Here is a 243,793-nt window from a genome sequence, read left to right as displayed (position 1 = left end):
AGGTCTCTATCCCAGGTAGGACTTGCATCCTGGCTCAGAAAGGAGGGCGCAGTCACCCTAGATGTCCCTTTCTCTGGGACTGGGGTAGCTGGGAAGGTTCCTGAGCACAAGCCCCTAAAAGACGGGGCGACGAGGCAACAAACGCCTCTCTCCCTACAGTAGGAGCCCGGGAAGCAGAGAGAGTCCGGGCCCGGGCCCCCGAACTGCACTACAGGGTCAACCTGGGCGGTGAGGGTGGGCCCGGCCGGGCACTGAGCCGACGCTGGCCCGAGAGGCGGAGGCGAAGGCGGTGGCTGCGGCTGCTGCGGCGGCAGGAGGCGGAGGCTTGGCTAGGTCCCCTCCTCCGGGCCCGGCTCAGGGAGGAGCCCTAGCGACCCCGGCCCGGCACTGCACAGCGAGCGGCCGGGGACGGACAGCGAGCGCGGCCAGGCCCAGGCGACGGCGTCCGCCGAGCTGGGAAGGGGAAGGTCGCGAGCCCGCCGCCGCTGTCGCTGCAGTCGCCATCCATCCACTCCGTTCTTCCAGACGCCTGGCCCCTGGCCTTCGCGCGCCCATGCAGCCCGGGAGCCCGGCGTGAGCGCTCCGGCCGGGCCTGGCTCCGGCTCCGGCTCTGGCTCCGGCCGCGGCTGCTGCTGCGGTTGCGGGGCGGCGGCCGCCGGGCTGGGCCGGGCCGGGCCAGGCCGGGGCCATGCGCAGGGTGCACTAAGCGATGCCGCGGGGACAGGGGCCGCAGCTCGCAGCCCCCTCCCCGCATGGTCATGGCGGCCCCCGGCCGCCCCCTGCTCCCGCGCCCGCCCCCGCCCGACTCGCTTTCTGCCTTTGCTTGGGGCTCTGCCTCGGGGGCCTCTCCGCCGCTCCAGACCCGGGCTGCCAACCCTGCGGCCTTGACTGCGACTGCACCCAGGGGCCAGGCAGTGCCTGCAGCGTCAACTGCTCCGGCCGCGGCTTGCGAGGGCTTGGGCCCGAGCTGCCCATCCCGCCCGACGTGACTTCGCTGTGAGTAACTGTTCCTCGCTCGCTCCGCTTCTGCTGCTCCTGTATACTCTCTCAACCCCTTGTCCGCCCTCTTCTCCAGCCTCCTCTAGACCCCAGCTCTTGCGGAACCCCTTCTCAAACACAGCCTACCCCACCCCACTCCACCCCACCCCAGCACTCTCCGTGGTGTGGGTGCCCAGGAGGCAAGAGACACGTCCCGAATCTCTGGGTTCACGTGGAGGTGGGGCATTCTTCCTGGGTGACACATAGTGCTTGTCTCGGGACAGGTTAGAGTGCTTCAACGGGAGGTTACAGTGTTTCTGCTGAGGGAGCCAGTAGACTTGGAGATAGGAGCGACTGACTGTTGCTACTCCTCCTCCCTTCTCTTTTGGGGCACAATCCCATAGGGAAGCTGTGAGCAATCTTGGAAGAGCAAGTAGATTGGGTCTCTGGGTACCAGGGACCATCTCTGCACCACTTGGCCCAGGACAAGGGGGGGCCTTCACTCCCCTTCTTTCACAGCACTTTTCCCTGTTCTTTGCCAACTGGTCTTTGGCTGAAGACGCTGGCAGTGCTGTTGCCATGGCTTTGGGCCTGGAGGAAGGCAAGGGGGTGGGGAAAGAGGTGGAGGAGGGAAAGAAAAAGTTGTGGGTAAGGCCTGATCATCTCAAAGAAACAAGGCCTGAACTCTGGTTCTGTGCTTGGTCCTTGGAGGCCAAGAGAATGTTTGGTCTCCATGTACACTCATGTTGTCCTCCCAACTCTCCCAGAGACCTGGATACAACTCCAAACAGAAACAAATTCCTTCTGACAGTGGAACCTAAATATCTATTTCCCTTCCTTACTTGGCTTAGTGATGGATGTGTGGGATTTAGCATGGTTTTTCTGTGTGGAATTTTGCAAAGATTTTGGAAGAAGGGGAAAATGTCTGGGGCATTGGGACAGCAAAGTCAACGTTAATCTGACATGTATTTGGGCTTGCCTTGAAGCCAAGGGGGTCAAAGCCCCACAGAAATCTTTTGAAGTTCTTTATGCCAGTCATGCTCTATGTTCATCCCTTAAAAGTGAAATTGTTGTTATTTCCCTCCTAGATGGGGAATAGGAGCAGGCCAAATGTAGAATTGAGCCTTTCTATCCACAAAAAGTATACATGTTAAGAGTAAGAAAAGGAAAATCTAGAGCCATGGGTGTTTCAACTAAAGTTAGAATTTCATTGTGGTGAAGAAGGAAACTCACAAGTCATTTTGGGTAGAATTGGAGGAAAGAGAAGGCCAGGCAGGCCAATCTGGCATTCTGTCTAGGACTGCTCAGAACCTACTTTTTGTAAATTGAGATGTTTTGAGGGGTTCAGTTTTAATCATCATTGAAGTGCTTCTCTTGAACAAGTGTCTGATTCCTAACCTTCCCTCTTTTCAAGTTTAAGATAGTTATTTTTGCTGTTCATGGCAGTCACTGAGAAATGCAAACTGTCTACTCGGATCCCTAATACATTCCTTGTGTTTTGAGTCTCAGGTCTAACATTCCCCCAGGAATCAGCACTGGTGTATAATCACCAGTCTTGTAGAGATATGTCCAATATTCTTGAGAATTATTTATTTCTTCTGCTTTGCCTGCTTGAGAGATAACTTAAACTATATAATTCCTAGTATTCCTGGTTTTAGATCAGTCATATCAGGTAAGCACAGGGTCCAGAAGACTGGCAGGCTTATCTCCATTTGATATATTTTTCATTATTTTATTATGCATTATGTAATATTATATGTACTGATTATTTGCTTATCAAATCAAATTGTTTGCTTAACAATTACTATCTTGAGTAAAACTGCTATAAACAGCTAAAAAAAAAAAAGTCAGATCACTGTGAAAGTACTTAGGAAGAAATAGTTAGACACCTATCTGAAAAGGAAGCCAAGAGGGAAAAATAATCTGCATATTTCACTTCTTTATTGTTGGCTTATATTTGGAGCTTATAGTTGGAATTGGAAAGGATTTTAGAGCTCCTTTAGGCCAGAGGTGTCAAACTCAGGTCTGCAGGCTGCATATACTTGGTCCTTCAAACTCAGTACTGTGGCCTGAACCAGATTAAAAAGTAACTAGAAAATGTTTTAACAAAAGAAAAATGCAATACAAATAATGTTAATTAATGGTTTTATAAGTCAAATACATGACCTGAAGGGATCTGCCTCTACTGTATTTGAGTTTGACACTGCTTTAGGCTAATCCTATCATTTTAGAAATGGGGAAAACTGAAGCCCAGGGGAGTTAGTTTGGGAAGAGTCACAGATGTTATAAGTAGCAGAGTTATCATTTTGAATCCATGACCACTGGCTCCAAATTCTGGTAATGATGGAGAATGCTGAGATAGGTAATCTAAAAAATCATTTTTGGATCTGGCATAAACTGTGATGTTTTGGAGCAGATGTATATCATGAAAGCATTGTAGTACAGTGTTTAAAATGGTCTTAACTGCTTTGAGCACGAATGATCATGGTGTTAGGTGACCTAGAAGTATGCTGAGTAATGGAAGGTGACCTGAAACTCAGCATTTGTTGTACAAGCTGCATGTGAATAACCACCAGGTGTTTGCATCTAGAAAAACACTTTTACTTTCTGGACAGTGGGAAAGAAATTAGAATCCAAATCCTACCTATCCTTCAAGACTTAGAGCAAAGAGTTCTTTCTAGACTATTTTTTGATATGAACTCCACAGTGATATTACTTATATCAAAAACATGGTTCCTTTAAATTATAATTACACTCTGATATCCTTTGCCTTTTCACATATTTATATCTTTTTTTTAACCAACTAGATTGGAAACTCCTTCAGGGAAGATAATTTTTTTCATTGTATCACCCATAGTGATAGAATGAAGAGCTCTAGAGGAGAAAGTTTATACATAATGGCCAAGACTAAATATTGCTTTTTTTGGGCGAGGTATGAAGGGGAAGGAAAATAACTTCCTGAAATCCAGTCAGGAAATTTCTATTTGATTCCTTTGGATGTATTTCTACATCCTTTCCACCCTCCCCCCCCAGGCAGTAGGGGTTAAGTGACTTGCCCAGGGTCATACAGCTAGGATGTGTTAAGTGAATGAGATCATATTTGAACTCGGGTCCTCCTGACTTCAGGGCTGGTGCTTTATTCATTGTGCCACCTAGCTGCCCCTTGAATGCATTTCTTTATGAAGATTTAATTTTCAGTTCTAATAGCCATGTGATTGAGGGAAACTCATCTCTTCTGTTCGGTATCTCAGCTCTGTATTTTTTCAGTTAACATTTATTTTCTCCCCCTCTACTGGGAAAAGAAAAGAAAACAAAAACAAGTTTGTAAACTCAAGCAAAATAACTTTCCACATTGACCATGTTCAAAAGTAAGTTCCATTCTGCATTCTGAGTCCATCACCGTTCTACTAGGAAGTCAATAACATGCATGATCATCAGTTCCTTGGAATCATGGTGGGTCTTTGCATTGACCACAGTATTTGCATATTTCAGAATTATCTTTATGATGAGTTATTCTATAAATGGTTCTCCTGGTTCTGTTCACTTTACGCTGCATCAGTTCATACAAGTCTTCCCAGGTTTTCTGAAAGTGTCCTTTTCATCATGTCTTACAGTACTATAGTGTTCCAGAGCATTAGAGGTAACTTGTTTAGCCAGTTCCCAAATGATGGGAATTCCCTTTTTCTCGTTGTGCCTCAGCTTTTCAAAACATTATACAAGTTTAATCTCATGCTTGAGGTTATATTTGCTTCTCTCCAAATATTTAGCCTTTTCCTCTTGAAATTGCTTTGCATATAATTTTTATTTACTAGCTTGTGTGCTTGTTTCAAGTCTCTAGTGGATTCAAAGATAAGGATTATATCATCAACATCCAGTACAGTGCCTTCTTTACAAATAGTACTTAACACATCTTTGTTGAATTGAATTAAATTGATTATCAATTTACTTATTACAAATATTAGCTTTTATGATCCTCAGTTCTTTCCTTTATTGAACTGGGATATTTCTGCAATTCTTCTTTCATAAACTTGTGAGAAAAAACACTTTGCAACATTTAAAATGCCAGCAAATGTGAGCTCTTAAAGAATTATTTAAAACATGAAAACTTGGGGACAGAAGTCAGTTGTTAGAGGCTAAGAGTAGAAGGAGGTTTTAATTTCCGATCAGTCAAGATTCAATAAGCACCTAATAAGTGCCAGGTAGTGTTGGAAGCACTGAGTGTACAATTAATAAAAATAAAAACAGCTCCTGACCTACAGGGGCTTACAGTCTAGAGGGAGAGATAATACACATAAGGAGGCAGGAAAGATGGGGAAAACAGGACACCAGGGGTACCTGACTTGAGGTCATATTGTTCTGTGGAATTAAAATGAGGTAGGTCAGCAGATGCAAAGTGGAATGAGCTGAGACCGGTTTTTACTCTTTATAAAGGAAGGCACTGAGAGGAGTTTAGTACTCTGACCTCCAGCTCTCCAATGAGAGTAGAGGACACTGAGGGAGGTGAAGTTAATCAAGGCTTGGGTTAGCTGTGTTGGGTTAGCAAGGATGGAGTCTTTTTCCTTAAAGTTCTGAGATGCTCCCATAAGATTGGGTGTCTTTGCAAAAATGGAAAATTAGAAAGTAGTGGATTGCTCAATACTGGTGGTCTTCTGATGAAGCAGTTAGATAATCACTTATTAGGAATGGATTGAATAGGGTTCCTGCTCAGTTGCAGGTTGGACTGATGATCTCAGAAATGTTTTCTACTACTAGATTCTAAGATTCTAGGTTGAGCCACCCTGTTTGCCCCAAGGTGGATCCATGCTTTGAGACATTATATCTGGAATCATTCTTGTGTAGGGACTCTAGACAGCTGCGATATCTATAATGAAGACGGTAGGAAGTATTTCCATTCCCTAAGGAAAGAAAAAATGTACCATGGAGAAGTCAAGCAAGCTGTTCTACATCTTGTAAATGAGTGAGTGAGTGAATCAGGACCCAACAATCAAATTCCTAGTTATATTTCAGCCCCTGTATACCTTCCACTAGTGAGATTCAAGACTAATATTCTGAAGGGCCTAAAACTTTGATCCATAAAAAGATGCAAAACACCAATGGGTGTTAAATGTAATGATGAGGTAGTCTGGTGGAGATGGCAAGAGCTCTGGATTTGGAGTCAGAAAACCTAAATTTTAATTCTCCCTCTTCCATATAATAATACCTATGTGAAATTGGACAATGAAAAACATTGATGGCCATCAGTTTTCTCTTCCACAAACTGAAGGGTTGATAGAAATTGGCAATGATAAAGGATATGAATCATGTCTGAGAGGATGTGAGATGGCAGGCACACTTGATAAATTGCTGGTGGAGCTATTCATTGGTCTAACCATTTTGAAAAGCAATTTAGAATTATATTTTTTTAAAAAGGTGATAGATGTCCATATTCATTGAGTGAGAGATTCTTCTATTGCCATATCCCCCATAGAGATCAAAGATAGAAAGAAAGGTCTCACGAATATCAAAATATTGCAGCACTTATTGCATTTCCATATTTGGCCTATTTAGAATAATCACAAGAAAGTTTATATTGTATCAGAATTAGGGAGATGCTCTGCTTTATGAATGTTTGCCTGAGAACTGCCAATTCATTTGATTAAAAAAATGTTTTGTGAATGCATTTTTACTTTCATGCTATATCTTTATAATTCTCATTCCTCTCTTATAAAAGAAAAATGAAACAGTTAAGCAAAACTGACTAAAACTGACAGTGTCTAAAATTCTCTATGATCCACCACCTCTCTACTAAGAAGGTAGTATATTCCAACATTAGCTAAGTGGTGCCACTGCTGATCACTGAACTTGATTTGTGTTCTGTTGTACTTAGTGTTGTCTTCATTTCTGTCATTGTGCTCATGGTGCTCTTGATTCTGTTTTCTTCACTCAGCAGCAATTAATAAAAATCTTCCCATGTTTTCTTGCATTTCTCAATTTTTATGATGCCATCATATTCTGTCTCAATCATACACCACAATTGGTTCAGCTCTTCCCTGTTGAAATTTCTTTAGCTGATTAATTTTAATATTGGCTTCAGCTAAACAGGAATAGGAGGATCAATCATCTCTAAAAAATAATTATATTACTCTTATTTAATTATGCCTTTGTTCTGTATTTGCTCCCCCTGTCCTACTTAGCTAAGGTCCTTCTCCTCTCCATTTATTCAAGTTTTACCCATCCTTAAAGGTCTAGCACTAGACCTATTTTCTTCATGATATTCTCTAGACATACTCTAACACATTAACTTTTCCCTCTTTGGAACTTTTACTTAAAGAACTTGCATTCTATACTACACATAATTTATTCCTTAATTAGCTATCATCTTATGTGTCATTAGATCAATTATGCCATCAATATAGGTATTCTTTCCTGAGATCACAGCCTAGCTACTAGATTTATGCCTAACTCTCCCATTTGACTCTTGTCTATTCCCTTTCATAAACCCACCACAGAGGGTATTTAACATGCTAGGGGCTTCTCTCTAGTTCTTTTGATATTGTAGGGTCCTGCCAGAGACCACTTGATCTACTTGATCTACTTGATAAACTGTCCTTTGCTCTTATTGTATGACTGGCCCATTCCCCCCACCCTTGCTCTGTGTTTCTTGGATGGCATTCTTAATGTCCATTTTCCTACATAATCCCTCTTTTCTAATTTGTTTCAGCTTGATTTTACCCACCATATGCCTCTTCTTGCCCTTGGGTGATCCTCAAATTAAGTTCTTCAGAGACTGTGGTATTCCATGACTCATAGCCATACTCCATCAGCAGAGACTATTGTTGTTACAAAGATGAACCTTTGTTTTAGAGAGTAACTTTGGATCATTAAAAGATTTTCCAAAGAAAAAACAAGTCTGCTTTCCTCCTCTTCAATTACTATTTACTAATTATTTTCTGCTTAGGACTGGACCTGCCACAGGATTCTCAAATACTTCGTTGATTCATTCATTGAATAAAAGCAAGTAATAATTGGTTCTTTATTTTGTACTATCTGGTTCCCTGTTCCTTTCTATTATTGCAGATACTGAGGTATTAGTTGCCTTAGGAACACACTGTCTATGAAAAAAAAATTAGAAAGGGGAGTTTTATTTGGTATCCATCCAACCTGTGTGCTGCATTAGAACTAAAAATACTTGAGGAAGAATGTTAATGGATATGCTTAAATCACTCCTTTCTCTATGTGCAACACATACACAACCAGAAATTTTTTCATTTGGGACAAAAACAGTTTTTGGGAGGTGGGGAACTGAGACTTGGTCAAAGGACAGGGTAGGGAGCATTGGTGCACAGAGAACACTGATTGCAGATGTAATCCTGCCACAAGAGGGGATGATCTGTCATCCCCTTCCTCATTCCTCCGTTCTTAACAATGCTTCCTTTTCCTGTCCTGCTCTTCTTCCTCTCCCTCTCGAGTGCCTCACCTTCCTCTCTATCCTTGTGGGAAGGCTGGCTGGTAGACCTTGACTATGAACCATAAGGTGAGGGGATGCCTTGAGTTGACACTTGGGACAAAGCCCTGGCCTCCCCTCCCTCATTATGATTTCACTTGGAAGTACAACATACATGGCTAGGTTTTTTTTTTTCTTATTGCACATGATACATTTTAGCACCGACTTGGGAAACACATCTTTTTAGACATTCATAAAAAAAAAAAGTCACTACAGCTTCTCTTGTTCAGATATTTCTAGTAGAAGACATAGCTTATCCTCATCTGTTTAGCTTCTGATTACCCTCTCCTGCAGGTTCCTTTCTATTTCTCCTTTATGTTCAGTAGTTTTCAGCTTCCATGTTCGTAGATATGGGCAGCAGATGAGATTGACTCCCTCCAGCTCTTCTTCCTCCATCTGCTTAGATCTAGCTTACTAATCTTCAAAGGATCTTGGTAGTGTCTCATGTCTTGGCATCTGGGAGCACTTGGGACTTTTGACAGCTGTTTCAGAGAAAAGAGTTTAGTATCTCTGGTTAGATTTGGTGGGGTGGGTTTGGATGAGGTGGTAAAACTGAGAAGGAAAAGTAAATGTGGAAAAAAACAACCTCACAAAATTCTTTTGCTGAATAGGGAAAAAATTCAGAGGTTTATAATTTTGTGGGGTTAACGATTTTTTAATATAATTTTATTTTTTTTTTGTTTTGAGTTTGTATTTCTAGCATTTAGCCCAGTGTCCTGCACATAATAGTTGTTTAATCAATGCCAATTGGATTAGGCCAGCTAACTGGCAAGTGGATAGGGTGCTGGGCCTCAAGTAAAGAACACTCATCTTCTTGAGTTCAAATCTGTTTTCAGATACTTCCTAGCTGTGGGACCCTGGGCAAGTCACCTTACCCTACTTGCCTCAGTTTCTTTATCTGTAAAATGATCTGGAAAAGAAAATGGCAAACTATTCTAGTATCTTTGCCAAATATATCCCAAATGGGATCATGAAGACTCAGAAATGACTGAAGAATAATTCAACAACAACAGTTGGGGTGGATTGGATATTTGCCCTGCTCTTAGATGTAGAAAACACTGAGAACTATGAGTGAGAACACTGGGCATATGTAAAAAAATATGAACCCGGTCTTGTCTACATATGCCTTGAAAGTTAATTCTACATCTTGTCTGCCGGGATACTGTGACTCAGAGTCAATCAGTGTATGTGAGATACACTGATTAGAGCTTTAGCAGGGAAGGAAGAACCATCAACAGATTTATTAATTTTTTTGTTTGGTTTATAATTCTGTCGTGAAGAATAACAACTTATTCAATTAAGGGCCTGTTTCCCTGATTATGTGCTTATATTAACTTAGCCTTGACTTAATGAAATGCAAAGTGTGGCCTATGTATATGTAACAGGATTTTATCAGCCAGACTACATCTATTTGGCAGGCCCTTTCAAGTCAAGAAGAATCTGACTCAAGGCAACAAGTATTCAGAGTGAACTACTGCTTGGTACCATGGCACAAGAGAACTGAATCCACAGACAGAAAACCAAGGGTCAAATCCCAGCTCTTTCACTTATTATCCCTTTGTCTTTTGCCAACTCTCTTAATCTCTCTCTAAGCCTTCATTTATTCTTTTATAAAATGGTTGGGAGGGTGGGAGAAATTGGACTGGGTGATCCTCTAAAAGGCACCTTTCAGCTCCTAATCTATCATCTTAAATATATATATATATATATATATATATATATATATATATATATATATATATATGACAGGTCCCTTGATTTAGAGCCAAGTAAATGATCAAGGAAATAGATGATAAAAAAAAGTGAAGGTAAAAATTAGACTGGCATGACAAGAGATTGTCCTGGCAGGAAGGAAAGATCTTAGTTGGAGAGCAGTGAGAGAGAAAGCTGATCAATAATAATAACTAACATGTATATAACACTATACAAATATTAACTTATCTGATCCTCACAATAACCTTGAAGGTAGGTGCTATTATTATCCTCATTTTACAAATAAGGAAACTGAGGCTCTGAGATATTAAATACTTTAACCAAGGTCATACGGCTAATAAATGTCTAAGGCATATTTGAAATTGGGTCTTCCTGATTCCAGCTTGTGATCCACTTTTCTATCTAGCTGCCTAGATAAGTTGAGGTCAATTGATGAGGGCTTTGAATGCCAAATTTAGGAATTTCTATTTCATCCAAAAGAAAACTGTACCATTGTGATTTTTTTTTTTGAGTAAGAGAATGTTATGCTGTATAAACAGTGTTTTAAGACAGTTGGCCTAGAGTATAATATCAGATGGTTTGAAGATGGGAAAAATTGAATTAAAAAAATTATCCAGGAAATATTTTGCATAAAATCCAAGTATAGTATATAATATGGTTTGGAGAAGGGAAGAATTTAATACAAAAAAATCACCCAGGAAATATTTAGCGTCACACCCAGATATATATGCCCTTACAGAGGGTAAGATTAGTTATCAATGGGAATGGAGAGAGAAGACATATTGAAGGAGAAAAAACAGGACTTGGTGAATGATCCAATATGGTAATATTGAGGAGAGAGAAAAGTCAGAGCCTATGGGAAGGTTTGAAGAATGATAGAATAGTAATGTTATTGCCTAGATTATCACAGTTGGGAAGAGAACCTAGTTTAGAGGGATATCACTGAGTTCATTGAGTTCAGCTGTACATGTTGAGATATTCAAATACAATCTATAGAATTTAAGTAGAAGGTAATCTCAGTGATCATACAGTCCATTCCTTACCTGAAAAAGAATTCTTTTTACATTCCTGTCAAATATTCTCCTATCCTTTTTTGATAACACGAGCAGCACCCTCTTTTCTAAGGTAGTGCATTCCATTTTGTGGCAGCTTTAACAATTGGGAAATTTTTCCTAATATCAAGTTTCATAATCTCTTTGGAAAATCTGCCCATTGTCCCTTATTTTGATCGTTGGGGCCAGGCTGGCCAAATCCAATTCTTTTCCTATGACAGCCCTTAAAAAAACCCTGAAGTCTGCCATCCTGTCTCTCTCTAAGATGGATATGAGGGACAGAAACCAAGTTCTAGAGTAGAAGGGTACTTTTGGAAGTTATCAACATTAAGGCAATAGTTGAAACTAAGAGGCATGAGTTCTCATAGTCATCTGGCATAGGAAAAAGAATAAGGGATCAAGAATTGAACTTTAGGTGATAACCACATCTTTCATGTAACTGCAAGAACTAGTGATAAATCAGGGGAAAGGGAGGAAGGAGTTTCAGGGAGTCAGGGAGGTGTTGGTAAACTGCAGAACATTCTACAGAGAGGTCAAGAATGAGGACCGAGAAAAGATTGTGAGGGTTGGGCAGTGACCTGGGAAAATACATTTTCATTGAAGTGGAGGATAGAAGCTAGGGATTGGGGAAGAGAATGGAGGATGTGGGTGTGACCTTCCAAAAAAAGAAGAGAGATGTGTTGAAGGATGAGAGATGTTATAGTCTGATTAAGTCAAGTCTTGTAAAAAAAAAATAAGCAAACCAAAAATTTAAAAGAATAAATCAATAAATAAAAATCAGCAAACCATTCTTTGTTTCTTGCTTGCTCTATTTTTCTACATTTCAGCACTGATTTATTGGGGAAGGGGGAAATGTTTTTAAAAATGTGACTTTTTTCTCATAATGTTAAATTTTGACTTGGATTTTTTCAAATCCAAGAAAAACAAATGATTTTAAAAATCATTTTTAAAAAGACCTTTTGCTTCCCTGCTTACCCTTTCCACTTCTAGCTCAATTTATCTTTTTCTTTTTTTTTTTTCTTGGTATTGTTCCTCCCCTTGGAATCTAGGAGCACTTTGTCTTTCCTTTTCTTGGTGATTGTCTGGCTTTTCAGAAAAAGTGAGGGAGGCCTTGAGTTTAGCTCAGGGATACTTAAATGTCTTCATTATTCCCATCAACAAAATTGTTGGCATTGAAAATCACTGTGCTCAACTGCTGGATGCTCTCTTTGCCTTCTGGAAGTTGACAATCTAGTAAAGGAAATAAAATGTAAACCCACAAAAAGCTAAACAGTAGTACAGACCAGAAAAGGTAAATCAGAATAGGAGATGTCACAAAACTTTGGGTAATTAATTGCCAAGTGAATGGCACAGGCAATGGTAATTAGTACTACAGGAAATATATATAGTACTATAGGAAATGATCATCTTGAGAGGAAGTGCTCTGGGGCTGCTTCATAGAGGTCAGAGAACCAGCTGGTGTTAGGCATGGGTAGGATTTAGAAAGATTGACTTAAGGGCAGATAGGTAGTGCAGTGGGAAGGACCCGAGTTCAAATCTGGCCTCAGACACTTAGTACTTCCTAGATGTATGACCCTGGGCAAGTCACTTAACCCCAATTGCCTCAGGGGGAAAAAAAGAAGAAGAAAGGTTGATTTAGAGGAGGAGCTGAAAGGAAGAAAAAGTGAGGAAAAATCAGGCAGGGCAAAGATATAACTGAGGGATTTGGGAGGAGGCCAGTTTGAGTGCAGCACAGTTTTTAGAACCTCACTTGCTACCTAGCTTTAATCATTGGATGGGCATTGCCTCAGTTAAACTGAGACCTTTTGAAGACCTTAATTTAAAAAGACCAAGGTTTCCCACTGCATCCAGGGCCATCTCCAGTCTTCCTGATCAATATCTGGCCACTGGACCCAGACGGTTCTAGAGGGGAAAGTGAGGGTGGTAACTTTGCATAGCCTTCCCTCATTGAAATCCAAATTACTTGCATGTCATGGCATCATCTCCCTGATATCATGGTCCTTTTCAAGAATGAAGGACAAACAACAAAACAAAAAAAAGTAGAGAAGGCTAAAAGGCATAGACGTTGGAAATTTGACTTTCTAGCCCTCCCATAACTCCCTACTTTAATTCCTTCTATTGGCTTGGCTAACACCTGCTCCTCTTCACTGTATCCACAAACAGCTCCAGGTATTTTATCAGTATTTCTGGTTTTACCTTCTTTTCACTTTGCTAAGTAAAGAGAAGCCCCATTTGTGTGTTGTAATTGTAACCTTTACGGGGGATTTTCAGTGGTCGTGGCTGGTTGGGTTTCTCTTGTTTTCCCAACTGTGTTCCTTACTTTTATTGGCCATGGAGCTTTCTAAGACATTGGATATAAATGATCAATTCTGATGGATGTGACTCTCCTCAACAATGAGATGATTCAAACCAATTCCACTTGTTCAGTGATGAAGAGAGTCATCTACACCCAGAGAGAGGACCAGGGGAACTGTGTGGGCCACAACATATCATTCTCACTCTCTGTTATTGTTTGCTTGCATTTTGTTTTCTTTCTCAGTTTTTTTTTCATTCTTGATCCAATTTCTCTTGTGCAGCTAGATAACTGTATAAATGTGTGTGTGTGTGTGTGTGTGTGTGTGTGTGTGTATCCTATATATAGGATATAACATATTTTAACATATTTAACATGTATTGGACTACCTGCCATCTAGGGAAAGGGGTGGGGGAAGGAGGGAATAATTTGGAACAGAAGGCTTTGCAAGGGTCAATGTTGAAAAATTACCCATGCATATGTTTTGTAAATAAAAAGCTTTAATTAAAAAAAAGAGAAAAAAGAATGTAGAGAAAAAAAAGATATGGGGTATAATGTGTTAAGTGCATGAAAGAGATATGGAAAGTGTCATGAGGGACTCAGAAAGGAGACTGTATGATGGGTGTGTCAGGTTCTCTATAGAACCACTGTGAATAAACCCAGAAAACCAAACCATAAGATAGTGTCCAATACTTTAGCCACTATTACTGCCTCTCTTACTTGGGAAACAGTGAGTAGGGCCAGGTGAGTCTCTTTCCTATCCATCTCTTCCTTGTATTTCTGGACACACACCTCATTGCTTTATGAAGGATAATGTTCAGCCCTAGGCTTTTCAGGTTTTCTACAGCCAACGTTCCCAGAATCATAGGATGAAATCCAGGGTTAAATCTGGTAAAGGAGTTTTTAGCCTGGGATTTGTGAACTTTTTAAAAACTATTTCAATCTAATCAGCTTCTTTTGCCATTCTAGGTACTTAATTTTATGTTTTTAAAAAACATTATTGAGAAGAGAGGAAGGGAATAAGTATCTATTATATTCTAGGCACTTTACAAGTATTATCTCATTTTTCCTTCTCCATAACCTTGTGAGATATGTGCTTATTATTATCCCACTCAACTAATTTGTGTCTGGGATTAGATTTAACTCACCTCCTGACTCCTGGCCTAATGCTCTATCCACTGGGTTGATAGACATCACCAGACTACCAGAGAGGCCCAAGATCTTCCTTAATCTTACCTCCCCTCCAAAATGGTTAATATTCCCCATATACCTGATTTATTTTACAGGGGAAGAGACTGAAAAGCATGATGGTGGCAATAGCTCCCTTTCCATGCTGCTTTTAAAAGTGGATCTTATATCTCATATGTCTTGATAGATCTCTAAGGTTCCTTCTACCTCTAAGAGTCATTCAATTTTACAAATATTCATTAAGTATCTACTACATAAGACACTGTGCTAGGTGCTAGGTGCTAGGTATGTAAAGCTAGATCCAATGCAAACCATGATCTCAAGAAGGATGGGAATAAAGAACTTGGGGAAAGGATACAATTATTCAAGTATATACATGTATTCAAGTATTGGGGAAAGGATACAATTATTCAAGTATATACATGTATTCAAGTATCTGTAATATAAAGAAGAGTGAAATAAGTGCAGAAGAGAAGTCTAAGTGAGGGATTTAAGAAATGTGAAGGCTTCTTGGAGGAGGTGACATCTGAGTTGAGCTTTGAATGAATGAAAAAAAATTATTAAATGCTATGTGCAAAACAGTTTTCTGATCACTGGGAATACAAATGAAAAAGTAAGTCAGGAATTCATATCCGAATGTGGAAGACAATAAATACGGAATGTTTCAGCTGCAAGTCAGATGGGAAGATCCCATGTTCCTTAGGATGCGGAGGCAAAGCTGATTTTTTTGTTTTGTTTTGTTTTGTTTTATAATAGCTTTTTATTTTTCAAAATACATACAAAGATAGTTTTCAACATTCACCCTCGTAAAACTTTGTATAACAAAACAAATGGCTTTTCTTTAATGTCACATCCATTAATATCTATTTTTTTATATTGAACCATTTGGGAGAACTTGGATGTTGGTGATGAGAATTTTTTTTTGGGGGGGGGGTCTTCAAAGCCGTGACTACAGCCCTTGCAAAAGCAGTTGCCAGATGGAATCTCCATGGTTGTTATTGGTTTTTGGGTTGCTGGCTTTCAGGGCTGGACTGGAAGCAATATCAGTGGTCTAGGTTGGTGGTGGTGCTGACACTTCTACAGCTCATTGGTTTACCTGCCAGGTGGTGGCAGTGGTTAGCATTTAGGGTATTAGAAGTGGTAAAGTAAAAGAGCCCCTTCTGTGAACATTGAGGATGGGAGCTATATTTTTATACAGCTGAATTATTTCCTGATTTCCCCTAGCTTTGGATGCCCCCTCCCCAAAACTTTGAGTATATTTTATAATGACCTTTGTGGAAATGGCAGTTTTCTTCCAGTAGAGTATAAAGTCCCTGAGGACAGGGACTGTTTCATCCTCCCTATTCATTTTAACCTCAGTGTCTTACAAGGCAAGGCATCGAAATAAATATTCAGTGAATGAAAGAATGAATGCATTTTGAATTATTAACTGAGGGACTGTACTCTTGGGTCTTAGAAGCAGGACTTATTTGGATTTAAGGCCATGTTTGCCTCTCAGGTATATAGTTTTTTGTCCCCCAGAATCTTGGACCAAGTGAACTTGAACAAAAATGATCATTCCCGTCAGACCTACTTTGGGACATTTGACTCATAGGATAGAATTTGAGTACCACTCCCAAACTGATATTATGTCCCATCTCTATTTTAAAGGACTAAAGCCTTTAAAATAGATTATTTTGGTATAGTGCATCTTTTCCTGAGGTGCCACAAAAAATAATTGAGTCCCTTCTGAAAAGTGCTTGGAGATGGTGAAACCTAAAAAGCAGGGGTTCAAATGACTGGGTTTTAGTTATATACTTGAGAAGCCATTTTGGGTAGGGATAAATATTTTCCTCTTTGCAATGCCGTTTATAGCTGTCCAGTAGTTTCAGTGTGAGTACGATCAGACACACACTCCCCTCACTTTGAAATGAAAACATATTTCTTCCTGTTTAGGCCCAAGAGATGTATGTTTGATTGTTACTCAGACACTGTGTGTGTGTGTGTGTGCTTGTCTGTATATGTAATTTTTCTTTTCTTTTCTTTTCTTTTTTTCTTTCTTTTTTTTTTTTTTTGGAGGTAAGGACAGACTTGAGGATGTGTCCAAGTCTCCATGCCAAAATGAGCTCTTGGAAAACAAGGGTCATGTCGTTTATTCCTTGAACATCAGGTTCATGATGTTTGGCAGCTTCTAACAAATGGGGGCCCAGGGCTTGAGAATGCCAAAGGGAAAGAGGGGCTTTAGAGACTTTGGGCTAGAGGTGCAGGGCTTAGTGCTACAGCTCAGCTTTGCACTAAAGTGGAGAGTATTTTTTTTTAATGATGAGAACATAGGATTGTTTCTTAAGATCTTTCTGGACAGTACATTTAGGTCTGGAGGAGCCCTTAAAGACCACCTAGTCTCCTTCCTCATTTTTACAGATTAAGAAACTAGGGCCCGGAGAAGTTTAGTCATTTGCTCACAGAGACAGATCTAGGAAGGGAAAGAACTAAGATATGTACCTAAGTCCTCTGAATTCAAATTCAGACTTCTTTTTCCTGCAACAGGAAAAGCCCTCAAAGGGTCGGCCAGTCACTAGTCTCTATTCTCCAGCCGTCCAAGCCAGATGCTCATCCCACCTGTTCTTAAAGGGATTCTCGGAAAGGGGTTCAGGAATCTGCTGCACTTGGGGCAAGTGCAGCACATCCAGGCTCGTGTTGCAATTTGAATGAATTTTGTACTGCTGTGCACACAGGAAATGGAAGAACAGGTTTTTTAAAATTTATTAACCTTCATAGATTTAAAGACAGTAATTACTTTCTGCTTTATTTTCTTTCGAACAAATGTCCTTAATTCTTTTAACTTTTTTTTGGTTTTGATTCTATTTGGGGGGAGAGCATCCAGCATTCATCTTGTTTATAGCTATTTTGGGAGGATCGGCTTTGTGAATTCTGGATGCTCTTGGGAGAAGCCAAAGGGTCGCACTGACTCTGTGGGAATTTCTCAGGACCAGAAGGTTCAATAGGGGCCTGAACCCTGGACACTGTGCCTTAAATGGAAGCTGCCAAATGGCTTCTTAGGAGTGTTTTCTGCCACGTGCTTCAATAGAAATATAAGCTCTTGCTTGCTTCTCTTCCCCATCTCCACCTCCTCTTTTTCCTTCCCCATATGTTATGTTCTAGCTTTAGACTTTGTTTCTTGTAGAGAAGAATGAGGTCATCTTCCCCCCACATCTGGAGTTGCAAAGCTGATCGGCCCCCTACCCAGGCACCCAAGAAAATTGGAGCACTAGGGAAGTAGCTCTCCCTTTTCTCTCATGTGTCTTTCCTAAGCTCCTCTCCCCCCCTTTCCACCCCCCGCCCCAGGCATCTTGTCTGAGGCTGTGAGAAGGAAGGGAGAAGAGGCAGTTTGCCCTGATTGCCCTGAGAGATATGGGTCTGAGTGAGTCTTCAATCTCTCCTCTACACCCCCCAACATGTGTTCCTGGGTTCAGATCATTGATGCTGCTGCTAAGGTTTCCCATGCTCTTGGGGAAGAGGGATTTGTGTAAAGTGTGTGTGTGTGTGTGTGTGTGTGTGTGTGTGTGTGTGTATTCAGGATTGTACCACACCAAGAAATTGGGGAGATCTTTTCGCAGAAGGGTGGAAGGGGGTTGGGGGAATCTGTCTGAAGTGTGATGCAATGATTTCCTGCTGAGATTAGTTTCCATTTGGCAATTCCTGGACCCCTTCCCAGTCCTTTTTCCCTCCTAGCATTGCAGACACTTCTTGTTTCCCATTACCTTCCTTCTGCCAAGAAGAGTTGGGGGTGTGTATGTGTGGGGGAAGTGGGTGTCAATTAAGGAGTCCAGAGCTAGAGAATTTCAGGGGGATAAGGTTCTTGAGTAAAGTATGAAGGGTTGAGAGCCACTGAATGGAATACAGGCCCCCTTTCTGATCTCTGGCCACCAGGCCCTGCAAAGGAGGGGCCTTAGTTTTTCTAGGAGAATCTCTGTAGGAACCTTTTCTAGTCAAAACCCCAAAGTTGGCAAGTTTGTGAATGTTCTTGACTCTCTCTTTCTTTTTCTCTTTTGCCTTTGCTTTCCTGTAACTATCAACCTAAAGGGCCCAGTACTGACCTGGCTTCAGGAAAGCATATACTAAATTGGTTTATGCTGAGATATATGACTTCCCAGGAAGATGTGCATTTTAAAAGACAGCTAAAGCATATACTCAAAAGAATGAATTCCAGCGGTAAAATTTAGACAGCAAGGGAACAATATCCTCAGGTGAGCAGTTATTATTTTGGGGCTCCTATGCCATTCCATATACCATCAGGTCATAGATTTAAATTTAGATAACTAAGATTTAGAATCTTAGAAAATTAGATTTAAATATTTCAGATTAGAATCAGTAGGCTACTCAGGGATCATCTAGTCTGTTCTCATTATTTTAAAGATGAGGAAACTGAAGACTGAAGAGTGAACGGACTCACCCAATGTTATGCAGAGAAGTTAGAAGTAGAGTGAAAGGGTAATAAGAAAGTGGAGGCAACAAGACTATTCCTTTCGCAGTGAAAGGGAGGGCAAGACATAGAAGTATCCCTTAAAGGGATGTGGCAGAATTAAGGGAAAGTTTACAGTTTAGTAGAAGGAAGGGACACATAGTAGTTTTTTTTTATTTTTATTTTTATTTTTATTTAATAGCCTTTTATTTACAGGATATATACATGGGTAACTTTACAGCATTAACAATTGCCAAACCTCTTGTTCCAATTTTTCACCTCTTACCCCCTCCCACCCCCTCCCCTAGATGGCAGGATGACCAGTAGATGTTAAATATATTAAAATATAAATTAGATACACAATAAGTATACCTGACCAAAACGTTATTTTGCTGTAGAAAAAGAATCAGACTTGTGAAGGAAATCAAAAATGCAGGTGTGCATAAATATAGGGATTGGGAATTCAATGTAATGGTTTTTAGTCATCTCCCAGAGTTCTTTTTCTGGGCATAGCTGGTTCAGTTCATTACTGCTCCTTTGGAAATGATTTGGTTGATCTCGTTGCTGAGGAGGGCCTGATCCATCCAGAACTGGTCATCATATAGTATTGTTGTTGAAGTATATAATGATCTCCTGGTCCTGCTCATTTCACTCAGCATCAGTTCATGTAAGTCTCTCCAGGCCTTTCTGAAATTATCCTGTTGGTCATTTCTTACAGAACAGTAATATTCCATAATTTTCATATACCACAATTTATTCAACCATTCTCCAACTGATGGACATCCATTCAGTTTCCAGTTTTTAGCCACTACAAAAAGGGCTGCCACAAACATTCGTGCACATACAGGTCCCTTTCCCTTCTTTATAATCTCTTTGGGATATAATCCCAGTAGTAACACTGCTGGATCAAAGGGTATGCACAGGTTGATAACTTTTTGAGCATAGTTCCAAACTACTCTCCAAAATGGTTGGATTCGTTCACAACTCCACCAACAATGCATCAATGAGGGACACATAGTAGTATAAAATGATGAGAAGCATGGTTTTTTTTCCCTTTTGATTTTATTTTTCTTGTACAACCTGACAAATGTAGAAATATGTTTAAAAGAATTGCACATATTTAAGCCCTATTGGATTGCTTGCTGTCTTGGGGATGGGGAGATAAGGGATAGAGGGAGAAAAATTTGGAACACAAAAATGAATGTTGAAAACTATCTTTCCATGTATTTGGAAAAATAAAATACTATTGAAAAAATGCTGAGAAGTACAAAGAGTAACCTGAGCTCTGAAGGGAAGAAGGGTTTTAACAAAGGATGATCTGAGAATGCATTGAATTTTAAATTATAAGACCCATTACTAGAATATGACTCTCTCATGTGTCTTTGCATTACTTTACATTAAAGGAAAATAGGATAGGAAGAGAAAAGTATAGTATCTTGTATATTTAAAAGACGTTTTCATAAGGATATCTCAGAATAAGAGGAGGAAGGTGGAGAAGCATAGTGGAGAACAGCTAGGAAAAGGTCAATGCAGGCAGAAAGAAAAACAATTTTTTTTTTATCAGAACATACTATAGATCCCAGCTTTTTAAACTTACAAGATCCCATATGAGGTCTTGTGACTGAATGTGGGAGTTGTAAAATTATGACTTGTTATCAGTAAATGTTTGATTTTTATACCTGTTTTTATATACCTATATAACTGGGATCACATAAAAATTTCTCAGGAAAGGAGAAGGGGTTGCAAATGGAAAAAGTTTAAGAAGCCCTGCTATAGACAACATGAACAGAAAGAGAGGAAACAGATGAAGAGTTCAGATGATAGATCCCAAACCCTGAACAGAGACATGATATAATAGTGATGGGAGGGATTTCAATTATCCAATTATCCAAACATCTGCTGAAACTGTCTTATTTTGCCAAAAATAAAGCAGTTCATAATTTCTTGACTTAATCATAATTTCACCTTTTGAAAAGTGGAAGAAGGAAAAAGGAAACTGCTCTTCTTTTAATGATTCTTTCCATCAAGAAGGAACAGGTTGCTGAAGTAGAAATGGTGAAAACCTTGAGAAATGACCATTCCACTTTAGAATTCGTGATAGTGAAGGAGATGAAAATTTGGAATAGTTTGACATATATCGTAGATTTTTGAAGATCAAATTTTGAAGGGCTCACAGAAAGGATATATAGGATACACAATTCTAAAATTTTATAGGGGAAGCTAGTCGAGAAAAGATTGAAAACTGTCAGGAATGAAATTCTGAAGATAAAAAGGGAATCATTTTTGCTGAGGAAAAAAAGGGAAAGTGGTCTAAACAGAAAAATGTATGCATAACAAACTCGTTGACTAACAGATTTTTTAAAAAGATGTACAGGAATGATGTGAAAGCAAAGCTAGATAGTGAAGGATAAATATAATAGGATTTTATGGTCCTTTAACAATATCATCAGGCACCCTAAAATTCATAATAATATGTTTTTGTTTTTAGTTAGACTGGCAAGATGTGGGGGATCAAGAAAGGGATGGGTGTGCAGGGTGGATGGGATATTGATAATAAATGAAAACGAGAAGTCAGAACTACTCAACTCTAATTTTGCTTCTATTTTCTTTGCCAAAAAGAATAATCTGGATTAGAAAGCACAAAACAAAACTCCATAGGGAGTTTCAAGAGAGTTGAAAGTCAAGATAAGAAGGGAAATAATAAGAGGCTTAAGATACTCTTACAAGTTTAAGTCACTAGTTTCAGAAGAACTGCATTCTGAAAGGAAAGACAGATATGGTTGTTAACAGCATTTTGCGGAGATCTTTGAAAGAACATGAAAAATGAGAGAAGTGCCACAGGAACGGAAAAAGACAAATACTAAACTGAATTTCAGAGTAAAAAGGAGAATGGCACCTGCAGAATACAGGTTAGGAAGCTTATCTTCAATCCCTGGCAAGGATGTGGAATATATTATTGAAGATGGTTAATTAAACATCTAGAAAAGAGAGAGTCAGTAAAGCTTTATCATGAATACATCATGGCAGACTAACCTTGCTTATTTTTTTTTTTCTTTTTGACAGGCTAACTGTGTGTTAAGGCAGGGAAATGTGATAAAAATTTAGTGACCTCAAATTTAGTAAAGATTTGACATAGATTATTGTGGTATTCTCATAGGAAAAAAAAAAAAGAAAAATGTGGGTTGGGCTTGACAACTAGAGCTAGGTCGATATAGACCCAATTGAATGGCCAGACTGAAAGAATTATAGTTTAATGGCTACTTGAAAGGAGGCCCATAATGGCATGCCCCAAGGAGTTTCCTTGACTCTGCCTGACCCTGTACTGGTTAACATTTTTTACCAATGACCAGAGTAATTTACAAGAAATATAAAAGCAGGAGGAACAGCTACTGAATAACAAAAGCCAGAATCGGAAAAGATCTTGATCAGTTAGAAGGTTGAACCAAATCTAATTAGATGAATTTCGGTAGGCATAAATGTAAAGTCTCACAGTTAGGTTCAAAAAATCAATTTTACAAATGCAAGATTGGGGTGACATAGCTAGATTATGATTTGTCTGGAAAGGATTTGTGGTTTTTAATGAACTGCACATTTCTCTACTCCTGCTTTAGATTTTGCAGTTTATGGCTCATTATGAGTCAAAAGTCAGGTATGGTTACTGCAAAAACTGACGCAAACTTAGCTCATTTCCTTTTTGTCTTTGTCTCTGTGCCCACCACAGTGCCTGATACATTGTAGGAACCTGAATGCCTATTGAATCAAATGGAGAGAAAGATAGTAACAAGAACTAATGAGGTAATAGTGCTACTGTACTCTACTGCGACCCAAATCACCACATTGGGAAGTTTTGCTTTCATTTCTGAGCCTTCTGAGAAGGGCAACTGGGAGATGTGAATCCTGAGGTCTGAAGAAATATAAGAACTAGAGATAAAGATCTGGAAGATAATAGTTTAACAGTGGTAACTGTAAATGAGATTATCAAGGAAGTGGACACAAAAAGTTGTTCAGTCATTTCACATGTGTCTAGCTGTTCTCCCATTTGGGGTTTTCTTGGCAGAAACCAAGAATGATTTGCCATTTTCTCCTTCAATTCATTTTACACATAAGGAAACTGAGGTAAATAGGGTTAAGTAACTGGCCTAGGGTCAGATGACCAGTAACTCTCTAAGTCTAGATTTGAACTTGGGAACATGAGTTTTCTTGACTCCAGGCTCCAAACTATCCACTGTATCACCTAGCTGGCCCACAGACAAAGAAGAGGGACTGGTAAAAGGAAAAACAGGGGAAGAGTCATCTTAAAGGGTCAAGAAAGGGGAATCAGAAACTAATGAAAGAGAAATAATAATAATAGAGAGAGAGCTAACTAGCAGTGGATAGAGCACTGGCCCTAGAGTCAGGGGGACCTGAGTTCAAATTTGGCCTTAGATATTTAACCATCTGTGTGACTCTGGGCAAATCAACCCCAGTTGCCTTGCAAAAAAACCATAAACAATCAAGTAAGAATAATGGGAGGGGAGAGAGAATTTCTCCTAAAATTTTTTTTCCTTGAAGTCAAGAGGGGCATATCCAAGAAGAGAGAGGTAAACTACTCTGGAGAGAGCATGAGGACTGAAATAAGCCTCTAGATCTGGCCATTGGGAGGTCATTGATGACTGTGAAGGAAAAGGTTTTAGTGACGTTAAGAGGGCTAAAACTAGATTGCAGAGATTGGGGAGAGAGTGGAATTTGAGGAAGCAGAGATGTTAGAAGTAGAAAACGTTTTGTGGGCACCTTTTCCAAGAAATTTGGAAGTAAAGGGGGAAAGAGATTGGAAAGGGAAAACAATTTTAGGATTAGGGAGACTTCATTGTGTTTGTTGGAAGATAGTAGAGGGAGAGCTTGAAGATTCATGAGAGAGAAGGAATAGGCTGAAGAACACAAGTACTAGGGAGTAAGCGTACTTCTTTCTTTGATGTGGGAAAGAGTTAGAAATGATTCTGGGAAGTTTGAATGGGGAAACTGAGGAAGTTTCCACTGGATGATTCTCAGTCTTCTTACTGAACCAGAGGGGTCATCATTTGCTTTAGGGATATGGAGATGTGGATGGGGTTTGAGAGAAAAAAACTTTGGAACTATCTCTTTGGGGAATGAAGTTAAGATTTGAAAAGGTAAAGAAGGGAAGAAAAGCCCATTCCAGACATTGAAGAATGATGTTGGAAAGATATAAAGATGAATGAGGTTAAGTCAAGAATGTTTGGCTAGAAAGTAGCACACTTGAATGGCAGTAGTATATGAGTTAAGGCTGGCAAGTTGATGAAGACCAGAATTTAAGGGCCTTGAATGTCAGAATAATTAATGCATTATTTGGTAGGCAATAGGGACACACTGCAGGTTTTTGAGTAGAGGAATACATGATCAAAGAAATATTTTAGAAAGGCAGCATAATGAAGGATGGATTAGAAGAAAGACTAAAGACAGATACACTAATTTGACAATAATTATAATAATCCAAATACAAGATGAAATTGTTGCCTATTCCCCTACTATCTATATGAGGAGAGGGAAGAGGAGTGTGAGCAGAAAGTTCCTACTGATTTAATCTCTTGAATTTGTGGGCAACATGGGAGTCCTTTCCAGTGGTAGTCACACATTTATCCCAGGCACCATTTTGGGCAGTTCATTCCTCCTCACTAATTTTCTGTCCCTGCATCTGAGTGTCAGCTTGGTTTAGTATTGCCTTGTTCTCCCTCTTTTGTTCCTTGAGGAAATAGTTGGGAATTGGGGAGTGGAAAGATACCTGAAAAAATTTCCTTGGATCTTGTCCCATTAGAGGGACAAGATTTGTTTTCTCTCCTTGAGTTATTTGTAAGGCCTGTTATCTTTAGCTCTTATTCCTTCATTCGATGGGATCCTTTTTCCTTTGGTTTACAATCTTTGCTCTCCTGGACTTTTTCCTGTTCTGGCCAATCAGTATCTTTACTCTATGGTGTACCTCCTAGGGATCATTATTTAGAGTTTTCCTTCCCCAGACAGGGTGATTTTTTTGTTTGTTTCTTTAATCTTATCAATACCAGATGAGTGGTAAAAGTGCTATCTTGTATTCCTCTTTTCTTTATATTTTGTTCTTTTTCTTCCCTTTATGAGCCTGTTTCAGAGAACTTTGGGAGCCTTGAAATTTGGAAATCCCAAAGACATGGTCTCTGCAATTGTTAGGAATCCTTAGGCCCTCTAACAAGTGTGTGTGTGTGTGTGTGTGTGTGTGTGTGTGTGTGTGTACTAGGTATCCCTTAAGGGGAGGGAGAAAAGAAGAGGAAATCTCCTAAGTGATGAGGAAACAGGAGGTATATTATCAAGTTACAGGAGCGTTGGGGAATTTCTATGTATTCTAGTAGAAAATGGAAAACATGAAATGCCAAATGCTTTATAAATTAATAGTTATTATCATTGATTCCATAGTTTAGACACATTTTTTCTTTTTCTGCTGAGCTTGTAACCCCTGAATTGTAGGGGAGGTAATTCTGTTCTGACACAAATGGAACAGTTGGGGCAGCTTATCCAAATAAATTATCCTATGGCTCTAGTCATTATTCCTATATGTTCTCATACCAAATTACTGGTCCCCCTTTAAAATGTAAGTTTCTTGAAGGAAGGGACTGTCTTATACTTTGTATTTATATTCTGGTGTATAGTACAGTGCTTGACACATAGTAAATGCTTAATAAATGCTTTGCAGCCATTCATTCATTTATTCAAATCAAGTAGTGTTTTTATGGTACATAACTCTTCCCTAAACATTCTAATCCCTGCTCCATAATCCTGTGTGGAGAAAGGCCTGAAAAGTCATTGTGTTGGGACTAAGAGGGCTTCCCTGAGAGGCTCCCTCCCCATATGACTGCTTTGCTGAGGCCACAAAATTAAGCCCTAGAAATTCCAATTTCCATATCAGTTCCCTACAATTTCCTTGTTTGTTGATGGCCTCAACCAGTCTTTCACACCCTGCAAACCTTCTTTGGGGAAGTGAGACAGAGTTTAGTGGGTTGAAAGAAGGTATGGCTGTATAACTTTTTCCTTCACCTTTATATTTATTTTTACTTTTCTAGAATTTTGACTGATGATTGGTTAATTGCTCCCCCAGAACCCACAGGTGTGGAAAGAAGCAATCCTTCCTTGATTGACTAAGCAGAAGCTTTGCAAAAGCCATTTTAAAAATAATAGTTTTTTAAATTTTTTCAAAATACATGCAAAGATAGTTTTCAACATTCATTCTTGTAAAACCTTGTGTTCCATGTTATAAAAGCCATTTTCTTATGTTGTAATCACAGTTTGCTCCCATTCCAGTCTTTTGACTGGCCATGTAGGCTAGGGAGGCCAACCCCAATCAAAAATGGGCAACTGCACAGAAGGAATCTTCTCCATTTGACAGAGGGAACAAAAGGGAGTCCTGGGTCTCTGGTGAAAATGTTATTAGGCAAGTTTTAAGCTCTAACCTCTGAACTCTAGATTCTGACCCCAAAGCTACCATCTTTCCCCCAGTCTGCCATGGAAGATACAAGACAGGAAATTTAGATCCCAGAGAAGCTGGTTTTTTGAGAGGAAACCTTTAACCTTTTTGTGTTTTTGGAACAAATGAGATAACATTTGTAAAGTGCTTAGCACAGTGCCTGGTACATAGTAGGTGTCTAATAAATGTTTCCCTCCCATCCTCCCTTTTGCAATCTGTTGAAACCTATCAACTCTTTCTCAAAATAATATTCTTAATTATGTAAAATAAAATAAAATACATAGGTCACACAGAAAACCAGCTATGTTGAAGTAGTTAGCTATTAAAAAAAAAAAAACCAAGTTCACAAACCCTAGATTAAAAGCCCCTATCGTAGAGTCTAAAACTGTGCCCACTGACAACTCTCATTGCCCTGGATTGTAGGGGAAACCTTAGTTTTACTTGTCTTTTTCCCTCCTGTTTCTCACCTTTCCTCTGTCATTTACCTTTTTCCTTCTCCTCTAACTTTGTGTGTTTCTTTCCTCCCCTATAAGTCCTCATCTCTCTTTTCTCTTTCCTTTGCTGCTCCTTAGAAAAATCAGCTCAGTATGTTAAAATAGGGAACATCTCAAAGGCGCCTTGATTCCTGGGACTATGCTAGGTATCTGTACTAAGTGTTTTGGGGGCAGCTTTCTGTGTCATTCAGGCTGTTCATAGGGCTGTCTTAAGTTGGGTATCTATGCAAGGCTGTTTGCTTTGGCCCAAGACTCCCTCCTTTTTCAGTCCGCAGCCTATTTTTACTTTTGTTTGGCTGAAGATGTGAGTTTTTCTGGGTGGCTGTGGCCATGAACATTTGGGCGGAGGTAGGATATTTGGTGGGGAGGATAGAATTATTTTGGGGGGGATGGGGGAGTGTTGCTTTGGAAAGAGCTGGTTATCTATTGTGAACTTTGGGAATGACCAAGACCTGTGTATCAGACTGGATTATTATGATGGAAAAACTTTCCATCAAAAGCAGGTGTTCTTAACTTTTTGTGTGGGTCCTGGACTTCTTTAGCACACTGGGGGAGTTATATCTTTTCAGAATAACATTTTTAAGTGCATAAAATAAAATACATGGAATTTCAAAGGAAACTAATTATTTTGAAATACAATTATCAAAATAGTTTAAAAAAAAAACAGTTCATGGTTCTGAATTAAGAACTCATGCTCTAAAACTTTTCCCCAATGCTTTTCCTAAAAGTTCACAGAAATCACCTCTTTTCCTTGCTGGCTGGGATCAGGCTTCTAGCAATATGTAGTTAAATGGGGAGAGAGAATTATAGACTGGCTTCAAAGACTGATCTTTACCTTCTTCATTCCTCTTGATGGGTTTCCTCCCCTCTCTAGAGGCCCCAAAGTAAAAGAAGGAGCCGCAGATTCTCAGCCATTATAACAGTGAATGGTTACACATGTGCATATGATGGTGGAGAGAATGAGGTGGGAAGGACTGGGTGTGTAAGAACATGGCTGTAACTGCATAATTATGAATCTGTGTACTTGTGTTTGGGTGTATGCTTGTCCTCCTTCCAAAGGGGCTACAAAGAGAAGACATGGGGTGGAGTATATACTCCTTCTCCAAGGCCAGGTAGCCTTTCTACAGCTCCACAGGCACACAGATACTGTTTATATAGGGTGTTCCCCAAAGACAATGTTTTCTGACTTTAATTTTCCTGACTTCTCTTTTTAAAGCCTTCCTAAATTCCCTACGGTAATGGCACTCCCAGGAATTCCTTCCTTGGTGGGGGTAGGGAAAGGATGGAAGTGAATCAAGAGTTACCCTTTAACAGAGGTGGGTTTTTTTAGCTGAGTGTCCAATTAGGACCAGGGAAGCCTCATAGGCTTGGACTCCCTGCTGTAAAGGTTGGGCTGTCAAGTCTGGGTGTTTGTGCTGGCAGGCAGCAGTGACTATAATAACATATGGGCCTACAGTAACCCAGGGACCCTGTTTGGTTTTGCTACTGGGGGAATGGGAGTAGGGTAGGGGGAAAAGGCTTTGCCAGCTGCTGTTATAATCTATTTAATAGATATTTACAAGATCATCAAAGAAGTAAAGGAGCCATGAGACTCACGGGGGTACTTTAAACTTTATGGGGGGGAAGGATAAAGAGAGGGAGAGAGAAAGAGACTGACAGAAAAACACACAGAGACAGGGATACACACACACACACACACACACACACACACACACACTGACATAATGTCAGAGAGATTGAGAGAGAAAAAGTCCTTGTCACCCCTGTCCCCATATATACACCTAGTGCTGTGGACATAGTGCTTGATAAATATTTGCAAGAATTTTAGCTGGAGGTCTACTTTCTCCAGGAAGGCCTTCCTAGTCTCACAGCTCCTAATAATTCTCTCCCGCTCTCTTCTGAAGTCCTATAGAATTTATTAACACAGAATCATAGATTTAAAGCTAGAAAGTACCGTACAGGTAATGTAGTTCAATCTGTTCATTTACAGATGAAGAAATGATTTGCCCAGGGTTATGTGGGTAGAAGTGGATAAGCAGAGATGTGAATTCATTGCTCTTTTCTCTGCCTTAGATGCTATTGATCCTCACACACATCCCCCCTCACATGCAGTGCCAGATTAATCTTTCTGAAGTCTTACTTTCTTGTCTTACCTTTATTCAAAAATCTTTAATGACTTTTCACTTTCCATTCTTCCTGACTTTTAAAGTCCTCCATCATTTGACCTCATGCTGGTCAGTGCAACAGACCAATCTAAGAGATGGCCACTGAGCATCCATTGAACTTAAAACCAGAGAAGCTTGGTACTGAGGGGGCTACACAGTTCATTAAGACTCACAGTTGAGGAGATTAAAAAAGACTTCATGTAGAAGATAGTGCCTGAACTGAGTCCTGAAGGAAATTAGAGTCTAAGAGATAAAAGGCGCACATTCTGGATATATGTGATAGTACAAATCAAGAACATAAATCTTAGGTAAGTAAATTAAAGAGATACAGAGTACTTATTTTCAATTTTCTGTGGGCATACATGGGCTAAGGTCAATTTGCCATGCCATCCTTAATATAGTACAACCAAATCCAACTATCAAGTCACAAGATGGCAAAATTACATTTGGCCCATTGGTGGTTCATTCATAAGGTTATTTCCTCTAAATTGTGTTCTTATAGAAACATTCAGTGATGTTGAATAGGAAATATTTGTCTTCTTTTTTATTACTAGCTAATTTTTTACATGTGTATTGTCTCCCCAATAGGCTTATAAAATTCTTGAGGGGAAGGACTATAGTTCTGATTCAATGCAGTGGATAAATATTTGTTGTTGAATTAAATTGTTGAGGGTTTATCTATAAATATGGGTATTTCTGTGCTTGAGAAAAGATACCCCCAAAGAGAGCATAAAAGAGGGAAAAGGAGCTATGTGTGCAAAAATATTTGTAAAAGTTCTTTTTATAGTGGTAAGGAAGTGAAAATTGAGTGGATCCCATCAGTTGGGGAATGGCTGAGTAAGTTATAGTATATGAATGTTATTGTTCTATGAGCAATAATGAGCATGTTGATTTTAGAAGTCTTGAAAGACCTACATGACTTGATGCTGAGTGATTAGAACCAAAAGAACATTGTACACAGTAACAAGATTATGGGATTATCAACTGTGATGGACTTGGCTCTTTTCAACAAGGATTTAAGGCAATTCCAATAGATTTGGGATAGAAAATGTCATCCACATCCAGCGAGAAAACTTTGGAAACTGAATGTGGATTGAAGCATAATATTTTCACCTTTGTTGTTGTTGCTGCTAGTTGTTGGCTTATTTTTTCCTTTCTTATATTTTTTCCCATTTTGATCTGATATTTTCTTGTACAAAATGACAAATATGGAAACACATGTTTAACTTATATCAGACTGGTTGCTGTCTTGGAGCTTTAAAGGGGAGATAGGAAAAAGAAGGAGAAAAATTTGGAACACAAAATTTTACAAAAATAGATGTTGAAAACAATCTTTACATATATTTGGAAAAATAAAATGCTACTTAATTTTTTTTAAATGAAAGAGAAAAATAAAAAGAGAAAAGATACCTAGGCGTCTCCGGATCAATAGACAACATTCTGTTAACATTTCAAATTTGGCATATCCAAAATGGAACTCATGATCTTCTCCTTCTTAGACTGATTATTCTTCAAATTTATCTTTTTCAGTTGAGGGCCACACCATTCTTTTAGTCACTTGGACTCTTAACTTCAGAGTTGTCTTTGGGTCTTCCTTTTCTCTCATCTCCCATAACCAATCAGTTATCCAGTCTTTTGGTTTCTATATCCACAGCATCTTTCAAATGTATCCCTTTCTTTATTCTCACATAACTATCACCCAAGGACCTGTCATCTCACTTAGATTATTGAAGTAATTGGTCTCCCTGCTTCCCCTCCCATTGTCTGTAAATGCAGCTACCAAGATAATCTTTCTGAGATGCAGGTCTGACCAGGCCAGTCTCCTGCTATAATCTAGTCCCTCGTGGCTCTCTACTGTTTCTAGGATAAAATGCAGAGCTCCCAACCCGGCAATTAAGGCCCTCTGGTTCCAACTTACCTTTCCATTCTCATTTCATAGTTTGTGTACTTTGTGTACTTTGCATTTTAGATAAATTTGACATCTTGCCTTTTGTTTCTGTTTCTTTTCACAAGCTGTCTGCCATGTCTGGAAAGCACTCCCTCCTCACTACTGCCTCTTTGTTCTTCAATTTACTTTACTGCTTAGTGCAGGTATCTCTTCCTTTGTTACTTTTTCCATGACCCTGCAAGCTCTTAGCCCTCTTTCCTTCCTCAAATGTCCTTGAATTTGCTCAATTCTGCAACCTATTGTATCGTTCCAAGAGAATTTAAGATTCTTGAAAAAAGAAATCATTTCTCCCTCTCCTCCCTTTCCCTCTCCCTCGCCGTTTTCCTTTCCTTCTCCCTCTCCTTTTCTTTCTCCCTCTCCCTCTAATTTTTCTTCTTGCCTCCCTCTACCGCTCTTTCTTCCTCTCCTTTTCCTTCTCCCTTTCCTTCAGTAAGATCTGAGTTGAAATCCATCTTCATACACTTACTAGCTGTGTGATCCTGGGCAAGTCAGTTAACCCTAATTGGAGAGGGAGACAGAGACAGAGACAGAGGGTGGGAAAGATGGGAGAGGGGAGAGAGAAGGTAGGAGAGGGGAAATGGGAAAGAGGTGAGGGGAAAGAGAAGGGGGAGGGGATAGGAAAGAGAGAGAAAAAAAAGAAAGAGAGAGAGAGAAGAAAGAGAGAGAGAGGAGAAAGAGAAAGGAGAGAGAAAGAGAAAGAGAGAGAGAGAGAGAGAGAGAGAGAGAGAGAGAGAGAGAGAGAGAGAGAGAGAGAATATATTTATAAAGAATTTAGCATAGTACCTGAATACAGTCAGTGCTTAATAAATATGTCTTCTGTCCCCCAGCCAATCAGCTGAGCCACTGACTCCAACAGATGATGGCAGCCAGGTGACAATTTCAGGTGTAGCACAGTGGTATTATAAAGAAAGCACTGTGGGGATGTTACATTTCTTTGGCTCATTAGTCAATATATTGAGCATGTGTTTGTGTTCTGCTTTGTGCCTGAAGCAACGAAGAATACAATGAAGTGAAAGATAGTCTCTGTCCTGGCAGAGCTCAGAAGAAACACAGGAAACAGGAAGAAATGATAGGTTCCATATAAAAAATGCCAGTTTCATTCCTTTCTATCCAAGATAATATAGGGGAAAGATCACTAGCTCTGGAATAAGAAGATGTGGAGGGTCAAATCCAGCCTCTAACACTGTTTATATGACTTTGGGCAATAATAAAAATAATTGACTATTATATTGTGCTTTAAAGTTTACCAAGTTCTATACATAAATATTTTATTTTGTCCTCACAACAACCTTGGGAGACACATGCTATAACAAATGAAGAAATTGAAGTAGACAAGGGTTAAATGACTTGACTAGGATCATACAGTTCATATAAGTGTCTGAAATAGGATTCTATCACATGGCTTCCCTACTGTGTCACTTAGTTGTCTCAAATTACTCTCATCTTCTTTGGTCTTAGTCTTCTCATTCATAAAATGAGATGGTTGGACTTGATGGCCCTTTAAGGGTCTTTCCAGATTTGTATCTATAATTCTATGAGCCTTTAAAGACCAATTTCCTTTGGAAAGCTTTCCCTAGTCCCTTTGTTCCTTCAGCAAAGACCCTTTACCCCTCTCCCACCCAGAGAACTTTTCATCCATCTCTATAATATCCTTATATATTATTTTGCTTTTTAGTTGTTTCTTAGCCTTCTGCTAGATGGATGGTCAGGTCTATGAGGACAGGGACCCCAACTAAATTTTTTTCATAGTTCATAGAATTTTATGAATTATGAGGAAACAGTGAGCCCATAGTGGTGGAGTGAGTTAGCCAAATGCACAAAAATAGGAAGTGGCAAAAGTTGAGATTTGAACCTGAGCAGCTAATTCCAAATCCAGTGCTCTAGCCACCATCAGAAAAGTACTACCCAGATTCCCAGCACAGTGCCCTGGGGAACAGTAGCTACTTCATTTAAAAAAAAAAAGGTTTATTGAAATTGAACTGAAGAAGTTGGGAGGATGTGATCATTGGTGGAATGTATGTGATTATCATTCTGACACCAGTGATAGAATGAGATCAAGAAAAGGACCCACAGAGAAGGTCAAAAAATCAGCATGAGCAGCTCAGCTGTCTTAAGCATCAAGAGCATGGGAACAAAGAAAGCAGGGGCTTACTTACTACTACTTGCAGCACTGACCTAATCTAATGAGCCTTGGATAAATCAGGGAAGACTTTGTAGTAGGAGTGGGACTTGTGTTCGATCATAAAAAATAGGATTTTGAATAAAAGAATGGAAGGGGGGGGAAGTACCCTAGGGGAAGGGAAAGAGGATGAGCAAAAGACATGAAAAACCTAGATGTGTTTAGGTCAGTAATCAGTGTCCACGCAAGATGATGTGTTCAAACTGAGGAGGAGGGCAGGATAGTGCCTTGTACATGATTAGAAGCTTAATAATTGTTTAACTGGGCTGATTTGTGCAATATAAAGGGTTGGAATCAGATTATGGGAAGCCTTGAAGGTCAGACAGAATACTTTATAATTTATCCTGAGGTCAGTGAAAAATCACTAAATATTTTTGAGTCAGGGTAGTAACATTAAGAAAGTAACACTTAATGGAAAATTAATTCAGGACCATGTGTGAGAGAATGTTTCCAAAGGCTGTGTGGTGCCTAGTATACAGTACACACTGAATAAATGCTTGCTCCTTGCTTTGTTGTTCTTTCTCTGTAGTATTGTAGTTTGAGAGCTGGAAAATACTTAGTTCTACCAGTCTAAGCTCCTGATTTGACAGATGACAAAGTTGAGGAGCAGAAACTTTAAATGACTGTTCCAAATCACATAGGTCACAAGTGGTAAAGTTAGTATAAATTCGGTAGTGATAAATGTAAAGTCTTATGCTTGGGGAGGCTACTTGGACATTGGTTTGTCTGAAAAAGTTCAGGGAGTATAGTGTATTATAGTCTCAATATGTGTCAGTAGTGTGACTTGGCAGCCTAAAACTCTCCTTTGAACATGGAAAGCATTAAAAGAATCCCAGCTTCCAGAATTGGGAGGGGATTGTTCCATGGTACAGTGGGATTTAGTCAAAGCATATCTACAGTGCTGGCTTCTGCTCCCAGAGTCTCATTTTAAGAAACTGCTGATAATCCAGAGGAGTATAACTGGAATGGTGAATAACTGTCATCTGAGTATGAATGGATGCCAGATCTGAAGTTTGGAGGAACTAAAAAGACAATGAAAGGTAAAGAGGAAAGTCTTTAGATACTAAATCTGAATTTCCCCCAAGAAAGGGTGGAAAATAGGAATAACTTAGTTGCTTATAAAGAGCCAACTAGATGTTGTCCTTGCCTTTATTAGAGCCCTAGATTAGGGAATAGGTTGCATTCCTTTCTGCCTCTCACAACTGATGTACCTAAGATTCCCAAAAGAGTATGGGAGGGGGAAATGACTGAACTGAAACTTATCTTCTCAAGGCATTACCACTAAACATCATCTTACCTTTCCTGAGGCACAATATTACACATTGGGGATCACATCAAATCAACAAACATTTATTTAAAACTAATTATCTGCTAAGCACTAAATCTCAGCATCCTGCCTCTGTGAGAATCAGTTGAACAAACTAAGGATGTATTTAAACAGAGAAGACTCTGAAACTCATGAGAGTTATCTTCAAATATCAGAGAGATTATCAAGAGGAGCTAGGATTAGACTCTCTTTTCTCAGTGGATAGAACCCCATACAATGGATGGGGAACAACCCCATACAAGGAAGCAAATCTAGTCTTTGGAAAGCTAGGTAGTGCCATAGTGCACAGAGTGCTGGATTTGGAATCAAAGAGACTCAATCTCCTTGAGTTCAAATATGGCTTCAGACACTTACTAGCTGTGGAAACCTGGACAAGTCACTTAACTCTGTTTGCTTTGGTTTCTTCATCTGTATAAAAAAAGGGAGAAGGAAATGACAAACCACTCCAGTATCTTTTCCAAGAAAACCCTAACTGGGTTCACAACTGAAACAATTGAATAACAAAAACAGACCTTAACTTGGTGTAATGAAAAAGAAGTGGTCAATCCTCCCTCCTTGGAGGTCTTTAAATTGAATCTAGATGTGTTTGTTAGGAATATTGTAGTGGGGATATGTTTTCAGAGATGGATTGGACTGCCCTTTCCACCTTTATTCAGAGAGTAAGTAGATTAGAAGAAGGGAAACCTGTTGGGAGACTATTGCAGTAGGATAAGTAAAAGTAATTAAGGACCAAACTAGAGTTGGGGACAGTAGAAATGAGGAGAGGATGGATTCAAGAGATGTTGTGGAGGTGGAATTGACAGGACTTTGTGACTAATCCTAGCAGAATTTCCATCTGAGCCTCTGCTTCAGTCTATCTGGTAGTGTTTTGCTTTTTCCCTAGACACCTTGTATGCTTTTCTTACCTTCTTGCCTTTGCTCTATTCTCCCTGAGTCCAGAAAGCCCTTACACCCCACTTGCCTATCAAAATCCTACCCATTCATCAAAATTCAGCACAGATTCCCTCTATGGAGTTTTCCCTGATTATTGTAGTCAGATCAGAAAAACACACACACTCACACAGCCCTGAAGTGAAACAAAGCTCATAAGGAATGAAACTAACTAAATAATAGCTCCCAAGAAGGAGAAGGAAGGAAGCTTCAAAAGATGGCAGTAAGAAACATATGATGACTTGGGTTGTGTTCCAATCAGCTCATTTTTAAAAAGATTCTATTATTATCCCCATTTTACAGATGAAGAAACTGAGGCAACTTGTATCTTTCACAATTGAAGCTTGATGCTTTTTTCACTGAACCACCTAGCTGCCTTGGCAGAAAATCCTTAATAATCTGTTATCAGCTCTGTTACAGATAACATTTAATCAGTGACTTAAATGAAAAAAAGAATGTTACCTTATCATTTCAGATGATGAAAGCTGAGAGGGACAGTTAATACAATGGATGACAAAATCGGGCTTCAAAAAGATCTTGAGAGACAAGTTGGAACACTGGGCTAGAATTTAATTTTAATAAGAATAAAATTTTAAAAACTCAATTTTACCTTATTTTCAGGTCCATATTCCCTCCTTCCCATTTCCCTCCCCCATCCCCACTGAGAAAGCAAGAAAAAACCCTGTTACAAAGATGCACAGTCAAGCAAAACAAATTTCCCCATTGTCCATGTCCAAAAAGAAGTTTCCATTGTCCTCTTGAGTCCATTACTTCTCTCTTTCAGGAGGCAGACAGCATGTTTCATTATGAATCCTCTGGAATTGTGGCTGGTTATTGTGTTGATCAGAGTTCCCAAGTCTTTCAAAGCTGTCTAACAGGATTAAATGTAAAGTCCTGCATTTAAGTTTCCTTTAGTTTTGTTTTTAATCCTTTTCATAAGTGAATGATAGAGAATGATCTGGCTTGGCAGCAGTTCATGTGCAAAAAGACCTGAAGGTTTTAGTTGACCGCAGACTCATAGTAAGCCAGCAATAGTGTGATGTGGCTGCTAACAGAACTAACACAATCTTAAGCAAAATTAGTGGAAATATAGCATCTAAGATCCCCCCAAAGATAGGCCCACTATACTCTGCTCTGGTCAGACCACATCCAGTGTGGTATGTTCAGTTTTGGGTTCCATATTTTAATAAGGAATGCTGACAAACATCCAAGAGAGGGCAGCCAAAATATTACTAACTATATTCTACATACATTGTTTTACTATATCCTCGTAAAAGGCCTGTGAAGAATGTGCCATAAAAATTACTGTCCTCTACTTTCTTGGTGATGAAACGGTCTCAGAGAGGTTAAATGATTCACTAACACAATTACACAGCTAGTAGGCAGAATTTGAACCTAGATCTTTTTTTGACTCAGTCTCCCACCCAATGGAAACCATTGTCATGTGAAGAAAAATTGTTTTTAAGTTACAAGGCAAATTTTGCATAGAATAAAGTAAACTAAGGGGAGATGATGGCTCTTATCAAATATGGGCTATGAGGAAGAGAGAAAACTCTATTGTTCAGGGTTCAGAATTAGGATCATTGGGTAGAGTTGCAGAGAGGCAGATTTTACCTTAGTGTAAGGAACACTTAGTAACAATTAGAATGTCCAACAATAGAAATAATTGCCTTATACCTCAAGGATTTAAGCAGTGCTTGGGTGAGACTTTCTGTCAAGGAGTTCATGCAGGATATTTTTGCATTATAAATATCTTGTACTTTTCATCAAAATCCTTCATTTTTCTACAGCACAGTCTCATTATTGAATCTGAATTAAGTGGGGAACTTAGAGATCATTTAATCTAATGCAAACCCTTTCTACAACATATTTGACATATGTCTCTCTCTGCCTCTCCCAACCCCCAACACTCCTTATTTTGTCTGCTTCCCCAGTAGTAGACTGTAACTATGGCATTTGCAAGGACTATACCATTTTGGGGTGGTTGTATCCCAGTACTTCATTTTGTATTTTTTAAACTCTTTGCCTCTCATCTTTCACATCCAATTAGCTGACAAGTCTGGTCAATTCCTTGCCTGTGAAATGAGAGGGATTATACTAGATGACTCCTGGGGTCCTTATCAATTTTAACTCTTCCATCCAATGAATCTTTCTTTGCAGGGTCTCTTGCATCTATCCTTTCTTTTCTATTACAACTTCTAACTCCCAATTCCACTTTCTTATTATCTTTGCCTTGGTTTTCTAATCCAATTCTCTACTGTGAGTCTCTTTCCATCCAGGCCATCTCACATAGGCTGCCAGATTAATCTTCACACCCTTCTGCTCAGAGCACAATCCCCTGCTCAGAATCCTTCATTGCTTCCTGAACAAAAGCTAAATCCCTCAATTTGTCATTCTGTATTCTTTTTATCAGATCCCTTTCTAGCCTTACCTCACATTGCATTCTGTGCTTCTTGCATTCTGTGCTCTGGACAATTGGACTATATATTGTCTCCAAACATGTCCCATATTTTCCTGCCACTTTTTGCTCATTTGTGTATTGTAGTAATTTGTACACATTTCATCCTAATTAGACTGAAGACCCCATTATTATCCTCTGTTTTACGGGTGAGTCCTCAGAAAGGTTAAATACCATGATTGTAGATAGGTGTTATGTCTTATATCTCTCACATTACTGAGAAAGGTTATCATACTAGGAAGTATTAAGTACATGTGAATAAATCATTAGGTTGTTGGGGTTGAGGATGGAACTGGAAGCAGAGGTACCAGTTAGGAGGTTATTGAGATGGTTGGTATGAGTCTTGTTAAGGCAAGAATGAGAAGGAAAATAGATGAATATGGGAGATATTTAGAAGGCAGAGATGACAGGATACAGTAAGTAGGGAAGTGACATAGTTAGTCAGGAGCAGCCAAGAAGAACTTTTCTAAGTTTTATTTTTTCCAAGTTTCACTTGAGAATGAGACAGAAAAGTGAGATATTAGAAGGGACCTGTTTAAAGTCATCCTACTGGGAAGGAAGGAAAGGACCTGTAATAGCTGGCAGAGATATGCTAACATCTCTAGAGAAAAGCTATCTTACTGACAAGGAGATGAGTATTTAGAATTGTCCCTGTCAGCTATTACCTTGGGTGATTATGTAACAGACCTCCTAAGAGCTATGGAGGTAGAAGTAGCTTTAAGTCAATAGCCATCAAGGAAATTTCCCAGGAAATTGGGAAGGAGAGAGGGAAAGAAGGTGAGCCAAGGACCCTAGTTCTGTCTTGGAGAACTCTGTCAAGATAAAGTAGTTTAACTGTTTCCTTACTTCCCCAAATGAGTGGAAGGTAACTTTTGGAAGGGGAGATAGGAGGCTGGCTGGCAAACACCGATTCTTGTAACAGGAGGAAATGTAACCTGTCAGCCAGATGGAAGGAGTAAAGTTCTTGGAAATAGATGCCAAAGATGGGGAAGAGTTGATGTTACTTGATATCCTGGTCTTTCTAGGTGAAAGTTTGTAAAGGGAGACAACTCTCATTCTTCCTCTTCTCCCTTCTCTTCTTCCTCCTTCTCCTCCTCACTTCTCCATCCTGGGGATTATGTCTTGATTGATTTTTATATTGGGGATAAAGTTGGGAGATCTTAGAATAGCTTTGGAACATTGATAATTGGAAGGGACCCTTAGAGATCATCTAGTATGGTCCCCTCATTTTACAGATGTGGAAATTGAGGTAAGGGAGTGTGGGAAGAGCCTAAGGTACAAGATACTTAGAGATCTTTTCATTCAAACCACTCATTTTACAGATGAGGAAACAGGCCTAAAGGTAGTTCAAATTAGTGTTATCATCACCATAAATGTGATGTAGTGTTTTTTTTTTTTTTTAAAGCACTGTATGTGTTATGGTAGGTAGCCACCCAACTCTGGTAAATTTGAAGGAACTTAGTTTATTAAAGTCTTTCTGAGCCTTTAGAGAAAGCATGATTGCCCTTAAGTATCTCCGAAAAATGGAGATACTGAAATACCTAGTTTCTGGTAAAAGCAGAACTTTTCCCTACCCCATCCCTAGGTCCAAGATTCTGGTGTTGAGAAACATTGAGAAACAATTCCTTTTCTCTCGCCAAGCAATTAACCAACAAACAAGTGCTTCCTACATGTGTTTTATAGAAGTTATTCTGGCAGTAGAATATGAGTAGGATGGATGAATGAGGGAGCGGCTGATGAGGGGGAAACAGGTTAGCTCAGAAGCTGTTATAGCCACCAGAGATGTGGCGGTGGAAATGGCATATAGGATTTTTAGAGTTGACAAGGTACTTAGAGATCTTTTCATACAAACCCCTCATTTTACAGATGATGAAATTGAGGCCTAAAGGTAGTTCAAATTAATCCTTTCCCCCTACATCTTTGAATCTACTCCAGCTTGTTCGGTTCCTCAGAGTATGGATTCCCATCATCTCTTGAAATCCTTTCCAGGTTCCATATGATCAATTCTAACGATGAGATGTACAGTAGCCTTGTCTCTTAGGCCACTTCCAAGTAATTTTCATTTAATCATTTGTAAAATTAAATGCAAGAGGGGTCTGCGTGTTTGTGTGTGTTTGCGGGGGACCGAACTGGTCAACATTCTGGGCCCCTGCACAATCTGCTCAGTCTGGTATAATTCACTTTACAGAAACAAGAAATAATAACCCCCCCCCCCCAGGGGGAGCCAAGGAGAGCCAAGAGCTGGAGTGCTAGATGAGTCTGACTAAAGTGGAGACATTGAGTACCCATCCTCTTCCAGAGGGGTGGGCCTAATGATAGTGGGAAGGATTGAAGTTAGACACCAAGAACAAATTCCTGATTCTGTGGAGTACGGAACATAAGGAGATTGTAACATCCAGGCTCACTTCTTAAAGAGGAATTTCTCAACTCAAACAGAATCCTGTCCCCTCTGTTGCCTGTGCTAGTAGACTTGCTCTCCTGCTTGAGGGCAGAACACTGCCTGGGCCCAGGCCACATTCTGGAGCCCTGCTAGCTCAGTTCCTTGTCTCCTCGCCCGGAGGTGGAGAGGTTACATAACGCCCGGATGGGCTGGCTCTCTCTGAAGACATTTTCATGATTAATTTGAGGCTCTGGCGGCCCTTCCCCTGTAATAATATTTTAAACATGACTTTTCCACAGCCGGCTGCCAGCATGAGGCGTCGGCCCCTGGTGGCTGTAAACTCTCACGTCCAGGATGGTTTGCTCTCCAGTTACCACATGTGTCTGGAATGTGCAGATGTTTCCTTTGGGGGATTCGGTGACCAATCAGCTCCAGGCCACCCCCCCAGTTCCCCACCAAGGAGGGGATGGCTCCTTTCACTATAGGACTCGATTCACAAAAACCCAAATACACACACATGTACTCACACACACCGTAAATCCATAGGAAGTTAGGGTTGGGAAGAAACTTGGAGATCATCTAATTTCTCTGATTTCATGGATGGGGAAACTGAGGCTGAGTGAGAAAAACTGTTTTGCTTAGAGATACACAGGTAAGAGCAAGTAGGTGGCTTAGTGGATAGAGCACTGAGTTGGAATCAAGAAGGCTTGTCTTTGTGAGTTCAAATCTAGGTTTAGACACTTACTAGTTGTGTGATCTGGGGCATGTCACTTAACCCTATTTTCCTCACTTTCCTTGTCTGTAAAATGGGCTGGGGAAAGAAGTGGCAAACTTTTCTGATATCTTTGCCATGAAAACTCCAAATGGGATCACGAAGAAGTCAGACATGACTGAACAGAAACACAGATAATTAGTGGGAGCGATGGGTCTCCTATCCAGTGTTTTTTCCCTAAAGAATTGTCACTAGTGACATATGTTCATCATCACACATTCACTTATGCTCCTTCACTTACTTACACTCATAAATGCACACAGTGAAGAAACCACCCAAACTCTGGAGCAGGAATAGGTTGATGCATCTAAGATTATGCCATGTTCCCCCTGCTCCTTTGTAAACTCTGGCATTGGGCTCCTGTTCTCCGAGCCTTCGTGGCAATCTTGAACTTTCAAAAATCACTAGGTCATTACCTAATCTGTTCCATCTCTATATTTCTTTACTTAGGGGCTAGATAGTGCAGTGAATAGAGCATTTGCTCTAGAGTCAAATTCAGCCTTAGACATTTAACACTTGCTAGCTGTGTGAACCTGGGCAAGTCACTTAACCCCAACTGCTTCTCAAAAAAACCAAAAAACAGAAAAAGAGAAGGGAAAAATCTTTATATTTCTTCATTTAAGAGCAGGAAGAATATATACAGCAGAGGTAGAGGCAATCATGAGCTTGTGGTCTGTCTACTTGGCAGCAACCTGGGTGAGGAGATAAAAGTCTGAGATCTCCTTCAACCAAAGGCTTACACTTTATCATTCTGATATGGTAGCCAATCAGAAGGCTTTTCTTTGTGTTGCAATAAGTGGACAGGACATAGTCTTAGAATACCTGCACATATTCTGAAAAGAAGGAAGAGCCCTTCATTTCACATACTTGGAATTAGGCTCCCCAGGCATCCAAGTTTGCATGTTCCCAGGCGTGGGACCTCATTGGCCAAGCCTCTTGATACAGAAAATATGGCATCACTATTGTTTACTCAAAGGGTTCATTAACTCAAAACAAGTTTACCCTCTGTATGTGCTAGTGGGCTCCAAGGCATGGAGATTTCTAAACCTGTTTCTGAGGAGAGTTGGGGTTGAGACACATTCTCCCAAATCAAATTGAGTCAACAAACATTGATTAAGTGCCTATTATATGCCAGATGCTACTCTAAGCTCTAAGTATAAAAGAAAGGCAAAAAAGTCAGAAATAGTTCTTGTCTTTAAGAGCTTAGTCTGATGGAGATTTCCAGTTCCATGGATGGCAAAGGGAGCGGTAGATATTGGTGGACACAGAAAAGAAAAAGGTCCACTTTGGCCTGCTGCCATCCACATGGGCAATAGGTACAGTGGTGAACTGAGACCTTTTTGTTCTCAAACATCTGGAAGAGTAGGGATGCTTTGAATCTTAAAAATCTGATCAAAAATTTTGAATTAAGGAGAGAGAGAATGCTCAATAGTACAAAGAGAAGCAAATAGCGTAAGATGGCTAGAGAATTATTCGATGATTTTTTTGATAATTTTTAATAAGATTAATAGTTAGCATTTATATTGGCAGCTGAGTAACATGGTAGATAGGGTATTTGGCTTGGAGTCAGGAATAATTGCCTTCATATTTGGCCTCAGACTCTGACTGGTCAAATAATTTAACCCTTTTTGCCTCAGTTCCCTCATCTGTAAAAATGAGCTGGAGAAGGAAATGGCAAACTCTTCTAGTATTTTTTTTTTTTTTTTTTTTTTTGCTGAGGCAATTGGGATTAAGTGATTTGCCTAGGATCACATAGCTAGGAAAATTTGAACTCAGCTCCTCCTGACTTCAAGGTTGGTGCTCTATCTACTGTGCCATCTAGCTGCCCTGCTTCTAGTATTTTTCCCCAAGAAAATCCCAAATGGGGTTGCAAAGAATCAGACACAACAGAAACAAATATAGCACTTTAAGGTTTGCAGGGTACTATGCTACAAAGATTATCTCATTCACTCCTCACAACAACTCTGTGAATGTATCCATTTTATACATGTGGAAACTAAGGCTGAGGTAAAATTCAAGAAAGAAGTCAGCAGTAAAACCCATCACTCTAGATATTGCAATTCAAGCACAGAGAGCTAATCTGAAAGCAAGGTGGCAAATTTGAGGGCATAAATACATATACATAAGAAAGTCATAGTGATATGGGACCTACAATTAGACAGTGACTCAGGAATATTATACTGTTTAAAGAAGGAAAGGAGTTGTTATGTGTGAGAAATATGTGAAGTAGCATTGTATAATAAGAAGCTATAGTGATATGAAGAAATCCAAGAATGAATAGAGATCAATATGGTAGCAGCATTTAGTGAAAGGAATAAATGAATGAAAAGCACTTATTTATTAAACACTATTTGCCAAGCACTATGCTAAGGGCTGGGAATACAAATACCAAGTTGAGGGAGTCTGCCCTCCAGAAGTTTACATGTTAATGCAAGGTGGGGAAGAAACAATACATACATATGGGGGAAGTCTTTGATGAAGAAGGGAATTATAGTTTGGGAAGGGAGTCACAATGTTGATGAATTGAACAATAATCCCTTAATACCCTTTCCAGAGGCAATAGTAATGTTGATTTGATTACAGTTCTCAGGAAAAGAAGGGGAAAGATGGGGAAAGGGACACAAGATAAAGATCCAAGTGACTTCTGGGATAAAGGTGAGGATTTATGATCTCAGGAAATGTGAAAGCCACGATGACTTAATTTCCCCCTCTCCCCACCCCCAGAATGACCTCTGGTGGTCTGGTTTGGAAGGTGAAGGAGCAGCTGCAGTAGAATCCTCAGGGTAGAAAATAAATTAGGAGAAATAGAGTTAATACTTTTCTTTGAGTATATACTACAGACCACCTGGACAGAAGGTGTCTAGTCTAATACACCCCAGGAGCACAGATGAAGTGCTTGCTATGTGTACAGAGACAAATTGAAATAAATGAAGTTTGGAAGAACTAGACAAAATTTGGGAAATAGATCACAAGAATGGCACAGAGACAACAGAGTAGAGGTGGGGGGATTTCAATTATCTGGGCATCTGTTGGAAGACTCTGCCAGAAGCAGAGTAGTTTATAAATTCTTGGCTTGCTTTAATGATAATTTTATCCTTCCAAAGATGGAAGAAGCAATGAGAGGAACTACTATTCTGGACTTAATTCTCACCAACAAGGATAAACCTGGGCTGAAAGTAGAAACTTTAGTAACCTTTCTGGGGGGCAGGAGAGGGAAGGGGAAAGTTACCAATTCTATCTTGGAATTCCTGATAGAGAAGAAGACAAAAGCAGGGCACAGTCTGCCAAATGTACTAGCTTTAGGGAGAGAAGATTTCAAAGGGTTCAAAGGAAGATTATGTTGAATCCCATGATTCCAAATTCTGGAGGTAAAATCGGACTGGGAAGGATGAGAATCTCCCAAGAATGAAATTCTGAAGACTCAAAAAAACCCCAAAAAAGCCATTGAGGAGGAAAAGAAGATGCTGCCTAAAGAGCAGATGAATGTGAATGCAAAAGAATCTCATAGGCCAGCTCAGTTTTTTAAAAAGTAAGATTTGTAGAAGATAAAAGCAGAGTCAGGTAATAGAATACAATATCAGGAGGTGGTCTTTTAATTATAGTGTCAGGAATGGTAAAACTTGGAATGATCTGAAGCTCATGATGAATGCTAAAGGGAAAAAATAGGGCAAAGTTATTTTTAGTTATCTTGAAGAAAGCATAGATCAAAGAAAGGATAGTATCACTTCTCAGAATGAAGGTTATTGAAAAGCTAGAGCTCGTGTTTCTCTTGTTTTTTCTGTCAAGGAGAATGATCCTTAGATTGGAAACGGAAGAATAAAAGTGACTAATGTTGGGAATTGGAATCAGATTTTCCTGATGAATTCAAGTAACCAGTCCTGTATATACTAAATTCCAAAATACTGAACAAATTGACAAAATTATGGAACATGGGAAGAGGAAGATAAATCTTTTTCTAATTTTACCCCCCCCCAAAAAAAAAATACTGTTATTAGGGATAGGGACAGGGCTTGTGATTTTATTGGTATAGGAAATTTGCAGAAGAGGAAATTTTCTACTAATACAGATCAGTATCTTCCCTAATTCTTAAGAGTTTAGAGCAGTGTTATCAAATTCACTAATCTATATATGTTGTTGTTATTGTTTGTCCTTGGTTCTTGAAGAGGACCATACGTAAAGATCCCTGCCGCCATATATGAACTTAGTTTAAAAATGTTATCTTTATTTTATTTTATTTTTATTTGCTTTGCTAAATATTTCTCAATTATATTTTAAGCTAATTCAGCCCTTAATTGAAGTGTTGCTGGTCCAGTGCTTAACCCTTCTGGTTTTAGAAAATTGCCCACAACAGTGCTAACTGAAAGGTGTGATTTCTCAGGCTCCCACACAGTTTGCATCAAAATGAGACCTGATCTCAGACCTTCCTGGCTCTAAGGCTGAAGGCAGCTTTCTTCCAATTACATGATCCTGTCTCTCTGTGGTTATTGTTGTTGTTATAATTATCACCATATTTTCAAAAGGATGTTGTCAAAGTAGGGAACATCTAGAATTGACCATAAACATTTATTAAGTATCTACTGTGTTGCAAGGCTATCTGCTGAGCCCTGAGGATACAAAGAAACTCAAACTTTCAAGGAACTCATGCTAACTATATACATACACACAACTTACAGGATAAATTGGAGTTGATAGAGAAATGGCACTAGAATTAAGGGGGAATCAGGAAAGGTTTTTTTTGTAGAAGGTGGGATTTAAGAAAGCCAGGAGGTAGAGATGAGGAAGGAGGGAGAGAAATCCAGACATGAGAGGAAAGCCATGGAAAATGCCTGAAGTTAGGAGGTAGAATGTCTTGTCTGATACAATGACTTGTGTCACTGGATCATAGAGTGGGTAGTCAAGGGAGATGAGCGAGTGAGAAGACTGGAAAGATGAGATTGAGTGGAGAGAGAAATCGTAAAAGACTTTAAACTTCTTTTAAAAAATTATTTTCTCCAGTTACATGTAAAAACAACATTTTTTTGGTTATACATGTACATTAGGGTTTTTTTTTTTTTTACATATTTCCTTATGAACCATGTTAGGAAAGAAAAATCAGAGCAAAAGAGAAAAACACGAGGAAAAACTTTAAACTTCAGAGGATATTCTATTTGATCCTGGAAGTGATAGGGAACCACTGGACTTTATTGAGGAGAGGAAGTAACATGGTCAGACCTGCGATTTAGGAAGCTAACTTTGGCAGCTGAGTGAAGATGGATGGGAATGGGGAGAGTCTTGTGGCAGAGACACCAAACCAGAAATTTCTTGCAGTAACCCCTATATGAAGTGATAAAAGCCAGTGCCAGAGTGAAAGTGTCAAAGGAGAGAAGAGGACACTTTTGGAAGATATTTGAAGGTTAAATTGACAGGCCTTGGGAGCAAATTGGATATGAGAAAGTGATACAACTTCAAGAGTCAAGGTTGACACCTGGGTTGTTAGTCTGGAATGGGTTGTTAGTCTGGGTGACTCAACAGTAATAGGGAAGTTGGAAGAAAGGAGAATTCCGGTGGGGAGGGAGTGTAATGAGTTCTCATTTGGATACATTGAGTTTAAAATAGCTATGGGACATCAGTTCCAGATGTCCAATAAGCAGTGGGAGATGTGAGACTGGAGGACAGCAGTGTTTAGGGCTAGATAAATAGATTTAAGAATTATCAGCATAGAGATGATAATTGAATCCACGGGAGCTGATGAGATCGCCAAGTGAAATAGTATAGAGAGTAAAGAGAAGAAGGCCCTCAACAGAGCTGTATGGGACACCCACAGTCAGTAGGCATGACCTCCATAAAGATGCAGCAAAAGAGATGAATAGGATCAGTAAGATAGTTAAGAGGAAAACCAGGAGAAAGGCATAAAAACCTAAAAAGAAGAGAATTAAGGAGAAAGGGGTGATTTAAAAGGTCAAAGACCAAGGGTATTACTGAGAGGTCAGAGTGGATAAAGATTGAGAAAAAGCTATTAGATTTGGCAATTAAAAGATTGCCAGTAATTTAAGCAGCTAAAGTGGCTGGGTGAATAGAGTGCTGGGCCTCCAGAGTTCAAATCCAGACTTAGCACTGAACAAGTCACTTAACCCAATTTGCCTTAGTTCACTGGAGAAGGAAATGACAAACCACACTCCAGTATCTTTGCCAAGAAAATCCTATGGACATGGGATCACCAAGATTCAGACAGGACTGAACAACAAGCAGAAACTTTGGAGAGAGAAGGTTCAGTGCATGGTAAGTTTGAAAGTCATTATCTCATTTGACCATTACAGTCCTTGAGAGCAAAGGGTTTTTATTATCCCCATGGTATAATTAGAGAGTTAAGAAAAAAGTCAGAAGAAAGCAGACACCTTTGGCACTTATGACTTCCTTGAGGAAGAGACCAAGATTGTGAATGGAGCTGGAGCCATCAGGAGTCAAAGAAACTGGAGATATTTAGCCAGGGGAAGAGAGGGCTTCCTGGGGAAGCTGAAAAGCTGTCACATAGAAGATCAGATTTGTTCCTTTCTGTCCCTAGGGAAATTAAGAACAATAAGTGGAAGTTGAAAAGTGGTAGATTTCGCCTCTGTAAGGAAAAACTTTCTAATAATTGGAGCTACCTAAAATGATATAATATATGTAAAGTGTTTTGCAAGCCCTAAAGCCCAAATGTAGGTAATACAATAGATAGAACACTGGACTTAAGAGTAAGGGAGACTTACATTCATATTTTGTCTTAGACACTATTTGTATGACCCTAGACGTCACTTAACCTGCTTGCCTCAGTTTCTTCAGCTATAAAATGGGAAAAATAATAGCACTTATCTCTTGGGAATATTGTAATGGTCAAATGAGATGTTTGTAAAGCACTTAGCATGGAATCTGGCACATGTTAGGTGTTTAATAAATGCTTGTTTCTTTCCTTTTTCCTTTCCTCAGAAACTTACTGACAGTGTCACCCTGGGCAAATCACTTTCGAAAGCTCAGTTTCTTTATCTGGGGAGAATTAAAAAACCCAAAAATCTTCCTCTCAGAATTGTTATAAGAATCACCTGTGATAATTTATGTAAAGTGCTTTCCAAAACTTAAATTATTGTATAAATTTAGGGCATTATTACATACACATTAGCTATTATTATTATAGAGCTGCCCAAAAGTATAATGGGCTGCTTCAGGAAATATTGGGCTCCTTTTTGCTTGAGCTCACTAAGAAATAGTTGGAAGACCTCTTATTGGTGATATTGTAGAGGCAGTCAGGTATGGATCGGACTAGATGGTCTCTGAGATCACCTTCAGCTTAAAGATTCTGGGACTTATTGACTCCAGGGGAGATGGAGTTGGGGCAGTAAGGAGGACATTAGAATGGGGTTCTTCTTCATCCTATCTATTATTTGGAGCATGCTACAAACTAATTTTGTATCTGGATCTCTCAAAAAAGAGAGAGGTTGAGCAAAAGAAGAAACATTTTGACTGTGTCAGGTATGTGATACACTTAAACATTTCAACTTAGAAGATGTTTTCAACATGTAATATGTGCCAGGTTTTTATATAGCGATAAATGAGAGACCTTACCCTCCAGGAGTTTATAGTCTATTAAAATTATTAAGATAGATAAGACATAAATAATGATACAGAGTAGAATGTGATCCAGTCCCTTAAAGGTGTTACCAGCAGAGGTAACCAAGGACAGCCAAGGGTCACTGACATTTGAACTGAATTCTGAAGGACAGGCAAGAATCTAGTAGGCAGATATTGAGGGTTCTATAACCTGAGGTCCTTCTAGCTCCAAGTCCCTGACCCTGTGATCTGTATGCTTCTTGTGAAGAAGGGCAGTTTTAAATAACCTTTTTCCCCAGCCCCCAAGACCTGTCTTCTAGATCAGAGGGACCCTGAGGTCTTAACTCTTCAAAGCTTGTCTTTGAGTAAAGTTAGGAATCTAGAGTCCTTTGAGGTTCTGGAAGCCCTTCTGTCCAGTCCCTTTACCACTTGGCTCTTTTCATCTTAGCCTTAGGCATTGTGGGAGAAAAGAACAAACAGTTCAGTAGTCAGAGTCACCTTATCTTGAGTCTACCAGTCTTAGATAACTAATTATATGCTGGTTCCATGGTTTCTCGTTGAATGAGATGGGCTCCCTTCCCCATCTCACCCTACAGGTTTTAGGAAAGGTATTGGCTTTTTCTATGTCAGTCTGTAGCCCTTTATCCAGTCACCGACCATGGTAGAGAACTGAGGGCTCTGTGCCTTCTTCTTCCCTTCTTCCTGCTGCCAGCCAGAGTTGGGGCGCCTGTCTGTCCAGGCTGACTCCAGCAGGAAGCCACACCCCAAACCAGAGCCAAGCCCCAAACAACTCCCCTGCCAGGCCCCCACCTCTGCTGTTCCACATTTCCCAGTTTGGTCACCTCTGGCCCAGATCTTGAGGGCCCCACAGCCCAAGCCTAGAGATACTGAAATTCAATAAAGAAATGCAAGACCTTTATGAGCTGTTAGGATGAGGGGAGAAAACCCAATTGTCTTTTCTTGAGATCGTAATTCCTTTTCCTTAGTGGGAAAGATGGGGACACATGGGGAAGAGATGGGAACACACAGATGGGAAGAGACAGAGTCAGAGACTGAGATGGAGAAAGTCAGAGACTAAGAGAGACAGAGATGGATTAAGGACAGGGACAGGGAGAGTTAGAGGGAGGAGAGAGAAAATTTGGCACACTCAAAAGTGCACTTCTTCAAGTCCCATAGCTATTAACTTCTTGTGCTTAACTTTTCTGGGTCTCAGTTTCCTCATCTGTAAAATGAAAAAATTATATTAAATTACCTCTAAAGTCTCTTCTAGCTCTAATCTTATGGTTCCATGACAACTTAGCTAGGGGCTAACCCCCTGAGAGGGGCCACCTGCAGATGCCAGAACCTCAGTTGGGTAGATTATGCCCATCCTTTCTTGATTAGAAGAAGCTTGGTGGAAATTTAAAAATTGATACATAGGTTTCAACCAGAACATCTGGTTATTTGGTGCAGAGCATTCTGGGAAAAGGAAAGTCATCTTGGGCTTTGCTAGGCTGAAAGAGGGACCTCAGGAATTATGGAAAGATCTTAAAGTTCCAGCAGAAGACTGGGCTTCTCTCATGGTTTAGCTGCATTAACTCTAGGTCTCAAATATTTTGAGATTATAAAAAAAATGTCTTCTGTCAATTTCTGTCAATTTTCCCAGAGAAGATGAGCCCATCCTGCTTATGATCAAGAACAACAAGATTGCAATTTCATTAGGGGAGTGAGTAGATATGCCAGAAGCCAGTTCTCCAGAACAGGATATGGTGGGAAAGACAGGAATATTTTGGTACCTGACTGTTGTTTGTCCTTCATTCTGCAAGAAAACTATGACATCAGGGAGGTGATGCCGTGATAGTGTAAGTGAATTGGAGGGTAGTGCAAGTCACTTGCCTCACTTTCCCCTCCAGAGCCATCATCTGGGATCAGTGGCCAGATATACAACAGGATGACTGGAGATGGCCCTGGATGCAACTTGACTAAAGAAACTATGAAACTCATCTTATTTAACAGATGGGAAACTGAGACTGAGTGTGGGAAATTGGTTTGTTGACATCTCAGAGACTTTACCAGAGCTGTCTTTAAAATGGGTCTATGGAGAGGCAGCTCTCCCTCCCCACTCCTGTGGCTGTCAGTAATGAAAGGCTTCTCTTAGCAGAAGAATTCTTCCAGTCAGATCCATAAAATGCTGGACTGAAAGGGAATCAGGTAGATAGGAATTCTGGTCCAGAGTAAGTGACTGCTCCCTCAGTGTTGTCTCTGCTGGTCTTTCTACTGCATGGCTCAAGGAATCCAAAACCCCACACAAGATGTGATAGGGGTGAGCAGGCCAGAGAAATAGGAGACATGGTCCCTGGCTTGGTTTTCAGTCTAATGAGGAAGTTGACAGTCTAATGGAAAAGACGGGACACAAACACATACGGAGAAAACATTTATGTTTGCTTACTAGGACAAAAGAGAGATATCATATCATAGAGGCCCTAGATTTGGAGATAGAAAACCAAAGTTCAAATTTTGCTTCACTTCTTATTAACTTGTGGAATCCTGGACCAGATACTTCATGTCTTGGAGTTCCATTTACTTAACTGTAAAATGAGAGGTTGGACTACAATCTGTTGTGTCAAAACACAAATGGAAATGGATCCCCGCAGGCAGCATATTGACTTAGAAAACCACAAGTTTACATTATCTATGTTGCATTGTATTTTTATTTATTTTGTTAAACATTTCCCAATTAATTTTTTATTTTTTTGGAGAAGCATTTGGGGTTAAGTGACTTAGCCAAAGTCACACAGCCTTACATATGAAATGTCTGAGGCTGGGTTTGAATCCAGGTCCTCCTGACTCCAGGACTGGTACTCTAACTTCTGCACCCATCTTGCTGCCTCCTGATGATATTTTGATCTGGTTCAAGCCTCACTTGGGAGTGTTGGCTTAAGAGGTTTGACAACTCTGGACTAAATGGTTTCTAAGATCCCTTCTAGCTCTAAAATTATGAACCTCTAAGTTAGGAAGGTGTTCCAGTCTTTCCTCTGACACACAGGGAGCATGAGCAAATTACTAGGTCTCTCAGTGTCTCAGGCACCTAACTCTCTGAGTTGCAGAAGAGTCACAGATTTAATTGGTGGAGGGCATTTCATCACTAGGAATTCCCTAGTCAATAAAGCCACAAGCTTGGTCCAACACAAAACTATAAGCAAAGTTAATTGTATGAATGAGTGCAAATCAAGTCCTGGGTTCTGTTTGTAGCTCTGCCATTCTTAAGCTGGCCATGTGTGACTTTTAATAAATCAAGTAATTGCTTAGTGCTTCAGTTTCCTCATCTGTGAAAATGAGAGCTAGTACATAATGACAGTAACATTCTGTGATTCTGTGAACCCATAATTATAGTCAAAGCATGTGGGGGATAGAATGGGAATGGGTAGTCAGAGAAGGCTTCCAGGAGGAGGTGTGTTTTAAATTAGATGTTAAAGGCAGGGAAGAATAGTTGATGAAAAATCAATCTCCTCAACCTCTCATGGGAAAGAAAATAGGCCACTACCCTCACCAAGCCAGGCTCTAATATCAGAAATATGAAGAGACCACGTCCAGGAACCTGTAATTAGGAGGGTCTTGTAAATGTGTAACAACCAGCTTTTGGGGAGGGGTGGGGTGAAACTGTAAGACACACTTTAAAGCTTAATCTGAATTGTTAACATTTTCTCCATCACTTTCCTAAGTTTACACAACCAACAAAATAATAAATCAAGCATAAATTTGTAGCATTTGAAGATTTCTAAGATGTAAATGGTCAACCTATCTATAACTGAAGCTGAAAACCCTTCGCAAGTGGAGGGGGCAGTGCCCTATAATCTTGATCTCGGAATAGTACTCTGAAAATTAAACTCGGAGCAGGGAGAGAGAGGGCTCTCTTCTCAATCAGAAGACAAAATGTATATAGAAAGACCAGATACTAGCTTTGAATGAACCACCTGCCTTTTCCATAGAGAGGAGAAATATATGGAAGGGAGACAGTGAGGTTGCCATTGGGGTATTGTGCCTCATTTCCAGCCATTTCTGCATGACCTGAATTCTGTGGGAGGGTATGGTTTGCAGAAGATGATGGCAAATCCAAGCATGAAGCTCCAACATTGGCTGAAAGTGAGTTTTATCTTCACTGGCCTTCCCTTATTCTGTTAAATCCCTCTTTATTCCTCCTCCCTCCTTCCCTTTTGTTCCCTCTCCCCCCACGCCATTTTCCATAGCAAACTCACTCAGGAGCTTATTTCAAGTGGAGTACTTCATTTTTTTGTACTCATATCCTTAGTACCTGGTGCAGTACTTGGCCCATAGTAAACACTAAATAAATACTTATTGTTTAGTTAATTGATTGATTCACATACTCAAGACCTAGTTAAATAACTGGTTAACCTGCCTGTTAGTATGTGGGGCATTTTGGCCCTTGCTCCCTACCAGCCTCTGGCTTGATCATAAGTGGCTGAGGGTGGTCCTGCTTCTGAATTTCCTAGCAGGACCTGGTCCAGGTTGAGAAGGAGGAAGAGAGAGGGGAAGTATAGGCTGGGAGAGGGACTGAATGAGGTTTTGAGGAGGGGTAGGGGGTTTAGTGGGGAAGGTATTTAGGATAACCACAGACTCTGAATTATCCTTACTAGCGTGAAAACTGCAGGGGGAGGGGAAGGCCCTTCACAGCTATCCAGATTTTTTTTTTAACTTGGACAGACTGGAGTGGGGTACAGGAAAGACCCAGTGTCCCAGGAGTTGCTGCTGGGCTGTTTGTTGGGGATATGAGTTCTGCTGCTTCGTTTTCATGGGATGCAGTCAGTTTTGAGACTTTACTGATTTTATTTTCGTAGCATCGTAGTATAAGACTTCCCCCCTCCCTTTTCCTGTCTCTGTGATTCCAAAGAACATATAATGTTAACCAGAATATGGGGGACAGGGGGCGGAGGGAGAAGGGAGAGGGAGGGATGGGCTGTGTACTGCCAAGGCTGATGTCATGTTCCCATGACGTTATCTTGGGGCCGATTGGGCTTCGCTTTGTGGAGGCGGGAGAGAGTGGAGTGGAGGGAGCGGTGGAGAGAGGAGGACTGGCTGCCTGTTGCCTGGCCCTTCAGGACCTTGGCGTTCCCCCAGAACAGTGATGGGAAAAGCAGCTTGAGACATGGAAAATTGTCCATGCACAGCAGAGGCGTCTGGCAGAGTTTGGGGATTAGTTCTGGGTGCAGACTGGCTCCCAGAGTGCCACTGAGAAAGGGAGCCCAGGGGAGGGGACTTCAGATGGCTAATGGAGAGGGTGGCAAGGAGCAGATTGCAGGGTATGAGTGTGGAAGGATGAAGGGTCCTGGCCCAGCATCCTTTCCCTGTGTTTCAGTTCCAGACTGGAGATTCATAGGCAGGCTCCTCATGAGCAGGCTCCCCTAGAAACTCGACTTTTCTCTAGAGATCTGGAAGCCTGGGATTCCCTTTCTCTCTTTTTTCCATTACAGTCCCCATCACATATCTGGCAGACCCCTGCCCTGCTTGGCCCCCTACACCATTTGTTTTGAGTTTGTGATCCATACAAAGCAGGTTGTTATTATATGTTGTTCCCTCCCATACTGTGAGAGGCCAGTTGGGGGATGAGGAAAGTTCCCTGACAGCCAGTCTCTCCTGGGCCACTGGGTTCTAGCCTCTTAAAGATGAATTGGGGTAGTACTGTTCTTGATAGCAATCAAAGACTAGAGATTCCTAATGATATAATATAGGAAACTCTCAAGAGAGGAAACTTCCTCCCTCACCTAGTACTGGTCAACATCAAATGAGATATTACATTTATAAAGCTCTTAGTACAGTATCTGACACATAGTTGCTTAGTAAATGCTTGTTTCCTTCCTTTCTTCTTGTCTAGATTGATGGCTCAAATAGAAACAAGGGGCCACTAAACCCTGGTAAATATTTCTAGTGGTCACATATCCACCGAGAAAACCACACATTAATGCTGTTGTTCAGTGATTTCAGTCCTGTCTTTCTCTACCTGGATCCATTTAGAATTTTCTTGGCTAAGATACTAGAGTGGTTTTCCATTTCCTTCCATTATGAGGAAAATTGAGACATATAGGGTTAAATGACTTGCCCAGGGTCACACAGATAATTAAGTGCCAGATTTGAACTCAAGAAGATGAGTCTTCATGAATGTAGGCATGGCACTCATTCCATTGCATTACCTAGCTGCCCACACATTAACACTATCTTCTATTCTATGTTTATTTTGTTAAATATTTCCCAATTACATTTTAATCTGTTTCCTGTGTCCTTTGCCCCCTGTATTTGACATCTCTGGCCCAGAGCTCTGAAAGACCAGTATGTATTAGAAGCTGGATTCAAACTCATATCTTCCTAGCTTTGAGGCTTCACATCGTTTCTTTGTCTATAGCAGAAGCAAATTTAGCCTATTCCAGCTGGGAGTGGAAAATCAAAAGAAAAATCTAACAGTCCCTGTCCTTAAAGAACTTCCATTCTGAGAGGAGGAGAGAGAGGAGATTAACATATAATTTGATAAGTAAATAGAAAGCATATAAAAAGTCAAAACAAGATAATTTCAGGAGCAGGAAAGCCCAGAAAAAGACTTATAGGGGAAAGTTCCTCGTGAGCTAAACCTTTCAGAAAATAATTTTATTCAAAGAATCAGAGGTGAGGAGAGAGTGCAGTCCAATATAAAGAACAGGCTATGCAAAGTCACAGAGGCTGGAAATGGAAGCTTCTGCCCTATAGCAAGCAAGCCAGTTTGCTTGGAATTCAGAATGTGAGATGAAGAGGGAATAATGTGAAATATGTCTGAAAATGTAGGATGGAGCCAGATTGAACAGGTCTTAAAGTACCAAACAGAGGAATTTTAAATTTATCCTAAAGGTAATGTGGAGCCATGGAAGATTCATGAGTGTGGGAGTGATACAGTCAGACCTGCGCTTTAGGAAGATTATTTTAGCATCTGTGTGGAGGATGGCTTGAAGAAGTGATAGACTGGAAACAAGAAACCCAGTAGTAGTCTAAAGGGGAAGGGAATAAGGGATTGAACTAGAAGGGGACATATGTAAGAGAGATTGTAGAGCTAGAATCAACAAAATTTGGCAAATAATTGAATGAATGTGGGAGGGAGAAGGAAGAGTCAAAAATGACTCCAAGATTCTAAATTTGGGTGATCGAAAAAAGTGATCTTATTCTTGACAGAAACAGGGAAGTGCAGAGGAGGAGTGGGTTTATGGGGCAGGGCCATGTCCAACATTCAGGGTAATACAAGGACTGGAACTCAGAAGGGGGATGAGAATTGGAGGTGGAATCATCTGCATGGTGATGATAATTGAATCCATGGAAACCATAGGATCAGAGAGAGAGGAGAGGAGAGGAGAGGGAAGGGAAGGAGAAAGTAGGAGAGGAAAGGAGAAGAGAGGGGAGGAGAGAAAAGAGGAGGAGGAGGAAAAAAGGAGAAGATAGGGAAGAAGAAAGAAGGAGGAAAGAGAAAGGAGGAAAAAGGAGAGATAAAGAAAAGGGGCTAGGACTGGCTCAGTGGTACACCCCTGCTTGGGAAGCTAGGACATTGCTGATGATTTTACAAAGGATACTGAGAAGGAACAGTCCATTCTTAATAAAAGAACCAGGAGAGAGCAGTGTCACAAAAGGGAAAGATGGAAAGAGTGTTTAGGAGAGGTGGATAGTCTTCAGTGTCAGAGAAGATTAATGAGGATGAGAAATGAGAAAAATCCTTAATGAAAGGTATCTCAGAAAGGTAGAAAATCATCAAATGTACCCGGATAGAAATAGTCATCTCTAGCATACATATGATACTTCAGAGAGCTTTTATAAGATATTTCATTTGACTCTCAAACCCCTCAGTCAAGAGTCAAGAGAACTGGGTTCTGGTTCTGGTTCGACTCTTAAGTCATGTGACCCTGAGCAAGACTTTTGGCCTTTTCCAGGCCCAGTTTTCTCTTCTGTAAAACCAAGATACTTAATTTAGGTGAAGCAGTGTGACATATTGGCAAGAACACAGCATTTTGTGAAAAATTACCCATGCATATATCTTGTAAATAAAAAGTTATAATTTAAAAAAAAAAGAAAATTTGATATAGGCTATATATATGTGCATTCAAACAAAACATATTTCCATGCTAGTCATATTGTAAAAGAAAACATGTGCCTCTCCCTCCAGATAAAGATTTAAAAAAGAAAAAAACGAAGAACAACACAATATTTTGGAGCCACACACCATGAGTTCAAATCCTGATGATTGCCATATTGTCTGTAAAATGCAGGGTAATTTACTCAATCCCTCTGGATCTGTTTCCTTATCTGTAAAAGGAGGGGTTGATCTAACAATCTTTTCCAGTTCTCTTTAGTTCTTTTGCAATTCTGAATCTTATGATCCCTATCATCCCTTCCAGCTCTACACTTCTAGGCTTCTAAATTCAATGCTCTTTTTATTCCTTCAATTTTTATTTTTTTTTAATTAACAAGCATTTATTTTCTCTTTCTTCCAAGTTCCACCCTCCTCCCCCCCAAAAAAAGAAAAAACCCTTGTAACAAATATGCCTACTCAAGCCAAACAAGTTCCCACATCCAATGCTCTTTCCAGTACACCGTGCATAAATACATGGTAGAGCCAAGCCAGGCTCACTAGAGACCCCAGATTGAGTTGTTGTCATCCTTGTTTAGACCTGGAATCTGTCCTTGGAGAGAAGTTGGTGGGAGTTTCAGATTCTGGTTCCGGGCCCTTAAGTTCTAGCCATCTTTTGCCTGTCCAGGGTATGTGGTAAGAGCTGAAAGAGCCTGAATGGGTGGCTGTTTTCCCTCAACAGAGAGGAGCCTGGTATAAGAGAGAATGCTGGAAATTGGGGTGGGAGGGCTTGCACACAGTAGGACTAGCAGAAAAGAAAGCTGATGGCCAGAAAGAGATCGTGTCAGTGATAGATCTCAGGGTTTGCTCCCTGTTTGGACTTGCTGACTGTTTGGCCAGGGAGCAAGCAACGAGGGGGATTCAGTTCTGCTCAGCAGGAAGCTGGAACACAGTGAAGCCTCAGTATTTGGCTAAGAGGCAAGTGAAGGCTCCGGCCATTTAGCAGCAAGATAAACAGATATGGAGTAATGAATGACAAGCTGTTGAAATGCTCCCCAGCTAGCTGTGTCCCTTTTGCCTTATCTAATCCTGCCGTTGGTGTTGTGGACTTCTCCCTGAGTTGTCTTTGTGTGTTCATCTTATTGAACTGATGGGGAAACCGAAGCTCAGAAATGGTGAGCCTCCCATACCAGAGCTCCAATGCAATGAAAGTGGGGTGGCTGTAGTGACTTCTCTACCTGGATTCTATTTCTGTGATGTCACAGGGCATTTTACAGAAATTGGGCAGTCCCCAGTGAGACAAAGGGTAGAGGATTTCATTTCCTATCATGACTTGAGAGGTGGCAAGCACCTCTCAAGGAGCAGACTAAGTATTAGAGCTTCTGTGATGTAGTGTCCGGGCTCTGGCATCCATAATGATTTTTCCAGAGAATAGGATTTTTTATTTTTCAAAAATATTGTTTTTAAAGGTATTTTTTTTGGGAAGCCTAAGCCAGGAAAACTCAATTTTTGCTGAACGTAGTACATTTCTTTGGTCTCCCCCAAATACTGAAGGGAGGCTGTGCTGGGCATACCATGTGGGAAACCAGGAATCCCCCTTCCTGTTTGGTCTTCCTGGAATGAGGCCTATGGGAAATATTGGTCTAGAGGGATTTGGGGGTACCTAGGAAAGGGACTATTTGAAAAGTCTATCAGCTCCTGAGAAAAGGATGGAAGTATCCCCTCACAGCTCATCCCACAAAGGATGTTATATCCTGGAATGGAAGTCCCTAATGACTGTTTAATGATGAAGAGCTCTTTTCCTAACCTTAGGAAGGTTAGGAAGTAGGTAGAGGGAAGGAAGGAATCTAATCACAAGCATTTAATAAGTATGTGTCAAGCACTGTGCTAGGTACTAGGGGACTTTTGAGATGATCCCTATACTTATATTCTAATGAGGAAAATAAACAAGTGCCTACATATCAACCTCAAAAGTATAAATATAAAGTTAATAGATACAAAAAAATTGAGAAGGAACCTTAACTAGTATGAAAAAGTACATCATTACATTTGAAACTAGAATCTATTACCATCTTCTGTGCCAGCCCCATCAAATTCATATTAAGGTTGTTTTTCTTTAGCATTCATCTCAAGCATCCAAATGCAAGCTTCTCTATTTCCATGTCACATATCCCTTCTCTCTAGCTCCTTATCTACCCTTTTCCACCTGATACTCATAGATTCATGGATTTAGAGATGAGAGAGATTATTAATGTTATCTACCCTATCACCAATCCTCACTTTTTTACAGATGTGAAAATAGAAAAGTTAAGTGACTTGCATTATGTCACACAGATGACTAGTATATGAAGTTGGGTCCTCCAACTCCAAATCTATCCCTCTTTCCAGAGTTCCATGTAGCAATCACTATTTGTTTATGATTAGGTTCCTTATGGCCATTTCAGATGGAAGCTTTACCCTACAAGCACAGAATCATCAGGTTGAAAAGTTTTCCTAGAGATAACCAGGCCAGTCCATTCGGGCTTACTTCTTCTCTGGGTCAGTCAGGCAAATAAAGTTCTGCCTAGAACAAATGGTTTCCAAAGAATCAAATTTTGTTCTGCCAGTGATTTGCAAAGTTCTTCCTTATATCTAACTTAAATTCCCCATCTTGCCACAAGGTAAACCCATTTCCTCCATTTGTGGCTTCCTGTTCTGTCTACTTGGCTGACAGGTAGGAAACCAAGGGTAGAAAATCCTCCCACCTTCCCTTCTGCCTGCCAGGTATCATCTGAATCCCTTTTCCACATCCAAGAGCTTGATTCTCAGTTGGCTGTACTCCAGCTTCACCTTGACAACGACAACAATGACTGTACAGACACAAAAGACCAGTCTCAGGTTAGGGGCAGCTATATTGACAGCTGAGTTAGAGGAGCAATGTGAATCCTGGGCAGGACTGTGATGGGCTTTCCATGAGTGGATGGAATTTAGTTTATTATCCAAAATAGGTGAGAGGGACCCTTTGGGTTGTGTGTGTGGAAGATATAGCCTATTCCTGCCTGAATATAGCAGAACTAAGAGAAGACAGAAGCATCCAAAATATCTTTTCTAAAAAATTTATATAGCTTTTTATTTACAAGATATATGCATGGATTATTTTTTTCAGCATTGACAATTGCCAAACCTTTTGTTCCAATTTTTCCCCTCCTTCCCCCCACCCCCACCCCTTGATGGCAGGTAGACCAATACATGTTAAATATGTTAAAGTATATGTTAAATACTACATGTATACATATCCATACAGTTATTTTGCTGCACAAGAAGAATCAGACTTTGAAATAATGTATAATTAATCTGTGAAGGAAATCAAAAATGCAAGCAGACAAAACAGAGAGATTGGAAATGCTATGTAGTAGTTCATACTCATTTCCCAGAGTTTTTTCACTGGGTATAGCTGGTTCTATTCATTATTGAACAAATGGAACTGATTTGGTTCATCTTATTGTTGAAGAGAACCACATCCATCAGAATTGATCATCATATATATATTATTGTTGAATGTTATAATGATCTCCTGGTCCTGCTCATTTCACTCATCATCAGTTCATGTAAATCTCTCCAGGCTTTTCTGAAATCATCTTGTTGGTCATTTCTTACAGAACAATAATATTCCATAACATTCATACACCACAGTTTATTCAGCCATTCTCCAATTGATGGGCATCCATTCATTTTCCAGTTTCTGGCCACTACAAAGAGGGCTGCCACAAACATTCTTGCACATACAGGTCCCTTTCCCTTCTTTAGTAAATCTTTGGGATATAAGTCCAGTAGTAACACTGCTGGATCAAAGGGTATGCACAGTTTCATAGCTTTTTGAGCATAGTTCCAAATTGCTCTCCAGAATGGCTAGATGTATTCACAATTCCACCAACAATGTATTAGTGCCCCAGTTTTCCTACATCCCTTCCAACATTGTACATTATCTTTCCCTGTCATCCTAGCCAATCTGACAGGTGTGTAGTGGTATCTCAAAGTTGTCTTAATTTACATTTCTCTCATTAATAATGACTTGGAGCATCTTTTCATATGGCTAGAAATAATTTCAATTTCTTCATCTGAAAATTGTCTGTTCATCTCCTTTGACCATTTATCAATTGGAGAATGGCTTGATTTCTTATAAATTAGAGTCAATTCTCTATATATTTTGGAAATGAGGCCTTTATCAGAACCTTTGACTATAAAAATGTTTTCCCAGTTTATTGTTTCCCTTCTAATCTTGTCTGCATTAGTTTTATTTGTACAAAAGCTTTTCAATTTGATAAAAATCAAAATTTTCTATTTTGTGATCAATAATGGTCTCTAGTTCTTCTTTGGTCACAAATTCCTTCCTCCTTCACAGGTTTGAGAGGTAAACTAATTTACAAAATATTCTTTTACTCGGGAGTGACTTATTTGGGGAGATTTTCTGACTTTTCCAGACTAGAACTTGGTAAAGAAGTTTGCTTTTTAGAACCTGTAACAAAGAATAAAAAATTAGACAGGAGGAAAAAAGTGTTTTCATAGATCTTACTAATACATCTCCCTTTGGAATAAAAAGACTAGGTTTCAGATGTCATCGGTGAAGCTGATGGTGACAGATATGCGACTTTGGGTTTCAGACACTTTGTGTGTCAAAGGAGTGGAAGGTGTCATTCTTGTGGCTTGGAAAATTCTTACTAGCATAATTGGGAAATATTTAACAAAATAAATAAAAACATTATACTACATAGATGATATTTGTGGTTTTCTAAGTAAACATGCAGCCAGCAGGGATCCATTTCAACTTGAGTTTAACACCCCTTCAGACTAGATCTAACTCTAGCTGTGTGACATATTCAGTCAGTATATGCAATATTAAGTACCTGTAGTCCTTCACCTCTGCAAAGGGAGCAGATGAGGGAACTGAGGAAGGGAGGGTCATTCAGCAAATATTTATTATAGGCTGAGGGGGTGGGAGTGAGGGGTAGTTAGGCAAATAATGAGCAAGGCCTAGAATTAGGAGATTTTGAATCCAGACTGGCCTCAGACACTTCCTGGGTGTCAGACCCTGGGCAAGTCATATAATCCAATTTACCTCAGTTTCCTCATTTGTAAAAATGATCTGGAAAAGGAAATGGCAAACCTCTTTAGCATCTCTGCCAAGAAAACCCCTAATAAGGTCACAAAGAGTCAGACATGACTGAAAATCAACTGAACAACAGATACTAAATATTGTGTGAGGTTCTGGCCTCCCAAAGATGCATCATATTTAAATAGAAAAAGCATTAAACTTGGAATCTTCTAAGAAGTCCAAATCCCAGCTTTGCCACTTAGGGCCCACATGACTTTGTTCATACTCTCTAATCATCAGTTTCCTCATCTGTCAAATGAGGCGGTTGGACTGCATGACCTTTAAAGTCCCTTCTATCTCTAAATCTGCAAACCCATGATCCTTGTTGGCTTATGATCTCTGTTGGCTGGAGAAAAGAAGCCCCTTCTACCTGGTCCTCAAATAGGACTCAGACCTTTCTCTGAGAGTTAATATGGCTTATTGGAAAGAATCTTGATGTTAGAAGACCTGGATCCTAATCCCAGTTGAGATAACCATTATGTGCAAATCACTTAATAGTTCTAATACTTAGAATATCTAGTGTAGTGTGTGTTTTGTTGGAGTTCTCTAGGGAGTTCTTACATTCTCTATGCCAAAGCCTCCTTTCAGCTGGAGATTGTTTTTGTAATATTTACCTTGTAGTGCTGTGGTGAAGAAAGATCTTTGTACATGTGTGGGTATTTGTTTTTAGGTGGGTCCTACCTTCTGTGACCCCAGGAATCTGTTCTGTCAAGATCACTAAAAGGAATTTTGGGGAAATAGGATGTCTCCTCTGGGCACTTCATGGGGAAATGCTCCAGCTTTTCCTAAGTTACACTTAATTTACTCTTCTAAACGTCCCCCGGGATTTTATCTTTGGGAATAAATTTATGCCACTCCCAGGAGTATCATTTTTCTCAGCTTGCTCCCTTTTGAAGGAAAGGAAGCCAGATAACCAGAGACCACTCTCTCATCCTCAGCACACACACTCCCTCTCTCTCTTTCTCTCTCTCTCTCTCTCTCTCTCTCTCTCTCTCTCTCTCTCTCTCTCTCTCTCTCTCTTCCCTCTCTCCCATAGTAAGTTTGACCTTGATCACTGAGGACAAAAAGTAAATATTTGAGCTACTTGTTGCTGTGGAGACCCAAGACAGCTGTGTCTCTAGGGGAGGGGCCCCCAACTCTTGACCCAGGGAAGACATCTTTTCTCTGAGGGAAATGAGAGTTCAGAGGGCTGGAAAAGAAATAAAATCAGGTTAGACAATGTAGGCAGCTTTAACATTCAGGAGGCACTTTCTATTATGACTTTTTGTAAATGTGAGTTTTAAGACCATAATGTGGTATTTGTGTTTATTGTATGATAGGCTATATAGTATAGTTATATATTTTGTCCTAAGTACAGTAAGATCTCAGGTCCCACAGTGGATAAATTTTTTTTAGTTTAGTAATAGTATATTTTTTCAAATACATGTAAAGATAGTTTTCAACATCCATTTTTGTAAGACTTTGTGTTTCAAATTTTTTTCCTCCTTCCCTTTCCTTCTCCTTCCTCAAGACACCAAGCAATCTGATATAGGTTAAATACATGCAATTCTCTTAAATGTATTTCCATATTTATTATATTTTGCAAGAAAAAACCAGACCAAAAAGGAAAAACACAGATGATTTTTTAAAGGGGTGAACTTGTCAATATTCAGGTCAGACTGCTAGGTATGGATACCTCCTCCCTCTGTATAAAGCATGGGGAGAAAGCCATCAGTGTTCCCAGGGAAGAGGAGAGGACACCATCTGTGTGTGGGGGCTCAGGACTTCATTGGTAACAAATTGTCTTATTCCATAGTTTTGCTGCCACCACTTGAGGACCATTGTCTATAGTAATAGCTTTGGACAGTTGCCCTTCTTATTCTCCCCCTGAAAGTGAGTCACACAAAGTAACAGTCTCGGGCCAGTTGTCACTGTTACAAAAATTACTTTCCTAGTATTGCTACAGTCACAAAATCTCTAAAGACCAGGAAAGGAATGGGGTAGGCAAAGGAAAGATAGAATCCATCTCTGCCAAGTTTAGCAGATTAATCTCATTGATATCCTCACACAGATGGCTCTGTATCAAAGGCTGGTCCCTTTCTACTACCCTGTAGCCAGGTCCCTTGGGGACAGGTACAGCTGACTGTGTATTGAGGCAGAGAAATATTTCTGCTGGGACTAGTTACTTGGCAGTCGGAATGAAGGTGTTTAATTTTAAAGAGGGAGCCCAGAGAAGGGACATTCAGACTTGAGAACTGGTCATGTGTACTAACCAAAAGTGAAAGGGATTCCCTATAAGGAAACTCCCTCCAATGGTGCAATAGAGAAGTATCTAGGGACATTCAAAGATTAAATGATTTGTGCAGGACCACACAGCCAGTATGTCAGAGGTGACATTTGAACCCTGGTCTTCCTAACTCTGAGGTCAACCCCTACCCACTACTAGGTGGTCTCTGTCTGGAGATTACACTTATCTACTGTACACAGTACTGTTGTGAAGAAAGAGTTTTGTTTATGAGTGTGAGCATTTATTACAAGGATGAAGACAGCCAAGGGTTTTCTCAGTTTCATTACCTTGTCTTTCTTAGGGCAAGAGCTTGATCCATGGCCCTGGATCTAAGTTTGTTCTTCTATGATCATCTCAGCTACCCTGGGCTCTAGTCAGTAATTATACTTTAACCTGGGATTATATTAGGCCATGAAGGGGTTTGGGGGGCTGCATTGTTTTCCTTCCCCTCTCTCCCTTTGTGCCTAGAAAACCCATTCACAGAGAATAGAACAGCCTGTCTCCAGCATTTCAGAGACATGCCAGCAGAAACCTGACCTTTAGTGAAACTGTTTGTGAGCCTGACTCATGGAAATGTCCTTATCCATAATCTCTTTTTGTTTTCCCAGGGACATCTCGGACAACTTCATCAGCACGTTAGAGACTGAGTTCTTTGAAAACCTCTCTTCCTTGGTACAACTGTATGTAATTTGCTCTGACTACCTTTTGTGACCACCCTCACGCTTTTCTCATCATGCTTCCAAAATCTGTGTTGTCATCAATCCATTTTTCATCTAACCCATCTCCCAAACATGCCCACACTTTGCTTCCCCAACCAAGTTCCTCAGGACCATTCCCTGGGGTCTTTATAGATCAGGTAACACCAGGCAGTGAGATTCAACCCATTAATAAATACTTGACAGTCCTAATGTAGAAACCAACTCACATGGGATCCATCCAAGGAAGAGTTAGATTTAGGGCTTAACAAAACAAAAACAAACAAACAAAAAAGGAATTTAATTTAAAAAATATTTTTATTGGAGTCAAGGAAAATTAAGTTAAATATATTCAATAATTTTTAAAAAACTAACTGCAAGTTTAGCCCACTTCATAATTAATCTTATTGTTTTGAATTCAGGGCGTTCTTTTAAAAAGTTAACTTAATTGTTCTGAAGTGACTTCCACTCAAATCTTACTCCCATGCCGCCACATGGTGTGGTCTCCCCTTTTAAACTCTTCATGGGCTGGGACTTTTTGTTTTTCTTTGCATCCTCATTGCTCAGTCTAGTGGCTGGTACATAGTAAGGACATAGTAAAAATTCGGTGTTTGATGGATTGCTTATCCTGGTTCTTGAAGCTGATGGAAGTGAAGCACAAGCCTCACCTACTAAGTCACCAGGGCTTTGGACATGAACGTAGGTAACTTCATAGAGGTTCACCATCGGTGGACTAGTTGGTGATGTATTTTTTGATCACATCAACTCAGTGATTGTCTACTAAGACAGAGAGAAACTGTAATCTGTCCAAGGGGAAATAGTGCCCACTCCTTTGAAATTGGAGATCCCTGACATATTGTGTACCTGTCCCAATGAGAGGTAATTTGGGAAGAACATACATCCCATTCCTTTAGAAGCTCCTTAGTCTAGTGGGGAAAATCAAAGCTCTATATCTGAATCAATTAGAAAACAGTGTAGAACTAAGTATGACCAAGTGTTAGATTGGAAAGGACAAATAAGTGCTTTGGGAATTTGTGATTCAGTGGTATTTATTATAAATAAGGCATAAATGGTTTTAACTTGCCCCAGGAAGCAATCAAGCATTCTAAAAAGGGACCTAGCCCAAACTAACTAAGTGTAAGGTAAAAGGCAAGGCCCAGGTCAGTCCTGAGTTCTGGGAGGGAAGGAGACATATCTTTAAAACTAAATGGCTTTTTTCTTTCTTTTCCTATCTTCCAGAGACATCAGCAACAACAAGATTACAACACTAGAAGAAGGATTATTTGCTAATTTATTTAATTTAAGTGAAATGTAAGTTGGGATGATTTTCACTTAATAATGACTGGTCTGATGAGTTCAAGAATCACGCCCTCCCAACACACACTCCCCCCCCACACACACACACACATACACACACACACACACACACACACATCTTTCCCTTTACAGTGCCCCTGAGTGAAGTTCCTGGGGGACAAAGAGGTTTATCTGGTTATCTATTTCCTGAGTGGTTTGGAGAACCAAGTGTGGTCTAGTGTAAGCAATGGGGGGAGGGGGGAGGGGAAGGAGTAAGAAACAGGGATTTTGCCTCAAATCTCTAGACCTTCTTGTCACATTTGGGGATTTCCTGGAGCTTCAAGTCACAGAGCCTAAGTTCAGTGTGGGTTCAACTCTTTCTACATCATCACCCTTCTCTCTACAGTTAGGGTCCTCCAGGAATTCCCACACACTAAAGAGTAAACAAATGAAAGTTGTTACCAATATTCTCAGAGGAATTTACTCCTCACCATCAGGAGTGACACTGCCTGGGAGGATGCCCAAGGAAGTGACAGAATCCTAATTCCTAAGGAACTTCAAACTAAATCCTCTTCCCATTTTCCCTCAGATGTGGGCCATTTACTTGTAGTAAAAGTTGAACTAGGTTGCCTTTGCCCTATTTCCTCTATGTCTGAGGTTCTTCTGATCTCCATCCTTTTCCTGTGGCAGAAACTTGAGTCTGAATCCGTTTGTCTGTGACTGCAACTTGTCCTGGTTACCCGGTTGGGTGGAGGAACAGAAGGTCAGTGTGGTTCAGCTGAGGGAGACTCAGTGTGCCGAGCCATCACACCTGGCAGATGTCCCCATCCTCAGTGTCTCCTTTGATGGTACCTGTGGTGAGTGGGGATACAGGGGGAGGGCCAAGCTTCTCTGGATAGGTCATTTGGCACTGCATGCTGAATTTCCCTTCTGACAGAGTCCTTTTCTAGGCTCTATGGGGGAAAAACAGGAGAAAGGAGGAGAGCTAGTCCCTGGTTTGGGGAGTTTTGGATGTGGGAAAAAAAATTAGGACAGAAGCAGGAAAAGGAAGCCTGAGCCATGTAGAAATAAGTACAAATTAAGACCAGACAAAATGAATCAATGAATTAAGAAGGATTCCAAAATAAAGGAGGCATATGGATGAGGAAAGAGAAATCAAGGAAGCCTTCCTGAATAAGGAATTGAACAAATTCTTTTTTCTAAAATGGGGCTATTGAAGTAATTTATTTCCTTTTATTTCCTCTGTTAATCTGGACAATCTATATTTTTGTAAGTATTCATCCCCTTCATTTATAGTATCAGATTTATGGGCATATAGTTGGGCAAAATTGCTCCTAATTATATAATTATTATCTAGTTTCCTCTTCATTGGTAGGAAGTTTACCCTTTTCAGCAAGAAAGGCTTCCTCAAGAAAGGGAATGCCAATAGAAAAAGAAATTCCATTTAAAATAATTATAGACAGTATCAAATATTTGGGATATGCCTAGAAACTATATGAATACAATTACAAAACATTTTTCACAAAAAGTCAGATCTAAACAATTGGGAAAATATCAGTTGCTCATAGATAGGTCAAACTAATATAATAAAAACTATAATTCTACCTAATTAGCCTACTTATTCGGTGCCATACCAAGCTGCCAAAAATTATTTTGTAAAGCTAGAAGAAATAATAAAATTCATTTGGAAAAAAGAAAAGGTCAAGAATATCAAGAGAATTAATGGAGAAATAAAAACACAAGGGAAAGTGGCTTAGAATTTATACCAGACCTAAAACTGTATAATATAGCATAAAAATCATTTAGTACTGGCTAAGAAATAGAGTGGTGGGTCAGTGAAATAATTTAGGTACACAAGAGATAAGAAAGGGAACACCAGCCCCTTATGTCATGTTTCTTTGTCTCTGGCAGATGAGGAGTACATTGCCTGCCTCCAAGACAATAGCTCAAGCACCATGGCTGTGGTTGTCTTCTCAGCTGCCCATGATGGTGTCCTGGCCCAGAATATTTGCAGTGCCTTCTGTTTTTCCATTGGTCAGGAGTATGGAGGTCTCTCAGAGGAGGGCTCCTGCTTCTGTGGTAAAGCACACTCCCCTAATGCCTCCTCCAGCTGCCTCCTCTTCTGCTCTGGGCTTCCAGCATCTCCTGCAGCATGCCGGGTACCTATTATTCTCCACAATGTCTTCCCTGCCTCCCTAGAAGCCTCGCTCTGGGGGCCTGAGGTCCCCCAGCCTGCTGGCCATCCTGTGACCTTCAACGTAAGCACCCTACTGTCTGCTAACAACTTGCGCTGGGACTTTGGGGATGGGACCTCGGCATTGACCACGGGCCTTGCCGTATCTCACCGATTTATTCTCCCTGGTCACTACAATGTGACTGCTGATCTGACCTTGGAAGCAAACACAGCCTTACTATGGACAGAGGTGCAAGTAGAGGCTGTGCCCACAGAACTAGAGCTGCTGTGCCCATCCTGGCTACAAAATAACGAAAGCCTTGAATTTGATATCCGGAACCGAGGGGGCACTGGACTCAGTGCCATCTACAGCATCATGGCAGAGAGTGAGCAGCCTGCCCGAGGTCTGTGCCATGGGAATGTGTCCCCTTTTTCTTCTTCTTTCTCAAATTTACTCCTCTCAAGGTCCTGGGGTGGGATTTGAGGGAAATGAATCCACTGATTTTGCAAGTTTTTCTACCTTCTAACTTCTTGGTCTATATAACTTAGCTCCCTCCCCACCATGTTCTTACCAGTGATTCAAAATGTAATGGTACAGTTTAGGAAGGAGGCTTCATGCACCCCATCTTGCCCCCTACTCATCTGGACACAACTCCCTAGAGAAAGGCCAGGAGTTTTGGTCTCTGCTACAGGGGAATCTTCCCAAGTTACTCTCAAGAAAAACACTTACTCTTTCTCTGTGCACCTTCTTTTACAGTGGTCCACCCTCTGTGCCCCTCAAACACTGATATCTTCCCTGGGAATGGTCACTGCTACCGTTTGGTAGTGGAGAAAGCTTCGTGGCTCCAGGCCCAGAGGCACTGTCAAGCCTGGGGTGGTGGAGACCTGGCCATTGTAGGCAGCCCTGAAATCCAGCACTTCCTGGTCTCCCAGGTCACCAGGTAAGGGCAGTGTTCTCTCTGGCTGGTAGATACAGGATACTAGGAATCCACTTAGACTGGCTTCTTGCCAGGGATGGGATGGGAATTCTCTTACTTAGGAGTCTAAAGGAAGAGTTAAAGTGGATCTAAAGATCCTTAGAGCTTTGAATTCCATGTCTCAAATCTGGCAGGGGCTCTGTAGACACAGGCATCCAACTCTCAGCCTCCTCCCAAGAGCTAAAGATAAGAGGAATCTCTAGAGATAGAGCCTGGAACCATCACAATCTCTCAGTTGTGGACTCTTCACTTGATTTGTCCTTGAATAAACAGACAGAAGTCCTTGGTTCATCAGTGTGGGTATTCCCTCTAGTGATTTAGATTGCAGCCCCTCAACAAGTTGGTGAGAAGTACCAAACAAAACAATTTATCACCCAGTTGTCAAGTGGGTCATGATCCTTTTTGAACTTAGCTAGGTTTGTCTTCAAATAGCAGTCAGTCAGGGGGCCCATATTTGGAGTTTTACTAACTTGGTAGAGCTTGTGCTTTACTGGCTTAATTTCTGAGAATCCAAAGTCAGTTCCATACTACCATTAACATCGAGGAATGGTTTTAGTGCACAAATAGTAAAGAATTAGGGAACAACTTTTGGTGGCTCTTATCATCTTCCCCACCAATTTTCCACATAGTGAAGGCAGTGTGTGCTTTGCTATTGCTGTTATAAGCATTCTGCATCTGACTTAGGCAGAATTTTTATGAGAATGCTCATCTAAGATAATAAAGCACATCTTTGAAAGATTTAGGAGTTTTTTAAAAGAATTTTTTTGGCTAGGATATTGGGGTTAAGTGACTTGCCTAGGGTCACACAACTAGTAAGTATTAAGTGTCTGAGGCAGATTTGAACTCTGATCCTTGTGACTTACAAGGCCATTCTATCCACTATCCTCTATCCACTGCCTCATGTAGCTGCCTCAAAATGATTTTTTAAAATTCATTCTGTTAAATATTTCCCAATTACATGTGAAAAGTTTAATGTTAAGTTTTAGAAATTTTGAGTTTCCGATTTTCTTTTTTCTACCCTTCTCCCACCCCGGAGAAGGCAAGCAGTAGGATATTGATTATACATGTGAAATCATGTAAAACATATTTCCATATTAGCCATGTTACAAAGAAAACATACAAACTCCAAGAAAAATAAAACTTCAATCTGCACTTAGAGTTTGTCAGTTTTCTCTCTGGACATAAGTAGCATTTTTCACCAGGCGTCCTTTGGAATTGTCTTGGATCACTGGAAAGACTTGGGAACTCTGATCAACACAATGACCAACCACAATTCTAGGGGACTTATGATGAAATGTGTTGTCTCTGTCTCTGTCTCTGAATTAGGGAGGAGATGGACTCAGAGTGTAGATTGAGGCATATATATGTATCTGTATATTCTATTATTCAATATATACACAGAGAGAGAAAAAGATGGCCAATGTATATAGAGTGAGGGAGGAAAAGAGGGAGAGAGACAGAAACAAAAATACCCAAGGTACCTAGTCAGTGCTAAAATTTGTTTTGCTTGTACATACATTTTTATAATGGGCTTTGTTTTCCTTGCTTTCTCATTGGGGATGGGGCAGTGAAAAAAGTAGGAGGGAGAGAATGTGGATCTGAAAATAAAATAAAATTTAAAAGAAAAGAAATCACTATCCCCAAACCTGCACACATGTTCTTTGTATTATCCAAAACACATCTGTTCATTGTAACATGGATAATTGAGAGACCTTTTTTTTAAAGGATGATAGGGAAGCTAATGGGGTTTCCCCAAAGCCCCAGGGGGCCAGGAAGCAGGTTATAAAATAGGTATACACTGGGTCTGGGGACTTTGCTTTCTGGATATAGTCAGTTTTTACAAATACCCATTGGAGAAGTCTGAGAGTGGAAAAGGGCGTGAATGAGAGCTGAGGTGGAAGAGGGGAGAGACAATAGGAGGGGGCAGCTGGACTGGGCAGCTTGGTCCGGAGGTGGTTCTGTCCAGTTGGCAAGCTGCCATGGCAGGGCTATTATTGCTCTGGCCCTGGGGAGGAGAAGAACTCTTCCGGCCTGATGACTTGCTCTTGTCAACACCACCAGATGCAGATGTTGGCCAGGGGCGGCTTTTATAAACATGTCTAGGAAAGCACACGGAATGGCCCAGATGTGGGGGTGGAGGGTGTTTCCCAGTGGCCCCTCCCTGGATCTCATGCCCCTCCCCCATCACCACCCAGTAGGGGAATCTGTTTCCCAGATGTAGAGGGCAAAATGGAGCAGTCCCTGGAATTCTCTGATGCCCTAAGCCCATCCTGAACTCACACTCAATATTCTCAGTTAATCGATACCCCAGCCCTCCAATCTGAAGTGTCTCCTGAGTGCTCATATCCCTGGAGGAGAGAATCTCTCTCGGCTACAATGTTTCTTGATACCAACTTCTCCTATTGAGTACTGGTGTGATCGACATTATGTGATTGTGTGTGTCTCTCCCTTCCTGAGTTCTTCCAGCTTGAGCCCTGTAGTCTTGAATATTCAGACCCCTTACACAAGTCTTGGTGAAAGCAGGTGACCTACCCTATTTGAGAAGACATATGTGAGGAATCACCCATTTTGAAGACTTCAGATTTCTTGGGGAAATGAAGTAGAAATGTGGTTCCCATTAGCAAGGGGCTTTAGTTGATCTCTTAGCTTGTCTTCTTGGTTTCTTTTTGACTGTTTTTCTTCTTCTTCTTCTTCTTCTTCTTCTTCTTCTTCTTCTTCTTCTTCTTCTTCTTCTTCTTCTTCTTCTTCTTCTTCTCTCTCTCTCTCTCTCTCTCTCTCTCTCTCTTTCTGTCTCTCTCTGTCTCTCTCTGTTTCTGTGTGTGTCTGTCTGTCTCTGTCTCTATCTATCTAGCTATCTCTCTCTCTCTTTCTAAGAAACATAGCAGTTATTCTCTAAAAGCCATTTGTCCATGTGGGCATGTGTGTATATATCCGTTTATTTTCTGGTGATGCTATTCTCTTTCCCTCCCTTCAGCGCACACACACACACACACACACACACACACACACAGGCTTTCAAACCCCAAAGATCAATAGACAGAAGGGGACCTTGCTTTATGGGTAACTTCATGGGGATTTCTGAATAGAATGGAGACCCTGGGATCCACCTCTAAGCTGTGCGTTCTCAGCTCTTCAGCTATGGGTCTGGATGGGGGAGGGTTGAGAAGGGGTGCTTCCACTGTGGGAGAAAGAAGAATCTTCTTCCCTCGTGATTCATGCACACGCCCATCCTGACGTGGTATGGCAGGGAGTGTTAGCTGGGAAAAGATACTTGAAGAGGAGTATTAAGGCCTTGGCAGCTAGTTCCATGGAGGAACATGAAGGACAGAGCCTGGCTGTGACTTGGACTCTGAGGACACCAAACTCATAGTCCCCATAAGCACTGAATTTGTAGATAAGCTTCTTGCCGTATTGACCATATTCCTGCAGGCTTTGCCGTTAAACTAGTGACTGAAAGTTTACAGTGTGGGCTTCTTACCTAGGCCATGAGTCGGAGGCTTAGGAGACAGAGAGTTTATTCTTGGACATGAATAGTCACCAAAGAAAATCTGCTTTTCTCTCCCCCCCCCACCAATTATGCCCTGCTCTGCCCTGTGTGGAGGGAGTTGCTTTCCTGGCCTTGAGGACAGGAGAGCTCTCAGTTTCCTGGGACTAGCAACTTCTCTCCTGTCCCTGTCACGGGGGCTATAGCTCAGTGGATCCTGGTTATTGACAGGAGCCTGGATGTGTGGATCGGCTTCACGGCCTTGTCGGGTCCTGGGGTGCCACCCCATGGAGAGGCCTTCAGCCTGGAGAGCTGTCAGAACTGGCTGCCTGGAGAGCCGCACCCTGCCAATGCCGAGCACTGTGTGCGCCTGGGCCCTGCTGGCCAGTGCAACACCGACCTCTGCACGGCCACCCACAGCTACGTGTGCGAGTTCCAGCCCACAGGTATTCGGCCTTGGGAGGTGGGGAGAGAACCCAAACACACACATACACACACATGCCCCAGCTTCTCACTGGGCATTCAGGCTATTGCTTCCTCTACTCCAAGATAAGAGCCTCCTTCTGATCCTCAAGAGCACCAAAATCATCAGTCTCTTCTCCTTACTAGGAGTCGTGTCTAATGCGGAGAATTTCTTTGTGGGGGATGGCAGCTGGGACCTATCAGGGCCTGTGGTCCCCATGGAAGAGCAGGATGTCCTCTCTGCCCCAGGATGTGAGACTGTAGAGGTAACATGCTTCTTAAATCTTGCCTGCCAATCCCACGGAAAACTTAGCTCCTTCATGAAACCTCATCGGATTCGCCCTCACTTGGTTCTGATTATCCATGCACTTTTCATCCCCTCTTCCCATTCCATGGCATATGTTGATTCCCTTCTTGTACCTTTTTAATGTGTTTGCACCTTGTTTTTCTAATTAGATTAAGAATCCCTCTCAAAAGGCTGGGAACTCTTCCTCCCTTATCAGATTGGAAGATTTCTGAGGTCCCCTTATCTCCCAGTGAGATTAGGAGCTACCCAACAACATACATCATCAGATTGGGTGCTCCCCGACTGTGGAATCATGTTTCTTGTCAGACTAGGGGTTCCTTAGAGACAAGAATAGTCTCTATCCTGTCACATTAGCTCTCCTCCTCCCCCATCGACAAGAATGAGCTATATCCCACCATACTGGGAGTTTTCTCTGGTCAAGGACAGTGTCTCTTCTTAAATTGGGGGTTTTCTGAGGTCAAGAATTCTCTGTCTTCTCCCATCATACAAGGGTCTTTCCAAGAGTAAAGATCCCCTCTCTTTTCCCTCTCCTGCAATGTCTGAGCAGAATCCTCAACACATAGGACCATTAGATCCAGTTTAGCAATATACAGGTTTCTACTTGTCTATTGAGATCTGTCTATCTATCCAGGTAATGATTTTTCCTGGACTAGTGCTGCAGCATAAAGGTTTTCTCACTGCTGCTGAGTTTTGGACTCAGGACCTTACACAGCCTGTACAAATGAGGCTTCAGATATATCGTCCTATGGAAGGAGGTAAGATACAGTCATATTTTCATGTTTTGGCCTTGGGGAAGGGAGACGGAAAGAGTCTATATAGAAAGGGTACCCTATAGGGAAGGGATTTAGAGGTCTGACCTGGCCCCTCTTTGCATGACCAGAGCCCACAACTTAGATACAACTGTTGGATAATAGTAATGCTTGTCTCCCCAGAAAAAGAAAAGGATGAAACTAGTCCAGCATCATCCAGAAAGAATATGTTTGGGTCAGGATTCAAGACCATGTTTCTTGCTCGCTTGGTCTAACCTATTTGGTCTGTGCTAACGCAGAATCTTCTCTGTTTATTGCTAGAAACAGATACTAAACAGTTTTTCTCCTTGGGAGTAGAGTAAAAGGCTTAGTTGGAAGTGACTGGGATCTTCCCTTTTGGGCAAAATGGACCCTCAGTTTCATACCACCTTCTTGCTTTCCTTTCAGGTATTCCAGAGAGCACTAGCAAACCTTCATGCTCACCCTTAGACAACCAAACATCGGTGCCCCTTGAGTGCTTGGCTGGGGAGTACTGGTGTCCCTTGGCAAATATGTGCTTGTCCCTGGACAGTCCTTGCAGCATATCACCCTGTGCTAATGATTCTTCCTCCAAACAAGACAACCATTGGTCCAGCTACTACTCACTTTGGAGAGAGTTCCTGTTCTCCATCCCAGCAGGCCCTTCCTTGCAATACTCAGTATGTATCCCCAACTCTGGACCTGAATCCTGGAGGGTACAGAGGAAAGGAGAGAAGAAGAGAGGAGAAGCGAAGAGGGGAAGAAAAAGGGAAAGAAGAGGAAAGGAGAGAGGAGAGGGGAAAGGAAGGGAGAGGAAGAGCAGAGAAGAGGAGGAAGGAGAAAAAGAAGGGAGGGGAAGGGAAAGGGGAATGTTTTCCCCTTCAGAGCTATTTTTGTGGAACTATCCTGTTAAAGCAGGAATTTCTAAATCTATGGTTTGTGAACTTGATTTTAAAAAAAATTTGGAACCCTGAAGATATTTGTAATGGAGGGTGGGGAATGCCAGTGAGGCAGGAGGACACCTGATTCTATAAAATGATTCTTTGAAACAATTCACAAGAACAAAAACCTTGGAAACAATTTGTGTCCAAGGATTAAGCAATCAGTTGAGCAAACTAGTATAGGACTGTATAACAGCGAAACTCTGAAAAACATGGAGTTTTGTGGGAAGCCTTTACTAAAGGGATGCAGAGGATAGGAAGCGGAATCCAAATAGCAACATCCAGATGACAATAACTAGATAAATAATATAAGAAAACAACCCAGACAAATATGCAGAAAGAAAGAAAACATTTCTGGTTCTATTTGGTTAAAGTCAAAACTTTTAAAAATAAACTAAGTTTGATGTAAAAAATATATTGTGGGAGATAAGTTTCAGTATATATTTTTTTCTTTGTAATCCTCTGTATTTTATTTAATGCTTTTAAAAAATATCATTCTGAGATGGGGCCTGTAGACTTCACCACACTATCAAAGATATCCAGGACACAAAAAAAAGTTTAAAGAGCTCCTGCATTAGAGAGAACAGACTGCTCTTATTCCACCTTCCCATGGACAGCATACTTAATGGAATGGCCATGAAGATGTGACTGGGGGAGGAGGGATGGTGGAGAGGCTGTGTCTGTCCTCCCCTACCTTTAGGGCAATATCAGGGCAATAGGACTGATGTTTCTTCTGATCAATTTATGCTTCCCTTTGTTACAAGAAAGGTTCCCCCCTTCAACATCCTGATCAATGCTTACCAGAAATCAGTAGTGGGGCCACTTGGGATGGTTGGCTTATCTAACACTGCTGCTCTCCATCCCAGGTAAGCTTCAGCAACAAGAATATCTCCTTGCTCCCTGGGGACCTCTTCAGTGTCCAGCATGATGCAGGCCCAGGTGCTCTCCTCCACCATCTGTCCTATCCTGAGACACTTTCCCACCAACAGCTCCAGCCTGAATATTTAAGTGCCAATGTCTCAACTTGGCTGCCCAGCCTGCCTGCTCACCTCTCTGAAGTGTCTAGCCCCAATGGCACCACTTGTGCCCTTCGTCTGCTCTTTGCTTCAGAACAGGTGACCCGTCTCCTTGGCCAGCTCATTAACCCTGGGCTACAACACGTTGGGCACTACGTGGTTCAAGCTTCTGTGGACAATAGCGTGTCCAGCCACAACTTGTCCTGTAGTTTTGATGTGCTCTCGCCCGTAGTGGGACTCAGAGTCATTCATCCCACCCCCCAGGATGGCCGGTTCTACGTGTCCACCAACTGGACTTACCTCGTGCTGAAGATCAGCTCAGGGGTCAACTCCACAGCCAGTCAGCTGGGCAGCAACCAGAGTGTGCCCTTTGAAGCCTCCTGCCCTCCAGGGGTGGTCCAGCTGACAGCAGACTGTATCCGGGAAACCAATGACACCTGGTTTGCATTACTTGAACTTGATGGTCTTGGGGAGGATGAAAGCCTAGTGGAGATTGTGGCAGAAAACCATGTGAGCCGTGAGAATATCAGCATCCAGGTGAAGGCTGAGGAGCCTATCCGGGGACTCAGTGCCACCCCAAACCCCCAGACCCGGGTGTTACAGAGCACCCTGGTGGTGAGTAGGAATCAGGAAACAGAAGGGCTGAGAGGTTCCTGTGAATATAAGTAGCATGTACTTAGAAGCATTCTTCCTTTTGACCTTCTCAGAGGATTGAGAATAATTAAATAACCCTAGTCCCTGGCTATGCTGACTTGGGTAATAAGTTTAGCTGGCCATAAATGGGGAGCATTTCAAGACTGACTGGATGGCATGGAGGGGAGGGGCAAGTTGGAGAAGAACTCCAATACATCAGACAATTTATAGAAATGTGCTGGTATCAGAAACCTGTAGCTAAACACAGGTTATCTGAAAGTGTTTTCTCATTTTTTTACTTTGTATCTTCAGGAACTAGCATACAGTAAGTGTTTGCTCATTTTTTTTTTTACTTTGTAGCTTCAGGAACTAGCTAAGTGTTTAATAATATGTGTTTAATAAATGCTTGTTGAATGAGTGAATGAATGAAAGTCTTCATGGTTCTTACTGGAGCCAGGAAGAATTGTGAATAGTCTGAGATGGGTAAAGGAGCCATAATTAGGTATAGCTTGGGCTTCCTTAATGCCCTTCCTGGTCCATTTTGGTAAGAGGGGCTTGGCTGGCTGCCCTTCAACTTGGGAACGTGGAAACTATGCCCTGTCTCCTCCATTCCAGAGGTACAGCCCTATAGTTGATGCTGGTTCTGACGTCGTTTTTAAGTGGACCATCGATGACAAACAGTCTCTGACCTTCTACAACATTGTCTTCAATGTCATCTACCAGAGTGCTGCTGTCTTTAAGCTCTCGGTAAATAGAAATTGGGTCCCGGCCCCTTGTCCATTCCCTGGGCTTTAGAGAGAGGCCGGCTGGTTGCTCTGAGCCTGGGCATCCCTGCTTCCTAAGCAGGACAGTCTGATGTAGCAACTGCTTCCTGTGATCTCACCTCTGCCTTTTTTTTCTGCTTTGCTTCTGTTCCTGAAGGGTCCTGAAAAACCTAAGGGTGAGTGAGTCGGTTGGGAGTATTGGGAGAGGGAAGAGGGAGGAGGAGATGGACTCTGTGAATCTTTCTCTAACCTTCTGCCTCTAACCCTGTCCTTCTGTGTGTGCTGCTCTGTCTCTGAATTCCTGTGTGGCTTCCTTTTCTATGACTCTTCCCCCTCCTCCCCTCTGAGGACCTGGTTCAAGGTCTCTGGTCCCAGCCCTGCCTGTGTCCTACAGCTGACAGCCTCCAACCACGTGAGCAACGTCACCGTGAACTACAATGTCACAGTGGAGAAGATGAATAAGATGAGAGACCTGGTGGTGTCTGAGGTTCCAGCCATCATTCCCCAGAACACCACGCTACAGCTTGGAGCTAGTGTCCAAGTGGACTCGGCTGTGGAAGTAGCTTTTCTGTGAGTCTTTCTCCCATCTCCAGATCTAGGAAGGAAAATGGGGAATGACAACAAAGGCACTTGGATCCAGCTCAGCTCCTGTGCTAAGTTACCCTGCTGGCCAAGTGAGCATCTAGCCTTCAGTTTGGAGCTGGGATTGGGGATGTTCAGGAGAGACTGCATTGATCTGAGAACGTGCCTCTTTGTTGGGGACTTCCTCAACTGGAATTAAGAAATCCATGTATTTAGTTCCGTGACAGATTGTGGGGGGTTGGGGAGGCAGAGATTGGGAAATTGGTTTAGCCTGAGCAAATCCCATAGAGCCATATGAGAAATTTAATACCTCTTTACCTTCCCATATCCTGGGATGGAAGGTTACCCCTTTGATCTGGAGGAGGTGGTCCCCTGTTCCAAAGTACTGTGTATCAATTACAGTTGTTGCCCCTTAGGCTGCTAGGACAGGAGGTGGTGGGTGTCACTTTTCTCATCCTGAATTAGTTGTGTGCTGGATCTAGCTGACACTTTTGATCTTCTCTTCACTCCCTGATCTCTTCCCTTCCCTCTACTCCAGGTGGACATTTGGGGATGGGGAGCAAGAGAGTGGTCAGTTCAAGCCCCCATACAACGAGTCTTTTCTAGCTCCAGAGCCTGGTGTCCATCAAGTGCTAATCGAACACAATGTCACACATACCTATCATGTCCCAGGTGAGCAGTGGAGTCAGGGGTAAGGGGTTTCCTGTGATGTTCCCCACAGACATACAACTCATGTCAGCAGTTCTCTCCCCTTTGATTCCTTCTTCAGGATCACCGGTTGTCTGAGTTCTTTCCTGACACTCCCTTGGATTTATTTTGCATACATTTTAATGGACTTAGATTTGTATCCAGGACTATACATCCTTTGAGAAGGAAAGGACCTCAGAGGTCATATATACATCAGCTACCTTATATTACAAATGATGGTCACCCATAGTTGTAAGGTGTGAATCCAAGTCTTCTGCCCCTGGAGCCAGTGCTCTTTCCACTGTACTGTGTTGCTGCCTCCAATAGAATGTTAACTGTCACTTCTCTTTTGGAAGGGGGGAAATCAGGGTTAAGTGTCCTGTCTGGGGGCACACAGCTCATGAGTATCTGAGGGAGTTTTGAAATCGGGTCCTCCTAACTCTAGACCTGGCACACCATAGGTTCTTTTAAAATGTGCGCTGATTGACTGATCGCCTCTTTTCTTTCCCATCTCTCTCCCCTTCAGGTGACTATAACCTCACAGTGTTTGTGTTCAACACCTTTGAGAATTTGACCCAGCAGTTGCCCCTGAGCGTGCGGGCTTCCTTGCCCCACGTCACCGTGGAGACAGACGGTGGCGCCCTGGTGGTGGGCCGCCCCATCACCTTTACCCCACGCCCGCTGCCCTCTCCGACTGGGGTCTCGTACACGTGGGACTTTGGGGACGGCTCCCCAGTGGTGCTGAGGAGTGAGCCGGCAGTCAGCCATGCCTATGGGTACCGAGGGGTGTATAACATCAGCCTGATGGTCAACAACACCGTGAGCAGTGTGAGAGCAGACCTCTCTGTCCGGGTCTTTGAGGAGATTCGGGGCTTGCGCGTGAGCCCGATTGCAGCCACAGAAAAGGGCATGGCTGTCACTGTCAATGCTTCAGTGGAAGCTGGGGACAACATCACTTGGACCTTTGATATGGGAGACGGCACGGTCCTGACTGGCCCAGAGCCTTCTGTCCAGCATGTCTACTTGCAGGATGAGAACTGCACCCTCAGGGTGACCGCGGCCAATCCTGTCAGCTCTGCCTCCCAGCTCCTGCCCGTCCACATCTTTGTCCTGGAAGTGCTGAAGATCGAGCCTGCATCCTGTATCCCTGAGCAGCCCGAGGTCCAGCTAACGGCCCACGTGACTGGGGACTATACGCACTATGTCTTTGACTGGACTTTTGGTGACGGCTCGTCCAATGCCACTGTTCACGGTCACCCCACGGTCACCCATAACTTCACCCGCAGTGGGACTTTCCCGCTCTCGCTGGTCCTGTCCAGCCTAGTCAACAAGGCCCATTACTTCACCAGCGTCTGTGTGGAGCCGGAGGTCAGCAACGTCACCCTGCGCCCTGAGAGGCAGTTTGTGAAGCTTGGGGAGGAAGCCAGGCTGGAGGTACAGGCCTTCCCTCCGTTTTTCTACCACTTCTCCTGGGATTTTGGGGCCAATGACTCCGCCCGCTCAGGGGGCACAGAGGTGAGCTACACTTACAAGGTCCCCGGGATCTACCTGGTCACAGTGACGGTGTCCAACAACGTGTCCTCAGACAATGACACGGCCTTCGTGGAGGTGCAAGAGCCCGTGGGCATCAGCAGCATCGAGGTCAATGGCTCACACGTGCTGGAGCTAAACCAGCCCTACCTGTTCTCAGTGAAGGGCAGCGGGAGCCCAGCCAGCTACAGCTGGGACCTGGGGGATGGCCGGAGGCAGGAGAGCCCACAGGTTGTCCACGCCTTCAACTGCACGGGCACCTACACGGTCAGCGTGCTGGGCTGGAACGAGGTGAGTCACAGCGAATCCCAACTCAACGTCACCGTCAAGAGGCGGGTGCAGGGCCTGAGTGTCAACGCCAGCCGGACCGTGGTGCCCCTGAATGGCTCGGTGAGCTTCAGCACCACGCTGCAGGCGGGGAGCGACGTGCACTACTCCTGGGTCCTGTGCGACCGCTGCACTCCCATCCCAGGCTCCTCCACCATCTCATACACGTTCCGCTCTGTGGGCACCTTCAACATCATTGTCACAGCCGAAAACGAGGTCAGTTCCCTGCAGGACAGCATCTTCATCTATGTGCTGCAGCAGATTGAGGGGCTTCAGATGCTGGGCACGGGGGACCGGGACTGCTTCCCTACCAACCGCACTCTCCAGCTGCAGGCTGCAGTGAGGGATGGCACCAACATCTCCTACAGCTGGACAGTGCAGCAGGACGGCACTCTCATCCACGCTGCCCAGGGCAAGGTCTTCCCACTGACCATCCCTGAGGCTGGCACGTACCACGTCCAGCTGAGGGCCGTCAACATGCTGGGGAGTGCTGTGGTCAACAGGACGTTCGAGTTTGTGGAGAACGTGGGGCAGCTGGCCCTGTCTGCCTCCCCCAACCCCGTGGCTGTGAACACGTCTGTCAACATCAGCGCCGCGCTGTCCAGCGGCACGGGGATCACCTATGTCTGGCTCCTGCAAGAGGGAGTCCAGGTGGAAGCTGCTGACCCGTCCATCACCCACTCGTTCCCTAGCCCTGGGCTGTGGGCAGTCACTGTCGTAGCCAAGAACCCACTCAGCTCAGTCAACGGCACGATCTTCGTGGATGTGCAGGAGCCCGTGGCTGGCCTCGGTGTCAGGTGTGGGGAGTTGGGCCACAGTTTTGTGGTCTCTGGTTCTGCCGTTCACTTCTGGGGGGATCTGGAGCACGGGAGCAATGTGAGCTGGTCGTGGGAGGTGCTAGACAGTACCAAGAGTGGCCAGAGAATGACGGAAGTCTTCCCCAATGCCGGTGCCTTCTCCATCCGCCTGAACGCCTCCAATGCTGTCAGCTGGACCGCAGCCAGCTGCAACATCACCGTGGAGGACCCCATCCAGGGTCTGGAGCTCTGGGCGAGCAGCCGGGTGGTAGAACCAGGGGAAAGGGTCCATTTCAGCATCCGCCTGGCCTTGGGCTCGGATATCAGTTATCGGCTCCTGATTAGTGGGGGGGCCCCCACGGCTCTGGGCGGACCCAACTTCTCCCATAGTTTCCCCAAAGTGGGCGACTATATGGTGACTGTGCAGGCGGAGAATCATGTGAGCTGGGAGCAGGTCCAGGTGCGCATATCGGTCCTGGAAGCCATTGCAGGGCTGCAGATTGTGGGCTGCTGTGAGCTTGGTATACCGACAGGTGGGGAGAGGAACTTCACAGCCCGAGTGCAGAGGGGGTCACGTGTCTCATACGCCTGGGATTTCTCCCTACAGAAGGTGCAGGGGGACTCCCTCGTCATCCTCTCCGGCCGAGAGGTGGCTTACACCCCTGTGGCCGCTGGCCACCTGGAGATCCATGTCCGTGCCTTCAATGACCTGGGCAGTGTGAACCTCACCAGGACCATCGAGGTTCAGGACCTCATCCAAGCAGTGGATCTCCATCCCGGGAGCTGCTTCACAAACCGGTCAGCCCAGTTTGAGGCAGCCACAATGCCCAGCCCCCGGCGGGTCTCCTATCACTGGGATTTTGGAGACGGGTCTCAGGCCCAAGTGACTTCCACGCCCTTGTCCAACCACACTTACCTGCTTCCTGGGGACTACCACATCCAGGTCAACGCCTCCAACCTGGTTAGCTTCTTGGTGGCCAAGGCCACGGTGACAGTGCGGGTGCTGGAGTGTGAGGAGCCGGAGGTGGAGGTGGCCCTGCCCACCCAGGTGGTGATGCGGAGGTCTCAGCGCAGTTATCTGGAGGCGCACATCAACTTGCGGGGTTGTGTCACCTACCAGACTGAATACCACTGGCAGGTGTACCGGGCGGCCAGCTGCCTCCACTACCGGCGCTCCGCCCACGTGCCCCTGCCCGGCGTGGACGTGAGCCGGCCTCAGCTGGTGGTGCCGCGGCTGGCCCTGGCCGTGGGCGACTACTGCTTTGTCTTTGTGGTGTCCTTCGGCGATACGCCCTTATCCCGCAGCATTCAGGCCAATGTCACTGTGACGCCTGGCCGGCTGGTGCCCATCATTGACGGGGGCTCCTACAGAGTCTGGTCCAACACACGGGATCTGGTGCTCGATGGCGGCAAATCTTATGACCCCAATCTAGAGGATGGTGACCAGACCCTCCTCAGCTTTCACTGGGCCTGTGTCTCTTCCTCCAAGGTCAGTTGAGTTTCCATGGGATGTTTTTTCAGAGGATGCAGAGAGGCAGCAGGGACCCCAGGACCATGGTGGTTGGGGGAGGGGGGGAAATTATCAGTGGTTTTGGATAGCTCTCCATACACACATCTCACTGTATCTAGAGTGATTAACAGGTGGAGTGAGGGATAACCAGTGGGAAACCAATTTAGCACCTATTTCCCACCAGAGACTCCTGAGAAAATTTGTGGTCAAGAGCCCCTAGCTTGGTCTTTGCATGTAACCATCCTTTAAAAATTTAGAATCTAAACAGTCAGAGTTTTTGAGAAGGGGTTCTTCCAAGTGACTACCTTTTGGGGCAGATACCAGCTATAACTACTTAGGAGATTTCCCTCCCTAATAGCATAGCTATATAGAAGGGTCTCTTCCCTCTTTCCTGGCCACGGTTGTCTGATGACTTCTCTCTTTCCCGTTCCATCCCATCTGGTGATACAGAGTCACCCCGGAGGGTGTCCCTTAAACTTTGGCCCCCGAGGAAGCAGCATGATCACCATTCCAAAAGAGCGGCTTGAGGCTGGCGTGGAATATACATTCAACCTGACTGTCTGGAAGGCAGGAAGAAAGGAAGAAGTGACCAATCAGACGGTGGGTACCACTCTCTCTGGACCCCACTTCAGGGAGGCAACACTCCTTGGCAACGCTACCCAAATAATGGATAAAAAATGGATATCCAAGTCCGGGAATTAGAAGTGTATCCACACCTTCACTTTCCAGTGTGGTGACCTCTCTCTGACAAGGTGAAAGAAGAGGCTCAGGTCTCAGGGAGTGTGAGTTATATAGTCTGGAGAGGAAGTGATATTGCCAGATCATGAAGAAGAAAAGAAAAACGCAAGTGTGGATAAGCCCAAATAGTGGACAGTCCAAGGATTCTTGTTTGTTAATGATGCATTCAGATATAAACTCATGTTCAAACAGATTCCTGCTCCCTTCCCTTCACTTTCTCTGGGACAGATTCTACTTTTTGTTGTTGTTGTTGTTTTGGTTTGGGTTTTTTTTGTTGTCGTTTTTGTTTTGTTTTGCTGAGGCAACTGGGGACTTGCCCAGGGTCACATATTCAGGAAGTGTTAAGTATCTGAGACCAGATTTGAACTCAGGTCCTCCTGACTTCAGGGCTGCACTGCACTACCTAGCTGCCCCAGAAGATTCTACTTCTTTCTCGGCACAGCTAAGACAAAGAAGGAAGAGATTATCTAAAACAGATAATTAAGAGATGACTTTAATTTGAGGTTGGGGCTGACATTGCTTCCTTCTAGTCTTTGCTAACATTTCTACAGTGCTTACTATGTGCGAGGCACTTTTGTTAAGTGCTAAGTGCCTTACAATTACGAGCTCATTTAATCCTCATAGCAGCCCTGGGAGATAGGTGGTATTATTCCCATTTTACAGTTGAGGAAACTGAGATAGAAAGAGATGAAGTGACTTGCCCAGGATCACACAGCTAGAAAGTGTCTGAGACTGGATTCAAACTCATCTCCCTGACTTCAGACTTGGATCTCTATTCACTGTTCCACCTAGAAAAGCAGAGATCATCTGCTTCAATGCATGCCTTAACAGGAATTTCATGACCTCCAACAGTTCATTAAACTATCTTCTCTTTTTCCCCTCCATATTTTTCATAAGAATTATCCTTTACCAGTGTCCTTCCCTTTATGTCCTTGTATCATTGATTTTTTCATGCAAATATAAATAATTGCATCTCTCCCTAAATATTTTTGTCTTAGACTGTGTCTATTGTTCTGGACTTCTGGGACCATTTTGGGGGTGGATCTTGATGATCATACAATGTGTTAAGTTGTGTGAGGCAGTGGAAAGGACATTGGACTTAGCATCGGAAGACCTGAACCATTTAACTTCAGTTTCCTCATCTTTAAAAACAGAAATAGTAACTAGATCACTTATTTCACAACATTGTTGTTTTTTTTAAAAAAAAGGCACTTTGGAAACCTTAAAGTGCTATATAAATGTGAATTATTGATATTAGCTGTACTCCCTAGCTGCATGTCATCTGCAGATTTGATCAGCCTACCACCAATGCCTTCATCCAAGTCATTAATAGGAACGTTGAATAGTGAGAGGATAATAATAGCATCTACCTCCCAGAGCTGTTGTAGGAATGTGATGAAGTAATACTTGTAAAGTGCTTGGCTCATTTCTTATTGTTGTTCAGTCACGTCTGACTCTTTCTGACTCTATTTGGGGTTTTCTTGGCAAAGGTACTGGAGTGGTTGGCCATTTTCTTCTCCAGCTTATTTTACAAGTGAGGAAACAGAGGCAAACAGGGTTAAGTGACTTGCCTAGGGTCACATAGCTAGTAAGTGTTGAAGACTGGATTTGAACTCAGATCTTTCTCTCTCCAGACCTAGTACTCTATCCATTGTGCCATCTAGCTGCCCCCATAGGTTGGCACAGAGTAATAATAATAAACTTAATAAATGCTTATTTCCTTGTTCCTCTTTCCCTTCATCCAAGTAATTGATTTAAAATGCTGACTAGAACAATGTCAAGGACCTCACCCTCACTGAATATTTCCTCCCAGATTGTCAGTGGCCCATTAGTCACTACCACTTGGGTCCATTCTTTCAGAAGCTTTGAAATCTATCTAACTGCCTACTCTTCTCTCCCTCCTCTTGTTCACAAGGATATCATGAGAGTACTGTCATATGTATTGCTGTATCTATGGCATTATCCTGAGCTACCTTAGCAACCACCATCAAGCTATATTAGTTCTTCATGATCATTCCTTTCCCTTTCTGGATGCTTTGAAAAATATCCCTTTAAGTCAAGCTCTTCTAGTCTATAGTTAAAAAGATTCAGCTTCATCCCATTTGAAAATGAGAACATTTGCCCATTCCTCAAGTGAAAATGGTTCTTTCCCATGGGATCTTTCACAGGTCCCTGACAATGGTTCAGATTTCTGTACTCCAGGGTGATAGAATTATAGATCTTGCTTGGGCTAGAAGGGACTTCAGACATCATCTGGTATAATCCCATCATTTTACAGATGAGGAAACTGAGACCCATGGAGATTGAGCAGTTTACTTAAGATCAAACAGGTGGTCAAGGTCAGGGGCCAAGTCAAAGCTTTCCTTCTTCCCCTTATGCTTCGGCTGCCTTCTGCCTTCAGCTTATTGAAGGCAGCTGATGACTCCCTCTGGTTGAGGACAGTACTCTAAACCTTTCAAACTCACGAAGACTTGCTCGAGTTTGCCCTCTGCTGGCACAGTGGGCCCTTCAGTAAATACAGGACATACTCCACCCCCTTTTTAAATAAATTTCCTTTTTTTTTCTTTATTATATGAAATGACCTTATTCATAAGGGGTAGTATTCAAAATGTAGGTAGGTGATGGCAAAACAATTATACCAGTATCAAAAATCAAAAATATGTCTATATAATTATTTTTAATGTAACGTGGATCATTTTTATGACAAAATGGGGCTTTGGATAAGGCTTCAGTGGAGAATATACTCAATACTCTGCACAACATCACTTGTGCTCCCCTCTGCCTTGATCCTCCCCAAAATGTTCTCCTTCATTTCCCCTCCTTCTAGTTCATGAATTTCTGCACAGAAATGCGACTTCTTGTTTTAGAATGCTTCTCTCCCTACTCATATACAATCAGTTTTGTTTTGTTTTTAAATAAAGTCTCTTCACCTACTGCTTTATCCCATTGAGGAGTTACACCCTGCTAAGCCACATATAAAGTTTCATTTTTCTCCTTACCTTAGGTCAGACCTAGAGTTTATTTTATGTATTACCTCTACTTTGCACATGGATATCAGAGGCCCTGAAGAGTATTGCTGATTCACTTCCTGGATATTGTGACCTGTGAATAATTGGACTTCTCACTCCATGGGGTTTTTTTTTTTGGAGAACATGCACAAGAGTCCATGGATGGGTTCTGATTTGCATTGTTGGAGATATTGAGATCATGGGTCCATTGGGATATGTCATACTCATTGCTCCTTGGGGTATCTGGCTGCTTTACCATCTGTTGACATGGATGAGGGGAAGTTAATTATACCCCCCCCCCCCGAGGGATACTGCCCCTGGGAGATGGGCAGACTCTTCATACAGTTTTTTAGGGTTTGCCGTGGATCATATTAGCATCAGTACAAAGGATAGATCAGAGAGGAGAGAGAATGTAGGCAGAAACACTTTCTATTGATCTCTCCTTTCTCCAGGTGCTGATCAGGAATGGCTTGGTGCCCATTGTGTCTCTGGAATGTGTTTCCTGCAAAGCACAATCAGTGTATGAAGTGAGCAAGAGTTCCTACGTCTACCTGGAGGGAACCTGCCACAACTGCAGCAGTGGCTCTAAGCGAGGGGTGAGGAGCCAGGGACAAGTCTGGGATGACTACTTAAAAGAGGGCCACACAAGGGCAGGACGTGGAACGGTTGGCTACATTTTCTTTCCACTTCCCAGAGTCTGAATCTGCAAGTTTCTGTATGACTGCATGCACAGCTATGTGTGCATGTAGCTGTCACTTGTCACTGGTATTTGTGGGTGTCTGTGTCTGCTTTAGTGTCTGTATATATACACATGGCTATTTGTCTCACCTGGCAGCGATGGGCAGCCCAGACATTCAGCAACAAATCCCTAGTACTGGATGAGTCGACAACATCGACAGGCAGCTCAGGCATGCGACTGGTTCTGAGGCGAGGTGTGCTGCGCGATGGCGAGGGCTATACCTTCACCCTGACTGTATTAGGCTGCTCCGGGGAGGAAGAAGGATTTGCTTCCATTGACCTCTTCCCCAATCGCCCTCCTATTGGGGGCTCTTGCCGTCTTTTCCCCCATGAGGCCGTCAAGGCTCTCACCACCAAGGTTCACTTTGAATGTACAGGTGAGACATTCTTTGTCCCCGAGCCACCAGGTATAATCACCCTTGACTTCCCCAAGAATTTTCACCCCACAGAATATTCCCACCTTTTCATTTGTTGCCCTCATGTGGGTCAGGAAGAATTCTGCCCATTTTCCAAAGGGATATACATACTGAGAGCAATTTGTTGAAGATCACACAGTGAATTGGGGTAGTGGTGAAGGAGACAGGCTAGGGAGAGAGCCCAGGAATTCTGATTCTCAGGTCATCTCTGATTCATTCATTCGTTGGGTAAACATTGAGTATCTACCATATATAGAATACTCTACTAGATCTTGGGATTGCATGGGGGAGATGGGCATTGTGAGTGCTAAGTTTAAATAAAATTGAGGGTGGTGTCTGGTGGACTTTTATTATTGAAGGGTGAAAAGGGGGTGAGGGCAAAACATAAGTATTAGTGTCAGTAATAAGTAGTGGTACCCGATAAGTGCTTTAGATAATTGTAAACAAAGTCCTGTATAAACTTTTAAAGACAAGGTTGCTCCTGAAAGAGAGAAAAGACTTCAAAGTAGGGAACAATAGGAGCAAAGATGTGAATGCAGGAGAGCAAGGAAAATGTTGGGAGATCAAAGAGTGAACATTGGCTAAAATAGAGGGAAAGAAGGAGAATGCTGGAAATATGAATGATTTTAGGGAAGACCTCAAATGCGAGAGAAGGAAGTTTGAACTTGACTTAGTGGTCACTGAGAAGTTCCTGAAGATTTTTGAGTAGAGCCATGATATAACCAGTTCTATGCATAAAGGAAATTATACAAGCAATGATGGATTAGCAGCAATTGCAATAGTCTAAGATATGATCTACTGTAAAGTGGTAGCAATGGAGAGAGAGGAGAGATGTTTAGAATGAGATATTTTACAAAAATAGAAGCAATAATACTTGGTAATGAATTAGATAAGTCGGAGAAAAGGAGACAATGTGAAGCAATTGTGATAAGAAATAGTGAAGTCATAAGGGTCAGGTTTAAGGGTAAAGACAAGCTTAGTTGTGAGCATATAGAATTTCAGGTATCAGGGAAATTTCTAAGTGGAAATATCATGTGGTCATTGGAAGATGGGGTTCCAAAGCTCAGAAAGAAGTCAGGTTTAGGAGTTTCCTGCATAAGTGAAGCTTTAAAAGTGAATAAGATTATCAAGAAAAAGATTATAGAGAGGGAAGAGACAGTGGATAGCCCCATAAATCCCAGTGTATTCAGCATGCACATCAAAGAGCTAGGAAAAGATAAAGGAGCAGTTAGTGAAGTGGAGGACAATGAGTAGAGTGTGGTATCTCAGAGGCCAAGGGAAAAAGAGACAGCTCAGTGGAAGGTACAGTCTTGAAACCTACTGAAAGATAATGGAAAGTGAGAACTAATTTTAAAAAGCCATTGGGATTAACAGTTAGGGGGTCATTGGTTACTCCTGAGAGTAGATTTAATAGCGGTGGAAGTGGCAACCCAACCACTACAAATGGAGGACAGAGAGGGTAGTGAGGAAGTAGAGGCAGCCAGCGTGGACAACTTTTAAGGAAGATTGACAGTGAAAGGGGAGAAATATGCGTAGAAGAATGGGATAGAAGGACCCAGAGACTTGAGAATGTATGTACTTAGGGAGAGGAGGAGCCAGTAGAGAGAAAATGAGTTTGAAGACATAAGACAGAAGGGATAATGAGTTCTGGAACAAGGAGGGGATACGATTTCTGAAATCTGTCACTGAGCTCTATCTTGCTTATTATTTTTCATCAGATAGGATAATTCTATTTCACCTCATTGTTGTCTTCAAAGTTTCTTTAGTTCATAATGCAGTCATCTCAAAGCCGTAATTATGGCAGGACCAATGGGGCTTTGCTCCAAGATGCTGATAACTGGGGGTTGTACTTTCTCCTTGAAGCAGTTCTACAGCCCCAGCCTACAAGGACCAGGTGACCTTTCCCAGGGTCTACCTGTCCCTGTCATAATTGGCAACATAGAGTGAACTGTCTTCTGTTTCTAATCTTTCAGCTGACTTTGCCACCCAATTAAAGGTCACAGAGGGTAAAGACAAAAAAAGCCATTGGAAATGATAATTAGGAGGTGACTTTTGAGAGCAGTTTCAATAGAGACGTATGAAAGATACACTCAAATTTCTAGTTATGGCTTTAATCCATTTTCATTCCTCCCTTCCTACTCCATCTACTTCCCAGAATTTGTCATGAAGATCAAATGAGATAGTATTTGTAAAGTGTCTATAATTATTATAATAGTATAGCGCCTAGCACATAAGTAGGTGCTTAATAAGTGTTTATTCCTTCCTTCTCTTCCTCCCATTGGGACCCCATCATCATCCTCCACCTAGGATACGGACTCTTGTCATGGAGTGTCCGTGGTAGGGGGTAGAGAAGGATGGGGCCCTGGGAGGGAGGGTGACCAGAAGTTCCTGGCGTGGAGAGTTAATCCTGGACCATGGTTCTTGCAGGCTGGCGGGACACAGAGGATGAGGATGCCCCACTGGTGTATTCCTTGCTTCTGCGGCGCTGCCGTCAGGGATACTGTGAGGAGTTCTGCATCTACAAAGGCAGTCTCTCTGCATATGGAGCTGTGTTGCCCCCTGGTTTTAAGACCCACTTTACTGTGGACCTCTCTGTGGTGGTGCAGGACCAGTTAGGTGCTGCTGTGGTGGCCCTGAACAGGTAAGGGGATGAAGGAACATTGCAAGACTGTCTGTTCCCCAGTCAGTCATTCTACATTTATTAGGCACCTGCTACATGCTAGTACACTGTACTAAGGAATCTGAGGGCAAGCCCTGGGCTAGCTACCCAAGGAGTCGTTAGAGAAATGGTTGGGATAGCTGGAAGAAGGGATCATTGGGAGAAACTTGATAATCTTTGGGAAAGAGTTTATAAACAAACAGTATGATTCAGTGGAAGGATGCTGGACATGAATCCTAGTTCCCATTCCTATTACTTATATGAGATTAGCCACTTAACTTGTCTGGACCTCTGTTTCCTAATCTGTTCAAATGAAATAGGGTCCCTTTCAACTCTGCATCTGTGATCCAAGCCAGATACAGTTCAGTTTGAGGCTATGAGCATTGAAAGGATGAAAAGAAAATGAGTATTCCATGTGGAATCAGGGTACCTCCTCCTGGAGAAGAGGGTGGGGAGGGCCCTGAGGATCTGCTCCATTCTCTGTCCAGTTTAGAAGTCTAGCTTTTCTACTCTTGGACAGTCAGTCCTTGCCACACAGGTCTCACCCTTACCCACTGTTGCTCTCCAGGTCTCTGCTTATTACCTTGCCTGAGCCTTCTGCTGGCTTCCACTGTCTTACCCATTGGCTGTACAGTCTGACTGAGACAGTCCTTCCCGGGCTGGTGAAACAGGCTGACCCCCAGCATGTCATCGAGTACTCCTTGGCCCTCATTACCGTCCTCAATGAGGTCAGTGCTATCTCCACCCCTATTCTGGATGGGGAACCAAGGAAGGAGTCAAGAGATGAGGCAGCCAGGGCGGTTGACCTGTGTCATGGTTCACTGTTAACTTGAGTTACTTAGACTGATTTCATAAAGGAGGGATCTCAAAGGGTTACCGTCTTCATTCCCTGACCACCACTGTAAATCAATAATTATCTGTGCTAGGTGCTAGGAATGTGAAGAGGAAAATGAAAAAATCCCAGCTTTCTGTGGATCAGAGACCATTAATTACTAGGGGATCTGAGGTGTGTGAGAGATGTGCTTTTATAAAGCACATATTTCTTCCTGTTTTGTCAGTATGAACAGGTGACATCTTCAGAGGAAGAAGCCAGTCACGAGAGGCATCTCCGGGTGCTCATGCGAAGAAACATTACTGAGATCCTTGTCTCCCTTCGTGTCAATACTGTGGATGATATTCAGCAGATTTCAGCCGCCCTGGCCCAGTGCACAGTATGTTGGGACATCCTATTCCCTCTCCATACTCTTTTCCCCCCTAACAATTCTGAGTCATCCCAAAGGATGCTCTAGGGAAACGGATTGGGGCTAAGCTTCTCCTAGGCTGGGTGGCTGAGAGGTAGCTAACAGTTCTCTTCATCAGTGCTGCCTTTAATAAAATTGAATCAGTTCTTTTCAGATCTCTGATTATTTTAACCTTACTTAAGTGTTGAAGTAAGCTGTTGGGGTGCTGGGGTTATCAGAAAGAACAAGGGAAATTGTGGTGAGCAGAGAAGCCCACCCTGGGAGAGAGGAAAGGCAAAAGGGAAGAAGAGGATAGGCGATGGGGAATGAGGAGATAATGATTCATAGGAAGCCAAGAGTGAGGGACCTGCAGAGGACCAGGGTATGAGTGAAGAGATTAAGAAATATGAAAGTTTAGTGATCTAAAGCAATACCTTGGATAGAAAATGCCATCTGCATTCAGAGAAGAAACTAAGGAGACAAAGTAAATCAACACATGCTATGTTTATTTTTTTTTTCCTGTTGATTTTTTTTTAATCTATTCCATGGTTTTTCCCTTTTGCTCTGATTTTTCTCTACCAACATGATTCATAAAGCAAAATGTGTTAAAAAAATAAATAAAAAATAAGAAAAGGTTGGGATTGATGGTGAAGCAGGAAGTGATGTAGAACCCCAACCTTCATTGTTGGGGAAGAAAACACTGTCTTCTCAGATAGACGGGATACAGGCAGAAGGATGAGAAGAAGTTAAGCCTTTGTCCCTGGGCTCTCTCCCTGCAGGTAGCAAGTAAGGAATTTGTATGCCATTCTTGCCTGAAGAAAACCCTGAACAAGCTGGAGAACATGATGGCCATCCTGCAAAACGAGACCACGCAAGGCACAGTGACCCCCACGGCCATTGCTGACAACATCCTCAACATTACCGGTCAGCCCGGAGGGAAGCCTAGCACAGGGATGGGTGATGGCAGAGTCAGGGAGATGGCTGGAAAAGAAAATGAGGAGAGGAGAGTAACCTTTTCTCCCATCTGGGGCTTCCCTATCAGATTAAGGGTTTCCAAAGTCAGTGGCCAGCTTTCCCATTTTTAATGCATTTTTCTGCTGAAAGTCTGAGTGCTTTGGTTTCTGGGGCTCATACGATAGGGCTGGTCCTAACTGCCTCACTTTTTTATCTCCCTCAGGTGACCTCATTCACCTGGTGAACTCAGATACCCAGGGCCTGGAGCCTACAGAACTCTACAGCAAACCCCACACCCTTCTAGTGGCCTTCAAGGCTTATAACCTGTCATCTGACCTGATGAGAATCCTCATGAAGTCTCGAGTGCTGAACGAGGAACCGCTGACCCTGGCGGGGGAAGAGATCGTGGCTCGGGGCAAACGTTCAGACCCCTTCAGCCTGCTGTGCTATGAGAACACCTCTGATTGCCAGTTTTCCATACCACCTGCTTTCAACAGCACCTTCTCTGACCTCACTGATGTCATCCAGCTCATCTTCCTTGTGGACTCCAACCCCTTCCCCTTTGGCTACATCAGCAACTACACGGTTTCCACTAAAGTGGCCTCTATGGCCTTCCAGACTCAGGCAGGGGCCCAGATCCCAATAGAGCGACTGGGCTCCGAGAAGGCCATTACCGTCAAGGTGTCCAACAACACCAGCGGAGGTGGCGGGGACAGAGTCCTTTCCACCAGCACTGCCATCATCCAGCCCCGGACATCTGTCAGCGCCATCATTGCCCCCGAAAACCACAACCCTGAGGCCGGCCTGCACTTCCAGCTTACCTACACGGTGCTGAATGGTGGGTATAGTGAGCTCTGGATCCCTGTGGGAGGCTGGGGTGGGCAGCCATGCCAGGGAAGGTACTCCCCCTCAGCCTGTAGCAGGGGGAAGCAAATCCTCAGGGGCAGGGATACATTTCTCTTGTGTGTCTTTTTTATCCTTTAATACTGATTTTACATCCATTATATCGGCCTGTGCTTTGTCCCAGAGCGGTATCTGTCTGAGGAGCCTGAGCCCTTCGTTGCTGTCTATCTGCACTCGGCCCCGCAGCCCAATGAATACAACTGCACAGCCAGCAAGAAGATTGGATTGAAGGCATTGACTGGAGGCGACCACAGGCTTTACACCTTCTTCATCTCTCCTGGGTAAGTTCTTTCTTCTGCACTGGGGCCCTCGGAAATGTATGGAGGACCAACCAAGTGGGGAGAAGAAAAGGAGGACTCACATTTAATATGGTGGTCTATGTTTTCCAAATGTTTTCATATATATCCTGTGAGGAAAAGCATCATCCCCATTTGATAGAAGAAAAAGCTAAGCACTGACCTAGCTCTGGTAACACAGGAGTTTGAGCCTAGAATTCCACTTCTTGATTCCTGGTCAGGTGTTTTTGTCATCCTGTTTCCCCTAGTAGAGTCCAAGTGACTTCTTTTAGTTGATGGGTTCTCATCCTTGGGCTGATGTTTTTTAGTAAAACAAGTTTGAAATTTTGTTTTAGGAATATTTTAATAACTATTTCAGCGTACTTGGTTTTCTTTAGAATCCTATATGTTTATTTTATTTTATGCATTTAAAAATATTATCCTGAGACATATTATTCTGAAAATCTTCATATGCTTCTGAGAATAATGTCTTCTGAAAAGAAGTCCACAGGCTTCACAAAAAAGTTAAGGACCCCCATGCTCTAATCACTATAGAGGGCCAGCACTAATGGAGCTGCCTGAAGCTTTGCAGGGATTAATAGCACTCTGAGAGCTGAGGTTTGCTCTAGGATGCAGGCTCACTACTGTTCTGTGACCAAGGTAAAGAACAGGACATGTTAACCTGTTACTGAAAGAAGTGCTGTTAAGCACAAGAAAGGAATAAATAAGGAATTCACACATGAAAACACAGAGGCATCAGGAAATTACACAGTCCAAGGCTCCTACAGATGCTCTTCTGTATATAAGCTTGGACCCACAGATTAATAAATGGACTTTTTTTGCTGAAGCATCCGCCTGTCCCACATCATACTTTCTCCAGCTCTCAAGTCACATCAGAAGTAATGAGGTGCTGGGGCTAATGGTAGAGATAGAGGAGGTGAGAGAGCTCCTCGGAGAGATGTCAGCTCTTCCAGAATCCACGAGCCCTGACCTTATTCCTGCTTCTGCCCTCTAGGACGGATGATACAACAGCAAGTTACTACCTGAATATGACCAGTCATTTTCATTGGTCTGAGGTAGAAGTGACGGTGGGTCTTTACACGTCACTTTGCCAGTATTTCAATGAGAAGGAGATGATGTGGAAAACAGAGGGCATCGTACCTCTGGAAGAGACCTCCCCGAGCCAGGCCGTCTGTCTCACACGTCACCTCACAGCCTTCGGTGCTAGCCTGTTTGTTCCTCCCAGCTCCATCCAATTCATCTTCCCTGTGAGTAACTTCCATTCCTTTTGGGTCTTTTGCACTTGGAGCAAGTGCTGTGGGTCCTCTGGGGTGGTGAACAGGCTATGTGAAAATGAGCTCCCTTTGCTTAACCCCAAACTGATATGTCAGCGCTGGGATAAGAAATGGAAAGTGGAGGGATGGGGATGAGGGTTTCAGTTTCAGTTGATACAATTCTGGAAACATTTATTAAGTATCTACTATATGCAAGTAACTCTGCTGAGTGCTGGGGATACAGTCTCTGTTTCAAGGATCCACTTCATAGACACAGATAATATGGGAGGAGAAGAGAAGAGAATAAACATTTGCATAAGCATATGCGCCAAACATTTATGATAAGCCCCTTTTATAAACATTATCTCATTTGATCTTCCAAACTCTTCTAGTAGGTATTGTTGTTATTATCCCTATTTTATATTGAAGAAAAATAAGTAGATACAGTATTACCCCCAAAAGTCAATACAAAGTAGGTACAAAGTATTTTTCAAGAGGAAAAGAGCACTTACCTTTGGGAAAGTGAGTGAATTAATCCATCAATGGGTGAGTGAAAAAGCATCTCTTCCACTTATGTGCCAGACTTTGGTGCTTTGTACCAGAATCAGGAGAAATAGTCCTTGTTCTATAAAGCTCAATGAACGTCAAGCTACCTAAAGAATTAGAGGATTCATGCTAAAAGAAATTCTTTTTTTGTTTTTGAAGCAATTGCTTCAAAATTGCTTCAAAGGGTTAAATGACTTGCCCAGGGTCACATAGCCAGGAAGTGTTAAGTGTCTGAGGTCAGATTTGAACTCAGGTCCTCCTTACTTCAGGGATGGTGCTCTAGCCACTGCACTACTTAGCTGCAAGCAATTCTAATAAGAAAAAATTGCCAAGAGGATTACTCCACTTGAAAAAAAAAAAGTTCTCTACCTGACAAAAAGCTTCTCTGCACAGCATCTTTCAAGAACTAAGTCCATTTAAAATAGGAGTTGCAGTTTTTTTCCCTTCTTGATCCAATTTTTCTTGTGCAGCAAGATAACTATAAATATGTGTACATATATTGGATTTAACATATATTAGATTACCTGCCGTCTAGGGGAGGGAGTAGGAGGAAGGAGGGGAAAATTTGAAGCACAAGGTTCTGCAAGGGAAAATATTGAAAGAATTGCCCATGCATATGTTTTGTAAATAAAAATCTTTAATAAAAAAAAATAATAAAATAGGAGTCTTTGGAGCAGGGAGGCAGTGGCTAGAACACTGGGCCTGGAGTTAGAAAGACATGAGCTATGTGAATTTGAGCCTCCTGATCACCTTCCTCTCCTCCCAAAATATTGAAAAAAAATGACTAGATGAAACAGTGGGGAAACAGGTAGTATAGTGTATAGAGCACAGGCCCTAAGTTCAAATACAGCCTCAGAAGCTTACTAGCTTTGCAACCCTGAGCAATCCCCTCAATCCTGATTGGTTGCCTCCAAAATAATAAAAAAATTAAAATTAAATAAAATTGGAACCTTTATTTTTTTTAGGGGAAATAGGATTGTAAGGAGAGGTGAAGAGACTAGTATGGCTGGAAAATAGTTAAGAAGGACAAGAACTGCTTGGGGGATCAGGGGCCTGAGCAGGTGCAGTGGTCATAATGGAGCCGGTGAAAGCCTGGGACCTGACAATCTTTCTCTCTGCACAGGAGCCAGCTCCAGGCATCAACTATATAGTTCTCCTGACTTGTGCTGTGTGCCTGGCCACTTACGCAGTGACAGCTTTGATTGTCCACAAGCTGGACCTGATGGACGTCAGCCGAGTGAGCATCATCCCCTTCTGTGGGAAGAATGGTCGCTTCAAGTATGAGATTCTTGTCAAGACTGGCTGGGGCCAGGGCTCAGGTGAAAGCAGGCAGAGACAGCTGGACTGGTGGCAGGGGTCTGGGTGGGGGTGGGCAGGGACTGGATGGGGGCTATGGGAAGGGTTAGCCTGGCCGTGGGGCCTAATGTGGACAGCCCCGCTTAAATCCCCTAGCACAGAGGCGGCAGAGAGCACAGTGGATGGAGTGTTGGAGTCAAAGACATGGGGCCTAAAACACATAACCAACTGTATGATCCTGAGCAAGTCACTTAACTTTTGCCTTATTTTCTTCAGCTGTAAAATGGGAATGACAGCACTTAACCTCCCAGGCTCCTTGTGAGGATAAAATGACATATTGTATATAAACAGCTTTAAAAACTTTAAAGAGTGCTAGCTATTATTATTATTGTTACTACTAATTATTATTTATTGCTTATCTTCTTACCTTTATTAGCTTTTTAAACTGTAGATGCAATTCCAAATGGGGTCTTGGAACTGAATGTGGGGGCAACAATAAAAGATTTCTGAGTGGAAGGACCAAAAATAAATTGAAACTCAAATGCATAATGAATCTGAGGTGTTTCTGGCAGTTCTTGCCCATACTGGGTCATGCAAGTTCTCTGCAGTCTTGGTTCTGAGTATATAACATGCACGTTTTGCACCATGTATCCCCCAACACTACCAGAAGCACCTCGGCTCACATTCAAGATGGGGTCCTGTAAAAATTTCTTGGGTGAGAAGAAGTTGTGAGTAGAAAAAGTTTAACTAGCCCTGCTCTGGACCACCTAGGTTTTAATGCTCCTTATTTAAGGGCTGAGATCTTGAGGACATATTTGGAATTTTAATTAAAAGAGATCTTAGAACCATTTATCCTGTTCTCCTACTTTTGGGGGGGATGAGGCAATCAGGGTTAAGTGATTTGCCAAAGGCCACACAGCTAGTAACCATCAAGTGTCCAAGGCTGGATTTGAAGTCAGTGCTCTATCTGCTGCTCCTCTTACCTGTATTCCTATACACATACTTGAATAGGAATGCCTTCCAAATAGGCTTCCAACTTCTGATTAAAGACCTCTAATAATAAGCACTCTCCTGAGGTAGCCCATTCCACTTTCAGACAGCTGCAATTGTCTTTCCTTATTTTAAGTTGAAATCTACCTCTAAGTAATTTTCACCTATTGGTTCTAGTTCTGTTCTCTGGGGTCCAGTAGATTCAAATGAAACTCTTTACCACGTGACAATTCTATAGATATTTGAAGACCGCCATTCATGGGCCCCTTAAGTCCTCTCTAGGCTAAATAACCCTAATTTTTCTCAGCTGATCCTTGTAGAACAAGGTCTATTTGAACATAATTCAGCTTGTCAAGATATTCTTAGCCTGTGGTTTCCAGGACTGAGCTCAGGGCTTCCAGTAGGACCAAAGCAGAGTCAAATACTGTGGGACTCCTGCTGCCTTTCCTCCAATGATAATTTTTTATTAAATCTGTCTGAGATTGAATTCATTTTTCACTGATATTCAGCTCATTGGGTGAACTTGATCAAGTTCACCATACTATAATTTAAAGAACCCATCATTTTCTTTTTGAAAAGAGGCACAAAGCATCATAATTATAGAAATATGTATAGAAGAAGTGTATGTGTATTGTATGTATATTGGTTTACTTGCTCATTGGGCTCCATTGAAGTCCTGGGATTGGACTGGGGTTTTGGATGATTGATTAGGTTTGCATTCCTTATTTTGAGTTTGCACAGTTACACTTATCCCTATTACACTTTATCTTATTAGTTTTAGACCACAATTCCAAACTTATTAATTTTATCCTTTTGGGATCATAGCTAAGACCATAGGATGTAGAATTTAAGAAATCATCTAGTGCAATCCCTTCATTTTCCAGAGGAACAAACTAAGGCTTGAAAGGGGAAATGGCTTGTCTGGTAGTGGAGCCAAAATTTAAATCCAGGTCTTTCTAATTCTAAGTTCAGCTGTCTGTTCTTTAGCCCATAACAGCCTCTCATAGCTTTTGTACCATCCATCAATCTGATAAGCACATGATCTTCATACAAATCATTAATAAAGATGTTGACAAGTCAACACTTAAGACAATTATTTAAGTTTCTGATGAGGATAAAAGCAGTTCCCTAATTCCTGCTATTTAGATCACATTATTCAGAGATTTATATAACTCAGCTGCATCTTTTTAGCCCACATCTTCCCATCTTGTCCATGAAGATATTTTAAGAGACTTGATAATGACACTCTATACTGGAATTTATTCCAGTATAATCCAGATAAACAATTATATCTACAACCTTTCCCCTTCTGCCAGTTTAATAACCCAGTCAAAAAGAAAAATGGGCTTATTAATCTGATATGAGAACAAAGATCCCAGGGATTCATCCAACTCACTGATGATCCAGTGATTCAGTATGTTGATTAGAGTTCTGTAATTTTTCATTGATATTTATTTGCTGTCACATTTGTATAGGTATCGTATAAATCATTCTCCTAATCCTCTGCTCTTTGCTCTCAGTTCATCAAGTGTCTGAATTCTTCATATTTATAATTTCTCATGGCAAAATAATATTCCATTCCTCTGATATGCAACAAGTTGTTCACTTATTCCCTATGTGATAAACTTCTATTTTCCTTCTAGTTCTTAGCTTCTATAAAAAGTGCTTGTTTTCAGTATCTGTGCATGTGTGGGACTTTTCCCCTGTTTTTGACTTTTGCCTAACTTGTCCATGAATATTCTGCCATCACCTTCCTCTGGATCTTGGAGTGGAATGATACACATTTTCAGATATGTCTAATGGACTGTTTCTTTTTTTCTTGACTATATATATTTGTAACTAGTAAATGTTCTGTTAGAAAATAAGTAGAGATGTTGGAAATTTCAGTAAGGTAAAAAGAAAATAACATCATGTTGGCTGACGTTTCACAGTGCCCACAAATCATGACTTTAATAATATATTCAGGAATTTCTCTGGGAAATTGAGATCAAGTTCACCATACTATAATTTAAAGGACCCATCATCTTTTTGAAAAGAGGCACAAAGCAGCACCATAATTATAGAAATATGTATAGAAGAATTGCACATGTTTAACATATATTGGATTATTTGCCATCTGGGGAGGGAGTGGGGGAAAGGGTAGGAAAATTTGGAACACAAGATTTTACAAGAGTCATTGTTGAAAAATTATCCATGCATATATTTTGAAAATAAAAAGCTTTAAAAAAATAAATTTTAAAAAAGAAAAGAGGCACAAAGGTTACTCATCTCCTGTCCTGTAGGGCCTCACACATTCTCCTCAGTTTCTCCAGGATCACTAGCAACAGTCACATCACCATGTTCTTTCAATCTCCAGAGATGACTTCATCTCCTCTTATCCCCTTACCATCACCTCACCTTTTTTGAACTTCATTTCTCTGTTATCCATCTATCCTTTCCAATCTGACAATCAGAAGCAAAATAGGAATGACAGTTCTGGCTTCATTGTATCATTCTCCCTTGTCTCTTTTACCTTAAGCACCCCTTGAAACCCTCTCTTTTATGAGGGTAAAACACCCTTTTATTACCCTATGGTTTTCCTGTCCCCATCCTTTTTACCTGATCATCTAGTTGGCATGGTGAATAGAAGGCTGGACTGGGAGTATGGAAAACACATTCAAGTTCTGCCTCAGACCCTTACTGGCTGTGTGGCCTGGGCACCTTTAACCTCGGAGCTCCAGATTCATCCAATCAGGTCACCTCGCATTTTTATCAAATGTCTGGTATGTGTCAGGCATGTCAGGAATGATAATAACACTTACTTCACAGAGGCCTTGGCGTTGTGAGGATCAAATGAGATAATGGATATAGATCACTTAAAGTACTTCCTAAATGTTGTTATTTCTAATTGTTATTAATCTGTTCCTTTCAAATGGGATATTCCCTTTCATTGCTGTGATTGCCAATGGTGGGTCATCACCAAATCTCAGGGATACTCATGAAATTATATAATTCATCTTTTTGCCCAAAGATCTCTAATTTACTTTACTGCTCATTCCCTGGGCTTTGGGGTATAGAAATCTGAGCTCATCAATATCATTTCTGCCCCTCATTCCACTTCCTATCTCCAGCTGGACTGCTCTAAAGCTCTTTTTAGCCCCTCCGATTCCCCGGACTCAGATGGCTTTCACTGTGCCTTTGTGAAAAACCCCTCCCTCACCTCTCTCAGCTGAAGTCTCTCTACCTTCCCTCCCCAGGCACAACAGCCCACGTGGGTATCACCCTCTACGGGGCAGATGGCCGAAGTGGACACCGGCACCTGGACGGAGAGAGTGCTTTCCACCGAAACAGTCTGGACATCTTCCAGATTGCTACCCAGCGCAGCCTTGGAAGCGTGTGGAAGATCCGAGTATGGCATGACAACAAAGGTATGGCGAGAGGGCTTGGGCGTTGGGGACCCTCCCTCTGCCCCCGGGAGCTTGTCCTTCCTCTAAGCTTCCTGTCTGCTCCCCCTAGGGCTTAGCCCAGCCTGGTTCCTGCAGCACATAATTGTCCGGGATCTACAGACTGGCCGAAGTGCCTTCTTCTTGGTGAATGATTGGTTGTCTGTGGAGACTGAGGACAATGGGGGCCTGGTGGAGAAGGAAGTCCTAGCAGCAAGTAAGCCTTCCTCTGCCTCTGGATCCCTTCTTACCTCTCCCCCCCCATATCCCCTTCTCTTGATTTTAGCTCTACGCCTGCCATGATTTTTCCGATCTTTCACTTTTCAGATGCTTGGCTCATCCAAGAAAGAAACTCCCATGCTTGTACATGTCACTGTCTGTCTGTGGGACAATAAGCATGGGAATGTTTGTGGGTCTGAAACTGAGGAGCACAGACTTAGCGGTAGAAGGAGAATGAGCCCAATCTCATTTTATAAATGAGAAAAATGAGACACAGTGGACTTAAGTGACTTAGGCAGAACCACGCAGTGAATAAGTGCCCATGGGTCCTGCTGATTTCATGTTCAGTGCCCTCTCTTGTGCCCCGCTAGGCGATGCAACTCTGCGCAGGTTCCCAAGGCTGCTGACAGCAGAACTCCAGAGAGGCTTCTTTGAGAAGCACATCTGGCTCTCGTTGTGGGACCGCCCCCCACGGAGCCGCTTCACACGGGTCCAGCGTGCCACCTGCTGTGCCCTCCTCATCTGCCTCTTCCTGGGGGCCAATGCTGTGTGGTATGGAGTTGTAGGAGATGTCAATCACAGGTGGGTGCTCCTTCCCTACCCTGCCCCAACCATCCAGGGCAGTAATATCTTATCTGCAGCCCTTTCCCACGGATATCCCCAAAGTGAAACAGCCAAGAATCATGCCATGGGTTCTATCCCTCTTCCAAGGATGGATACTTTCTTACCTCTCATGGTCTACTGTGGCAGTACCTGCTCCACTTCACTTTCAAGAGACTTTTTTTTTTGGTTTTACCCGAATTTTTCTGGCTCCTGCCATATTTTCCTATTACTTTTCTTTTTAAAAAAGTATATTTCTTGATTCACTTAAGTACAAAAATGAGAAAAGAAGAAAAAAGAATATTTCTGTATACATAATTAGAATATAAGATTCAATATAAAGCAACAAATTTCCATCTCACAAAAATTTATATACTAAATCCTACACATTGTTTTCAAAACAACTCAACTTTTCTGTGCTTTCTTCTGTTTCTTTTTGTTCTCTTATGTGTACTTTTTGTTTTATTTTATTCTTCTCTCCTTCCCATCCTTGCCCTAGAGAAGACTACAAATAGACCCAAATATATAAACATACATATCTATAAACATGCTCATATACAGACATACACATATACATATATATACATGTATACACATATACCTATATGTAATACCACATTATATATATTTCCATTTGTCATTTCCCTCTCTGGAAGTGAATAGCATCTTCCTTTATGGATACAAGTCTTTCCATGTTTTTCTGAATCAACCAGTTCATCATTTCCTACATAACAACAGTATTCCATCACTATCATGTATTATCTAAGAGATTATCTGCGAAAGTTTCTTCTTCTACTATTTCTCCAATTCCAGTTACATTGGTTTTGTTTATACAAGAAATTTTAAATTTAAAACAAAGAAAATTATCCACTTTATATTTCAAAAACATTCTTGTGTTATAATAAAGTTTAAGGTCTCATACCGCTTAATTTCCTTCTTTTACATTTTTTCCCTTAGTTTTTTTGAAATTCTGAACCTTTTATTCTTTCAAATGAATTTTCTTATCATTTTTTCTAACTCAGTAAAATAATTTTTAAGTAACTTAATTGGGATGGTATTAAATAAATAATAAGTAAATTTGTTATTTTCTTATCATATTGGCTTTCCTTTCTCATGAACAATGAGTATTTCTCCAGTTATCTAAATCTGACCCTATTTGTATAAAAAATATTTTAACTTACTACCTTTTTCTCTGTGACAGGGATAGGGAACCTTTCTTCATGAGCCATACAAAATTATCAACTTAAAGAACTCAAGCAGGGGGAGATTATTGTCACTTGTGATTGCCTTGGCAAAGCCAGACCAAATGAATTCATGGGCCTTATACAGCTGCAGGCCAGATGTTCCCCACCCTACTGATTTAAGTTCCCTCAGAACTGGACCTGGAGTCAGAAACATCTGGATTCAAATTTGGCCTCAAACATTTTCTAGCTTAGGCATGTCATTTAACCTGTCTGCCTCAGTTTTTTCAGCTGTAAAAGGAGAATAAAAATAATGCCCCCAGAGTTATTGTGGGGATCCAAATTAAATAACATATATAAAGCACTTCATATGGAATCTGGTACATAATAGACACTTAAAAAGTGCTTGTTTCCTTCCTTTCTTGCAGCAATGTGCCCATGTCCAGCCTGATCCCATTAAGTGTGGACACAGTAGCTGTTGGCCTGGTATCCAGTGTGGTGGTCTACCCCCTCTATCTCGTTATCCTGTTTCTCTTCCGAATGTCCCGGAGCAAGGTGAGGATGGACTGATGGCTTGATAGACACGAGACAGAGGACCTACAGGAATTGGGAGGGGGAAGGGGAGGTAGTTATTTAAGCAACCTTTTATAGGCAGATGGAGGTAGGTGGATTTGTCCATGGGGTTTGCCGCCCAAGTTCATTTATTTCTCTGCCCCATTCCTATTCAACTGGGACATAGAATAATCCTGCTTTGAAACAGAAACAAGTTTATCTCAGGGAGAGGGGAAAGGCAGCAGCTGCACGAATCAGTTCATCAATAAATATTTAGTAGCTACTCTGGCCAGGCACTGTGCAAAGTGCATCAGGCTGAGTGCCATTCTTCCTACAGGTATCAGTAAGCCCTGACCACAGCCCAGAGGGGCAGCAGGTGCTGGACATTGATAACTACCTGGAGACATCAGTTCTAGACAGCTCCTTCCTCACTTTGTCTGGGCTCCGTGCTGAGGTGATGGGGACTGGGCATGGACTTTGCATGCAACTGTCTCCTTGTTATAAGGAAGCTGGCATGGCTGTTCAGTAATGGAGAGGCTGTGTGAAAGGGGCCTTGATCTTAGAGACCCCAAAATCACAGAAACACAAAATGTTCTAGCCAGAGAGAATCTCGGAAGCTGTCTAGTCCAGCCCATTCCCCAGTCAACTGACCTGCTTTCAAGTACCAGTTTGGGGCATTTTCTAGTTGTGTGACTATGAATGAGTCTCCTATAACCTCTCTACCTCAGTGCCCTCAATTATAAAATAGAGATAATAATATTTGCCTTATGTGTTTTGAAAAATAAAAAGATATTCTTATAAAAAATAATACTTGCCTTACCTGCCTTGCAGGGTTGTTGTGAAGAAAGCATTTGTAAATCTTATTTTGCCATATGTTATTATTGTGAGAACTCACACTTGATACCGAGGCTCTCTGATTGGGTTCCAGTAGCCCCAAGGCAGGGATCTCTTAAGCTTTTGTGCTCTCTTGAGCAGTCTGGTAAAGTCTATTTACTCCTTTCTCACATTAATGTTTTTTAATGCATGATATAAAACACATAGGATTACAAAGGGAATTACAATTATCTGGAAATATATATTTTTTAAAAAGTTCATACAACCGAAAGATGCTGGCAAAGATTATGGTTCTTCCTTCTGAGATGTTCTATATTCTTCCCCATAGGCTTTTTCTGGACAAACTAAAACAGACTTGTTTCTGGATGATTCTAAAAGGTGAGTGGTACCCTTAGAGTAAAATCACATAGAATTCAGGCATTCACGAACATAAATTCGGGTTCCCCCTGCCATGCATTCATGGCTGCCTGGATTTCATGTATATTTTTCCCCACATGCCGTGCGTGCATTGCTCTTGCACAGTCCCATGCTCCTTGCCCCTGGAGGACGTAGCTTGTGTCACTTTTATGGGTTTCTCTGGCCGCGGTCAGGCAGGTGTGTGTTTGTCAGGATTTCACGCATTCCTTTCAGTGGGTGTGCTTGCTTCTCACAGCCTGATGCAGTGGCAGTCCAGCGATGGCACTCTCAGCTGGCCAGACCTTCTCAGTGACCCTTCCATCATGGGTAACACCCTTCAGAGGCTGGTGCGGGCCCGGGCTGGGAACACTCAGGGCCTGGAGGTCATGGAAGAAGATGGTCTCTCCCTGGGCAATCCCCCTCCCCAGACTAAGTACTTCTCCACCTCAGGTGAGTAAATAAGTTCAGGATGAAGAAGGACATGGAACTTTTTGTGGTCATAGTACCTCCTCTGTTCTAATGGAAAACCATGGCAGGGGTGCAAAAAACCCAGAGGAGGGAGTATTTCCTGTTTCAGCTTTCCCAGAAAAGGGGGGTGTTTCTAGGCAACCCTCAGTCTTTCTAGTTCTATCCCTAGCAGTTCTGAGCCATTTGAGAAAAGTGGTAGCTCATCATCAGAAGGCTGGGAGGGTGTGACTGATGGATAGGGTCACAGGTCTTCCCTTAACCCTGACTCATACCCCAAACTCCTCTGTTTCCTCTAGATGAAGATCTGATCCGACAGATACTTGCTGAGGGGGCCAACAGCATTGCTTCTGTGAGAGACACCCACCTGGAGACTGATCTACTCACTGGCCTGTGAGTGAAGTGGGGAGCAGGATGTTATAATGGTGGAAAAGGCAGGGAGAGGCAAGACCTTCCTGAGTCCAGCTTGTGGGTTGGAGGGCATGTAATAGGAAAGAACTCTGAATCTGATTTTATCAACCATTTTCCAGCTCCTTTTTTCAAAAGAATTAGCACTTTCCATGCAATGATTTGGGAAGGGAAGTCAATCTTGCCATTGTTAGTCTAATAGAGACATGTATGGGCAGTGATCCAGAAGGCCTATCCTTGTACGTGTAGAACAAATTACTATCTAAATTTCTAATCCATCAGTTTATTGCTTATAAGTAGAAAAACTCTGGATCTCCATCGTGTGTATGTGTGAGTGTGTGTGTGAATAAGCAGCCTGAGGAGGGCTTTACTTAGCAGGACAAAACAATATTCCGGCATCCAGCTTTGCCATGAAAGGTCTTTTGTCTGGCCGTCATATTCACACTTGGCATATTTTACATATATTTTCTCTCTCTACTTAGAGTATAAGCTCCTTACCAGCAGGAATAGCTTCCTTCTTTGTACTTGCATCCCACCCATGCCTTGCCTAGTGCTTGTCACATAATATAGACTCTCAATAAATGCTTTTAGGTTGATTGATTGGGCCTGCCTTCTGCCTAACCCAGGTCTGGATCATGCAGACAAGTGGAAGTCACAGAGCCCAAGGCATAAAAGCAATGTCCCCTGCCAAGCCTTGTTATGAGACTGCCATTTCAACCACTTCTCTAGGACTAGTTGATACCAGAATCCTTTTAGTAACGTAATACCTGACCACCTGAAATGAATTCAAAGGCCTATCCACTTTATCATGAATTTCATGCTTCAGCACGGAAACTATTGTAGGATCCTCAGGTCATGAACACCATGATAGTGAGGTCCTTGCAGCAGCAGCACGGAGGCTTTCTCTGGTGCCTTCCTTTTCACCAAAAGAAAATCTCCCCATTTCACAGGTAGAAAAAATCAAATATAAAAAGATTTCATTTCCTAACAAAGGTCTGAACTGGGATTAGAATTCACCCCATCCTCCAGTCTAGAGACTGGCTGGCTCTGAAAGCAATTGCTGTTGAAGTAATTTCTTTGAGAGAAAAGAGTCCTTCTTCCTTCATCTGTTATTATCACTCCTTCCTGCCCCCCTTCTCCTGCAGTAGTGGGTCATTCTCCCTGCACTAAAGTGAGCTCACAGCCTGTACCCTTTCCCCAGGTCTGGTTCTCTGGGGGCAAAAACGGAGACACTGATGTTACAGAGGTTGAATGAGAAGGGTCTTTCCACCATGGCCGCCCCCCAGGAACTGGCCCAGTCAGCAAAGTTCACCAGAGAAGGTAGGACTGCCAGCAGCACGCCCTCCACTTGGCCCTTCTCTCTGTCCCCTCTCCCCCGCGGTGCGTGTTCTGACCAGACTCCGCCTTGTCCCCTGCAGGGCCGGCTGAGGGTCTGCAGAAGCGGCTCCTTCCTCCCTGGTGTGCCCCCCTCGCCCATGGGCTCAGCCTCCTGCTCGTGTTGGTGGCCGTGGGCGTCTCGGGCTGGATCGGCACCGACTTCACTTCTAGCGTCGGCGTCATGTGGCTCATCTCGGGCATCTTTAGCTTCCTGTCCTCATTCCTGGTCTGGGAACCTCTCAAGGTGGATCGTGTCTGTTCCCCTCTCTGTGTCTGGCTACTTTTCTCTCCTCTTCCCCCCTCTGCCTCTCTTCACAACTACCACTCCTGTCCTCTTCCTTGTCTGTCTCCCGTGGACAGCATGCCCACTCCCACACAGAAGGGCAGGTGCCTGATCCCTTCTCCACCAGCTACCCCCCACCCTTACTGCTGGAGCCTGGGTGACAACCGAGGGATGGGTGAGGAGGAAAGGCCCCCGGCGGGCACCTGACCCTGCCTCCCTCGTGCCCCCAGGTGCTGCTGGAAGCCCTCTACTTCTCCCTGGTGGCAAAGCGACTCCATCCAGAGGAGGACGACACTCTGGTGGAGTGTCCAGCTGTGGAGCCCGTGTGTGAGCGGATCCCCCGAGTACGGCCCCCCCAGGGCTTTGCGCTCTTTCAGGCCAAGGAGGAGGCTCGTAAAGTCAAGCTTCTGCACAGGATGCTCAAGGTGACTCTCGTTACATCCCTCCTGCCGCTGCGGCTGCCGCTGCGGCTGCCGCTGCCAGCAGGTGGGGCCTCATGCGGGGAGAGGAGAGGCCAGTGGCTCCCTCCTTCCAGCACCAGCCACGGGACCCTGGCACCTCTGAGCACCTCCTGCACGCCCCACCTCAAAGTCAGCATGTCAGACTAAAACCATCATCTCATCTGCCAGTCTGCTCCTCCTCCAGACTTCCCTGTTGCTATTAATGGTACCAACATCTTCCCCATTACCCAGGCTCCAATGAAACCTGAGTGTCAGCTTCAACTCCTCCCTCTCCCTCACCACCCACGGCCAATCAGTTGCCAAGTCTCCTTGATTCTTCCTTTGCAATATTTATCACATCCTTCCCTTCCTTTCCATTCCCACAGCCCATCCCCCACTCTGGATAAGAGCCCATATTACATCATTCCTGGGCTATTACAGTAGTCTCCTAAGCAGTTTCCTGGATCAGAATCCTTCCCCCTCCAAATCATTCTGAACATGCTGCCAAATTAATCTTCCTATATTACTTTTCAAAAGCCTTCAATAGTTCCCCAATGCATACAGAATAAAATTTATATTTCTTAGCCTGACATTCAAGGCCTCTCCCAGTTTTATCTTGCATCCCTTTTCTACATACTCTAGTCATAGGTGAATAACTCAGCGCTTTATACACACACACACACACACACACACCTATAATGTAAAAATAAAATTAATACATATATGTGCAAAATACTTAAGAAATAAACTATTGAGGTAGGGTGGAAAGGAGAGATCAATTCTGTATCTTCATACAATTAGCAAGTATGGTCTTTTCTGGAGCCCTTTGGATGAATATTTCCAGCTATCAGGTCCCTGGGGGTGGGGTGGGGGGAAAGGCAAGAGGGGAAGGAGTAAAGTCTGAATTTTTGCTGCGGTCCTCAAAGGGAGGCGGTACCTAATGTCCATCATAGTCTTTCGGGCTCTCTTCAATCTTTTAGTGATTGCTCACAGTCTTCCCCACTTCTTCAGAATTTTCTGGTATATATGCTGTTCCTGCTGGTGACCCTCCTCACTAACTATGGAGATGCCTCAAGCCACACCCATGCTTACCGTCTGCAGAGCTCCATCAAACAAGAGCTGGACAGCAAGGCCTTCCTGGGGATCACCAGGTAATCACTCGAATACTCTGCAGGCTCATCTTATCTAGCCCTCAGTCTTTAGGCAGGACCCCATGAAAACCACCTGAGGCAGAGGGACAAAGTCATAGCTAGGAATATTTTCACTTTAGGAATAATAAAAGGTGTGAGAGGGAGGGAGAGTGGGGAGTAAAAGGGAAGAAGGTGGCAGGAGACCCAGATGTCCAGCTGAGGACACAGTGGTGAGGAGAGATAGGCACCTCAGCCACAGAACACTATAGGAATGGCGATTGAGAGCCTGGATTTTGATATGCCATTCTCCCTGACACCTGTGCTCCTTATATCTGCAGAGGAGAAACTGTTGCCTTGAGTGCCCTTAGGGGAGAGTTTCTGCCATCTCCTTGGGCTTCTATTTTTTTTAATTTTCTTTTTTTAATAGCATTTTATTTTTCTAAATACATGGAAAGACAATTTGTCAAAAACCTTATGTTTCAAATTTTTATCTCTTCCTTCCCCTCACCCCCCCTCCCCAAGACAGCAAACAATCCGATATAAATTAAACATGGCATCTTTTTTCCTTACTTTGAGGGCCTCTGGGTTTATGTCAACTAGTAACTTTTCTGTCTTAACTGCAGCTTGTTTTCACTTCTTTCACCATAGTAGAAAACAGTAATTAGTAAGTAAGTCTTCTGTAGGCTAGGCCCCTTCAATATCATGCAGGCCTTCCCAATCAATGTCATGTCCACCACAGATAGTATCGTTACATAATCTGGGAGGCAGAGGCAATTTAGACCTGAAGTAGCAGCCCTTGGGAGCGCGTGCCAGTAATCCCTGCTCCTGGAGTTGGCCGATACCATGTGTATGGGTTGTTGAAAACGGATGATGCCACATTGCAAGGTCAAACACAGTCATGTCCTGGGAGATCCAGACCTTCTGGACCTTTCCCCATTCTCTGAGGGTCCCAGGATCTGGCATTCAGAGGCTATATACTCTGATAAACATTAATAACCTATTAATTAGCCTTTCCCCTGAAGTTTGGGATTTGAGCTCTAGGCTGTGACATCCTTCAGCCAAATCCTAGAAAGGAATATTCTGAGTCTTGGCTTTTCAGCATTTTTAAATACCACCAAGAATGAGCATTCAACACTTTGTATAGATGACCCTTTTGATCACTCAGTTGTTTCTGGAACTTGAGAAGAGAAAAAAATGTTGAGGCTGTTAAAAACTTTTAGTCTAGCTTTTTCTTTGGCAAGTCTAAAGCCATTGTACCATGGTGGTTGTCCTCTTGGCCTTGGGAAAAACCAGCACAATGCAGTGAAATAGAGAGAGCTGTATTTGAATACTGCCTTACATATTAACAGTGGACCTTTTTCAGTTTCTTCATCTGTAAAATGAGGATAAGAATAGCACTTCCTCAGAAGGCCCTTATGACACATGTAAACTTCTTTGTAGCTATAAAGGGCTAATTTTTATTATTAAGGAAGAAAGAAAATTTGCCTCATGAATACTAATCTCTAACCAGTTATCTGTCTCCTTTCACAAATTGTTTTAGGATTCAGTATTTTTTTTTCCCTTTCTGGTTCTCCTGAGATTCGTGTCCCTTCCCAGTTGTGGGCAATAGATTTTTATTTTTATTTTTGAGCGAAGAAAGGAGTGAGAAAAATGTTTGAAAAGTCATGTCCATGTATTTTGAAAAAGAGTTATTTTAAAAAGTCACATCCAACTCTTTGTGACCCTATTTGACGTTTTCTTGGCAAAGATGCTGTAATGGATTGCCATTTCTTTCTCCAAGCTCATTTTACAGATGAGGAAACTAAGGCAAACAAAGGTTAAGTGATTTGCCCAGCTAGTAAGTATCTGAGGCCAGATTTGAATTCAGGGAGATGAATCTTTCTGACTCCACAACTGGTACTCTGGGTTCTAGCTGGATCTTCAACTGAAGAGTTTTGGTGAGGGTTGAGGGAGAAGGGCAGTGTTCATTTTTCTTCCCATTCATCTTTAAGTTATCCTTGTATTCTTTAGTCCCTGTGAAGTTTCCCTATTACTTTTAGGGAGATCGTTACTCATGAGCAAATTGCCTTTTATCTCCCTCCTTCTCCTCCAAACCTTAGGGCTGTGAGGTGTCCATCTCTCAGGCGTGTGAGTGTACCCAAGCATCTCTGCCCTACCCCAACCCAACCCAGTCTCTTACAAGTCTTCCAAATATATATATATATATATATATATATATATATATATATATATATAGTCTGATAAATATAATGTCAGATCTCTGTAAAGAGCAATAGAGTCCAGTTTTGTTTTGTTTTGTTTTGTTTTTTGCCTTTTGTAGTGCAACTTTTAAGTGCCCAGGAATATAGCTTCCATTCATAAGTGTTGCTTATGGAAATTAATGACACCTACATGTTTCCTCAAAAGCTGCGGTACAGAATCACGGGGATGAAGTGGGTCTGTTTCTGGAGTGGTCGTTTCTGCCATGAGATGATGCTAGATCATGACTTGAAGGATAATCAGAAAGCTATGACCTGTGTGATCCAGGAAGATTTAGTGTCCTGGGACTAGATCTGGACTTTTAGGTGGAAATGAGTGGATACCACTGTCTCCAGTGCTGGTGGAAGAGAGTAACTTTCATTTTTCTGGATCGGGGGAAATAGGTCAGATGAATTCTGGGTGTGGATGTCACGGGTGCTGCTCCCCTACGTCCATGGGAACCAGTCTGCCCTGGAGTTGGGGCCCCCACGTCTTCGGCAGGTTCGGCTACAGGAAGGTAAGTTGCAGTTGGTGATCCCTTCCCTCCACTCTGCTCATCCTTTCCTCTGCACCATTTCCTCCCCTTATGCTAACCTCCTCCTGTGGGGAGCCCTGTTTCAACATCACCTTCTCTCTCTTCCCCACCAAAGCATTCTCATCCATTCATACAACCCCTCCTGAAAATGGTAAAATGGGAACTCCTTGGGGGGGAAGGGGGAAGGGGGTTGTTTCGTTTTTTGTCTTTGTAGTTCATGTTTAACACATAGAGGGCACTTAATTAATGTTAGTTGAATGACTGACTGCATTTCAGTACTCTGCCCAGATGCTCTGGGAACTATGAGAAGAATGTGCACCACATCCGGCAGTTTCAGTACCCAGGATTATGAGGTTGGCTGGGAAAGCAGCTCCCCAAACGGAACGAGGGCCTGGGCCTACTCAGCACCTGACTTGGCAGGGTGAGAATCTGGGCACCTCGGCAGGCAGGAGGGTGGTACAGATCCCCCACATTGCCGGTTGCCCACATGTGAACAAGATTGGCTGTGAACCTGAATGATCGTTTAAGTGCTGTCTCCCTGCTGCCAGGAAGCAGCTTTCTTTCTTGTGGTCCAGGAGAAGGCAGATTCGTGGAAGAGGGGAGGGACAGCTGCCCCAGCTCCCGAATTCATGTCCTCTTCTCCTGAGTTGGGAAATGTCCCCTCAAGGTTGTAGATCTCCATGTGACAAACAAACAGCATGGCAGACCTTGTGTGTCTCCCACCCCTGGCTTCCAGAGGCAGCTGTGGCTGTACTAAAGGCCTCCAGGGCCGAGTCATTTGGTTCCTACCCTCTGTCTCCTAGGGTCTGGTACTGGGGTTACTTCTCTGTCTACGACAGTGGAGGCTACATCCAGGAGCTGGGAGTCAGCCTGGAGGAGAGTCGAGAATTGCTGAGCTTCCTACAGCGGCATAATTGGATTGACAACATGTGAGTCTGGGGGGGAAGCGAAGAGGGCCAAAGACACCCTTGTTAGAGCAGATGTGTGAACAGCAAATGCTTATTTTAATGCTTTTTTAACTTTTCAAGGTTCTCATCATTTCTTCTCTCCTTTTACTCATACTCTCTCCCTGGAAGAAAAAGAAGTTTTTCCTCCCCATTTTACAGAGTGGGAGTCAGAACACCTGAGGAGAAATACAGCCTCAGATACTGTGACTGTAGGCCAGTCATTTAACCTCGTCTGCCTCATTTTCCAAAATGGGGATAACAATAGCTCCTCCCTCCCAGAGTTGTTGTGAGGATAAAATGAGGCGGTGCTGTAACCATGCTAATGATGAGGATAAATGATGATGATGAACTGAGACCCAAAGAGGGGGATAGGGATGGGCTCGGGCCATCCTGGCTCACCTCAAAGCCTATTATTTGTGTCGGGGGTTGGGAGTCCAGTCCAACGAGTCGACCCGCACCTTTGTCCCCAGGAGCCGTGCGGTGTTTGTGGAGCTCACCCAGTACAGCCCGGCTGTAGGGCTCCATGCTGCGGTCACGCTGCGCCTGGAGTTCCCGGTGTCTGGACGAGCGCTGACGGCCATCAGCGTCCGGCCCTTCCCCCTACAGCGGCTCAGTGCAGGCGTCACCCTGCAGTTGCTGATGATGGTCAGTCCTGTGCCACGGCCCCTCTTGGTGGTTCCCTGCCCTCTCTCTTTCCACTGGATTGCTCCTGGTCCTTCCCCCCTTGGTCCCTGAAGAGCTCTCCCCGGTTCCCCAGGGCCTCCCCTGCAGTGACCGATTGCCTCCCCCAGGTTTTTCTGATGCTCTTTGTCGTGTACTTCGTGGTGGCCGAGGCCCTGGCCATGCAGAAGGAAGGCCAGGCCTACCTGGTCCGTGCAGGAGCCTGGAGCCAGTGGCTGCTGATCCTCTTGACCACAGCCACTGTGCTCATCCACCTGAGTCAGCTGAGCCTGGCTGACCAGCAGTGGGGCCGTTACCTGAAACGCCGTCCTCATCACTTCACCAGCTTCTACCAAGTGGCCCAGCTCAGTTCAGCCTTTGCCAGCCTGGCTGCGTCCCTGCTTTTCCTGCTGATGATCAAGGTGGGTCTCCCTCTTCATGCCAGTGTCTTCCAAGAAGCACAAGCCCACCCCAACTTTTTCCCACCTGGATGGTCCCATTGTGGGGCCTGCCTTCTTCCACCAGAGGCCTCTCTGATTTGGGGACAACATGATTTTTGTCCTCAGGCTGCCCAGCAACTTCGCTTCATCCGTCAGTGGTCAGTGTTTGGGAAAACCCTCTACCGCTCAGTGAGAGAGCTGGTGGCAGCTGGCTTGGCGCTCCTGGTGTTGGCCATTGCCTATACCCAACTAGGCTTCATGGTAAGGCATCTCCCAGTAGGGAGCTGATGAGGCTTTCCTTGGAGTCAGTCTTGTAGCTTGGTCCCTAGAAGCTAGAGGGGCAGGCCGAGAAGGTGGGAGTTTGTGAGGATGACCTTAACTCCCTATGTGATGCAGGAGCCCTGGAGTCAGCAATATCTGAGTTAAAACTCAGATAGTTCTAGCAGTGTGATCCTGGGCATGTCACTTACTCTGTCTGCCTCAGTTTCCTCTTCTGTAAAATGAGGATAGTAATAGCACCCAACTCCCAAGCTTGTTGTGAGGATCAAATGACAATAACTGCAAAGCACTTCGCACAGGGCCTGGCACATAAGCACCATGCAAGTATTAGCTATTGTTATTATTATGTGATAAGATTTTCTGATCATTTGCTTTTTTAAAAAAAAATGTCAGTTTTAGTTTACTTTTTTCAATTAACTAGCATCATTTTTCTTCCCATTCTCTCAAAAACACAACCTTGCAGCAAATAAGCCACAAGTTAAGCAAAACAAATTCCTATATTGGCTATGTCCAAAACTCCGTTTCTCCGTCTACACCTTTAGTCCATTACTTTTCCCATACACCTTGCCCCCATCCTCTGCTACCCTCGGCTGACTGCCACCATCCCCCCTCCCCACCAAGGAGGGTGCCCCCTCCTGACCCTCACCTCTCTCCTCACAGCTGTTTTCTTCCTGCGCCGACTCTCTCAGAAGCATGGGCTGGGACCTCTTTCTGCTGTGCCCAGCGGGTGGGGACCCCCATTTGTGCCCCTCGGAGCCCTGGCGTCTCTCACCCTTGCTCTGCACCAGCCTCACGGTGCTGCAGCTGTGGGGGGCTCTGCGGCTGGGGGCCGTTGTGCTGCGGAGGCGCTACCACGCCCTTCGGGGCGAGCTTTACCGCCCAGCATGGGAGCCCCAGGACTATGAGATGGTGGAGCTATTTCTGCGTCGCCTGCGCCTCTGGATGGGTTTCAGCAAGGTCAAGGAGGTGAGTATGAAGGAGCCTGTGGCAGGGAGAAGTCCAGAGGAAGAGAGGAGCCCTGAAAGACTCAAGTCAGGGGAAGAGACCTTGTCGGGGACATGGCCAGGATTTTTCAGTTAGTATCAAAGTAGGTCTAGTTCCTCTTGCTTGGTCTGGGGCTGGCTGACCGACCCCCGTGTCTGTCGTGTCTGTCCCTAGTTTCGACATAAGGTCCGGTTTGAAGGCATGGAACCTCTGCCCTCACGCTCATCAAGTGACTCCAAATCATCTCAGGACGTGTCCCCACCGAGTGCTGGTTCCGACACCTCACGCCCATCCACCTCCTCCAGTCAGCTGGATGGGATGAGCCTGCTGATGGGCCGCGCGGGGGCCCGGGGAGACCCTGAACCGGAGCCCTCTCGCCTCCTCTCAGTCTTTGAGGCTCTGCTAACTCAGTTCGACCGCCTTAACCAGGCCACAGAGGAGGTGTACCAGTTGGAACAGCGGCTGCAGGGTCTACAAGACCAGAGATCCAGTGGCCATTTGGCCAGGCCGCCCTGGGGCCCTGGCCTTCCTACCCCTTCACCTTCTGCGGGTCCATCCCTAGGGATCCAGACCACTCTGCCAGCCAGGATTGCACGGGCCAGCAGGGGTATGGGTGTGGCAGCTGCCCATTCTTCTTCCAGCTCACCTCTTGTAAGGGCATCGATAAGGGCAAAGAACAGGATCCACCCCAGCCTTACATAGAGAGGGACCTGGTCAGGGTGGAGTAGGAGCCTTCGGTACTATTACGGCTCCTGCCTGAATCCCTAATGTCAGACCACTTCCCAGGGTACCTCCTTTGGCCCCCCCTCCAACCCAGCGGTTCCTTCCCTTGGGATTTGGACTGTAGCTTGTCCCTGGCTACAGCCCCTTATACCTGAAGCAGGGATGCCTCTCAGTATTAAGCTCTCTTACCCAGGGGTTCTAGCTTACCTTCCCACCCCCCACCCCCCAGTAATGATGTACTTGGGCCCAGGGGTTATGGGAAGGAAGAACCAATGGCACCCAGATTCCCCAGCATGGCCTCTCTAGCCAGGAACGCCAAGCCCTGGGTGGAGGGGCTCCAAAACTCAGCACTTTAACGGAGGCTTTAACAGGCAGGGACCCAAGTATTCTCAGCACTCCAGAATAGGGCTGGGGTAAAAAACAGTATTGGATTTTTCTAGGCCTAAAACGAAATAAGTGAGAACCAAAGGTGTGACCATCACGTGTAGGGGAGGTGGGGGGCTCACTGTGGTGATGGTAGCTGTAGGGAAGTCAGGTCCCTTAGGATGGAGGAACAGATTCCCCTCCCCTGATCCTCATGTGTCTGAAGTAGAACATGGGGGTGTGGCGCGGGGAGACTAGATGGAGGTTGGGGCCTTTGAGGGCTAAGGATTCAGCCCCTCATTCCCTAATTTATTACCTGGGCCCTCCCTCAGGTACAGCGGGGCTGTGCCTGCCCCACCTCCCCCAGTGGCAGGCACCTCCTCCTCACATGAAGGGCACCCCAGCCTGCCTCCCCCAATCCCTAAGTTATTGTCACCCCCTACACTTACATTCCAGCCACTGTCTCACCATGTATATGTATATTGTCAGTAATTTATACGGGGTTAAAATGTATATATTTTTGTATGTCGCTATATTTTCATAGCACTGGGGTGAGGGGAGAGCCGTAGCACATGTAGTTGAGCCTCTCCCCTCCCGCCAATTATTTAAAGTGATGTTCCGAGGGCACAGCCCTCACCGAGTTTGCTGTATATAAAGTGTTAGTGGTGTGTGTGGATGTCCCAGAGCCGAGGGGCCCCATGCCAGGGCCACGGGTTTCCGGTGGGCTTCAAAGACTTGGGATGAAGGAGTAGCTCGGAGGCCAGAGGGGCAGGACCCAGGTCAGCGAGCTAGGGTCAGGGTGTAGAGCAGGTAATGCGGGGTGGGGGTTGGTTTCTCGTGGGAGACCTGGGAACTGGGACGGGGAACTGTTACTTCTGCTTGTTGCACATTAACCTGGCCTGGGGGGCCGGGTCCAGCCTGGGGAGGGAGGGGAGAGGATATAGAGATCCTTTTTTACAGGCTTATTTGTCCTACCCACCTGCTCAAAATGATTGGGAAAGGAGGAAGGGATTAGAGTAGGAGGCCCCCAGACAATAACTTTGCTTTAAGCCACAAAATGGAGAGATGGGCAAGAATCCTTAAGTGCCAAAAGTGTGATGGAGTTAGGGGTGTGTGTGTGCGTGTGTGTGTGTGTGTGTGTCCATGCATGTGTGTACACATGCCTGTATAATAATGTGTGAGAGACAAGCAACAGTTGCCATAATTACTGAAACCCCTTTAAGAAAGACATGCCCAGGATGCACTGTACAGGAAAAAGGGCCTTATTCCTTGGGAATGAGGCTAACAACATGCACCTGCTCCCTAACACCGGGGAAGCAGGGGAGGGGGTCCAGAGAAGAGGGAGAGAAGGAAAGAGAAGGTACAAGCAAGCACTGGGTGAGGACCACAAAAGACCACTCCTTAGAGTGGCAATGATAGGACAACTGCCCTACAACCTTGGACAGGCTGTGAAGCTGCTCAAAAGCACATAGGGAAAAGGGTAGGGGGGAAAGACAGGAAAAGAGCTAAGAAAGGACTATGGGGGAAGCAAGGGAAGAAGCCAAATTCTGTCCTCGTGCTGACTGGCCACCCAGGGCTAGCTAGGCAGGCCCCCAGAGATGGTTTCTTATTTATTATTGGTTGTGTCTTAACCTACCAGGATGCAACATTGCCCGGCTATGCCTGGGCAATCAATATACTGCTCTTCTAGTTGGGACCATGACCAAGGCCACAAACATTTCCCTTTTTTTTTTTTTTTTTTTTTAATAAACCCACAATTACAAAAAAGACAAAGTCAAATAAATACTATGGACTGCTACATGCTTGCTTCTGTGATTACTGATTGGGACTCCATCTGCTTCAACTACCTGGCACACAACACCCCAGAACAAGCTATCGTGCAAGGGGGAAAGCTAAAGCCTCCCTTGGCTCTAAGGGCAGACCATCCAAACACTTTATTTAATTTACATTTATAAACAGTTCTGACTATGTTGTTGGGCTGGTGAACAATAGTCAGAAGTGAGCAGCTTTGTAGAACTGGGCCAGGCCCGGCCGGCCAGCTCTCCAGGCAGAGGGTCTGTGCTGATCTCACAGAAAGTGAGCCAGTTTAGGCTCAACAGCTGAAATGCCCTTCAAGAGACAGGCTATCAAGTCATTGCCGCTCTATTCTGTTTCAGGAACAGAACCAGAGACACTACCTTGGGAAGAGAGCACAGGCTTTGTCCCTCAAGGCTCACACAAACTCTGTGAAGTCGTCCACAGAAGAGATGAGCCGTTTCCTCTGGCCTGTCTCATAGGTGGGCGTGGAGTCTGAAGGAGCTTGGGGCGGGGACTTGGGATGAGCTGGTGGGTGCATCTGCATCAAGGGGAAGCCAGAGTTCGGGTACTGGGTTTCTTCCCGGATCTGAGAAACACAAAAGGAATGAGTCAGACTGGAACTGAGGTGTCTGTTCGAATTCCCCTACATCTTCACACATCTTTTCCTTTCTGTTCTACAGATTTCCCTCTTGACCATGTAGGGTTTCAAACATCTGTTGCTAAGCCACTAGATTAACTGGCTGGATATCATAGTTCTCCCTTGGGCTAGTGTGCTTAGCAAAATATCACATCTAACTGAAAAGAGGTGTTTCCAATTAAGAAATTACTCCCTTCTAGTCAGGTCCAGGAACAAAGGTTCACCTCTAGCCTAAAGGACAATTTCCCCCCAAAGGATCCTCACTGTTCTGCCCATCCAATTTTTAAAGAGGCCATGTTTTAAACTTGGCTTTTTGTACCTAACGGTCACTACTCTCTCTGTATTTTTGTCTTTTCTTTGACCTCACACCTGAAAGCAAATAGGTCAAAAGACACATTTCACAAATGAAGCAAGTTGGGGAACTTGTTACTCCATCCTTTAGCCCACACAAGGGCTCCTTTGCAGTACATGTGTATGTGCACTCGCGCACATGCACACACACATGCGTACACACACACACACACACACACTGCCCTGCTTCTCACCTACCCTGTGCCGAAGCCGTTTGATGTGGCGTAATCTGGCGATCCATTTGGAGGGGTAAATGTCTGTAGGGTTTGACCTGCTGTGATGGACTTGGGATGCCATCTGGTTTGAAAGAGATTTAAATGGTCAATTGCTTAGCATAGGAACCATGGTGAAATGTTAAGATGGATGACTGAACCACTCCATTTAGATCCATCTGGGTACTGGCCACAGTTCATTCAGTCTTTGCCCTTTCTCAACCCCATGATTCATAGGTCCCCAGATCCCCAAATGGAAGTCAGGCTGAACTGGACAATACTCACATTCGCGTGCAATGCCATCTGGCGGGCAACAAAGGGAAGATTTTGGTCTGATACAATTTTAGCCACACTGGTGTCCACAAGGCCTTCCATATCTAAAGGAGGAAAAGGCAATGTTGAAGTTTATACTATAACTACAGTCAAGCTTCATAGGCCTCAAGTTTCAGGGTGCTCTCACATTCACAGGCTTACCCAGATCTCCATGAGGACCCTAAGTGGATGGAAGACAGATAGAAACTACAAACATTGCTCATCTGGCCAAGCTTACATGCTCCTCTTCTCCCCTCCTCCCCCCCAATTAGCTTCTGGCTGGATTTCAGACATACAAAGCCAATTTAAATTGTGTTTCTTTTATCAGAGTCTGTGGATAGTCTGAGAAGTTCCCAGAAACTGCTGCTAGACACTGCTTTGGTCTTATAGCACAGAGAGCTGCCAGACTGGCACAGCCTTTATCAACAACCCGTCCCAGGCCAAAAACATGTCTGTAGCTAAATGGAATGGGAAAGGCTGAGTTATCCAAGTCCCCTTTCAGCAGAGAAGGGGCACGTTACCTTTCCGACATTGCAGCGTGACCAAGTTGCATTCATAATCCAGGGGAGTGATTATCACATGTACAAAGTTGAACTGGCCCTGGGAAAAAACAAAATTCTTTTGTGGATATGTGAAGTTACACAAAGTGAGCCCCAAGCATTGGGCTGTTCATCTCAAAAGAGTAAAAACTCTTTGTGCCCAGACCAGGTCTTGGAAAAGGAGACTACAGAGTAGTCATAAAGGAGATGGCCCAGTGGGACTTTATTATTTGTTTCCATTCTAGAACAAAAAATCCACTTCAATCTGGGGAGAGAGAATATGGGAAGGGGAAACTTCAACGTTCCAAAGAGAATTCTCACCTTGATAGTACCCAGTTTGAAGTCTTCTCCAGAATCATTGTAGATAATTGACACAAAGTCATTCCCTAGGTGCCTCTTCTTGTCACAGCGGTATTTATCTAAGTCTTTGGTGGGCATCAGAGTGGCGATGTGAAAGATAGCTGTGAACCAGAATCAAGGGGACACAGTGAGACTGGATCACAGGACAGGCTGGAGGCAAGCAGGGTCCAGGAACCAGCCTGCTCAACCAGCACAATACATATCACTCAATGCTTTCAAACAATGCCAGGTGCCAGTGACCATTCACTGGAGCAGTTAAAGCTTGGATAGACTGCTCCCATATTCAGGTAAATGGGATGTGCTCATGGAAGCATGAGGGCACCTGCTCATCCCAGGAAGAATGAAATAGGAAAGATTTTTTTTTTCTGCAGAATATCAGTGCCAGTCTTTTTTTTTTTTTTTTTTTTTTTTTTAAATTTTTTTTATTTAATAGCCTTTAATTTACAGGATATATACATGGGTAACTTTACAGCATTAACAATTGCCAAACCTCTTGTTCCAATTTTTCACCTCTTACCCCCCCCCCACCCCCTCCCCTAAATGGCAGGATGACCAGTAGATGTTAAATATATTAAAATATAACTTAGATACACAATAAGTATACATGACCAAAACATTATTTTGCTGTACAAAAAGAATCAGACTCTATCAGTGCCAGTCTTGAGCAGAGCTGCCATCCATGGCAATTTGCCCTGCTGGGTACAGATTATGCCGGCGGAGGTAGCATCATCAAGTCACTGGCTTTAAGAGGTCTAAGTCCCATACCACACTGCTCCTTTGACAAAGCTGGATAAGGATCTGGCACCCAACTGGGAGCATCACAACAAGAGAAGCTATAAGAGTACAAAGTGGTCTAGTTCCCCTGCACCATTCGGTTCCAAGAGATTCTTAGAGGAAGAGAAGGGAATAAGCATTTATGGAGCACTTACTATATGCCAGGCACTGTGCCAAGTGCTTTTTAAATACTATCTCACAACAACTTTGAGAGGCAGTGCTAGTATTATTCCTATTTCCAGTTGAGGAAACTGAGATAAACAGAGATTAAGTGATTTGTCCAAGCTCACACAGCAAGTTTTTGAAACTGGATATGAAATCACTTCTTCCTGACTGCAGGCCCAGGCTCCATTTGCTGTGCCCACAGCTGCCTTCATTTACCCAGCATGTTGCCCAAACCCAGTGCTGGGAGCGGAGCACAGCCAATGTGCAGTCACAGCCTACAGGGAGCTTGGTAACAAAACATCCCTTACAGAGCACCCTTCAACCTCACCTTACCCTCAATCCTCTGAGCACCTAATCCATCTTAAGCCGAATCTCCCAGAAAATTGGGCAGGCCCTAATCACAAGGACGTGATCATAACCCAGGTTCAAGGCACAGATGGGTACTGTCATAGGTTAGGGAGAAACCAATGTTCTGTCTGACTGTGGCTAAGAAAACTGGTCCTTTGCAGGACTCCCTGACAACCTTCCCCAGAAAGGAGAAGAGAAGAGAACTGCATCTTACCTTGCATGATATCATCGTGCCAACAGTAGGTGAACTGCCCATCCTCTCCACACACATCCAGGCCTCCCAGGTAGATCTTGTCTGGCTGGCAATCTTTGAGTTCAATGAGCTTCCCCAAGCCTGTCAAGAATTCTGTGTACCTATAGGATCCATGCTCATTGGAGAGGATGGCAATCTCACTGTTGCTCTGGAAAATATCAAAGGTCAGAAAGATCAGGGAACCTCAGCCCAGCACAAGGACAGGAAGCACTGTGATAGCCTTGTTACCTCTACTGGAATCTGGGCCTTTCCCTAGCCTGCCGGTCTCTGGGGTGTCCTTTCTCCTTGGCACAAATTTTTAACTGAATTCTTTTTTATTTGAGGGTATATTAGGGGAACGGAGTACAGCATGAAGGGGAAGAGAGGGGCATGGTGGTGAGAAATAATTATAAAGCTAATCAAAGGAATCTACCAGATCCGTTCAATGGATTATCCAACCTAAAGTCAAGAAGAAAAGAGAACTGAAAACATATAAAATGGAGAAACTCATGTGCACAGACACACCCACTGTCATATAACCTTTTCCCAGCAGAGTCTTAGCTAGTCAGGGGCAGGATAGATGCGGGCCTCCCCACTGTGAGAGAAGTGCTTACCCTTTAGTCCTCTGGGGTTCCAGAGGGCAGTAGCTATTAGTCCTGTGTATCAGCCTGCACATGTCCAGGCTACCTTACCTGGCCTTCTCCAACATACAGGACAGCAATCTTGTGGGTATCATAAGAAGGAATCTGATCTAGGAGCTGCACAGATTTTTCGAATGTCTGCAATCAAGATGACAGTCTGATAACCCAATGGTGAGACAGAGGTCATCTTTCCCAAGACCTTTTCACCCCCCACACCAACTAAGCAGACCCAACCCAGAGCAGGCAAGAGGGAGGCAGGAAGAACCAAGGAATGAATGCAGGAATGGGAATGTTCAAGCAGAAATCTCAAGGCCCACAGAATGAAGGGCATGACAAGTGGGGTGGGTACTAGCTGGCCAGAACACTGAAGGTAGATCATAAGGCCCTTACTGCAATCAGCCACAAAGTCAAGTAAGTTCAGTGAATTTCCAACACAATCCAAAAGTCTTTTCATGGAGACAGAGAAGGGTCTCCATAGAGCTTTTGCTTCAGGAGATGAGCTTGTCTCTAGGATTTGTGCAGATTGCAGGACTATTTAATTTGAGGCCAAGAAGTTGGGAATCCTGTCACATCCCATAGCTAAGCCTAAGGGCCAAAGACCAGCTCCTATGACTTTCAACAGGAAGAAGATTCCAAGGGGACCTAGACCAGTTGAGTCAGAGAAAGGGGAGCTGCAGAAACTTGGCCGGTGAAAATGTTAAGACTCTTCTACCAGGAGGATGAGAAGTAGGAATTACAGAAGCCTGCAGGGAAAGATGGGGATGCCCACTTACCTCAGGAGGCAACAGGAGTGGCTTGTTGGACTCATCTCCAAAGAAAGGGGAATGGTAGAGCTGCAGGAATACAAAACTACAGAGAGAAGTAGAAAAGGCATGTCAACAGAGTGGGGAGGTTGGAAATGTCTCTGCACACATCCCACAAGGAAATAGCCAAGTTGCTACTTCCAAATTCTATGGCAACTTTACAGGAAGGCCATGACCCAGTTATATCCACCTTCAAAGCACATAGTCACAGGACCCAAGAAAGACTGGAAAATTAGAGGTCACATTTCAGAAAGCCAGGAGCAGCTTTCTCGAGGATCCTGAAGGAACAATCTCCAATCTCCACCAACTGTTTAAAGTCTGCTCATGACTACCTCTTGCTCTTCCCTCAAAGACCCAGTTCTGCTTCTGGACAGTACTAGCAAGAGCTTCGGGAACAACCATCTCGACAGCCTTAAAACAGAGAGTATATGGCTCTCCCTCCACCCACCTGCCCTTCAACTGAAGGGAGAACCTACCTCCCTTCTAAACCCAACCCTCTAGTCTATCTCTAACTCCCACTACAACCAAGCTGCTGATTAACCTTCTGGCACCTTCAAACATCTACTGGGCAGCAGTATCAAATTTGCAACCCTGAGCCCAAATATTCACAGGCAGTCTGTTGTGTTATTGTGCAGGAAGCCTGCACCTCCTAAGATCATACTTGCTCTAGCTCCCCAGGGGTGCGGATGGCCCAGAGCCAGGACAAATGAAGGCTATCCCCAGGTTGCTTACAGTGCTCGACAGAACTGCCAGGATGGCAGAGGTGGCTGAAACAAAGTGAAGCAGAGCAGCTGGCTGCCCAGGAAGACAAAGAAAGGGGTACCGGTCAGATGTGCACAGCACCTGGGGTTTATCCCGGGCACCTTCTCTGTGTTGGATGTGGCAGCTCTACTCTTGAAGGCATCCTTCTCCATCTTCTTGCCTCTCCTTGACGGGGCTGAATCAGAGATGGTGTAGCCCCGAGGTCGGAGGCCACTTGGGGAACGAGGTGAGCTTGAAGATGGTGTTGCAGCCTCTTGCCGGCCTGCACCAAGGCCTCGGCTCTCCTCCCCCGGACTTGGCCAGGTGTTGGTGGCTTCCCCTTCTAAATTCCCCGACTGGGACTTGGCTTTGATTTCTATGCTCAGCTTCCCAAGGTGTCCTTTATCCTCAGCATCCTTGAGGACATCCTGCAGGGTCTGTAACTCAGGAGAAGAGCTGGACTTGCTCAGAGGCTGAGAAGGCTGGAAGGAGTGATCAGCTATGGGCCTGCCATCTTCAGAAGAGACAGCTCTCTCAATGGGAATCCCCCCTGTAATGAGCTCTTCAGAACGGAAGGATTTCTCTTCTTGACTTGAAGTGGAAGAGGACTAAATGAAACCATACAAAAGAAGATTTTTAAGAAAAACATTTATTTCCAAAGCCCTCAATGTGGTTTTCACTACATTCAGTACAGGCTCCTGGACTACATTAAATAGACCAGCAGAAGGAAGATGGTGGTCTCTTTCCCAAGAAATTTGTGCTTCTATATATGGTTGTATAAACTGAAAGCATGGGGAAAGAGGACAGGATAGACAGTTCCTTGGGAGTCTCCTTCATGTGGTCTGGGCTAGGATCGCTCTTCTCTACTGGGCTAATACCATATGAAAGGCAGGAGTCAAATGAAGTATGTGCAAGTGGTGGGAAAGGGGGGATTTGAAGGTCTATAAATTAGAAGAGCAGTAGGAAATGAGGGCTAAGAAATCTCCTTCTAGACCTGCATCCCAAATCGCTACCATAGGTCAGTGCTATAGGTATCAGGTGATAATACTTTAGAAAAACAGAATGGTAGTTACAGTCTAAACCATCTGTATTAAGAGATTAGGTTAAAGATTCACAGATGATTTTCTAGTCATATGGTTCCCTTGGGAAAGAGGGAAGGCATTATGACAAGGTCCTGTTTCAAAATCACTGAGAGGTTTTCCAAAGTTGTCTCTAAATAATCATAGAGTCAAGTGATCCAGCTTAAGATTCAGTTCTATTGCTCATTCATCACAAGACCCTGATCTTTGACCCTTTCCCAACATCTTTTGCCTAATGAGTGAATTATTTCCACATGCCATTTACATATTTACAACATTCAGGATGCAATAAGGATGAAAGATGACATTTCTTCAAAAATCAATTGTCACAGGATTGGGGTACAGAAGGGTGTTTAGATTAACAGACAGGAATATAGATTAATGGGAATGGGAAAAAGGTGGGGGAGAAGATAAGGGAGAGATCCATTAGTGAGCAGAGGTTAAATAATACAAGGCAAGTTAAGGAGTAGAACTAAAGTAAAAGAGTTAGAATGGGTAGGAAATAAGAAACATACACAAACACAATAACAAGGACCAGGAGTAGAATTTATTAGAAAAAAAAAAAAAGGAGGGCTAGTAATGGTAGATCGGAAAGTCAAATTTAAAAGATTTGATCAGGAAAGAAATCTACGTTATTTACCAGCCATATTAATATTGTTTTAGATCAATGTCAATGTATCTGTAAATGTGAATACATATATAGTGTGTGTACATGCATGTAGGCATAGGTAAGCATGTATATAAATAAAAAATATATGTGGGTGGGTGGGTGTGGGTATAAATGTGTATATGTACATTTATATATGAACATATTAATATATCTGTGCCTAATTGTAGCCTGCTTGAGAGGATGAAAGGGGAAAAAAATAAAGTAAAAATTGCACAGCAAAGAACAAAAATTACTCACAGGGAAGCAAAGAAAAGATGGACAATTATGAATTAAATGTCTTCTATTATTGAAATAAAAATTCATTGTTATATATATTAAATCCTCCCTGATGTTCTGTTGGGCAGAATTTTTTTTCCTTTTTTTTTTCCCTTTCCTTTTTCTATTTTGTTTTTTCTTATTTTGTATTTAGTTTTAAATAAATAAATATTTTTTAAAAATCAATTGCCACATTTGGAACTATACTCAAAAAGTTATCAAACTGTGCATACCCTTTGACCCAGCAGTGTTACTACTGGGCTTATATCCCAAAGAGATTTTAAAGAAGGGAAAGGGACCTGAATGTGCAAGAATGTTTGTGGCAGCCCTTTTTGTAGTGGCCAGAAACTGGAAACTGAGTGGATGCCCATCAATTGGAGAATGGCTGAATAAATTGTAGTATATGAATATTATGGAATATTATTGTTCTGTAAGAAATGGCCAGCAGGATGAGTTCAGAAAGACCTGGAGAGACCTACATGAACTGATGCTGAGTGAAACGAGCAGGGCCAAGAGATCATTATATACTTCAACAACAATACTATATGATGATCAATTCTGATGGGCATGGCTCTCTTCAACAATGAGATGAACCAAATCAGTTCCAATGGAGCAGTAATGAACTGAACCAGCTATACCCAGCGAAAGAACTCTGGAAGATGAACATGAACCACTACATAGAATTCCCAATCCCTCTATTTTTGTCCATCTGCATTTTTGATTTCCTTCACAGGCTAATTGTACACTATTTCAGAGTCCGATTCTTTTTGTGAAGCAAAATAACTGTTTGAACATGTATACTTATATTGTATTTAACTTATACTTCAACATATTTAACATGTATTAGTCAACCTGCCATCTGGGAGAGGGGGTGAGAGGAAGGAGGGGAAAAGTTGGAACAAAAGGTTTTACAATTGTCAATGCTGAAAAATTACCCATGCATATAACTTGTAAAAAGCTATAATTAAAAAAAAATCAATTGCTACCTGGGTATACTAAGTCACAAAAACCAACTGAGAACACCAGGCCCTTGCCTGAAGCTATTCCTTCTGGAATAAGTATTCCTTTCTGGATGGCAAATGCCTTAACAGGATAGTAGCAGCAAGGTTACATGGCAAATCAACATGACTGGAAAGTGGGCCTCTATCATCATCTAGTTGGGAACTGAATGCTCAAGGATACAAGGGTAACATTTCGGCTTACTAAGGAAAGATTTACTTTGTGCAGAAAACAAGGCTGGATGAAGCCAACAGCCATTCCAGGAGTGAATGAATAGTTCTTCTGAAGGTCAAACCCAATAAGTCTAACAACTCACCCTACTATAAACATCCGGAAGTTTGCCGAACCTCTCATCACTTGCAGTTGTCTGAGAGCCAATGGCTTCAAAATCGTCTATCTCTTGAGATTCAGATGGTGAATCTGTCTCTCTCAAGCCCACTTCAGTTTGGCTTCCTTCTTCAAGGACAACTGCAGATTCTACCAAGAAACAAACAAAACAAGTAAGTGTCAGAGACTGGATCAGCCCAAGGGGGACCCCTTCTGCTCTGCAGAAGTGTCAGCCTTTTCCCTACCACAGAACTGGTGGGTAGCCATAAGAAAGTCAGCATGTGACCTTCAAAGGGCAAATCAGACTGATCAACACACCCTCCCTTCCCTTATAAGGACCTTGATCCTTTTTCCTTCACTCATGACCCCAATGGACGATATTGCCTCATCCCCAAAATCAATCAGTTCAGCTTCCAAAACCCAGTGAGGAACACAAGGGAAGAGAAAGGTCTATCCATGGTAATATTTTTCTGTGACTGAAGTAATGGGCAAGGACTAACAGATTAGCCCAGGTTCATCAAAGCAACTGGGAAAGAAACATCAGGTCTATGGCCATCTGCCTGGGTCACCCTGTATTCCTCATCAGGGCATCAATATACATGTGCCTCATCCCAAAGGTTGAAGGGGAGACAAGGCCCAGGTATAGTAGTCAAACTCAATGACATGCAGTTAGCAGTAAACTGGCACCACCACCCCTCTGTCTTGTGATCCTAGGACAAAAAAGTGGAGGCCGACCTGAATCTCATGTATAGTAGAGAGGTTAAATGAAACCTGTGTCTACAATACACAGTCCTGTAGAACTCAGTCCACTGATTTCTCTATTATTTGGTCTGAAGGAAAAGGCTGACATGTAAGAAGTTTAAAACAAAGAACTGGAAGAACCATCTGAAAGGCTAAGATTTGTTTTCCAAAATAAAAGGTAAAACTAACTTGAGCACATTAAAAAAAAAAAAATCAGCAGAAAGTTGCTGAAGCAGGTTTTTTTCTGAATGGATTCCAGCTCCCAGGAGCAGTTATTTAACAGAAGCAAGTAAGGAGTTAGCGCTGCACACACAGGCCTTCTAAGAAACGTGCTGATCTGGTTAGCTGTCCAAGCCAGAACCCATTGCACAGGGCCTTGGTCACTGAGCTTTCCTAACTGGCCCAGGATCTTTCCAGGACAGCTGAAGTTTCTCTATAGCCATGGGGGTCACAGTGTCATGGAGACAAGTAAACACCCTGAGCCAGGAGGAAGCTGCATGGGAACACAGAGCCAAGGTCATCCCATGGCAGCCACGACATGGAATGGCCACTGATCTGGGGACTACCACCCATGTGTTCTTCCCAGGATGACTGAGACAGGCCACCAGAGGGAGCTACAAGAGCTGCTCATCACCCGTGGGGGGAACAGAATCATAAGATTCTTTACTTCATCTGCCTTTATTCACGGTGCAAAATTTTGATAAAATCCAAATGAAGGCCAATTTGATTTGGGGTGCTTTTATTCCCTACAGCCAAATTATCCTGTAAATGACCAGATAGGCACTTCCACCACTGAGAGGAGGCAGGGTCTGCTGTGCTTCCAGGGCAAAGAAGATAGCAGGTCTTTGCTCTTTCAACAGAAGAGTAACTGGCGAGTAACTGGCTACTATCATTCACATCTACTAAGCCAGAAGCCAGATCACTGCCCTGAGGAGTCAGACAAGGGGCCAGGAAAAAGGGAGTCTGTCTCTTTCCATTTCAGGAATGGAGCTCAGCTGAAGAACTACTTCCAAATGGCTAACAATCGCAAATATTGTTTCTGGCATGGACTTCTTCATGCTAGTCAAGATCTCATTCACTGAGAATCATGAGACCAGGTACAAACAGAAAACATGAAAGGGAGGGTGATAATATGAGGGAAATAGTGTCTAATGAATCAGGTGTTCTTCTATGGTAAATACTTGTTTCCTTAAAGAGATAGAAATATACCTGCCCAGGAAACGCTCCTATGCAACTTTCCTTGACAACTGGACTGGTACATGGAAGAGAAAGAGGCCACTGCAAAGGGAACCACGTGAGCAGCTACATAAAAGAGGAAGGAGAGACTACCCATTCACCCCCCCCCCCAGACACACACACGCACACACATGCTCACGATCATACAAACACAAACACAAATAGTCATACACACACACACCACAGCAGAGAAATTAAAATGACCAAGAACCCTTAAGTCCAAACCAAAGTCAGCCATAGTAAGCTATCTGCGGGGACCCTCAGCCACCCCAACACACTGATCAGGAGGAAGGAAGGCCACATGTGGGCTCACTGATGGAGATTTCTATGATTTGGTTATTGTTAAGCCAGGCATTTGGGTCCCTAACCACCCCTTCTTTATTTCCCTAAATAACTGAGAGTACAAATCCCACTGTATTTGTATTTTCAAAGATAAATTTCAGGAGAGCCTTGCTAAAATGATTATAGAACAGAAGGCAAAGGTTCATCTTTACAGAAAACTCACATTTACTATATTCCAAAACTCTCCAAAGCAGGCGGCAAACCTGTCCTCAGCTGGCTGGGTGCAGGACTCCCTCCACCTCCCACCATGTGCCTGAGACTAATGTGGTCAATGCCCATTTCCCAAGAGATGAACTCAAAGGAGGGCGTGCTGGGCCTTGGTTAGACTTAACAAATTTCTACCTACTTCTACTTCACAACTACTACTCTTCCTTCTTGCAAGCCCAGAGCCTTCAGCACAACATAGAAATTCTGATAAGGGGCAGCCTAGAAGCCCATCTATTTGATACTGTCTTGGCAAGTGCAGCTTCTTAGGAAGTCGAGCCCTTTTAGGCCAGGTTCTGCTCCGAAGGAAAACGAAGAATGGAGACTAGAAATGAGAACACGCCTGATAGCTTCAATTGTGGTGAGAGGTGAGCACTAACCGGGTCCCTTTTCCCTTTCCTGAAGAACACAGAAATAAAGCAAACTTCAGGGGATTTCCGCCACACAATAATCTGCCAGAGCAGGTTTTGACAAAAACTTCCAAACAAAACCTGAGCACCAGGTGGGGCAAGAGTCATTCAAATGCTTTATTTTCCTCAAAAACTAAAAATAAAAGGAGGCAAACACTATCCTGAGATGCAAACACCTTTGGATAACCTCCACCCACCTAGTCTCTCCCTTGGGACTTGGTTCAAGCTGGTGATCTTTTCTGTGAAGCGCTAAGGCAAGACATTCAATCAATGTGCCACATGATCTCAAAGAGAAGTAGCAGGTCCATGAGAAAGACTGCCCTGCAATAGCCCCAACAGGCACTCCCATGCTACTCCCCTCTCTGACTCTATCCCCAACACCTAGCCAAGGCCCTTTCTCACCTGTATTGGAACGCTGTAGGAGAGAAGGCTTGTCTGTCCCTGTGGTGAGACTAGAGGATGGCACTGACAAGGACTTATACAGTGCTGTCTCCCGGTGCTCTTTAAAACGTTCAGCTGCCATTAATGCATTCGATAGCTCCTGTAGGGGCATGTTGTTGATATCTGAAGAGAATGGACTTAGAGGGTTTTCTAAGCTCATCAGCCAGCTGGTATTCCCTAGGAAGAAGCACTGTCTTTTAAAAAGCAGAAAGAGTCATAATGTCCCTATAAGCTACTAGTCTTAACCCAGTAGTCTGAATTGGTCAGCAAGTATCTATTAAAGAGTGATAGTATTTCAAAGATAAGAGATAATTGGATTAAAACCCAATCAATTTACAGATGGGGAAACCAAGGCTCAGCCACTAAGTGAAGCAACTTGCTCAGGGTCACACAGCATTTCAGTCCCAGGGCTGACGGCTCTGTCTCTAAGGCTCTTCCTCCTAAATCTCCCTCCTTTGCCCTCCACAAATTATTATTAAGTAAAGCCATCTGAGCTGTCTTCAGTTAATTTAGGCATTTTTCATGTTTAGCAGTCCCTAAAGTAACTACCAAAATCAAAAATCATTTCACAATTTCCTCTATTTCTTCTAGCTCATAATTTTAAAAAGTAATCAGCTCCTGTCACAACTAAATCATTACTGGCCAGGGCACAGATATTCTGCTCCTTTTAAAGAAAAGAAAGTAAGAGTTTGTGGGCAGCAGACAAAGTGAGTAGTAAGATCTGGGGCCCCCCCCAAAAATCCTCAAGACTCTCATCCACCTCAGGCTCAGCACAGCAACTGCTTTTTTGTTCCGGCCTGAGTGCTGTGAAAGTGTACTAATTGGCACAGTGAGGCCCATTGTGGCTGGAACCCCAAACACAAAGAAGACCACCAGGCATCAGGCCCATGGTAAGTATCTTTCCAGTTAGTCCACTCTTCGAAATATTCTGGGCACTGAAAAAGCTAAGGCCCAAGGCTGGTGCCTGAAAGATGCTGAATCAACCATTCAAATCTTCTATTACCTGACTAGGATTTCTTGGGATCTCCTCACTCATTGCCTTGTAGCTCTACGTATCTAGGTGATTGTGCCTAGCTCCATAATAAACCAACACAGGGCATTCCAAAATCAATCATCTTTTAGAAAATTATCCTCCTAACTACTTGGGAAGATGAAAACAGTTTCAGATCCTAGCAGCTCTGTTTTAGCTGTTAAGTTTTAAGCAAACCAGGAGGGAAGTACGTGCTAATGTGTGGATAAACCAGGAAGCTATACTTTATCAAGGACAACTGAATACCTGTGGGCCTCCGGACCAGGATCTCAGCCCAGCCCTGGGTGAGGAGGGGTACATAGGCAGCCAAGTTGGTCTTTCCCTTCTGTAAAGGAGTCTGGCCACTGGCCGAAGCCTTCTCCGTCCGAGCAGTGGGTGTACTCTGTAACCCTGGAGAAGCAGGACTGCTTGGGAAGTGGGAGGTTGAAGTGTCCAAGGTATTGCCCCGGAGAGCATGACCTCCTGGTAATAGAAAGAAAAAAAAAAAACCTATGATACATGTCAAGAGATGAATGCAGCCAACCACTGTGTGCTGCCAATTTGCCAAGCTGCATCAGGAAATACACAGCATTAAACCTATTAGCCATAGCTACGCAGACAAGCAATGAGATCCCACTGCCCTCATGCTCTTGCTACTCGAGGGACATCAAATTAGGGAGAAAAGGAGAGGGGCCTCTCTCTCTCCAAGATGGCCTATTTTCTCTGCTGGCTATCATTCCCATGGACAGGCTAGGAAACCCGAGACTAAAAAATGAAGGGAATTGTGCTGCTTCCAGGAAAAAAGGAGCATCTGCAAACACAAGCCCTACCTAAAGGTTTACTTTTCAAATTACCAAAGAGAGAAAGAGAGAGAGAGAGAGAGAGAGAGAGAGAGAGATGCTTTACAGATAAGATTATAAGTACATCTAAGGTTCTTTCTGCCAGAGAATTTCTAAGGAAACATCATAATAAAAAAATGAACCAAAAACTTTTAAAACTGGAAGATGGCAAACATAGGCTGGTACATACATCAACAATGTATTTAAAAAGCATGAAACACAAGTTGGAGGGTCCTGTCTTCATTTCAGAGACAATAAAATCAGAGAAATGATTTCCTAGGAAGTACTAGGAGTGTCAGGCACAGAACATAGTGGGGTCTAAGACAGCCCTTATACCCTTCTCCCACTTCTTTATCCATCTTTATCACAGTCGGCCCTGCAGACCCATCTTTAGGAAAGAACTGGGCTCTGAAACCACATAAACCAAGAAAGAAAGGAAGAAGAAAAAAAATTGGCTTACCTGACATAGACCGTACACGGTCTCGAGATCCCCGGCAAACTTGCTGGCCAGCCTGGGACTCTAACTTGGCTGGTGCTTCCTTTGTCTGTCTCACTTGCAAATTGGGATCTGTGCTGAGAAACACATAAACAACACACATGTTGGGCCTCAAGGATAAAACAAGGTGGAAACTAGGTAGAGAGCAGATAATTCAGTCAATCAGCAAGCATTTATTAAGGACCTACTATGTGCCAGGCATTATTCGAAAAACTGGGGATATAAGAAAAGGCAAAAATTAGTTGCTGCTCTTAAGGAGTTCACAGTCTAAGGGGTAAGAAACATGCAAATAGATATGTACAGGGTAAACTGGAGAGAATCTTGAAGGGAGAAAACTAAGATTAAGGAGGACTAGAAAAGGGTTCCTGTAAAAGGTGTGACTTTAGCTGAGATTTGAAGAAAATCATAAAAGTGCAGAGGTTGAAATGAAGAAGGAATAAGTTCCAGGTACGGGACATGACCAGAGAAAACACCTTCAATCAGAAAATGAAATGTCAACTGCCACAAACTGCCAGGTGGTCAGCATCACTGAACGGCAGAATCTGTGAAATGTATAAGAAGATGAGAAAGATAGGAAGAAACTAAGTTAAGAGGGTCTTACTAAAGCGAAAAACAGGATTTTATAATTGATTCCAGAGGTAGTAAGAAGCCACTGGAGTGGACTAAACAAGAAGAGACAGAGACAGAGAGACAAACAGAGACTATGTGAGAGACAGACAGACAAAAAGAGAGAGAGGGAAAGAGAGAGATGAGAAAGAGAGAGAGAGAGAGAGAGAGAGAGAGAGAGAGAGAGAGAGAGAGAGAATGTGCATGTGGGTGAATATGTGAGTGAGACAGACATAGGAACCTGGGCTTTAGGATCCCTTTAGTAGCTGAATGAAGGAGAATGGGCTGGAGTGGGAGAGACTTGGGGTAAGCAGATCCACCAGTAGGCTAGTGTGATAATCTAGGCATGGGGTGAAATCGACAGGCCTTGGCAACAGATTGGATATTGGGGGAAAGGGTAGTGACAGAGAGCGAGGAGGTGAGGTTGACACTTAGTTAGGTTGCAAGTTTAGGTGACTTTTCCTCCACAGCATAGGGAAGTCTTCCCCCAAGAGGGAAGAGCTTGGGAGGAAAGATAATGTTTTGTATGTACTGAATTGAGTCACTTAATTTAAAATATCTAAGAAGTAGATGGAGTTGCTTGGCTAGAGGTCAAAAGAGAGATTAAAGATAGACAAAAAAAGATCCAAGAATCATCTGCAAAGAGATAGCAGTTTAACTCCATGAGAGCTGATGAAATCATCAGGTAAAATGGTATAGAAAGAAAAGAGAAGTTCCAAGAGAGAGCCTGGGGGAATACCCAAAGCATATATACCAGCATATATGACCTAGGTGAAGATTCAGCAAAGGAGGTTGAGAACGAACAGGGAGACAAGCAGAAGAACCAGGAGAGAGCAGTACTATTAAAACCTAAAGAGAAGAGAAAGCAATATCAAAAGGCCATTAAGAGGTCAAGAAGGATAAGAAAAAGATAATTAGATATGATGATTTAAGAAATCATTGTTAACTTTGGAGAGAACAGTTCAGTTGAATTATGAGGTCAGAAACTAGATTGCCAAGAGTTAAGAAGGTGAAAGAAAAAATGGTGCTTTTCAAGTTACCTTGCTTCAGTATTCTGAAGCTCCCCAGAATCCAGGCCTAGCAGGGACCTGGTCCCAGTCCCAACACTTGTTGTTACAGTGATTAGCTTGTTTCCAACCAACCAGGTTTTGGTTCTCCCTCCAGCAAGAAGAAATTCTCCCACAGGAGATCTGTAAAGACAAAAACCCAGAGGGTATGGAAGAATATTTCTTAAAATCTTTCAGAGAGAAGCTCAGATTTGGTATTTTGGGGCTAACAGAAAAATAGCCCACTCCATAAATATTTGTTGGTTATATCATAAATAGAATCAAGGGATTATAGTTTAGCTATGTGTAGGTCTTTGAAATCGCTCCCAATTCTGAGGTTCATAAGGGCTTGTTTCAGCCAGGGTTGAGCCTACAACTACTACAATTCTCGGTGACACCTGAGCAAAGTCATCTAGGTAATGCCACAGGGACAAGCTTATAAGCACTCTGCTCTGAAAAACATTTATTGAAAAATGTATTGAGGTGAAAGTTTGAATAATCAATTAAGCAAAAACAATGACATGTATTCCTGTCTCTGATTTCTCACAGGGAAGTGGGGGGTAAAGGCTGGAGTAGTGTTGCACAGCTAGATTTAGTTTTTACTCTGAAGGCAAATTATTTATTTATTTATTTTTTAATAATTTTTTTGTTGACAGTACATATGCCTGGGTAATTTTTTACAACATTATCCCTTGCACTCACTTCTGTTCCGACTTTTCCTTTCCTTCCCTCCACTCTCTCCCCTAGATGGCAAGCAGTCTTATACATGTTAAATATATTCTAGTATATCCTAGATACAATATATGTGTGCAGAACTGAACAGTTCTCTTGTTGCACAGGAAGAATTGGATTCAAAAGGTAAAAATAATCCGGGAAGAAAAACAAAAATGCAAACAGTTCACACTCATTTCCCCGTGTTCTGAAGGCAAATAATTTAAATCCTGACTTCTGCCAAAGACTATTTGTTGGTTCCTACCTTTTGGGTACAGCTGTGAAATTGGAAAAGACATATCTGGCCATCATATCCAAGCAAGTTTCTGTGAGTTCCAGGTGAAGGTTTTTTAGGTTATCATCAGCCTGAGCCATTGAATTCTCATCTGCAGAGCCCAAACTAGAGCTAGTGATGGACGTCTGTATCCTGCTGAAAAGGAGAACCACGGAAACTAAGTCAGGAGGGCAAGGGCACACCATGACACACTGCCTGCCACCTGGCTTAAAGCTGTAATGCATGCATGGACTTGGGTGGGGGGAGGGCCCTCTGGCCAAGCCCATAAAGAGCCAAACCACAGGGCACTTTCTCTGATTGGCCCCATTTTTGCAAGTTAGCACCGACTGCATCATCCCAGAGAGTAAAGGAGAAGGCTGATTTTGGAGCGCCCAGGGACCCAAGCTGGATGACAGACTTTAGGAGAGATGTGAGGCAGGGTGTCAAATCTCAGTGAAGCACATTGTTAAAGTTTGATGATTGTTTTAATTGCAGAAAGAGGTTTAGTCATGCACAAGAATCAGGACTCTGGAGTACATTCATTAACAAAAGATTGCATTCTGCACACAAAACCAGTGTTTGATTGACATAAGCAATCCTGCCTTCACCATGCCAGTGTTGAAGACACTGACACAGATCAGGCTACAGGCAGCACCCATTCACATTCAGACTTAGTTCCTATACAGGGGCCTATTCCCTCAGAAGTGAAACAGTGTCTTATTTGACTCAAATATCCATGACTCAAAAACCAGTTTTTAAGGTTTTGACTATCAGAAAGGAAAATCCCAAGGTCCTTAAAACATACCCTGCAATCAGAAAAAGAATTTCTTAGAAAAGAAATGAAAATGCAAAGTAGGTCACTGGACATGTTTCATTTCAACCACTTCATGCTCTTTTGCAGCACAGTGGAAAGAATATTGATCCTTGGGAGTCAGAAGAAGTGGGTTTGGATCTCATTTAAACACGGATTACCTTGTGGTTCTAGACAGGCCCCTTCATCTCTCTGAGCCTCAATTTCCTTTTCTGTAAACTGAGGCTAATGCTACTTGTACTGCCTTCCTCACAAGGGTTTTATGAGGGAAATGCATGGTAAATCTTAAGATGCTATAGAAATGCGACTTATTGCTTTTACTTGTAGGGAGGTGGGAGGAGAGAAGGCACACTTAAGCCACACCAAGGTCTCATTCAGATGGAATGGGCTGGGGGGAGGCGGTGGGACAACAGTGGCAAGGGAGAGAAAGAGAATATAAGACATCCTAACCATTTGTAATAGAGGTTCCAATCCCAGGTCAAGGTAGTAGGCATTCCTGCAACTCTGAAGAGACATTTTCCAGAGGAGATAGAGGGGGCGGCTCTGCTCTTATTGTACAAATCCAGGCACTTTCTATTATGAAAATCCTTTGGAGAAAATTTTCTGGACACCCTACTTGCTAATCTCCCTCTGAGTGAGAGTTTTTAGCCATGTCTCTGACACAGAAAGACAATGGCGGGGAAAGAACAAGCCTGGATAAAGCCCAAGTACAGAAAATGTTAGTCATTTTGACTTCTCCCAAAGATGTGCATATGCGCACGCATACACACGCACACATACACACATGCACACACATGCACAGCTAAGACAACACCACTACTATTTCCTGCTAGGCGATATATAATGTAGACCTTTTTTAAAACAAGATTCAGAGGACCTGACATTGAGGGCAAAGGGCAAAGGGCAAAGAATCAAGAGAACCCCCACCTCATTGGACAAGCTCTCCATTAATTGAAAATACTAAATGATAATTCTCCCTCTGGGGAAATCCACTTTGGAGAAGCTTCTGCCCAGACCCCTGGCTCTCTCAAAGGGAAAGCTTTTCAGCTTCCGCTTCCCTGGGATCCTTCCCAAGGATCCTGCCCCTGTGCCCAGCTCATTTTATAAATGTTTGTAACAGAATGCAACCTTTTTATCCTTCACTGTCAGGCTCTCTTCTGCAAAAGGAGGGGGGCATTCTTGCTGGTAAAGCCCCAATGGCCTATAGCCTAGACCACGCCCAACCACGCACTCTAAGCAACCCTTCTGGACCCTCCAGAACTAGTTCCAGGAATCCTCAAGTCTCTACCTTCTACAAAGACATGCAAGAAGCCCCCATGCACCACTCCCCCCACCCAGCCGCAACACTTTGCAATGGCCAAGCTCCAGAGTGTGCGCCCCCCTCCCTATGAAAGCACCACTACCTGCGAACCACATGTTCAGACACACTGATGCTGCGGGACCGGAAGGCATCAACTGCAGAGCTCTCTTTGAATTCCTTCACGGGAGGAGAGTTATTCAAGCCTTGCTTGGGGGGTTTGGCTATCCTTAAACTACTAGGTGAGGAAGCACCAAGCCCCAAAGAATGATGATTGCACAGCTCACAGGAAGGGAAGGAACCATTGGAGGAATGAAGTTGAAAGGTCACAGTTCACAGGGTCAAGATGGGGATATCCCCGAGGGTGAGGCCAACAAAACAAAGAAACGTGCCAAAAGGAAAGTTATTGCAAAAAAAGGGAAAAATACAAAGGCATAAAATACATTTTGTAACATGACCAAGAAAACACAAAAGATTGAACACATGGCATAAAAACAAATGACGTTAGTACAAATTAAACAGGCATGGGTCAGAATGAGCGATGGAATACGACACTGCACTGACCAGGGGAACATTTTAAGACTCAGGACTGAACCTTGGAATCCGATAGGCTCTGAAGGTCCAGACTCCTTACCATGAAAAGGAGAAATGCTGACACCCTAATATAGGGACATATTGGAGGTGAAGGCTCATTAGGCCCAGATGGAACTTAGAGAAAAAAAAGAGACCAGCTCCTAGGCAGGGACCCAAGGTGACTGAAAATGAGCTACCTTGGCTGCCCATCGGGTCATACTGAGGCCCACTCCCCTCTCCAAGCTTCAAGGCTTCTGGAGAATTTTCCCAAGCTTACCCCAAAGTAACCTGGTCATACTTCAAAATGCAGTATTCCAACCCAAGGGCAAAAAAAAGCTTGGGGTAGAAAGGGGAGGTAGAGGGGAGGAGGAGGGGAATGTCAAATGAAATGCAAACAAGAACTAAAAGGACCGGCCGAAGCCTCTTTGCCAATCTGGACAGGGGGAGAAGAGCTTTGATGACAAAGGAGAGCATGTTCCCTAGTTAGAGGTGGAACAGACAATCAGGTCAGAGAGCGCCAGGGGAACTGGCCAGCTGGCCCCTTTCCAGACACATTCCAAGGCAGGACACAGCTCCACAGAAACCAAAGGGCTCAATCTAGACCTTCTTTGACTTGGGAAAAGGAAGGCAGTCCCCAGTCCCATAGCTCTTCCTTGCTCTGGGCCAGCTATATTACTGAGGAAGGGCAGGATGGCATTCTGCTTACGCTAACCTTGGCAAGTCAAACAGTCTCCACTGCCCCAACACTCAGGCAATGGAAGTCTTAGAGGAGAAGTCATCAGAGTGACCTTTAATGGGGCCCCTTTATGATGTGCCTTAGGCAGTGTCATCTAAGCTTTAGAAAAGCAGAGGTGGTATGTTAGCTCAAATTGTGGGCCTTTAAATTTTGTGGCTCCATAAGGTCTGCAAGGACACAATAATATACAAGGCATCCCATATCAGCACATGTTCCTGAGTACTGCACCAGCCATCTTCTCAGAAGCTTCAGTGTCTCACACACAGGAGATTGCTTTCAGTCAAACACTTTCTGCATCTCTATATACAATGCAGGCAACTTACATTATGACTCTATTTTCAGGCTACTAAACACACAACGAGACGCAAAGTCACCCCTCTGGTCCTCTCAATCTACACAGAGGATAAGACCAGATCACGCAACAGCCTCCCCTCCTCCTCCTAACCACATATGTTCCCCTGAGAGAGACTCTTTTACCTTTTGGGCCTCTCATTAAGGCTTGTACTCCGAGCTCTGAAGCTATCCTTTTCAGGGGTGTCATCAAAAGACAGAAGAACATTGGAGCGTAAACCCTATTAAATGAGAGAAGAACTTTCACACCTGAGGAACTGTTCATTAATAAGGACTGCTCCTCTCAAGCAGCTATATAGCTCGATCCATGTCTCTATTTTCAGTCATTAACTGAAATTTTAAAATACACTTGTAGGCTGTGAACTCTATAATGAAGGCAACTTAGCCTGATAGACCAGATTAATTAAAACACACTCAATGACACTCCAGCCCCTCAGTGCAAAGAAGGGGAATGTAGGCCCCAAGAAGCTGAGCACTAGAGAAAACCATCAAAATACCTCAATCTAGTTCAGTGGAATTATGATTCCATCCATGCCCATAGGCCTTGGAACACCCACTCTTCTCAAGTACCACTCTCCCATCTCTAGCAATCTCTTAATTATACTCTTCAGGCTGTTCAGGCATGGATAGACCATCCTGGTCCTCAGGGCCCCACATACCTGGGGACTGGGAAATAGCCATACCTTGGTGATGTAGGGAACAAAGTCTTTTCGAAAGGGCAAGCGACATCTGATGAACCACATGGCTATAACATGATGAGCCAGACATACAATATATTGATTGAATCTAAAATAAGAGGAAGGAAAGGAAAGAACTGGAGGTTATTCTTAGCAACCAAAAATAAAAAGTATTTAGAGCTTCCAACAGCAAACTAGAAATATAAAGGTTATAACCAGTCCCTTAAAGGCATAAGCAGTAAGTGAGCAAATTTTGGCAAATCATTTGTTCCAATATCAAGGTGGGTCTTCCATCTGTATATACTGTGATATGCTATTTTGAAAGGAAAAACCTCGGACGCAAGCACAGCAAGTAACTTACTTAGAAGGGTTTGTGTATGGCAGGGAGATGGCAAACACACTTGCATACTGCTCAGCAGCAAAATTCCTGTAGAGATGAGGCAATCTGGCTAAAGCTGAAACATGACAGGAGAAAAAAGGGGTCAGGAAATTTGGGTCTTGATTTATCAAATGAGAATCACAAGCCCTGGCTGGCTGGAAGCTGCTGGTAATGGGAGGATGTGTGGGGACATACATACAAATAGCATGTACTGACGCATACACACATTTACAAACTGCACACACATCTGCACACTTGTGCCCTCTCAAGCCAGTCTTCAAAAGCCACCAAAGTACTCTAGGCCAAGGAAGTTCAAAGTATTCCAAAGTCATCCAACAAACATTTAAAAAGCATCAAGTAGAACATAGAGAGCTCTGTGCTAGAAAAGACCTCAAGTTAGAGAAATTTTCCCTGCCCTCATAAGGCTTATAGTCTGGCAGGGAAACAATGCACAAATGCAGATTATTTTAACACACAATTGTCTATAATCAATATATCAGAAAAGCATAAAATACTATGTGAAGTCTAAGTGGGAAAGGCTGTTCTAGTTCAAGAGAGAACAGGTAGGAATTAGAGACACACAACAGATAATCTTAAAAATTCTAAGGTCAAGTATACCATCTGATACCAAGCCCACAACACACCTAAAAAGGCTTCTTTGGATCACAATTCTAATGAATGCAAGACTAAAGACAGCATTGGGAACATGTTCATTCAATCTTGTTACTTAGGCCACTTACTGGAAAGGAATTCCAAGAGCGGGATAGCCATGTTGGCTGTTGCAGAAATGTGGGTGAGCTTTACAATCAGGACTGGCAATGCTTTGATGATGACATCTGGCATTTCTACACTGCACACTGACAGTGCCACAACACATTGATTAGCACACCGGTAAATGAGGCCATGCTCCAGGCAATACACCATCTCCCGCTGAAAGGACATTGAAGAGTTATTGATTTGAAACACAAAAAGGGAGGACACAATGACTTCACCTTTCTAAAAATTCTTGATTTTAACAGTTTCAGGCTCTACAAGAGGATGGCTAGGAGGTCCATCTGAAGCAAAGGCAGCATTTTCTAGCACCTAATGGGAACAAGTGGGGGGATAGGTGGCAGAGGGAAGAATTTTGGGGATTCATTTAATCTAAGTTGTCATTCAAGGGACTCTGATATTAAACCACTTCTCTCCTGCAAACTCCCTTCCGTTTTGTACCTGTTTAGTTTTATCCAGATAATTATGGTAAGAAATCAATGCTGTCAGCACTGGAACCACTGCCAAGTGTAAGTCTGTTCGAGAGAAGCCATCAGGAGTGCCACAGAGTCGCTCAGGAGTCTTTTTATCTGAAAGCTAACAGAAGACATGTGCTGGTTAGTGCACCCCAATCGTGCCAAAAGACCAATGGCACAGATTTCAGGCGTGGATAAGTGAGGAGGGGAGAGCAGCTGTATTTTAAGGCATGAGAAGAATCAGAACCCTAGGATAAAGTTTTTTCTCGCCAACAGCTACAATGTTCCCAATACTGTCAGGCTCCAGCAAGGCACAAACTCCCTTTAAGGGATGGAAGAAGATGTCAGGTATAGCATATGTTCTACCAAACTGCTAAAATCAACCCAGAAGCAAAGAGAGCTTGAAAAAGAAAGCTGCAAATTTGCTTTCAAACAATCCTTCAATCTCTCTGTAAGACAGATCAATTGGGAGTCAAGTGAGGCTTAAGCTTCTGACTCATGGTTCTAGAACTGGAAGAGAAATCTAAGGTCATCTAATCCAGTGCTTATCGGAAGCTTGAATTTCCTCTATGACACAACTTGGAAAGTATCACCTCCTTAAAGATTTCTAGGAATAGGCCACTCACTAACTCCAAAGACAATCCGTTTTATTTTTTAACAGCTCTAATTGTTAGTAAGTTTTTCTCAAAGCCTAAACCTGTTTATCTGTAGCATCCCCTTGACAATTCTTGTGTTGGCCTGTGGGGCCAAGAGGGGAAAAAAATCTAATCGTCTTTCACGTGACAGTCCTACAAATACTTGGGAGACAGGGACCATGGTTCTTTTTCCTCAACAACAGCTATACATATCTCTAGGCTAAATATGCTGATTTCTTCCATTGATCCTTGTACAATACACATTCAAGTCCAACTGATCTGATAAACACAATTATCTCACCCTTAGAAAAGAAGGCATAAACCCATAATATCTTCTTTAGGATCAGAGCACCAGGTTATTCTGACTGCCTGTGAAGGTACTTGATGAACAAGGTTCAAAGCAAACAGGAGCCTTATTAATGAAAAAAGGCTCTGGTCTGGTTCACTGTCTGCTGCTGCCTGCCTTCTAGAGTTCAGATTCTCCCTGCTGAAGAGAGAAAGTCATCTACATCAACCTGCCCCCCTCCAATACAGACCTTTTTTTCCATCAGGGGACACTAAAAAAGCTTATAGATATCTGAAATGGGAAACATTACCATTGAGCAGAGAGCAGAGGAGAGCTGATCTACATTGCAAGAAGAAGTGAAAATGAGAACTTTATATCGGAGGGACTCAGGCAGCTTACTAAGAACCAGTTTCAATACTTTCCAGTCAGTCTCCTAGGAAAGAGAGAGGAAGAGTCAGTTAATGCTGGATTTATAAAATCTCTGCAAAGATGTAACATATATCATCAAGTCAGGTTCCATTTAAAGGCCTAAACTTAAAAAACCACCCACACTGCTCTTTCCTGGTCCCACTGTGAGTATGTCTGCTGAAATTAAGGCTTCTACTCTCCGTCTTTGTGATCCTATGCAATGATATGCTACTGAAAGAAAGAAAAGGCTTCCTGAAAAGTACCTTCACATCCAAAGCAGGCTTCAGAAGAAAAGATGGGACCATGTGGGAGAAACCAGGCTATTAACAAAAAGCTCCTTATTCAATTAGTGAAAAGCCTTTTCTGATTTCCACCTACTCTGCCTGCACTTAATATTCCTGCCTCTACCTAGGTGGAAAATAAGTAAGGCTCCCCTTGCATGGCGGTGATGCCAAGTGAGACCCTAGGCCCTTAAGCCCTTTGCTCCTTGGACACATACCACTCTCTCTCCAGCCCTCCTTCCTCCCCTAATCCACAATGGGGCACTAAACCTGATTTTTTCCCAGGTACTGCATTGGCAGCAGTATCAATCAAGAACAAGTAAAAGCTCGTTTTTGAGCAGGAGATAAGTTCATAACAACAACAAAAATAATAATAACCACAAACAGATTACATTTATAAAGTGTCCACATTGTGCCAGGGCTTGTGCCTTATCTCATTTGATCTTCACAACAACTCTGAAAGATATTTTTTACAACTTTAAAAATTGTTTATATATTTACAGATTTTTACATCTATTTATACTTGATTTATTTATTTTTTGTATGCATTTTACAGATGAAAAAAACTGAGGCAGGCAGAGATGATACAAATCCTTCTGACTTCACTCCCAGTGCTATATCCCCTGCACGACTTAACAATGTACCTACTATATGTCTTGTAGGACCAAGGCCACTCTGCATTCATCAGAAACAGCAAAGTAATTAGAAACTAGTATCTGGTAAAATTTTATTATGATACTTTCCCTAACCATCATTACTTCTAAACAACTTTTTCTAAAGATGTACAGCTTTTCCCCATGCATGTGAATTCAGCAGCAAATCTGTCATAAGGAATCACAGATTCCAGTCACAATGGTTGGGCTTTGGAATATCACAGATGTCTTGGGAAAACTCTTCAGTAATGTCAAGTCAGTCAGTTCTGTACAGTTTAATCCTATACAGTTAACAGCCAAGAAAGAACTCTGAAGACAACACATCCAGGTTACTTTCAACCACAAGGGAGCTATCTTAAGGGTACTAGTCCTATTTTTAACAGTCCAAATTATGGACACACTTACTCTCAATTGCTTCTTTAATTAAGAAAAGCTAAGTTCAAAGGTAAAAGGAACAATTGCTTACCTGCTTCAAACACTGCAGTAGCACCCCAAAGAACCGAGAATAGGGCAAATAGCCCAAGCGGACAGATGCACCTTGTGCAGCAATGCTGGCAGGCCCCGTGGGTGGAGACAGAGTACCACCACTGGCCTTCTTCTCAGAGCCTCTCTCAGGTTCTCTAAGGGAGAGCCAGAGCAAACAGAAGAGGAAACAGAAACACACAAGCTCACTAAATAACAAAGATGCTATGGCCTCCTTCCTGGCCACTCACCCTGGAGGACTCCTGTCAGTAATCTTACAGGAATAAATGCAACTCCCTCAGATGGCTACTGCTAGTATAAAATTTATATTACTCAGGGCTTCTTAAACTTCTTCCACTTGAAACCCCCTTTAGCCCAAGAAATTTTTACACAACCCAGAGCACACAAGTATATAAAATAGATAAACAAATCAAACATTTACAGATAATAAATCATAATTTCATAACACTCAAATCAGCCCACATTCAGTTACAAGACCCCATATGGGCTCGCAACCTAGTTTGGCATAATTATCACCAGTGCTAGCTATCCATCTAACAAAAGGAGAGAAAGACTGGAAGATTCAGAGCCTTAACCTTATAGCTACCTTGAAGGGCCATCATTTCAAGAATTTAATCCCTCAGCATAGGACATCTACTATACCCATATGTACCTTACAGAGCAAAGCATTAATCTAGTCACCAATTTGGGAAGACAGATAAATGTAGCATTTGAGGGAAAGGCAACAAGTTGAGAAACATACATGTTGTCACAGAGGCAATAGGGGCTAAATCTCACAACACCATCTTTATTGGGAAGGCCAAGACGATGGAGTGAATCAGCTCGGAGCAGTAGCAAGAAGTCAAAGGCCTGGAAAAGAACAGATTGACAATTCAGATAAAACCAATATTCCAAAACACAAGAGCAAAAGGGGTCATATTCTACCTAGTTCCAGGCTCAATGGACACATCTCAAAGTACAAACCACACATGGAAGGCACACAAGTGCTTGGCTCAAGCAATGAAGGAACTTCCTCTCCAGATGACAGAAGGCAATTCCAGCCAGAAAGGAGAGTTATCATATTCTGTTACTAGTCAGTAGACCCCCTGTCTCTCAGCAACAGAGGATTCAAGGGGTCCTTTCTCAAAGCAGGCTGGCAGTTTCTATCATGCTAACCAGTACTTCCAGACATGCCAGCACCCATCACAGGGAGGGATGCTTCATGACCAGAGAAACTTTGAAAGCCTTTGATTATAGTTTCCTTTCCTACCCTCCCTCGACTGACAGAGCCTCAGCAATGACCTACTAAAAAATAAAAACCAGCCATTACAAGCTAAGGACTGCACACCCCAGAGATCTCCTCTCCTCCAGACTCACTCTCTCTACCACAACGAGAATCAGCTGCCAGGTGCAACAGATACACCAGAAACATTCCCATGAAGGGGAATATCAGGCTGATGAAGAATATGCTCTGCAATCACCATCTATATGTAGTTTTAGTTATGGGATTGGAGATAGCAAACAGCAATTAGTAGGAAAGGCACATGGAGGAGAAAACCATTTGAAACTTTCCCCTACTCCACATTACAGGTCCTAAACGGACTTACATCTTTGAACACTCAACCATTTTTGTGGTTTGCTTCATTTGCTACAAAATTGGGTATCAGACATTTTCTAATTCATCTAAGGCTTTCAGTCCCCCATTAGGACTCCACTGCTAACTCCACGAGGTCAATTCATACCTTAAGCCTGATGCTGCTGGCTATTGGAAGCCTATACATGTGCTTATAATGCAGCTGAATGTGATTGACCAGCATCTCATACACTCTGGAGGCATGACTGGCCGGCAAGGTATAGAGTTTGGTCTGCAGAAGATTAATATAACAGTTAGTTAGTAGAACAGTAAAAAGAGTCATCTGTTTTCACCAAAAAGGAACCAGGGTAGAGCCCAAAAATATTCATTTGGGATGCCAATTTGTGGAAGCAATGACAGAAGAGAAATTACATTAGTGAAATTCTTTTTTTTTTTTCTGCCCATTATGCTGGTGGGACAAAGGATTCTTGAACCATTCATCTCTCTGGTCCCAGTCATCCTGTTACCACAAATCCATTCACTAGAACTTCAGGGCATCATGGGATACTTTAAATTTTCAAGAGAAACATAACAAATTAACATTTGTTTCTGTAGGAGACTCAGGCCTGAGGCAATGCATGATTTCAATATTAAGTTCCACTATATTCTTACGGGTTCTGTTCTCAAATGTCTGAGACATGTTTTTGTTTACTTGTACTTTCTGTTATGTAAGTAATTTCTCAAATTTTCTTGTTGACATATCTTTGTTGAATCTTGGTTTTCTTTTTGTTGGGTGCTATGATAAAAAAAATTTAAAAAAGCAAGTTCTGCACACACAAAACAATGCAGAATAAGAAATGAAGGTGGCAATGTCCAGTCTGATTCTCAGCTTTGAGAAGCTGTGCAGTGCCCAATAGGCATACATATTGCATTAGTACATAATTTTGATTTAAAAACAAAATAAAACAATTATTTTTTCTTTCAAATTATGTGTACTTTTTTCCAAATGGCTACTAAGTTGTTAGGATATAGTATTTGTTAAGTTGTTTGGACCTAATAAACAGAACTGTTAGGTAAAAAAAAAAATTACTTGGACATTAAGCCATCTTGAAATAAGAAAGTTTGAGAATCTCTATTAGAATCCGAGATATGATTCTGCTTTTGATGAGGAATAAAATATAGATATCTTCCAATTAAATTTTATGAATTATTAATTCATACCAAAAAGAATACATTCATTTCACAAATGTTATTAAGTACTTGCTATACATGTAGAATGTTGTGATAGTCTCTAGGGAAGATAAAAAAAAAGTTTAAGAAAATTCAAGAATCTCTGCACTAAAATCTGTGAAAATATGAGCCTACTTTTGCTGAGCAATAAAGTATGTCTGTCTTCCAGTTAAATTTCATGAACTATTAATTCATACCAAAAAGAATATATTCATTTTCACAAACATTATTAAGCACTTGTTATAATGTAGAAAGTTGTGATCTCTGGGGAAGATAAAAAATTTAGATAAGGCACAATTCCTGCCCCCACAGAGTTAATAACCACAAAATCTATAGATATACACAAACACTGTAACTGATACAAAAGTACATTTCCCCCAAGCCCTTAATTCTAAACTATCTCTTTCTTTCACTGCTCAACTCATAGGAAGAGTCTCTATTGGCTATTTCTACTCCCCCACCCTCACCCTATCCATTCACTTTTAAACCCTTCATAATCCATTTCCAACCCACCACTCTCAAAAACTACTCCCACAAAGCTCATAATTGCTACCTCCTCTGACCTTTGTGTAGTGTTCAACATTACTCATCTTTTTCTCACCTGGCTTCTGCAGCACCAATTTCTCATAATTTTCTTCCATCTGACTGTTCATTTTCTCATTTCTCTTGCTGAATCATCATCATCATTTCCTATCCCCTAAATATCCTCACACCCTTGTCTGTAGACCTCTTCCCTTATTTCTCTGCCCTCTTTTTCTCATTTGCTCCTATGGACTCAAGTATCCTCTTTCTACAGATTGCTTCCAGATTCATAGCTCCAGCTCTCATCTCTTTCCTGAATTTATGTCTCACAACCTGTCTCCAACTGCCTACTAGAAATCTTCACTTGAATATATTCTGCCAAAGCCTTAAATTTGACAACATACAAAACATACCTTCTGAGAAAACCTGCCCTTCTCCCAACTTCCATTTCTGTTAATGACACTACATTCTCTTAGTCATACAGACTTGAAACTTCTCAAGTTATCCTTCATTCTTCCTTCACTAGCCCCATCTGACATCCAAGTCATTGCCAAGTTTGCATTCTACTTCCACATTATTCTTCACAACCATCTGTTTCTCTCATATCCACTTTACTACTATTTTAAGGCCCTTATCACCTCTCATCTGAAGTAGTATAATAAACTTCTAATTGCTCTCATTGCCTTGAGTCTCTCCAGTCTCCACTATCCTAATTCATCCTTCCCATTACTGCCAAAATTAACTTCCTAAGGCATGGATTAGACCATGTCACTGTGCTGCTATAAAAAATCCTTTGTGGTTCCATATTGCCTCTAAGATAAAATACAAATTCTTTAACCTAGAATTTAAAAATCCTTCAAAATCTGACTCTAATCTACTCTGTTCAGATTTATTTCACATTCCTTCCCTTTAAATACCTACCCCTATACTATATACTCTAACCCTAATTAGTTGTTCCCTAATCTTAGCATTTCATCATCTATCTCTATGTATTACTAGAGGCTACATAATCTAGAATGCATTTTCTCTTCAATTCTCCCCTTCAGAAGCTTTAATTTCCTTCAAAGCTCAGTTCTGGTACCATCTCACTTGGGACTCCTTTACTGATCCCCTGCAACTGAAAGCATGCTCACTTTCTTCAATTTTTTTTTAGATACTCTGTCCTTTGACTCCTAACACTCCTTACTTTATACAACACCCATTTGTATGGCACAGTCTTTCTGTAGTAGCATGTTAGCTTCCTGAAGGCAAAGATGTGCATTTATTTCTGCATTTGTATCCCTAGCATAACACCTTTACCTGACAGAGCGAGCTTAATAGAAGTTTCCTGGGAGGAAAAAAAAAAATCTGAAACTGAATAAAAGTCTGGGGAAAGAAAGATCATTCTCATTTTAAAGAACCATAAAAAGCTTCCTAGAGGAAGCAGGTTACAGTTGAGTTGAGATGGATAGGAATTTAACAAGCTCCTTAAGTCATATCCATTCTGACAGTTGTGACACTCCCTAAAGGGAGGGATTGTAGAATTTCTCTTTCTATCTCTTGCTGATGGACTTTGTCAGTAATATACAGAAATGCTGATGATTGGTATGGTTTTATTTTATATCCTGCAACTTTGCTAAAGCTGTGAATTGTTTTGAGTAAGTTTTTGGATGATTTTCTAGGATTCTCTAAGTATATCATCTACAAAGAGTGATAGTTTTATCTCTTCATTGTCTATTCTATTTCCTTTAATTTCTTTTTCTTTTCTTATTGCTAAAGCCAACATTTCTAGTACAATATTGAATAATAGTGGTGATAATTAATGGGCATCCTTGTTTTACCCCTGATCTTACTGGGAATGCATCTAGCTTCTCTCCATTAGAAACAATGCTTGCTAGTGGTTTTTGATAGATAACTTTATTTTAAGGAAAGCTCCTTTTATCCCTACAGTCTCTAGTGTTTTTGATAGGAATGGGTGCTGTATTTTGTCAAAAACTTTTTCTCCATCTATTGAAATTATCTTATGATTTCTGCTGGTTTTGTTTTTGATATAGTGATTTAATAGTTTTCCTGATATTGAACTAGCCCTGCATCCCTGGCATAAATTTTACTTGGTCATAGTGTATTATCCTGCTGATAAGCTGCTGTAATCTCTTTGCTAATATTTCATTTAAAATTTTATATCAATATTAATTAGGGAGATTGGTCTATAATTTTCTTCATTTTAGCTCTTCTTGCTTTAGGTATCAATGCCATATTTGTGTCATAGAAGGAACTTGGCAGTACTCCTTCTTTATGTATTTTTCCAAACAGTTTACATAGTATTGGAATTAATTGTTCTTTAAATATTTGATAGAATTCACTTGTGAATCCATCTGGTCCTGGAGATTTTTTCTTTAGAGAGTTCATTAATGGCTTTTTCAATTTCTTTTTCAAAAATGGGATTATTTAAATAATTTATTTCTTCGTCTGTTAATCTGGACAATTTATATTTTTGTAAATATTCATCCATTTGGTTAGATTGTCACAGTTGTTGCCATAAGGAAAGACAAAATAGCTCCTAATTATTGCTTCAATTTCTTTTTCATTGGTGGTAAATTCATCCTTCACATTTTTGATGCTGGTGATTTTCTTTTTTCCTTTTTTCTAATCAAATTAACCAAAGGCTTATCTATGTTGTTGGTTTTTTCATAAAATCAACTCTCAGTTTTATCTATTAGTTCAATGGTTTTCTTAGTTCCAGTTTTAGTAATCTTTCCTTTGAGTTTCAGAATTTCTAATTTAGTATTGGGGTTTTTTAATTTGTTCTTTTTCTAGCATTTTTAATTGCATGCCCAATTCACTGATCTCTTTCTCTATTTTATTCATGTAGTTATTCAGAGTTATAAAATTTTCCCTAAGAACTGTGTTAACTGCATCCCATAAGTTTTGGTATGTTGTCTTATTGTCATTTTCTTGGATAAAATTATGGATTGTTTCTGTGAATTGTTGTTTGACCCACTCATTTTTTTTGGATTAGATTATTTGATTTCCAATTAGTTTTTAGTCTATCTTTCTCTGTTCCTTTATTGAATATATTTTTTTTTGCATTGTGATCTGAAAAGGAAGCATTTACTATTTCTGCCTTTCTGCATTTGATGAAGGTAGGATCATGATGGGAAGGGAATTCCAAACTTAAGGAAACATTATAAAATAAAAAGTCTTATTAGGAAAGAACAGTGTATATAGAGACAAATAGTTTGAAATATGGATAGAAAAACAATAACAAAAATCAAATAATATTTTAAGACTTACCCAGCCCCTTCTTCACAATAACTTGGGGAGATAGGTAGTGAGTAATGTCAAGAAAAACAACCTAGAGTGGTACTGTAAAGCACCAGCCCCAGAAATACAAGGATCTGAGTTCAAATCTGATCAGATACTTGATACTTACTAGTTGTATGACCCTGGGCACTAGTCATTTAACCCTGACTGCCTTACAAAAAGAAAAGAAATGTAATAGAGAGAGCTATCTGCACTCAGAGAGAGGACTGTGGGGAATGACTGTGGATCACAACACAGTATTTTCATTTTTTTTTTTTTTTTGGTTATTTTTTGCTTGCATTTTGTTTTCTTTCTCGTTTTTTCCTTTTTGATCTGCTTTTTCTTAAGCAGCATGATAATTGTGGAAATATGTATAGAAGAAATGGGAGGAAGGGAGGGAGAAAAAATTTGGGACACAAAGTTCTGCAAGGGTGAATATTGAAGACTATGCATATGTTTTGAAAATGAAAAGCTTTATTTGAAAAAAAAAAAAAAAGCAGTAGGGTAGCGAGGTAGCACAGTAGAGTACCAGCCCTGAAGTCAGGGTCATAAGGGTCAGACTCTAAAGTCAGAGTCAGAGACCTGAGTTCAAAACTGACTTAACACTTCCTAGCTGTGTGACCCTGGATGACCCCAATTGCCTCAGCAGAAAAAAAGAAAAAGAAAAGAAAAGAAAAAAAGAAAACAACCTGGAGAGACTTACGAACTTTGATCATGTGACAACCAATCATAATTCCACAGTGCCAGTGATGAAGCCTTCTTAAGATAATAGCCTCAATATGCAGAAGGACACAGCTATAGCTATATGGATACAGCTAATGTTTTGCTTGACTGTATATATTTATTAGCAGATTTTTTTGTTGTTGTTTTATTTTTTTCCCAGTAAGGGAAGAGATGGGAAGAAGAGAGGGTAAGGACATTTTTAAAAATTAAATAAGAGAACAGAAGAAAGGTAGACAAGGAGAAAAGCTTTGAAAATTACATGGTGAAATTATCATATACTGAAAAGAAAAGTAAATCCTCCATAAACAGAGATTCGCAATTTCATGTATCGCAATATCATGTATGATCATATATGATCCCTTCCTCTTCTTCTATAATGTATATGGAAATGCTCCCTTTAGTTAGTGTTTGTTAAGTTTTAAATTTTCTTTTAGAGAAAAAAAATATAGCTAGTAGACAGCACTCATAGAAAGTCTTGAATTCCAAACTAAAGCATTCAAACGTTTACTCCATATAAGTTAAGGAACCATTTAAAGGTATTAAGTAGATGAGTGAAATGGGCAGTTCATGGAAGCTCAATTATTCAAAGGTAAGAAGAAAAATAAACTGGTGGAGATAAAAAGTAGAGGTGGAGAACAGATGAAAAGGCTATTGTAACAAGTCTAACAGGCAATTATGAAAGCATGTAATAGTGAGAATAAAAGCAACATATCATGTTGAGGCAAAATCAAGAAGACTTGGTTAATTGGTTTTGAGGAAAAAAGAGAAATAAAATTCAAAAATAACACCAAAGTTTCAAATACAAAAGCTTGAGTGAATAGCAGTGTCTAGAAATTGTGAGGTCAGAGGCAGGAGTTTTAAAGAGAAAGCAGCTCAATTTTGGACATGTGGGGGTCTGGCATCATAAACATCTTGGACTCTTATGACCTGTGTACAAATTTTGCCTCCAAATTTATGAAGCTCTGTGATCATGGCACATCATTTAAACTCTACTCTATTCTTATCAGCTAATTTATCTGATTAGAGTATTTACCTCTTAAGGTTGTAATGAGGCTCAAATGAGGTCCACATAAAGCATTTTTGTAATCTTTTTATTTTTTATTTTTTGCTGAGGCAGTTGAGGTTAAGTGACTTGCCCAGGGTCACACAGCTAAGCAGTGTTAAGTGTCTGAGGCCAGATTTGAACTAAGGTCCTCCTGACTTCAGGGCAGGTGCTCTATCCACTGTGCCCTCTAGTTGCCCCTCATTTTTCATTAATCTTAACAACTTTCCATATTAGTTACTATTAATTGATGTTAGAAATGATGAAAACTAATCTTCAAAACATTGATCTTGAAATCCTTTCTGAACATGGAAGGACACAGTATGTTAAGAAGTAAATACTGCAGGCAGCTAGATGGCACATTGGATAGTGTTGGTCCTGGACTCAGAAGGACCAAAGTTCAAATCCAGCCTCAGACACTTAATACTTACTAGGTGTATGACATTGGGCAAAAGTCATTTAACCCCAATTGCCTCACTTTAAAAAAAAAAAAAAAAAGAAAGAATGAAAGAAAAAGAAGAAAATACTTGTCTTGTCTAATTCTTAGAAAATTGGTAATCTCTGAACAGTAACTTAGTATTAAGAGGACTACTCAGAAAATCAGAATAGCTTATTCTGTACTGTAGAACTGGAGAACAAGTGTTTGGTAGTCATTAAGAAGCTAAGTCATGGGCCACCTAGAGAATAACCTAAACAGTCACTGGAATATAGATAGAGAATTATAACAGAGAATTTTAACAGAACAGATACAGGCTTACTGAGATGCATTCACCTTCACAGACATCTTCAGAGGGAAGGTAATCACAGAGATTGAAATCCTGACTGGAGAAGTCAGATTCAAATCAGAAAACTTTTTCCAGAAAAGAATGGATGAAATTTCTAAAGCTCTCTTTCTAGAGCAAAGCTTCTTGCAGGTCACAACCCCTTGCGGGAGTCATGTAATTGAATGTGGGGATCACAAAAAATTCGGCAACAATAAAAAGTATCAAATATTCTACTAAGATTTAATTCTTTATGTAAAAATAAACAAGCACATCCATCTCATTAGTATACAAATGTGCTTTCATCTTTAATAAGTGGAAAAATTATGCATACCCTCCAAAATTATAGTAAACAAATTTAAGATGTATTATCAATATTGTGAATACATCCAGCCATTCTGGAGAGCAATTTGGAACTATGCTCAAAAAGCTATCAAACTGTGCATACCCTTTGACCCAGCAGTGTTACTACTGGGCTTATATCCCAAAGAGATTTTTAAAAAGGGAAAGGGACCTGTATGTGCAAGAATGTTCGTGGCAGCCTTCTTTGTAGTGGCCAGAAACTGGAACCTGAGTGGATGCCCATCAATTGGAAAATGGCTGAATAAATTGTGGTATATGAATATTATGGAATATTGTTGTTCTGTAAGAAATAACCAGCAGGATGATTTCAGAAAGACCTGGAGAGACTTACATGAACTGATGCTGAATGAAATGAGCAGGACCAGAAGATCATTATTTACTTCAACAACAAGACTATATCATGATCAATTCTGATGGACGTGGCCATCTTCAACAATGAGATGAATCAAATCAGTTCCAATAGAATAGTAATGAACTGAACCAGCTACACCCAGGAAAAGAACTCTGAGAGATGACTATGAACCACTACATAGAATTCCCAAAGCCTCTATTTTTGTCTGCCTGCATTTTGGATTTCCTTCACAAGCTAATTGTACACTACTTCAAAGTCTGACTCTTTTTATACAGCAAAATAACTGTTTGGACATGTATACATATATTGTATTTAACTTACACTTTAATGTAATGGGCTGAAGCTCGAGTTGATGCACTGAGGTCCCAAGCATATGAGGCTAAATAGTAATTGGACCATACTCTATTAATATATATGCTTGGAGAAAGAATGACTCCCACCCACTCTTTGTGCAAGTCCTGATGTGTTGTATAGGAAATGACGATTTGGGTGGGTGGAGGCAGAGGGGCAGGAAGAGAGGCAGAGAGAGACTGCTGGCTGGCGTCTTGTCGCAACTGCTCACATTGCTATCGTGATCCCCCCTCACTTCCAATCCCCCTTCACCTCCAATCCTTATTTACCTCCAGAGAATAAAAATCAAAGATTTTCCCTTAACCTGAATTCCTGACTCCAGCTGATTTTAAATACGCGGCCATCACACTTTAACATATTTAACATGTATTGGTCAACCTGCCATCTGGGGGAAGGGGTGGGGGGAAGGAGGGAAAAAGTTGGAACAAAAGGATTTGCAACTGTCAATGCTGAAAAATTACCTATACATATATTTGTAAATAAAAAGCTATAAGAAAAAAAAAGAAAAAAAAAAGATGTATTATCAAAAAATGTTTGATTCGTATACCAATTTTATATACCTAAATACCTCAGGCCATGTAAAAATGTTTCAGGGAAAAGGGAGTTTTTCTTGAAGTTTAAGAAGCTTAAAATTTAAGAAGCCTTGTTCTAAAGAACTCACCTGAAGGATAACCAGAAGACCAAGTACAGCAGTTTTCACATCTTCTAAGGAAGCTGAATATGAAGCTAAGTCCCGGTCTTCCAATTCAGGAGGAGGAGAAAGTGAACGTGCAATTACCTATTAAAAATATACATATTTTTAATACTGAACTCACAACTATTACTTCAGTATTTCTCAAACCTGTGCTCCTACTTATCAAGCAGATTAGATCAGTCTTCCCTTGTCCTTTAAAAAAAAAAGTTGGTTTCTCTCACTTCAATAAATGTTCAAGATTTTCATGTCAATTAAGACAGAGGCTTCAAAGGATGCATAGGCATATATGCATTCACTGCTTGGACTTGGAGCAATGTCTGTGTCAGAAGTTTGCCTCAGGCATAATTTGTGCCTAAGTAATATCTCCAATTTTGAGAAGATCCTACCTTTTCAATGATATCCAGCAAACTGTTAAAGTGATGAGTATGACAGCATTCTGCCAGGTCCACCAGCAGCTGAGTAGCTAGTTTTCGGACTTGGTGGTCTTTATCCTCAGGAATGTGAGCTAGTTGTGAGATGACTACCATGTTAATCAGTTCCTCCTATGACAAGAAAAAATATAGTTATAAGCAATGTCTACTACTGTGTGTGGCATTAGTTTATCAGATCTCATTTAGAAACATCATTTATTCAAGACTTTAAAAAGCTAAAAATCAACTTATAGAATCAGACAAATATTCCCAGTCTTTTCTTTGTAAAGAAAATCAGGATTTAAGAGAATGATGCCAAAAGACAGACAAAAAAAAAGAATGGTATTTACCCAAAGAGAATAACCTAAAGACCTACAAAGGGCACAACTTGCAAAGCCAGACGTGCCACCACTATTTCCCATGATACTCTTTACAAGCGCCCTGATATATCTACCAGATTTCATTAGAGGGCATGGGGAACAACTTTTTAATCACCAGACAGACGTGTGATGCAAAAGGAAGGATAAGCATCCAAACCTCCAGTTTAGATAGACCAAAAAAAGATTAAAACCGTCTACATCCTTCTTTTACCAGATTTCAAGAAGAAGACTTTTAAAGCAAATGTATTACAAAGTCTAAATTGTAAATCCCTATAAAGAAAAGCGTTAGTTATCACAAAGATACAGTAACTTTACAAGGGCAAGGACATCACCTAACCCGAGTATGCCTGAGTAGAATAAAACTGGAATCTGCAGAAAAGGGCCCTCAGTGGTTAGGGATAAACTTAATAATAATAGCTAACATTTATATAGTATCTACTATGTGGCAAACACAGTGCCAAGTGATTTACAAATACTATCTCTCATGATACTCAGAACAGCCCTGAAAAATTGGTGCTATTATTATCATCCCCGTTTTATAGATGATGAAACTGAGGCAGACAGGTAAAATGACTTGTCTGGGATCACATAGCTAGTAAGTATCTGAGGCAGGCCTGACTCCAGGCCCAGTGCTCTAACCACTATAGCACCAAGTTATCCTTGACATATTTTCTTTGGCCAAGCCTAGAAAAGATCGTAATTTAAAAAGGCCAAGTTCACCCATTGAATCCCAAGGATCACTAGTCATCTTGACTTATGTCTTATCACTGAACACTGATAATTCTAGAGGAGAAAATGAAGCTGGCAACAGTATGAGTTCTGCCTCACTTAAATCCAATTCACTCAAAAGTCAAGCCAACACCCCATGATATCATCAGTCTTCCTCAAGAATGAAGGACGAATCATAAGCAGCCTGCACTCAGCATGTTCTCATCCCCACGCACCGTCTCTGTTCTTACACCCTGTCCTGAGCTTCCCCAGGAACACTCATAAAATACACACCTCATAAAACTGGCTGTTAATGCTCAGAACAAAGGACAAAACATCCAGTACTTTAATGCGCACAGCACTGCGGGTCTCATTCCTGAAGGGAAAAGCAAGTGCAAAGGAATGAAGTTTACTGGAAGACAAAAACAACAGAGCAGATGTTCCCACCTTTCTCATACTCATATATAGCAGTATGTGTGAATATTCACATTCTACACCTCAAGAATTCCATAATATACTTGAGCATGAAAACACTGAAAAGGAGCCAGCAAAGTAAAGGCCTTGGTCAATTTTCAGATCATCCATATTAGAAAGGATTAAATTCTGATCATAATATTATGACTATATTCTACAGACAGATTTCCAACTGCTGAATTGGGAATCCAAATTTAACAGAAGAGAAATGTGTTCTGGCAGTTTTAAAAACATGATTATCTCTGAGTGTCTAAAATTAATGCAATAGTTTTGTAAATGAAATCTGACCACTTGAAAACCAAATCTTTATTTGTTAAAGAAAAAAAAAAAAGCTTCCTGTTAAAAATTCATAAAAACCATATTCAGCAGAAACATCTTGAGGCCAGGCATTTAAAATGAATGTTGTCATTCTCTATTTCTAAGATCTAAAATTCAGGGATTTAAATAGGTAAGTTCTGAAAACAACTGTGAAGATTTTACCTACCTGAAGAATCTCTCCATTAGTAACTGTAAATTATGAATCCAGCCATCCTTAGCAGGATGAATTGACTGAGCTCTATACGTTATTAAGTTTAAAAGGGAGGATTCCTGTCAAAAAGAAGGAAACTTATGTATTAACAAAATTGCTTCAACCATCAAAACTTTTTCCTCTTTTAGAAGCAGCTTTCAAATAAATATGTCCCCTTATTGCTGATCTGGACAATTACACAAATTTGCTAGGTTAGATTAACCTCTTGACAATCACCACCACCTATGACTCATTGAGAGCAAAGGCAGTGAAGTGCCAGCAATGAAAATTTAAGAGGAAAAAAGTATGTAAAAATCTTGGTCTCAAGTTGTATTTTTCTGGAAAAAATGCTGAATGCAGTGTGGGAAGCAGATGTGCTTTATAAAGGCAGGAGCTCCAGGGTAGCAACAAAATCTCAGAACCTGCCCCTTCAACTTCCTCCGCACAGGTGGGAGCAAATTGATGGTTTAGGCTACCGCAGTGCCCTTCGACTAACATATGATAATTGAGTTTCACAGAAATGCTGGTATAATTCCCCAGTGGAACATAAATCTTGCAAAATTTGGGTGCAAAAAATCAGGGAGCCAAAACAACATGATTTCTGACCTTCCTGGTAATTAGCTCTTCAGAGATGGGACCTCACATCAAATTGCCCTCATTTACCTATCTTCATCCCACCCATTTGGGGCTCCTACCATCTTCCTCCTCCCCCAAAGTATACATTCTTCATAAAAGAAAAGGCTCCAGGGGAAAAAAGAGATTGGGGAAAGAGGGCCAAAAAAGAGGAATTTGAAGAAAAGGTTCTTACAGGTCGCTGATCAGCACATCTCTCAACAAGTTCAAAGAATCTTTCCTCTGAGCCATGGAATTCATTCTGATCACAGAGCTCTTCCACAGTAGTCAACAAATCATGAACAATAGTTTTGAGCTCTTGGCTCTCTATACTCTGTAATACAAAATTGTCAAATGGTTTATGTGTCATTAAGATAAGATCTTTTCTATTGGTCCAGGACTGCTGAACTTTTATGCTGCACAGACCAAGTTTAGCCCTGACACCAACTGCATGTCCCTCTTCCCTTTCTCTCATGGCTTAGGCACTAATGCAGTGCTTGGGAATAATAGTAGAGGCATTACCTCCTCTGTTTTATGTTTCCCCTACATTACAGGACAATCGAAGAAGACGATTAAGCTAGCAACAAGGGAAAGAGAGGGAGAAGAGAATACTAAGGTACTATACCACTTAAAACATAAGTATCTTCTCAACAGCCATTCTTCCACACTTGGGCAGGGGATTTCATACACAGTCTCCTTTAGAACAGTAAGGGAATAGCCAACTTACACTAAGTAGCAACAAACAAATACTGCTAAGGCATCTAAGCAAGAACCAGCCATCAAGTAGGTGAGATCGAGCTTCTTTGGATATGTTACCTAAATCCTTTCCTCAAGTCAAAAAGCACTTCATTATCAGAATTACTTGTATACAGCATACAGTGTTACTATTACAACCGTATCAGTTGTTACATGTAACAACCCCGAGGCCAGCAGAGCTGTTTTGTCTGTTCATTAAGCTCCTTCTCATTTAAACATTAAATCCTGTGTAACCATTGAACTAAAAGTATGAAGTTTTAAATTACAAGTATGATTATAAATTAATGTAACTACTTTTATCCATTTCTTTTTCAAACCCTTATTTCAAACCTAGGACTTCTATATGTGTCAATGAGTATGGTCCCTTTCACAGTACTCCCCTTGGGAGGCTGCACATTTATTGCAATAAAGCAAACTTTGCTCAGACCAGGCCTGGGCTCTTTTCTAGTAGTGACCTTCAGAGTTAATTTCTGAATTTTACAAAAATACCAGTTTTACTGGGACACTGATATATTGTTGGTGGAACTATGAATGGATCCACCATTCTGGAGAACAATTTGGAATTATGCTCAAAAAGTTATCAAACTGTGCATATCCTTTGATCCAGCAGTGTTACTACTGGACTTATATCCAATGAGAACTTAAAGGAAGGAAAGGGACCCACATGTGCAAAAATGTTTGTGGCAGCCCTTTTTGTAGTGGCAAGAAACTGGAAACTGAGTAGATACCCATCAGTTGGAGAATGGCTGAATAAGTTATGGTATATGAATGCTATGGAATATTATTGTTCTGTAAGAAATTGCCAGCAGGATGATTTCAGAGAGGCCTGGAGAGGCTTACATGAACTGATGCTAAATGAAATAAGCAGAACCAGGAGATCACTATACACGGCAACAACAAGACTATACAACAATCACTTCTGATGGACATGGCTCTCCTCAATATTGAGATGATTCAAACCAGTTCCACTTGTGCAGTGATGAAGAGAGTCATCTACATCCAGAGAACCATGGGAACAGAATGTGGAACACAACATAGCATTCTCTCTCTCTGTTGTTATTTGCTTGCATGTTGTTTTCTTTCTGTTTTTCTTTTTCTTCCTTCTTAATCTGATTTTTCTTGTGCAACAAGATAATTGTATAAATATTTTATACATATATTGGATCTAACATGTATTTCAACATATTTAACATGTATTGGACTACCTGCCAGTTGGGGAGGGGGTTGGGAGAAGGAGGGGAAATCTGCAACAAAAGGTAATGCAAGGATCAATGTTGGAAAAATTACCCATGCATATGCTTTGTAAATAAAAAGTTTTAATGAAAAAAAAAAAAGAAAAGAAACAAAAATGCCAGTTTTATTACTTTGTAGATCTTTAAGATAGTAGACAGAATGTTTGACTTAGTCAGAAGAGCAGCATGCAAAGCTTGGCTCTCCAGTTCTTGTCTGATACCAGGTAATTTCTTTAACCATGCAAAGTCTGTTTTCCCACATGTAAAATGTAGCTGTTAGACTAATTCTCTTGCCTATTATAATGTCAAATTACCCAGGATAGAATTCAATTTCAAGTCCAGTTAATAATGGATTGGTCCCCTTTTTTCTAAACAATATTTTTTTTACAATTCATTTTTTGGTCAAAAAAAAAAAAAAAAAAAGCATTTCCCAATATAAATTTTCCACTTAATTCACTGAACTCTAAATGATGGTGGCTTCCAAAATTTAAACTCACTCTCAAAAGTTTAGGATTTGTCCTCATTGGAAGTAAATAAAAGAGTATCTATTACAGGTTCTGGAATCAGTTTCTAAAGAATCTCCAGAAACTGAACAAGAAGAGAAAAAGAAATCTCAACTATAGTTAGCCAAAGGGATAAAACTCACTCTTGTGGATGGATACAAATTAGCATGTCTACTAGAACAAAGTAACACTGGTTACTTTGGCTGAAATTTTCCCTCTGTACTCACCTGCAATTGCTGTAGAAGTCGCTCAATAATCTTTAGAAGAATGTCCCATGTGACAGCTTGTAGCTCCTTTCTGTACTTCTTCACAAGTCTGGTTACAGACAGGACAATCTCATATGATACCACTTCATTGGGACAAGTCATGGCCTAGAAAACAATTTCATATTGAATGTTCCAAAATCAGCAGTTTCTAGGTCACTGGCCTGAGGCTCCTGAAAGTTATCATAACCTTGGAATCATGGGGGCCAGACACTTGAGAAGGGACAACTCACAACTCATTAAACATTTAAACTAAAAACTCCTGGACATTATCCTCCACTCTCTTTCTTTCCTCTTGTTTCCATTTGTCCACATAGATAATGGGTAGCCCTTCTCTTTGCCAAGGCTCACCCCTCTATATGTATATATCCTTCATCCTATTCCCTCTTATCTTCTCCAACAGATTATCCTGGCAATCATTCCCTCTCTAAAATTAAACCCCCTATCTACTGGTTTCTTCCCTACTTAGTACTTTTAAATATATGTGATTCCCCAATCCTTAAAAGACTTCTAGACCTTACTATCACCTTAATTGTAGCTTTCTTCCCTTTCTCAAACTCCTAGAAATAGCTATCAACATTTACTATCTTTCCTTTCTCTCCTTCCACTTACTCCTCAACCCTTTATAATCTGGCTCTTAGCTTAACTGAAACTACTTTTCCCCAAGTTACCAACAATTTCTTATTTATGAAGTCTAACAGTCTTTATTCAGTCCTAATCTTTGAGTGCATATGGCACTGTTACCATGCTTCTCTCCTGGATCCTCTCTCCTGGTTCTCCAGCTACTCGTCTCATTATACCTTCTAAGTCTTCTTTTGCTTGGTCATAACCCCTATCCTAATGGGAGTGTTCCTGGACCCTCTTCTCTTTTCTCTCTATACTTTTTTCCTTAGTGATGTCATCAGCTTCCATAGATTTAAGTATCCCCTCCATGCAGTTGACTCACAGACTTATACATTCAGCCCTAGTCTGAGTTTTAGTCCCACAATCCTAAATGTTTATTGGCTGTTTCAAAGGCTATCTCAAAGACAGCTAAAATTCAAAATGTCCAAAACAGAACTCATAATCTTTCCCATAAAACCCACCTCTTTTCCCAAACTTCCCTATTTTTAATAGCAACACTATTTTTCTGGTCTCCCAAGTTTGTGACCTTATTATAATCCTTGACTCTTCATTCCTTCTCACTCCACATATCCAACCAGTTACCAAATCTTGCCATTTCTACCTCTAATCTCTTACACATGCTCTTTATCACTTCTTACACAGACATCACCTTAGTTCAGGCCTTCATCATCTTTTGCCTACTATAATATAACTTCCTAATTTACTTCCCCTTCTCAAGTCTCTCCTCCCTCTAATCTATTCTCCACATAGTAGCTGTGATTTTCCTTAAGCACAAATATGACTATATCAGTTCCCTACTTAAACTCTAGTGGTACACTATTGTTTCTAGGATAAACTATAAACTCTTGTTTAGCTTAAAGCTAAAGTCTTTTACAATTTAGCCTCATCCTATCTTTTCACCTTCATTTTGCATTAGTCCCTTTCTCACACTCTGTGGTCTAACTGAACAAGTCTTCTGCTTGTTTTTTCACACATGGGAGGCCATCTTTTGTTTCCATGTCCTTAAACTAACTATCTCCCATGCCTCAGTTCCTTCTCACTTCCAACTCTGAAAATCTTTTTCTTCCTTCCAAACCTAGGTCAAGCAACATTTTCTAAATGAAGCCTTTCTGCAGTCCCTTCCCCTTTACCCCATTGCTAGTGCTCATCCTTGACAATTGCTTTGCTTTTTACTTATTCTATATCGTTGTATAAGTACATCTTTCTTTCATTCCCCTTACAGAATTAAAATTTCTTGAAATTAAAGTTTGTTTCATTTTCTTTGTATATATGTCCCCAGAGCTGAGCCCAGAACCTTGTACTATTCTTTTTTTTGTTTGTTTTTGTTTTGCTGAGACAATTAGGCTTAACTTGCCCAGGGTCACACAGTTAGGAAGTGTTAAGTGTCTGAGGCCAGATTTGAACTTAGGTCCTCCTGATTTCAAGGCTGGTGCTCTATCCACTGCACCATCTAGCTGTCCCTCTTGTACACTTTTTTATTCAATGTTTCTGCCACAAAGAAGATGCTAATTGAATGCCTATACTGCAAATGAGTTCATTTTCAGAACAGAATCTAGTTTTGAAACCTTAATCAAAATGGGGGAAAAGGCAGTTGTTATCAGTAATAGTCACTTCACAAAGAAATGGATTCTGCTCTGGATTCTGGGAGGCCAGCAGTATCCCAAAACCCACATGCAAAGAGAATCAGGGACAGCTGAAATCTTGAGCAAACTACAGATTCTCCCCCATATCTTCCTAACAAACAATTCAATGGAAAGAATGTGACCAAGACTTAGAGCCTGGCTTCCAGTGTTCATCCTGCTACCATCAAGGCTATAATTTGGGAAACATTACTCAATCTCTGGGAACCTTAGAATCTTTATCAGAAAATGAGAGTGGTAGCTACTAGATCTTCCTCTAATGGGCTCTTGTGAAGATCAAGGGAAGATGATGTATGTTTAAGTACTCTGAAAGCTATAAAACACAACAGGAACTTAAAGGCAGCATTGTGACTATGATCACAAACAATGTGAGAAAATGTTGGTACCTAAGTCATGTAAAACAGTTAGAGGTCACAGAAGAAAAAGCCCTTTTTCTCTACCAGGGAGAGGGACAGGATCTGTATTGCCCCAGCACAGGAACTTTCAGAGAAGGAAACACCAACCTTCCTTCTGCAGTTTGCTGCTTTAGAGGTGCCTGGAGTACTAAGAGCTCCAAAGACATTTACAGGGTCACATAGTCAATAAGCCTCAGAGTGGGGACTTCAACCCAGCTTTTTTTGGCTGCAAGGCCAACTTTCATCCTCTATACCAAGCTGCTTCTTGTGATGCAGGAGGCAAGATGAGGTAAATGAATGAGAAAGAATTCATGACCAAATGAAGAAGGTTAATTGTAACAAACAAAACAAGTAATTTTGATAACAAAAATTTTAAAAGGGGGTTTTACATAAAATCAATGTAATTAGAATAAGAAAATAAACTACTGATTGATTAAAAATAAACTTCACATCAAAACTTCTGAAGAAAGCCCAAGATCTATAGGAAACTAACACAAATATATTAAAACCAACAGCTTTTCTTCATTAAATATCAAAAGATATGATCAAAAAGTTCTCAAAAGAAAATGAAAAATATTAGTCATGTGAACAATTGCTTCAAAGCACTAATAATAAAAATATAAATTAAAACAATTTAAGTTTTTGCTCAAATAGAATATAATTTTTTAAAAAGACAATAATAAATTTTGGATGGACTAGAGGGAAATAGACACATTAATAATATACTACTGGTGATTCATCTCTGTGAAATGGTCCAACTATTCTGGCAAACGATTTGGAATTATTTAAGAAAAGTTGCTAAATCAGAATGTAGGTTTAATCATCCCACTGCTGGGTATTTATCCCAAAAAAGATCAATAACAAAAAAAAAAAAAAAAAAAAAAAAAGGTCCCATATATAACAAAATAGTAATATAAGTTTTTTGTGATAGGAAAAAACGGGAAACAAAGGGGGTACATTTCAATTGGGAAATAAATGTACAAACTCTGATCATTCATACACACATATACACACAGAATATTATGTCATAAGTAATGAATAATAGAATAATTCAGAGATACATGAAGACTACAATAGTATAAATGAAAATAATGCTAAGTTGCTGATGAACTAAGGTTAACTATAGAGACCAATTTTGTCCCAGATAAAAAGTCAGTCAGTCAAGTCAAATATTGGCTAAGCACCTCCTTCCTATATGTGAGATATTAGAGATCTACAAGAACAAAAAGTGAAAGTCTCTTAAGAGAGGAATAAAGTACATATAAAATAACTACATAATAAATGGAGAGGGGAGCAGGAAATAATTCATGTAAATAGTAGTGTAGGAACTGGTTCTTAAGCACACTTATAAGGTAAAATAAGGAATTTTAAGAGAAGAAGAGATGAAGATATAAGAAAAACAACTCATTCCTCTTGGTAAAGAACTAAACAACCATGCTTGAGAAATGTTGATTATAACATTGGAATATAGTTGAATTTTGCTTTCATTTATCTTGGTTACATGATCAGATTCAGTAAGAGGATATACTTGTAAGTAATTTTGATATTAAAAAGACAAAAATAAAAGTAATTAGGGAAAATAAAGAGAGAAGTTTAAGTAAAATTTATCATCTTTTGTTGATTACAAAAAAGTGAGCTAATTAAGCAATTAAAAAATTAATTCTCACCCTATGTATGGTCTTTTCATAAGTAAAAAAAGCACCTTATCAGACAGACTTCATCATGAGAAAGATAAGTTATTGAACACATTTAACCTATCCAATCCAATCCAATGATTGCTTGCCATCTGGGGAGGTGGAGGGGGGGAGGAAAATAATTGGAACACAAGGTTTTGCAGGGGTGAATGTTGAAAACTATCTTTGCCATGTATTTGGAAAAATAAAAAGCTATTATTATATTTTTAAAAAAGGATAAAAAGAAAAGATAAAAAAAAGACAAGTTCTAATACTCAAACCAAGAAAGGATAAAATAAAGAAAAAGAACTATAGAACAGATGATCAATTCTGACAGATGTGGCTCTTTTCAAAAGCGAAGTGATTCAGGTCAGTTCCAATGGTCTTGTGATGAAAAGAGCCATCTGCACCTAGAGAGAGGACTGTGGGGACTGAGTGGATCACAACATATAATTTTCACTTTTTTTGTTGTTATTTGCTTACATTTTGGTGGTTGTTTTCATTTTTTCCTTTTTGATTTAATTTTTCTTGTGCAACATTATAATTGCAGAAATATGTAGAGAAGAATTGCACATGTTTAACATATATCGATTACTTGCCATCTTGGGGGGGAGGGCGGAATGGGGAGGGGAGAGGGGAAGGGAGGGAAAAAATTAGAATACAAGGTTTTGCAAGGATTAATGTTGAAAATTATCTATGCATATGTTTTTAAAACAAAAAGTTTTAATAAAAAAAGAAAAGAATTATAGAACCTAATAATGATTATATAAAAAGAGTTTTGCATAAATAAAATCAATGTAACTGGAAGAAAAAATGGATTAGGGAAAAATCAAACATTTCAGATAAAAATCTGACATCTAAATCTTTAGGGAATTGACACAAAATCACAAAATGAAAAGATCTAAGAGTCATTATTCTCCAACAGGAAGTGATCAAAGTATATAATTTTCACGAGAGGAAACACAAACTATCAACAACTATCTGAAAAAAAATCCAAAATTACTAAAAATCAGAGCAATTAAAATTTAAACAATCCTGAAATTTCACCCCACTTCAAATCTGCCTCAAATTGGCAAATGTGATAAAACAGGGAAATATTTAATGTTGGAGAGACTATAGGATATTTCTTGCCGTTCAACAAGATTTGACTCTCTGAAATCCCATGGACTTTGTTAGCAGAGATTTTGGAGCAGTTTGTCATTTCTTTCTCCAATATATTCCCATTTCACAAATAAGGAATTGAGGTTAATAAGGGGTAAATTTATTGCCCAAGGTCACATACCTAGTAAGGGTCTGAGGTCAGATTTGACCTCAGATATTTCTAACTTCAAGTTTAGTACTCTATCCATTTTAATCACCTAACTGCCCGATTCAGCTGTAGGAAAACAGGCACGCATGCTAATGAATTAACAAATTAATGTTGTAAATTAGCCTTACAGTTTTATAAAGTAATTTTGGAATTATGCAAAAAAGTTATGAAATTGTTTAGCTATTTTTCTCTATCAAAACAAGATTCATCATATTTTAAAACAACATTAATTAATTAAAGCAAGCATGTAAAGATATTGCCTCAGACACCATGATGTTGACTCTCTAAAACTTTTTTACTTTTGAACAGAGAGGTATGGCATACAGGAAAGACTAAGCAAATATAAGCCCTTATTTCTATAATCATGAGAAACACTTTACCTCATAAAAAGAAGGCAACACTGATGTAGGTGAGTTCTTGAGTGAATATAGTCTGTGAGCTCCCCAAAGAGCCATCCCAACAAAGAATACTGCTCCTCTCAGCAAAGGGGCATCTTCCATGTAGGCTCTAAAACCATTTTCCAAGCACAGAACATAATTATAATAGAGGTATAAAACATATAGTAGAGAGTTTAGTGTTATGTTTCCTCTAAGTGCCATTAACAACCCTCTTTCCAATGATCACATGGAATTCTTAAGAACAGAAGCTAAGACCAGAGAAAGGAGTGGGAGATGACAGTGGTAAGGAAGAATGAACATAAAAATGAAGACCAAAAATAAAGACTAGAAGTTATGCCGTTATAGGTGAAAAAGGAAATAAGAGAACTCTGGGAATCATGAGTAAAAAGAAATAAATATGCTAATCACTGAACAAGAGAAAGAAAGAAATCTTGAATGCCGTATACAAGTGAAGACGCAACTTATAAAACAAACCAAAATAGCACTAACATCAGTGAGTTTTTTAACACTGATGTGCCTTTAATAACTATGTTTTCATTTATTTAAATGTTATCACCATTGGTTTCTCATTTTTCTTTAGTATCAACCCCATAAGATAAGACTTTACGTACCTGTCCTCCATGATACGACACATGTTGCATATGGCACTGTGGCCCAAATGGGTTCCCAAAAGATTGCGCATAAGCTGTAGAGTACAATATATTCCTTTTTAGTATAAGCTGAAAGGATTTTTAAATAACTAGTATATATTTCTGGGACCTCAAAAGTGCTTCCTTCTTTCCTAACCTTGCAAAAAACCATTGCAATAAAAATTAGCTGGTATATGTAAATTTTAAGTTACTTATCAAAACCTTGTTTTTATTTTCATCCTAAAGATAGAGAGGCAGCAAGAGTCTCAAAACTTGGGAATAATACACTAAACTCAGTTCCTCAGACTGGCAAAATGATATTCAATTTCCATTAAATAGGTTGTTATGTGGCTCCCATAAAGATCCAGAGTGAAGCTCACTTAAGACAAGATGGCCCTTATCCCACCCTCAATCCATGTGCCTGGCTTACTATTTTTTCCTAGGGAAGAAATTTTTCCCAGAAAAAAAAGCTTTAAAAATTCCAACCTTCCAGCAAGGTTCACAGAGCTCTTTGACATTAATGGTCCGGCATAGTGTGATAATAAACACAGGGAGGCTCTCCGAGGGAAGGCAATTATAACATACAACAGCATCTAGGACTTGCAAGGAGACCTGTGGCAGAAGGAGGATCCAAGAAGAAAATTAGTGAAGATAAGATCATTGTACACCTTCTCTCCCAGGAGAATGGAAAGAATATAATACAATACATATGATTAACTTAATGATTTCCAAATATTCTTTAAGCTGTTTTCTAGTCTACCAGGCCTGTTTTATCAACTTTCACTCTCACACTGCTAAAGTAGCCTGATCTGATTCAAAACTTAGCAATGAAAAAATTCTAAATGCCCAAGGCCTGTTCTGTCCAATATAGTTAATCAGAAAAAAATAAAGAGCAGAGTTACTGACCTCTATGTCCACAGAAGATGCAGTACGAATGCAGAGCAAACAGATCATGCTATTGGAAGAAAAAACCATGTTGTTACCAGAATATTTTTCGCAGGAAAAAGAAATTATTCAGCCAGCTTTCAGTAGTAGCTTATTCTGCATAGATGGGACCAGAACACCATCACTAAAACTACTATCCCCAGTTACCTTTTAAATATTTAGGTAAATAGGAAGTACATGCCTGTATTTCCCCCACTGATCTCTGGGGCTCCACCAACATCCCTCCCTAGACTAGAATTCACTCAACCAAGAAAGACAGAGAGGGAAAAGCCATCCCCAAATTATCAAAAGAATGGCAACAAAAACATTCAAATTGTTATCTTACCGAACCATTGAAGCAATATATTCATCTAGGTAACAGCTATTAAATTTGACCAGGTTCACAAGCACTAGAAGAAATTCTGATGATAAGCCAATATCCATCCATTGTAGGACAAAGTCAGCTAGAAGAGATGGAAATGAGACTGGTTATCCTCTAAACAGCATCAATAATTTTTTCTCATCCATCCAATTTCCTCATATAGACTGGTATTCCTCTAACAACCTCAATAATTTCTCTCTAGATGATTTTTGAAAAATTTTCAATAGTATTTTAGTTTTCTACATTCATTTTTTAAAATTTTACTTATTTAATATTTCCCCAGTTACATTTAAAACATTTTTTTTTTACATTTCTTTTTAAAATTTTGAGTTCCAGGTTCTCTCCCTTATTCTCACCCCTAATTAAGAAACCACATGCGAAGTTATGCAATACATTTCCATAAGTCATGATGTAAAAGAAAAACATCACTCTCCTACCCTAATGGGGGAAAAAAACCCTCAAGAAAAACAAAGTTTAGAGAGAGAAAAAAAAAAGATACAGAGAGTGAGAGAAAAAGAGAGGTGGGGAAGGGAGGGAAAGAGGGAGAGAAAATGCTTCAGTCTGTATTCAGACACAATCAGTTCCTTCTCTGAGTATGGATAAGATTTTTCCTCATAAGTCTTTCAGAGTAGTTGTGGATCATTGTGGATCGTGGATCGTTGTATTGCTGAGAATAGCAAAGCTGGTCATACCAGAATAGTGGTATTATTTTGTGTACAGTACATTTCACTTTGCTTGAGTTCATGGAGGACTTTCCAAGTTTTTTTTCTAAGAGCATCTTGTTCATCATTTACCATAGAATAATAATATTCCATTACAGATACATACCACAATTTACTCAACCATTCCCCAATTGATGGGCATCCCCTTAATTTCCAATTTTTTGTCCTGAGAAGAGCCACTTTAAATATTTTTGTACATATAGGTCATTTTCCTTTTTTAAAAAAATCTCTTTTGGTAGTGGTGGTGTTAAGTCAAAGGATATGCATGAATTTATAGTCCTTTGGACATAGATCATATCTTTTGATCATATTTTATCAATTGGTTATGACTTATTTTTTATAAATTTGACTCAGTTCTGTGTTTGAGAAACAAGGCCTTATCAGAGAAACTTGCTTCAAAAGTCTTTTTTACAATTACTATTCCTAATTGTATTTCCCCCTATTTATTTTCTCTCTCCTTTCACTCTGTCCCTCCTCAAAAGTGTTTTGCTATTGACCATTTCCTCCTCCAATATGCCCTCTTTCTCATCACCTTCCCGTGATCCCTTATTCCATTCCTCTCCTATTTTCATGCAGGGTAAGATAGATTTCTATGTCCTATTGAGTGTCTATGTTATTTCCTCTCTGAGCCAATTCTGATGAAATAAGGTTCACTCACTCACCCTTCTCTTTACCTCCACTGTAAAAACTTTTACGTTTTTTTTAATGACAAATAATCTACAGTATTCCACTTCTCCCTTCCCCTTTCTCCCAGCACATTCTTCTCTCATCCCTTAATTTCATCATTTTTAAAAATATTATCCATTCACATTCAACTCAAACCAATATCCTTTGTATATATATACATACTCCTTCTAACTGACATAATAATGAGAAAGTTTTAATGAATTACAAGTATAATTCTTCCATGTAGAATGTAAACTGATAAATCCCATTAAATTCCTTATGATATCACTTTGCTGATTACCTCCTTATGCTTCTTCTGAGTCCTGTATTTGAAAATCAAATTTTCCATTCAGCTCTAAGCTTTTCATCACAAATGCCTGAAAATCCTATATTTCATTGAATGACCACTGAAGGATTATATTCAGTTTTGTTGTGTAGATAATTCTTCGTTGCAATCTCACTGCTCTTTGGAATCTCATATTCCAAGCCCTTGGGTCCTCTAATGTAGAAGCTGCTGTGTTATCCTGACTGTGGTGCCACTATACTTGAATTGTTTATTTCTGGATGCTTGCAGTATTTTCTCCTTAACTTGGGAGTTCTGAAATTTGGTTATAATATTCCTAGGAGTTTCCATCTTGGGATCTCTTTCACAAGAATGATGGATTCTTTCAATTTCTATTTTATCCTCTGGTTCTAGAATACCAGGGCAGCTTTCCTTGATACTTTCCTTGACAATTTCTTGAAAAATGATGTCCAGCATTGATACATTGTTGGTGGAATTGTGAATTGATCCAACCATTCTGGAGAGCAATTTGGAATGATGATCAAAAAGTTATCAAACTGTGCATACCCTTTAATCCAGCAGTGTTACTGTGGGCTTACATCCCAAAGAGATCTTAAAGGGAAAGGGGCCAATATGTGCAGCCTTCTTTGTAGTGGCTAGAAACTGGAAACTGAATAGATGCCCATTAATTGGAGAATGGCTGAATAAATTGTGGTATATGAATATTATGAAATATTATTGTTCCATAAGAAATGACCAACAGGAAGATTTCAGAGAGGCTTGGAGAGACTCACATGAACTGATGATGAATGAAATGAGCAGGACCAAGATCATTATATACTTCAACAACAATATTATATGATGATCAATTCTGATGGATGTGGTTCTCTTCAACAGTGAGATGAACCAAATTAGTCCCATTTGTTCAATAATGAATACATCCAGCTACACCCAGCTAAAGAACTCTGGGAGATGAATGTGAACCACAACATAGCATTTCCAATCCCTCTGTTTTTGTCCGCTTACATTTTTGATTTCCTTCTCAGGTTAATTTTACATTAAAGTCCAATTCTTCTTGTGCAGCAAAATAACTGTATGGATATGTGTATATATATTGTATTTAACATGTATTGGTCTATCTGCCATCTGGGGGAGCAGGTAGGGGGAAGGAAGGGAAAAATTGGAACAGAAGATTTTGCAAGGGTCAATGCTAAAAAATTACCCATCCATTTATCTTGTAAATAAAAAGCTATAATAAATAAATAAATAAATAGCTAGATTAGGAGTCAAGGAAAAAAAAAAAAGAAAAGAAAAATGATATCCAAGCTCTTTTTTTGATCATGACTTTCAATTAGACCAATAATTTTTAAGTTGTCTCTCCTGAATCTATTTTCCAGGTCAGTTGTTTTTCCAATAAGATATTGTTTTGTTTTGTTTTTTTCATTGGGGAGGGGGGAGGGATGCTTTATTGTCTCTTGATTTCTCATAAAGTCATTAGCATCCATTTACTCAATTCTAATTTTTAAGGAATTATTTTCCTCAGTGAGCTTTTGTACCTCCTTTCCCATCTGGACAATTTTTTGATTTTCTCACTCTCAATTCTTTTCCGAACTTTTTGTCTATTTCTCTTACTTGATTTTCAAAATCTTTTTTGGGCTCTTCCATAACCTGAGCCCAATTCTTATTTTCCTTAAAGGCTTTGGATGTAGGACCTTTGACTTTGTTATCTTCTTCTGAATGTGTTTTGATCTACCTTGTCATCATAGTAACACTATACTCAGAAACTGTTTTTGTTTTCTGCTCATTTTCCTAGTCTATTACTTGGCTTTTAACTCTTTGTTAAAGTAGAGTTCTATTTCAAGGGTGGAGGGTGCAATGTCCCAACCTGTTTTTAGAGATGCTTCCAGGTATCTGATCACAAGTACTCTTTTCTGCCCTGGAACTGTTAGGAGTGTCCCCACCCCACTGTAGCTGTAAGATCTAGTGTGCTAAAGCAACAGAGTCCTGTTTTGCTAACACTAGGGCTAGGGCCAGGGCTGGGAAGCCATATTGCAGAAATAAGGGACTACAGGCAGAGAGATCAATTAGGAAGTAACTGTAGTAAAAGAAAGGGCAATGAGGGCCTGAACATTACATTTTACATTACAGTGTGAGTAGTAGGTAGTGTCTGTTCTACCATGCTGTGGATCAGGGATAAAACTGTAGGATGCCAATGAAGCTTAACTAATATCTCTTCTACAACACAACTGATGACTACACTAAGATTTGATGCCAGTTAGATTTTGAAGAAAGTGTGTGGAGAAAGACTGGGATAGCACTGAGGTGTTTTAAAATCTGGGTTAGATTACATTGAATTCCCAGTCCCTATATTTATGCACACCTGCATCTTTGATTTCCTTCACAAGCTAATTGTACAATAATTCAGAGTCTGATTCTTTTTGTACAGCAAAATAATGTTTTGGTCATGTATACTTATTGTGTATCTAAGTTATATTTTAATATATTTAACATCTACTGGTCATCCTGCCATTTAGGGAGGGTGGGGGGTAAGAGGTGAAAAATTGGAACAAGAGGTTTGGCAATTGTTAATGCTGTAAAGTTACCCATGTATATATCCTGTAAATTAAAGGCTATTAAATTTAAAAAAAAAAAAAAAAAAAAGGAAAAAATAAAAAAAAAAAATAAAATAAAATCTGGGTTAGGCATGGGTCGACCTCGGTCACTCTAAAGTCTCTTCCAACTCCACATTTACCCAGACTGCCCAGCAAATCACAGCCACAGACTCCACTGCCCTCTACTGGCAGCCCACCAACCTACAGCATTTTCCTCTTCACACAATCGAGTACAAACTGAAGAGAGAAACAATTAAGATGAACTTACCCAGTTCTTCTTCCAAATATGTGATGTATCTCCCATTGTCAGTGAGAGCCTTGAAAACTTCAAGTCTCTCATGCAGGTCTTCATTGGAGGGGTAATTTTTGATTACCTTAAACAGGTGTGCTCTGAGAACACCCAAGCGTTCCCCCTAGGAGAAAAGAAAGTCACTTCCACTCTGCCTTCTCTAAGTCTCAGTTTCTAGCCCTGTACAGTAAAATAAGGAGTCTGCATCAAAGTATACTTAAGGTCTCTTTCTACTTTAAATCTATGAACCTTAAAAAAAAAAGCTGAGTTTTATGTACCCTGCTAATATACATGCCTAATAATTCCTTAATTGCCAGAGAGATCACAAATAGTAGCTATTGAGGCTATGACTAAAACACAAAACTAAGCCCTCCAGTTATGGCATCATTTCCCACTCAAGCCCCATTTTAAGATCTTCCCAGATTCCTCCTTCCACCAGAACTCTTAAGTGGATAATGCAAATAAGCTTAATACAACAGTAGTCGAGCAAAGGCTGAGAAAATGACAGCAACAGCCTTTTTAGCTTCCTTACTCTCTTCAGATAGGATTTCCTCTTCTATAGTTATTATAGTTATCAAACATAGTTGTATAGTTACCAAAAATACTTCCCCAAAAAGCAAGTGGTACAAAAGTCATTTAGAAGAGTTAGAGAAGAATCATTTTGATATTAGCTCTCCCACTTCTGATAATAATATTTAATATTGATATCACACTTTAAGGTTTACAAAGTCATTTCCAAGTCTCACTTGATCCTTACAACAACTCTATGAGATAGATGATATTATCCCCATCTTATAGATCAGGAAACTGGGATAAAACAGTTTTCTCTTCACTAAACTAATGAGTATCTGAGAATGAATTCAAGACTCCAGTCTTCCAGACACTAAGGCCACCATCACCTACTGCATCATGTGCCTGCCATTGCTCACATTTATTTATAGGGATGCTAGAAGATCTGCAAAATGCTTTATACACATCTCCTAATCCCTTCACAGACTTATTTCAAGGAATAGAGACCCAAGAAAGGGAACAGTAGGGCAAGTTATTCCAGCAAGTCAATGGCCTCTTCTCTACCAACTTACCTGACCCTGAATAATGGCCTTCAGAAGATACAGAACAGCATGCCGAGCTTCTGCTGGCCTCTCTGGCTGTAACATGTCAGCTACAGCTCTCCAGATAGCTTCTACTGCATGCTGCAAACAGAAGGAAAAGGGATGGTAGTTACTGCTCTGGACTCAATAATCTCAGCTATCATTCCAAAAGTCATTACCAAAGATAAAGAAAATAGCTTAAATTGGAGTCTCTTTCCATTTCAGAACTATAAAACCAAGTTTCTCTCCTCTGCAATAGCTAGAAATTCACATGAATTGTCCACAATCCTCTATGATTGCAAGGTTTATAAGTGGAATGGCTAAAGTTAAATTAAGACATTTCTGTTGTAGTGCTTTAGTCATATCTAACTTTTTGTTGCCTGTTTGGGGCTTTCTTGGCAGAGACATAGGAATGATTTGGCATTTCCTTCTTCAGATCATTTTGCAGAAGAAATTGAGGCAAACAGAGTAAGTAATTTGTCCAAGGTCACACAGTATCTGAAGCGAGTGTTGAATTCATGAAAATGAGTCTTTCTAACTCAACCCTGGCACTCTATCTACTGCACCACCTAGCTGCCTATAAGTTAAGACAAGTCTCTTCAATTTGTCAAGAAATTTCATTCCTAATCACAGTTCTACCAATAATTCACTGAGTGGCCTAGTACAAACCACTTAAGTTTCTCTTCCTATAAATGCAGAAATAAGATGGGATCTCTAGAATCCCCTCTAAAGCCATTCTATAAGTCTATAATTTTTGACCTGACTGAAGAAGAGACTCTTGGCTACTTCCCCTCTGAACTTCCCATTAACAATAGTCTAAATCCCAGATCAGAGATTAGTAAAACAATTCCTCTACCAAAGAAATGCCTCAATATCTACTGAGAATTTCCTTTCTATTTCCCTTCAGCAGCTTGTTCAGATCCACAAGAATGTCACTCAAATTTTAAATAAGTTTTCTACCTGTCACTGAAAGTGGAGAAGCTTCAAAGCTCTTCAATCTCTAAAGTTTAGACATTCAGATCCTAACAAGAGTTCAGCACTATATCTTTTTACCTTTCCCCCTGGACACAAACATACCTCTTCAAATTTCTTGGTTTTTGCTGCTTCACAAATATGACCTATTGTCCGAATCCGATTGCTCAAGCCACACTCTACGCTGAGTTCCTGGGAAGAGAAGTTGAGAAAGCAATGAAATCAATCATTTCCAAAGTCTTTTAGGTGTGTTAGGCCCAAACCACCCCTATCTACTCCATTATCCATGTCATTTTAATAGGAGTCCCTATGTACTTCCTGCAAACCTGCAACTTTATTTTCACATGGCAAGCCTGAGGCAATTTTTTCCTGAAATGAGGATTTGTCATGAATTGCTATCTGAAGCCGCTGGTGTAAACTTACTACTATTAACTTTCAATAGCTTAGGCATATTTGGATCCATAGCCTCATGAAAATTCTAATTCATTTTTCCTGTGTCAAATCACCAGAATCATCAGAGTCAAGACAAAGTAGTTTTTCCTAGATGGGTATTTCCGGAAGTGTTGCTGATCACTAAGCTCTCAGGGCATTTCAGAACAAACCACGTCCCTTTTCCCACTTAACATCTTTCTGAAACAGCAGAAAAATCAAGCAGGGAGGTCACTCACCTTCAGAATTTCAGCAGTGATGATAAACTCAGTTTGCTTCCCCTCAGAAGATCTAGGAAGTCTTGATGTTCCCAGCCCCAACAGAGTCCTGAATTTCTCCTTTAGCCCAGAATCTTTGCTCGGTGGTTTAGCCATGGTAAGCGAGGTAGTGTCAAGGCTCTTCTGCCCAAAGGAAACAATATAATCTTAGCCCTTTTTATAGTCGATCGCTACAATATCCCATATGTTCGTGTTCATCCAGAATGCAAGGACTTCCGCACATCAGGTGAATGAGTTCATCCCATCCTACCCCCCTCCCCACTCATTTTTGAATCTCACTGATCCAGGAGCTAACCAAGCTTCCTACTTGACTTAAGTCATGAAAACCATCTCTTTAAGTGAGGGGGGGGGAGGGGTACAACTCTCCTCACCCTTCAAAGATGAGCCAATGAGTGTGCAGGGGAGTGGGAAGGGGGGAGGGGCTGTGAGATGATAGAGCAAAGAGCACAAATTAGAAAGGACGATCCAACTTCCCAATTAAACGGGGAAACCAGGGACAACTCATAACAAGACTTATTTCTTTAGTACTACAGGGTTTATAACGCGCGTCCCTTAGCTTCCTGAGCTGCAAGTGTTATTCTCATTTTACAGACAAGGACACCGAGGCTTCCAAGAAAGCAAATGGAACGCCCAGCCGCACTGTGAAGTTGTGTGTGTGTGTGTGTGTGTGTGTGTGTGTCAGGGTGGGGGCGGGGAGCCCTGACTGACATCATTTCCAAGTTCTCCTTCCTACACTGGCGATGGTGAGACTCCAAATCTCGGAGCGGTCGCTCGGACTCCTCGAACGGGGTCTCGGGTTCCAGGCGGGTTTCCCACGCTGCCTAACCCACGCCCCCACCCCGGAGACCAAAACGGGGGAGAGGAGCAGCAAGACCGGCTGGCCCCGGGAAGGAGGGGGCGTGGCAGCTGCCACCCGGGCCGGTCCCCAGGCCCTCGGGCCCGCGCAGTAAGGGCCTGGGTCCAGCCCCCTGGAGAACCCACCCCTCCCCCCCCGCTTCAGCCCATCGGCCGGCCCCGAGCACTGCAGCCTGGGGCACCGCGATCCGGGGGGGGGGGGGGGGGGGGGGCTCAGAGCCCCGGATCCGGGGGTCCGGAAAGGACTCACCCCGAACCACCCTTGGCACCGACTGGGGGAGCCCCCACCAGGGAGACGAGAATTGCAACGACCCCAGAGCTCCCAGCGGTCGTCCGGAAGCGCACCCACCACTTCCGGCAAAACTGGGGCCCGGAGACGGACCCCCCCCCCTCCTGCCCCCCCCACCCGGCAAAGCCTGCAGGGAGTTGTAGTTCCGTCCGCTTGCCTCCTTGCTACTCCTGAAACAGACCGAGGTGGGAGGAGACTCGAGGAACTCGCTCCTCGCGAGTTTTCCTCTTCCACTGAAAGCTAGCGAGGTGGGCGGAACGCGGCGCGATAGAAGCCGAGGAATTGGCGGTCACATGATCGGCCCCGAGTGCATTCCGGGAATTGTAGTCCGCCTCGTGTAGTCAGACACGAGCGCGGCTCCTGGGCAGAGGATGTTGACCCGCCGCATGAGCCGCTCTTCTGGGCAGCGGCTGTTCCCAGAGGACAAGCTTCCGCCGGCCCCTGGCAAAGAGCCGGACGCAGGTAGCGCCGCAGCGTCCTACCTCCGCCTCTCTTTCTCCCTTCAACTTGGAGACACGGGGTCTGAGTTCGAATGGTGGCTGTGCCGTCTGCGCTACCTCTGTAACTTTGCGTTTCCCTTCCTCCTCTGCAGAAGGAGGGAGGTGGGCAAGGTGACCCCCAGGACCCCCCGCTCCTGCGTCTCTGGCTGCCCGACCCAGAGTCACTAATAAGTGTTTGAGGGCGGCGCTGTGAGCCCGTCTCGGCCCGAGTGGGGCGGGGATGGAGAGGAAGGGAAGTGCTGAAGGATTGTGAAGGGGGGAGAAAGGCGGACAGGGCAGAGACACCCAGACTGTGGGGAGCTCTGAAGCAGGCCTGGAAGGGCCGGGAGTCTGACGTGTCTGGATGTTTGTTTGTTTATTTATTTATTTATCAAAAAAAAAAAAACTTGTTTGTTTACTGGAGGGGGCGGGGAGCCCTTCTTCCTCCCTTGCCAGGAATAAGGCTTCCTCCAGACTGTAGCAAACACGAGAGCTTGAGTCCCTTCCCATACTGCTTGAGAGGGAGTTGAGGCACAGTAAGGGACCCAGGAAAGATTTGCTGAGAGGCTTGGGGTGCTAGCAAGGGAGAGGGGCTTTTTTTTTTTTTTTTTTTTTTTTTTTCCTAGTTAGTATTTTTTTTAATTTATTTATTTAATAGCCTTTTATTTACAGGATATATGCATGGGTAACTTTATAGCATTAACAATTGCCAAACCTCTTGTTCCAATTTTTCACCTCTTACCCCCCTCTAAATGGCAGGATGACCAGTAGATGTTAAATATATTAAAATATAACTTAGATACACAATAAGTATACATGACCAAAACGTTATTTTGCTGTACAAAAAGAATCAGACTCTGAAATATTGTACAATTAGCTTGTGAAGGAAATCAAAAATGCAGGTGTGCATAAATATAGGGATTGGGAGTTCAATGTAATGGTTTTTAGTCATCTCCCAAAGTTCTTGGAGAGGGGCTTTCTTAACTAGTTGTCCGTTCCCTGGGATCTCATTAGCTTCCTTTTCTACCCATTATAGAAATCTCTGACCTGTGGGAGCCAGGTTGCCACACACACACACACACACACACACACACACACACTTCAAAAAGAAAGAACAGGAAGGGCTGAAGGAAGAAAGAATTTGGAATTGAAATTTAAAAAAAAAATTTAAGATGATAATGTTTTTTAAAGAGGAAGGAACAAGTATATCTAGAACTAGACACTGGACTCTTTGCAGAAAAAAGGGAACGGCCCAAATCCCTGAGAAGACAACAGAAGGTGAAACTTGAGATGGCTTATGAGTCTTTGGATAGAGATGGTGAAGTGGATGGTAATGACACGACTTCCAAGAAATCCAAATGGGAACCCCCAAACTGGAATCTCCAGCTAGAGAATATCCGGGAAATGAGGAAGTCAGAAGATGCACCTGTTGATCACATGGGAGCTGAGCACTGTTATGACCAAAATGCTCCTCCAGAGGTAGAGTCCGGATAAGTTTTTTGGCCCCATACGCTCCAGCTTGTCAACGTTCGGTGTTTTCTAAACTTGTTCTTCTGTCCTAGTTGGTGGTACCTTTCTGTCAACTTCCAGGACACCCCTAGCTTCAAAACCAGATTTTCCCTCTATTCAATAAGAATTTTATTTTGTCAAACTCCCTGTAAGGGACACCTAGAATCAGTCACTCACATGAAGCTGACCAGTCTTTTGGCCAGTCTTCTGGACCAATAAGATGTTCTCAGTCCCTGCTATCATTAAGAGTCTGCAAAATAAATCCCTTTTTGTTTTAAATTCCTGTATAATGACTGTTTTTGATACCTACAAGGAAATCATGGCTTTCATCTCAGATTTTGCAGAGAATCCATTTCATGATTGCCACTTAGCCCTAGTTCCAGTGAATGCCACCAACTAACAGGATGCTATATTGGTCTGTGGGGTGTGCGCTGAAAGGTTCTGCTCATTTCATTGCTAGAGGTATCACCTCTTTCTTTTTATATGACTTCCTCCCTTTTCTGGTTTCTGTCCAACAGGTGATGAGATACCAAGTGCTACTGTCACTGATGCTGTCCAGCCAGACTAAAGACCAGATCACAGCAGCTGCCATGGGGCGGCTTAGGGAAAGAGGCCTGACTTTAGACAGCATCTTGCAAATGGATGATACTACCCTGGGTCAGCTCATCTACCCAGTTGGCTTTTGGAGGGTGAGTCCAGGCTCAGGGAAGATTTTCCCAAAGCTGTGGAATCCCCAGGGCTGAGAGGACCAAGGTATGATTATCAAGTTTAGCCAGCTTTGGAAAAGGCACTTTCTTTTCTAAAAACACTTTGATAATAATAATAGTTAACATTTATATAGCATTTATTATGTGCCAAGTATTGGGCTAAGCACATTACAATGATTCTTTCATTTGATTCTCACAACAACCCTGGGAAGTAGGTGGTGTTATTTATTATCCCCCTTTGACAAATGAGGAAACTGAGGCAAACAGTTAAGTGATAAATTAAGTGAGATTAAGTGATTTCCCCCAAATCATACAGCTTGTTAGTGTCTGAGACTGGATTTGAAATCAGGTCTCCTGGACTGTAGGCCCATGGCTCATTCTATCCAATGTACCACTTAGCTCCTTAACTAGGAGCTTACTATGTTTTTCTGCAAAGATACAATCTATTCTGTCCCTGACCACTGGAGATTTACATACTGATTTAGAGAAATAAGTATTTAAGTGTATCTATGATAAAAAGAAAAGTAATGGATACATTCTAAATGAAGAACTACTATGCTAAGTGTATGTCAGGGGTCAATGCAACTTCATGTGAAGGGATGCTGATATGTTAAATATGTGCAATTCTTTTAAACATTTCCATATTTGCCAAGAGACTTCTCAGTGGAAGAATTGACAAGTAATTCATTACTGAGTTCTACTGGTAAAGGAGACTAGTCCCTGAAAACTAGGAATTCAAATTATTGGGAGCAAAGAACATGCCAAAAGAAAATGAACAATATGAGACAGTAGATAAGAGCTGAATGTCAGAGGTCAGAGAAAAAGGAACAAGTTGTTCATTTCCCAGGAAGGCAAATAAGGTAAACCTTCATGAAAAAGCACTGATCAGGGTAAGGAAATGGGTTAGAGTAGGGAAGAACATCTGATTTGATCTGGATTTTGAAAACTGACAAAAATGGAGGTGGTAGATTTCAACCTCATCATTTAAATGAAATTGCTCTCTCCAAAGTCATCATTGATTTCTTAATTTTCCAATTAAAGTATGACTGAGGTAAAGGTAGATTACAAAGGACAAACCAAGAAGGTGCTAGAATTAGTGGAAAATCAATCTATTTCTTTCTTGACTTCTCTGTAGCAGATTTCTCTTCTGGTTTTTCACCTTCCACACCTCAGTTTCCTTCACTGAATCCTCATCTGTATTATTCCCAATAGCTGTGATTGTCCCCTAGGACTTTGTCCTGTATCTTCTTTTCTTTGCTATATTCCTTGATGACCTCATCAGCTCCAATGGCTTCAGTTCTCTCCGTGTAAAGGATTCCCATATATATATCACACCATTCTCTTGCATTCCAGGTAGGGCATGGATCATCAACTGCCTATTGAACATTTTGAACTGAATGCCTTATGGGCCTGCCAAACTCAGCATTTCCCATTATCTTCCCTCCCAAACCTCAACTCTTCCAAACTACCCTATTACTATCAAGTTACTGCCATCCTCCAAAGCATCCACGCTGGCAACCTTGGTATCATCTTCAGCCCCTCACTCACACTTACCCCACATTCTTTGGCTTTTCTGCCCTCGTGATATGTTCCCTTGTTAACATTCTCATCTCACAAAGTTCAGTCCTTTGTCATCTCTTGCCTAAATTTTTTCACTGGCGTTTTGGTGTGGCTCCCCACTCCAGTCCTCCACAGAGATAAAAAATCAAAATTCCTGAAGTGTAGATCCAACCTTGTTCGTCCTCTCTTTTATCCCAACTACTTAGCAACTCATAGCTCCAAGATCACAGAAAGTCCTATTTAGCATTTAAAGCTCTATCCAACCTGACACTTTCCTACCACATACTGTTCCTTTCACAATGCATTCCATCACACATCTCCATGCCTTTGTATTCACTTGTGCCTAGAACACGCTTCCTTTTCACCTGTGACACTTACCATTCTTGGTTTCCTTTGAGACTCAACTGAAAGGCTACCTTCTACAGGCATGCTTTTCCAGGCCTTCCAGCTGCTCTAGGACCTTCCCTTCTATGGTTACCCTCTAGCTACTTTGTACATATCTTGGATATATGTTTTTACTCTTCCTCTCCACCAGAGTATAAATTCCTTGAGGACAGGGTCTAATTTTGGTTTTCTTTGTATCCCCAGTACTTAGCATAGTGCCTGGCACGATGATAAATGTTTACCAGTTAATTTCTTGAGAAAAATGAGCAAAAGCAGCAAGATAGGGAAAAAAAAGGTAAATTGGTGTCAAATTGTGGAAAGTTTTAATTACTAAGCCTATAAGTTTGAATTTTTATCTTCTAGTCATTGGGGAGGAAAGGGAGAGACGTTGATTTTAAGGAGGAAAGTGACATGGTCAGAGCTTTGTGTTTGATAAGTAAGATTTACAGGATGGATTGGAATAAACTGGGGTAACAGGAGACAAGGAGACCCAGTAAAAGACTTCTATGATAGTTGAAGCAGGAAATAATTACTTAGTTAGGAAAAGAAAAGAAAAGATGCTTTTCTTTTTTTTCTTTATTTTTGGTTCTTCATTTTATTTTATATTTTTATAGTCTATTTTGATGTTTTTTTTAATAGTACTTTCTTTTTCCAAATACCCGTAAAGATAATTTTCAATATTCATTTTTGTAAAATTTTGTGTCCTAAATTTTTCTTCCTCCCTCCCTTACCACCCTCTCCCCAAAACAGCAAGCAATCTGATATGTTAAATATGTGCAATTCTTTTAAACATTTCCATATTTGCTAAGATACTTCTCAGTGGAAGAATTGACAAGACTTGATGTCTGTTTGAAATGAATGAATGAATAAATAAAAAGGACTTCAAGCCAAGATGGCTGCCTGAACAAAGACAGTCAGCTTAGCTACTTGAAACCTACTCCAAGAAGGGAAAAAACAAAAAACAAAAAAATCAAATAATAATAACTTCAAAGAAAAACAGCAAATTCATCCACCATGGAATTATAAAAAAATGCAGCTAGAAGTCCACAAGCAATAAATAAGAAAGGGAATGGGGCATATCAGAAAAACCAGCTCCTACACTTAAGACAAACCAGGTGGCCACTTCCCAGTATGACCACAGACACATATAGCCCTCCAAGTTCTCAGTCCAGAAGGCTCCCCTAAGGACCTCGATGTGGTCAGAAACCCACACCAGAAACCTTCCAAGATCAAGACCACAACAACATGTAGACAAAGATAACAAAGGCTCTGCCCTTACTATGTCCTGAAGCATAGAAGAACTTTCAGATCCATTGCTCTAGACTTCACAGGTGCTCCAATGTGGTGATCAGTGCAAGCCCCAGGTAATACAAGATGAGAGCAAGAAGGCAGATCACCCCACTCAAAAGTGCAACAGTGGGGAAAGCCTAATCCTTGTGTAAGTACTCTTCCTCAAGAATTAAGAATAGAGAGATGAAGCAAAAGAAGATACAGATCTATATACAAGCCTAGTCCCTGTACAGTAAGTACCCTTCCTCAAGAAGTAAGAATAGAGAGATGAAACAAAAGAAGATACATTATAGTGAATTATAATGTCCAAAAATCCACCCAAGAAGGAAAATGATGGTAGTGTTCAATCAGACTTTTCAGACCCCATTTGGAGTTTTCTTGGCAAAGATACTAGATTGCCAATTGCCTTCTCCAACTCGTTTGACAGAAGAGGAAACTGAAGCAAACAGGATTAAGTGACCTGCCCAGGATCATACAGCTAGGTTAAGTGTCAGAGACCAGATTTGAACTTGACTCTAGGCCCAGCTCTCTATCTACTTCACCACTTCATTGCTCCTCCCTCCCCCCCAAAGGAAAAAGTAATTACATAACAACTACAAAGGAAAAAATGGGAGTTTCCCAAAAGTATTTACACACATAGATATATGCATGTATATATATTATATATTTTATATATAAATATATACATATATATAACTGCTTTTGGGAAACTACATACATGAATGGATAGAATAAATGAAGCAAGAAATAAAAAGTGAAATAAATGCTCTGTAAGAAAGAATTAGAAGAATAAATAGCTTTTAACAAAAAGAAAGAGCAAGAAGTATGCATGTATTAAGTGCTAACTATGTGCTGAGGATTATTAATAAAAATAGGAAAATAAGAGTCCATAGGAGGAGACACCACAAATAGGAGAGTTCAACAGCAGGGCCAATCAAAGGGTTTTTTGGTCTTGAAGGTACGTCAGAAAGACCCAGGAGTCCTTAGGGTACATAGACAGTTCAGGTGGCAGATACCCCCAGATATTTGGAGCCCTAAAAGACATAGGTTGGGAGGAAGAGACAAAAGGCAAAGATGAATCAAAGGTTTCAACATGAGTAACTGGGAGAATTGAGATATATCTTGCAGAAATAAATCAGGAGAAAGGGCATGTTTTCAAGGGGGGTGAGGAGGAAATGAATTTAGTTTTAGACATCTTGAGGTGCCATGGAGATATTCAGGCTGAGCTCTTCCCATAGGCAGTTAGAAATGGGAGGCTGAAGGTCGGGGAGTGGTTGGTGATAGATGCACAGGTCTGGGATTCTATTATTTCTCGGTTGCCTTTTCCATTCTTCTTGCTTTTCCTACTTTCAAGTTGCCTTTTTTCACCATCCCTGTCTCTCGGCCCTTCCCTTCCTGCCTTTCACTGATTTGTAGGACATGCTGGCCCTCCCCGATTTCCTCTGTTTACCCCATGGAATTTGTCACACGCCCTCTATCCAAGTGAAACAAGTAGATGGTATTCTCAGCAGTTCTCACCACCCCCTCTCCTCAGTCCTAAATCACTGGTGCTATCTCTGACTGTCCACCCCTGGTGCCTAAGAGCCTTGCTCTTGGAAATGCAAAAGCTAAATATACCCAATTCTTTTCTGCCTGTTCCTGGAGGAGGTACCCTGTAGGGTGGAGTCCATTTCCCCGGCAACATTGAGCGTGGGCTCTATTTTGTCAAATGTGTTTTTAAATAGTCCTCTGTGTTTAGTGCCTTGGAGGGTATATTTCCCACCAGGTCTCAGAGCTATGTGTCTACAGATTGTGGGACTGCAGTAAACAGGCTGCTTAGGAGCTGGTCTGCAGAGGAACCAAGCATGATTTGGCCTTGAGAAAATGCTGCTTTATGATCTCAATCCCCAAATTCTGGAGATTTTGGAATGAAGGGATCCCTGAAAAGTTCAGTCTTCCCTCCAGAGTGTTTCCCAGGACCTCCACGGTGTGGGGAAGGGGAAGGGAGGCCCCTATTTTGAAGCATCAGGCCTGTGAGTGGCCTCTTGGTGGATCATACAGACTTTTCCAAAGGCCAAGCTGACCCTCCTCCCCGCCCCCAGGTCTCCCTCTCATTACTTTCCAGGGAAGTTCATGTTCTAACTTGCTAGGACAAGATCACATTGTTCATGATGATGAGCTGAAGGTGTCATGGGCCCTCAGCCAGAAGCAGTTACTGTGTCAGCCTGAGGGAAGACCCTGTCCCAGGCTTCCATGTACTCCTCATGCCTATTCACCTTGGCCCTGGCTTCTCTCTGACTTTGTGCTCCAAACATCCTGGGCTGAAATACACACCCATCCAAACAACCAAGCAGACCTCCTGTTCCTCCCTCACCCTCAAGGTCTCTGGCTCTGAGCTTTCAATACACATGACATCCTTCCCATGATGAATGCCAGGAGAAAGATGTAAACACCAGGAATTTCGTAGAGACCAGACTGATGCCTTACAAACCTGCTGCCACGTATCTGGCCATGAATATAGGAACTCCCTTGCAGCAAGGGATGTCGACTGAGAAGATTACATTTCTAGGCAAGGAATTCCCCATGAGGGAGAACTCCTTGAAGGAGGACCTAGTCATGCAGGTTCCAACAGGGAATAGAGGCCTCCTCCTTTGTCCTTATCCTCTCCCTCTAATCCTGTAGTCCTTCTGGGGTTTTTTGGATAATCTAATCCCGACGGATTGTGTAGTATCATGGAAAGAACCCTGTACTTGGACCCCAACAAGCTAGCTTCCAGTGCTACTTGATACTTATCCTTAACAATCTTGTGATCCTCTCTGAGCCTTACTTTCCTTGGTTATAAAATGAGGGGACTACCTTTCTCATACAATCAGCTTCCAAAAAAAAAAAAAAAAAAAAAAAAAGCATAGAACTGTAAGCTTTTGTTATTGATGATTTCTGAATTTGTTTTTCTCCTTTGATTTTTCCATAATCTGCCTTTCCCTGTGCATCCCTGGGATTACAGCACCACGTACCTCAGACTGAAACAATCATGGTCCTAGAAGGGGATCCAAATAGTATGAGAGGGTCTGGCAGAACCACCATCAAAGCCAGACTTCTCATCCATGAAGCATTTGCCTCATTCAATCACCCAGAAAGCATTGAGTTTGTCTAAATTGTTTCCTAGTCACCTTTCCTAAATCTGGGTGGTACATGAATGGAATAGAATATTATTGTCACATAAATAAATAGGAAGAATAGAAAATTCTCTAAAACATTAATAACTAGGGAAATTCAGATTAAAACTACCTCACGCCCATCTGATTAACTAAGAGGATAGAAAAGGAAAATGATAAATGATGTGAGAAAGTAGGAACTCTAATTATTGTTGGAGTTGTAAACTGATCCAAGCATTCTGGAAAATAATTTGGACTATGCCCAAAGAGTAATGAAACTCTGTATACCCTTTGACCCAGAAATATCACTACTAGCTCTGTATCCCAAATGGATCAAAGGAGAGGTTTCTGCTGACCCAGATCAGGGCATTTTGCCATGGAGGACAGGAGACATCAGTGTTCCAGTCCACCTTTGTTCCAGGCTTTGGCCCACACTTGAGTACCTCTACTCTGTCATTAGAATGGGTTTAAGATCCCAGAGCAGGGCCTGTTGTTGTCAGACAGCAGAGAGCTGATCTCATGTTGGATGTTTCAGAGCAAAGTGCGGTACATAAAGCAGACAAGCAAGATCCTGAAGCAGCAATATGGCGGCGACATCCCTGCCACTGTGGAAGAGCTGGTGGCGCTTCCTGGCGTTGGACCCAAGATGGCGCACTTGGCCATGGCCATTGCCTGGGGCAAGGTGTCGGGCATCGGTAAGTGGGACATTTCACTCACTGCTGGGGAGATATGGTTCCACCTCTTATGAGGTACAGATGGAACAGATGTTATATTTCCTGTTGTCCGGGGTGGGAGGGAATCAATATTGAAAGGAAGAAAAGGACTTACTCAGTATAGCTAGCATTTATATTTTAATAGTTAGCATTTACATAGTCCTTTGAGGTTTGTAAAGTACTTTATGAATCTTCAAAACAACCCTGGAAAGTAGATATGTTATTTATCCCCATTTTATACATGAGGAAACTGAGACTGGCATTGGGTAAGTCTTGCCCAGGATCACACAAATTCAGTTTGTGTCTAAGCCTAGATTTGATATCCAGTCTGTCCAACTCCAAGTCTAATGTTCTATCCACTGAACCACTAGATTTCTGCAGAAATCCTGTCCCAGAAGTTCCTGTTTCCTGTCCCAGAGTTCCATATCACTCTGGCTGTTCTTATTGAAGGTACTGATATAACAAGCACTAGTTTCAAAATCAGGACACTTGGTTTCAAATCCCAGCTTGGCTTTAAACAATGTCACTTCCTTAAGTGAGTTTCCCTTTTTTCCTCTATAAATGAGGAGCTTAGACCAAATGATCTCCAAGTTCTCTTCTGAATCTAGTGTTTTGACTTTGGATACACACCAGCTTCTTCACCCAGTTATGAGAACAGACAAGGGACAGACCCTGGGAAGTTACTCGTTCCAAAAATCCAGGAAACCAGAGGCCAGTTGTGAAGAGAGGATACACAATTACACAGGAAAAGCCTCTCATTTTAAGAGATGAGATAACTAAGATCAGGGAAATTAGAGGAACTTGCCTCTAGAGGTTGATAAGTAACAGGACTGAGATTCCAATCCAAATCCTGGGCTCAAACATCATTGAGCCTGTGTCTCATGAAACTGGGATGGTGGCAACAGGAAGGGTGATTAACAGTGCATCACTAGTATATCAGTAGTACAGGGATTGAGATTTGTAGGAACTCAGAAGAAGGAGGGACCAATATAGCCTCCATGGGTAAAAAAGGGAAAACTTCACAGAAGAGGAAGAATTTTATCAGGAATCTTAAGGTCAAGAAAATGTGCATAAGCAGAGAGAATCTGAGAACTATCACTCAGCATACTGTATATCTTGGCAGTGAGGAGAGTACTACATGCAGAGAACAAGTGAAAAGATGGGCTTTGCTAGAAGAGATGTATATTGGGGAGCAAAAGAAGACAGGGAAGGTGTCCCCAAAAAATTTAGTGCTCTTCTAAGGATAGCTTTTAGCATCCCCTGTGGTTGGAGAAAAAGAGATGAGATTGAGGTGTTTTGAAAGCCTCACCAAGGAGTTGAGACAGTGGGGAGTCATTGAGGTTTCTGAGCAGTGGGAGTAGCATGATCATATTAGGTGTCTATGAGAAAATTACTCTTGACATTGAGAAAGATTGGAGTAGGACAGCCTCTTCCTCTCTTTACTGTGTCTCTGAGGACCTAAGGCTTTGGAAAAAAATCTGAATTCAGCTTCAAACTCAAGAGAAAACTGAATCCCCATTCCTCTGTAACATTTTAGCCATTTCCCCTACTTATTTCCACCTGTAGGTAGCATGAGCCTGCCTGCAATGTCAAGTAGCTTGAATTGAGGTGAGTAGTTCAGTATTAGTGATATTTTATTAGTCTGCAGTACTTGGTGCTTTTAAAAATGTTGTAGAATCTCTGATTTCAGTTTTTCCTCAGGATAGCACTGAGAGAGGCAGATTTGACATTGTCGTCTTCATTTCATAGATTGAAAGAGTGAAGCTCAGAGAAGTTCAATAGCTCAAGTCAAGTAACACTGACAACTCACATCTTAACTCCCGATTTGAGATATGCAGAGGACTTTCCTCATCACAACTATGAAATCACAAAAAACATCATTTTAAACTATTTTTATAAATGAGAATACCAAGGACATAAATGATCTGCCCAAAGTCATATAAGCAATAATATGATCCAAGACTCCCATATCGTTAGAAGCAGACCCATTAGACTAGGAATTCTTTTTTTTTTAAAAATAATAATAGCTTTTTATTTTTCCAAATACATGCAAAGATAGTTTGCAGCATTAACCTTTGCAAAGCCTTGTGTTCCAGATTTTTCTCCTTCCCTCTTCCTCTTCCCTAGACAGCAAGTAATCCAATACAGGTTGTTCAACATGTGTAATTCTCCTAAATATATTTCCATATTCTAGATCAGGAATTCTTAACCTAAGAGTCCATGAACCTGAATGAGAAAAAAATAGATCTTTATTTTAATATAGAATTGGTTTCTTTTATAATTCTGTGTTTTATATATTTAAAAATATACTTCTAAAAAGTGGTCTAGTGAGGGGGAATGGCTAAAATGTCACAGAAGAATGGGGATTCAGGTTTCTCAGGTTTGAAGTTGAATTCAATTTTTTCCAAAGCCCCAGGTCCTCAGAGACATAGTAAAGATATATAGGGAAAGGCCCTCCCACTCCAATCTTTCTCACTGCCAGAACAGACTGAGACACAAAAAGGGTTAAGAAGCCCTGCTCTGAACCCAGCAGGGATTCTTCTGCATTTGTTTTTAAATGAACAACCTACAAAGCAGCCTCAGACAGCATTACAAATGTTCTGAATAAAGAACTCAAGCCTTTGGTTGTAGAACCATTGCAAGGTTCTGGGCACCAGCTTTGAGGAGGGTGAGAATGAGGATTTGAATTCGACCAGACTTCCTGTCTCATGAAGAATGAGCCACTTTCTTTTATCTCCAATCTTAATTTGGAATTCTCTGTCCCCCATATGTCCTCTAACAAGTGAGGTCTTTAGGTCCTACAAAAGAACTGTTGATTTTGAGTTTAAGGTATCTACTGTGTTGTTTGCCTGAGAAACCATTTCAGTTAAGTAAGAAGTAGAGCCTGGGATTAGTCAATTCTTTCTCTCCTGGCCTAGAGCCAGTGTTCGTGGTAGGATGGTGCTCCATACCACAACTTGGGCCCTTTCAGCAGGCGCTCGAGGCTTCTCTCTGACACTATCCTCAGGTCCTCTCTGCCAAGGATCTGTCTCACTAAGAACTGGCTGCTTGAAAAAGGGTATGGAATTAACAGACGGATGGGAGCTTTGGTAATGAGGTTTTTGAAAGGGCCATTTAGAGACAGGGGTAACACAGGAAATGAGTGTTTAAATGTCATTCTCCTAGTTTTGTTCAAGGACTTGGTGATTCAGTTGCCACAGGCTGGTACTGGCTGGCACTGGAAATATTGGAGGGCTATGTCTTTCCAAGCCCCAGGTGACAGCTGTGAAGCTTTCAGACAAGATCAGATCATCTTCCCAGTGATTTCCCAGAGCAAAAAAAAAGCAAGATAATTGATCCCCAAGCTAGTATATGAATTCTCCAGACTGAGACTATATCATTAGACTCTGGGGAAGATAGGAGTGAGATTGAATGCATCTGAAAACTGGGTTTAACAGACAAGTTTATCTAGATCCCTACATCTTCACCACCCCCACCCCTGCATCACTTCCCCAAACAGACATACGGCCACAAATGTGTACATCCTGGCCCTTCTGAGCCCACCCTTTAGTGTGAGACTCGCCCACTCTGCCTTGGAGGGGCAAGAGCTGGCTGTCACCTCACATCTTCCAAGAATGATAGGCCCGATCGGTTCCTTAGATGATAGAAGGGGTTCATTTGCCAGCACTTTGGGAAAGCCAGGATTTGAGGTGTGTTCCAGCCTCTCAATCTAGCAAGAACGGGAAATCTTGTTCACGGCATGAGGGACGGGTTTCCACTCCCTGGTTTGCCTAGGTCATTTGACAAGCCCATTTCCTGCTTATAGTGCCCACCGGGCTCCAGAGAAATTTATTAGAACACGACTCTCCTGAGACAGAGCCAGTCATGGGAGGGGGCGTGTTACATCTCATTTTGTTTTCAGAGACATCTTTATCTAGACTTTCATTGCCTGTATTTTTCCCCTTGTAGCATCCACACACTCAATCTTTTCCCAGCCAGCCTCTCTTCCACCCTGAAGCCAGTTCAGCTGTCTATAGCAATTCTTTCCTGAGCTAACTGATAGCATCTGTATAGTACTTTGGGGTTTGTAAAGCACATACAAATATTATCTTGTTTTATCTTTACAACTATCCTGGAAGGCAAATGCTATTATTATCATCCCCATTTTACAGATGAGGAAACTGAGGCAGGCCGAGGTGAATCTACTTGTTCTGGATTACCCTGCTAAGGAGTGTCTGAGGCTGGATTTGAACTCATTTCTTCCTGATCTCAGGCCTTGTGCTCTTTAGTCGGCAGTATGGTATAAGGCATTAGAAAGAGCCATGGATTTGAGGAACCGGGTTCAAGTTCCAGTTTTGCCCCTTAATTCCCCATGGGACTTCTGGGAAATCACTTCTCCCTGGGCCTCAGGGGGCTGGACGGAATGAACTCTTGGACCACTTCCAGTCCTAAGTCCTGGGAAGCCGCCTGGTTCTTAGCTAGGACCGCGAGCTGCGCTGGGGGTTGACTCTTTGGGCAGGGCCTGTCCAGCAGAGGGCGCCCGGTCCCTGGCGGCCTTGCCTTAGCCTCCCCTCCCCAGTCCCAGCCTCCGAGCTATCCGAGGGTCTTCCCTTGCCAGGGGGAGGACACCAGAGTCCCTAAAAACAACTCCACCTAGAGGGGAGATACGGGAAATCAGTTCTGCCACACTCAGAAAACGGCTGTGGAAGCAATGCCGGAGCCGCAGAGGAGCCCAAGCCGGGTCCCGGCCTGCGGGCTTCAACAGGGGGGAGAGCAGCCATATAAATAACCATGGCCCGAGATGGACTGTGGCAGACTCGTAGGGGGGGCCCAGGTGGGCAGCGGGGCCGGCACACAGGGGCCCCTGAGGGAGGCCTGGAGGAAGGGGATTGTGGGGAGGCCTGGAAAACGGCCCTCAGGGGCAGGAGAGCAGGTGGGTCAGGGGCCCCCGGCGTAGCCGGAGGGGCTTGGGGGCTACGCTGAGGACCTGCCCTGCCGGTTACTGTGTCTGACTGGCCCTTCCTTCCTTTTCCAGACCTCAGTTTATCTGTGAAATGAGCATCTTGGACTAAGTATTTCCTACCTTTAAATCCTGTCTACAGACACAGTCAGACTTAGGTAGATAGTAGGGAGCATGATGGGCAATAAGGCCAAGCAGGTCCATTGGATCCTGAGGGTGGCAGGCGGGCCTTGAATGCCAAGATCAGAGGTTTCCATCTTGTCTGGTCAGCAGCGGGCCGGCACAGAAGGTGTTGGAACTTGGGTTGGAACGCCATCAGAACTGTGCATTAGGAAGATTACTTTGGCAGCTGGGCAAAGAATAAATTGAGGGAGGAGCGATGGCTGCTGTGAAATTTGATGTCAAAGAACCCAAGTAAGGAACCTCACTGTGTCTGACACCTGCTGCTGCGTGACTTTGGACCATTCAGTCACTTAATCTCTCTGGGAGAGTTTGCACAGAGTGACTATAACGGCTTTTTCTGCTCTAAATCTGTGATTTTGTGACTAGGTCATTTTAAAGATGCCTTCACCTTCTCATACCAAGTCTGATCTAATTAAACCAGCAAAGTGGCCACTATACTAGTCTGGGTAAGAGACCTGGATCTGAGTCCCTGTTCCTCTATTTCTGTGACCATGGACAGATCACTTCTCAACCCATTTCCTGATCTGTAAAATGGACGTAAGAATACTGTGCTTAAAATGCCATGTAAATGTTTCTTATATAGTTCTTTTTTCCATATGCCCTCTTATTTGAGCCTCGCAACAACCCTGTGAGGTAGATGCTATTTATTATCCCCATTTTACTGATGGAGAGACTGAGTTCTAGAGAGATTAAATGACTTTACCAGGATGACGCAGTTAATATATAACACAGGACTACAGGTTGAGCACTCTGTCCATTCTATTTTATTGTGATTTAGAAGGGATTGAGGGAGGAGGTAAAGGATACTGCACACTAGAACTCAAAGGAAGCCATCTATTCCTGTCTTGGGTTGAGAAAACTGATCGGGCTTGACCAAGGGTCCCACAGTAAACCGGTGGGAGAGCCAGGGCTAGACCCCAAACTCTCCAACGGATGCAAAGCTCCATTCCATATTGAGGCCAAAGGCTTCTAGATCTCATACTAGACGAACTCTCCAGGATTTAGCACCACCCTTATTTCACTGTCCTCCCAGGCCCTTCAGATTTCAGATGAGGAAACCTAGAGCCAGGGATGTTGTGATTTGTCCAAGGGCACAGAGATAGTAAGTGTCATAGATGGGATTTGAACCCAGTACCAGCTGCCTCCACAGCATGGTACAGTAGGAAATACCCAGGACTGCCACAGTAGGCACACCACAATTATTTGTTGTCAAAGATTGAAAGAAGCTGAAAGGAGAGAGCTTGTACCTACCCTGCTGTTTGGATAGGTCTGTTTTTAACCATTTAGCTACTTCGTAAAATAGGCAGAGCTACATTTGGGGTCGAACAGAGGCAGGAGAAGATGGGGGTGGGAGGGGAGGGAAGCAGTTTTGTCTTTGGCAAGCTCTGCAGGCTGGCTTATCACAAAGAAGAAGGAATGTCCCAGATTTCAACACATGGCCCTGCCCAGGGTGCAATTCAGGTTACAGCGCTGTCTGGAGCTAAGCTGTGTTGGGAAAACAGATGAGTTGAGGCCGGAGGGGCTCCGTGGGAGTGCTGCTGCCTAGAGTGAGAGGGTAGGGAAAAGGATGAACTGGGGAGCTCTAGGCTGAGTGAGCTTAGGCAGAGTGGGCAGGAAGAAGGGAAGGTTTGTCCTCTAGGCGGGAATGTGCTTCAGCCTTCTTCAAGCCCACGGGATGGGGGAGCCAGGCCACTCTTTCCCTCTGCTTCCCAGCAGTTTGTCCAGAACAAATCCCTGCTGCTGAGGAGGGATATCTACCTGTATAGGGGCTGCAGCAGCTGAGCCAGGAAGGAGTTAAAGTCTGTCTTGGCCCAGGTAGAAACTGAGCCCTGCTTGGCTCTCCTTGTGACCTTGCTTAGTGACAGCTCTGTTGGCAAAGCCGGCCTCCCCGACTGAGGTGATCTCATTCCCTGCCGCAGGGATAGCTGCTGCTTCCCCATCAGAGGGTGGGCAGACAGACGCTGAGGGTTCTTGGAGGCCTGGAAACTGACTGCAAGGCCAGATCAGCTCTCTCCCTCCCTCCCTCCCTCCTTCCCTCCCTCCCTTCCTCCCTCCCTCCCTCCCTCCTTCCCTCCCTCCTTCCTTCCCTCCCTCCCCATCCACCCAAGAGAAGCACAAAGTGATGAGTTATTCTTCGGCACCGACACAGGACCAGACACCCTGAGCACTCGTTTGGAATTCCTTGGATTGGACTACCCATCTGAGGAGTGTGGGGACTTTGGAAGCCTCGGCTCAGACTGAGAGCTGCTGCTGACACAGCTTTTTGCACCAGATGGACCCCAGAGCCATCCACATATTGTTTCTTCATGGAAAAAAAGTAAACTGCCCTGAGAGTGGGGGGAGGAAAGGGTAAGAAAGCTGATTTCAGCAGCCTGACAGTCCTGCACAGGAAGTGAAGAGGAGTTCTGTATCCAGAGGGGATCCCTGGGGTCACCTCCCCTGAACTGCTCATCCTGGCTTGGCTCTTCCTGGCTTAGTGTCTACAGCTTTCTCAGCTGGTGAGCTAGTAAGGATGAAGTTTTAGAGGAGAAACCTGGATGTGATTAACAAGATTCCCACAAGAAAGGTGGGAAATGAGAAAAAGTTATGGGAGCTAAGATCTGAGGCACCTTGGAAAAGAGAGATTGAGGGTTGACAGCATTATTTCAAGGAAGGTCATCATTTGCCATGAGTGACACTCGGGTTAGCTGTAAGAAAGGACTTCCTCATTCTCGGGCTTGGTGTGAACATGTCAAGAATTGAGGCATATTGTGGGGGGAGAGGGTGGCTGGAAAGTAGAGGCTGAAATACATCAGCCTTAGAGAGAGACTTGGAATCTGCTGGAGCACAATATTGATTCAACAGAGACTGTGGGCTGTGTGCTGTGGTTTGCTCCCAGCTTTCTGGGGGTAAATAATTCATATTGGTTTAGCAATTCAGCAACACTGAACATTGCAAGCAAAGTAAATAGCTCTGAGCCGGATCCATTCAATTAAAAGTCCCTAAGCAGTGACTATTGGGACTTCATTTCATTAGGCTACTCTGGGTGGCTGCCCTTGAGTGCAGTGGGAACTAGATGGGACAGTAGGGGCAATTATCCCTGCTAGGTTGACCAAGCTCTCAAGAGGGATAGTATTCTGACCTCATGTTTCTTCGTGATCTGCCCTTCACTTCAAACATCTCTATCTGTTGATAGAAAAAGACAAGGCGTGTTCCATGTGGAAAAGTCTTGATTCAGATGGATTTTATCCCAGTATTTCCTCTGTCTCCAACCCCATACCGCCAAGTTCATTTCCATAGGACCCCAGAGACTTTTAAGAGAAATCTCAGATATATGAACCAGATCCTAGTTAAGCTTTTGAATGAAGATATGAATCAGTATGACCCTTTGGAAAAATCCTAGGCCCTGGAGTCAGGAGACCTAAATTGTATTCCCAGTTATGCGACCAGGAGAAAGCCTATTCCTTCCCTCTCCCCCTGCTCCTCTGCAGAGGTAGGGGGAAGAGAGGGGAGGGGAGACAGCCCATGGATATGGAACATTGTGTATCACATCAGATTTTTTTTCAATGCATTGATTGGTTTTGCTGAACTTTTTTTTTTTTCCGCTTTTTATATTCTTTGATATGAGTGTGGGTTCTCTGGAAAGGGGCAAAGAGAGACATGTAGGGAAATGGAAGTGATACAAAAACAAAAGATAACACTAAAAATCTTTTTTAAAGAACATATCTTTGCCATTGACTTACTGTGTAACTTTCAGCAAATCACCCCCACTTTGCTGGGCCTGAGTATCCCCATCTATAAAATCCCTGCTTAGCTTTTCTCACAGTATTGTCTTGAGAATCAGGTAAGATAATGGATGCATAAGTGCTTTTTACTGTAAAGAGTCCTCAATGTAAAGTGAAGGACTTTCAGTATTACTAAGATGATAATGGACACTCCACAGTCCTCCCTTGTGGCTCTATCTCTGGTGAGGGGAATCTGGCTCTGGAAATGTTCTGGGCCCAGCACAGACAGAGAGAAACCTCTCCATGAGCTTAGTTAATCCCTTTCTGTGTCTGCCCCCTGTAGCAGTGGACACACACGTACACAGGATCACCAACAGATTGAAGTGGACCAAGAAGGAGACCAAGTACCCTGAGGAAACCAGAGCTGCCCTGGAGGACTGGCTGCCAAGGTTTGTGGAGGCAGGAGCTGATCTAGACGACCCCTGGAGAAGCCAAACCAGTTCTGAGTTTTCCAGTTGAGTGCTACAGCACCTTCAAACTCAGTGATGGCTATGAGTGTACTTCAAAGACCTTGGTCTCCCCTGCCCCCACTGGACCAGAGTAGGACTAGCCTGAAGGAGGCCAGACTGGACCATCTGCTAGGGGAAGGATGTATAGGTTGGGGGGAACAGGCAGGGCTCTCTCTAATCTCAAACTTGCCGGCCCACATGCTGCTCACAGAATCTGTTACTCTTTTCCCTTCTAGGCAGCTATGGAAGGAGATTAACTGGCTGCTGGTGGGCTTTGGCCAGCAGACCTGCCTGCCAGTAAACCCTCGGTGTGGTGACTGCCTCAACCAGGGTTTGTGCCCAGCAGCCCAGAGTCCTTAAGAAGATTGCAACTGTAGTGTGGGGGTGCGGGGGTCGCATGGATAGGCAGCCGGCGTTGGAATCACCACCAAGTGCCAATAACTTGTACCCACATTGGGGCTGTTTAATAAAGTTTGTTATTTTGTGATTGGAAATACGGTTTACTTCATTCCACAAGGGGGCCAGGAACTGGGGCTGAGCCAGGGAGAGAGATCAGCTGGAAGCTGCTGGCTGAGAACAGAGCTCTCAGGAACCCTCAGCTGGAATGGAGGTCGAGTTTTGGTTTTAAGGGCATTAACATCCCATTCAGTCCCTCTGTACCCCAGTGAGGATATGTGAGTTGGCAACTTCTGGGAAGGGTCTTTGATAATTTCTGTGTTGAAGAGAGAACACAGAGAAAGTTGGGAAATAGGGCTAAGGCTAGCTTCTGGGAAGGCTATTTGGACAGATCCCCATGGGTCCCCCAGCAGCATGGTCTAAGGGGCCGGAAGCAAACCCCATGTTATGGTTCCCTCCAGCTGCCTGGGCCAAACCCCACCCTGACCAGCTGAAATGCTTTCTCCCAACTTCCAAGAGCCATTACCTCCCCACCCCACCCCCAGAAGTTAAAACAGATACTGCTAAAACTGGGCAGGACCTTAGTTGTCTAGTACAATCCTTTTATTTTACAGATGAGCAAAATGAATCCCTGAGAAGTAGATTTGTCCGGAGTCTAAGAGGTCCTAACTAGCGGATCCAGGGTTTGGACCCAGATCTTCTGACTCCCAAATGCTTTCTACCACATCATAAAGTCAGAAGGATCCTCGGGGGAACCCTTATAGTCCTTGGACCTCAGCCTCGGGAGTTAAGACATTTACCTACTTTTTTTTTGTCTGGAGTTCAACACCCTGGTTGGTTAAGAGAGAAAAGGCCAGCAAGCCTAGCTGGCCACACTTGTTGGGGCTGAGGGGCCACTGAAGGCTAGAACTGCCCTCCCCCGCTTCCTGGTAGAATTGTCTCAGAACTCCAAGCCACAGTGCTTGGTGAGCCCAGGACCTTCCTCCTCTCCTCCAAAAGGGGAAAATACCCCAGGGGGAGCTGCTGGAAGTCTGGCCCTCACCCCAGGTGGATGCAGTCTGAGTTGCACAAAAACAAAACAAACCTTGCTTCCAGCTTCGCAGCCTATCTATACTGTACATGGCAATTCCAAGTTTATTATTGATGTTAACAGTGCACATTACAACTTACAATGTCAACAGCTTATACTCGCATGGGTTTTCAAAGTAAGTGGAGGGAGGGGAAAGAAGAATTATTGTACTATCACACTACAAGAAAGAGAGAGACGATAGGTGATCTAGGGTGCCCTAGCAGTGGGCAGCTTAATTTTGCATTTGCAATCGTGCATACCTGATTTCAGCTGAGCAGTAACCTTGGTCCTGCCTTCCCCACTGTAACTGCCACCATAAACCCTCTCCTGAGGTCTATGGGTATGGGTGGGCCCATCACTTTTGGCCCTTACATAGAAGACAGTCTACTCTGTGTCTTGCTTTTTACATGGAAGGAAAATCCTATCTTCAGGTAGGTTTAACCCTACACCTGGAGGCTATAGCAGCCAACATCACAGTGTGACAGTGAGTTAAATTCTGAGTTTTGGTGCCAGAATCACTTCATCCATTGGTTGTCTCTTTCAGGAGCACCAAATAACCAGGAGAACATTCTCCAGTCAGTGATTGGCCCTTTTCCTCAGGGAACAGTTGGGTATAAAGCCCCAAAAAACAAACTCTCCATAAGCTCTGGGACCCTAGTTACTGCTATGAATTGTAGACTCCTGACCCAAGCTCATCATGATAATCCCTCATTCTACCCTCACTCCAAATTCGTTCCTTCCCCCCAACACACACAAAACAGAGCAAACTTTGCTAAAGCAAATATGACTTGCTCCCCCTTACCTACCCACCCCAGCCCTGAGCACTTTCCTAAGATCCTTCCCCTGCCCACCCACCTCCAGAACTCAGTCCTCCCAGAATGGGCTGGGACATCCCAGACAATCCTAAGGCACCTTTTACAACATTTACAAAACAGTATATAGAGACCTTTCCCCAGCAGAGCCCTGGCCACCATCTTCCTCCAGGCCAGGCCCTTTTCCACAAACTATCCCGGTGGCTTCAGACTAGAAGGCTTCTGGTTGGCAGTGGCTTTGGGAAGAGGAGAAGACCCCCAAAGGCATTTTAACAATTGATGAGGCAAATATCCCCAGCCCAAACATCCATCTTCTGCACAAGTCAATCAGCCACTGGAAAGACGGTGAATTAAAAAAAAAAACTCCTCAAAAGTCTAGTTTACTTGCCTTCCAGGCTCCGAGGCAAGAGGCTGTCCAAGGTAGGGGTGGCAATTGCCAAGGAGGCTCGAAGCACTGAAGGAATCAGTCTGAAAAGCAGGGCAGGAGATGCAGAAGCTGTAGGTGCCTTGGTCATCAGCTCAGCCCTTCCAAGAACAGGTGCTAGAAGGGCCAATAGGTGCAGCAGCCAACTGCCCAATGAGGCTCATGCAGAGCAGGGGGGATCTGCGTCCCACCAGTGACGAGGATTTGACCCAGCTTCTGGGTCCACATGGAGCAAAGGCAGCAAAGCTCAGAAGAGAACCCGATCTAGGTAGGGGACAAGGAGCATGGGACACCTCAGTTCTGGGCCCCTACTTGCCTCCAGGGGCCCAGGATGGTCCCATGAGCTATTTCCAGCATCTCCACATGGAGCAACCTCCTGAGAGACCCCAAACTGGGCAAACTTGACTTGCTGCCCCAAATGAGCTTCCTTCCCTCCAACCCATCCACCGAGCTCATCGGTTGCCAATTCTGGCCTTGAACCCTCTGGTCCCTCTGACTTTAACAGGAGAGGAATGGAGGAGGGAAGAGGGAAGGAAAGAACTGCAGAGAGATTTGTTTTGCTGCCCGAGAGACAGACAGATAGACACAGAGGCAGAGAAAGAGAGACAGAGTAAGACAGAGAAGACAGAGAATGTATGTCAAAGTCCCTGTGGGGGAGGGGAGATTCCTGGCAGTAAATGAAAACATGTGTAACACAAAAATTCCCTTAAATCCACTAGCCAATAAAAAAAACCCAATAACATTAAAGGGTCTCTCTCTCTTTCTACTGGGCCTCTATCTTTCTTTGTTTCTCTCTGGCTCTGTGTCTCCCTCAGTCTTTCTCTCCTGCCCTGCTTTCAGGGAATAAATCCCCAGACTGACAAGAACAAACACCAGGAGTTTCAGCAAAGGTCCAGTCCCTGGGGTCAGGTTTGACTCCTGGAGCAAACGACCCATTCTCTGGTTCTGTCTCACTGAGGCTCCGGGAAGGGGAGGGGAGTGGGGAGGGACTGGCTCTTCCAGCAGCAAGGGCACAGGCAGACAGTGGGGCTTGGGGAGGAGAACCGAGCAAGGACCAAAAGGAAGTTGTCCCCCCCCCCCCAACCTCAGCCAGAAGCTCCTCAGACACAGGTTGGGGATACTTGGGAGCTCTGGCCTCAGGAAGGGTGGGGGCAGCTGAGCACAAAGCCTGTGGCTCCTGGCAGGGAGTTCCTAGTTCCCTTCCTTCAGGGAGAAGCAGGAGGAGCCAGTGGCTGAGGGGGATGGGGAAGGAACGGGTTCAGAAATTGCTAAAAATCTCTCGCTTCTTGTTCCAGTCCATCTGCGGGGCCCTCTTGTTGACGCGCTTTGCCCGGGCCTTCTCCTTGGCTTCTGCCGCGGTGGGGCTTAGGTGCAGCCCGCTCTCCTGGAACGGGTCCCGCTTGGCCACGTCGCTGTCCTGTGGGGCAGACACAAGCCTAAGAAGGAGCAGAGACAAAACCCCACATTCTCCCAGGAGGCATCAACCCCCATGTCCACTGTTCTCACTTAACAGAAAAAGAGGGAGGCAGAGGAGAAATAAGCTGCTGGCTGCTGTTTATGCACAGGGGATGCGCACCCACACAGAAATTAAACAGGCATTCCACAGATGTCCCTCTATGTCCTGCACCTTTCCTGGAGCAGTGCAAGGAGCTGGACCTTCCCTCTGGGATGGTGGGTCACCCACAACAGGGGCAGCCGTCTGAACAGGAGCTCTGCAGGGGGCAGGCAACCAGCCCGTCTCTCTGGAAGTCGCCTTGCTAACAGCAGAGGACTCAATTGTACAATCATTTTCCAGAAATGAATGAACCAATCCATAGATTATCTCCTACCATTTGATGATTCAACATCCAAAAGAGATGTAATTTTATCAATAGAAATATCACTCAAAAAGATGCATTGCCATGTGCCTTATGCTCCCCTAATAACCTCACAGCCTTGCCATCTGACCAGCCACTGAACCCTCCTTTTTATGCTATCTCCCTTTATTAAAATAGGAGCCTCTTGAGAGTAGGGACTATCTTGCCTTTCTCTTTATGTGCCCAAATTAGCACAGTGCTTTGCATCCAGTACACACTTAATAAATGCTTTTTTATTCATTTATTCATCTGAGTCTTTTAATTCTTTATCACAACAGCTTATGATCAAAAAAAAAATAAAAATCAAAGATCCTCAGAATTGAAAGGAACTTTAAAAGTCACCTAATCTAAACCATAATTCAACAAGTGTGCCTTCTAGAACTTCTCTGCCAAACTGTCATCCAAACTGAAGAATTTTCACCCATAAGGGGACAGTCCTTCCCCTTGTTGGATAACTCTCCAACCTTCCCCCTTTTACACTTTTTAAGATATCTAGGGGTCAGTCTAAGGGATTTTTGCCAGCAGTTCTCGTGGGTGAGGCCGTTGGCCCAAGGCCATCCCTCTGGTTCAGTGTCCAGTAGTCAAAGCAGAAATACAAAGAACAGAAGTGAGACAGACGGAGGGATGAAGGCAGATGAAGGGAAGGAGGACTGAAAGAGAAACAGGGTAGCTAGGGGAAAGCGATTGTTCAGAAAGAGAAGCTGGGGACAGAAGAGACTGTGGTGATCCCGAGGTGACCCGCTGGTCAGTTACCTCTGTGTCCTTGTCCACATTCTGCAGATCACTCCGAGACGAGCAAGTCGAGCCACCATTGATCTGTGGGATCAGGACATGAATCATTCTCAGATCTTTCTTTGAGTCCCAAAAGTGGATGTTCAGTGTGAGTTCCCCACAAACACACATATGCCAGAGCCCTACCCCCTCATACAAGCCCCAGCAGGAGGTAACTGAAGAGATAGTTGCCTCCATTCCACACGGAGGAAAAACAAAGCCTTCCGAGGGAAATCTGGGCTGAAGCAAGGATCAGGCGGACTCCTGCCTCTCATCTCTTGTCCCATGGCACATACGCACTGCAGGTTCAGGTGGGGCTGAAGCCCCACAAAGCTATGGTACCCAAGGGCCCAGTGCCTTAGACAAGGCATTCATCTCCTTCCCCTTCTCCTTTTACCACATGCATTTCTCCTGGATCTTTGGTCACTTGATTGCTCACCTGGGGTGGGCTCATGCCATTGGTAATCAAGGAAGGTAGCGGACCTGCAGAGACCAAACAGAACCCATTAGTGAAACGGGGTTAGGCTTGGGATACGATCCCAAACCAAACCACCCTAATCTCACCATGGAGACCCACTCCCCAAATCACACAAGTCCCTAAGACAGAAGGGGATATGATGAGAGTTCTCAAGATGGAAAAGGTCCATAAGGTGGCCAATGCAAAGATCCTCAGGGAAGATGAGACCAGGATTGAGGGCACACAGGATGGATGGAACTAAGCATCCCCAGAGCAAATAGGATGAAGGTTGGATGTTCTTAGAATAGACAGGGCCAAGTTTACCCTAAATAGACAGGATGGACGGTCCTCCCCATGCACACCTGTAACATGCTCCTCCGTGGGCACTACCCGTAGCCTCTTGAAGTAGGCGTCAGTCTCAGGGTCAACCACAAGCAGCCGTGCCTCCTCCTCGTGGGCCTTGATGCTGGACACAACTTCAGCATGGCGAAGTCCCTCCACATTCCGGCCATTTACCTATGGGACAGGGACAAGTGAAAAAGAAAGCAGGGCCTTAAGCAGAGAACTTCCCTGGCAGTCAGGCACCCCCACGGTCAGGGGTACACACAGCTCCTTGCCCTGGGGTAAAAGCCAGGGGAGGGCCTGGAGAGTAGGAGACAGAGACCAGGGGAGAGGAGTTAGGGCTAAGGCCCGCTTCCTTACCTTCCCCGAGACCCTGTTTGTCCCGTCCCCTGTCTCCTCCCCCACCTCCAGCGCCAGGTTTTGCATCAAATATTTATCAGAGCCACCAACACAGCCGAGGCTATGACTAATGCCACACAGCTCAGGTTCCTGACACAGCAGGTCAGGCTCCCCTCCCCCAGCCCCACACAGACACCCCTGACTGCGTGTGCCCCTCCACGAACACCCCGCTTCTTGGGACACAGGAGCAGAGCCCCGTGCAGCAGCGAGCTCACCTCAATTAGCCGGTCCTGGGGCCGAAGGCCAGAGTGGGCAGCAGGGGACCCAGCATCCACAGCACGAATGTACTGCCCGGGACGGGACTTTTCACTATGCAGGTTGAAGCCGTAGCCATTGGGGCCTTTGTGGAGGTGACAGAGACGTGGGCGCAGCTCGCGAGGTGTTCCAGGCACATCCTGAGGAAAGATGGACAGACAGGGAAACCCTGAGCACCGCCTCAGATGCAGGCAGACCCACGGCCTCTCCAGGTCTCATCCCTGCTCCCGCTGCTCAGACCCACTTCCCTCTAGGGCTTCTGTAGCTCCGAGTCACAGCCTCAGAAGCTCCCTAACTACACCCGTGGCCCAGATCCACAAGCATCCACTCCTCTCTGACTTCCCAGAATCGGGCTGTCCCAAGGGATAGGCATCTGTCTACATCCCACTTCTGAATGGCTGAGAACAACAGCCTGGCCCCAGGAGGCCTGAAGGCTCTCCTGCAGGTTTCTGTCTCCATCCCACCATACCTCACACACACCCTGGAGGTCAAACATCCAATGCTTCCTCTGCCCAGGCCTTCCCCCCTTTAAAGGGTAAATGAGGATCTCACCTTCCTTTCTGCCCCAGTCCCATGCCCCGCCTCATTTCCTCCGGTACCCAGGAAAGGCTGGCAGGTTGCCAGCATGGCCTTCCCTCCAGCTGTCAGCACCTGGGTGCTTCCATGTGCATACACACCAGGACAATTATGCAAAGGAATGCAGGGTCACAGGCCAGGGCAAGAGGAGGGAAGGATGCCTCTTGAACTCATGATTTCGTAACCTTTCCTCTGAACAGAGAAATTTCTCCCAACTTCAGCAAAATCCCCCCTCCCTCCCAGTTCCCTGCATCATCCCCCATACTGGCTCTCAATAAAATCCGTATCAGTTCTAAGCATCTGTCCATCTGTCCACATTCACGTGGGTAATGAAGAACTGTATGTTCCTCTGTTTCACTGTCACAAAGTAGTAGAAATAGTCTTTAATTCTCGCCCTCTCCCCTCTCAGAGACTCCTTTTTGCCATGTTTAAAATGAGGGAGTTGGTCTAGAAGGTCTGTGTTTCTTCTGCCTGTGACATTCTACAGACCCATGATCGACATGGATATGTGGAAGTAGATCCACGCCTGTCTGGGTTCATGGGTGTTTCTGGGATCCTGGCACAGACCCTTTGGTTGTTTTTTCTTAACATTCCAACTGCAGCCTGAGCCTCCCCCAGCTGACTTAAGCTGGTCAGCTTTCCCCACACACACATACTCACACACAGAGAGCTCACCACTACCACAAGCCTAGATTCAGAAAAATGTGGAGAAGAGACTCCAAACACAGCATGCCCCCAGCAGCAGGACCCTCTGACACCGCCCCCCCAGCCTCCTGCCCCGACCTCTCCCAGCTATCCCCGCCACCAGAATCAACATCAGCCTCTGACTTGCCCAGACCCTCGTCTATCAAGTCCCAGAAGGGGATCTAGAGCTCAGCTTATCCAAAACAACGGAGGATCCAAAGATCATAACTAAAGGAACATATTATGAAAGTCTTATCCATCAGATCACTAGATTTACCTTCCTCATTATGCTTGGCTTCTTTGGACAGATGGACCGACGAGATGGTGGTCAGGGGGAAGGAGACCTGGAGTACTCAGAGGCTGAGGGATGCCATTTCAAGGAAGGCAGCCTTTAGTTCAGGGCAGTAAGAGTTCAGGATGTCATCCCGGACCTTAAAGAGCCCCCCGGGGAAGGGGGGGCAAGGCCTCCCCCTTCCCAGCCCCTAGCTCCCCAAGCAAGCAACAGTGGCCTCAGCTAGTTCAGAGGCAGCAGGGCAGGTGCTGAATTAAACATCGAGGTGTGGCCAGGGCAGCCCAGGTGCTCCGATTTCTCAGGCCAGCTGGAGGGGGCTGGGCAGAGAACAGGCAGAAAGGGCTGGGGGGAGGAGAGAAAGAAACATCCCCTGTCCTTCTCCCTCAAGTCACTCGAAGGGAAATTGAGTCTCAGAAGAAAAGGGACTGGACTCACTGGTCCAGCCCGGAAGAGAAACAGTAGAATTTTCATTTCATTTCAAGTAAAGCTAAGGGCTGCCCTATGTGGAAGCTTTGGTCCTGGAGGCTACTCACACTAGCCCTCCTCAGTCATCAGTCCAGAATAAGAGCAACTCATATGCCTTAATAGCATTTTCCTCACATCAGTCTTGTAAAATAGGTATTGTAGGAATTTACAGGAATTTTAGGATTTAGGCAAGTTAGGATTCAATGATGTTAATCAAAATGTAATAAAAACATTTATCAAACTGTCTAATACTGTGCTAAGTATAAAAGATGTGACAATAAATGAATACATTCTACTAATTAACTAGCCCAAGGTCACCCAATTAGTAAGTACCTGGATCTGCAGTTAAATCCTATGTTCTTTTCACTAACCCACACTGCTGAGATTCCCCAGCTGCTGTTAAAAGAAGTGGGGTGAGTCATTGCTAGACATAAACACCCCAAGGAAGTCAACATTGGAGAGAAAGGCTCCATATACACCAAAAATATTTAAAGCAGCACTTTCTGTAGTAGCAAAAAAACTGGAAACAAAGTAGATGCCCATCAACCAGGGAGCAGCTAAACAAACTGCAGCACATGAATGTAACAGAATGTTACGGTGCTGTAAGAAATGACGAATAGCCAAATATCAAAGAGAACCATGGGAAGACTGATGTGAACCGATGCAAGATGCAGCCAACAGAACTAGGGAAACTAAATGTTACAATACAATAATATAAATAGGAAGAAACAAGGAACACTGAGCATTATAATTATAATGAACCAAGTCTAGCATTGAAGATGAGCTAGAAACATGTTCTTCGTTTCCTTCCTCCTTTACAGAAATGGGGGACCATGGATATAGACCATCACAGATACCATCAAACTTAGTTGACTCGTTGGTTAATTGATATTTTGTTTGTTTTAAGGGGTTGCTTTCTGAAAGTGGAAGGAGAGGGAAGGGATAGAGGAAGGATAGATTGAGAAATGAAGGTGATGTAAAAACAAAGATATCAAAATACACACATATATATGTGTGTATGTATATATACATATATATAATATATATGCATGTTCTTGAAAGAATCCCAGACACCTGTAAATACAAACATATTATTCGACAAATAGACACCCATAGATGTAATGCACCTGTATTGCAGGCACACAAGTCACAACTTCAGGACAACCTTTTTTACTCATCTCCATTGAACAATGCTGCACAGTAATGATTCTAAATCATTCTTTAGTCTACCACTCCACCCACTCTACCCCACCTACTCTTTCAAGGTTATCTCCTCCCCATCAAAATTTCTCCATAACTTCACCCAGACTGGTGGGGTGGAAAGATCTTGGGCAGGTCACTAAATCTCTAGGGGCCTCAGTTTCTTCATCTGTAAAACTGACTTCTGAAATTCCAACATTATCCTGTGATCTTTTTTCCTAACTTCTGCTTTCAAGGTTAATTATTCATCCCATCCACTTTTTCCCTTCTCTGCTAGGAGCTTACTTCATTCAACTATTTCCTTTTTCTTCTGCATCTTCAATCCTTTCCTCTCCATTGACTCTTTCCTTTCTGCTTATAAACATACTTAAGTCATTCCTGTTAAGGGGGTAAAAAAGGCTTATATCCTCTATTACTCTATTACTCTCACCCCATTTCCTTCTCCTCCCTTTCGTGGCCAAGCTTCTTAAAGAGTCATTTACACTGTTCTGCTCACTCATTATCTGCCTGCTTACTCACTACTCACCACCCACTCACTCACTCTTCAACTGCCAGGAATCTGGCTTTAGTCTCTACCACTTGAGGAAAAACTGCTCTCTTATGATAAGTACATAAGAGATGTACAAAGTGCTTGGAGTATTGAATAGTCAGTCTTGGAGTCAGGAAGCCTGAAGTTCAAATCCAGCTTCAGGCACATACTATGTGACCAAGGGCAAGCTGGTTAACTTCCTAACCCTTCCCAGGTATAAATTACTGACAAGTTGTTGACTACATTGCTGGAAGAAGTTTTGAAACCAGGAGCTCCTTACATTATTGAAATTCTATGTCTACAGCTAAATGACCCCAAAGGAGAGATGCAACATAAAATAGTAAAATAAGTATGCGATAGGATTTGATGTCAGTAGACTTGTATGCTAAATGAGCTCTGCATTTACTGTGTGACTTTGGATAAGTCTCTTAACTTCATATAAACTCATTTGTTTTGAAATGACTATAATAATGCTTCCTTTAACTACTTCATAAGACTAGTAGATGAGGAAATATCTTTAAAAAGTTACATAAATGAAAAAAATTAAAAATAAAAAAATTATATAAATGTCAACTATTCTAATTCAATTAGGCTCCAATTAATGGAATAATGAATCTCATGAAATGGTTACAAGTATTTGAATTTGCACTATTCAAAGCTGTACGTGGATAAAATGTGGCAAATGTTTCCAGCCCAATGAAAATATGCAGTACAAATTTGAATAATGTGATCATTTCACAAGTTTCATTAAGAATCAAAATTTATACTAATTGGAACCTAGTTATAATTATTAGGGGTAGAGAAGGGCAGGTCAAAGAGAAGAATCAGGAAATATTTCAAGAATATAATGCCTGAACTAATCCTTAGACAAGCAAAGGATTTTGATAGGTGAAAGCTAGGGCCAGAGAGGATATTTCAAGTTTACAGAAAGACAGTAATGAGGGAAACTGAGGGAAATATTCAAGGAATATGAAAAGCTTAAGGTAGAGCAGATCCATTAAAAAGTAGTTAAAACTATAAGAGGAGAGCCAGACAGTGGAGGGCTTGGAAAGACAGGCTGAAGAGTCTAGATTTTATCCTTCAGACAGTGGGAAGCCACTGAAACGTTTCTGAACAGGGAACACCCCATTCAGAGCTGTGCATTAGGAAAATTAACCTGGCAACTTGCACAGGATGATTCAGACTAGAAGGGACTAGAGAGATAGAGAAAGAATGTTTAGAAAGCTAATACCATAATTCAAGCCAGATATAAGATGAGAATTTAGACTAGGGGTGGAGGCAGTAAAAAGGGAGAACAGACACTAGGAAAGACAGAATTGATAGGATTTAACTGTGTAATTTTTTTTTTTAAGCTATTAGGATTAATTGACTTATCTAGGGTCATATAGCTGGTAAATATTAGAGGCTGGATTTGAACTCAGATCCTCCTAATTCCAAAAGTGATACTCTATCCACTGTGCCACCTAGCTGCCTCATGGCGTGTGATATGGTGAAAAAGAACAAAGGAGAGGAAAGAGTCCACAGGATTGTGTGCTGGTAAATAGGGGGTGGGGAGGGGAAAATGCACACAGAACACATTTTTAAATTTCATCTTCATTATTAACATTTTCTCCACCACTTTCTTAAGTCTAGATAGACAATCAACAAAACAGTAAATCAAGCCTAGTTTTATAGCATTTGAATATTTTTAAGGTGTAAAATGCTCACACTGCAAATTTCATAATCAGTTGTCCTGAGTCTGCCCGAGTTGACTCCAAAACATTTCTGGAAGATGATTGCAAAATTTTGAGTTTAGGTGACTTGGTGCATGATGATGGTGCCTTTGATGAGGTTCGGTACAGGGCAGAGAGTTGTGAGAACCCCTTCTGGTTGGCACAGATCCATTGTAAAAGAATTTATGAACCCAAAAAGTTAGACTTGCAAAAAGAAGTTGATTGGCACTGGGAAATCAGCTTTTGCTAGGAGACTGACTACTTAGTGGCAAGGTCCCGACAGAGAAGTAAAGGTCTAGTAGAGGAGTCCTGGCAGAAAGATAAAAGAGTGGTTAACTCTGAAAAGAGAATGTCTTCTCAGCGGGCAGAGGATCCTCGAAGGCAGCTATGCCAAGGAGAGAGAGAGATTCCTTGGCATGGCATGTCCTAGTTTTTGGCCCTCTGCAAGGAATGAGCCCCAAAGTTGCTCTTTTAAAGAGATCTGAGACTGAAGTTTCAATTGAATGAGGTTACTACCCCCAGACCTAGATTTCCAGTAGAATGGGACAGCTTACCGGGAGTGGTCGAGCCAATTTTCAGTTCAATAGAGATCGATAGATATATAGATCTCCAGCTAGGTAGATCTAAATAGGGGTGATCCTGGACTCAACTAGTCCCACCAAGATAACAGAATGAAACCACTTTATCTTGATTCCTTGGGGTGGGTCTTTCATAGAGGCAGGGTTCAAGGAGAATCTCTCCTTCAAGGAGCTTCTCAAGAGCTTTACCTCATGGCTCATCTCCAAAGTCAGAGAGAGACAATTTCAGAGTTCCCCACATCACCTTCAACAGAAAGAGGGAAGTCAAAAGGATGGTCAGGTTTGGGAATGGGATTAGAAATGAGTTACAATGGAAACTGAGTGGATGTCTATCAGCTGGGGAATGGCTGAGTAAGTATATGAATGTAATGGAATATTATTGTTCTATAAAAAATAATAAGCAGGCTGATTTCAGAAAAGCTTGGAAAGACTTGTATGAACTGAAGCTAAGTGAGCAGAGTCAAGGTTACGTTGCACACAATAACAAGATTATGTGATGATTAACTGTGATGGACTTGGTTCTTTTCAACAATGAGGTGATTCCAAGACAATACCAATAAACTTGTGATGGAAAGTGCTATGCGCATCCAGAGAGATAATTATGGGGATTAAATGTGCATCAAAGCATAGTATTTTCACCTTTTATTTATTTGCTTGGGTTTTTTTTTCTCATTTTTTCCCCTTTTTGATCGGATTTTTCTTGTGCAGCATGATGAATACGAAAATATGTTCAGAAGAGTTGTACATGTTTGACCTATATCAGATTGCTTGCTGTCTTAGGCAGGAGGAGAGAGGGAAGAGGAGAGGGGAAAAAAATCTGGTACACAAGATTTTGTGAAGGTGAATGTTGAAAACTTATCTCTGTGATGACCAGTCCTGATGGATCAGGCCATCCTCAGCAACGAGATCAACCAAATCATTTCTAATGGAGCAGTAATGAACTGAACTAGCTATACCCAGAAAAAGAACTCTGGGAGATGACTAAAAACCATTACATTGAATTCCCAGTCCCTATATTTATGCACACCTGCATCTTTGATTTCCTTCACAAGCTAATTGTACAATAATTCAGAGTCTGATTCTTTTTGTACAGCAAAATAATGTTTTGGTCATGTATACTTATTGTGTATCTAAGTTATATTTTAATATATTTAACATCTACTGGTCATCCTGCCATTTAGGGGAGGGGGTGGGGGGGGGGTAAGAGGTGAAAAATTGGAACAAGAGGTTTGGCAATTGTTAATGCTGTAAAGTTACCCATGTATATATCCTGTAAATTAAAGGCTATTAAATAAAAAAAAAAAAAAAAAAAAAGAAAACTTATCTCTGTATGTATTTTGAAAAATAAACTACAATTAAAAAAAAGAAAGACCAAGCATAAAACTTAAACATACAGAGAGAAATAGTCCACGAACAGACAAGGGATAGAGTGGATCTCAGAAAATAAAATGGACAATGTTGATTTTTAAAAATTAGTTCCATTATGGACATGGTGAATTTTGCAGCACTTCATGGGATAAGCAGGTAGAGATGTTTAGCAGTCAGTATGAAATTCAGGATTGGAGTTTTGAAGAGAGTTTAAAATTATACTACAGATCCATATCCCTATGAGAGTCAGAGATGATAACCCAAGCTACAGACATAGTTGAGATACTATATAGAGAAGGAATCATTTAAAGCATAAAGTCTTATTGCAGATATCTACATATACGAAGTAAGAGATAGATGATGAACCACAGAAGAAACCCAGAAGAAAGATAACCAAGAAAGTGAGTGTCACAGAGAGAACAAGTTCAAATTCCATCTTTGCCAATTACTAGCTGTGTGACCTTGGCCAAGTCAATCAATCTCTATAAACCATAATTTCTTCCCCTACAAAATGAGGGCTAGATCATCCTAAGATCCCTTCCATCTCCAAAGCCAAGACCCAGTGATCCAAAAATAAGGGGGAAGGGAATATATAGGAGGAAGGGGAGAACAATAATAATGACTAACATTTGTTTAAATTGCACTAAGAGGTTTGCAAAGGACAATGAATACTTTATCTCCTTTAAATCTCACAATAGCCTAGAAGGTGTGGTGGATAGCTTGCTGGAGTCAGGAAGAGTCTCAGAGACTTACTAGCTGTGTAGGACAGGGACAGGCTGTGATTCTAGGGGTATAAATGGAACTCCTCACATAAGGAAACTCCCTCTAATACTGTAGGTCAGCACCTTCTTCACAATTTACAATTTTAGAACATTGCTAAACCAGGGCTTCTTAAATTTTTTCCACTTGTGACCCCTTTTCTCTAGAGAAATGTTTACATGACCCTGGGTATGTATATTTATACATATACATATATATATATATATATATATATATATATACACACACACATATACATATACACATATAATAAGTATACGAATCAAACATTTACTGATAATTAATAATTTTGCAACCCTCACACTCAGTTGCACGACCCCATATGGGATTGAGAACCACAGTTTAAGAATCTGGGGCTTAAAGCAATAGTGACAAAGTCAAAGAGGAACCACTGTAAGGATCCTTGTAAACTGCATATAGACTTAATTTTAAAATGTCGTCTATTATCTATGTATTTTTTTCACTTTACAAAATATTTCCCAATTACTTTTTAAACTGATTCATTCTCTCTATACTCAAATTGAATTGAACTGCTGGTTTGGGAGAGGGGGGGGCAGGGAAGGAAAAGAGAAAGTTTAGCATCTCTGGCCAAATCCCCGAGCAGTTTCATGACTTGGATACCCAAGGATCATTCAGTCAGTCAGTATGTGGACTTGAAACCAAGTGCTTTAGTTACAAAGTCAAAAATCTGTCCACTATACTATGCTGGCCTTCTACCTTGGAGCTTGGGCAAATCACAAACAGTCTCAGTCTCAGTTTTCTCATCTTGTAAAATGGGGATATAAACATCAGCAATCTCACAGATTTGTTGTGAGAAATGAGTTTGCTTCATAAAACTTAAAGTGTCATTCAAATGTCAGTTGTTACTAACAGCTGAGATTTATACATCAATATATATTTTTTACACCTTATTGATCTATAGATATAATTATCCTGACTTTTTTATTCCCCCCCCCCTTTTTTTTAGTTTGGTTGTTTTTTTTGTTTTTTGCTGAGGCAATTGGGGTTAATGACTTGCCCAGGATCACACAGCTAGGAAGTGTTAAGTGTCTGAGGCTAGATCAGTTCCTCCTGACTTTGGGACCAGTACTCTGTCCAATGCGCCAATTAACTGCCCCTTTCCTTTCCTTTTTTTTTTTTAACCAGATTTGTGACAAGAAATTCCAGAACCAATTGCTGGCATCAGGTGATAGGGAGCTTCCTAAGTCAGGATAAGACCTCTGTACCTGCATCTCCCCTTCTCCAGGGACATTTGAGGAGGGGTTTGAGCCAAAGGTCCTTCCTTTCCAGCTTCCTTCTGGATGGTGAGATACAGGAAACTCCCAATGAGAAAAATTCATCTGTGAATGCAGATAGGTGCTCTTCTGCTCTATAGACGTGGGGAGTGGTTTGGATGCACTAAGAGGTTAAAGCGCTTTGCCCAAAATCATACAAGCGGTGTTTGTCAGAAGGACTTGAACCTAGAGGTACCCAGATATTTGAGGTGGATTTTCTATCCACTACTCCCAGAATTCTTTCCTAACCCATTTTATAGATGAGAAAGGCTGGCTCAGAAATGTTAAAGTGATCACCCAGCTCAGTATCAGAATCAGAATGACAACTCGGATCTCTCTTGTCTCTAAGCCCAGTGCTCCTCCCGTCATATAGTTTGACACTCCAGTCTGTGATCCAGTGCTGCAGTCAAAGAGGATGAGGGCAGAGAAAAGCCCCATGGATTCTGCACACATGTGCAAACATGGCCTCCCAGCAGAGGCTCTCTCCAACAGACACTTTCTCACGGCCTCAGAGGTCTCTTCCCCTAGATTCTGCCTTAGAATAGGGGAAACAGGAAGCCAGAGTGCATGCAAGGGTCAGTCCTTCCTGGGCTAAACTGGCTGGGAAAGCCACAGGGATGGAAGGGGAATGGCGACTTATCCCTAACACTTCTTCCTTCCAGCACTGAGCAAGTGGGAACTAAGGATGGGCAGAAGATAGTAGCAAGCCAAAGGCACGTCCAGTCATCCCTTCCCTCTCCTTCCTGAGGAAAGCAAACGCCACTTCCCACCCCTGTAAGACACGGTCACTAAGTCCTCCTATAGCTCAGCTACATACTCCAACTGCCTCCTGCCGGGTTTCAATCCCTGGCCAGGCTAGGTCCTGGAACAGACCATCCAGACAAGAATTTGGAGCCAGTCGCTAACATTGGGCGATGGGGAGCTTCCCAAGTCAGGGAAAGACCTGCATCCCTGTGTCTCCCCTTCTCGGGGGACCCTTGGGGAAGGTTGGAACCCAAGGCCAGAGTTCCTTCCCCAGCTTCCTTCGGGATGGTGAGGGCTGGGAGAGAATGCAGCAGGAGGGAGTGTCCCAGCCAAATCGCATTGCTGACATTCTTCTCCTGGCCTGGCTCTGGCTCCTAGCGTGGAAGGCAGTTTCCTGCTGAACAGGGAGCTCAGTTGACTGCCCGCCACACCCTCTGTCATCCTGGCTAGCCGGATCCAGCCCTGAAGACCTGCCCAGTGATGTCTCTCCCCCCTCATTTCAGCCCCATCTGACAGAGAGATGAGCTGAAGCCCGGGACTCACTGAGGTATCACCTTCGTCTCCACACCAGTGTCTCTGACTCCTTGCATGGCCAGCTGTGTGCCCAGCAGGAAGGCGGGCCCGGCCTTGGGCGCACTGGGGCAACCATTGTCCAAGGCCTTGGCCCCTGCCAAGTAGGGGACAGGAGGCTCAGTATGACAGCATCCCACCACCCTTGGGGCACGATGACTCACAGAATCCCCATCCCAGGGCGACAGAAAAGCCCCTATTGTCACTCAGCAAGGCACCCCCACCCCCAACACATACGCCCAGTCTGCAGGGACACAGCCAGAAGGAGCTGGACTCGGGAGCCACACGCACTTCCTGAACTGAAAGCGGAGGCCAGCTTCATATGGGACAGTCCTTACTGGGCCACCAGTCCTTGAAGGGGAGAGGCAAAGAGGTGAGCAGTCTTATCCCATGGCTCCCCTGCCTCTGGGAAACCAAGCATGGGAACAGGCCCACAGCAAAGAGGAGAGACAGGGATAATGCTCAGGATGCTCCACAGATACTGAGGCTCCCTAAGACCTCTCCCTCCCTCTCCCTAAGGTTCTCAGGGCTCGTGCAAAGGAGGGCCTAGGGACAAGAAACAGCCCAGCTAAGGTCCCGATTCTCAGTCCTGAGGCCCACAGAGGAAAAGAATGTCCCTCAACCTCAGCCCACTCCTTGCTTTCTCAGGTTTCAAAGGTCTCTTTGATTATGATGGACAGGAGGCAAAGGAAAAAAGATATAAGATTCCAATTAGGATCCAGGAAGAAAGTTTAGGTTCAGGAAAGGAGGAACTAGAGTGACTGCACAGAAGCTGATGGTTTCCTTCCCACTGCTGCAAATCTCCCCCCACTCTGGACCAGACACCCCAATCCATGTCATGGACTTTTCCCTGCCCTTGCCCCCCTGGTCACACACGTGCCTGGTCCAAAAATCCCATTCACACATCTGTCTCCAAGTTCAGACACATCCCTTACCCTAAGGCTTCTGGTCACCCCCACCTCAGCCCAGAGTCCTAGTTACACAAGGTACTCAACCCAGCCTGACCTGTGTGCCTGCCCCGGGGGGACTCCTTGGAGGGGCTCTGGGAGGCTGGGCAGCAATCCCAGACCGAGCCATCTGAATGGACACACGGACACAGCTGTCCCGCCGGGAGAGAGTACAAGTAAGCAACTTCCAGCTTCCACCTTCTGTCCCCAGTTGAGCACAGACAGCCTCTTATTTACCTCCTCCCCCGGCCCAGGGATCCTGGGGGACCCAGGGGACTGGGACAGGCAGGGCGGGGGCCAGACCCTTTGTCTGAGGACCGGCTGGGAAAGATAACGGCTGAAAGGGTGGAGGGGATGACTGAGTCACCTTTGAGGAATCGGGGGGCTCGGAAGGGACATCTGAGTCATTGGGGGGAATATAATAACGCAGGACTATGGGCCCTGAGTCACTTCAGGGGACTTGAGGGGGAGGGCACGGATTCACCTTTTTCACACAAGTCATCTATCCCAAGCTGGGTCTGGCAAGCCCTCAAATCTTTAAGCCCAAAGCCGAACCAAACTGGTTACAAGGCAAAGGAAGAGACTGGGTAGTTCTAAGCCCCGGCCCAGGTCTGTTCCTGGATAAAGGTCCAGGCAGGAGTAAGGGAAGGACAAAATAGTGAAGCATCAACTTCTGGGTGGACAATATGTATCTCCTGTCTTGCCCCCACTCTTTACCCATGGGGCCTTCTTAGGGTCATCTGGTCCAGCCCCTAGCTCAAGCAGCCCAGAGATGTGTTAATCAGAATATACGGCCCCTCTCTGGGGCACTCTTTTCTGTCACTTTCTAAGAGCCAAGGGATTTTGTAGAAGGTATTTAGATATTAATTAAGCCATTCTCAGATATGGACACAGCTAGACTCCCTCTTCTGAGTCTCAACTGTCAATTCTCCTCCCTCACCCTGGGATGGATGTCAGCCCCAAACCCAGTCTGCGGGGGACCCTCCTAAGGTAATGAACCCTGTCCTGCCCTCCCTGTCTCTAGCCATCTCCCTTCAGATCTGAATTTGGCCTAGAGTAAAGACAGAAAGGAAAGGACCTAGTAGACCCCAGCCTCTGGAGGTCTGGTCAACACTTCCGAGCCTGTATCTGTGAAATGCTTAGGAAACTATGAAAACCTGACAATACAAAAACAAATCCAGGGGAACGTCTAATCCTGTCCTCGGGGATACCCCAATGGAGATAGAGGAAAGTACTCCCCTACTTCCCATCTCCCCAGTTCAGTGAAACTGGAGGACTCCTCTCCCACATTTCAGATCTGCTGATAAAGTAGGGAGGATCACTCTGACTTAAAAAGCATCTCCGCCCTTTCAAGTTGAGTGAACCCTCTCTTCCCTCTTCCCTCTCTACAGACACTTTCTAGCCATGTGATCTGTCACTCAACTGTAACCCGCCTCAGTTTTCTCAACTGTAAAATGAGAATAATAATAACTTCCAGAGTTGCTTCGAGGATTAAAACAAGATGATATTTGTAAAGTATTTAGAATAGTGCTTAACACATAGTAGATACTTTAATAAATTCTTGTTTCCTTCCTTCCTCAGGAACTTTTTTTTGGAGGGGAGCAGAGGAAGTGGGTGAGACTTCATCTAGTCTGAGAGCCTCTCTAGACTTAACAGAAGATATCCTACCCTCTCCCATCCCTAAGCCCATATGTCATGGAGAACCTCAGAACAGAACCCCTATCTTTAAGGGCCATCCCAAGCCCTGACCTCCCTCTCAAGTTACTGTGGACAAGAGATAACACCACTACCTCTCTCCCTCAACAAAGACAGCTTCCACTCTTCCCTCCCAGGCCAGAAAAGCCCCCTTGAAGGCAGAGAGAACACAAAATACTCGGCTGGACCCTGGATGATCTTGGGGTATCCAAACCATTATCTATCCCACCTTAATATGAAGTCTAGAGAAGTGGGACACTGCCAGCTCATGAACAATTAAGGAATAATAATTACTTATAAATTCTTGTGAAGAAATTATTACATAAATATATATATACATACACACATATATGTGTGTATATGTGTGTAACTATGTATACACACACACACACACACATATATATATATATATATATATTTTTTTTTTAACTGATGAGTTTTGATCTTTCCTTTAGTGCTATCCTCCTTTCCCCAATCTAGAATACTAGACCACTGCTGCAGTTTTCCCAGAGTAGAGGAAGATAAATGAGAAAGAATCTGCTTAGCTCATCATCCCATTTTTCTTTGGGAAGACAGGAGGTTAGCTATAGCTTTCTTTCCTCCTGCCCTCCCAATATGGGAGAGGTGAATAGAGGCTCAAAGAGATTTTCCATCCTGACCCCACCCAGAAAACAGGGTTAGAGTTAATATAATTTGGCCTTTCTTTGGGTCTGATGTGACTTCTCCCAAATTATGTCTCAATTGTAATCAGAAGATAGGAGGAAGGGTAAGGGAAATTAAAGGCAGCTTTGGCCCCCAGGACTAGAATGGGAGGGATCCTGAAACAACCTCTCTGATCCTGGTCCCAAGGGTTGCCAGATTTTTTAGCCACTTTCTTTCTCTCTCACTGAAGATCTCTTCCTTATACCAGGATTTCTTTCAGAGGAAGAGTAGACTATGAAAGAGTCTTCAGCCTTCCAATAAGGCTGAAGACTCAGTCCTGAGAACCTGATTGGTTCTATCAAAGCCAGGACATAGCAGGGGTCAATTGTAAAACCTTAAAACTATATATAGCTGGACTGTGATGATGACAAAAGTGATGATCTCAGCCCTTAAATCAATCCTGCTAGAGGCAAGTCCCTCGATACCTGGTCCAGTGATATCTAAAGGACAGAGCTAGACAGCTTGAGTCATTCCACTCCTGCTCGAGGCTCAGGACTGCCTATAGCTCAAAGACTCCTCAGTGGCCCACTCTTCAACATGGAGGTAGACAATATCACTGACCTATGTCCTCATCTTTGTAGCAGTGGGAGGGATCAAGAGGACTTTTCCTTCAGTGGCCCGATACTCCAGTCTAAGGAGCCCCACACCCAAAATCATTGTCCTGTCCCACCCCCTGATCCCAAGTTTCCTCCCTCAACACTTCCCCTACCTCCATCCAGCCCCAAGGCTTCTTGAAGAAGGGCAGAAGGACCCCATGCCTTTGTGCTGCACTAAAAATACTCAGGAGGAAGTGCCCCCACCCCATAGCTTCCTGAGACTCCAGAATGACCCTGTGCCTCCTCACACAGCCCCAGCTGGCCCAAAGGGTGCTGCCCTCCTGGCAAGAACTCTGGAGCCTATAGATAAGGATTGGACAGCCTGGGCTAGTGGATTTTTCCACAGGAAGGTGAACCCAGGAACATTTATATCCAAATAAATTGAGAGCAGAGAGAGGTTATATTTTCCTCCTCCTTAAGGGCCCAGGGCTTAGTTGGGATCATGTGCCTTATAAGGGGGAGCCAGCCTTGGCCCCTGGGAGTAGGAAGTGGGTAATCCTGAAACAGCCTTTCCAATCCTGGTCCCAATAGTCCCCAGACTTTTGCCACTTTGTCCCTGGACTATGGAAAAGAGTCCTCAGCTATATTGGGAAACTTGGACTTTCCATCTTGCCTCTCTCAGTCATCTAATGGGTAATTTGGGATAAATCACTCTCTTTTTCTGAAAATCAGTTTCTTTCCCTATGAAGTGACTGGACTCAAGTGTGTCCAAATTCTTTTTCAACTCTAAAGCGTTAAGTTCTCCATATTCCTATCTTGAAGCAACTAATCTCTATGCCCAACTATGATGTGGAAAAACAACAGAGAAAAGTTCTGACCTAGATGCATGTATATAGTCTCAAGAAAGAGACAAGAAGAGCAAATCCAAGTTCTGTCATTAAGGAACTCAAAATCTAGGGTGGGGAGGTCATAGGACTCTCATAGGGACTGGTGAAACAGGAGATTGTACAAAAATTTTGGTGGCTCTAGGAATTCGGGGAGGGGGGTCAGAGGGATCAAGGAAGACTTCATAGAAGTGAGGTTTGGGGAGAATTTGACTAAGCAGAAAGGCAGAAGGGCTTTACTTGAAGGAATGATGTGAGCCTAGTATGTTGGGGAGAAGGCAAAGAGGGGGCTTTGAGGAATCAAGCTTGGCTGGAACAAAAAAAGCCTAGGAGTTGGGAAAAGTTTTGAAGTGGGGACGCTTAACAATGCAGGGGAGAGGATCTAGCAAACATGTCTCCCACCCATGGCATTATCAAGAATCCATCTTCAGTCAGGCTTACCCCCCCTGACACACACATACATAAATAGCTCTTTATTATCTGCCTTCCTGAACTTGGGAAAGACAAAATCCTTCCTTCCTGGCTTGAATCCAAGCAGGAAGAAAGAAGAGAAGAAGCTAGAGGTTGGCATCTTTAAGAGAAGGCACCAGGGAGACCCTTACCTGATAGCCAGGTAGGGTCAGCTGGGGAGGAAGAAGGTGCCCAGGGAAGATAATAAAGCTCCCTTTAAAGTAGGGAAATCAGTGCCCTGGCTCCAGAGGGTGCGCCTAGGGTGGGGCCCCAGGAAGCTGGGGCCTGGCTTCCTGAGAGTTTGTTATGGCCTGCCCTGGGAGGTCTTTCATCTCACAATGGAGGGGGGAGTTTCCTTCAAAGTCCTGACCCCCTTCCTTGAACAATGAAGACCAGGAAAGGCAACTAGAGGAACTAGGGGCAGCGGAGAACACAGTCCACCTGCCTCAAGATGACTTCCCTGACTGAGCCCAGATCTGAACCACAGCTGGATGCTAGCCCCCAACTGCAAATCATTGGCAGAATACAGACCTTCAGACCCCCATCCCTTCTGGATCTCTGCCTAAAACAAAGGTCCTTAATCTCTTTTAGGTCAAAGACATTTTTGGCCAGGTTCAATGAAGTTTAGAGACTCCTCAGATTACAAATTATTTCATCTCAATTATGTTGAAATAGAGTTATCAATCAAGGTTTTGCAAGGGTGAATGTTGAAAACTATCTTTGTGTTTATTTTGAAAATAAAAAGCTATTATTAAAATTTTAAAAAGAAATATAGTCATCAAAATATTAAAAGTTCCAAGTTCACAAGTCCCTTTACCCTAGTAAAATCCATCCATGGACTCTGGGAATCATGAGCTCCAGATTAAGAACCTTAAGTCTAATAGAAAATGCCATCCTCATTCAGAGAGGGAACTATGGAGACCTTATATGGATCAAAGAATAGTATTTTTGCCTTTTTTTTTTTTTGGTTTGTTTTTTCTTTCTCATGGTTTTTCCTGTTTGGTCAGATTTTTCTTGCACAACATGACAAATATGAAAATATGTTTAAAAGAATTACATATATTTAACCTACATCAGATTGCTTGCTGTCTTGGAGAGGAGGAGATAAGAAAAATTTGGAACACATTGTGTTACAAAAACGAATGTTGATGTTTAAGATATATTGGATTACTTGCCATCTAAGGGAGGGAGGGAATAAAAGGGGGTAGGGAATTTGGAACACAAGGTTTTGCAAGGATCAATGTTGAAAAATTATCCATGTGAATTTTAGATTTCTTAGATTTAGATTTTATTTTGAAAATAAAAAGCTTCAATAAAAATTGAATGTTGAAAACTATATGTGCATTTGGAAAAGCAAAATACTATTGAAAACTTTTTTCAAGGAACTTCAGGCCTAGAACCATGGCTTTCCCCCTCCTCCTCAGCTTTAGCTATATCAAGAGCCCAACTCTGAGACTTATTCAGCTGGGGGAGGATAGTACACTGGACTGGGGGTGGGGACGAGGGGGTAATCACTCTGCCCAGAGTGTGTCCAAGGAATGCTCCCTCCTTATAGGGAGTATGGGTGTAGGAACGTGTAGACCAGCTCAGCTCCTCACAGTACACACTGCCCCCAGCACCCTTAAGGATCACCGGCTCTCGCATGCCCACAGTCCGTCCACACACAGACCCGCTATGAGTATCCTCCCACCCCTCCCACCCCCTGCATTCTTCTCCCACCCCCATGCGGCAGCCACTGCTCCAGGGGCCAAGGCAGCTTCTGCTGACATTTGTCCTTGTGTGTTTGTTGCAGAAGGATGGGGGTGGGAGGACAGCTCCAGCATGAGGCTTGGCAGCTCCCAATGGAGAGGGAGCTGCCCAGCTCAGCAGGGACTGAGAAAGCCCAGAGAGCCTGCTAGTCCCAGCAGACTTGGCACTCTCTGGAGAGAGGATCAGAGGGTTTTAAAACTAAGCCTTAGACATCACAGACTCCAGGTCTCTTCATTTTGTACAGTAACAAACCGAGGCCCAGAGATTTGAAGTGAAGGTTAAAACAGGAAGAATTGGGATTCCAATCCAGGTCTCCTGAATCCAAGCCCAATATTCTTACTGCTACACCATCCCGGGCAGAAACGGGAGCTTCTAAGGACAGAGACTAGGCCGGCTAAAGGGGGTTAAAACATCACAGACCACTCCACCCAGTTTTGTCCCTACCTTCTGGCTGCTGAAGCTGCCCCCCATAGCCCTTGGGGACCGGGTCTCTGGCTGGGGCTCCCACAAGTTGCCATTATCCCGGGGGGATGCGGGAGCTGAAGGCAGAACCCCACGATGAGCCATCTCCTCTGTGCAAGTCAGATGCAGGCTGGCCAGGTATTCGTCTGTCTCCTTGTCCACCACCAGGAGTCGGGTCTCACCCTCTACAGCCTTGATCCTCTGTACCACCTGAGGGAGGGGAGATGTAGGTTAACGTTCAGGTTAAAGGCCCTTCACTAGCCTAAAAGCCCAGCTGGCCATTGGCCCAGTCGAGGAAATGGCTAGAATCTGAGCAGATGAGCAGATGGATAATCATTGCTCACACCTTGCCCAGCTCCCAGGACAAAGAAGATAGGTAAGGATTCCTGCCTGGCCATGACTGGCTCTACTGCCTATGTCCTGCTTATGAGGACTGAAGATAGCTCTCTTTCTCATTCCCCCCTCCTCCTGGCTAGGCCAGCCCCCCACTCCCACACTATGAAATCTCCCTGCCCTTCCAGAGCACTAGAAAGAATGGGGGCTGGAAGCCAGTGACTAGAAGCAGCTTTAAGGAGTGAAGGGTGCAGAGCCCTGCGTGTTCTGCTCACCTAATCCATGCCCCATTCAGTAATCTGGTTCCCTCCACCAAGTAATCAAGTGATACTATCTCCTGAACTCAGGTCCAAGAAGTTTAGCTTACAAACTCCCCTCCCTCTCCCACAAATACATAGTGTGTTAAAAAAAAAAAAAAAAAAAAAAAAAAAAAAAAAAAAAGAAAAAAAAAAGAAAGAAAAAGAAAAAGAAAAAAGAAAAGAAAAGAAAAAGAGTACCAGACTGGGTGCAAAGAAACTTGGTTCACCTCATCAGGTACTTACTATCTGTGTAACCTTATCTAAGGCAAATCCCTCTCTGCCTCAATTTCTTTAGTCTGTAAAATGGGACCAGATGATATCTAAGATCCCTTTTTCCTCTAAAATCCTACGATCTTTTTGATTCCTCCCTCTAGGGATCAGAAAAACCTCAGAAGTCCAGACTTGGCTGTCCCAGTGTGGTCAGGCTGTATTGTCCTGAAATTCCCCAGAAATGCCCTGAAGCAGTCCCCAAATGCTTCTGGAGGAATTTCATAATCTATCCAGTCTCTCCTTTTTACTTTGGGTCTATCAGAACTTATCCCATCATTCCTTTCCTCTGCATGTTCTAAGACTTAGCATAGTGACTAGCACATAGTAGTCACTTAATAAATGCTCGTTGAAAGATCGTGATGATCAACTGTGATGGACGTGGCTCTTTTCAACAATGAGGTGTTCAAGGCAATTCCAATAGACTTGTGATGTAAAGTGCCATCCGCATTCAGAGAGAGAATTATGAAGACTGAATGTGGATCAAAGCATAGTATTTTCATCTTTTTTTTTTATTTTTTACTAGTTTTTTCCCTTTCGTGTGTTTTTTTCCCAAAAGGGAAATCCTTTTTTTTTTTTTTTTTTTTTTTTTTTTTTTGTTTAGCATGACAAAAATGAAAATATATTTAGAAGAAATGCACACATTTAACCTATTTCAGATTGCTGTTTTGGGGAGGGAAGAGAGGGGAAGGAGAAGGAGAAAAATCTGGAAGACAAGGTTTTGTGAAGGTGAATGTTGAAAACTATCTTTGCATGTAGAAAAATAAAATACCATTAAAAGTGAAAAAAAATAAATGCTTGTTGACTGAATAACTAATCCCACCTAATTTGACCTCTTTTTCCTAGTCTGCCTTCCCCTCAGATTTCTCCTTAGATTTCTTTTCCTCTAGAAAGCATACAGGAAGGCAGACTACTATGATGAAAAGAGACATAAAACCCTGTTTTCAAAACTCAACTGTCACTTATAGCTCTGTGACCTTAGACAAGGCATTCTCATTCTCTGGCCCAGAGTTTTCTCGTTGTACTTTCTGCAAAGTACTTTATAGATCTCATTTGATCTTTACAATAACCAGTGAGATAAGTGCTGCCTAATATCACTCCCAATTTACATTTGAGGCAACTAAAACTGAGAGACTGAGAAGGAGTCAAACTCATCCTGTCTCCAATCATGTTTAACACTGTAACTGTTGAGTCACCTGTGACATTTAAGTTTCCTTCTACCTCTTATCCTATGATGATTCTCCACAGGGTAAGGATGGATGCTTTAGTATAAAAATATTCCTGGGGCAGGATAGAGCACATATCCTAGAGTCTGGAAGGCCTGAGTTCAAATTCAGTCTCAGTCACTGTGTGACTCTGGGCAAGTAACTTAACTCTGTCTCAAAAAAATAAACAAACCCTCAGAACTTGTTCCTATAGCCAGACCAACTGAAGATTATTGGCCAGTCCCCTGAAGATTATTGGCCAGAAGGAAACATTCACCCAGTTTCATCAACTAGGCAAGGAAAGAAAGAAACCAGGCTTGGTGAAAAGGAAATCAGGCTGGGAGAATGAAAGCTTGTGCTTTTAAAAGTAAAATGCCCTAATCTTAGGGGCAGCAAGGTGGTGCAGTGGATAGAGCACCAGCCCTGAAGTCAGGAGTACCTGAGTTCAAATCTGATTTGCCTCAGCAAAAAGAAACAAACAAACAAAACAAAATGCCTTATCTTTTTTTCCCTGATCTATGCCAGAGATCTCAGTGCCATATAGTAGAAGTTGGGCAAGTAAACCAAGGCTCTCTGGAGCCAGACAAGGCAAATCCACACTTTCGACCCTTTCTCTGGGAGCAGGGAACAGGTACTCAAGCTTCTCTTCCACCAAATACATGTAATTGTGCACGTATACAACCATACATACACACGTGTGTTGATGGGTTCCTTCCTTTACCACATATGCCTGCTGCATGCTGGATCCAAATTTCGGTGTTAGGCAGAGAAAAACAGAATGTTGTCCCTGCCCTACTAGATTAAGTTCCCAATCTAGTAATAATAAAAATACAACTTAGGTGATATACAACTGTAATAGATCAGAGTTCTCAATAGAGTAGTTCCTCATACTATCTATCCCCCTATGAGGAACACAGGACAAGGATTATAATATCCATCTTAAAGTAGACAACTACAGGGTCCAGATAAGCATGAGACCTGGCCAAGCACACACAAAGAGTCAATGTGTTGTTGAAGTCAGAGCACAGGTCCCTTGGCTGGATGCCTAGCCCAGCCCAGAGTAAATAAGTACATCATGAGGAAGAATATAAAAACTCGAAAGAGCAGGAACATTGGCTAACATTTATGTAGTACTTAAAGTTCTGCAAAAATGTTTTAATGTTAACTCATTTGTTCAGAACAACAACCCTGAGAGGGAAGTATCATTTTTATGCTCATGTTTACAAATGAAGAATCTGAGACAAGCTTTGCTCGGAGTCACATTGCTAACAAGTATGCAAGGTGGTATTCAAATGGGGGTCTTCCTGACTCTCAGTCCCATGCTCTAGCAGTTGTATGCCAACTAGCTGCCTCTACGTGCTAAAACCAGCATTTTCCTTTTAAAAGCCCAAGCTTTCATTCTCTCAACCTAATTTCCTTTTGACCACGCCTTATTTCTTTCTTTTCTTATCAGCTGATGAAACTGTCATTGTTTATATGTCTCTATGTGTCATTCTTTACAATTACAATTTTTAATTCTTTACAGTTATCTTATGTGATCTTCATAGCAACCCTGGGAGGTAGATATTATTATGTCCATTTTACAGATGAAGAAACTGAGACAAACAGAGGTTAAGTTACTTGTCTAACATCAATCACAAAGCCAGTATCTAAGGCTGTATTTCAACTCAGGTCTATCTGATTCTGGGTCAATACTCTATCCACTACATCTGAATCATCCAGAGATCCTTCATGACTCTGTGGGGATAACAGAACAACAATATATACATTGTTGTACACCATGGAATAAGGATAGAGACAAATCTTCATATCTATGTGAAGGTGAGGAAGAGTATGGGTGCATGGGGTACATTTAGGGTGAGATGAGATAGCGAGGGAATGAGAATGCATGTCCCACTAGGATGCCACCCAGAGTGTATAACTGAACACTGGGGTCTTTGTGGGACACAAGGTAAATGAAGTAATCTGGAGGGAAATCCCTAGTAGAGTGTATCTGTGCTTGAGCCTGTTCTGTTCAACAGATTGTATCAATAACTTGAACAAAAACATGGATGGCACACTTAGCACAGCCAGGAGAGATAGACAATCTACTGCATAACAGTCAGGGTCCCAAGAAAGAGAGGGACAGGATGGAGCAATAAGCTTACATCTAATTAAATGAAATGTAATGGACATAAATAGAAGGGCTGAAAACCAGATTTATAAAACTACCTAAGCACAGAATGGAAGGACCATGATTAAATAAGTCATGTGGGTAAAGCTCTGGAGGTTTCAGGGGACAAGTTCATTATGGGTCAACAATGATGAGGCATGGGGACCAGAAAGGCCAATGTGATCACCCATCCCCAAATTGTCAGGTAGGAGAAGAATGAGATTGGTTGTGCTTGGCCCCAGAGAGCAGAAATAGAATCATAAGGCAGATCAGGCCTAGATGTGAGTTGAAGCTTCCTAACAATAGAGTGCTCACTCTCTGTCTATCTCTGTTTCTCTCTGTCTCTCTGTGTGCCTCTGTGTGTGTGTGTGTGTGTGTGTTTTTCTCTCTCTGTCTCTGTTTCTGTTTTTGTCTCTCTCTGTGTACCTCTCTGCATGTCTCTCCAAATCTCTCTCTTTCATCTCTGTCTCTCTGTGTCTGTGTGGATGTGTGTGTGTGTGTATCTCTGCCCAAGGCAGATGACTTCCTCAGAGTCACATTGCCCGTAAGAGGTTGAGTTTGAATGAATGTGGTTGCATTTGACCTCAGGTCCTCCTGAGTTCAGAGCCAGTGCTCTATCCACCCCACCACCTAATTGCCCTAATTAGAGCTATATGAAAGTAGAATGGGCTACCCCAGAAGATAGCAAGCTTCCTATGAATACCAAAGATATTCAGATAGAGGTTGGATGGCCACTTGCTGCAGAGGGGATTCTTGTTAAAATATAGTGAACGTCCTTCCAGCATTAAGTACTTCTGTAAGTGTATCTTGGTATACACAACTGAATGAGTGTGCAACTGTATTAAGGTGCAGAGTGAATATTTGCATCTGGAGAAGAATGGTAGTGCAAATGTGCATGTATGTTTGAGGAACATGATGACACAATCCATATACTCACTCTTGGCACTTGAATATTCACTCACTAATTTTCTAAAGCAGATATTTAGAGAGGAGCAGGGAACAAAGAACCTAGGTCCTTCCTCACTGCCTGCTCTAGGAGACCTGAGCTCCAATCCCATTTTAGATGCTTACTCACTATATGATTTTCCTTGGGCAACTTATCCTTTCTGGACCTCAGTTCCCTCATCTGTAAAATGGGGATTCTATGTGGTCATGTGTAACATTAGCTGGGGCTCTCAGACAATAAAGCTGGATTGGCCAGGGTGAAGGGGCCCAGCCCATAGACCTTCCTAAGAAAAGATAAATGCTAATAAGGAATCAAGCCCTAGAGAAGCAGTGGTAGAGAAGAGGTGCCTCTCATACATTTGGGACTGATGAAATATTAACCCAGCGTTGAGCAAAGGTCTAAATCCTAGCACAGGATATGTAGAGGATTCCTCTCTGGCTACTGAAAGCATGCTCACAGAGGGATCATTCATGATATCCATTGATACTTCGATCAGTGGATCTGAATTCAAATCTTACCTGCTTCCTAGCTGTGTGACCTTCCTAAGACTTCATTTTTCTCATCTATAAAATAAAGGGGTTAGACTAGATGGCCTCTTGGTCTCTTTAAACTCTAGAGCTATGATTCCATTAAGAATCCAAAACAAACCTCATGTGTATGAATGGATACCTACTTCTACACACACACACACACACACACACACACACACATACACACACTCTCTCTTTCTTTCTCTCTCTCACACACACACACACACACACACACACACACACACACACACACACATTATACAAGCAACCTTATTTCTCTTGAACCTATGTGGTCCCAGACCAACTACTGGTTTGCTATCCATAGCCTCCTCCTGGGGCAGGTTCCATGGCAATCAATCAATCAGTCAATCAATTTTTAGTAAGTGCCTACAATGGGCCAGGAACACGTGCTAAAACATACCCTATTGTTCCAGAAAGTGGATTGAGAGCATGATACTTCAACTCTCTGCTTCCCTATACTCAGTGCTGTCTGCCTTTCCTAAAGAGGCTTGCATAATATCAAAGAGTTCTGGCTCTGGCTCTAGGAGACCTAATCTCCAAATCCATTTCAGATACTTACTGATATTACTTCCTTTGGGCAACTTATCATCTCTAGACCTCATTTTTCCCATCTGTAAAATGAGGGCAGTATGTGACTAATTTTCATAAAAATAAATGATATTAAAGTACATTAATTCAAGGGTCCATGATTTCGTCAGTGTAAGTGCTCTCTCCACCAACAAAGATTTCAATTCCTCTATACCTTAAGGTAGTCTTTATTTTAAAGGTCACTATGGCTGAAAAATTCACTCTACAGCCAACCTGCTCACTAGCTTTAGCAAAGCTAAAACTGATCCTTAAAAGAAAGACAAGCCGTCCATTGCCAGGCTGTATTCAAAGTTTTCTCAGCTTGGCAGAACCTGCCAAAACTTGCATTCTGTTAGCATAACCCCAGAGAACTCCAGGGCACCTCCATACCACAATAAGCCTTCGGGGGAGGAAAATAATTAATGCTTCAAAGATCTGTAATTTTGTTATTATGAGTAGTCCTTCTGCCTGCCGAAGGTTCCCAATCTTTCTGCCCCTTAGTAAATGGTTTGAGAGTTGCTAAGGCAACTAGTCAGCGAGAGGTATGATGGATAAATTGAGGGGGCTGGAATCAGGAAGATCTTAATTCAAGTTCTCAGAACTTCAGAACTTACTAGCTGTGTGACTGTCTGTTTCCTCATCTGTAACATGAGGATAATAATAGCACCTACCTCCCAGGTTTATTGGGAAGATCAAATGATATGATAATAGTAAAACACCTGGAACATAGAAAGTTTTATATAATTGTTAATATTTTTATTATAAAATTCATCACCCTGTGGCTAATGGGAATGAGAGGTATGAAAATTTTATAGCAGGGAAATTGAGGTCCAGGCACAGAATGGTTTATTAACTTTAAGCTAATCATGTAACCATTTTGGCTAGTCCTCTGCATCTGTATCTGTAAAATAAAGTGATTGGGATACATCAAGGTTTCTTAACAGAGGGTCTCCGAACATGTATATGTCTATACATATGTATGTATGTATCTATATGTATGTATGTATGTATACATATGTATGCACATATATTTCTGTGCCCATATATATGTGTATTGCACTTATATGTATGTATATGCTTTTGTTAACTGAATTTGAACTTGGATTCCTTTGTAATCACATTTATTTCATCATTTAAAAACATCCTTCCGAGAAGAGGTCAGTTTATAATAGACTTCACCAGATTGCTGAAGGAGTCCTCAATACCAAAAAAAAAAAAAAAAAAAAAAAAAGGAAACTACTGGACTAGATGGTCTCTAAGTACTTTTCCAAAACTTAATTCCCAGAGTCACAGAATTTCAGAGTTGGAAGGAATCCCATCAGGCATGTAATCCAATTCTATACTAGAGAAAAAAGTCCACTACCCCATTCTGGACAAGTAACCATCTAAGCTTTCTTTAAACAAAGCTCCACCAAGAGGCAGCCTACTAGCTCCAGAATCAGTCTATTCCATTTTGCCATCGTTATTATAGTTACACAGATTTTCTTTATGTCAAGTCTAATTTTGCTTCTCTAAAATCTGCTTCTGTTGCTTCTACCCATTATCCTGAGTCTTTTAGAGTCAAACAGAGTCATTCCAATACTTCTTCCATATGACAGTCTTTCAAGTATTTGAAGGGGCCTCCTTTCCTGATCCCCCAGTCTTCTCTTCTCCAAGTTAAATACCCTTAGCTGTTTCATCAATTCTTTGATTCTATAAGGCAAGACCCTTCCCAACCTTCCCTCCCTTAGGACTGATGGAGGGAGACAGAACCCAATCCTACCTCTGACCTGCATAAGATTGCTGCAGTTTGCCAAGGCAGAGGAAGCAAAAGTATAAGGCCCCAGCTGCAGTCCTAGGGTGTGTATCTGGAAGTGGTTCTGGAGCTTAAGATTAGGCTGTATGATATGTTTTCCCACATGTATATTGAGATGCACATACACACACACACACACACACACACACACACACACACACAGAAAGAGGAAAAACTAAGAGAAGAACTTGCATTTCTTTAGCATACAAAATATTTCCTCATAACATTCCTGTGAGGCCAGAAGTCCTAACATCATCATCCCCATTTTACAGATAAACAGGGAGATTAAATGTTTACCCAAGGTCACGCAGTTAGTAAATAACAGAACACGGGCTCAAACCTAGGTCTCCTATGAATCCATATCTAATATTCATATATCCATATGTTCTCTTTCAAAAATACACACACAGATAAAAACACATACACACAGGAAACACAGTCAATGCAGAATTGTACCCCTCCCTTATCAATGAGTCATGATGCCAGGGAAGCCAGACCCAAAAACTGTCCTCTTCAAACAGAGCCAGGTTGTAGGACAAGGACCTCTATCTTCAAGACTCAGTGAGAGCGGCTCTCCTGATCTCTAACCCTTTTCCTCATAGAGGGAGACTTTTCCTCGGAGGTACAAATAAGAGCTGATGTCTTTCTGGGTGTTCAAATCTCTGACACCCAAACATAAAGTATACATAGACAAAAAAAAAAAAAGTCTCACACAGTCATATAGATAGATAGATAGACAGATAGATAGTTACATCACACTGTCACACACAGATCTACAGTGTCACATAGTGTCATATACAATGTAATTTCTACTACCACAGGGTTACATAGATCTAGTGTCCTGCAGTATATACATACATATATGGTATCCCATACAGTGTGTGTAATATGTACATACATATATATAGTACAATATACTATCACACAAGGTCACATATTTAATCACACGTGTGTCACACAATGAAACAATTCATGCACAGCTAACTATACACAGTCACATGGATACAATATATAGTTACAGCTACACTTAGGTACACACAGTGTCACAATCATATATGGCTATACTGTGTCACATACGGCTACACATAGTATCATCTGGATACAGTATCAATTAAAGATCCAGGAATCCATTTTCAAAACAGTGAGCCACACAATCACACAGGGCTATCTAGCTACATGTACTGTGTCATGCTCCCCATTCCACACAATTTCCCAATCCTCCCTTCCACACCTCCACACAGACTCACAATATCCCACAGTAAAACACATTTAGGCACAGGGTCACACACAAACACTATCACAGAGCATCACAATATAATCAGTGTCACACAGACACACAACGTCACACATTATTACAGCGGGATAGTCACAGTGTCACTCATACAAGAGTAGTTCAATCACACAGGCACACGGTAGCAGCTGTCCCCCGCCACCCTCGGACCTCTGTGTCTATCACACACACCATAGCAGGCACAAGCACACCCACTCAATCTTGGGCCCACCTGGAGGTGCGTCTCCTTCTCCACGTTGACCCCATTCACCTCCACCAGCCGGTCCCCAGCGCGCAGCGCTGCCGCCTCCGCCGGGGAGCCCGGCTCCACCTTGCGAATGAATTGGCCACTTTTGCCCTTTTCTCCGTGCAGGTGGAAACCGTAGCCCTGCTCGCCCTTGATCATCCGGCACAGCCGGGGCCGCAGTTGGTCCTTGGCCATGGCGCCGCCGCTGGGGGCGCGAGCTCTGGGGAGTGGAGGGGGCGGGGACGGCTACGAGGAACCCCAACCAAGGAGTACAGGACTCGGGGGTCCGGGTCCCGGGACTGGAGAGTTAAGGAAAGGGTCGCAAGGCCAGTGGGGATTTGGGCCCTAGAGGGGCCGAGGATGCGGGACAGGGGGAACAGAAGTGGGGTAAGGGATTAGAGCTGGAAGAGAGGGAGGAGGGAGGGCTGAGGGGATGGCGGGCGCAAGGCTGAGGGATCCGGGTGATGGAACTCAAGAGTGCTGTGCGGAGGGGTTCAGTTGCTGGAGATCGGGGTGCACCGCGAAGCAAGGCAGAGAGGTGCAGAACTTGGGGAATCCGGGAAGTCCGGGCCGCAGTTCAACTAGTGTAGGGGAAGCGGGCTGGGAGCAGGGACGCTGGGCTCCCAGGGACCGTCGTCGGGAGTCCTTCAGAGGCTGGACTGGACGTTGCACCGGGCCGGGAAACGACTGGGACTGGGGGCAGGGGCCTCTACTGCCATGCTGGGCCAGGCTCTAGGTTCGGGCCGGACAAGGCTGAATTGGACCAGACCAGAGGCTGCGATTTCTGCCGCCCCAAGGACGGGGCCAGGCTGGGGTTGGGGTTGAAGCTGGAGGCTGCTGAGACCAAGCGGCAGTTGTGGCTAAGCTAAGCTCCTGCTCCGGCTCCGGCTCGGGCTCCGGCTCCGGCTCGGGCTCCGGCTCCGGCTCGGGCTCGGGCTCAGGCTTGGGCTCCAGCTCGGCGCCGCCCCCGCCCCGCCCCGCCTCCTCCACCCCCTCCCTTTCCTTCTGCCCACCGGGACTCTGGTCGGCCTCCTAGTAGCCCCCCGCCGGGTGGGAGGTCCGGGGGCGGAGCTGCAGGATGGGGGAAGGGGTACTGCTTTGGACCTGCCTGGAGACTCCCGGACCCTGTGGAAAGGTTTGGAGGGGTCGTTTTGCCTGTCCTACTGTCTCGGAGCAGGCCAGTCCCAGAGTTACACGGTGGCGGTTGGGGGTAGGGAAGAGAGGTACCCTGGTTTCTAGGTTTCCAAAGCAGGAGAAAAGGCTGATCCTTTGATAATATTCCTAATGTTACTCCCCTCTAATAACACCCAATCTGAACTCCTTCAGAAAGCCCTCTCCCGCAGAGTGGCCAATCTGTTCTCCGAAAGTAAATTCTCCTTCCCAGACCCTGATTCACTTGGATTCACTTACACAATCCCAAAATCACACTGACTGGGCATTTTGAGGGCTAAGTTTCTCTCTTTATGTAGTAGACTTCATCTACCTCCCCATTTGGGGAGTGGGTTCAGGGCTCTGACACACTCCCAATTCTTATAACTCTCTTCATCTCCTTAGAGACCCCTTTCCCAGAATCACCTGACAAGTCCCCTGTAATCTCCCAGCTCAAAGTAGAGTGAGGAATAGCTCAGGGCCTGGCACACCCTGCCCATGCAGAGTCAAGCAAGACTTCTATTTCCTGAGTGAGAAGCAAATTCCACTAAAAGGAAACTGATTTCTTGCAGATAGTTTTGTTGTCAGCCATAAAGATCTGGTGCTCAACTTCAGCAAAATTCTTCATCTCTATACATTTTTCATCAGGGGCTACTTTCCAGTCTCATTCTAGAGGACTTAGACCTTTGCTTGGCTTCAAGAAAGGATTGGAGAACCTCTCTGGATCTATGCTAGCCCTAGAAGAAGCTAGGGTCTGATGTGAATGAATTGCTCTATCTACAACAATGACAATGATTTGGGATCAACTGCAAGATAATGTTCTTTCTCCTCCTTTCTCCCCCTCTTCCTCCTGTTCCACTTCCACCAGTCATGCTCTCCCTTCAGCCAATAGCCCATCACTCCCTCCTACTCCTCCACACTTCTCAGTTTGTTTATTTTTCACTCCTCAGTCCTTTGGAATGGGCCAATTTTAGTGGCTAAGTACACTTTACAGGTCAAATCTTGTTCATTTAGATCTAATAATTAGGCTTTGAAGATTGCAGGGGTCTCGATTAAATGACTTAAGAGGAAAAGCTAAAGAACACTTAAAAGAACAAGAATATGAACTCTTGGTAACTAACTTCAATTGTCCAAAAATCAGCTTCACTAAGTTCTGAAATTCTTATAACCAGTTTGATTCTAGGGATATGCACATGTTGGCCACAATTTAAAATTTTATATTGCTACCTTTTGTTTGTTTTGCATCACATTGTTTATAGGGTGTCTCTATGGGTTATGTCTCTCAATCCTGGCATGTATTCCTCCACCTTGTTCTGGGCCTCTACTACATGCCCTGCTATAATGTATCCTGTGAACCCTTTTGGGGTGGGGAACAGAACAGCAGGACTTGAGGCCCCAGACACTTGAGTTCAGGGCCTATATTCCTGTGATGAATCCTGCAAGGTCATTAGGAATGAGGATCACCTTTGTGATTGCTGCCTTCCCTTCTCTGTTCCCCATTGAGCTGATACTGGGTCATTCACTGAAGACTGGAGCCCATATCTTTAAGGTTTGACTTTGTTTATGAAGGTAGAATCTTAGAGAGATACTTGGCAATTAATTTATCATGTAGGGGTAGCTAAATGGTGAGGTGGATAGATTACTGGCCCTAAAGTTAGAAAGACTCAAATCCCCGCTTCAGACTCTAAACACTTACTACCTAGGTAAGTCATTTAACCTCAACTGCCTCACCAACCCCATCCCATTTCTTTTTTTTAACTTCATGAGAGATAAGCATAATGGCCTCAATTCTGCTGCTTCTTAACCTCCCCTTCCTCTTTCCCCAACAACCTCCTTTAAGGCTCCTGACTCTTTCCTAGACCCAAAATCTTTGCTCCTGTTCCTCCATCCCTCCATTACTCCTCCTGAGCTGAGTCACTCATACCATCCCCTGAGGCTGAAACAGGGCAAACTCCTTTCCTCTACCCAGTATACTGTATATTTACTGAGCTTAGCCTGCCCAGCTCAGGGACCCACCCTTTCTCCCTGGCTCTCAAGTAGTCTTATTTCTTCTCTGAACCCAACCCTCTTTCTCCCTGTCAATCCTCCCAGAGCCTGAGGGTTTTCAGTCTCTAGTTCACTTCCTCCACCTGCCTAGCTGCTCTTAGGGAAAAAGCCTAACCTTCCTAACCCTGTAGAGGCCTGCCCTATGTTCATCATCAGTTTAGAACAGGATTTTACCTTTAGAAAATACTTTATCCAAGGTAATCCCAATAAACTTTGGATAGGAAATGCCATCTGCATCCAGAAAGAGAACTATGGAGATTGAATGTAAATCAGCACATGCTATGTTAATTCCTTTTTTTTTCTGTTGTTTTTTTTTCTTCTGTAGCTTTTCCCCATTTGTTCTGATTTTTCTCTCCCAGTATGATTTCTAAAGAAATGTGTATTTAAAAAGTTAATGTAACCAGAAAAAAATAAACACAAAAAAGAAAATATTTTATTTTTTAAGATTAATTTTACTGTTAATAATATTTTATCTTCCCAAATACATGCAAAGATAATTTTCACCTTTGCAGAACCTTGCGTCCCAAATTTTTCTCTCTTCTTCCACACTTGCCTCCCTCCCCAAGATAACAAGCAATTTGATATAGGTTAAATGCAATTTGGAAGATACTTTAATTCACACTCCTTATTTTAAAGATGAGGAGGCAAAGGAAGATCATTGAGGAGAAGGAATTTTTCTGAGGTCACACAAGCAATAAGTGGCAAGGATAGACTTTGGACCCTAGTCCTCTTTCACCAAATCCAGAGCTGTTTCATGATATTACATGGCCTCTACCCTTTTATTTCACTCTCCAAATCTCCATCTAATCCTTGTTGCTGATTTCTCTTGTCACTTTCACCACACCTCCAATCCTCACCCATTGTTCAACTTTCTCTGAAGAGACTCACCCTCTGTTATTCACTAATCACCTTTACCTTGAGACACCAGTACAAGCCTGTTTTTCACCTTTTTCCTAATTCTTCCAAGTTCCTGCCTTTAACAATTCTGACTTGTTAGGGCTTTTAAACAATTGAGGAAATCAAGACCCAGAGAAGTAATGGAGTTATACAGATCACTAGGGGTGGAGTCAGGGACTGGGTTACAGATAGAGGTATTGGACGCAAGGGAGGAAGAGAAACATCTAGGTGTACAGAGAGTCCAAAAAAATCTCAGTTTGAATCTAGTCTCAGACATTTACCAGCTTAGGTAAATGATTTTCAATTTCCTCGGTTCTAAAATGGGGATAACAAAAGCATTTACTTTCCAGGATTGTTGTGAGAATTGAATAAAATAACATATATAAAGTGCTTTGCAAACTTTTAAGTGTAGCTGTTATTATTATCCATGGTATGTTCTTAGGCATGTAATTTCACTACTCTTGTCCTCAATTTCCATATTGGTAAAGTGGAAAGTTGAACTGGATAAACTCCAAGATCCTTTTCAGCTAAATCCTATGATTCTATAACCCACAGAAGAGACACATGAGACAAATCACAGCTTCCCTCCTTCCCCTGAATAGGGATTGTCAAAGCTCAGCCGAGGCCACTGGGCCAGGACATTCCCTGAGGGGGTTCTGGTTACCATCCCTGCTTCAAACAAGAGCTCTTTGTCCCCCAGCTGAGATTAATGGCGAACCAAGATCTCTCCTACCATCTGGGGAAGGATAACTAGTCTCTCCAGTCCAAAGCAGAAGTCCTTTAGCTGTGTACTACTTTTCCCTTTCCCCATCCCGTGTAGAGGAGGAAATCTGAAGACTTTTTGGACTGAAGATAAATGTTTCAATAATGTGGTAAGGGGAGAAGGATGTGAACCAGCCCAACTTGGGTGTGAGACTGTATAATTGCTTGTTGTTTTCAGTCATTTTTCAGTCATGCATGTCCGACTCTTCATGACTCCATTTAGGGTTTTCTTGGCAGAGATACTGAAGAGATTTGCCATCCTTCTCCAGCTCATTTTACAGATGAGGAAACTGAGGCAAACAGGGTTAAATGACTTGTTCAGTGTCACATAGTTAATAAGTGTCTGAGACAATATTTGAACTCAGGAAGATGAGTCTTTCTGACTCCTAGCTCGTCTTCACTCCTCATCATTGCACCTTCTAGTTGCTATATAATTGTTCAGGTCTCTAACTGTGTGATGCATGTATGTTTGTTACTCTATGAGATTGTATGTGTATGATGATATTTAGTACATAACTTTATGTGGCTATGGGTTGGATTTCATATTTGTGATTATATATACTGAAAACACCGCATGTAACTGTGTCTGTATGACTTTGCATGACTGTAGTTGTATATATATGTGATTATACATTTATGTCATATGTAGTTATATGACTATGTAATTTCAACATCTGTAAATGACTAGGTGTCTGCAGCTATATTTTGTGACAATTTGTGATAATTATATTGTCTTTGGTTAGCTATATGAGGCTATGTATATATAATTCTGTTTGTGTGAGTTATATATGTGACATGAATGTGTATATGTTGTGTGTTGAGCAACTGTATGTAAGATGTTGTGTGTATGTTGTGTTGGATTACATATCTTGAAAAATATCCTTAGTTTGGGGGATATTTTTTCTCTTTGAATATCTGCCCTCATTTCAGCTGAAGATTTGATCAGAGGTAGGTAAATGAAGGAGGTGGTCCTTGCCTTCCTCCTCCATTAGGGTTCTGAATTACTTCCTCTCTTTTCTTAAGGAATGGTGGAGTGCCTGGCAGTTCCCAACAAAGAGCCAGGCTACCTGAAGCATAAACAGTGTGGAAGGAACTGGCAAGAGGCCCAGCCCCATTGTCCCAGTCAATTCATTTATACCTCCCCAGGGTGACCAGCCAAGTCACTTCATCCCAGGATGGTTTGTGTATAACTTTTTTAATAGAGTAAAGAATTCATTCCCACAGTCCTTCCCACTGCAAAGGGAGTCACTCCCCTCCCAGATCTGAGTCTTTTAAAGACAAAAACGGGCATGTAAGAAAGGGATTCCAGGTTCTGTGTGTGTGTAGGGGTGGGAAAAGGAAGACTTGGATTTCTGGGTACTGTCCAGATGCTATAATAGATGGGAGGAGGGGGGGAGAAGCAAACGCTCTCTGGTATAGGGGAGCCTTGAGAGAAATAATGTTTTCGGGAATTCCCCCACACTAATGGAGGAAGCTAAGTCAAGCTTCCTGTATGGACTGGCACTGATGAGTACTAATTAGCCAAGGTGCAGGAAGCTTTCACTCTAGGGAGCCAGCAAGTGCATTGAGATGGAGAGATGTAAGAAGAAAAGCAAGGTAAAGAGAAAGAAAAGGAAACTAGGAGTTTCAACAAAAAAGGAACAAAGAAAAAAAAGAGACAGAAAGTGGTTGACTCGCAGAGCAAAGATTGAGACAGAGAAAAAGAAAGAGACCACCACAGATGGAGAGGAGAGAATAAAACAGACCAGAGTGGGAAGAGGTTGAGTCACAGGAGAGTGAGAGAGAGAAAAAGGATAAAGAGATCATGAGAAATAACGAGCAAATGGTGAGAGAATGAAACAGCAACAGAGTGGAGAGATAAAGGGAAAAAGAAAAAGAGCCAGAAAGAGATTGACTCAAAAAGGAGAGATAGAAAAAAGAGAGACCATCAGAACAATAAGGAATCATCAGCATTTATAATACCAAAAAAGCTCAGCAGTAAGTGATAATTTAAATTTAAAGTAACTGTAGATAATATAAAATTTGGGGAGTCTACTTGCTAAGGCAAATCCAGGAATATATAAATACAATTCTAACTTTTCACACAAATAAAGTCAGATCTAAATATCAATTTGTTGTTCATTGGTAGACTGAGCTAATCAAATAAAAATGATAATTGGTGAATCAGTATAATGGGTTAGGTACACAAAACACAATAGTAAGTGACTATAGTAATTTACTATTTTTTAAATCCAAAGACTCCAGCTTCTGAGATAAGAACTCACTATTTGATAAAAACTGCTGGGCAAACTAGAAAATAGCAAGGCAGAACCTGGGATACCTAGACCAGCATCTCATCTCATATACCATGATAAGGTGGAAATAGATATATGATTTAGACAGAAAGGATGATACTGTAAGCAAAATAGGAGAACAAAGAATAGTTTATTTGTCAAATCTATGGAGAAGTAAAAAGTATATAACCAGATAAGAGATTGAGAACATTATGAAATACAAAATGGATAATTTTGATTACATTAAATTAAAAAGATTTTTACAAATAAAACCAATGAAAACTGAGATTAGAAGGAAAGCAGACAGCTAGGAAACAATTTTTACAGCAAGTGTTTCCAATAAAGGCCTCATTTCTCAAATATATAGAGATATGATTCAAATGTATAAAAGTACAAGTCATTCCCCAATTGATACATGGTCAAAGTATATAATAAGGCAGTTTTTAGATGAAGAAATTAAAGATATCTGTAGTCACATGGAAAAATGCTCTAAATCACAATTAGAGAAATGCAATTTAAAACAACTCTGAAGTACCACCTCACACCTATCAGATAGGCTAATATGATAGAAAAGAAAAATAATAAATATTGGAGAAAATGTGGGGAAATTGGAACACTAATGCATTGTTGGAGGGATTGTGGACTGATCCAACCAAGAGCAATTAGAATTATGCCCAAAGGGCAATCAAACTGTGCATACCCTTTGATCCAGCAATACCACTATTAGGTTTGAATTCCAAAGACATCATTAAAAAGGGGGGAAAGAATCTAATGTGACAAAAATATAGTAGCTCTTTTTGTGGGGGCAAAGAAATGAAATTGAGGAAATGCTCATCATTTGGGGTTTGGCTGAACAAGTTGTGGTATATGAATGCAGTGGAATATTATTGTTCTATAAGATGATGAGCAGGTGGATTTCAAAAAAATCTGTAAAAGACTTACACTGAGACTGAGTGAAGTTAGCAGAACCAGGAGAACATTGTACACAGTAATAGCAACATTATTTGATGATCAATTATGTGTTTCTTCTCAGAAACACAATGACCCAAGATAATTCCAAAAGACTCATAATGGAAAATGCTATCCACAAGAGAAAGGACTATGAAGTCTGAATGCATATTGAAGCATATTATTTTCACTTTGGGGGGGGGGAGGTTGTGTGTGGTTTTTCTCTTTTGCTCTGTTAATTCTTCCACAACATGACTAATATGAAAATGTTTCCATGATTGTACATGTATAACCCTATATCAGATTGCTTGCCATCTTGGGAAGAGAAAAGGAAATGTGGGAGAGAAAAAAATTTGGAATTCAAAATCTTCTAAAAAAATCATCTTTACGGGTAACTGAAAAAAAATGCTATTGAGAGAGGTGAATGAGGGAAAGAAGGAAAGGAGAAAAATTTGGAACACAAAATTTTGCAAGGATGAATGCTGAAAACTATCTTTGTATGTATTTTGAAAATAAAAACGCTATTTTAAAAAAGAGAGATCATCAGAAATAGAAAGACAATAAGGAGAGAACAAAACAGACCACAGGAGAGAAAAAAAGAAGAAATAGAGACTGAGACAGGAAAGACAAGAAATCAGAGACTAGGGGCCAGAAAGTGATGGGCGGCAGTTTAAAAGAATAAGATGGGGCTCAGTCCCTTTCCAATAGCAAAGGGGGGGGGGAGCAAAAAGGGGGGATGTCTAAGAAAGCCTGAGAAAAAACTAGCACCTCCGCCCTTCCTTTGCTAAAAAAGTGACCTCGAGGCGCCCCCTGGAGGCCCCTCTCCAGAATGTGCAAACTCCAGACCCTTTTCCCTCCTCCACTGTCCCACCTCCTCTCAATCGAGCCCAAGGCAGCAGGCCCCAGGCTCCCTCCCACCCTTACTACCTCCCTTTCCCCCCAGCCTTTGGGACCTAGGAGGAAATTTATCTGGGAGTTTCTTCCTGGCTCAGTCGGGGCCATTGTGCCTGTGGTCGGGAACGGAGGGAGTCCGGGACAGACTGGGTGGGGGCTTTGGAAGTTCTCTGGACCCAGGAGGGGGAAGGGTGGGAGCAGTATCCTCCGCGGCCAGCCTCCGCCCTTGGGACGGATTGGGTTTTGCCCACACTGTGCAATTCCTTGAAGAGGAAATCCCAATCAACCCCCTGTGCCCTAATCCCTCCATCTCAGGAGAAAGAGACTCAGGCGTGGAGCATAAATAATCCCCGTGAATAATCGGAGCTATTTTTTTTTAAAGTAAAAATCTAGATAAAATAATTTCAGTAGAGAAGAAAATCTAGATTGTAAATCTATTAACATGTTTTAATTTTTTAAAATCTATAATCAATTAAAATAATCTGTTTTCCTCTTGACCTTCCGGAGGTCCTGCTGTTTGAGAAGCTAAAGAGTACTTTTGTGATCTACTCAAATCTGAACTCCCCATTTCCTCCCTCATCAACTCTTCAGTCTCTCGCCTGGAAACTGAAGATATGAAGGTTATCGCTATCTCCTTTCCCCTCACCTCCCCACCTTACCAGCCTTGGGCCGGCTCCAAGTGGAAGCCAGAAGACATTAAAGACGTCACACTGTATGTAGATCATCAGAAAGGGCTAATGTAAGAACAAATTCAGCCAAATCTATGCAACTGGAACCTCTTAAGTGCGATGCTTTTTTGTCTGATGTGACTTTTCTCCTTTATTTCCTATTAACCTATTTCCTACCTGAATGTTTTTAGGTAAGTCATTTTTATTTGAGCTTCAATTCCCCATTTGTAAAATGTAGAGGCTATACTAGGTTATCTCTAGTATCTAATATTACTAAGTTATCTCTAATCTATACTAAATCACAAATTCTCTTGACAATCTCCGAACATGTTTAATCTATACCAGCTGTCTTAGGAATGGAGGAAATAAGGAAAAGAGGGAGAAAAATTTGGAACACAAAGTCTTACAAAAATAAATGTTAAAATGAAGTGATTCAGGCCCATTCTAATAGACCTGTGATGGAGAGAGCCATTTTCATCCAGAAAGAGGATTATGGGGACTGAATATGGATCACAATATAGCTTTTTCTCCTTTTTTTTTTTTTTTTTTTTTGCTATTTGCTAGCTTTTTTCATTCTTTTTTTCCCTTTTTGATGTGATTTTTCTTGTGCCACATGATAAATGTGGAAATACTATAGAAGAATTGCACATGTTTTACAAATATTGGATTATTTGCTGTCTTTACAAGGTTGAATATTGAAAACTATCTTTGCATATATTTTGAAAATAAACAAGCTATTTTTTTAAAAGCTTTTTATTTGTTAAATATATGCACAGATAATTTGACAACATTGACCTTTGCATAGTCTTGTGTTTCAGATTTTCTCCTCCTTCCCCCCACCCCCTCTCCTGGATGGCAAGCAATCCAATAAATGTTAAACATGTTAAAATATGTGTTAAATCCAATATATATAAACATATTTATACAATTCTCTTGCTTCACAAGAAAAATCAGTGGAAAAAAAGAAAGTAAATGAGTAAGAAAACAAAATGCAATCTAACAACAAAAAGAGGGACAATGTTATGTTGTGATCCACACTCAGTTCCCACAGTTCTCTCTCTGGGTGTAGATGGTTCTCTTCATTACAAGATCATTGGAACTGGCCTAAATCATCTCATTGTCGGAAAGAGTCACATTCATCAGAATTGAACTTTGTATAATCTTGTTGCTGTGTACAATGATCTCCTGATTCTGCTCTTTTCACTTAGCATCAGTTCATTCATGTAAGTCTCTCCAGGCCTCTCCAAAATCATCCTCCTGATCATTTCTTATAGAACAATAATATTCCATAACATTCATATACCACAATTTATTCACCCATTCTCCAACTAAGAGGCATCCACTCAGTTTCCCGTTTCTAGCCAAAAAGGGCTGCCACAAACATTTTTGCACATGTGGGTCCCTTTCCTTCCTTTAAGATCTCTCTGGGATATAAGCCCAGGAGAAACACTGCTGGATTAAAGGGTATGCACAGTTTGATAATTTTTTGAGCATAATTCCAAATTGCTCTCCAGAATGGCTAGTTCCATTCAGAGTTCCAACAACAATGTATCAGTGTCTCAGTTATCCCACATCTCCTCCAACATTCATCATTATCTTTTCCTGTCATCTTAGCCAATCTGAGAGTTGTCTTAATTTGCATTTCTCTGATCAGTAGTGATTTAGAGCACCTTCTCATATGATTAGAAATGATTTTAATTTCTTCATCTGAAAATTGTTCATATCTTTTGACTATCAATTGGGGAATGGCTTGAATTCTTAAAAATTTGAGTCAATTTTCTATGTATTTTAGAAATGAGGCCTTTATCAGAATCCTTAAATGTAAAAGTGATTTCCTAGTTTATTGCTTCTCTTCTGATAAAAAACCATTATTTTTTTCTTTTCTTTTTTCTTTTTTTTAATTATAGCTTTTTATTTACCAGTTATATGCATGGGTAATTTTTCAGCATTGACAGTTGCAAAACCTTTTGTTCCAACTTTTCCCCTCCTTCCCCCTCCCCCATCCCTCAGATGGCAGGTAGACCAATACATGTTAAATATGTTAAAGTATATGTTAAATACAATATATGTATACATGTCCATACAGTTATTTTGCAAAAAGCTATTATTTTTTA

At 42.4% G+C, this 243,793-nt stretch overlaps 4 protein-coding genes across 15 annotated transcripts; 2 read left to right on the top strand and 2 right to left on the bottom strand.

The window, feature by feature from the left end:
• The first annotated feature begins 298 nt into the window (after positions 1 to 298).
• Positions 299 to 118,083, top strand: PKD1 (polycystin 1, transient receptor potential channel interacting). Of its 2 annotated transcripts, XM_031945835.1 has the most exons (46): positions 710 to 996; positions 64,918 to 64,989; positions 66,244 to 66,315; positions 66,991 to 67,157; positions 68,212 to 68,877; positions 69,231 to 69,414; positions 73,166 to 73,380; positions 73,544 to 73,662; positions 74,335 to 74,458; positions 74,900 to 75,150; positions 76,278 to 77,042; positions 77,676 to 77,807; positions 78,219 to 78,394; positions 78,945 to 79,078; positions 79,620 to 83,236; positions 83,708 to 83,857; positions 87,456 to 87,599; positions 87,839 to 88,118; positions 90,585 to 90,798; positions 91,385 to 91,544; positions 91,875 to 92,027; positions 92,816 to 92,960; positions 93,214 to 93,828; positions 94,018 to 94,174; positions 95,184 to 95,436; positions 97,112 to 97,307; positions 101,511 to 101,681; positions 101,770 to 101,913; positions 102,287 to 102,497; positions 104,125 to 104,251; positions 104,586 to 104,702; positions 105,411 to 105,460; positions 105,735 to 105,928; positions 106,243 to 106,336; positions 107,553 to 107,671; positions 107,770 to 107,972; positions 108,242 to 108,436; positions 109,463 to 109,602; positions 112,224 to 112,336; positions 112,631 to 112,775; positions 113,158 to 113,283; positions 113,772 to 113,946; positions 114,093 to 114,383; positions 114,528 to 114,662; positions 115,341 to 115,646; positions 115,839 to 118,083. In XM_031945835.1, the coding sequence occupies exons 1-46, from the start codon at positions 710 to 712 to the stop codon at positions 116,364 to 116,366; spliced, it is 13,032 nt and encodes a 4,343-aa protein (XP_031801695.1). In that variant the 3' UTR covers positions 116,367 to 118,083. The 2 variants fall into 2 exon arrangements, with proteins under 2 accessions (XP_031801696.1, XP_031801695.1); XM_031945836.1 differs by lacking the exon at positions 104,586 to 104,702 and having other exon boundaries at positions 299 to 996.
• A 390-nt stretch (positions 118,084 to 118,473) lies between these two features.
• Positions 118,474 to 178,418, bottom strand: TSC2 (TSC complex subunit 2). 11 transcript variants are annotated; one of them, XM_031945837.1, is made up of 42 exons: positions 178,283 to 178,418; positions 177,139 to 177,300; positions 176,576 to 176,662; positions 175,490 to 175,600; positions 174,387 to 174,531; positions 169,800 to 169,917; positions 169,436 to 169,484; positions 169,016 to 169,141; positions 168,512 to 168,585; positions 167,883 to 168,009; positions 161,826 to 161,969; positions 159,304 to 159,441; positions 158,472 to 158,575; positions 157,808 to 157,925; positions 156,402 to 156,557; positions 155,983 to 156,099; positions 146,865 to 146,987; positions 145,886 to 145,992; positions 145,127 to 145,280; positions 143,629 to 143,751; positions 142,384 to 142,518; positions 141,912 to 142,101; positions 141,154 to 141,247; positions 140,799 to 140,901; positions 140,242 to 140,336; positions 138,562 to 138,693; positions 136,339 to 136,503; positions 135,357 to 135,506; positions 133,675 to 133,787; positions 132,643 to 132,858; positions 131,328 to 131,543; positions 129,943 to 130,011; positions 127,982 to 128,142; positions 124,765 to 125,270; positions 123,892 to 123,967; positions 123,170 to 123,256; positions 122,460 to 122,646; positions 120,920 to 121,059; positions 120,581 to 120,659; positions 120,033 to 120,124; positions 119,734 to 119,832; positions 118,474 to 119,133 (listed from the first exon to the last, which is right to left on the bottom strand). In XM_031945837.1, the coding sequence occupies exons 2-42, from the start codon at positions 177,271 to 177,273 to the stop codon at positions 118,963 to 118,965; spliced, it is 5,532 nt and encodes a 1,843-aa protein (XP_031801697.1). In that variant the 5' UTR covers positions 177,274 to 177,300; positions 178,283 to 178,418; the 3' UTR covers positions 118,474 to 118,962. The 11 variants fall into 11 exon arrangements, with proteins under 11 accessions (XP_031801697.1, XP_031801700.1, XP_031801699.1 ...); XM_031945840.1 differs by having other exon boundaries at positions 136,339 to 136,500; XM_031945839.1 differs by having other exon boundaries at positions 138,562 to 138,690.
• Positions 178,419 to 178,569: 151 nt separating this feature from the next.
• Positions 178,570 to 197,925, top strand: NTHL1 (nth like DNA glycosylase 1). Its single transcript, XM_003762014.4, has 6 exons — positions 178,570 to 178,783; positions 180,038 to 180,279; positions 180,828 to 180,998; positions 187,920 to 188,079; positions 197,267 to 197,372; positions 197,669 to 197,925. The coding sequence occupies exons 1-6, from the start codon at positions 178,693 to 178,695 to the stop codon at positions 197,790 to 197,792; spliced, it is 894 nt and encodes a 297-aa protein (XP_003762062.1). The 5' UTR covers positions 178,570 to 178,692; the 3' UTR covers positions 197,793 to 197,925.
• A 483-nt stretch (positions 197,926 to 198,408) lies between these two features.
• On the bottom strand, positions 198,409 to 232,970 carry SLC9A3R2 (SLC9A3 regulator 2). Its single transcript, XM_012543282.3, has 7 exons — positions 232,028 to 232,970; positions 222,393 to 222,620; positions 204,174 to 204,353; positions 203,580 to 203,733; positions 203,200 to 203,243; positions 202,743 to 202,805; positions 198,409 to 201,550 (listed from the first exon to the last, which is right to left on the bottom strand). The coding sequence occupies exons 1-7, from the start codon at positions 232,235 to 232,237 to the stop codon at positions 201,392 to 201,394; spliced, it is 1,038 nt and encodes a 345-aa protein (XP_012398736.1). The 5' UTR covers positions 232,238 to 232,970; the 3' UTR covers positions 198,409 to 201,391.
• Between the last annotated feature and the right edge of the window lie 10,823 nt (positions 232,971 to 243,793).

Source organism: Sarcophilus harrisii, chromosome 1 (genome assembly GCF_902635505.1).
Source record: "Sarcophilus harrisii chromosome 1, mSarHar1.11, whole genome shotgun sequence".
Taxonomy (NCBI): Eukaryota; Metazoa; Chordata; class Mammalia; order Dasyuromorphia; family Dasyuridae; genus Sarcophilus; species Sarcophilus harrisii.
This window is presented reverse-complemented; position numbering and strand designations above follow the sequence as displayed.

What these genes read in the sequence shown, in the direction of transcription:
- PKD1 (XM_031945835.1), top strand. Translation starts at nt 710, where the DNA reads ATGCCGCGGGGACAGGGGCCGCAGCTCGCAGCCCCCTCCCCGCATGGT. An exon ending in ACCTTCTTCATCTCTCCTGG is followed by an intron (nt 94,175 to 95,183) that starts GTAAGTTCTTTC and finishes TCTGCCCTCTAG; the next exon opens with GACGGATGATACAACAGCAA. An exon ending in CCCTGCAGTTGCTGATGATG is followed by an intron (nt 113,947 to 114,092) that starts GTCAGTCCTGTG and finishes TGCCTCCCCCAG; the next exon opens with GTTTTTCTGATGCTCTTTGT.
- TSC2 (XM_031945837.1), bottom strand. Translation starts at nt 177,273, where the DNA reads ATGGCTAAACCACCGAGCAAAGATTCTGGGCTAAAGGAGAAATTCAGG. An exon ending in TCTGTGAACCTTGCTGGAAG is followed by an intron (nt 168,586 to 169,015) that starts GTTGGAATTTTT and finishes TGTACTCTACAG; the next exon opens with CTTATGCGCAATCTTTTGGG. An exon ending in TTAACAGCCAGTTTTATGAG is followed by an intron (nt 156,558 to 157,807) that starts GTGTGTATTTTA and finishes TTCTTGTCATAG; the next exon opens with GAGGAACTGATTAACATGGT.
- NTHL1 (XM_003762014.4), top strand. Translation starts at nt 178,693, where the DNA reads ATGTTGACCCGCCGCATGAGCCGCTCTTCTGGGCAGCGGCTGTTCCCA. An exon ending in GGGCAAGGTGTCGGGCATCG is followed by an intron (nt 188,080 to 197,266) that starts GTAAGTGGGACA and finishes TGCCCCCTGTAG; the next exon opens with CAGTGGACACACACGTACAC. An exon ending in CTGGAGGACTGGCTGCCAAG is followed by an intron (nt 197,373 to 197,668) that starts GTTTGTGGAGGC and finishes TTTCCCTTCTAG; the next exon opens with GCAGCTATGGAAGGAGATTA.
- SLC9A3R2 (XM_012543282.3), bottom strand. Translation starts at nt 232,237, where the DNA reads ATGGCCAAGGACCAACTGCGGCCCCGGCTGTGCCGGATGATCAAGGGC. An exon ending in GCAGCTTCAGCAGCCAGAAG is followed by an intron (nt 204,354 to 222,392) that starts GTAGGGACAAAA and finishes ATCTTTCCTCAG; the next exon opens with GATGTGCCTGGAACACCTCG. An exon ending in ATGTGGACAAGGACACAGAG is followed by an intron (nt 201,551 to 202,742) that starts GTAACTGACCAG and finishes TCTGCCCCACAG; the next exon opens with GACAGCGACGTGGCCAAGCG.